At 40.5% G+C, this 244,521-nt stretch overlaps 2 protein-coding genes across 2 annotated transcripts; one reads left to right on the top strand and one right to left on the bottom strand.

Annotated features, from left to right (window-relative positions):
• Positions 1–35,927: 35,927 nt before the first annotated feature.
• Positions 35,928–58,573, top strand: npffr2a (neuropeptide FF receptor 2a). The gene is made up of 4 exons (XM_070965459.1): positions 35,928–36,171; positions 42,626–42,960; positions 52,512–52,611; positions 55,107–58,573. The coding sequence occupies exons 2-4, from the start codon at positions 42,633–42,635 to the stop codon at positions 55,957–55,959; spliced, it is 1,281 nt and encodes a 426-aa protein (XP_070821560.1). The 5' UTR covers positions 35,928–36,171; positions 42,626–42,632; the 3' UTR covers positions 55,960–58,573.
• Positions 58,574–94,117: 35,544 nt separating this feature from the next.
• On the bottom strand, positions 94,118–217,664 carry adamts3 (ADAM metallopeptidase with thrombospondin type 1 motif, 3). Its single transcript, XM_070964720.1, has 23 exons — positions 217,601–217,664; positions 217,153–217,174; positions 207,730–208,169; positions 188,679–188,835; positions 163,689–163,882; positions 155,319–155,402; positions 153,408–153,564; positions 141,827–141,932; positions 133,036–133,179; positions 130,538–130,670; positions 124,722–124,835; positions 124,186–124,331; positions 123,268–123,443; positions 121,921–122,054; positions 121,056–121,179; positions 115,111–115,194; positions 114,584–114,664; positions 109,019–109,182; positions 104,646–104,802; positions 103,954–104,086; positions 97,723–97,930; positions 96,216–96,333; positions 94,118–94,703 (listed from the first exon to the last, which is right to left on the bottom strand). Exons 1-23 carry the CDS (start codon positions 217,658–217,660, stop codon positions 94,219–94,221), a joined length of 3,621 nt encoding a protein of 1,206 aa, XP_070820821.1. The 5' UTR covers positions 217,661–217,664; the 3' UTR covers positions 94,118–94,218.
• Positions 217,665–244,521: the final 26,857 nt, after the last annotated feature.

The raw sequence follows: 244,521 nt of genomic DNA, 5'->3' as shown, positions 1-244,521 counted from the left end.
CAGGTTCATACAGTCACACACAGACCAGCTGTTCATTTCAAATATACTACTGTCCATTCACACAATGTTCTAAAGGCAGGCACGCAGTTCACAGGATAGCTACATAAACAACCATTCGTTTTGCAGTCCATGAGAACAAGCTTAGTTTCAACTTTAACAGCAGATATAAACACTGGAGATAAAGTGTGTGAGAAAAGTTTCTGGATATTTCTTCAGCTGCTGTCTTGAGAGCAGCTTTGCTTCCTTTATCTTCCTCCCACAGCTCACTGCCTTTGCCAGCTCTGCCACTGTAAACAAACTGCAACACACAATACGGAGCATCATTTAGAAGTACATTAACTCATCTCAGCAATGAGCTTGCTGCCTTATAAAAGGAGTAAGAGCATAAGATGATGATGACAAGATTATACTAAATTAGTATCTACATTATGACTTGTATTGAATGTTTCTTTACGTCTGTCTTTGTTTCTTTCTTTTTTTGTCGAGTAATTCTCTGGAAGAAGCTATTTGGTGCGCTGTCACATCATCTCACAAATACAATTAGTTTTGCTTATATTTCTTGAATTTGATTCTGGAAATTTACCTGCTTCTGAGGAGGCATACTTCCCTCTTTTACCTGGACCAGTACCTTCAATACCACACAGCTGCAATTCAGAGGGACAAGTTGGAGCTCACAAAGCAGATCATGGACTACCTCACCAACCGACCACAGTATCTGAGGAGACAGGACCGAGTCCGACATAGTTGCCTGCAGCACGGGGGCCCTGCAGAGAACAGTCCTGGCTCCCTTTCCCTTCACCCTCTGCACTGCAGACTTGACACAAAATGCCAAATGCACAATTTCTCCAAGGACCCAGGGATTTGTAAGTTGGTGCCAGCAGGACCGCCTCCAGATAAATGCAGGGAAAACCAAAGAACTGGTGGTAGACTTCTGCAGCTGCAAACACTCTCCTCCTACACCAGGGAATAGACATTAGCACCTGGGGGGTCACCTGAACAGTAAACTGGGCTGAACTGACAACATACATGCGACATCTCGACAGGAAGAGACTTAACAGACTGGTTAAGAAGGCCAGCTCTGTCCTGGGATGCCCCCTTGACCTGGTGTAGGAGGTGGGAGAAGGGAGGACGATGGCTAAGCTATCGCCCCCGTGGAGAACATGTCCCACCACATGCAGGACACTGACAGCACACGGGCATCTCCTCCAGCGACAGGCTGCTTCATCCACAGTGTGTGAAGAGAGAGAGAGATACAGTACTGCAGGTCCTTCCTTCCTGCTGCTGTCACACGTTACAATCAGCACTGCTCCCAGCAGACCACACACACACACACACACACACACACACACACACACACACACACACACACACACACACACACACACACACACACACACACACACACACACACACACACACACACACACACACACACACACGCACACGCACACACAGGAAAATGCTTCTTACTATTACACTGCCCCCTTTGCTGTCGTAACACTCCAAATTTCCCTGCTATGGGATTAATTAAGGATGATCTTATCTTATCCTCACTGATATTTGACTGGGCATTACTAATAGGAGATTAGTATTTTTCTATTCTTTTTTCTAATTTCCTCATTGCGGTGTAATAATTTGAGGACCCACTCTTCATTACTTGTGTGTTGTAGATGAGTTTTGCATGAAAGAGTGATAATATCAAAATAGAAGTGAAGAAAAGTGAGATTTTAGGGCCAACAAAGTATCTAGTTTTGGTCAACACAACCCAACAATGACTATTTTCTGAAGATTCTGTGCAGTTCCAAGAACTCACAGAGAGATCTTCAAATAGCTTGTTATGTCTCACCAACTCAAATACACTGAATTTATGATTATTTAAGACATAGAAAAGAAGCGAAACCTCACATTTAAGGGGCTGGAACCAGAGGATTTATGCCTGAAATGAAAATGATGATGAAATGATTTATTAACTATCACATAGTTGTAGATTAATTGTCTGTTGACTGACTGATAGATTAATTGTCTATATGCTACATACTACTGTAAAAGACAATTGATTTTTTTCAATAATTTTCTGATTTGCCAGAGCTGTGGAAGATTTGGTTAAGGATTGGCACAAAGATGGTCAATGTTACAGAACTGTGGTTGGGGTTAAAAAACTGCAGTGAATGCTCTGAAAGTACATCTAAGTTTACTGTTGGTGGGAAACTGGATGTGAAGACTGGCCTCCAGTGCAAAAGCCAGACACTTGGGACACCTGACCGTTCATTCAAAGCTCCACAGAAGAAGTTTTGTGTCACCATAACAACGTCACGCTGCTTCTGCTCTTCTCCTGAGAGACAAGTCATAATTCACACAGACACTGTTATTATTCTGGTGAGGATAATCTCTTTCTGGCTGCTGTTGGTGTTCTCTCTGTGGTAGTCAATGAAGACAAGAGGAGCTGGCTTTGTTAACGACCTGAAGTCCAGGCTAATGATCAATAATCTACAACACACTAACTAAGTGAACCTTCAGTGTGAATTAGTTAATTAGTGCACACCCTTGATGACCACAAAATAGAGGCTCCATGTGCTCTACATTAGTTTGCCAGTGGGTGTATACTGCTGCAAGTACAAAGAATGAAAGAAAGTGTTGATAGAAAAAAGGTTGTCAGCTCAGTCGCTGAAAGAAATGAGAACTGACGTTGAAGATGATGGCACCTTTTGTCTTTGAATAAGAGCTTGGCAGCCTGACACATGACTCATTTTAGAAAAATGTGAGCATTTGCGGACGTACTGAGCCTCCAGGTGGGCAGAGGAGAAAGGTATTACAGTGCAGGCTGACTTAGGACCATACTGAAATACATGCAGTTAAACTCTGTTGATATCTGATGTTTTTCTTAAAATCAACAAATCTCATGTCCAGAGCTAAACCAACAATGAACTGATCCCACGAACAAGTACTGTCTGTGGATGGAGGACAGCATGGATGATGAAGGAGAATACATTAGGATGAAGGTCAAGGGATGAAGGAATGAAGTGATGAGGGTCGAGGGATGAAGGGAAGGCAGGATGTAGTGAAGCAGAGATGAAGGGATGAGGAAAGAGAGAGATGAATGGATGAGGGGTTAAGGTGAGTCAGCAAACAAGTTTTTGTGGCCTGGGATGTGGAAGGCATGGATGATGAATTGTTATTGTTAGAGTAACTAGCGTTGTTCTTTTTGGACCATTCGGGCCCCCAAAGAATGACTGCATTGATGACTGGGCACATTTCACAGATGGTGAAGGAGGAAGTAAGAAGTTGCGGATTCAGGCAATCGTTGAGAAACACCACTGTAGTAGCCACCAAAGCCGCCGGAAGAGGCTGCATCTGTGAACAGGGGGATGTCCTCTGGTTTTATGACATGGTTGTCATAAAGAAAGAGATCTGTGGGGATGGGAACTGGTGCCACAGCTTTAGCTGCAAACGTGATGTGGGTTAAGGGGTGAGGGGATGGAAGGAGGGATGAATGGATGAGCGCACTGTTGGAGATCATTCGTCAGGAGAGTTACTGTCCTGTTGGATATGTTTGAACATGGATGGGGTCTGATTGTGTGGCGAATGCATGTTGTGGTGGTGTCGCCTGTTGCTTAAGAGGCTGGACCTCAAGTGGGTCAGAGAGTCGTCGGGGCTGAAGACGGGATGTTACTTTGGAGTTTCTGGTAGGTGAGGGACTGACAGCGATGGAGTTATCGGAGGCTGAAAGCTGAGTGTCGGCAGATGTGGTTTAATGAACGCAACCGAGTGCGCTGGTGGAGATGGATGTTAGGAGATGGAGAGGACTTTGGCAGTTAGATAGTTATAAAACTTCATTTAGCTTACATTAGCCAACAACTATCGACAACCGAACACAAACACATGAATGAGTCAAGTGAGGCAAAAGTCATATTGCTCTCTCACCCACACATATTATTCAGTGGTTGAGCTGATCAGGGATCAGATAAATGAAGTGACTATGTATAAATGTGGTCAGAAAGTACTGACAGATGGACTAATGCATTCTTGCCATTAGTCTTTCAAAATGATTGGCTAATTAGAAGAAAAATATTGACTTTCACCAGTCAGGCTTATATTTCAGGTGAAGCACCACTTCACCCAACCTCATGTCACCTTGTGTCTCCAAGCCTGTGAGTAGGTGGTCGGGCCAGTATGTGTTTTATTGAGCCAACAGCGGCAATGCAAGCCAAGGTAAGGACTGCTCTGGTGCTAATGAATAAAGACCACACTGTTTAACACCTAAACTAATTGATGTTGACATTTGCAAATAAATCACTATGCTGTTCAATATGCTTCAGCTGCCAAGCTAATTAGCGCGCTATCCTTCAACCTTGTTTTCCGCTGGTGGATGTTTGGATGCTTGTCAGCTCAATGAGAAATCCAAGGTGCAACATGAGACATGTCCACTTGTAGGACCAGAAGGAGACATTAGTCATAATGCTAACATGAGTTTTGGTTCAAATTCTGACGATCTCTTGGTGTTGAGTTGCTGCTGTCTGGATGTTAGTCAGCATCATCGCCAGCCAATGACAGAACAGTGATGTTCCTGCCTAATGCAAATGTTGGTAAACTGATTATCTTTGGGTTTTGGACTGCTGGTTGGACTAAACAAGCTGAACATCTGGGAAAGTGTGATAGGCACTGTATTACATTTTATATACCAAACAAGTAAATGATTAATCAAACAATAAATTAGATAATAATACAGTGGATAGCTGCATGAAACAATCAAATGTGAAAATTTATCTCGTTTTTAATTTTAAAGGAAGCATCACGCATGTAAATTAAATTCAATTTAAGTTTGACTTGAGAGGTATTTCAAAGATAAACCTGCTGTTCCTACATTCTCTCATCCTCTGAGAAAAGGTAGACTTAGCAAAATAAAGGCTAAGAATCAGCCCTCAACAGCACTTATTTGGGTTCATGGTCACTGTATGTCCAAAAACTGATCCACCTGATGACTGACTGACACAGACAGCATTCATGCCATAGCAATCACAGTCTCAGTGGCTGAAAACTGATCGATTTTTTTCTTTCACCTAATGCTTCTTTAGCTTTAAAACCATACAGCACTGTCTGAAACCACAATGAAACCAAATGAGAGGAAATGGCTCAACTTGACAGGCACCGTGTTGGAAGAATAAAATGAGTATGTCATGATTGACTGACTTTAAACAAACCTCAGCATCCTGTTGAGACTCCCATCGAGCAGAGGAAGCCTCACCCTGATAGCAGCATCCAACAGAGGCTCATTTAAAGTGTTGCAGGTGTGCGTCAGTCGAGTGTTACCACACTGAACATACAGCACGGAGATTGGCGCCTCACTTCTCTCACAGGAAAACACATGTTTACAGATGAGAGGTCAGCTACTTTATATATACATCACTGTCTTGTAGGATGTGAGCAAGGAGTGAGATTAATTTTCATATAAGAATGTCTTTAATTGCAAAATGCCTGTGTGTGGTCATGTGGTCAGGTGAAAGCCAGTATTCCCCTCCCAATGTTGCTTTTTCGATGTCTCAAGAGCTGGATGTGAAAATCATCAGTCAATAACATATTGGCCTTTTGAAAATCATTGTGCTCTCATATATGAAATGTAACATCATGAACTGTCGGCTCTTTCAATTCTGCTCGGATTAGGCTTTCATCTCTTAGTGCCATTCACTGGCAAAAAATCAATTTCAGCGTAATTTTACCTTAAAATGCCTTTCTCTCCGACACATTCTAACATCTATTGCTACCATTACCCACATTTTTATCAAATTTGAAGAAAAGTCTGTTGGTTAAGGAGAGCATCTATCCATGCTATGTGTTCATCATCTTTTTCAGAAGGAGTTTGAAATATTTGCTGCTACTTGGGCACGGAAACTGGAATCGAATGATTGTGAAATAACTGCTATGCTTTGGTCACACTATTGTTCATATTATACAACTTTCTGTCTTTTGAGTGCAAATTTGCTACTTCCTCTTAGCAAAATAAAGTTATTTGCTATAATAGTTCAATATCCTTTAACTGCTGAGCAAAATGAAGATTGGAGTGTTTTTGACCTTCAGCTGTACATCCATCCTTTGCTTCCATTCTCATTTCATTCAATCCAGAGACACTTCCTGTAAGCTTTCATTTCTGGTGCTTGTCTTTGTGTTGATAGATTGTTCCAGGAATACATCTGCTGGTTCACAGTTAGTGATGGTCTATACATTATGATGCTTTTTGTGTTTTCCTTTGAAAAGAAAGAGACATGTAGGTCAAGCACGGGGTTTCACCCAGAAGAGCAGGGTTTGTTTATGTACGTAGGCAACTATCGTTTTTATCTTAAGCCAAACCACCACCTTTTCCTAAATCTAACCAAATGGTTTTATTATGTAAACTTAACCAAAGTTGACCGTGAAGCCCTGCATGCTAAAAAATGACACTAAAGGGGAACCAAATGCATTAAAAAGTGACACCAAGTGGTCCTGACTAAGCGTGAGGGTGAGAATGTGTTTCTCTTAACACCAATTCAGTAGCACAACAGACAGGCTGTGATACACGCTATGGCAACTGACAGCAAACAGTTAGAGCTCAGAAAGTAAAGAAAGGTGACAATGCAATGACTCATCCGTCCGTCCATCCATCCATTCATTTTTTCCCGCTTCATCCGGGGCCGGGTCGCGGGGGGAGCAGTCTGAGCAGGGACGCCCAAACTTCCCTCTTCCTCGACTCTACTCTGAGCTCCTCCTGGGTGACAGAGCTGCCCTGCCACCCTGCGGAGGAAACTCATTTCAGCCGCTTGTATCCGGGACCTCGTTCTTTTGGTCATGACCCAAAGTTCATGACCATAGGTGAGGGTAGGAACGTAGATTGACTGGTAAATTGAGAGCTGAGCCTTTCGGCTCAGCTCCTGCTTCACCATGACAGACTGGTACAGCGACCGCATTACTGTGGCCGCTGCACCGATCCGCCTGTCAATCTCACGCTCCATCCTTCCCTCACTCGTGAACCGGATCCCAAGATACTTAAACTCCTCCACTTGAGGCAGGAACTCTCCCCCAACCTGAAGGGAGCAAGCCACCTTTTTCCGGTCGAGAACCATGGCCTCAGACTTGGAGGTGCTGACTCTCATCCCAGCTGCTTCACACTCAGCTGCGAACCGCCTCAGTGCATGCTGAAGGTCCTGGCTCGAGGGAGCCAACAAGACAACATCATTCGCAAAAAGCAGAGACAAAATCTGCCGGCCCCCTAACCAAACCCCCTCCGGCCCCTGGCTGCGCCTAGAAATTCTGTCCATAAAAATGATGAACAGAACCGGTGACAAAGGGCAGCCCTGCCGGAGTCCAACATGCACCGGTAACAGGTCCGACTTACTGCCGGCAATGCGGACCAAGCTCCTGCTCTGGTTATACAGGGACTGTACAGCTGTAGGGTGTACTACCTTAATTTGATGTTGCATTCGTTGATAAAATGTCGGGGCACCACCTTCCTCAGCTAAGAAGGACTGCAGAAATTAACTGCTATAACGCTGATAAATACTAACGAATGAACTAACGGTAAACCAGTCTGATAACCTGAAGTGTAAATTCTGGATACAGGGATCGTAAATATTCAGTTCAAAAGGACACCGTCTAACCAGGACTTAAATCAAAATATCATTTATTAAGCAGAATTGTGGATAATGGGTAATGTACCATGAACAATAAGACAGAAGATGGGAGGTGATATGACAGAATAAACAAGAAACTTATGGCAACACAAGGGTAAATAAATTGGCGATAGTGAGAGGCAGTCTAAAAGGAGTAATGGGGACGCGAACGCGGAGTTAAGGGAAAGAACGATTAATGGAGAGAATTTGGACGAATTGACCTAATCTTAACCTCACGGACCAACTCTTATTCAAACCCACTTAGCGTGCCTACTTGGTTGCTGGCGTCCCGTTGTGCTCTGCTCCGAACTGGCTCGAAGACGTTCCAGATGTTCGTCCGCGGCTCGATCTACTTGGTGGTCTAGTGGAAGGCCCAGACCTCCAAGATGACAAACTGGTGCGGAACGGGGCGTCTCTGGAACTGGTTCGGCGGTCGGTTACAGATGATGGACTGCTCCGGATGGTTGTGAACCGGACCAAGGATCAACAGCTGGCCGCAGGGTTTGGTTCGGTTGAGTCTGTGACGGATTATTTTAGACTGATAGTACAAATTAAGAGTCTCTTCGATGGCCGGTCGAAGAAGGCTACAAAATTAGTATTACTTGCCTAATTTCACTAATGAAAACAAAACAAAACGTTTGGCTAAAGAGGAAGTTAACTTTGAAGTTTACGGCGAATTATAAGAATACGTCTTCTGAAGATTATTTACGCTACTCGGAATGGCTTGGAGTAGCTCGAAGACGAAAACTTAAGGAGCAAAACGGCTGTGCAAAACTTAAGACAAAGGTAAAGAAAAGAACTCAGCTGAGGGTAACTAGACGTGAAAAGAGAACAAAAGAACAGGACTAAAACCAACTAACAGAAACAAAAATCTACTGAAAATCTAAAAATCTACTAAAAGGCTACTAATCTACTACTGAAACGCGCACTACACGCAGTTTTTAAAGGTCGCTCCGGGGCGTATCGAAAGGCAGGCCATCGAATCACGTGAGACTCTTTGTGACGCGCGGTGTGATCTTGCCTCATGGAGCTGAACTAATCAAAGAATCATACGAGGGGCTCATCTGCTTCTCACTATGGTCAATCACATATAATTTCAATGACCAATTTTCAATGGCACTTCAACATTGTTTACAGCATGCATTAGACACTTTCTATGGTTGGGTGAAAACATTAAATGATAATCATGGTACAGTTTTATCCCAACAGGTATAATAACTCAATGAATAACTAATACAAAAATAAAGGTAGGAATAAAGAGAGGCAGATTATATTTGTCAAAAATTGATTATCACGATAACGGTTACTTATCGATAAATGTACAAAGTCAAGCATATTCAATCTGACGGTTAGGAAACTCTGGATGGTAGTATAGTTTGTGGTGACAGTTCATACAACTTTTATAAAACCGTTAAAATCACAACTTAGTCATACTTTGGGTCAGAAATACGGGAAAAACATCAATGTTATGCGTACCCCGAGTCCTGTAGGTTGAAAACATGAAAAGTTAAGTTTGACATAAGATCTGGTTATCTTGGAGTGTTGAGGAAAACACACAAACGTGAGTCACTAGTTGCTCAAGGGATGTCCGGTTTACGACCATCAGCATTTGCTGATGTCTGTGGATTCTTCTGAGGCCTGCTATTTGTCTCTTCAGGCAGTCTTGTTGTATGGAGTCCTCGGGCTATTGGGGAAGTAATTAGCATAGCGTGGGACATCCTGATTTAGAGATAGGCGTTGACCTTTTGGCTTTCTTTCTTCAGTGTGTGAGTAAAGTAGTTTACTGAACCAGACTTCCTGTCTCTCTTCGAAATCAGATTGCATTATAGGTAAACCAGGCGGTCTATAATTCAATCGGTTGGCGGGTTTACACCTCCATTTCCTTTGAGTATCACCAGAAAAGGAGGGAAAGAAGGGGTCAGTTAAAGGCCGGTTCTGCTACACAGCCCTCCACTGTACAGGGCCTCCAACCCCATACTCCCAGAGCACCTTAAACATTAAAGTTTATTTGTTAATTTGGGGGTAAAATGGATTGATGATATTTTCATTTTAAAAGGCTGCAAGTCTGGCTGCACGGTGGCGCAGCAGGTAGTGCACGTGTCACACCGCGGTGAGGTATTGTCTTGTCTTGGGTTTTTGTCTCGTCATTTCCTGTTTTATTTTGAAAAGTAACTCTCCTCTCGTTTCAGGTCACTTGCCCTTCCTCATGTCTCCAGTCTGATTGTCTCCCCGATTACCTGATTGTTTCCACCTGGTTCCCTTGCCCTCATGTGTTCAAATAGTCTGCGCTTCCCTTTGTCTTGTGCCAGTGTGTTTCGTCCCCGTATGATCATGCCAGCGTTCCTTGCCACAGCCTCGGGTTTTGATATCGAAGTTCTTGTTTTTCTTCCCCTGATCTAGAGTGATTTTTGTTTTATATTTAATAGACCAGTTTTAGGTTTCTCTCCGGGCACTCTGGCTTCCTCCCACAGACCAAAAACATGCTCATTAGGTTAATTGAATTGAATCTAAATTGTCCGTAGGTGTGAGTGTGAGTGTGAATGTTTGTTTGTCCTTGCATGTGGCCCTGCAATCGGCTGGCGACCGGTTCAGGGTGTACCCCGCCTCTCGCCCATTGTAGCTGGGATAGGCTCCAGCCCCCCGCAACCCTGAAAGGGATAGGCGGTATAGATAATGGATGGATGGAAGGCTGCAAGTCTGATCAGTCTAAGACTAACTCTGAAGACGTATAATCACCCAACCCCATTTTGAGGGAGGATTTGTGAGCCTGATCAAAACCATGAGGACCCCAAGGGATATTCTGGATGTCTGAAAACAAAATGTTTAAATTTCAGTAAGCTGCATCTAGAAAACCATGTGTTTGGTTCATTGACATTTCCCTGTACATAGCTTCTTACGTATTTTATTGTTTTGTGGGTTTTTTTCTGACAGTGTGTGCTTCTTAAGTCTTCCTGGGTCTGTGCTGATAACTGCACTTGAGCTTTTTACCATTTCAGCTGTGTTTTCAATGTTTTTCTTCAATTTGAATATATGCAGAGTGTTGCCTTTTTGCTAATGAGTAAGGGAGTTGAGAGTTCAGTATACACCTGAATCGTAATCAACAGGCTCTGTAGATGATTAGGATCAGGCCTGTCTTTTTGGGAATTGGGCTTAAACAGATAGAACCCTTTAGAGACGGAAGACGTGGGCAGTGTGTATGAGCAGTGATAGCTATCATGACTGACAGACAAAAAAAAGAAAGAAAAAAGACACTTACAAACACCCATCCTTCACCCAAAGGCTGATGTCATAATACGGCCTACACTGTTTAGGGGTGAATTTCGAGTGAGTCACAGCTTTGAAACCTGATAAACTGGATTATGAAATAAATGAAGTTTTATAACGAGGTTCAGGAACAAAGACCATGCCCCAAACACATCCAATTTCTGCACAAAGTACTTAAGCTCATCTGATTTACTCTTTTCCCCTTTGACTTGGTCTTCACATGACACGTGACAAACGAGCATTACAGCAAATCCCACACCTCACACCACCACCTCATTTTCAACCCTTCAGACAGTGATCTCTTCGAAGATCAGCAGACTCCCAAAGTCCTCTCCATCTCCTAACATCCATCTCCACCAGCAAACAATATCTCCTGACGCTCTCGCCTTCCAACCTCCGACAACTCAGACGTTGTCAGTCCCTCACCAACCAGAAACTCCAAAGTAACATCCGTCTCTGGCTCCAAACGGCTCTCCGACCTGCTTGAGAGGCTGGACCTCAAGGCGAAACCATCACGATGTGCATTCGCCACACACAATCGGATCCCCGTCCAGCTTCAAACATATCCGACTGGACAGTAACTCACATCCCCTCATCCCTCACCCCTCAACCCCATTCCACTGCTCCAAAAAGAAAAGCAAACTTTTCAAACTGCTCAAGGAGCAAACACAAGTGTCTGGAGCACTTCCAGATTACCGGTGCCATGTCCAGGCTGATGACGTCCCGGCACATCCCACAGGTGAAGAAGCCCAGCCTTCCACATCAGCCCCTCAAGGGCCAGGTTGTATCAAACCCTATTCAAGCTCTCCTTGTTTCAAAGCTGTCTCATCCTGTCCCCCTTTTCCCCCAAACATCACAAACATGTACATGCATCCCTCCATCCCAGCACCCTTCCCTCTTCTCCTCCCTTTACCTTTCCTTTCGAAAGGCTGTGCTAGGTGGCAGCCTGTTGCGGTAGGTACGTCGTTTTCGTTTGCTTTTGTTAATTTAGTGTGAAATAATTTCCAAAATTTGGATCAATAAAGAAGCAGTCTAAGTCTAATCCCATCTTCTTTGGCCCCCTCACCTCTTCCCACCTCTATAGTGGTCAGCACAGCCGCTCAGACACGCTCTCTCAACAGCCAAACCTCTTATCATTCTGACAGCTCACCAGTTTGAACTTGCAACTTCCTCTGTACACAAATTCACAGATACACTTGTTTAGCTGATATTGGCTCAAGTCAAGATGGTGATCCAGTCCTATATTAACCATTTTAGCAGAGAGAAAAGCCTAAAGTTTTCCTGCCCTCAATAACAGACAGTATAGATGCCCTAAAGAGAGACTGCTGTAGGGCAGAGAGGAATCTAACAGTGCACCTTGACATCTCAAGAGATTCTATGTTAATGGTCTGATGGTGCCATTCCCTCATTGTTCACAGTCTCATTGTTTGTTCAGTGTGTGTGTGTGTGTGTGTGTGTAATCTAATCTAATCTAATCTAATCTAATCTAATCTAATCTAATATATATGTGTGCATGTGTGTGTTTAATGTAATTTAATTTCTGTGTTGCTGTTTTTTCTTCAGCCTTTTCAATGCATAAGAAATAAATATTGTATTTTGTATTATAAGCGTTTTGTGATGTTTCACCTAATATCTCACAGCTGATTTGTAATAGCATATATGTTTTAAAGGAAACATAATGCTGACTTCATTGCATTATGTTTAATCACATTGATCCTCTCAGACCTCAACCAAAGTGCTTTTGTTGCCTACAGACAGGACCCAGGATACAAACCCCATTCACTCAAGTGCTGGATAAAAACACTTGAACTCCAAAAAACAAACAAAACAAAACAAAACAAAACAAAACAAAACAAAACAAAACAAAACAAAACAAACAAACCCCCCCAAAAACAAACAAAAAAACACCCTATGAACATAAATAAAGCAGCAATTAAGTTTGAAATTAGCTGCAGTAGTTATATATCAATGGATTTCTTAGGGCACAAGATTGATTAAATCTAAATTAGCATTAACATTCATCAGCAGGATTTCTAACCATAAAAGGGAGGCAGTATGTCTGGTTAAATACCCATAATAACAATAATCGCTTACACTGTAGATTTCTTTTGGCATTGGGGTTATAGAACAGGATCTTCTGATGCAAGTTCTCAAGACAATATTGTTTGGAAGAGCAACAAAAGCATAAAGGATGCAACACAGACAGCATATTCATTCTCACTGACTACTTCTCCCTTTAAAGAGAAAACCAGACTGTGTGTGTTTTTAATGCAAGAAGATTAATTTAAAAGTCAAAGGTCTTGGAAAAGAAAATGAAAGAAAACTGAATTTATCTGTTGAGAAAATGTTGTTGCTTTCTGCAACTGGATGCCCCAGAATTTCTCAGCTAAATGCACACAACCTGCAGCCACTGTCACTGCCCGAGAAGAGACAAACACATCAGGGAAACTGAGCTGTCTCTCTTGGCTCTAAAGTCCTCAAGCAACGACACATCGGTTGTCCCAAAAGTCTAGACTGAAAATCAAAAGGTGACTTTGCCATCTGGATGTCTTGAATATGAAACAATGTGCTTGGATTAACTGGCATCTTCTGAGCTGCCTCAACTCTGAATTTCTTTTCTCAAATGACGGAGTGCTGTATAATTTTGTGTGTTTTTTCGCCCATTGTTAACCAGCGTTAGTAAAGATTGACAATTTCATTATTTCAAAAATAACCACAGTGTTGCTACATAGAGGCAATTTGTGAAAGAGCTTTGAAAATTGACAAAAGAAACAAGCATTTTCCTCTTGTTTTTTTCTGCACATGTGCTTGCCTAATCCAAGCTGCACCTTAAAGAAGCTATTGATGACGAACTCTCCTGTGGGGATCAGAGGTGAGAGCAGATATCTGAGAAAAGGGGGGCTTCCAGTGGGATTGAGGTGTCTTATAAAACAGCTCCGGCTTACTAATTGGCCTCCTGGTTTTTACGCTGATATTTCCACTTCAAAGGTTTCTGCAGCTCCTGATCCCTGCCAGATAAACTGCAAGATCACCTGGGTAGCAGCTGGGCAGCCATTAAATCTATCGCCGTCAATGCTTTACACTCTGGTGGTTCAAGTTTGGCTTCAGAAGAAAAACGAGCCTGGAGATAGCAGCTATACTTCAAACCAAACCAAACATATAATTCTATCAACATTAGCATCATGTTGTTTTGAGTGTTGTTCTTTTTTATTGCAGTTTCTCTCAATATGTATGAGAAAAGTGCAATCAATAGACCTCATTGCATTGATCTACCAGCTTTTTCTCATCATGCAAATACATACGTGCTTTTCATGACATGCTATTCATTTAGCCACAATGCTTTCTGACATGCTCAAATTCATGCAGTGATGCAACAAACATTGTTTGGTCACAGCGCAATTGTCTTTGGGTGGTTTGTGGGTGTGTGTCTGTGCACAACCAAGCAAGCAGGAAATATTATGTTTCTGGCAGATGGCAGTGTGACAGTGTCTGGGAGAATCAACTCTCTGGTGATTGTAAATTTAGTATTTTTAAGCTTGAGAGGGCACTCAAGCTTCTTAAGGAGGAATCCCAAAAGTAGCCCTGATTTACTGTCAAAAGGTAGTTTTTAAATGGTACCTCAGGTGATGTTTAAATTTTTCTTTTGGCAAAAAAATCCTGTGAAAAGACTGAAAAACAAAACAATGAATTGATACTACTGACAAGTATTAGCAGGGAATTTGTTCAGTGTTGAGAAATGGATGATTTAATTTTGGTCTCCTCATGGGATTAGAAAAAAGTAGAAAGCACTGCTGGTCTCATCCTTTCACAACAAAAACAGGAACGCAGGTAAATTCTACAAATAATACAATAAAAGGAAAAACATGAACTTCTTCAAATATTTGCAAAAAAAAAAAAAAAGAAATTGAAACTTCTCAAGGAGTCACATCTCTTCCAGGTGTGACGCAAACACTGCAGCTCTTTGATTCAGTGGAGGTTGAAACTCTGACAGACATTCAGTCTGTTAATGAAAAATTAACAGAAAAACACAACAGAGCAAACGTGCCAAGGTAAAACCTTTTATTGTGTGTGTTTTTTTGAACTTTTTGTTTGTTTTGTTCTGGTTTTGAGCTTGTGTGTGAGTCCAAATGCATGCGTGGACAGACATAGATAGAATCAGCATTTGCGATGCTGATGAAACTGTGGCCATGAGCAGACAGCCTTTCAGGTGGTGAGAGGCAGATGTGTCAGTTGGTATTGGCTGAACTCGACCCTGGTGTCTGTGCCAATCAGGATCAAGGCTTCACCTGCCAAGCACAGGGTGGCACATTTATCCCACAATCGTTAACCCAGCTCTTCCGCAGAGCACCCATCCCCCCCAGTTACTTTGCTAAACATCAGGTTTTGGTCACATTAACAGTACGTTCAGGGGTGTTTGTCTGTTGCTGTCAATCATTTTTAGGTGTTTTCATATCCAAAATCCCCTCTTTTCTCTTCCTGTTCAACAGGGGAGGGTAACCTTTTTCCATTTCACTTCTTATAACACCCTTCAAGGCCTGTGCTAAATTATTGAACATATATATCAGAGTAACCTCTGTGATGACTGGAACTGCTTCTTTTTGGCAAAGTGTCTGATGTCAGATGGTAGTGATGATGATGATGATGATGATGATGCTATTTACAGTTGGTCTTCCAGGTCTGGGTCAGTCATTCTTGAGAGCAGTCTGTGCAAGAGTCTTTTTTGAAAATCATTGCTCACAGTAGTAATTTGTGCCAAACAGAGCTGCAAACTTCAGTGCATGTCTCCTCAGAGTGGGAGAATCCTCAGGACGTACGTACAGTTTATAGAACTCAGCAGAGGGAGGGTGTTGTTTCTAGCTTTGTACCTCAGTGAGTTTGTTTTCTAAGTTGTCAGACCAACCCTGTCTCCTAGAAATTACATTTATATACAACTAATTTGCATTCGTAATTACGTTGTTCTGTCAAATGTAATCGTTGCCTGGATTATACTGAGAGATGTTCGTTTGAGTAAATGAAACCTTGGATTTATGCACCACGCTGGACTCGCAGGCAGGTGGTGGGTGGATGTTGAGGTGGATGGCGGGCGTATGAAGTGAAGGCATGTGACACCAGAATCCAGGGTTCTCATCCAGACTGTGGTTAGGTTTAAACAGCAAAAGCACTTTGGTTACAGGGAAAGGTTGTGATTGCTGTTGACTTCTCAGCATTAAAATATATCACTACTTTTCCCTAACGTTAACCAAGTGCTGTCAGTGCCTACACATAACCATAAAAAAGCTGAATGATGCCACAGTCACTAAGCATGAATAGTGCATTGCATGATTACAATACACTGTCAGCAAAACATGCGCTTGGTTTCAAGTAGTATGCGCTTCTTTGCCAAGTACGTTATTTAACAGCATTTCCTCATTATGTTCATATGAAACAGAATTCAGTCAGCATTATGATTCCTTCAAAATGGATTTCCTGTTGCTGATTAGTTATATATCAACATAATTACCAACATAATTTCTAGATGGGTTCATCAGAAAAAACAGCTGGACAGTTTTCTGGACAGTTGCCTCCTCTGGATCTAATAGCATCAGAGAGGAGGGTGTGAGTGGAGGCCAACAGTCTACAATTCTGTAGTGCTGCATGTTTATTAAGTCAGGCCCACACGTGAACAAGCCAATCCCTCTTACCCACACACAGATTCAGTTTCACTCAAAAGGATGTTGCATCACAGACAAGACAGACACTGTAACAGCCGGTTCACTGTCCCAAGTAAATAACATATTTTATTCTATGTATGGGCCAGTTTCACAAAAACAATTTGTCGTCTCTGCTTACAAGCAAATGAAAAATGGTACCAGGGTCATATGTGACTGCCATACTGTGCTGAAATGATTGGTGTACTCACAAATAGATAAATCTGTAACTCCGACAATGCTCTTGTATGCTCATGCATGGGTTGCGCTTGCACGCCTTTGGTTTGATTTATGAAACATGTCAAAAATGAGTGAGAGCAAGTGATTTCCTGTAAATTATTTTAAGTTTCTATGCTGCAATTTGGTGTGATGGTCCTGTAAACAGTAAAGTCACACACACACACATCAGCCTAAAATATCCAACATGAATGTCTTGTGCTCAAATAATTATAATTAAACTAAACAATGTGATAGTTTTGAACGTACATATTTTTTTCACTTTTCAACAAAAGTCAACGATCGAAAAAGGCCTCAAATCCACGTTGAGATTATAGCATCCTCCTGCCTGTGTCAGCTCTCGCTGCCTGACACTTCAAACGTTTGGGACACGTTGTGCTGACACTATCCAGCTTGATACAGAGGCATTTCTGAGTCAGTCCCCAGCCAGCCTGAAAACTCAGAACTCATGAAGTGACCCTGCGGCTACAGCAGTCACTGCAATTAGCATCCTGGCTGCACTGTCATGGGAGACAAACACCCCGCTGTGTGTACAATACTTCACAGGGAAAAATGTCTTCCAGATGCTTCAACCCTTCTATCACCCCAAGGAAACTTCCTTTCAGACTTCTCTACTTTTCCTGTAAGATAGGGCTCGGTGTCTCTCAATCAACACCAAAAGGCAGAAAGTCAATCTCAGAGAACCAAAAATGCAGCAGTGGGGGATGAATACGGCAAAATGAAAGACCCTAATTCCATTCAGTTTCATTAACTTATTTCCCAAACGATCTTGAATGGAAGCACAAATAACACCAGAAGCAGGCAGTTTGTTTTGTACTTGTTAGCAACGTTATAAGTAACACATATAGTATTCAGGTTGAGAGCAGCAAAGTTTAAAGCAGATTATAATGAGGGTGGTTCAGTGAGAGTTCAGTGCAGTGGGTGGAAAAAAAAACAAATGCAGAGTTTGTGCATTTCTTTTCATCTAGGTGATGCTGTAGGATGTGCATTAGCATGTTGGATGTCTTTTCATCCACACACTCAGCAACTCGCCCTTTGTCTTATTTACAACTTTCTCTTTGTTGCTGTTGTAGCTGAGCGGGAACCCGGATTGTTTCCAAACCACTGATTTAAAGGACACTCATCGTGAACTCATGCCACTTCGCTTGCTGTGCTAACCTCAGCACATGCTGCTCGTGGAGTGTAGCTAGAAGTCTCAGTGCAGACCACACGTAATGTGAACTTTGGTTGCACATTACATACATCCAATCTACAAACCCTGGTGGCTGTGAGCACTGGACTGTGACCTCGTGATATCATAACTACTGCTTTTAAGAAATTTAGATGTGGAAATACTGGGAGAGGAGTGGCGTGGAGGTCAGACGTCAGAGAGGCAGCGGGTGAAAAACAGCCAGAGCCCGAATATTTACATGTCTAACTCCTTGAATTTAGGTTTTATTCCAACCATTCTATATGATGATCTGCAAGATAAAATTGCTGATTTTGTTAATGGAGTCTGGTGGCTCTGAGGGGAGTGAAACTGCTTCTGGTTAAACAAGGATCTTACTCTTTAACCAAAAGATCCATCTGCGTTGTTATCACATGCATAAACATACTTGAATTACCCTTTAACATACTTCAAATATCTGCCGTTAGCTGTAATTCACACATGATGTAGGGCAGTGCTGGGTGCCAGCAACAGGAGTACAGTTGTGTCAGACATGTATGGTATATTAGGATGTCATAGGTCACTGGAAATCATCTATAATCTCTTGTAACAAAGCATGAATCTGTCCTCTCTGAAGTCAGTGTTCCCGAGTCACTGGCCTCTGGCAAACCAGGGGTCATCTTTGTGCTCCATAGGTAGGCTAGTTACTTAGCTACCCTGCTACCCTTCCTCAGTCATATTAGTCATGCTGTCCTATAGCTATATCGGTTAATTAGCTTTCCCGCTGACCATCGTGAGTCATGCCCGCTATGGTCATGGATAAATTCAGAAATCAAGTGCTAGTGACACTTTTGTCTTGTGTTGGCTTTGTAGTGCAGTCAAATTAACCTCATCAACTGCCAATGACCCACTTAAAATGTGTCATGGCTGTGCGTCTGATTGCAGCCCTACAGGAGCGTTGTGTGAGGCAGAAGTTTTCTTAGAGCTTATCTAACTAAGAGCAACAAACCAGACTATATCAAAAATGTGGTGGCATGATGGTGATGAGGTTGGTACATGTTATGGCTTTGCCCTGATGTGAAGAGGTAATGGAAGGATTTAATTGACTTTTGATTACCTGTCATCAATATTAAATGTAAAGCTTCCCTGTCGTGCGGTCACATTTACTTGGAAATGAAGAATCTAAAGTTAAACTTGCCATACAGGCAGTGTAACTTGTGTGACATGCTGATTGTTTTTTACCACTGTTTTCAACCTGTCAGTCCATCATGCAGAGGACAGTCACAGTGCCTTGGTGTGTGATGTGTAGTCCACAAGTAGGTTGAAGGCATCACTTGTTTCACGAGACATTAACAGTTTATATATTTTGACACTGGGTTGTTCTCCAGAGGGACTATTCTTACAGTTCCAACTTTTACACATCTTTTCATTTATTTAAGTGTAAGTCATTGAAAACAACTGACTTGTAATCTTTAATACTGATGTTTTCATGAATGCAAGATTTGACTTGAATGTATTAAACTGCTGCTTGTGTTGTGGTGGTCATCGTTATATAAAATGGATCAAACTAAATATACTTCAGAGTTAAAGCACATTCTAAAAAGCTGCCATTCATCAGTTTCCTTTATGATTGTAAATATAGTGGTGATCTAAGCTAAAACAGTTCACAGTTATTAATGAAAATATTCAGATGGCATGCATATCTTAACACTTTGCAAATTTTGCATAGATTTCAGCACAAAGGCACCAAGCAGGAATCATTATTTGCAATGCTGTGACCTCTCAGAAGGTCTTGTGGATATTGTGCAGGTATTGTGAAGCTTATACAGGTGCATACGATCAGCTGATTATGTTTCTTTTTGCCTCACTATGTAAGCCTTACAATACCACTTTGCTTGATGAGGACCTTCTCAGAGTTTGCAACGCTGGCAATAAATTACTCTCCCAACAAGGTTTCAAAACGATCCACTGCTCAGGCAATTCATTGTTTTTCACTTTAAGCCTTTTATCCAGCACCGGCACCATGTGTGCACATTCTGTGTTAGACTTCTATCAGAACAGCAAACAAAGGGCACTTTCCAAAACCTTCTCAGGTCTTGTGTTGGGTGTATGGATCCTTAGTTAGCACCCCCACATAAAAGGAAATAGACTCTGAATAATTATTTGTAAAGAGGATTGGATTACTTGTTCTTTCAGATCTGAATGTGAAATCTAACAGTATCAGTCAGTCGTAAAGACATAAAGGAGTGCAAACAGAAATGGAATTTATTGGCATGTGAACCAGATTACTCTCAAAGAATTTCTTAATTAAAAGGACATAAAGCTTATTAATATTTCCTTTCTAAAACTACACTCAAGTGATATCCAAATAAACGATTATGTGAAAATTATGTGAAAGTCAAAATTCAGGTTAATTTGCTCAACAAAATCTAGTGTTTTAAATGATCACAATTACATGTATTTGAAAAATGTTGAAGCACATTTAAGATTGTGTAGTATAACCTCAATAAAAGAGAAATCATTTTAGGTTTTGTCATATAGTTTCAACTATACTCAAGTGATGTGAGTTTGGACACGGTAGCAAAGAATCCCAAATTCGTCATATTTTAAGGTCAGCTGTATTATTAATGCCAGCTGAACTTTGTTCTTGAAAGGTTCATATTAGATTAACACAGTATTGATTATAATGTTGTGTAAAAAACATGTTTGCCTGCCACATTTAAGTCACCTTGAGGAGGCCAGAGATAACTTGCTTCTTGAAAGAGGTCCACAGCTGACACCAATGTCACTCAACCACCTCTAGGGACAAACAGGGACATGAAAAATTTGGACCCTAGGAATAAATACAGTGTAAGCTGTATTTATTAGGAATGGAAATGTGCTATATGGAAGTACATGTGCATGTTTCAAATACTTCAAGTGATGGTGACTTGTTCACTGTCACTTTCAGCTCAGAAACCTGAACAACCTCTGCAGCTGATTTCAGGAACGTTTGCACTGCTCCAAAAGTAAAGGCGGTGCTCTTGTAGAGTAGTCTCTGAGTGTTTGCATGAGAGACATGTTTTCTAAAGTGTCTGCATAGAGTAGTGAAAGATGTTGATGACTCATACTGTTGAGCCAATCATCTGTCACTTTTGCGACTCCATTGGTGCCACCGGAATCTAAACAATTGCAATTTTTTCCTAAACAATTACTCTGCCAATTATTTTGGTCAATTGATTGATTAGTCTACAAAATGCTAAAAAATGTCCAGTACAAGTCATTCCAAGCTGATGTCGCCAAATGCTTTTGTCTGACCAACAGTCCCAAATCTAAAGAAGTTAAATTTCAGCAGTTTGCTTGAAAAGTTACTTAAATGATAAATGGATTATCAGATTTTTTAAATAAATTTTCTGATGATCAACTAATCAATTAATGGACTAAATGGGTTCAGCTCATAAGTCATTTGTAACTCTTACATGAGAGTAGACTGAGTGCTGTGGTGCATTCAAAACCCTGACTAGAACTTGTCCAAATAATGTTGTGCTCTAACAAGGAGATAAACTGTGAGAAGGCAGATTTAAAGGTGACATATTATGAAGCTTTTTCAATATGTTACATAGGTCTATGATTTCCATAAAACATGTTTCTGAAGCTGTTTGCTGGAAATAGCTTTCAGGAAAAGATTCTTGCCTCCCTCTATTTGCCTCTATTTCAGTCCCTTTCAGAATGTGCTGTTTCTGGTGTCTGTAGCTTTAAATGCAAATGAGCTGCTGCTGTCCCACCCATGTTACCATGGTAACGGGGAGAGCGTAGGCTCACGTTGCACTACGCATGTGAAAGTAGCGGACATGGCGGCAGTAAATAGACCGAGTTCGTCAGTAGTTGAATGTACGTGTTCGAACCTGAATCGGATCCTGAAGGAGGGGAGGCTCCTACAGAACCTCAGAGAATTCAGCAGGACGCTTCTGAAAGGTTAGTCTAAAAACGGCTTTCTATTTTTTTCTCTTCAGTATGAGCACCGCCTGTACAGGAGGCAGCATGAGAGGCCCGCAGTTCAGACGGTCAATGCTCACGCTAGGAAGCACCAATCCTAACTTGTAGCATACCAAAATGACGGGGAGAAACTCAGCTAAAAGCCTCTACCAAGCATTTGCACCCAAACGAAACATAATTCATACAGCAATAAATCATATGGGCATGTGACGAAAACACTGAAATAGCTTATGTCCACTTTAGCGCGTCTGCTGATTTCACCACGTCACACAAACCACACAAGCCTGGTATCATATGAAAGCAGAGAGTCCGAAGGTCCTGGTTGTTTACGTAAAGAGGAGGGGGTTTCTAGTAGTCACTGGGTTGCTGAGACATTGACCAGTCTAACTGCGCTGTTAGTTTCAGCGCTCCGTCTCATTTACACATGCAGGGGCAGAGCACACAGACGACACTGCTGAGCAGCACTACTGACCATTCACTTCAGGCTGAGGAAAAGTAGCTAGCTAGAGCACACACATTCAAATGTAAAAAAAAAAAAGGGGTGCTGTTATTGGCTGAAAATGCTGGTATGCAACGTTTCTTATTTCTTAAGCTTTATACGTGCATGAATTGTCTTTTTTTTTTTTATTTGATTGTATCAGTACATATGTGGAAATTGTGTAACAATGCTTTCAGAGCCTGAGAACATATACGCTGCCAGGAGGTGCCACAGGTCACAGTATCTTTACCTGCACTTACAGTATGATTGCAGTGTATGATTGCAGAAAACATGCCACTGTAGATACTGACCTTATGTTATGCATAACAGGTTACAAGACGGCTGCAGCAGCTGGATGAAAGGCCTCCAGGCATGATTGACCATCCAGGTTTCGAACCTGTTTGCCTAAATGTGCATACAACACTTACAGGGTTGACTACGGTCCTTTACAGCTGTGGGGGACAGAGCAGCGAGTTTCATCTTAACTAACTTCATTGTTCATACGCCATAATAAACTAAATAAAGTCAGTTATATCTTTTCTTGAACATATAGCCAAGTTTTTTCTTAGCAAATACTGTATATTACACATTTATTCACATGAAACATTTTATAGATATAGAATACATATTTATTGACATGAATATTTGTACATGGAAATACAGTACAAGTGAAGGAATCACTGAATCCATATTAGAAAAATGTGAATACAGATATTGACATTATAGAACCTTTTGACTAACATAATGTTCAATTTTCTCAGTTGTTACAGGTATCTAGCCTATATGAGTTTTGTGAGCTGGTGCTGGAGCTTCCTTGGCCAGAAGATTTGTGTAGTCATCCCATCACGTGCATGTCCATCAAATCATCAATATACCCTGTGCAATACACAGACACACAGAAAACATGAATCATTAGTATCATTTATTGGATTATTCAACAACTGTTAATATAGTGACATTTTGCACTTTGAATTCTGTGGTTAAGTGTGTAGTTTTTGGTTTATTTATTGTGTGACATGTACAGTATAAATGTTTGTTTCTTGAGTAAAAAAAAAAGTTAACACGAATGTGGCCTCAGTCTTCACTGCACTCTCTCTTCATGAACTTTGGAAAGCTCAATTTGAAAAGAGGATCCCCTGATGATGTGGTGGTTTGTCCTCTAACAGCATTCTCGCTGTAATGCAGTGCAAAAGTATATTTTAATGATAACAGGCCATACTTAGGAGTAAAACATGACAGCACTGTTACAGTGTCAATTCAAGCACTAAAGGCTGCAACAGCTCACTGCTACACTTGATCAACAGCAGGTAACTGTAATGATGCACTGGCCTATGTAAAAAGAGAGAAGTGACATCAGCTTTATCTTACGTGTATAGCTATGCCAACAGCTGCATGCAGCGTAAAAAAGGATCACTCATAAATAAAATCCAGAGAAAAAACGCTTGGAGTGTAAATTGTGCTGGGATGTAGCAGTCTCAACCATACACTCGCTTTGCCCTGGGCTTTTCTAACATACACCAGTTTAGAAGATATTTCCAAATGCATTATTTTCACAAATTCCAAACCCGGTGAAGCCACCGTGTATGTATCGCTTGACCGACCTGGTCGCTGGGTTTGCATATGAAGACCGTGCTGATTGCTAACTAGAAGCTAGCGGTTAGCGTTAGCTTGTGCTATATGGCAAAACGCTACTTTGTTAGTTCGTGTAGAACTGAAAAATGAACACAGCTAAACATTTGTAAATGCTGGCATCTCCCTCGGACATGCGCTAAATCATTTACAAGACCAGAAACGTGGTGTGATGTACCAGAAGCTACGGTAGCAGCGAGCTAACGTTTGACGGCTGAAGCCGTAGTCTCGAAGCTAGCGGTTAGCCTTACGTCGTTCTCAACGGCAAAACAAACACGCTACAACACGCAAGAGTTCGCGCTGATCTACAAAAAAAACACACAGCTAATTATTTGTATACTTACATGTCCTTCCTCTGCAGGTATTCTACGCGAAGTTGGAAGTGAGCCCTCCTTTAGATGAAGTCTCTCGGCTAATCCTGCCTCGTACTGACCGAGGTTGGAAAAACAGTCAGCCTTGAAGTGGTTAGCACACACCAGCAGGTTTTTGCCAACTGTAGCGGGGACGTTGCCTTCAAAAATGAATTCAATCCACGCCGCTCTTTTGTCCTCTGCGGCTGGGAGCCGATGGAGCGATTTGTGCTGCTCTTTACAGCCAACAACAGAACCATGCGTGTAGCGCCCCTACCTACACGGTGCTTTCGATAACGAAATGGCGTATCTGTGGTAGCGCTGTATCTGGTGGGTGGAGAGACACCGGGGAGATGGGGAGGGAGCGCTGGCTGGTGGGCGGGAACATGTTCCCTTATTGCGTATTAGCAACCGACAATTGCAAATGGCTCGTGTGGAAGGGTGTTTTCAGAAATCCGTATCTCACTGGAAATAGCGCGAACGGTCTTATTTCACACTTTGTATGTGTGTGGCAGCACCAGAGACCCAAAATAACACCCCAAAACCCAGAAAAAGTTGGTTTTTCATAATATGGGACCTTTAAGGTGGGAAGGTATCCAGTGTAGCTGGGTGCAGGTTAGCTTTTGTGATTCAAGAGTAGATCCTCTCACAGTTGCACTCCGGCATACTGTATTTAAAGTGAAACAATGGCTGCGAAGTTAAAGTGCTGATTCTTAGCTTTAATTTGAAGGCACTTGATGATTATGATCATAATGACTACGTGATGCAACATCAGCATATTGGCACTGTGCCTGACTGTAAGGCGAGTGTTGTTCAGACAGTCTTCCTGTGACTTTGACCCAGGACAAACGGACAAAAGTATGACTATATAAATTCTCCAGCAGCAGCGGAGGTGATGTATTTCATGGTTCATTTATTATTAGAGACACACATTTAGTTTTGTTTATTCCACCAGTTTGTAGTTGGATTCAACTTTTTATTTGTTCCAAAAGAACATGATGAGCTACTAGTTGAGACTGGGTCATTATCTGTGTACTGAGGATTTATGACGCAGGTAAAATAATCAGTAATCCTGTTCATGCCTGGATTACACTCTGGGTTTAGAAAACCCTTTGGCCTTTTTGATCTGTTGCATGCACTTTGGCATTTCAAAGTGGAAATACAAAGGCTGTCCTGGAAGATGTGGTTGTGCTGTAATGAGGTATCCCTGTGCATTTAGAGATGATGGTGGGAAGGATGAGAGTATTAAAGGATCTGTTGGAAGTTCTGACTTTTGGCCAAAACAGAAAAATGTGAGTCATTGTCTGTGAAGTTCATTTAATTCTAATTAACCCTCCTAAATTTGTCTGAAAAGCTCAGTAACAAAACACTCTACTCAACCATAATTCACCGATGTTAATTTATCTGTACACAAACACAAACAAACAGTCCTAGCTATACAGACCATCCCGACTCGGCTGGTTCGCTGCATATAAAACACTGCTATTCTCATGCGGCATTCACACTCTGGAAAAAAATAGAATCCAAAGCCGTACCTGTCGGCACTGCAAGACGTCTGTCATCCCTGATGCCAGACTTCCTTCTTGTTACCATGGTGACTTTCAAAAGCACTTGAATTGAAAGAAAAACAAAGATCCTGTGTCTATTTAAAAGGGGCCTGTGAAACAAGTACATATGGCATTACGGTGGGAAAAGTTTTTAAACTGGCTTGATTCGACAAATGTGCAACTGGTGAGCTTAGGTTTGGTCGGTTATTTGAAGACACTAAACCTTTAGCAGAAACAAATACTCTAATTTAAATTTCCCATCTGATCTTAAACCTCACATTTCAAATTTATAGTTGTGCTTTGTTTTGTGGAAAAGTACTTTGCATTAAATGAGTTAATTCTGTCCTGTTATGCACCTGTGTAAAAATAAACAAATACATGGAAGCAAAGAAGGCAAGAACATTAAAACAGAGATAACGGTGAAGTACAGAGTACACTATTTTTATAATCCAATACAGCATATCAGCCAATTTCATTTCAACCACAACAAACACTGCACTGCAGACACCAGCCTGTAAACACCACAGCATATAGCTCTATTAGTCAAAACATATACTATTGGACTCTGTTTACTGATTATATATCTTGGCAGGCCGTTTCATCACTGGCTTTATGGTTTGACAGAGGCTCAGCCTCGTAGGCACAAAAGTATTTTGTTTTTTTCTCCCCTTTATCATTCAGTTTTCTCTAAATGTCACTTATTTACAGACAGCACTGATTGATTCTTATTGTTTCAATGTACTCTGTATTCTGTCGTGAATAAATGTCTTGTTAAGAAAATCTATGGCAGAAGTGTCAGGTCTTGTTTAGTCTGAAATTTGTTCAAACTTTGTCAAGAAAATCAGCCTTCAAAAGTATTGCCACAAAGGCAGCAGAGCAAGGCAAATTCTTTAATTTGGTACTTTTATACACCAAGGTAACTCAAAGTGCTTTAAAGAAGGCATAAAATGTTCCTCATTAAACACAAAATAGAGCTGAGGACATTTAAAACACAAAAGTTAAAAGACAAAAACAAAGGATGAAAAGACCGTAGTAGTAAAGGCAGCTGAGTGATGTGCACCCCCTCTGGCTGGCCCTGTCTGCTGTCTCTACATCAGTCCTAGACCGTGACTCCTCACCGACAGAGAGTCGGACGTCTCTTATCCTGCTGTCTTTGAGCCACATGTTGCATCCCAGACAGGTGGAGAGCAACCGATTTCTTTGTCCTCTCCAGACTTGTTTGGACAAAAACAAAACAAAAAAAATCACAAATGCCAGAAATCCCAGCAAGTCCATATGATGAAGATGATGATAGAAAGCACCAAAAGTGCTACCACATGAAATTTATGGTGATTACTTTCATCAGCGGCCACCTCTCAGGTCAAGAATGAACCTTAAAGCTACACCTTTACTTGTTGTGTAAAAGCTATGATAGAAAGGGGCAGTCTTTCCTGGAAGGCATTCATCATGATGCACTTGTTTGTACGTACGATAAAGGACATCTGACTGACAAAGAGAGAGGCTGATTCAGATGTTTTAAAAAAAGATTTTGTCCAAACTCTTTTTTGAAGTGGCTGGGACTGACGAGTTATCAGGTTTGGAAAGATCCTACAAGTGCAGCCGCTCCTCCTCAGCACTGGCATCAGAAAGGTGTAGAGGGAGGGGGCTTCAGCCGCCAATGGACAAATCGGACAAAAGCATGTCTTAAATGCACACCAACACCTGCACGTCCACACAAAATAGATGGTGCTGAAGGTCGGTGATGCCCCATGTCCTGAGACCAATTTGTGTGTCAAAGTTGATGAGTGGACCTCGTTATGAAAGAACCACGCAAATTCACTTTCACCGTGATCTCTTTTTGGACAATGCCATGCTACTTCTGCAGGTTGATTGTTAGGAGAAGTAAACAAACATTGTTTGAAGTGCTTGAACAAAAGATCAATGCTGTTGCTTCTCTGATGAGGACATGTCTCAATTCAAGCACTGATATTAATGTCAATGTAAACTGCATTCATACAAATACAATAAGACAAATTTTTAACAGCTTGATTGGTATTTGTTTAACGTGCCATTTATTTTTAATTGTCCAACAAGTTATATTGTGCAAATAATAGTAGTAAGTGGCTTTCTGCCAGGTGGCACAGTTACTCATTAGCCTCATTGTTAGCAGAGCACTGCCAGGCTCAGGATCTGTCAGAGTGGAGTTTTTTTGTGTGTGTTTTCTTGGGTTCCAATCAAACAACAAGTAACTCAGGTGTGCTGGAGACGCTACATTCTCCTGCAGACGTGTTAGTGTGTTTGTCTGTGTTTCAGCCCTTTGATGAAAGCCTGGCAGCCTGTCCCATGCCTCCCTCCAGCCTGACTCGCTGCAGCACCCTGTGACCTTTGAATGCATTCAGGTTAACTGAATCTCCTTGGTGCAAAGACAGCAAAACCAATCTGTTGCTGTGTCTGGTTGAAAAAAAGTAGATGTTATATATACAGTGCCTCTTGCCCCTCTGGAGATAATGATAACTTGACACCATACTGACACAATCACTTGGTGGGAGCCTGAGTATCAACACTGGGACAAAGTTTGAGTTGTGTGTACTTAAGTGTTTTAGTAAAGAAATAAGTTGTAAAATGGCAAAAAGGAATAAAAGAAATGTATCACCAAAAGCAAATAGGGTGAGAATAGTACAAGTATGAAATAAAGACAACAGAGCGACAATAATACAGTTAAATATGCAGGGTTAAAGATGACACTAAGGCAGTGGAGAAAATGAATCAATAAATTCTGTAAATGAAGAAGCAGCCAAGCGTGAAGCTGGAGCTCAGCCAAACCTAAATCTAGCTACACATCTTTATTTCTGCTGCACTCTGACTGACTGAATAGAGCTGACTTCTGCTATATTGTTTATTCCCTCTTTTTAAAATGAGACAGGAGGAGCAGGAGAGCAAATACATGTTGCAGACTAATCATTGCACTCAAATTAGTATTCAAATCCATGGAGAAATTTCGAAAACTCAACCTTTTTTCTACCCTGCAGGTTTGGCATCGCTTCATTACTTACAACAGTCAAACAACATAAAACACATGAATGTGAACGCATCAATGCGCAGGCTAGATTGAACTTGTTTCGTCCTGCTCCCTGTGGGTCAGTGTGACACTAGAATTAGTTTTCCAACCCTCCTCAGATGTGAAATAGCACATAGAGGCAGGACAGGGACCTCCATCTGCAGCTGAGCCTCAAGAGTCCACTACAGTTTTCTTCAAGATGTCATCATCGGCAAAGCAATTCAGAGGAAGACTGAGTCAACTAAGACCTTGTTACATCATTTGCGATGATGTCCTTCAAGTTTCTGAGGTCATGTTAGGAAGCTGTGACGCTGACAAAGCTATCCAATTCCCTAAAATAAATAAAATTTTTCATCACTTTCAGATCCCTGGCACCCAGACACAGTTCTGAGTAGTTTTTGAAGCTGTTCCCTTAAGTGTTTTCTCACTTTTGAAATGTTATAATGCAAATGATACTGAACATCTATTACCAGATGCACCTGAAACAGCTCCTAAAAACAACAATAAGACAATATTAAAAAAAATATATGAATAAAAACATTTCAACAAGACTTTGTGGAAGGACATCCCCCTGTGTCTTAGTGAAACTATTCTGATGAAATTATGTTTGATCTAATTTATGTAGTTGCCAGAGAAGGTTTTTAACTCAATAATATGGAGATAAATAATCAGGTACTGCAGGTTTATCAGTATTCACTGAAAATAAGTCCTTATTGCTCTTTCTGTAGGGAACAGACATTTATTTCGTAATTACCTGCATAGAGCAGAACTGTGGAGTAAACTTCCATTGGTTACTGTCAATCATGCCTGTAATTCTCATTATAGACTGAAAAAAGTTTCATTTGGATTGATCACAGAACGAATTATTCTATATTATTGTTATTTTGAATATGTTCTACATTAATTTCATCGGTATCAAGCCAAGCTTTCTATCCTTAAACTTTCATTAAATTCGGCTGAATAAATGGCAAAAAAGAAAAATTTTAAACCCAGCATTTATTATTTATTTATTTTACAGACAGGCTCTACATTGAGAGCACGCTGAGAGTGCTGAAAATGTGAAAAAATGATGTGTGGCCAGGTGGGAGTGACTGAGCTCAGACTGGCTTTACTTGACTCTGATACTGATGAATTTAGAATAATTTCTCTCTCCTCTCTCTCTCAGAGTTTGCACAACAGTCCAGGAACAAATTGTCAGTTTAAGATGGGACTGACTGTCACCCCACACTGGCAGCAGATGAAAAGCATTTCATAATTAGTTCATTCTTTTCTGTTCAAAGTGCTCGCTGTAAGTTTGTGTCTCTACTCAGCAAAAGATCATTTGTGAGGGAAGCACCAGCCTGTGCAAACGGACTTCATTTTCTGATGTTACAGTCTTCACTAAGAAAACAGATTGCATCAATTTCAGTAGCCACAGATAAACTTTTATTATCATAAAATTTTTGGCATTTGGATCAAGTACTTCCTGAAAATGAGGTGCAGATTAACCAGGCGACACCTGTGCTGTCAGCTGGCCGGATATTTTATCAACATTGCACATCTTCTGCTGCATTTAAAAAAAATATTGCACAAGGTATATTGAGCATATATGCACATAAATTATGCTTGCAATAAATCATGCTCAATCATGTACAGTAGTAGTTTTGAGTGCACACTGGTCAGCTGTGTAATTTAATAACAGGTATGAAGATCATCTGTATCAGCAACAAATCTTAAAGGAGTCTGGATCGGAGCCATAGAAAGGTGTTATGTGTTGTTACTTGGGCTTCCAAACAGTTGTTTTTATTTAGTGAAATACTTGGTTTATGCAATAAGGTAGAGAGAACAGGTTGCAGCAGTCGAAAATCAAACAATCTATTTTTTTTTTTAAACCCAGCACCAAAAACACTGACAGTGATTTGTGAGCTGATCACCTCAGAAGCAAAAAAGTTGCTTGCCTCCACATCAGCAATTGTATTAATTAATAACTAAAATAATTATTGTCAGCTATAATAATTTCTTGCCATTTCAGTTCAAAGAAATGTTGGTCTCAGCTTTCCAAATGTGAAAAGGTCTCTTCTCCCTATAAAGTTAATACTGACTGTTGGTTGATAAAATAAGCCGGCAAAGTAAGTCCCCTCTGAGCTCTGAGAACTTGTGTCGTTATGTGCCAACATTTTATTGATGAAAGGAGTAATGAAGATTTAATGAAAATTATAGATTCATTGACTACGAAAAGACTTGCAGCCATACATGCCAGAGAATAAACTGTATAAATGAATGTATGAAGGAAATGGAGAGGGCCAATGGAAAATACAGTGTATTAAACCAAATCATGTACAGGCCTTCTAATATCTGTTTGACATCTAACAAAGTAGGAAAACTCAGCAGCCTTTAATGAGCTGTCCACAACACAACACAACACAACACAACACAACACAACACAACACAACACAACACAACACAACACAACCATCCATTTTCTATACCACCTATCCCTTTCGGGGTTGCGGGGGGGCCGGAGCCTATCCCAGCTGTCAGAGGGCGAGAGGCGGGGTACACCCTGGACCCGTCGGCAGTCGATCGCAGGGCAACACACAAGACAGACAACCATTCACGCTCACACTCACACCTAGGGGCAATTTAGAGTCACCAATCAACCTAATGAGCATGTTTTTTGGTCTGTGGGAGGAAGCCAGAGTGCCCGGAGAGAACCCACGCATGCACGGGAAGAACATCCAAAGTTCACACAGAAAGGGCATCGGGAATCAAACCGGCGACCTTCTTGCTGTGAGGCACGCACACTACCTGCTGCGCCACCGTGCACACAACACACAGAAAGTATCAAAGTATCACAACATGTGTGCTGATGCCTTCAAGGTACCATTACCATTAGAAATCCCCATTCATTACATCTTCCCCTCAATGATGTATCACAATATTTTCCTTACATAAGTTCAACACTGAACTGGTAAAAAATCTCTTTTTTGGGAAATATTTTTCTTTTAGCATTTATTCATTTTTCTTTTAACAGCAGCTAATTCGTCTCTTTTCTTTTCTGTCTCTGTTGTTCTTACTTACTCGGAAGAAAATCCTTGTCCAGCCGAGGGGGTGGTTTACTCACTGGACCTGAGTGAGTGACGGTGGTGTGCCAGCCACTCCAGCCAAGGTGTCTGCTTGTGTGAAACCCTTTGGGTTTTGTTTCTCGAACTACCTGTATTGGTAGTCTGACACCACCAGATCGCACTGACTCTTGCATTCACACAGATCCAGGCCTATTTTTTTGGAGTGGTCTGGAAGGTAATAGTGGCCTCTGGAGACAACACTGGCTTCTACTAATGTCTTCCCTGGTGTGTACACAGCCTCTGCATTAAAGTGCATAAGTCTCATCAGCAGCTGCCAGCACCTTTCCCACACTGTCAAAAGTCTTTACTGTTCATTAGGGGCACCAGTGGATTGTGGTCAGTGATAAGTCAAAAGCTATCAAGTGGATCAAGTGCAGCCAAATCAAAGTGTTCACATGCTCAAGCACTTGCCAAGCATTCTCTCTCTGTTTGAGCATACCTGGTCTCTGTGTCCCTGTCTCCTGGAGGAGCAGGCCACAGGTTTCCAGTCGTTACCATGGGTTTCTGTCTCTTCTTCAGTCTATTCTCTACATCTTTGCCAGCAAGAAGGTACAGTTTCCTTTTTTTGATCCATTTCACTTTCTTGGTGATGCTGCTTGTAATGAGCAGATTTGCTGCCAGCATGCTCCTGGCAAGATGAGAACTGAACACTACACTCATGTATCTACGATTTGTGTCTATTAATGCTCTCAGCTCTACCTGATTTCGCCAGAATTTGTTCTCATTTCAACCAGCAAAAACTGCCATGAACATGCTGTCAAGCCAGCATCAGTGGTCATTTTGGGTGCAGCCAAGGTAATCTGTAACATCAAACCTCTCATCTGTTGTGCAATCTGCCTCTTTAAAGCTGCAGTGCAGGTCAGAATTTCAAGCCTTGGACCGTGGTGCTCAGGCATAGCTTCTAATGTAAAATGAAGCTAGAGGTCAGAAAGCGCAGACCTCTGCCAAGGCCAAGGGCCCACTCTGCTATGATAGGGCTGGGCGATAAAACGATAGCGATATGTCTCGCGATAGACATGTCATCAATATCAATAAAAAATGCGTTCGATAAAACATTTGATAATTTTTTTTCTTCTTCGGAAGAAACCTGAAGTTGCAAAGCGAGGTTGGTTGCATGAACAAAGGCACTCGCTCTCAGGTAACCGAGCAACATAGGGAGTAATTGCTAATCAGTGAGAGAGACACGCTAACACGCCAGTCATGTAACATTATCAAGTTCGGTTGCACCATCTCGTTGTCTCGTGCTTGATGCTCCGCGAGGAGTGAGATGAGAAATAGAAAGTGAGCGCTGCAGCGAGTGAAGAAACTGTCGATAACACAGGGAAAGTCAGCTCGCCAGTATGGAGTTTTTTGGATTTTATAAGTCGGACCGTAGTCAGACCAATGTGGTCTGTAACTTATGCAAGACTGTCGTCCCCACCAAGACTGGTAATACCATCCATCCATCCATTTTCTATGCCGCTTATCCCTTTCGGGGTCGCGGGGGGGGCCGGAGCCTATCTCGGCTGTCAGTGGGCGGGAGACGGGGTATGCCCTGGACCGGTCGCTAGCCGATCGCAGGGCAACATATACAGACATACAACCATTCACACTCACACTCACACCTAGGGGCAATTTTTACAGTCACCAATTAACCTAATGTGCATGTTTTTGGTCTGTGGGAGGAAGCCGGAGTGCCCGGAGAGAACCCACGCATGCACGGGAAGAACATGCAAACTTCACACAGAAAGGCCTGACCTGGGAATCGAACCGGGGACCTTCTTGCTGTGAGGTGTGTGCACTACCTGCTGCGCCACCGTGCAGCCCGACCGGTAATACCACAACGTCCGCCCACCGCAGCACCACCGCACAAGCAGCAGACCACCATGCAGAGGTATCTGCTTCAGTGCCTGATGACAAATCATCTAAAAGGCACAAAGACGTAACGGAGGCAGCGGCATATCATATAGCTAAAGACATGCTTCACTGAGCACTGAGGAGGAGCCAGGTTACAAACATCTCTTACATGTGCTTTTTTTTTTTTTTTTAACACCTGCAACAAAAATATAATTGAATAGATCATGTATGTTTAGAGTAAGAAGAGTGACTAAAGTTGTTCATATGTCTAGGCTGGTTTCATAATTCAGTCAAGTCTACCTCAGTTTCTGCTATGTTTCCAAAACACTGCACATATCTGAAAACATTTTATTCAGCAGAAGGTGAATCAGCTTGTGAACTTCCTGCACTAAACCTGCAGAAAAAAAGTTCTCAGGTTTCTCTGTTTACATTTTTACACTTTTTTTTAATATTTATTATTTGAGTGTTTTCCACGGTTGTGTTGACATTTCTTTTCTGCCGTGATAGCTGAGGGGATTATAATCAGAGGAGGGTTCAATTTAAAATAAAAATGTTTAAATTGAATGTATTTTTCTCCTGGACCTTATTTTAAATAGGTCATAAAAAATATCAATAATTATCGATATCGACCAATATAAAACATTTATATCGCAATAGAGTTTTCTGCCATATCGCCCAGCCCTATGCTATGATATGTAAATGTGCAAGCAGAGCCACTATATATATGAATGTATTAAAAAAAAAAATTACAACGTCACATTTGATATGCATGATATGTGTATATCTATGTTTCCATGGGCACACCTTAGTTTGATTAAAAAAAAAAATTATTAGAATTGTGGCAATGTTACATTATACAACTGTTCCCCATGAAACCACTGTGATCTGTGATATGGAGTTATTGTATTTCCACAATGGCTTTATTTTGATGCTGCTGATCTTTACTACCATCTATTGGATTTTAAGATGTATGACATTTATTCTGCCAAGGCCAAATGCCCTATGTCACGAAAAATAACCAAGTTTCAAGTGTATGTTATGTAGTACAAAGAGCAAGAGTGTCCGTATGTGGAGGAAGGTGGCATGGATGGATATGCCAAACAAAGACAGGAGATGGCTGTTCGCGTCTTGTGTGGAAACGAAAGTCGCCGTTGACACATTCAAAGTTACAACACATACGTAATAGTAATGCATCTTTTTTTCATTTTTTAAGTCACAGTTTTTATTCAATTACCCCCTGTCAATAAACTGCATGCTTTGGGTGGCCAGAGTTCATTTTAGTTAAAAAAAAAAAAAAAAAAAAAAAAAAAAGATTCTTGGTGGCGCAGCAATTAGTGAGTTGCACATACTGTAGCTACCAAACCAAAAATTAGGCCAAAATGGTAATTTAAATTGAAGATATACTTTCACTTGCTGTAGGCTGTACTTTATATTAATGTAGTTTAAAATACTTGAGCTAGGGGCTTGAAGTCAGCAGCCCAGTACTACAATGAATGATCAGTTATGAGCTCAGTTAATGGTTCATTTTCAAACTAACTGAATTTCTAATTTAATTGTCCTACTAAATTCTGGCACCTTGGGGGCTTCCACAGATTTGGGGTCAACAGCGACTCTCACGTGCTTCATGCTCTTCATGTTCACGTGCTTCATGTGCATCTCGGATGGAATTCACAGCCCTATAATGTGTGTGAATCCTCAGCCGCGTCTCGTTGCATTGCGCGTCACTTCTGCTTGTATTTGCAGTCAAATACAGTAACATGTGCGGCAGGAGCGCGCTGCGCGGCTCCGACCATCTGTGACCTGCCCTCTCAGCTATCAGCATCACATTAAACTTTTTTTTTTTTTTAAATAGCAGACCCTGGACGTTTCAGAGACAGCAGCTGTAAGAGATCAGGGGGATACCACTCAACCATTAGCCTGTTCATCAAGCTCTCATCCCCACCCCCTCACTCCCGACGTCAGCGCATCAAATACGGACGGGTCCGGCTGTAAATCCGCCACTTGCCCTCTGAGCGGCTGGCTGAGCGCAGCCTGTGACACATGAAGCGCTTCCCGGCGACGCACATGAAACCGGACTGATGCTGAGCACGGACAGAGTTTGACTCTTTTTCCCCCGCTCTCGTCTGTGCACTGCCTTTCTCTTTGTTTTACGTATGTCTTATTCAGAAGAAAGTGGACATTTTTTACTTTTCTTTTCCTCAGAGCACACAGCCCGTCGTCAGCTTGATTTGAAATAAACCAAGGTAAGACAAGTTCATTCACGTCACTGACTGACAAACCGGTTCAAATGACGAAACGCCAGGTGCCACAGGTGGATATTTCTCTGTGAAATCAATTTTCCAAAACTCATTTTCTTTGTTTTGCTTTAGTTTTTAAACTGTGAATCAGAGTCACTGCAGCCAAGAAATTGTTTGTTTTAGGCGACAAAGGCACAGAGTTTTCAGGTCACTAACTCAAGTGTTTTGCGCTTGTCCTGCTCTCCATCCAGCCAGTTTTCCTCCGCTCTGATGCGCAGATCTCCATTTGGACACAGACACCTCTTTGTCCAGGATTGCTCAGTCATGCGTGTGTTTGCGCGCAGTCAGCTGCTCAAGATTGCGTCCTGATCATTTTTTGATCAATCAATGATTTTGGAAACATTTTCCATACGCGTGTGGGAAGAGCAGCGACCGGCGCGCGCGCAAAGCTTGGCACAAATTGCACATCCCTGTAATCTCTGCGCAGGTCTCGCTTGCTGTTGGAACCAGAGAATCTAGAAAATATTCTTCTTATTGCTGCAGGGGAGAAATCAGAGGCAAAGCCAAATGATGTTTACCGGAATATAAACCTGGTAGAGGAGCGTCTGGAGGCATGATGAACTGCAGAAAAAAGACGGAAATACTGAAATACTCATTTTCTGGTGCCTCTTAGGAAAACGTATATGTATACCGTGAATGAGACTTTGTGCATGCCTTAGGCTCCAAACAGCCGCTGGCCACCTCATTTCCCTTCATACAGGCTGTTGAGCTGAAACATGGGAAATATTTAACTGGGGACAAGCATGTTGAGCAAAACCTTGAAAAATACATGCGGCCAGAACTCTAATCAAAATGGTTATTATATTACATGCTGTGAAGGAAGAAGCTGAACAAAGAAATTAAGTGCAGTCCAAATGGGATAAAGATTGCAGAGGGCTTGTGAACATGCAAATTCTGTGATTCTTCCTGTTAATTCTTTCTTTCTTTTTTGGGCTTAGATTTATTTTAAGTTTAGCTGAAGCTGAATTTCCTGCCAAGTGATGGATTATACATATTTTAAGATTGGTTTAGTTTAGGGGACAGTTTAAATTGTTTCTGAGAAAAATGAACAGTGATAGCCATATGATATGTCAAAGATCATGTTTTGTCATCTGTGGGACAACTGGAAAATAGATTCAAGCCCTGCTGCAGCTATACTGTAATCTGCTAATATTAGACTGAAGTAGTGTGATAACATCAGGATAAGAGCGTGGTTGACTGATCCTCTGTTGTTCTGATGATACGATTTAGTCGACATGAGTCACAGAGGCCTCTCAGGTTTGCAGCCCTGTTCAGGTTCAAGTTGGCTTCATCACTCTTAATGAACAGGCTGTTATGTTTGGATAATGAGGTTAAACTGACATAGTGGGTAAGGTTTCATTTATAAACTAATGATTAGTTTAACTCCCTTATGCTGCACAGATGAATCTTTGTAGGTCATCAAAGTAAAATTTCAATCTGCCGAAATTAAATTCCAACAACATAAAATATCATATTTTGTGATATTGTGCTGAACATAGTTTCTGTGGGCCTATGAACTGTTTGCATTACAGGGGAATATTTTTGCTAATTCCAGAAATCTTACATCTGGTAAATCTTTCACTCATTAAGTTAAACTGATACCAGAATTATGCAATGTTGTTCCTCTCAGGGTGGAAAAAACCTCTGAAAACCACCTTCAGACCTTTACTGGATGCTAATGATTTCCATTAAAGTGCAAAAATGACTGTTAGTTGGGCTTCAAGGCATACGCACATTTTACCACATAACACAGACACTGACATTCTGAGAGCGCAAGAAATGCCGCAACACAGTATGATGATTCCTCTTTGGTCAAATGATTGTAATAAAAATTGACTAGCTGTGGGTAAAGGAGGAACTTCCATCATATAGTCAGTGGACTCAGGAAGCAATTCACTGAAACTCATGAATAAAAAATAGATAAGGAGAAAGCCATTTCTTGTCTTTAGCAATCATGGCTTTCATAATCGATACGCAGATGTTGAGGTACATTTGCAAGATTGTGCTCTATGTATTTTATTTGACTGAGCTCATTGTATCTCTGTACATTAATAAAGAAACAGACTAAAGGGAATAGAAGGAGAGATAGTCATAGATTTATTACATTGCCTCACAGGACTATGCATTTCCATTTTCCTCCACTCCCAAATCAACAGTCTGACACTGTACCTCTCTAAAATGACTACATAGTAAACCTTACTATTGATTATATCCTTGTCAAGCATCAATAGGCACACTAACACTGGTAAATCTTACTTATTTAAACCCTTAGAAACATACACACAAAGCAAATTATTTTCAGTTTTGGAGAGTTTAATCCAGTGTAAGGACAGATTGATTATAAAATCATCTAATGTTGATGCTGAATCAGTAAGACGCCGTCTGAAACCATCTGTGATCCCAGGAACCACAGTTAAGATATCAGATTTAGCCCGAAAATGAAGAGAAATGGGGTGGACTCCCACAATGTGTCATGCATCACATCCCAAAAAATCTGATTCAGAGGAACATTGTGGACCTATCAAATCTGTGGGGTATGCACAAATCACATTTTAGGGTCCTCTATTTCCTGTCTGAAATGACTGATGCACAAGCTTTCTCTTCTTTTTGCTAAACTTTGCTAGTCTCTGCAGAAAATTAGCACCTCGGATACTAAAAACTCTTTGTCAGGGTTTGCTTGTGAGGAGTTCAGTCTAAAGGAGTTTCCCGGCAGTGTCTGCAGGACTCAGCAAGCTTGTTGAGAGGTTCAGAGAAAAGAGACTGAAGTCTCAAAAAGTGCATCATTTTGGCCATAATTACCCACTTTCACCTCAGTTTCTCAATTCTCTCTCTCTCTCTCTCTCTCTCTCTCACACACACACACACACAATCCAGCTTAAAGACTACCTACACACATCTACATTTCTATAAATAAGTAAAAGTGGGTGCACATTAAATAGCTTTCAAAGTCTTACTTCCCCTGTCCCTTTGTCACCCAGGCCATCCATTTGTTCAGTCATGTTTTATTCACACTTATTTTTTATTCAACTCATTTACACGGAGAAAGCAGCAGCAAGCCTATGGCACAATTTTACCAACTGTGAGGTTTATCTCCGTCAGTGACGTGAAAAAGGTCAGCATGACGGGTAAAATAATATGTGTTCCTTTATCTAAATGTTGCTGTTGTCCTCAGGCATCGCCACATAAGTAATATCCAATCATGATTACATGCAGTTGTAATCTGACATAACGAGCAAATTGGAACAGTGACCCTTGTCTGATACAAATCTCATATAATTTCACAGGAAGTCACTGCTGTTTATTTGCTCTTGACCCAGAGGAAAAACACACTTTAAAACACGTGTGCGCCTCAGAAGCAGCTGCCGGGGACAGAGATGGAGTTTACATATCTGAGCCCATTTGTTGTCCACTCGTACGCGACAGTAATTTTCTTTTTAATCTGGATGTGTCAGTTTCCAGTGGAGCTACAATGGAGGCAGACAGCAGATAATGTTCACAAGGATGACAGACTACAACTGTGAAAGAGAAACGGTTATGTAAGCAGCATTTTCCTGAATAAGACTTACTGTTGGTTATTTCAGTTTCACAATTCTTAAAGGAATTTTCAAGAATTTTAAGTCTGTAATGGAAGTTTTACTGTTTTTTCTACACATCGGGCAGTTTGACTGCTCAGCACCTCCCAGTGACGAACAGAAACTGATCTACTCTGCTGCATTATGTAAAATATCTGTGTTCAGTCATTTAGTGGGTTCTGGTTAATTGCATAGAAACATGAATATGAATCTGCAAGTACTCTATTCAACTACTATTCAAGTCTCTTAATTGGATATGATGAAAATCTTTGGACAAACCATGCAATTTGAAGATTTCACCCTGGGTAGTTTTTTTTTTTTTTTTTTTTTTTAAACCTTTTTTAGACCAAGTGAATAATCAATGAATTTAAAGTGGGTTTGCTAATATTAATCAGCTATAATTTCAACAGTAAACATCAGGTTTTGGTAGAAAACCTTCCTAATCAAAGAGCAAAGACTTGCGTCTTAACACTTTGTGCTGACGTTCAACAATCAAACAGTGGAAAATCAATCAAAGAGAGGCTAAGACACTTGTTTGCACCAAAATGCCTCACGGCTCTCCTGTTTCAGGCTGGTTGATTTTGGCATTGTTCTCTCTCTGCTTTTAAGTTTTCTCTCAAGGGCAAAAACACCTGCACTCTCCTCACCTGCCCATATGCAACAGATAAGCAAAGCTCCTTCTCTGAGGGCGAAGTAGGCACAGCAGGAGTATTTCATCATGAAATACAGGAACCTCTCAAATGTACTCAACATCACAGATTGATGTAAGAATAGATGAGGTGATGTTTCTGGTCTTTTCTGAATGTCATCATTACAAAGGTTCAACCTTTTTACATGTATTTCTTTGCTGAAGTCAGCTCACTGTAATGTCACTGTAGAACTTCTATTAACTTTCTAGTGACTTCATCTCTCATGTAAGGCTGCCACTGTAGTTTGACTGACTGACCTGTGCAGCATGTGTTCTTCCAAATGGCTTTCTCCTACCACATTAATTAGGAACATGTCAGAGATCTTAATGGCTGCTTTGGCGTGATCACTCAACTTTTGGTGTGAACTTGTCAATGTTCTGAAACGTACTTCTACTGTGAAGAAATGTGTTAAGAGCTGAGGCTGTGTCTGATTTCCATATAAGCACAGTGAACTCAATCAGTGCCATTAGCATGAATTATACACACTCACATATAAATCGAAACAATGGTAAGTCATACTGTCAGTAAAAATGACTTCCAGGTCAAACATGAAGTTGCATTCCTCAAGATCTTCTATACTAGTAATGGGTGAAATTACAACATCATGCAGTTAAATGCATTAAAGAAGTGGTTTGATAAAAACAAGTTATTGTTAAATCTAAATAAAACTAAACTCATGTTATTTGGGAATTGTTTTGTACAGTACAATCAAGCATTAATACAGGTAGATGGGGTTGACATCGTGAGGGTTCACGTAAACAAATTTCTTGGTGTAATTATAGACAAAAAAAAGATGGAATTCTTACATAAAATGTACAAAATAAATAGTCACGGAGCATCTCAGTACTAAGTAAGGAAAAACATTTTCTGGGTCACAAATCACTCCACATTCTTTATAGTTCACTAATATTACCATATTTGAATTACTGTGCAGAGATATGGGGCAATACTAATAAATGTACATTACAACCACTGTCTATACTGCAAAAAAGAGCCATATGGATAATTCATAACACTGGTTACAGAGAACACACAAATCCTCTATTCTTAAAATCTAAAACATTGAAATTCACTGATCTGGTTCATTTTCAAACGGCACAAATCATGTATAGAGCAACAAACAACCTACTCCCAGGAAATATTCAAAAATTGTTTTTTTCAAAGAGAGGGGGAATATAATTTGAGGGGGGAACTGAAATTCAAACTTCTTTGTGCTCGTACAACATTAAAAACATTTTGTATTGCTATATGTGGAGTGAAACTATGGAACAAACTGTCGGTGGAGCTAAGACAAAGTCCAAGCATGAGCACTTTCAAACAGCAGTACAAACATATGGTATTCACAATGTACAGGGAGGAAGAAGGGTGTGACAAACACTAGGGTTCTCACATATTGTTTGTTTGCTTGTTTATTTGTTTATTTATTTTTCTCTTGTTGGCACAGGCAAATATGTTTATCTATTGTGTGTGTGAGTATGTGATCACAAAAAAAAGCAGGATACACATTAATTATTAAGTGGTGAAGGGGTAGGATTAAATAAGCTTTTGCTCCTTCCTACTTTTTGAACATGTTAATATTGTTTCACTTGTTTTTTGATTTTGCATTGCCTTTACGTGTTCGAAATAAAGCATTCATTCATTCATTCATTCATTCATTCATTCATTCATTCATTCATTCATTCATTCATTCATTCATTCATTCAGAAACCAAACCACAGCTGAAGGAAAGTGAATATTGGACTCAGAGTGGACACAAACATGTATCCAAATGATTGATAATATTGCTGTTGGATGTGTAAATAAGCAGCTTTTGCACAACACATTTTCAATCAACTTTATAGATGATAATACAGTATGGTGGCGTCCTGTTTTCAATTTTCAGCTCCCCTAAGTCACAAGTGACATCAGTAAATGGAGGTTTAAGCTTCAATATTATTTTTCTTTGTGTGTGTGTCACTCTCTTTTGGTTAAAGAAATATTTTTCTTCCTTCTTGTAACCATGAAAAACTAATGGGATTTCTGTCTTTAACTATAAAGTATTTCTGGAACACCTGGCACTAAGCATTAAAGCATAAGCATTGACGTATCTGTTGTCCTCATCATGCCTTCAATACTCTTGTATTTTTTGAAATTTTTCAGATTTAAAATGAACGAAGGACTTGAGAACAACCTAACGCAACTGTATGACAACTGGACATTTTACAACTCCTCCGTGGAGTCCTTCATACCCAGGAGCAACATCACCTATGTTGGATTTTACCTGCATCAGCCGTCCACAGCAGCCATCTTCATCGTGTCCTACCTGCTGATCTTCCTGGTGTGCATGGTGGGAAATGGAGTGGTGTGTTTCATTGTGCTGAGGAGCAAAAACATGCGGACTGTCACCAACTTATTCATCCTAAACCTTGCTGTGAGTGACCTCCTGGTTGGGATTTTCTGCATGCCCACAACTCTTCTTGACAACATAATTACAGGTGAGCAGGACAGGAATTTGATGCTTTCAATGTCTTCTGATGACACTGGGGATTTTTAGCACAGCTGTGATAGAGGCGGAGCCATCATTCAGTTGGTTATTGGTTATTTTAACATTTTTACAGCTCTTGTCCCTATGCTCAGACAGCAGTACATTAAACATGTAATCTGTGAAAAAACAAAAACAACAAAAAAAAAACGGCTCCATTGGTCCCACCTACTGCTCCGACTGCGATTTGCAAGAACCCACCGTGCCCAACAACAAAACAACCAATCAGAGCCAGAGGAGCATCTGAGAGCATGTCTGACATCTGTCAATTAGTACTCACACATGCTGCGAACCGCCCCCTTCCTCCACTCACGCTGCCGACTGCCGCTCAGTCAAACAGCTCTGTGAGAGGCGTCAAGAGGCTAGTCAAAGCTATGGCGGAGCAACAGCCACCCGCAAAGGAGAAACTGCCCATACCGCCGCTGCCAACAACAGCATATACAGCTAAAACAACAAATAACCATAAAGCTAATATGGTGATTGTTACAGTAACACTCCGCAGCAGTATGGTATGTTAGCGACTGTGATATAGTGGCTGGGCAGAGTTAGCTTGTTTCCGATGCTAAGGCTAATGTTACTGGTTGTCACGGCAGCCACGCAGACGCTGCAGGGAGGAGGGGCTTGGAGGCAGGGCATGAGTGCAGCGGAGAGGGAGGAGGAGTGAAGTGGAACATGTGTTGGTTCAAATTTTCAGGTTAAGTCTGCTCTCTTCTCCATCTTATATACTGCAGCTTTAACTGTAAAACTGCTGTGAAATTTGTCATTCGTGGTCTTCAGAGGACAAATGTAGTGTCCCCAACTGGTCAAATTTCCCACATATTCAACAATTAGGCTCATTAAAGACACAAAAATTCTAATCCAATATCAACAACTGTTATATAGATTGCTATTAAATTTGGTGTATTTGTCGTAAGATATTCATGGTCTCCAGGGGATGAATCCATGTGATTTTCCCTCTAATGCCACGAGCAGACTGATATTTGTAGATTTTGAGGTTAACTGTCTCAACAACTATTTTATGGATTCCCGTGAAAGACATTTAAGTCCACTCCAGGATGAACTGTAACAACTTTGATGACATCCTGACTTTTGATCTTGCACCATGAACAGGTCATTTCAGTTCATGGAATGATATCTCATAAACTAATTACTTAATTGCAGCCTCAGTTGCAGTTCCATGCTAAAATGGTGTGCTAATATGCACCAAAACCTTATCAACAAACATCTGTAATTAGTAGAGAGCAATTTGTGTCAAACATCAGCAAGTAATGAGGGTCTAGACCAGAAGCCTTCATTCTCTGGAGATGCAAATTAGGAGTTAATCAACTCAAATATCTTGAAATCTGAGCCTAAACCTTTATTCTTAATCCCTTATAAATGATATTATTTCAGTCACTGCAGGGCCACCTTCATTTTTCACTTTACACTCATATAAATATGGACAGCTAAGGCATTCACGGCCATCCCATGAAGCATGGACCTTGCTACAATCATGGAATAACCTATTGATTTCTTTACATCCTGGGGCCATCAAAAGTAAAGAAGGTTCAGAGGAGTTGACTTTGTGGTTCGTCATGGAGGCGTGAGTCTTCCCTGCATGCGTGAATAAAACAAGGGATTTTACACATTATGTTGATTGAACTTGACAGTTGGCTGTTGATGACACAAATCTGAGCAATTCTTAAGACAAGTGATCATGGCTGCAAATTCAGACTCTTCGTATAGGCTGACTACTGTAGCTGCAATGCCTTCTTAAGGGATGACAATCAGTTTCAGTTTAAAAACAAAACAAAAGTCAATGAAAACCAGACTAATCATTCAGGGTGACCTAAGTTTCCGCTGAACTAACTAAAACTAAGACTAATAAAGTTGGGCCGAAATGTATCAACGTGTTCTCTGGCTTTCTGAAATCAGCTAACTAAACTAGCTTGAAAATATCGACAAATGTAAGCCTCCGAGTACATCTTTATTTTGTTAGCGAAAGGAATGTCAATTGAATGACAAAAGAATTTGTTGTGATTGCAGTGAATGTGGAGCAACTAAATTTCCTTATTCACCCCCAGAGATTTTTTTATGATTAAATCTATAAACAGTGCACTCAAATGGTGCATCTGCTCTTTATGGGTTAAATAATAATTCTACACCAATTATTCATCTATTGCCACTTCATAAGAGCAACAAAAATGGTGTAATGAGTCATTATTGTCTGGATCAGGAGACTGTCAGACCCTGACATGGCGGGGAAATCCAGCTGGCAGAGTGCTTTGTACAATTAAATCCCTGCTGCAGTGACATAACAAAAGATGGACAGCTTGCAGCTACCAGAAGTAAACATGAATGAAAGCTTATTAGATCTGCAGTCGATAATCGCATTTAGAATCATCCAAAGTTCTATAAAAACCTCTCCTGCTGAAAGCATCCATCTTCAGCTGTTGAAGACACTAGTGAGCAACAACAGCTACACTGTTTTCTTTTTTAACCCCAAATATCTGTCAGAAAAAAAAACAACGGTATGCAGATGTGTAAAAATTAAAATGTCTTATCTAAGTGAAATCTACAGCAGAGTTCACCTCTGACTTGTTCAGCAACAGACTAGATAGCAAGCTCTGAAATCAGCAGAGCACAGAACACGACCACTGATGTTGTCCAGTCCATAAAGACGTCAGATCAGGAAATGCTCATATTGATACACAGCTAGCACTGAGCTAAGGATTCAACTAAAATTCTCATCCTTAATTAATCCATCATTTCTTTTTTGGATAATGTAGTCTGGTCCATGAAATGAAACAGAAACAGTGTTTGCTCAACGGCTGACGGTCCGTGTCTCAGACAGCTTACAATCCAATGCAATTACATTTCGTTACTGACCATGGCAGCAAGAGAGACTATAGACTTGTGTAAATCGATTATAGGATTTTATATTACCTTCTCAGGATTTTGTTGAGGAACTAAGTTTAAGAGTGGCAGGTCTTAAGTTTAAGACCTGCCACCAACAAACGTTTGGTATTTCTACTTGATGATTAGTTTAATGAATTACTGAAATGTGTGACTGTGGGCCAAAGTCATGCCAGTAATAAATAAAAAAAAACCAAAAGGCAACAAAATATTGGATGCACATAGACAGTTGTGTGAACTGTGGGGTCAGAGGTAGACCAGGACAGCAAACAGATGAGATTTGGCAAACAAACATGATGAGCTAAACATATAACTAGGGCTGGGCGATAAAACGATAACGATATGTCTCGTGGTAGACACATAATCAAGATCAATAAAAAATGCATTTGATAAAACATTCGATAATTTTTTTCTTCGTTGGAAGAAACAGCTGCGAAGCAAGGTTGGTTGCATGAACAAAGACACTCGTCCGCCAACGTCCAACAACATCTGCAACTGCAGCACCACCGCACAAGCAGCAGACCACCATGCAGAGGTATCTGCTTCAGTGCCTGATGACAAATCATCTAAAAGGCACAGAGACATAACAGAGGCAGCGGCATGTCATATAGCTAAAGACATGCTTCACTGAGCACTGAGGAGAAGCCAGGTTACAAACATCTCTTACACGTGTTTTTTTTTTTGTGTTGTTGTTAACACACTTGCAATAAAAATATAATTGAATAGTTCATGTATGTTTAGAGTAAGAAGAGTCACTAAAGTTGTTCATATGTGTAGGCTGGTTTTATAGTTCAATCAATCTTACTGTACTGTCCATCATGTTTGTTTGTTTGTATGTTACAGATGTCAAGTTCACCTCAGTTTCTGCTATGTTTACAAAACACTGCACATATTTGAAAACATTTTATTCACCAGAAGGTGAATCAGCTTGTGAACTTCCTGCACTAAACCTGCAGAAAAAAAGTTCTCAGATTTCTCTCTGTTTATATTTTTACACTTTTATTTACATTTACATTTATTATTTGAGTGTTTTTCATGGTTGTGTTGACATTTCCTTTCCTTTCTGCCTTGATAGCTGAGGGGATTATAATTAAGAGGAAGGTTAAATTAAAAAAAAAAAAAAAGTTTAAATTGAATGTATTTTTCTCCTGGTCCTTATTTTAAATAGGTAATAAAAAATATCAATAATTATCAATATTGACGGATATAAAACACTTGTATCATGATACAGTTTTCAGCCATATTGCCCAGCCCTACATAAAATACCCGTTTTATCAGCAATTGTTGAAGGCAGTTGGCATTTTACAGTTCTTTCAGAATTTATTTGGGTCACTTCAAATTCAAATTTATATTTTGAACCATTTACCTATTTGCCTAGGCAGTGAATTAAAACACATTCAAACTCCTCTGATAGTGTCAAGAGGGTTTTTTTTTTTTTTTTGTATTTGGTGCTCAGCCAATTCAACTGTTGGACATGACTCAGATCAAAATACAGCATGTGTCTGTTTAAAGATCCCACAGGTGCCTGAGCTTGTCTGCAGAAATCAGAAAGGCACCGAACTGGAGAGTATCAGACATCTTCAGAAGTACTGGGACAGCACAGAAGGCTTCATCAGAGGAAATAACAATAATAACAAAACTATTTTCTAATTAAGGTTGATCTGAGATGGGATTTTAAATACTCATATGGTTATATTAGGGTAGAATGAGAAAATGAAAAACTTTGCCTTGCAGTTACATTAGCATGGCTGCTAAACAAAAATAACCTGATGCACCAGATGGTTTGTTACACAGAACCATCTGGGAAGTTGCCCATTGGCAGGCAAGTTGACCAAGAGCGGGGCATCTAGATTTTGTAGTCTTATGAGACATTTGAACCCACCAAAACTTGATGGTCTCAAGAGAACGCATTAAGTATAATAACAAAGGTGGTGGGATTATCGGTTCAGTGGACTCTGTGGTGCAGACTGCCCTTTACCACAGGTTGTAGGATTGTGTTCTGGCACTGGAAAACAACAAATATCGTTCCTTTTAAAGAATGCCTTGGTGAAATGTCTAAGAAAGCCAACTATGAGCAATTAATTTCTAAAATGAACAACAGACAAGAGGCATATTTGAAAATATGAGGCCCCTATATCAATACATTATTGCATGGCTACTGAGGGAGAAGCTAACAAGGTTATTGTATTTAGAATGTTCCGATCATGAGATGGCTTGCTTTGTATGACATGCTGTTCGACATCAAGAGACAAATGATGATATGACTGGGGTGGGAGGTGGGACAGACAATGCTACCATATGTAAGTAGTAGAAATACGATAGATTACAGCGATTCCTGCTCGATAAGTTACTTTCATTGCGACACTTGAGTGATAACTAGACGATGACGATGATGATAATGGTGATGTTAGCCCAGTAAGGTATTTCCAATATATGTGAGTGGTGGTCACAGATATGTAGGGGTTGCAACATCATGTCAAGCTCACCCCAGACACATTTACTTCTGGCTATGCGAGTAGCAGCTGTGTGTTCAGGAATTCTCATCATTATTATTATTTTTTAGGACTTCTGTGGTTGTATTCATTTTGATGTGGGTGTGTTTTTTCTGGTTGTGATGTGTGTGTGTTCTGTGTGGTTTCACTTTGTTTGAAAACTAACAGAAAACTTAATCAATAAAATTAAAAAAGAAAAGGGCAGGCACTTTGAAAAAATACTTGGCAGATGATTGGATGAACTGTTTATCACTATTTGCCGTAGGCTAACCTCAACCAATCAGACAAACGAATCAGTGAAACTCTTGTGAAGCCAGTTGGGAGAAAAGCAAAAACTTATTTTTCATCAAGAAAAGTCTTGAGTGCCATTCTTTTCTCTTCTTTCAAATTTGAGTGGAGACGTTTGTGTATCCATGTTGCAGAACACTGAATGCAAATTTACAATAGGGACAATACTTGTGGGATCTGAACCTCTGCCCACTTTGCTAGGCATCAATGGATGGGAAAAATAAGTACTTGTACTATAAAAATGAACATGCTCTTAGTTGCTTGTTTGAGAAGGATGCACTGTTTCGATGACTTCTAACTCATGCTCCTGCCAAACCTCTCAGTGGCTTTGAACAAAAGCATCTGCAAAACAAATGTAATTTATTGTAATGCAATGCACAGCAAGAAAAGAAAAGCACACAGCAAACCAGAAACAAGAAAAGCTTCAAGTCCCCTTCAACTCAAACGTGTTTCTTATAATGGCTTCACTTCGATGTTTGACCTTCACTGTGCTGAATGACATTTGTGCAGAAGATTTTCTGAGCTCACCATAAATCTCAGTTTACAGTGTTTGAGTTTGGAAGCCAATCGTGGTCCAGTATGAAACTTACAGACATGTGATGTGGGATCTTCAAATCTGTGATGTGTACACTAGCCGTGTTTCCATTAACACATTTTTATGTGCATTTTCAACAAACACCACATCCTTGTGTACTTTAAGACCAATAACACTCTGAGGCAGAAGCTCGTCCACCCCATTCACACCATGTCTCACCCATTAACACCCACTGACCCATTAACACCATGAGTCATGTGACCCTAATGACTGACATGATCACTGGGTGGGTCCAGTGATCCTGCAAGGGGATAAATACCTGGGACTCCCCACCAGTCAGTTAGAACTGAAGAAGCCTCTACACCATAGGCCATTCCAGTTGACTGTAGGTCATAGAAGACCTTCATCAGGGGAGACCAAAAAATGAAGGATCACTGGCTAAAAACCCCAACAGTGCTCTTTTGCTGCAAAAGGAGATCCTACTGGAAGCACAACAGTTAAACTAGCATCTCTCAAATCAGAGCAGAGTGGGAGTAACAGAGAAAGTAATACCAGGAAAAAAAGTCAAGTCGTGTCAGCCTAAATTTGCAGACCAGCACATTAAAGACCCAGACAGCAGGAGGTGAAAGACTTTCCGTGTCTCAGAGACGATAACTGAAGCCACTCAGCTGTCCCACGAAGCACAAAAAATTGTGCAGAACTCATCACCAGTCTACTAGCATCTCTACCAGAAAGCCGTGTGATGACAGCCTCATGCTGTGTGGTGATTTTCAGCGGCAGGGAATGGGACACTCAATCAGCCAATGACATTTCACAAGGCAAACAATTCCACTTTAACAGGACAGTGATGCAGAGTGTACAGCTGGATACTGGACATCAGTCATAGGGATACATGTGGGTTCAAAGTACATCTTCTAGGCTTCAGTGCCTTCAAAGACGTGATTTCACAGAGGATTTAAATCTCCTCTGGTCATGTTTATCAGTGATGTGACAAGTTTGCCCTTCTGCCTCAGAGTGTGTGTTTGTGGGTTATGTTTTTCATGAAAAACCAACATGCGGGATCAGTTACACAGAACATTATGTGTGTCTTTCTGTCACTTCGTCTCTGGTTGCAGCTATATGAGCTTCTTGTTTGGCCTCTGAGTGCTTTTTTGAGACAGGCAACTAGCAATCTGCCATTGTCTCTCCAAGAAAGCTTTCATCTAATGGACTGTCAGGATGTTTACAGCTCATGATGCTAAATTGACAATGATAGGGGATTCGTCATCTGCAGCAATGCATATTGGCCCCCAGCAATTTGCAAACCACATGAAAGAAACATCACAAGGGGATGAAAGCAGCAATGTCACAAGTGTTCTCCCTATCTACCCAACATTGATCAGTTTGTTTTTTAAGAAGTTATTGTGGATAATGGAAGTGCGTATCACACTGTATAACTTCAAGCTTAATAAATAACACATTCGTTATATCAGCATCATATTAGGCCACTACTATTTAAAAACTTTTATATATTTTGTGGATAGAAATGTAATAACTGCACCATCCCTGTGGGCTGTGATACACGACATGCAGTTGGTAAGCAGCTCAAGATCCATCAGAGACTTAGGCCATGGTAATTTGTGTTTTCTGCCCACAATGAAGAAGGCATTTTTGTTGTAAGTGCAGGTTTCAGTTTTGAGAAAGGATTAAGAAGCTGTTTGCATCTCAACATAATACAGACAAAGGGAAAAAATGCTCTATGTTTTTTAAAGAAAGAGAAAGAAGTGTAAGAGTAAACAACAGGAAAAGAAAAAACTAGGGAGCTGACGTCTCAGTTCATTGTTACTTTCACCATCCTGTTTTCTAGAACATGCATCGTCCCACCTAACTCCCACCTCCACAAGGCTTCCTATGGCAATGTTGGTCACAGAGACAGTGAGTTGAGCTTGATGCCAACATATCATCACATAATTTACATAATCTATAAACAAGCACTGTGTGAAATCAGACTGAAGAAATGCCCAAGTATTCTTGAAGATTAGACCAATGTATCTCTTGAAACTCAGAGATGACTTCTCAACCTTAAACCTTCTGAGTCAACTGCAACATGATTGGACTTACTTTGAAAGGTCAGCAGTGAGGGGGATTGAAGTTCAAATAATTTGAATTTACAGCAAATGCAGGGAGGTACAGTAAATCAGGGCAGTGGAAGCAACCAAAGTAGTGCTGCCATAAGCTTCAACATCATCACTCTGTACTGGAAAGAAAGAAATCAAGCTGACACAAAGCAAACCATGTGCAGAACATCTAACAGACTGACTACTAACTTAAAGGTATTTGTTGTTAAATGTTTATCTTCTCAAGGGGCTAAAACTTCACAAATGTATGCATGTACCTGTTTGCATGTTTCCTCAACTACACAGTGAACAGATCCGTGCAGATGGCTGCTGTCTTATTCAGTCTGATCTTATAATGTGAGTGAAGCCAAAGCACTTGTAAACATTTGTTCTGGGCACCTCTCTGTTGTGCTGCTTCATGGCAGCTGGCCAGAGAGACTCACCAGAGACAAGTTCAAATCTAAACCCATGTCAACACCTGAAATGCAAAAGGGTCTGCTTCCATACAACAGCTACCACTGACCTTACCATAACCCCAGAGCAGCCCAGACTTGCCTGCAGAAGAAAAACTGTTCTGCAGTGTCAGTCAGTGATCTGGTTCAGAAGATTATTGAGCAAATGGAGCCGCGACACAAAATGATTACAAGTCTCAAGCTCAGAGATAACCATGGTGATATTATCAGGAACAAATTTCATACTTTCCTCTCTTCAGGGCCACAGTAAATATTGCACTACCCTTTTTAAGAGTTTTCTCTCTAAAATTGTGGTAAAATTACCACAAATTTCTTCCCAATCACATTATAGTCTCCCTTGCCACAACCAGTGTCTTAATTCTGTTTAATTTAGTTTCTTCCTCACACATACAAATAATAACTACTGCTATGAACTCGACAATGCTCTATATGACCAGTCCACCTCTATTATAACATTTTATGACAATTAAGCACAGGTATGTGTCACAGAAGCTGGGAGATATAATCTAATCGTCACCAGCAGCCCTTATTAAGTTCTGCTAAGAAAGGGACTGTTCCGCCTCAAGACATTTAGATATATTATGGCAAATCCCTTGAGCTGCTCCTGTGCTCCGATGTGTTTGTGGCTGTGAATCTGTTAGAGTCTGAGTCCTTACATGAACTGCTGTTTGTCATAACGTGTTGTCTGAGCAGTAAATCAGCTGACTGCATCTCTCCTGTTACAGGATGGCCTTTTGGAAGCCTGGTCTGCAAAATGAGCGGCATGGTTCAAGGGATCTCTGTGTCAGCATCCGTCTTTACTCTGGTCGCTATTGCTGTTGACAGGTACAGTGGCTGTATTTTACTACTACATGTAAAAATGCTTCCTCCAGTAATGGTTGAATGTAATAATTATTTGGTCATTATTTGTGGTCATGAGCATTGACCACAATGCTGGTAATTCGTTGGCTACAATAAAATCATCTCAAAATCGGGCCAGAATCGTGTAGTGTGATCCAGGCATAAATGAACCTCGACTTTATAATATTTTATACTTTAGAATAATTTATAATATTTTAGCAGATGTGGTTCACAGGTGTGTTTCCAAGATCATGAGTGACTCTCCATGCTCAACTCAAGACAATTAATGTTTACGAGAGCTATTTGCTATTTGGCCTTTTTACTGTATTTCCGGCACTTAACGAGAAAGACAACTGACAAGAATTGAACAGTACACATGATACTTTTCCTCTTTTGAATGATCATACTGAATCGCCCATATATTACATATTTAATCGCCCTCTAACCCTTTGGAAGCGGCGGCAGGGCTGCACATTGGGGAAAAACAGTTTGGTGCTGACAACAGGGCCCAGTCAACACACATCTGCTGGAGCTACGACAGCTCTCTGAGCTGTAAAAATGCCTGAGCTCATATTTTATCATTGCCTGGTCCTCAGACACTTGATGTGCAGTGACGTCACTGTTACAATTTGTAATCACTGGAGGGTGTCTGCGCCTCTGGAAAGGACGGACGGAGTTTGAAATGCTTTGACATCCAAAAGTCAGTGTCGTCCTACATATCTATCAGACATGTGATTAGAATTAGATTTGAACGGCTGAGATGTTAAAGAGCTCTCTTTCCAGCCCTTTTTGCCAGCATTTTCATGCACAGAAAACCAGATCACTTTGCAGTCTTAATTACTGTATTTAACCTGCTGTGACCTGATTGCTTTCATATCATTATTGATTACACCATTATTCTAAATACTAGGTTGGGACGACATCTCGTAATGACCAACAAAATCCCCCCTTTTCCTCTATTTTCTAACTTCAGCGTACTGCAACACCAACTGTAGTCATTCAGAAATCAATGATCATTTGGGTCTTGGTGTTTCTGCATGTCTGGGTTCTTAAACTAGCAATGACAAGATTCTTTCTCAGCGAGAGCTGAAGTCAAACCACCTCCTGCCTAACATGGGAGTAACCAGTTTTGGTCTCAGCTGTAATGACATTTTCCATCCATGGAATGTTTGGAACTGATCCACTGGCAAAATGCGACTGATTCAAATCGAGTTTTAACAAGTGTTTTTACTTTTGATTTTTTTTTAGTATTACAATTGCATAAGCAATTTTTAAGCAAGGGTAATATCTTATTAGGTCAAGTTTTTGAAAGCTTTTGTCCTTCGTGAGCTTCCTTCCTCGTGGTGGTTGATCATTTATAACTAAGTAAATTTATCCAAGTCATCTCCTTCATTACAAATTTGAGGTACACTTTACTTGAGATTTTGTTGTTTTTTACTTCAAGTTTTTGTGCTGATTTGAGAGCAAACATACCCACCCGCACCCAACATATACATTTCTGAACCATTTTTCTAAACCATACATTTCTAATAAGAGCAACCGCAACAACAACACAAAGACAATAGAGCAAGAGGCTCCCATAACAGCATTCCATTTTCAGACTCCCTGAGCCATGTTCCTGGCTCTGTGTTTATTCTCAATGTGATCTAGATGCATACATATTTTCTTGTGTTACAGCGTCAGAACAGTTTCTCCAGGTTTAGTGAAGCTTTTGTTTGTAAAACACAATGTCACAGTGAAAGTAAAGTGGAGTTGTTTACAGAGATTCCACTGCAGCAGGCTTGACTGTGACAGACTGCCATGAAACACTGCTGCTCATGCAAATGGACATATAGAAAAGTCAAAATCAAAGCGTTTATTGTCAGATACACAGTTAAAAACAAGTCCTTTTACAGAGAAATTCTTCCTTTGTCCTTCAGGGTGGGGTGGGTAGAGGTGACGGTAACAGAACAATCCTTGAAAATCTCAGGCATTCCATGAGCTATTCATCACGATTTGGCTAAAACAGCATGCGGCGTCTCTGTGAGTCTCTTTGTGTACAGATAGCGTGGACATTACAGTAGGTTGTAAGGGGGTGTCGGGTTAGTTATGCTCCTATTGTTTTGAAACTGATTTGCACACTGAGGAAAAAAGGAATTTAAAGTCAGTGTTCTTTATTCAAACTGAATGTATTTCTAATCCTAAAGCCATGGAAAGCCATGCATTTGCTTACATTTTTTGTTCTTTGTTTTTTCAAAACAGCAGTTTTTTGCGTGTGCATCCTTTAGATGTATGACCCTTAAGTTCTCGAAAACTTCCTGTCCCTGTCATCAGAGCCTGGCTGTGTCCCTTTATGAATGCTGTGAATGAATGTTGTGCCATTTAAAGTAAATCTTCCTTAATGTCACTCATGTTCCAGTGGGGCAGATATTTTTAAAAGCAGGTTAAATGTCAACATGCAGCTTCCTTATCCAGCCTTTTTTTTTAAAATCCTTTTGCAGATTCAGATGCATTGTCTACCCATTCAAGCAAAAGCTGACCATATCCACAGCCACCTTGATAATAGTCATTATCTGGGTTCTCGCCATATCCATCATGTGTCCCTCTGGGGTGATGCTACAAGTGACCAAGGAGCAAACCATTCGGGTGCTACTGGGCTATGACAACAAAACGAGCCCGTTTTATTGGTGCAGAGAGAACTGGCCAAACCAGGAGATGAGAAAGATTTACACCACCGTCCTGTTTGCAAATATCTATCTTGCTCCTCTTTCCCTCATCGTGATCATGTATGCCCGGATTGGCATTACGCTTTTCAAAACAGCAGTTCCAACGGGAGGAAAGCCGGGCCATGACAACCGCCACACTGTGTCAAAGAAAAAGCAAAGGGTGATTAAAATGCTTCTAATAGTTGCTTTGCTTTTCATCCTTTCCTGGCTTCCTCTGTGGACCCTCATGATGCTGAGCGACTATGCCAGCCTGACTGAGCAGCAGTACAGAATCATCAACATTTACATTTACCCCTTTGCCCACTGGCTAGCCTTCTTCAACAGCAGCGTCAACCCCATCATATACGGTTTCTTCAATGAGAATTTCCGCAGAGGATTTCAAGCCGTGTTCAAGTTCAGCCTGTGCACCGCAGACGGACAGCGAAGGAAAACCTACTCGCACAGGCTGCAGGGAAACTCTGTGCTCCCAGCTAATAATGCACAAACCTCCCTGGAGCCTATTTCTCTCAACAGCCTAGATAAGAACACTTCCAGGCGGCTCAACCATGTCACTGAACAGGACTTGGTCATGGAGGACCTGGAGAAGGCATCTTGCAGCAGTGGGGGTGTGACAGCAGTGTCTATTTGACCAGAAACATAGAGACCATCTTCTAGGTGATGAGCAAAGGTGCTCACATTTCCAGAAAATTGCCCTCATCTTTCTAACTTAAGTGAACCACAAAGCTCATCCGAATAGGTGAAGCTGACATTTATGTATAATTTGTCTGCAGCAATTTCGATATTGCCACAAAAAGGACAAAATTGACGAAAGTGGTATGGAAATCAGTAAATTTTCTCTTTGACTGTCCCACACCACTTAAAAACAATTAACGCAGCAAGCTACCTCACAGTGTTTGCTCCTTAAACAAATATGTGTCTGAAAACTTTCAAATCATCAATTTGAAAAGAGTATGAAAAAAATACTCATTATTGTTGTTTATCTTTACTTGTCACCTTTAAGGCACATAATGTATGTTGCACATATTGTGCCGTGTTAAACATGGAAGCAGATTGTGCTGTTGGAAGTGTAGTTAACGAAGGGAAAACAAATTTTGTTGGCAAATGCATAGTTAATCAGGATTGGTTGATATTGCATTGATAACGTGCTACTGTCCTGCTCCATGACATACCTTATAAAATCTGTATGTATACATGTATAAAGATGCATCAAATATGTGTACTGTGATGTTTGCAGAGCAGATTTCAAAAGAAAAGTCATTTAATGTCTTTGCAGATTGGCACATTAGATGGAATGAACCTCTACCCTGCCTTCAGTATTATTCACTACCATTGAGAATCAGAAGACTTCAGTGCAGTGGCAGAAGCTGAATTAACAATCTTTCAGGTATCTTGGTTATGGTCATACAGTACTACGGCTTGTACATCCACAACTGTTTTTTTTATTTTAGAGAACAAAACTCTGCAGCAGGCATGGAACTGATCAAAGCTTTCACTTTGTTAGGTTATCATCCCAGCAGCTTGTCTACCTTCAGAGAAAGAGCTAACCTTCCTCTGGCAAACATAAGGTACTTCAGTACAGAAATTCCATAATGAACTCTTGGCAATAAAACTCAGGCTTTAGCCGGTCTGCGGCTTGCAAAGTAAATTATTGTGCTGCTTTTTAGACTATTTATACTGCTATATTGCATCAAACTTGTCTGTACTTGAATAGTTGAATTTACACTGCACTAATGAAGTTACTTGATCATTTTCTTACTTCTTCAAACTTTCTTTATCCACTGAAACTTGTTTTAAATGTGCAAATGTACCAGTTTGGTGAAGACAGTTTGGTTAGCCGCTGCTCCTCAATGGCGTACAAAAAGATCTTATTTGTCTTTCTGAAAAGTTGAAACGTGTACCTGTGGTTTTCTGTCCATATTACAGGATAAAGTCGTCTCTTATACCATATTGGCTAGAAAAGTTGAGATTACACATTAGCATTCAATGACAACATGAGGTTGCAATGAGGTTGAGGCAATGAGGTTTTGACAGCATGCCAATGGCTAAGATTCACCATACTGATTAATGAGCTAATTATCCCTTGGTATTCTTACTGTATTGTTGGAGACCAAGGCAGAGGCTACGGAAGTGGTTGCCAGGAGCTTTTAACTTAACATCTGCCTTGTCGCTTTGAGAAATAAGTTCTTTCTGTGAGTCGACTTCAAACAACCTGTACAGCTGCATCAATCTCAATGACATTTTCCTATCCCTATTGTCTGCCTAAGGTCCACAAAGGTGGCATCACTATTCTAAATTCCACACATGGCTCCGATTGCCTCAAGTTTGTTTCAAACCAGGGAAAACAGCTGTCAATCAGTACAACAACAGACCCATCACTGAGAACACAAATATTGCAGACAGGGATTCACATACAATGGCACACAATGTAGAATAGGGTATAGAGGCTGAATGAGGCAGCTAAATGAGATGCTTTAGGTCTGCTTTGCTTAAACTAATGTCTAATAATTAATGTTGATGATTTGTTAGTATAAAATGCAAGAATCTTTCATTACAAAGCTGCTACTTGAAATTGAGCAACCCAAAGGACACACTAGTTAGATTGTCTCAGCGGATTAAAATAACGTTTTTGAGCCATTAAAATTGTAGTTTTGTTTAATAATGACAGATCAGGCATGTATATTAAGCAGGAAACCAGACAAACTGTGCACACAAATGGGACACTCTTGTGCAGAGGAGAGAGAAAAGCTATGATTTAATTGGTGTGAGACATCTAATTACAAATGAACTTTTTATCCAGGCTTTTATTCTGAAATCTGCTCTTTAAACATGTACATAAAAAGGTGTAATGATGCAGAATTTAGTATGAATTATTCATGAATATCTCATGAGCCTGTTACGAATGTGCCATGTAACTCAGATAAGTGTTTGCTGTCATTTTATTTTTATCCCTCTATGAACAGTCTTGTGCAGTGAACCCGTACAGTAAATGGGGAAAAACAGAGGGCGTCCATTGGCCCCAAAACATGTATTGTCTGCTGTAAGTATGTGTTACTGAGTCTAAAGCTTTGATTACAAGTAATAATGTGCATTTGTTTTTGTGAACTGATTTAGGAACATTTTTGAAGGATAGTGTACTACGCAACCTTTAGTTCAAAGTTATTTTTCATACTTAAAATCTCTCGCTGTTGGTGGGGGCCATTTTAAAAATCTGTATAGCAAATATACACAAAAAAAGAGAAAAAGGGAGAAAATGAAGAAAAAAAGAATAATTAGCAACGGCATCTGCTAATTTCTCAATCCACACATTCATAAAATAACTTACAAGTGAAGGTTACGAAAGGCTATAATTGATAAGATATACTCTTCGGAGGTCCTTAGCTCTTTGTGTACAATGGCAGCAAACTAGGGATCCTAACCTGTTCATAAGAATTTTTTTTTCTGAGAAATCTTTCCTGGGAAAACTGCTTCATTGAAAGTATTCAAGGTTTATGTTTGTAAAAGCAACAAGAGCATGAGCAAATTGAAAAAGGTAGCACTCAAACAGACACGTAACAAAATGAATGAAAACAACACGTGTCCCTCAGAGTCAGGCTGTGTTTAGACATACAGCGATGACGAGACAAGACGGCACAGGAAGCCGTTTTTGTGGAAACCTGCCCCAGTACAACAGGAGGAAATAAGCTCAGGGGTGCAAAGATGCAAGGCAGCAGCATTTTGTTTACTTCACCCAATTTATTATCATTTTCTTTTTAGCAAAATCCCTAATGTGTTGATGGGTGTGGTGAAAGGCTGTCATATGCAGTCTGTATACATGATGGCACACAGTTACACACATTTACTGATAGCATGACAGATTCTTTTATATGACTGAATCTGAAAAACCTGAAAGCCTTTCCTGAAAACTGAGCCATACAATATCTATATATTTGTTTACAAGTCTTAACTCCAATTACATTCTGAAGTTGTAATGAGGAGTGCGAACTCAAATCTATTTTCTCTTTCTTGAGCTTTACACAGTGTCTGGCTTCACCACACTCTGGCTGTGCTCCGGCTCCATTGCAGTTTCAATGTCCACTGTGATTGATTCAAAAGTGGAACATCTGCTCTACATCTGCCACGTTTTGCTGCCATTCTTTGTGTTCCCAGCACAAACACAGCAGCTCATTCTGATGAGCTAATGGGTGCTTTTTAGCTGTACTTGATGATGACTTTCTCTGCAGTCACTCATTTGAAATGTCAATAAAGTTGATTTCACAGCATAGCTGCTGTCATTAACCTGTACTTTTGTTCCGGGGATTCTAAAATACTGATTTTATCTGTGGCTCGGTGACTTGTTGATGACTGCTGGTCAACCAAGCATTTATGAGCCATGATAAAATCTTATAGTGTTTCCAATATCTGACACATAAAAACATGTAATGAGAAGAACTGTGGAGGAAAGACCCATAACACGTAACACACACACACACACACACACACACACACACACACACACACACACACACACACACACACACACACACACACACACACACACACACACACACACACCTAACCTTAACCCTAAAATTTAATGATTTACATCATGGGGACCTAATTTTGTGCCCACAAGTAAGACGAGCACCCACAACTGTGACTGTGTAAACAGATTTATGTCCCCTTAACATGACTAATACATGGGCACACACAAACGACGCACAGCCAGCAGTGATGGAGCCAGAACACATTGCATCTTTGTACATGGGCTGCTCCTCTATGTGATGTGCTTCAACATCAGCTGCCACTGCTGCAGTCATAGGGGACATATGGTTCAGCTAGCAGCACAAGATTTTGACACTTGTTATAAGGGGGCATCTTTAATCTCAACAAGTTGTCCACTAAGACTCTCCAGGTCATTGGATATCTGGCAGAGACCTTTTGCCACTTACCCAAATGGCTGCATCTCTCCTGTTGACTGATGGGAATTTTAATGTGTTTGCCAGTTTGGCGTCACATGAGACTTGCTGAGGTCAAATACTGTCATGTGAGACTCAAACACATGAACTAGGCTATGAATAGTTATTTCATGACAAAGTCCCAATGCTTACAAAAAATGTGAAGTTAAAAACACCACAGGGTTCACAAAGCAAACAGGGGACATCCAAGGTGGCATCAGATGTGGTTGCTATCCTCTCGAAACTGTACTCACAACCTAGCTCTTTGTGCAACATTAATGCATCCACCACTGAGACGTTCACCCCTCTGCTGAAAAGGGTACATTTCTCGCTCCTGTCCTCTTGAGTATAGCTGTGATGCCGTAACACAACCTGGATGAAGGCCCCTTTGTGACCCTGATTTGACTCCTTTTTGAAGAACCAGTCCACAGTGCATACTGCTGCTCACTTGGGGTGAGCGCTATTATCTATTATCCACTGTGGCAGATTTTATCTTCCTGTGATTATCAGGCTCACTGACCATCAGGGAACCGCGATCATGTATACGCTTTATAATTAGATACAATTCCTGTAGGCTACTGAACATACTGAGTGCATCTGCGAGTGTTATTATTCATGCTACAAAGCACTGTGGGCCATAGGTCATAGTTGGAGTTTGATAGCATTTAATTGAATCTGAATCAGCATCAGATGTGAATTCTTTTAGATTTCACTGAATGTAGTTTGGTTTACCTTTCTGAAATTGAGTTAAGCTTGATAAATACCTAAATAATAGATGCGAGAATTTTGGTACTGATCCTAAAATAATACCTTTTACAACACCATCTTTTTTATATGTAGAAAAATACTTTGCTACATAGAAATACAGTCTCAATTTTCTTGATTTAGATCAGGAAAAACTGATCAAATAATAAATCAAACTGATCAAATAATAATAAAGTAAATGAGCCCAGGAATCAAAACAACATATGATGCAAACTTTCAATTCTCAACATTTTTTGATGATTTGATGGTAAGGACACGTCAGTCGTACTCATAGTGCTGAGGTTTAATACCTAGCTCCACTCATAACTACAACTTCAAATTCAGCTTTTCCTACTATACAGTAAAGCCAAAAATAGACATAAAAATGTAAAAACATCTGTTCAAATTTTCTCTTTTCAAACAGCTGTAATTTTCTAAGTTCCGAGCAGCCCATTTGCATTGATGTATTTCTGACAAGAAGTCAACAGGATGTACAATACTTTCCTATTTCAATCAATTTAAGACTTGTGATAGCATCCAAGCATTGCTTTTGAGACGTTTGTCACAAACAAGACGTTAAGTGTGACACTCCAGTGTTGAATGTAATAAATTTATACTTTTTAGTGCCTGTGGTGAAAAAAAAAATCTTTCTGCTGTCAAACAAGTATGGATTCATTTGTGTGTACTTCTTTTTTTAGGATCTAGAGATTCTTGGTATTGATCTGCATGTGAATATCTTGTGTACTAGCATGTGTGGTTTTTGTGTCTGCACCTACACTACTAAACTGAGTCACTACTAAAACAGCAGTTTTAAAAATTCATTTGTTGGGACACAAACGGATTGCAGTTTTTACAGGAAGTGAGATAATTTTTTATAGACAGTGAGAAACTAAGCGGTGTCCTATTTAATTGCGAAGGGCTATTCATCACATTATCTATTACCTCTGTGATTGTCTGCACACAATGTGACTGCAAGGTTTAAAGTCAAGGTTCTGAGTGATACCCCAGGCTTATGCCAGCCACTGCTTTGTGGTATTAGTGGTACAATGACTATTTTCTTTGCACATAAGCTGCTGTAATTTGCTTTATAAGAAGGGAATTGTGACTTAAATGACTAGAAGATTTAAAATGATGAAAACTGCTGTGCCGAAAATCTGAAATTTTGTGTCATTATAGAAATTTGTTATTTTCCTGAGATACACTCTGTAATACAAAGTTGGCCTAGTGATATTTACTCACATGGGCTTCAGTATTTTACTAAGATGATAGAGGCAAAACACGTTGAACACGTGCAGTCTAACTGCCTGACAACATCATATTGTACCTGAGTCGTAGTTCAGACCGAAAACCGCCCTGTATTGAAACGCTGCAAAGGGCTGCGTTGGTAGGGCATAATATTTTTTAGGTACTGGTGAGACTATGAAATACAGAAATGAAATAAATAAATAAATAAATATACAATTGGAGCATCTGATTAATCAGATTAAAAGGCTTATGAGATGCCCAAACACTGCACAATGCATTGATGAACTGCCTCAATTCAAATGACTGGCAAGGCTGCGTTTTTCATGTTCGTCTGAATGTGGCCTCACTGTGGTTGCTAACTTGAAATAAAAGTTAAATCAGTTGCAACAGACTTTGCAATGAAATGTAGAGGGGCCATTATATAAGGGATGCTGTTTTCAAATTGTTGTGTTTTTTAAAAAAAATGTGCTTGTAATTGTTTTTTGCCAGTGAGAGTTAGCTAGTATTGTAGTATGAGGAACTTTTCACTGGGTATCTGCAGTTCTTGAACACTGTCTTAGACCAGTAGCTCAATTGTTGACCATTATCGTAAATACACAATTAAAGTGGTCACAAATCGTTAGTAATGAAAACCCAGTAGGTAGACAATTGTGGAAATCAAGCATTATGAATATCTCTGCTCTATTTTGAGGATGACTAACTATAAAGATTTACACTATTCTTCTTAAAAATGTCATTTGACAATGTAGCAACCAATAAATGTATATTCTCAGATCATAACAAATCTTGGCAAGAGCAAAATGAAGACCCGCATATTTATTGTAACTTACTGCAGTTTTGCTAAGAAATGTGTACCAGACAAACACTTATTGCTATTTTTCTGTGATGATGAGGTTGAATTGATGAGAGCAACATCTGTGTGCTGAATTCATCCTGACATGTTCCTTGACTTCATTGAAATAGCTTTTTTTCTTCCAAGATCTGTGAAAAAAACTGTCATATAATTCCTATTGTGTTTTTTTTTTAATTTTCAATAAATTGCAATTTTTTTTAATGACTTTGAGAAAAAAATCCCAATATGTCATCTTATCTCCAGGGGAACAATAAGGCTGTGTCTAATATCACTCACTAGTCACAATCTACTCATTTGTGTTTATAGTGTGGCGGTGTGCATTTGGGTAGTGCGACTTAGACATCTTTGGTATAGTCAAACTATTCCACAGTATAACATGAAAAGTTGAGACCAAAGGATGGTTAATGTCAAAGCGCCAGAACAGAAATAACTTTTGCCACTCAGCCTGTGTTGTAAGTAGGGAGTAGTGAGTGATTTCTGACACAACCTATCTATTCTTTGAGCTGTTTCATGCTCTCTTCTCGGCCTACTAAGCTGAAAAGCTTAATGCTTGCCTTCTGTCTTTCTGTGGTCTATATGCACTCAGTGACCAGAAGAAGAGCGCCCCTGTATAGTACGTTCAACCACCCTTACAAGAGCTCTAAAGCGCTGGTGCGGAGAGCACAAGCTGTCTGTAGCATCCTAGTGCTACAAATGTAGGATCCAGTAAAGTGATGCATGGCCAAGGCTGATGGCACTGATATCAGGGTATTACACCGGGGAACTCTTTCACATCATTTTGTGTAAATGTTCCTTCAACCATTGCTTGGGTGCACTTTTCTAACAGCCCATCATGCAAGTAAATTCCTTTAGAGGTACATAATGTCCGTGAGTGAATGGACCTGGACTATTCAGATGCTAAGATGAGCTCTGGCATCAAAATTTTGACCTCTGATGGCATTAATGGACCCAGTGCACACCAGTTGAAAGACCAGTGTCTCCCACATTCAAGGGCTGCCTCCCACTCTGCAGTGAGTACCAGAAAAGTAATGAAGGTGATGCTGACGGTATTCTGAAAGGGCAGGGGTTCCATTTCTCTGGTCACTGAGTCTATATTTCCTTTTTGATAACATGTAGAGAGTAATGAATCAATGGGGAATAAAAGTTGTGGTTGTATTAACGCTTTTAAAATTTGTAGCTCATTTCTGTGTTGCCTTTGTATCAAGAGATATTTCAATGTGCCCAAAATGTGACGGGGTGCATCCGTGTTCTTGTGAACAGCAAATGTCCAAATGGTGATTAATGAAGATATTGGTCTTAACTCATTCAAAATAAAATAATAAAATCTCTCAATGGCACAGCGTTTGATTCAGTGCAGACAGAACAAGATTCCAGCAGTCACTGAAATGTCTCATGAATGAATCTTTGATTAGTGTTTAACTCTTTCAACTCAACTCCAAGATTCGGTGGATACTGTTTTTTGCTACCAACTGTGTTTCCTGTATTGTTACAGCAATTTGTTAGGCTTTACAATTAATAAATACAGAGCACAAATATCTGGCACTAGGCATTAGTTATAGGTTGCTTCAATTGAAAAATGCTTAATAGGTCAGTGAATATCAAAACAGGTTTATTGTTGGTATTATGAGTTTCTCTGCTTTCATTACATGTAACCTTCTGTAGAATTTAGCTGACTGCTGTATGTTATACTTTTATACTGTTTTGTAGTTGGACTGCTTTATGTGTTGGTGGCACGTTTGGTCATAGCAAATGACATGCTCGACTGCAGGTTATCAACGGGACATATGACACACGGTGATGCAGATTATGGCTGATTGCGAGGACCGTTTTCTTAAAACCCAGGTGTAGGTTTGAAGTACTAAGCAGACCAGTCCAGAAAAAGAGATGGCGAAGCTTCTTGCGATAAGAGGCTTTACTGGAGAGGCCAGGGTAAGGCAGAGGAGTCAGCGGATGCAAAATACAGAGCAAAAACAGTGCAAAAATGAAGACCCTCTGTGGAAAAGTTGTCGCCTAAGCTGAATGAACATGTGAGTCATGTTCTGATTCTTTTCCTTCTTCACAGTATCCTTCTTCACAGTATCATTTCAATGTTTCTTTTCTAATTCTTATCTGCAGGGCACTTCAGAACTTCAAATTGCTGCCTCTTTTTGTCTTTTTTTGTGATTAACATGGATATTCATAGTGCTAAAAATGGAAGGTCATGTAATGCCAGTTGAAACAGTTTCTGGATGGCAGGGTTGCTGCATTGCTAAGTAGCAGTTTCTATTCCATCATTTCAAATCAAATCCAAAAGTTGTTTTTTTTTCCTTGAGCCATTTCATGGGGTAACATTTTTCTGCTTGTGTCTGTCTAAAGGACTGTTTTTAATACAGACAGGAAAAGGTGTTATTGTCACGAACGGCAATATTGCAATATAATGCCATTAAAGCACACACTATACACTGGACACACTTAATAAAGCTCATAATATGACAATGTTCTAGACTAGATTTAGGCAGAGGAATGGACCTAATGTGTGAAGAATCTGACTCCATACCTGGGTCACTGGCTGTTGAAGTGCAGCCAAAAATAGTTCAATACCAATATGACAATATCAGCATTTCTTACAGGTTTAGAAAACCAACAAATTCTATCCATGGAAGTATAAAATCTGCTTCACATGACTTTCATTTCCAGGAGTTGTAAGTCTACTACTGTCAAGGTCAAGGTCAATTATATTTATATAGCACATTTAAAAACAACCAAAGTTGACCAAAGTGCTTTAAGAACATACATGAACATACAATGAAAAAAAAAACAATATATATGCAGCCAGGATGTCAGCGCCTAACCAAACTGAAAGCCACTGAGTAAAGATGGGTCTTCAGCCGGGACTTAAAAGATTCCGTAGTCCGAGTAGCCCTAATGTCCAGCGACAGGCTGTTTCACAGTTTCGGGGCTGCTACTGAAAAGGCTTGGTCACCTTTAGTCCTGAGTCTGGATCTGGGGACCTCCAGGACGACTTGAATGGACGACCTCAGTTCTTTCGTAGGTTTGTGGACCTGAATAAGGTCTGCTAAATAATGGGGGGCCAACCCATGTAAAACTTTAAAAACAAGAAATAAGACCTTAAAAACTATTCTAAAATGAACAGGAAGCCAGTGTAGCGATGCCAAGACTGGGGTTATATGCTCCCACTTTCTAGTCCCAGTTAAAAGCCGAGCGGCACAATTTTGGACCAACTGCAGCCGGCAGAGAGACGACTGACTGAGGCCAACATACAAAGAATTACAGTAGTCCAGCCTGGTCGTGATCAGAGCGTGAATGACTCTCTCAAAGTCACCACAAGGAAAATATGGCTTGACTTTGGCGAGCATTCTTAACTGGAAGAAACTGTTTTTTACGACAGTGCTAATCTGCTTATTGAAATTAAAGGCACTGTCAAAGAACACACCCAGGTGAGGGGTGAGTGACCAACCCTAAAGGGCCAAGAATGCTAGTACAAGAGTCCAGCTTGTCAAAAGAACCAAATACAACAACCTAGGTCTTGTCTTCATTAAGACAGAGGAAGTTTAAGCTCAACCATGATTTTAAGTCTTTTAAACAGTTAAACAAGGGTTCCAAAGAGTCCGCACAATTAGCCTTTAAGGGCAGATAGATCTGAATGTCATCAGCAAAGCAGTGGAACGAGATATTATATTTTTTAAAGATTGACCCCAGGGGCAGCATGTACAGGGCAAATAGTACAGGACCTAATATGGAGCCCTGTGGAACCCCACAGGAGAGAGGGGCCACTGGTGAGGAGCATTCACCAAGGTGCACGCAGAAGCTCCTGTCAGTCAGATAGGACTCAAACCACTTAAGGGCTGTTCCCTTTAGGCCCACGCACTGTTCCAGCCTTGATAAAAGACTGGCATGGTTGACTGTGTCGAAAGCTGCCGATAAATATAAAAGCACTAAAACTGCAGAATTTCCAGAGTCAACTATTAAAAGAAGATCGTTGAAAACTCTTAAAATGGCAGTTTCAGTACTGTGGCGTGCCTTAAAACCAGATTGGAATTCTTCATAAATACTAAAATCAACTAAGAAAGTTTTCAGTTGATTAAAAACAACTTTCTCTAAGACTTCAGATAAAAAGGGGAGTTTAGAAATAGCCCTAAAATTGGATAGAACAGAAGTGTCCAGATTTCTCTTCTTTAAAAGAGGTTGCACAGTGGCATGTTTAAAAGCAGCTGGAACACACCCTGATCTGAGAGATGTATTAACTAGCGATAAAATGGTCGAACCCACAGTGTTAAAAACATATTTAAATAAGCGTGCTGGGACACTGTCAAGGGGGCAGTTCGCAGGGTGTAGCTGTTTGACCACCTCGTAAAGACAGTGGAAGGAGACTGGCTCAAACTGCTGGAAGACAGCTGGGCACAAAGGAGGAATAGAGGGATCGGCAGAACCCATTGTGTGAGAAAAACTAAAACCAGAAATTTTGTTAATAAAACATTTTTGAAAATTCTCACACAAAGAAGCTGATGGTAAAATGTGAGCTATGTCACGAGGATTAATAAGAGAGTCAATAACATCAAAAAGAACCTGAGGCCTCTGGCTGTTATTGGCCACGAGGTGGGAGAAATATTCAGTTTTCGCAGTTTTCACAGCTCTCTGATAATTCCCTAAAGTGTCCTGTAGAATTCCAAAGGAGACTTGGAGCTTGTCCTTTTTCCACCTCCTCTCTGCTTGTCTGCAGGCGCGTCTGAGAGAGCGAGTAAAGTCATTCAACCAGGGCTCAGAAAGTAGCTTTGTGCATTTGGACCTCAGAGGAGCAACAGAGTCCAAAATCTCAGTACAGGTACAATCAAACTGAGTTAGGAGCTCCTCAGCACTGAGATCACCGTCATCCATGGTGTACAGGAGAAAATCCTTAAAAGCAGCGCAAAACTGGGAGGCAGTTAAAGGGTTAAAAGTGTTCACCCAGCGAGCGGGAGCACAGGTAGACGCCTCTGAACCGGGGACAGTAACAGTGAACACAACAGGCAGATGAGCCGAAATACATGTGTCACAAATTTCACTGATGCCGACACGTAAACCAGAGGACAGCACAAGGTCCAGTGTGTGTCCTTTGTTGTGCATCGGGCTAGTGACAGACTGAGTGAGGTTAAAAGAGTCCAAAAGATTAAGAAAGTCTCTGACCAGCGGTCTGCACTCACAGCACACATGTATATAAAATCTCCGACAATTAAAAGGCGATGGTATTTCAGAACAATCCCTGCCACAAAGTCTGCAAAGTCCTGGATAAAATCTTTGTTAAATTAAGGAGGACGGTACACCACCGCACACAGGACAGTTTGAGGAAAGTTAGTCTCGAACAGGTGCAGCTCAAAGCTTGAATAGCTATCGGATGGGAGCTCCCGACAGTGGAAAAAGGATTTAAAAACAGAAGCTAGACCCCCACCTTTACCTGTAGTCTGAGGGGAGCTGAGAAAGTCAGACTGGGGAGGAAGAAGCTCTGAGAAGTGTAACAACTCACCAGTTTGGAGCCAGGTTTCCGTCAGAAACATAAAATCCAATTCCCAGGAAGTGAAGAAGTCATTTAGGATAAAAGTCTTGTTTGCTAGCGATCTAGCATTGATCAGGGTCAGACTAAGAGTGCGGTCCTCGCAGACCGAGGGGGCAGCCCGAACCAGCGGACGAAGGTTTGAGGAGTCCACGCCGCCTCTGTGAACCTGAATCCACACGGGAGGAGAAGGCACCGCCGACAGGTCAGGAACGGAGGCATCCTGCGCACCTGGGACAACCGGACAGAGTCATCGGCATCTCATCTGCAGCGACCACCATGAGGCAGGAACGGGACATTTCCTACCAGGATACGTCACACAGGTGGAGGCCAGGTAAGCCTTCACTTTCACCTGCAGACCGCTGCATTTGCCCCGTCGCCTGGGGTGTTTGTTGTGGGGAGGTGTTTGTTCTGCCGCAGGTAAACGGCAGAGGTACGCCGGTATTTCCGACAGGAAAGGAAATTTTAACATTCGATCTCCCAAATTGTGCAACGACAGACGATCAGATACTTGGATATTAAGAAGTGTTTGATGATCATAAATGAGTATGGCAGAGACATCTTGGCAGCATACACAGAGAAGTAAAAAGACAGCAAACAACAAACTAGGCAGAGCTGACAGACGGCATGCCTTGCACATCTGCGCCATCACTGTGTCACTCATGTATGTTTGACATATTCCCTCACCCAGTGTGTTCAATGCATTGATTCTAATGCTAATAAACCTTTTGTTAATCGGGAGGATGCAGCCAGCCTTAGAGCAGCGGCACAAAATGACATGGAGTACTTGAGGTCATAACTAATATATATGGGCTTCTCTGGTTCACTTATGATTTGTGAAAGCCAAAGACTAAAGTGATATTTTGTTAAAACTATAGATTACTGAAACAATGTCTCAATCACAGCAAATATATTTGCTCACTGGGTGAACTAGTTTCTCAGCATGCACCACTGACTTCACAAAAAATGACTTTGTTATTGCTTTTCTGATTTCCATAAATAGATCTCATAACATAGGATTAGGAAGAGGAAGAGGATGGATGTCACTTGCACCGCCCACATGAGCCAATGAACAGCTGGTTTCACCAACTACTCATACAGACATGTAACAGCAATTCCCAAACAGCTCACTGACATTCAAATGGAGCTGCTGTAGTTCAAACTGAAAATGCACCACCCACAAAACTTTCAGATGTTTATGATCAAGATATCTGACAGTGTGCTAACGTTTAAACTTTAAGATATTACCCCTTACATGTTGTCACTGGTGCTGAAAAGATTTCATTGCTTAATCAATCGTTTTCGTTAATGTTTTGTCAATTATCAAGCAACAAGTCTACAGCCATGCCAGCAGCGCTCTGAGGCTGGATGTTGAGCCAAATGTTACTGTCATGTCAGTATGATAACATACTCACAATAACAATGCTAAAATACTCATATTTAGCAGGTAGTGTGTTCATAGTCTGAAATTTTTCATACTATTTGATTATTGGTAGAAAGCACAGTGGAGGCTGATGGGATTGTCACACAGCAATGTGTGGTCACATTATGTAATTAATTAATGTATATTTTGTTTGGTTTTCATGTGTATATTTTTGGAGGACAGCCTTATTCAGTTAGTTTGATGGACATCTAAGTTTGGAGCTGCATCTCAACTTTGCCACTAGGAGGCACTGCCTCCACAGGCAGACAGGCTTGGTGACGCTGGTATCCAGCTCTCGTCTTCAGTCTGGCAGAAGCGACAGAAGGAAACACATCACCTGTTGCCTGCTTCATTATTTCTCTGTCCTTTACAGGTTAGTAAATTGTCAAAACTCAAATATGATCGGCAGAACATTTATTTATAATGTTAATACAAGCGCCATTGTGTACTTTTCTGGTCAGGGCTGTTTCTTTGTTTACTTTGAGGATCGGAAAATAATATGGTCAGCATGCAGCCAGGGCGGCAGCGTGAGCTAGCTTAACTGGCTAATATTTGCTTCGTCTGTTATGTTTGAGGTTAGCACATACAGCTTAAAGGCTCATAACTGTATTTCGTTCGGCTCCTGGTGCATTTAAAAAACTGTTTGGATTAAGAACATGGTTTAAAGGAACATTTCATTGTTTATTTCATGTTTTAGTAATTTTGTCAGATAAAAACACTCGCTGTGCCTGTGGTTTTTCATATGGGTTTTCCCATTATATTTGGTTAGCTTTATGCTAAATGTGAAGCACAAAATGATTCGCCAGTGTAACTGGAACTTTATTTGCCTGCTAAAGTGCAGAAATTACAGCTTAAAGCTGCAGACCAATAACAGTTGGACAAATTGTATTTTCTTTCATTTGTATGTGAACAGCAACACAGACATGGACTGTGGAAAATATTTTAGTACAGAACCAGTTTTATTGCATAGATTTTTGGAAACTATGAGGTAATGGAGAAAAATGTGAAATTGAAATTGTGTTAAAAATACATATGTTTGCAAAATTAAAGTCTGGCAGAAGTGAGAGAAGGAAACACATCACCTGTTGCCTGCTTCATTATTTCTCTGTCCTTTACAGGACAACATTATTATCTGTCTACTGGCCCCTCATCCGGGGCCTGTTACAATGACACTCCCATCAAAGTGTAAAACTAATGACATATATTAAGAGAGCTCAGCGTTACCACCAATTTGTCCCAGTGTCCACTCTCAGTGTTGAAAGAGAAAACAAAAAGAAAAGAAAAAGAGAGAGAACATTCATTTTCCCATACACTGCCATTATAAAACAGACGTTCATAAAACTGTTGACAGGAAAAAAGTCTTTCCATCTGGGCAAAGAAGCTGTGTTGAATAGAACTATTACACTCCAATTACTCCCTAATAATTTCACCTATGGGGAATTAATAACGTGTTGTTGTATCTTATCTTACCATAATAGTCTGACTGAAATAAAGTTTTTCTGCCTTGGTGGATTTGACACTAAGGATCCAGTGGTCTTTGCCCACCTGGTGCCTCAGAAACAAAGACAGCTGCCATTTGTCAGGAGCAGGAGAACTGAATCAAATCTGAATTTGTTTTCCGGTCTGAGGCAGTATGTTCTCTATCTGGATGAGAGTCCTCTGCGTGCTCTGGTTTATTTCCACAGTCCAAACACTTAGAGGTCACAACTGGAATCTCTTAACAGTCCACATGTGCAAGGCTAAGTGTGACATACTAGCATGTCAGTTGTTATACGATAGTAAATTTCCCAGTGTGCACTCTGCGTGTTGCTAAATGCATGTTGGAGTAGGTTCCAGCCTCTCGTGACCCTGAAGAGCAGATACACAAGATAAAAATGGATGAATACATGAATAACAAGAGGACGAGCTGACAGCTCTGTGAGGCTGTGTTTGTGAAGACAATATGAACTTGCTGATGTTTCGCAGGTTCAATGTTTGCCATGTTCACCATCTTACATTGTTTAGCATGTTAGCACGCAAGCATTTGCGAATTAATGATGAGCACAAAGTGCAGCTGAGGGTGACTGAGATGTCATTCATTTGCACATACCGACCTAACTGATTATTTTTTTCAGTTGTGTTGTAATCGGCATACTTTTTCTTTGTTTTTTTTTTGTGTGTGACTGTTGGGCTAGTCTAAATTACAACACAAGCTAATCAACAGAGCTGGTGACAACTACCCTGCAGGTTTCAGAATGACTTGGGTAAACAAAGGCAATGCAGCAAAGCAACATACATTTAATTGCCAGTTCCTTAGGGTGATCTTGAAGTGGCTCTGCTATCAAATGGAAACTAAAAACTGTGGAGGGATTACTCTTTGTTGGCTCAACATCACCTCATCCCTCTTTCTGAGACTGCTGAACGTAACCACAGCCAGTTAGTTTACCATGAAACCATGAAACATCTGAAGGAAATAAGTCTGCATAAAGTCACTCTGTCTAAAATGCAACTGTCAACATTTCATTAGAGTGAGCCATTCCTCATTGCTGCATGGACCAAGCCACAGTGCTGAGGAGAAGAGAAAGAGGCTACCACAAGTCAACCAGCTCCCCTGGGGGAAGAGTACTGGAGGAGCTGGAGAAGCAGCAGCTAATCGTACCGGATGTGCAGATATTGCTCAGCCATGCCTGCAGATACTGCACTGAGATGCCACAACAAACAGTAGTACCGCACAGTTAAGTCATGCACTGAAAAACAGAGATCACTGTTTTACTCAATGTCAGGATTTTGGGAATATTTTTCGGCAGCACCAGCAGTAAACATCTGCTAAAGAAAACATCTGAGCTGGGATGTGAGGGCGAATTCCAGCAGTTTGCTTGAGGGCAAATGAGGAAATTGAGGCAAACGTTTCTTATCTTTTGAAGAATCTCTAAACTAACTTCAGCGTCACACACAACTTCCTCTAACAATTGCCCTTTATCTGAACCCAAACTGTCTATTTGGTACATTTTGTGAAAAGCAACCCTTCTATAAAACTGGCAAAATTAAGAGCTCAGCCTGAACACAATACAGCTCATGTAAACAACTTGACTAGGACAAGTGCTGGCTCAGTATGGAAAATGTTTTGTTTCATTTGAAGAGGAGAAGGTTGGTCATGCCTTTCATCATCCCATCAGAGGACGGATATCTGTCATGATCCAAGGCCATCTTTTCATTTTGGCAAAACAATGACTGGAACACAATGCACCAATCAAAATTAGAGAAGTGGATCATCTGGCGGGCTGCACGGTGGCGCAGCAGGTAGTGCGTGTGCCTCACAGCAAGAAGGTCGCCGGTTCGATTCCCGGGTCGGGCCTTTCTGTGTGAAGCTTGCATGTTCTTCCCGTGCATGCGTGGGTTCTCTCCGGGCACTCCGGCTTCCTCCCACAGACCAAAAACATGCTCATTAGGTTGATTGGTGACTCTAAATTGCCCTAGGTGTGAGTGTGAATGGTTGTGTGTATGTGCCCTGCGATCGACTGGCATCCAGGGTGTACCCTGCCTCCCGCCCATTGACAGGCGACCCCGAAAGGGATAAGCGGCATAGAAAATGGATGGATGGATCATCTGGCATGAATGGTCTGACATTCATGCCAGACTTTAAGTTAAGGATCAAACACCTGACATCAGTGATCATATAAAATAATCAGTGGGAGTAAGCTTGTGTTACAGTACATCCCACAAGCTACTGTATGACTTTCTACATGTAAAGGGATGTAGAATTATCTCTTTTCTCTTCAACATCTACCTCAACAATTAACTCGGAGTACATTTTCTTTAGGCTATAATTAGTGGTTTCTTTTCAAGTCAGTTGGAGTCCACAAATTATTCGACTTTCAGATTATACACTATAGACATGGAGTCACAGTAAATTTCCAATCAGCAGGCATACAACATGTACAAAAAGTCACCATTATACTCACCTACAGACACCAGTGTGCCTTCACAAATGTCCATTTCAACATTATTTCATCTTATAATTTGCAAATGATTGATGTAGATGAACAGTAGTCGCCTCATTCCTTTTCTGGGCTGTGAAAGTTTTACAAATGTAAAACCTCAATGGATTAAAAATCCATAGTACAAGAGTTATAACTGACCCTGTTAACAGTTGGAGGTGTCCTGTCAATAGTTTTACAAATGTCGCTTTTATAATGTAGGTCTTGGGGAAAATTGGTGTTGGCTCAAAGGAGATTTTTTTTGTTGCAATGCAGACAGTAGCCAATGGGATAAACTGGCAGCGAGGCTGAGTGACACCAGTGCATCCAGAGCATCTCCCTCACAGTCTAGCCTTAGAGCACTGCTATCACGGCTGTAGACTTGTCTTGTTGGCCTGATAATTGACAAAAAAAATTGTTAAAAAAAAATATTGTCCATTGTTGCCTGGTAAACAACTTATTCGTCAACTAATTCATCAATCTGCTAATCGTTTCAGCACCACTGATACACTAGATCGGTGATTACACAAAACCTACCTAATATCTCTTACAGAGTTTAATGGATCTGATACCTTGATCATAAATGTTTGTAAGGTGGGTTCTGTGGGTGGTGTGTTTTCAGATCATTTACCTAATGAGCAAAAATATTTGCTGTGATTGAAATACAGAATCGGAGGGACAAGAAGAAGAATCAGAGGGACAATCCCCTTTATTGGTCAGACAACACATCCACATGCACACACAAGCCATGCACTGGTGAAATTTTTCCTCCACCTTTAACCCATCCTGGTTGTCCTTCCTCCGCGGCAGACCAGGAGCGGTGGGCTGCCAGCCGACCGGCGCCCAATACTAGGTGATCAATATTTTTCACTCATAAAAATATCACTTTTTTTCTTCGCCTTTCACATTTCACAATCAATGAACCAGAGAGGCCCAAATATTATATTACTTGTACTCTCAAGCCTTGAAATTAGAAAGTAGAAATAGATCGGAAACCTTTTCATTGAATTGTGTGCATTCACTGCAGTGTATGATTCCATTTTTGGTGAACTGTAGCCATGGTGAATGGAGGAAATTCACTGTATTTACATATCAGTTTTAATGTTAAAGTAGCATGAGCCTCACAGGTTTGGCCAAAAACAAATCTTAATGTTTGAAACCACCAACCACCATGAAAAGCACAATGTACTGTGCATGTTCACTGGGTTCTAATGTTCATTTTCTCCTACAGCAGGCAAGTCACCATTTATGGCACTGACAACTGATTAACAACATTTAAGTGTATGAAAAGGACAGACTGGAAAGTGAACAGCTATATTTGATCACCCTGCTTCTTTATTCACTTTATTTTGGAATACAGAAGTAAACGTTTTCGATTTTTTTTTTTTTGTGCGGCACTTCTGTTGATCACTTAGCTCCTGAGCATACTAGCTTAACAAGCTTATTCAACAATGTTGTGAGAGCGCTTCCAAAAATCTCCAAAAAAAAATGGAAATGGCTGGTGCTATGGTTGGTGCTTCACCATCGGATGATCAACGAGTGAGAAGATGACACAAGAAGTGACCTCATACAAGGGCATTTTCAAGTATTTTGTGTTGTCTCTTGGGTGGATAGGTCTACAATGCAAAACTTCAAAAGCACAAAAGCTTATCAAAAGCTCCGCAGTGACAAAGCTGACAAAGTAAACACAACATCAAGGACCAGGTATTTATGAAGGCTGATGCCTCATTGTGATGGTTATTAAAACTGCTAGTCTGTTTTTTTCACATGGATAGCTGTACTGAGTATTTTGGGATTTGTGAAATTATATTTTGTGACTAACGTTTTTATTTTTGAATCAACAGAATGTGCACCTTTTCCAGATAAGTCTTCTGTCTTGTTTGGTGATGCCAATAGGGTAAAGGTAAGTAAGGTCATTCAGGTTTGGGTAAAGGTAATGTTCTGTCAGCCCACAACATTTTCTTTGTTATATGGATTTTCATTTCCATCTGACATATGTAGATTTCCAAGCTTCATCAGAAATTTGTGAATAATAACAATGACTCATTAAGACAGTGTTTCTCAATTCCGGTCCTCGGGCCTCATTGCCCTGCATGTTTTAGATGTTTCCCTCCTCCACCACACCTGATTCAAATGGTCGGCTCGTCATCAAGCTCTGCAGTGGCCTGATAATGAGCCACTCATTTGAATCAGGTGCGTTGGAGGTGGGAAACATCTAAAACATGCAGGGCAGTGGGGCCCGAGGACCGGAATTGAGAAACACTGCTTTAAGATGAAATAAGCAGCATTTCCTCTGTATTTGTTTCGCAGTGCTGCACTACTATAGCAAGAGAAAATGTGAAATTAAAATGAACATTGTACTTGCACCATTTTAAACCAAAAATATATATAGTCCTGTATTTTAGAATTAATGATATTATTATATTTTAAAAGATTTTCAGCGCTAGAACCGCAACCTGAATCATATCATAAACCACAGAGTAAATGACAAATGTACAGTTGTGTTCAACAACCATGCCCAATTGCTCTCAAATGACAGTTTGGCTAAGTTCATAACATAAAGGTTCATCTTTTCTATAAGTTTTGTGACACCAATGAACATAAAACCTTATACTCCTCTATTAAAACTTTTTTAAAGATGCAGTATCTTAAGGTCTGACTGACTTGGCTGCATGGACGAGAAATGCCACTGGTACTCTGCCGCGCAGAGCAGTTTACTCCCCAAATGAATGAGCAATATGTATATATAAAGCAAGTGCTGATATATCTGGCTGCATGCCTAGTTAGCCACAGGTACCTCAGTGAAGCGTCTCATATTGGGCCTGACTGCTTTATGAGATTACTCCCTCTATAAAAGTCACATTTTGAATCTAAACTCTACAATGTATGTGAACATTTACAGTACTTCTGAACTTTAATTTATTTATTCTGCAGAGACCTTTATTGGTCCGAGGCCATTGATTATGTTGGATCTGGATTTCTCAGGCAAAAGGTCCCTGTGCATACATCTACTAATCTAGACAATTTTATTAGCATTTTTTCCTTGGTTCTATGGGAACTCTGCAGCTTGGTATGGCCAAGAAAGTGAGAAGGTAGCCCGCACATGAATGGAGAGCTGCAGGTTTACATTGAGAAAATATGCAAACTGAACCATGGTTTTCTGCAAGCCCAGATGGAGTGTAAAACTCCACAGAGCTGCTAGAAATTAAATGTCCTGTTTTGAGCAAGAACTATACAGCTTTGACTCAGCTGTTTTCCAGCAAGCTCACAGATGTAAAGCTGATGGATGCTTTTTTGTCCATTTTGAGTGCCAGCTTGAAAGGTGCAGTCTGGGAGATTATTTCTTTCCATATGTACATACACATTTGCAATCCTCCTCGTGCCAGTGAGCAATCTTTGTCAGACTGCCCTCCTTTCTGAGTGAACACTGGTAAATGAAGAATAATCTGTCGCTCAAAGAGCAGATCTGATGGTAAAGCCTCTGTCTGCCATCACCTCATCAGCAGGACGAAGGTATTCCAGGTAGCCAGACTCTTGAGTTATTAACTTGTCACTACATCTGCCTCAATAAGCAGGAGAAATAAACATTAACAAGACCACAACGGGCAACAGCAGTTAAATACGTAAGAGTTTTGCTGGACAATTAATGGCTTCATGACTCATGTCGGGAGTTAAGATTGTGTGGTTTCTGCAGGGTGGTCTCAGTGCAGTCAATGGTGCAAGTGGTGTTAGGGAACTTGTCCCTGAAGCACTAAGGCATCGTGCTCCAGACTGTGTACCATGGCAGCCATGAAATGAAGTTCTTCATCTGCTCCTCTAATGTGCCTATTGATCCTGCTCAGTACCCCCTGAGACCCAGCAAAGGGTTCTGCAAGATCAAGCTGGAGAAGAATCAACTTAAGCTTAATCAACTGTTGATTCGTTATGTGCATTTTAAAGTCTGTTTTCTAGAAGTGCTGCAGATATCGAAGAAAACACTGAGAGGAAGGCCTGAGTACAAAACAGAGCTAGAGCCATTATTCAGGATGGTGTGGGCAAAGGGTTCTTCACCACCACATTGTGTTTCCCTGTCATATACAAGCTTTGTCTTTTCTCCTAATATGTAGTCATGGCCCATAAGGGCCTAAACGTACCAATAAGTGTCAGCATCTCTATGCTTTAGTGAGAATGACAGCAGAAAAATCTGGTAAACTTGCAGCTGGCTGGACAAGCTTTATGTGAGAGCAGCATATACTAATTGTCATTTAGGACAATAATTGAGACTACTAACAACTACTATTAACTTCCTGAGATTTAAAGCTTTTAACCAACTGCAAAGGGACTCCTCACTCTTGAGAGAAGGATTGGGAGGATGAGGGACATTATCATCAGTATACCTTGTCAAGGATTGTCATGAGAGCCACCTTGACCTGTTGTGGTAAAGACAAAACTACCATTTGACAATGAAAATGTCAAATGGTAGTTTAAAAACTTATTTAATCTAGCGGTGACTGTGTGGAAGTGCAACGGACTGCACTAAAGATGTCAAAAGTTGGGCAAAACTATGTATTTTCACCACTCTAGTGTGTCCTAATGTTGACTGACTTCATAAAAAAAAATGATTATGGAAGCACCATTATGTGCAAACATAACACATGTGAGTGTAAAATTGTTTTCACTTTTTGAATAATATTTATTATTGGGTTCCCCTTAGCTAAGACATTATTTGAGTCTCAGACAGCTTTGTTACCATTAATTCTGTATCTTGAGACATCTCATTAACCTTCAGATAGCATAATAAAGCCAAGCAATGAGACAATCAATAAATTAAATAAAGCATGATAAGAACAGCAATGAAATACAATTGGCTGTGATGTGCACAGTTGTTCATATCAATATAAATACACAGTATAGCAGATGCCTTCATATTTTTGCCTACAGAGACTATGATTATTGTTTTCTTTTCCATTTTGTCGGTCGATCAATCTCTCTCACCTTGTGAATGTAAATTGTCTACAAGACTGGATCCCTCTCTTCATAGATACCATTCAAAATGCATTGATTGGGGGTAATTAGCAATGTCTCTGGGAATAGAAGCAAAACAATTTTTGTTGTGAATGTTGAATAAATCAACTCTGCTCTATGCTGCCACACCAAATGATAAAATATTAAGAGAGTGAGTGGTAGGAAAACTTTGATGTGTTCCTAAAGCAGTGGTGGATGACATCCTGGTGCCCCACAATGCCACAATGTTAAAGTCTCTGTCATATTTCATAATTTGGAAAATCCGCTGGTGCTCTTATGCACAGTCCATGAAGGAATCCATCTACATTGCAACTGATAAAATTTTTGTCAATAGAGCAAAAAAATAAACAAAATCCAGAAACAAGCAGGGAAATGCACAAATGGCTGTCTATTCCACACAATAGGCAATGTACAAACTGTACTGGGGAGTTTCATGACATGTTGCGCAGACTGACCGTAGCTTGTCATTCATTTTTACTTAACATCGTATTTTCTATCCTCTCACACTAAATGCTAGGTTGTGTAGAGTGCTAGTGACAATCTACATGTAAAACAGGGAACAAGACGTGGTGAAACGTGGATTTTCTTGTGCCAAACCACAACACATCTCAGAGGAATACACTCCAGGTTTTCTGAGAAATGCATAGTAAGGAGAGGGAAATACCAACAATAAGCTTCAGTGGACAAGACCTTAATACTGTGCACTTACATTTACTTCATATTTTTTGTGTTTCTCACAACTTTCTCAAAGACAATCCCCATCATTTCCATGGCTTAATTATTATGTATTTTATTATTATTATTTCTTCCAATCTGGAACAGCCAATCCCACTCACACTGTTGGTATTCACTCATTGGCATAGTGCTATTTTTTCTATTCATCAAGAAGGTGGAATGCACATGAAGATTCAAGCCATCAAACACCCAAAGAAAACAGTTATCGAACAATGTGACTGACTTTTAAAACGGAGTCTATTGCAGTTATTCAAACTGCTGCCAACAATTTACAGCCTGAGGAACAAAGAAGCCCACAAAGGGAGGGAGGCAAAATCACATATAAAAGAAATGAGAGGGGAAATTAACAGGGAAAGCCAAAAACACCCTACGTTCAAAGGCACTCCAGAGCACTGCTAAAATATTTCTAAGAAAATTCTACATTTTATCACACGCTGATATAATCCTATAATAATGTTGGAAGCCAAAAAAGCCATATCACACTTACAATATGAATGTGACTAAATTTGGCAAACTGTGGATTATGCAACATAAATGCATATTAGCAGCTGAGTAAATGTAAAACAGGATTTCTTCTAATGTCAGTCGAAAAACTAACTCAGCATATGAATATATTAATTTCTATTCTACTTCTACTATGTCAACTGAACATATTGCACATTTGAATAATCTGACTGATATGCTTTCAGGTTTATAGAAAGTAGTGTACACCAAGTACACTGCCAGATAAAATGGACCCACAAAACAATTCAAGCAGGAATAATACATTGAAAACACATTTCAACACATTTATTAATTCATAAGACACCTCATACCTTATCTAACACAGGCTGAATGCTGATGGTCGTTCTTTAGACAACTTCTGTTGCTGGGGGAGGTTTTGATCAGGTCGGAAGAACAGTGGTCAAGTCTCCCACGAGCAAGACATACAAACAGAAACAGACGGAGAAATACATTTTCACACAGTTTCTCAGCAATTTAACTCAGACTCTGAAAAACGTTGATGGTATTAGAGTTACATACTTTACACTCATCTCCTTATAAGCTACATACACATGGTCACACAACCAACATGCCCTCCAGTAACTTTAAGCTACACACACATAGCCACACAGGCAATATGACCTTTAGTAACCTCAGAAAACACAGAAAACGAAACGTAACATATCTCGTGTCAGGTAACACATAATTTACATATGGGGGGGGGTCTAGCTATCTTCTCTTTCAGGGTGCTGTCTCCTATGGATTGGATGGGTTGTGTGCCAAGAGGCTGGGACCAGCCTGTGGACCAAGGAGGGAGCACTAAAGTCTAAACCACGATGATCACCACCTGTTTTGACCAATCAGATAGCTGCACATTTCTTTTTAAAACTCTGTATAATGGTAAGTCAGGCATTCTCATTCTGGTGGTTGCAGCTAACTGCTTGGAGACTGCGATTTCCAAAAAGACTGAGATCCATGTACACGTTCTCTATTTTATCAGTGTGTTAATAAATATCCTTAACTGAAGACAGAATATCTCCTGACCTCTTTCTGCAAAAGTGACCACGCTCACACTGGCTCTGTGGTTAGTGGTTGTTAAATACTGTGAATGAGAACAGCTTATCAGATCTATACATAATGCCCCCTCCTGGCCTCTGCAAACTGACACCAATGTTGGAAATTACAATAAAACTATATCAGGAGCAATCAACACTGACATTTCAGACTATCCAAAGAAAGATCAAAGTGACAAAATACCTCTAAGTCCATTCCAGTCCATGCCAGCTCATGCCACCATGGTAGTATTTATGGTGAATATAGGTAACATGCCATCTCTACGCCTGGCTAATATTCTGCTACATGAAGTTTCATATGATGTAATCTGCAATTGTGTTCTACTAATATATATAACAGTAGACATATGCCACTGAACCAGTAGTGGCATACCACCAACCAAGTTAATATTGCAGTAATTTTACTTAAAGCTGGTACTTCTACCTCCTGAGTAGTGCTTTAGTTAAGGTGCCTTAGAATTGAGGCCATGTTGGCGATCTAACAACAGCTAATATTACAGCTTGCTAATGCTAGATAGCTTTAATGTCGGTTAGCTAGCTTAATATTTACCACCTGTACAAAATACAAATAAACCAAGAAATGGCTTATTTCTTTGCCAACAATTTAAGTTTGACTTACCAAAGAAACCTAGGAACTGTACTTCAGAGTGTCAAGACAACTAACTGCTAATGATAAAATACGAACGTAAGGAAGTTAATCAGTTACAGGTTTGTTATTTTGGTCCACCGCGCCAAACACGACATGCGCAGTAGAAGCTCTTCAAGTAGATATTTCAGGGTGCACTTGATTTGATCCATTGCACGCCGTCTCTCGCCCAGACTGGCAGAGTCTGCACTTCATATCCAAACGCTGTAGTCGGGATTTGCTGTTCAAGGCCCTCAAATCTATAATTATAATCGCTCTTAATACGCACACTTCTCCTACCTGGCAGCAGAGACCGCCCCGCCCGTGATGTACAAACAAAACGAAAGTGTTTAAAATGTCAAAGAAAACTACATTCATTCATTCTGTAGAATTGATTCTTTCATTGTACAACAAAAATATACAATATAATTAGGGGAGCATGCTTGCAACACTGGATGACAACATACATTTAGTGTATCAGGACTTACTTAAAGGCAAATCTGTGACTGAAATAGACAAAAGGAAAGATGTAATGTGTGGGCTCTCACATGAGTCCAGGTTTGTTATTGATCACTTTATGATCACATATTTCATCTGTCATTTATTTTTATATTTGGCCATTTTGAACCTCTGAATACAGACAATAGTAGGCTACATATCTTGATGTGATAAAGTACAGGTTTTGGCACATTTATATTTTGATATATTCTAGAAAAACGAAGAGTTGTGTCTATGTTGCACAATCAATATTATACATATTACATGATTTTTTTTTGCTTGCCTAAGGTTAGCGTGTTGCACATGATCCACCACTGCCAAGCTCTGGCTGTTTAACGCTCAACTCCACCATGGCAGCGTGAAACGAGCAACCTGGTGAGCATAACAAATACAACCTTAATGCTATTCATTTTCCTCTCATTACATGGCAAACCTGGGAAATTCATATTCATGATTTTCAATATAAATTTGATTACAAATGTCTCATGTTTGAACTGCACTGGCATTACTGATTCATGGCCAGCAAACTGAAAAAACACTTTTGAAGACATTTTAATTGTATTGTATTGTGTGTATTTTGTTTATAGCTTAATTTGATATTCACATTCAGACAGCAAACGTTTCTTTTGTATTGTAGCAACCTAAATCCCTTTTGTTGTATACTGTATGATAAATAATTTACACACTTATTGTAGAAGGTGTTCAGGCATGTGTGTCTCAGGGTGATCATTAATTCTGCTCCTACAACTCCTACTACAAGCAAGCTTCATAACAGACTTAGATACAGTATAGTGGCTTGGCTCACCATAGTTTGTCTAATAACACAGATTAAAGAGAAGCTAAATGCTGCGGGGGATTGTGGGGGGTGCAGTGAGGCTGAATTAATAAACTGGGTGGATGAGCACCAGCTCTATTGGTGTGAAGTCAGAGCAGCGTACACAGAATTCACCACACGGCTGATAGTCCACAGCCTCCGTGAGTTTACGTTCACACTGTTCAGCTTTAATGAGCCACAGTGAAAACAGTGAAAGGTCTGGACAAAAACAGGAAGTAAAAAATGACTACACTGATCATTTCCCAGGAAGCAGGGTTATGTTGATTTGCAGGTGAGTTTTCATGTTAAAATCAAGGGCAAAATTACTTGCAAAATTACAATGCTTATATCCAATTTAGATGTCATCATTTTTCTTTCAAAACAAGTCAAGCCCTGCTTTCACCTGGACAGTAAAAGAAAAGTATTTAACCCTTACTCAATCCAGAAAGCCTTACAGTCATTGCTGTGATTTAAAAAAAAAAAAAAAATGCAGAAAAATAGTGAAATCACCTCAAACAGAAACCATAGATTAGGACTTTGGAAGATGCCCACTTGTTTTGTCTAAATCAGAATCCCATTAGGATTTTTAATGGCCAGAATACTACAGAGTAAACATTCAAAGTACAACGCCTGTTTTAATGTTTGTATGGTCACCTGGCTATAAGACTTGAAAAATTGTCAACTTGTTCTTTAACTGAGTGTGACACTGGACCAAATTATTCAGGCTTGGATCAACATGCCTGAGTAGACACACAAGTGCAACCATCAAGCCCACATTTAGCGGGTTGTAACCCTTCATACCGCACACAACAACAAAACCACAGGGAGGGGAACAATGGGAGACCACATTGACCCAATGAGCACGAGAGTCACATCAAGACTTCCCAGTGTGTGGAAGAGTCTCTGGAGAGGCAACAGGAGACAAGCTCTTGTAGCTTAAGCTTGTAACTTGGCTCTGATGTTGAAAATGACATCAGTTTGTGATGCTCAGAACATGCTTAACATTTAGATTGGAGTGAAGAGCTGTATATACGCCACTAAATCGGTTACTGATTTCCCATATCAATCTATCTGAATGAAATTCAGAATGAAAACAAATGTTTCTGTTACAGTGAAAAACTGATGTATGAGGATATGAATGATAACTGAACACTGGGACATTTGTTGTTGCAGCCACACCTTATGCATTGCTTTACTGGGGCTGCTGTCTGTGGAGAAATGTCTGCTATTAGCATGAGGGATTTCTCCCTATGTGACTACAGCTGTCAGAAACTGCACATTCTTTTACACGTCATTTTACCCACCAACAAATGCACTTATGAAATGAAATATATTATTCACTACTAACCAACACCTGTGAGAAAGATCACATATTAATACCAAGAGTGAAAGCTGGTTTGGGGGCACAGTGTGCTTTTTACATAGTGTCATGCTATGAAGTTCATCAGTGTTTAGAGGGCCTGTTAGTGCACATCAGAGTGTGAGCGCATGATAGCCCACATCACTCGTCTTTCAACTTACAAGAACATTAATAACTGTAATAACTAACATTTGTATTTCCTTTACAAAAAACGGGCCCCTCTCCAACATCAATTGAGAATGCCACTTGCACAGTAAAAGGACCTGTCAGTCTCATCTCCCAGCTAACAAAGGACAGTCAGCAGTCAAATCACAGATGTTTTACCACACAGAACGATCATTGTAATGCCAAGAGTTTGTCAAAAATCCCTCGCGGTTCTTCTGAGCCGAGCCATTGCGTCAAAAACATTTTGGCGAGCTCACCTCTCCTTCAGTGGAGCTCAGACAATTGGCGACACTGTTACAGTTACAGTTACAGTTACAGACAACTTTATTAATCCCACCAGGGGCAATTGTTATGAACAGCTTGCAACAATACAGAATACAAGTGCACAAGTGCATTATGCAAATGCTCACACAGACGAACCCCCTTGGCTGCCTGCCACTGGGATGGACTGGATGCAGGATGCATACAGATACCACAGCAACTATGAAATCAGCCATCATGGTTTTTTTCTTGGTAATGTCACAGCTCTAGTATTTGTCCCTGTGATGTGTAGCCCTCAACATCTTTTCACAGGTGTCTGTTTCATGTCAGAGCAGACCTTCAGATGCTGCTCTCGTTTTTTTTGTTTGTTATTTTTAAACGGTCGACGCTCTAGCACCTGACATGTCAAAACGTGCTTGTTAATTGTGAAGCTGAAATGGAAATCAGTTAGAAGAAGCTGGTCATGAACTTTCAGGATTTAGCCACATCTGAAAGAGAATCAGTCATTTGGTCACTGTCAATCACATCAGATCAGACCGCACAGTCCTGATGGAGCAGATTCATTTCAGTTTTTGAGAGTTAAATTCTTAATAAATAATGACTAAAGATATTTTTTAAACTTTGATTGTTGCTTGTTCTGTTTGTGAATATGACCGTTACAAAGAAATACTTCAGATATGAAAGAAAGTTTTCAGAACATCTTTTCTAATATGTTTTTACTGCAAGAGCTTAAAAGTGAAAGGTTTGTATGGAAAGATAGACTGTATGACCAAAAGTAAGTGGATGTGCAAACCCCTTTGCGAAATACCTTATTCCAAAACTGATAGGCAACAACATGTTGCTGTAATGGAATCAGGCTAAAGGGATTTGCTCAGATTCAGCAGCAAGAGCATTGGTGAGTGCTCTGACGCTGAGTGTTAACAGCTGCATATTCCAGTGAGGTGGACTACAAAAGGAGAAATGGTGAGCCTTGATGTATGAAATCCAAGCTTCCAGAGGAAATGTAGCTTTGGGGCAGTCATTTTCTAAAGTGCCGTTTTGAAAACCAGATAGGGACACAGCAAGTATGAGCTAACATCATGGTTGTTTTTGTCCTTGTGTTATATCTATTGACTGTGCAGTGTGCTCGATCATGTTAGCCAATGTTAGCTTTCCAAGTTAAATGATGTATCATATCAAATGCAAGTATCTCTCATGTTTTAACTGTAAATCCAGTTTGCTCTACAGCAGGTCCCAAGACTATTTGTCCTCAAGGATCTTGTTGATATTTTCTATTTAATATTTTCTCTATTAATATTTTGTACTGCGACTGCTGGGGCGATTTCTATGAACGACCTACTGACAGACCGAGTCATTTGTGTTGTTAATGCTGTTGGCACTAAACGTGTTGCCATTCATTCGGAGCTATGAGCACCACCAATATGACCTGTAGTTGTAATTATAACCGGCAATACTGGAGCAATATGGATGATCTAGACTTCCGTCCTGAAAGTGAATGCAGCTGACACGACGATCTGACAGCCAATGAGAAGAGAGTGAAAAGCCTTTCTACAGTAGGCTTACATCACGTTCCTGTAGCATTGCCAAAAGCAGCCACCCAGGTGCTAGTTTATAGTGTGTCAGCTCAGAGGATAAACCCTCATCAGTCATGCACAGTGGCTACTGGCTCAGTGTCAGACGGCTGAGCTCTGAGCTCCATAGGAAAATCTATAAATGTAGTAAAGTAAGTCATGTGATGCTTTGCTGGTTATTCATTTAAACACTACTCTTCATGGACCATAGTTAGCCTCAAAAGAAAGAGGAGAAAATGTGAAAAAAGCACACTTCATGTACGCCCCCTGACAGACTAATGACCTTTTATGTGGCTTTAATCAGAGCGGACATTGTGTTTCCCATACTTCCTTGACTGCGTCACGCTGCAGAGTCACTCTGGCAGAAACAGTCAATGACTGCAGCGGCATTGTGTCTTCCTCCATTCTTTGTGCTCCTGTGTTTGTGCACCTCTGCCTCATCCCATTTCTCAAGAGAGCTCAGAGATTTATATGCACTGATGTCTCCAGCTGTGGTACCTCGCCTTTTCTGGGATTTTATTATTATCTATGGAGAAGTTTTTGCAGTGCTGCTCATCTCTCCTCCACTTCTCAAAAAAGACACTGAGCAGAATGAGGACAATGGCTGGAATTCTATTTTTTCAGTATTTGGACAAACCGCTCTTCCTAGATATTTTGAGGCTTGTTTTCTCATAATCATGTCATAGAAATCCAGTTTGCAGCTAATCCCATTGAGCTGAGTCAAAACAGGACAGCCACCTGCAGCAATACAAGTAACCAGTAAAGTGTTTGGATTGGACAAATTACACCATAGTTGGGAGAAAACTAGATCCCTATTAAAAGGTTGTGAAATTGCCAACCAGACTAATCCAGTATTGTTGTTCATATTAGCTGTATCCTTTTTATAGGCTTACAATATAAGCAATTTCATGAAATGTAAAAGGGTATTAATACCAGGGAGATACTCGCTGCTCTTGGCGTACAGACACGCTGAGCTGTCGCTGCTGCCATCAGAATTTTAATAACCAGAATCTGAATTATGCTGTGCAGACAACTTACTGATTACTGCAGAAAGGCATACAAATGGAATGATGTGCACATCTATGTTTGGTTGTTTGGCCTTTATATCAAACTATGAAAAACAGATCATATGCACCAAGTGGGTGCTTTAATCCTTAAAAGACAAATTGGACATAAAGCAGATAAAAAAAATGCAGGTAAATTAAGATTGATATAAGAATGATGAAATTAAAGACAATGCATAAAACCACAGTTTTGACTAGTCATAATTATTATCAAGGATGTAATCCTGATCCTTTATGGCTTTCAGCACTGCAAGCACTTGGTAAGATTAAGGAAAGATCGTGTTAGTTGTTAAATATTGGGAAAGTCAAAAGTGAAGCACAAGATAGGACATGTTTACCAAAATATCTACCTGACTATACCCAAAGTGCCTTTTTTTTTTGTTCTTGCCTAAACTCAACCACACGTGGGACTCAGAATGCGAACTCTGGTCTCTGGTGTCCTGCTGCTTGCACTCCTATCATCCATCTTGACTCCCCTCCCTTCACCTTCTGTGTAGGCGCACTTCCTCTGTGCCAAAAAACGTCACCAGTTAATATCTTCCAGGCAGTGCTAACATTTCCCATGAAAACATCAAACAGTAAAACAAATTAGTAGTGTTCCAGTTCATCCCAAGGTGCTGGATGGGGTTGAGGTCAGGGCTCTGCGCACACTGGTCACATTCTTCCACACCAAACTGGGAAATGGGGTCTTTACTGTGCACAGGGTCCTAGTCATGCTGAAACAGGAGAGGGCTTCAAACCGGTGCTACAAAATTCAAAGCACACTATTGTGGAAATTAGAATATACATGCTTTAGCATTACAGTTTCCCTTAACTGCAACTATTGGGAATAGAGTTAATCAGACAATTAAAACCTTTGACTTTAACTTATAAAGCTGGCCAATAGCATGTCTGAAATATGTCTCTATTTCCACAGAAACTGCCAACCATGTTCGAGAATCTAAATGTTAATTAGCCCTGTCGACTCCAATTATTGATCATAAATCAAATAACTTAATCAGTCAAACATGTGATTAGTGCAGCAAATGTCAACATCATTTTGGAGTAGGAGGCATAAAGGACAAGAGGAAATTATTGTAATTATGGGTTATATTCCATGGTTTTAATGACGGATGACTTTCATTGAATAACTTCATGAACAACCCCTAGTATCAGCCCATGTGGTGCAGGGGACCAAACACAATGCCTTCTCCCCCTTTTTGCACAAAATAACCTCTTTAATTCATCTAACATTTTGCTTGCTGTCCTGCTGTAACAGAACAGGATATCACACTTTCACTGCATGCTGTCTTCAAATGAAGCTGCATTTCTGTGAAGACGTTGAAATAAAAGTATTCAAGGATGCAGGAAGTGCTTGGAAGGAAAATAATATACTGCACACACAGCAAAATAGAGAGTCCTGTAGTGCTGTCATGAAATATGACATATGACAGGAAATTTTTTTCATTAATTTTCCTTGCAATCAATCATCCAGGCTGAGAAGAATCAGACAGAAGGGTGCATTAGTCCAAATCCAGACTTCACAGGTCTCATTCACACTTCATGCAGTTTTCAAGGCAATTTATAGTGGTGCATGAACAATTATGAATGTCATTTTAATATGGACGACCGTTTTACTACTAATCATTGCTGATGTACATGACAAAACAGCGAGTAAAGGGCAGTATAGTAGTGACTTGATATTTTATGTACACTTTCTGAACATTACCACAATGCAATTCAAGGAAGGAATCACAGGACTGCACACAGTTTGATTGACAGGTTATCTTCACAGCTATGACTCACAAATTAACCTCTAAGTGCTCTCCAGGACTGTCAATATCTGCTATTTTTCAAATGCAATAAAAAGACAAGAACCAATGATAAACTGACCATTAAACTACTAAGTATCTTAGTTCTCCATAGAGCTCCATTGTTGTCCAAAACTATTGAAAATACATCAGTGAGCCATACTGTTGAACTGGGTGAAATGTTGTTTCATTATCATCAACATAGGCACTGTTGTTTATCTTAAGATAAGATATGATAAGACTTAAGTGATTCCATGCTGGGGAAATGTACTTGTTATAGACGGCAAGAATAAAAAGGAGAGGTAGAAAAAGGTTGATCCAACATACATCAAGTTGATCACACATGAATCAGCTTGCTGCTGGAAACACCACATCAACCACCAAATGTGTGTTGATACGCTGCTAAACTAGTCCTCTAAAAATTTGTGATTTACTCCTGAGAAACATTTGCTAAACACTACAGTGCCCAGTTTCCATGGAGGACTGGGGGCTCATTTAGAGAAAAAAAGTCCATTGATCTAATCCAGCTCATGTACGCCCTATGTCTAAATCAAATGTTTAAGACACCATGGAGAAATAAATAGCCTGTGCTTTGCAGGACTTTTCTCACTGCTGTTGGGACTGTGTGCGTGACAGTTAAGGCTGTCTAAATGCCAGACAAGAAAATCTCTGTTTTGCTGTGGGTCTTTTGTTTGTGTCTTTTAATGCCTCTGCATCAATGTATTTTAGTGAGTAAATGTTATTAATGTTCACAATTTTAAACTAATACACCCCTGGCCAAGTGTGAACTTTCACGCTCAGTCTAAATGTTGTTTTCGTTATCTGAATTGAGGATATACTTGTCTTGATCAGACTGCACAGCCCTGAGAGGAAATTGTGATTTTGGGCTGCAGAAATCAAACCCAACTTGACTAATATATGATGCAACACTAAACTTCACAGATGCATAGATGAATGAAGCAACACATTTCATTAATCATATCTTTTATTGCTATGTGCTCCCCATCACAACAAACAGCATCAGTAGTGTACACTTCAATCTACACAAATACATAGAAAAGCAAATAGAGCAGAGTGACTGACAGTCATGACAATCATAATATTTCAATGCACGGATAGCACAGGGGTATTGATACAGTACATGTAGACTCCTATGCAGTAATATCTGTCTGAGGCTCAGGGATTGTCAATGTAACATCTACAACTATCCTATTTATCATTACAAGCTCTGTATAACATTAGCAGCAATGTTGTATAGGCAGCAAGTAAAGGATGTGAAAAGAAAAGGGGAGGAAAATGTAAAATGGTTAGACAATACTGACAACTACACACAGCTTAAAAACAACTTTACTGCTTTACTGGTACTACACTATTTATGTTTTATTGGTTAAAATAAAGCATTTGTCTGGTCAGTACATGTCGCTGTGATGTAACAGCTCTGTTAACAACTTCTACAAAACAGCTGTAAAAAGACAGCTTTCTGAAAACAAGTAAAACATCTCAAAATTGAGCATGTATATTTACATCTAACTGTTTGCAAAAACACCAGTCATTTCTAGCCTATCATGTTTTTTAAAAAGTAGAAATTGCATTTAAAATTTGAAAATGTGGCTGAAAAAAAAGTTGTTGTGAACGTAATCAGTTTTCAATGGTTTATCTGCTGCAGCTTATTGACCAGCTGGCACTGCACACACTGTAAAAACAAAGCAGAACCCTTTAACTTTCAATAAATATTTATGTACTCAATGCTATATACATGTACTATACATTGGCACACAGGAGTGAGTGTGAATAGTTGCGAGCTATTTCTTTGCTGAAAACACAAAACTGTGTTGTTGCTATTGCAGTCAGATGCATGGTGGTTGTGAGGAAGTCCTTTTTAAAAAATAAAAATAAATAGCTTTCTCTCTCCTGAACTTTCTTCCACCATAAAAAAGCCATTTAGAAAATACTTTGGTCAAAGAGAAATGCTCCACATACAGTACTGCGCCTTTGAAAGTCCAGCTTCTTGTGCTTACAATGAGGCTTTTTTTCTTGTAAACACAAAATGTTCAATAAAATCTTGTTCAGACTAAATGTGAAAGGAAGTGATGAGCTTAAAGCTTGATTAAGCAAGATTTTTGACGTTAAATCTGGATCCAAAGACTCTGTGTAAAGGAAGGTACTCAGTGAGGTCTCAGCGCTGAACCCATTGAGCATTAACACCCAGCTCTCCAGTACTTATACTCACAGCGTACTTATAGCACATCAGTTCGACTCTCAACTCCTTCAGACGAAATCAAAAAGCTGAGTGTTAGCCAGCACCAAACAGAGCTGAATTAAACAAGCAGTGAAGAAAGTGGAGCTAGTGAATAGCAGCTGAAGAGACACATACTTCCCTCAGGACTTGGTAAAGACCAAAACAGAGTTCAAAGGAGAGTGAGGATTGGACATGCATTCATCAGGTGGACAGAAACGTGAATTAATGGGATGCTCATTTTACTGTTTCTGCCGGATGTGTAAATATACAACTGTTTGCTAACAAGTTAACCAGTAGCACTTGATGTGATGAATGGGCACATCAGGACTGTGGTACTGTGACATTGTTTGGGAGCTTTTCTGCCCCCTAGTGGTCGTAAAACACTTAACGAAGCTGCAACCGGAAGTTCCACCGGGCACAGCAGCGTCACGTTCAGGCTGCTTCCCTCCTCTGCCATGTGCTCATTGTTGGTATATGATCAGGAGTGTGCACAGTGTGTTTTATTTTGAAAACTGATCGGATTCTCTACGCCCTTCCTGTGTCTGACTTCCTGTCTGGCATTATCTGTTCAGTGCTGCTTCTGAAACATACTGCAGCTCCTCTGGATGAGTCACAAGCAGTCAGCAGCTGGCCAGAATCCAATACAGTTGAGCCCAGTTGAATTTACGGGTAAGTGTTTGAAATTGATAGTATAGACATAATTAACTGCAAATGATCTCCAAATCCAGCACTAAACAGCATTTCAAGTTGAGTGTTTGTATCTTTCATGGTTACATCAAAGTAGAACAGAAGAACACGATTCACGTCCTTTTTTAGCCTGTTCAGGCTAAACATAAGCTGACTGTATGTAATACACAGTATATAATATCTAACACTTGTTCAATATGTTTCCTACTCCGTTCCCTTCTTTGACCTGACAACTTCAACCTTTCTGAGCAAAAACTCTGACAAGGAAGGCATTACAAACAGTCAAAAAGGTCGATGACTAGCACCATACAAACTTCGGATTATGGTTGCCAAAGGTTGGGCTGAATTAATGTATTTAAGATGTTTCTTAAAGGAATAGTTTGACATTTTTGGGAAATGTGCTTTTTTGCATTCTGGCTAAAAGTTAGATGAGAAGATTGATAGCATTTTCATTTCTGCACATTAAACATAGACTAACGGGCAGGAGACAGCTAGCTTAGCTTAGTGCAGCAATCAGAAGCTGGGAGAAACAGCTAGCTTGGCTCCGTCCAAAGGTACCAAAATCTATTTGTGTTGTTTTTACACTTCTGTTTTGCATGGATTAAACAAGTAAAACAGAACACATGAATCAGTGGATTAGTACTCCCAGTCTTTATGCTAAGCTAAGCTCACTGCCTCTTTACTCTTGGCAAGAAAGCTAAGCGTATTTCTCAAAATGTTCAACTATTCTTCTGAAACTTTCCCCAGAAAACCTCGCACCAGCATTTAGAGAATGTCCATTTAATGCTGCTGCTGAAAAGGTAAACATTAGGAATAATCTTTGTTATTCTGATTGATTAAAAGGGTGTTTGAAAGTATCCTCAGCTTATTAAAATAATACTGATATTTTCATGTACAGTATTTACAGGAGCCTTTATAAATACCCATTTCCATAGAAACTGTAGAGCGCCACTAAACAGACACAGCTGGATACGAAAAATCTATACAACTAAAACCATTTTCCTAATGGTTTTCACTGGTTTATCTCTGGCCACATCCCATATGTGGCCATAGAGATACTGTATATGCACTGACTGCTCAAGTGCTGGGACAGTTGGATTCTGTATGAGTCAAGCTTCATACTGTTTTTGGCAAGAAAATGGCAGTTTATAACGTTCAAGTAAAAGGGGATTTTCAGCTGCATCAGATGATCAATCTGCATGAATTTTAACAAATTGAATCAGCTGCAAAGGTTGCACCGACTGACATTATCTCTGTCACCTTTTGCTGAGCATTTGCTGGAAGCCCCGCTACAAAGCTCTGCAGACGACATGGGTCTGATTCATTAAATGACAAGACCAGAGAAAAGCCAAATCAGAGGGACACTTTCCTGTGCTGCCACCTCAGTGGTGAAGATTCACGACTCACTGTGTCAAAAAGTCAAGAGTTTGGTTGGAATGATGAACCGTTTCTGTCATATCAACTGAGATGTTTGAAGTTTTGAGCCAGTGTAGCAAAATAGTTGGTTCTTTAATTAATATGACCTTTGGCTATTTTGTATCCCTAAAATGATTCACTATGAACTATCGCAGCTGCGTTTCATGAAGCTTTTCATTTGACACGGATGAAAATTCCCTTCGGACCACGTGCCGCTTCGCCTTGAAATGATTGTATTATTTTCTCCTCTCAATGAAAGTCAATATCAGGGGCAAAAGGGAAGGGAAATTCTCAACAGCAAAGTGAACCAGCACTTTCTCTCTGTTTCTCACTCTGTGGTGTTTTTGGCTTGAGAAGACTCAGGGTGGAGGTGAATTATCTACTGTACATAAAGAGTCCTGAAGGGGAAGGGCATCACTTTCATCTCTCCACCACAGAATATTCTCGAGGCCACTGACTATCTGTCAAGCTGCTCGACCTTTGACTCTTAGTGGGATCTGCCAGGGGGGATGTTCCCATAGGAGGCAGCTTGCTGCCGGTGAGGCCGATGTGCCGTGGAACCCGCCTTGGTGCTGTTGTTACCTTCGATGGGATTTTCTTAAGTGGAGCAGGGGTGGTGACGTGTTTCGCAGCACGGCCTGTTGTGGCAGATCCTTTGCCTGAGCCTTGTTTAGCACTGCGAGTGCCGTTGGCCACAACAGAGGCAGTTAATGTCTCCAGTAACTGGGAGGCTGATCCGAAGCGGACATGCTCCTCCGTCTCAGCTGCCTCTGCAAACAGAGACAGAGCTCCACTGCGCTTGCTGCAGGAGTCGCAGCACAGTTTGTTGTAGCCTGGAATAGAGCAGTATCGCGCCAGGACCTCCATCTGGCAGAAGATGGATTTGTCTCCATTACATGGCTCATCTGAAAGTCAAAGAGCATGTAGTGTGAGGTCAGTGTCTGTGCGCTGTGCTGAAAAGCGGTGAGAGGTGGCCTCAGAGAAAGATCAAAAAGCTGAGTGAAGTGGATGCAATACACAGCACTGAGGCATTTTTGTGTTTATGCCACAAAACCTGTCCAACATTTCAGCCACAGCACATTCAGCAGATGGATGCCTTGATCCCAGATCCATGCTGCTGTCCATGCTAACTTCAATCAGGCTTTGAGGAGCTCCAGTTTAGTAAGTAAGTAAGTAATATTCATCAGCATCTGTTTCTCTGAAGGTTAAATATTTGCTGTTTGACAAAGGTTGTTCACATTTACTGCTGTTCTGAGGGCAGAGGGCAGTTTCAAGAATCCTCAAGGACTCTTCTCCCCTCGTGGATGAAAAACAATTCTGTCAGCTGCACAACACAGAAACGTTTCACCAGGAAGTTGATTTTCCAGTCCTCACAAAGATGGTGGCCAATGGCTAAAATCTTTTTGACTGTGCAATGGACAGAAATATTTGTCATCCAGATTGTTAGAAGAAGCTTTTGAGGGTTCTGATCATGACTCATATGTCAAGATAATACACAAGCGACACACACTGGGACTTGTTTTGAGTATGTAGTTTGATTTGTTTCGCACACACTGAGAAATGCTTTTTTTTCCTATTGTGCTACTGTATCAATATAATACGCAGTTCTTTGAAAAAATCACTTCAATTCAATATGCTGTATTTGTCCCCAAATTTCTTTTGAGTACAAGTACTTGACATTGGGACACATCAGTGATTTCTCAGCTGCAATAACACACCACCTAGCATCATGAGCCATAAGGTCACCAATTGACTCAGTTAAATGTCAGTTACAATGGAACATTTTGTGAAAATTAGCTGATATTAGCTTCTGTGGAAAATGACTTCAGCTTCTCAGTTGTAAGAGGAAGATATTAATTCTTTTTCTCAGATGTTACATAGTCACGCTTTAGTAGATGATAATGACCGGAGATGACCCTTCTGCAAACTATGCTTCAGTTTTCTAAAAGTTTGACTGAATTTTTCTTTCCTTCCAGGAGGCAGCAGCTGTTTTCCATTCATTTCTGTAGGTCATGACAATAACTGGCAGACTCTTGAAACCTAAGTGATTTGTGCAGAGAATCGAGACATGAACTGCTCCGCTAGTATATCCAACTTTAACACAGACTTCATGTTCACTGTGATGTATTGCACAACTCAAGTTCAACAAAGTTTCAAGGTCTGCCAATTGATTTTAATACCATACAGAAATTAATGGAAAGCAAAGGCTGTCTGGAAAGTTGGAACAATTCATGATTTGTAGTTTAAGTGGTGAAACCAACACAAATGGCTTTTGCAAGGAATTGACAAAGATGTATTTTGTGTTGTGCTTTGTTTATTTTGAAAGACCTGTTGAGGCAAATATCTTTTATTCTGAAGAATGCAGAAATGTGTGGAATATGTTGGAATAGGTATTGAGGAGGTCCTTCAGTTCTTACCATGGCAGGGTCCTGGTCTGCACGGTCTCACAGTTTCAGGTTTTTCTCCATTACACTGATCTCCTATCCGGCAAGTGACCAGGCGTCTCTCCATCCCCTCTCCACAGGTCACAGAGCACTGTGGAAGAACACAATCAGCGACTCACTCACATACGGCAAAACAACCAGTTTTTGGAGGGCAGAGCTGAAAGCAGGCCGCAGAGACAACAGTAAATGTCAGGATAACTGGGTGGGACAAATCTCCACCAGTCATCAGTTACCAGTCGTTATCCCTTTTTAGACTGGATTGCTCTATGAGAGCATTTTGTACTTTGTAAAACACTCAAGCTATTTCTGGGGGTGATCATTGGATGGATGAACTCGAAGCAGCAAAAAAAAAACATTAATCTTTGGTGAATCCTTCTTGACCTCAGCTGGCTGCTGTTAGACTTTTAGGTCTGGGTTGTTTTAGGTCTCCTGCTGACACCTTGCTGTTGTGACTGAATGATGGTTACACAGCATGTATCCGTGACATTGTGTATTCGAACCGTATCTGTTCCTTCCTCCACGCATCTACAACCCCCACTGGCTGGTGTTTCGCCTGCTGAGCTTGGTTGACTTGCTCAAATTATGTTGGTGATTTTCCCTACATTTTTATGCTTCTACCATAAGTTGTAGACTTCACGGTTAAGTGGTTGTTTTTTTTAATTTGTTTTAATTGCGTTTATATTGATGTAAGATCAGGAGTCTGCACAGGGTGCTTTATATATACAGAAATATATGTGCTATACAATTCAATTTAGCAGAATAAATGAAATTACTTATTCTACAACTACACTATTACTATCACTGCATGCTCAAAATACACTGTGCATGCATATAAAGAGCTTTATTCCAACATGGAGTTAGATGCTACCAAAAATTTGAACACAGCTCACATAAATTAACTGCTGACATGAAGAATTGCATTGTATTCGCTTATCTGCTCTCCACCACTCAGCTGGATGTCCGGTTTATTGGCTTTTTTGTTGGTTTCAAAGGTCTCATTTGGATGGGGGAACTACAACAGCCGTGTTCTCAGATGAGATGTGACACTGCTCTAAATTAAATATCAAATGTTTTATTTCCATACAACTGTACATGACCACATCAAGTTAAGAACTCTGACTCATAGCAGACCGGCCCTGCAATCGGCTGGCGACCGGTTCAGGGTGTACCCCGCCTCTCGCCCATTGTAGCTGGGATAGGCTCCAGCCCCCCGCAACCCCGAAAGGGATAGGCGGTATAGATAATGGATGGATGGATGGACTCATAGCAGACATATTAAAGCTGCTGCTGTATCGACCCAGAGCTATATTAAAATGATGAGCTGGTAGGGAGCAAGTTGACACAGACAGGATGACATTAAAAATGAAATCAATCAGATGTGTCTGTGGCTAAATGATGCACACTCGGACAACAGATAGACAGACTTAAAAAGTACATCTCTTTTTCAGCTTCCTTCAAATAGATCATGTGGGTACTGAACCTCTGACCACGCTCCGGTCCTCCACAGGGCAGGACATGAGACTCTGTTACAGGGCCTGCGGCTCTCTGGCTTCTCCCCGCTGCAGTACTTGCTGTGGACAGAGCGGTTGGTGCCATCATGGAGGAACTGCACGCAGCGAACGGTCCGGATCTGAAAGCCCAGGCTGCCGCATGTTTTGGTACAATGCTCCCATTCCTCTGAGATCCATCTGGATGAATCAGAATGAGGAAATTACTGAGGATATACAGCAGGTGTAGTTGATTTTGTCATAACAAAAAGGTACATGCTTAAGATCAACAGTGTGGAAGAAGCACTGAGATCTTCTTTTACAAATTTTTGAAATCTATCTGGCAAAAAAAAAAAAAAATGCTTAACACTCCTGATACCTGCTGTTTTTGACCACTGGCGATGCTACAGAGCAACATTTTTATTGTGTTTATTTTGCATTTTTATCAACATGCACAAGGGTGCATGTGCACATCACAAACACATGCATCAGGTGATCAGGTGATGGGGAGGCTGTGGCTCATCCACTTAGAATGTTTGTGTTTTGATCCGTGGCAGTCTACATGTCCTTGTTTTTATCCTTGGCAAGGTTGGGAACCTTAATGTGCTTCCAATGCTGTGTCATCAGGGTGTGAGTGTGTGTGTGTGTGTGTGTGGATAATGCTTATTGCAGACTGGTGTTGTGGTTGTCAAACTAGAAAAGTGCTATATGAATCCGGTCCATTTACCATATACATTAAAATTGCAGTGGATGGTGGTAGTAATGGTTCTTGGTGGTAATGCACTATAAAAAGTAACAATAAAGGAGAGAAGAAGATAAGCTGATGACAACAAAAGGCTGTTTTCTTAGAAGCCTTTGCAAATGCTTTCTGAGAGAGGCAATTGTTGAAAATCTACCCTGGAAATTAAATTTGCTGATGAATGCTGCCATTTCTCACACTTGTCTTTTATAGCCATTTGTGTCGAAACTGTTTTCTGATTGGGTTGTCTCCATGGGATAGACAAAGAACAAAGGATAAATACTTTTAATCATGTAGGTATGAGAGTAGTTATGTACGTAGCACATCCCACAATGTCGTTTGCATGCTCATACGTTTCTATGGAGCCCCCAATGTCCTTTAATTTTGTGAGCAAAAGATAAACAAGACCAAGAGTCTGCAGCAACATCAGCATGCTAACATGCTCGCACTGATGATGTTAACATGCTGATATTACGCAGATAAAATGTTTCCCATGAGCACCATCATAGTTTAAAATCAGAGCATGCAAAAGTAAATTCAACTCACAGTTGTTGAGATATTTTAGTCTTTACAAAAGTGTCAGACTGACTGACTGACCAACAGACATTTCCAGAACCAGGCTGCTGGGTGCTGGGATGGCTAAAAAAGCATCATCATTAGGGACTGCTGAGGTTCTGCCACATGTACTTACCAAATTGACATAAAAATTACATAAAACAACAGAGACAGATACATTAACAAGCATCACAATGTGTTTCTTTGTTGAGTGCAGTTGCTCTCAGGAATCAATCACAGTAACCGAAGAAACACTCCAGAGGTCAGATAAATGCTTTATTCGGAGTTAATGAGGCCCGAACGTAGTTTACAACCAGCAGTGGTGACCAGAGCTCAGTAAATCAATCTGTGGAGTGAGAAACATCTTCACTCCTAAAGAAAAAACAGAGCCTCTCTTTGGCCTCTGAGTCTTCAGCTTTAAAATCCAACACAAACACAAATGCAGATGAGTTTTGCAGGACTGACATAAGACTATCAATGTGTCACTGCCAAGCAGGGGTAGGCGGTATGCTGGTTTTGTCACTGCTGTCAGATTCTGCCACAACATTGATTTTGCAGTACGGTCATTACCATGATAAATATTTCAGCTTATTAAAAAACATATGTTTTACTGTGGCTGCAATAATAGAGGTCTATGCATATACTAATAGAACTGGAGTTGTATTATTTCCCCCCATAACACATATTCCACCATCCGAGGAAAAACCCAGTGGATGAACTTGATGGAGATGTCCCCACAGCAACAATTAGAAACTCTTATGTGTGTGCAAACCATTTTACTTTGGACTGCTTTCTCAGTGAGGGCCAGTGCAAAGCAGGATTCGCTTCGCAGCTGAAGCTCAAGTTTTGCCATTTTTCATGTTTCTTCAAAATTTATTTTGCTGGTTTGTCTCTTGAATTCGGCTTTGGTATGTTCTGTGGCTAACATCTACCTTCATTTGAGCCAATTTAAAATAAGCAGTAGTAGGTTGGATGTGTGAAAGTGTTTTGACGGTGCTTTTTATGAAACCTCAAATAGCAGCACAAGCTCAGAGCTCAAAGCTCTGCAGCGTGATTAATGTTTTTAGCTTTGCTAGTGGCATGGCTCAAGGGATGGCAATGTTGGTAGGTTGGTCCACAACTTTAGATGAGACGTTGATGATTTCCAAATGATGAATCACCACTGATTGCTGTGATCCCCTGACTTTTGTTCTGGCATTTATGATTTTGAGTGAAATGTCTCAACAACTATTGAACACATTGTCATGAAATTTGATTCAGACATTCATTCATATATATATATATATATATATATATATATATATATATATATATATATATATATACACATCCTCTTCCTTTACGACAATATGCTTCCTGAGTTAGCAAAGACAGGGCAAGTTTTATGTGTGCTACGACAGTATGACAATTTTAATTTCAACATGTTTGATTTCATCACAGGCTAAAGCAAGATGCCTGTGTGGTGGTAGCACCTTCAAGAGTATTGAATATCATTCACCCCATTCGCAGCCCAACTGGAACAAGCTTGTCAGTACAACTCAACTCTTAGTGCAGTTGAGTAGTTTGAGTAGTTTTGATGCTGATGCATACCACTTACTCTATTGTGCTGAACAGAACGGCTGTAACAATTGATTAATCTACTGATATTTTTTGATTAATCAATTAATTGTTTGGTCGCTAACATGATCATCACAGTATCCCAGAGCCCAGTTTGATGTCATTATATGTCTTATTCTGCCTGAACAGCAGTCTAAAAACTAAAGATATGCAAGGATAAAAAACAGAGAAACTTGTCAAATTCCCACATTTGCAAACCTAAAATTTCTTTCAAAATTTCTTAAACAACAGAACAATTATTTGAATAGTTCCTGATTGATTTTCTGACGACTGACTTACTGATTGACTAATTGTCGCAGTTCTACTAGTCTTGCATAGCCAGACCTACCTCCACAGGCAGCTCTGGAGAAAGGTCTGGCTGTGCCCAGAAAAACACTGGCTGTCTTGTTAATATACCTACAAACCAATCACAATCTTCGTGGACGGTGCAAAGCCCATGATGGTGCCCTTGCAATGTAGTGTCTTTTGACCTAGTAATCTCACTGAGTGATGACAGGCCTCTGGTCAGTCTGCAAGATGAGCGATCGAGCTCTGAATCTGTAAAGCTGTCACACTCCAATGTAGTCAGTTTCCACCAAACCTCTGAGCAGTCCTCTATCTTTCAGTTGGCCTTTTAATTCTCTGGTTCTGGTTTTAAACATCAGAAATATATATATTTGTGGAGGTATGGCAGTTTCACTCACTGAAGGTTGTGATGAATTGCTTGTTTTTCACATTGTCTACCTTTAAAAAAAAATAGCTGCCATGTAAGACTGTTGTCAGGGAGAAAGTATCTCAGCACATCAAATTGAGACTGATTTGCCTGACAGGTGATAAGGTCATTACAACCTGACTCCATTTTTTCTCCTCCTACCTTGACTTTCATAAAGTGGCTTGTGACACGACAAGCTTGTGACACCACACACACACACACACACACACACACACACACACACACACACACACACACACACACACACACACACACACACACACACATATATATATAGTAATAATCCTCATGCACAAATACTGTAGGTGTGTTTTGCTTTGTCAAACTTGCTGTGTTTCCACATTTCATTAATCAACTGAAGGATTACCAACAAGTGATGGCCCAAACCATGAATGAAGGCTCAGGTTGTATGAAATTGGACTTTCCAGGGCAGTGTGGTGTACACAAACACTGAAAGGCTGCAGAATGTTAAAGGACTAGAAGTAAATAAAAGATACAGAGTGATTGACAAGCTTTTAATGCATAGTAATTAAAACCATTTTATGCACATGGGTTACACATTTGCTGTGTGTTGGAGCACATCCAGCTGTCTACTTTACTGCCCATTTGTATTAATATGTGTGAACAGGAAGTGACAGTTTGTCATATTGATTAAGCTGCAACATCCTCTAAGACAGATATGATTTAATATTATAGATTGCTCTACACCCTCTGCTCGTCTTATCTCTTTCAGGCATGCCGTCCTAAATTTCCACATTGACATTTCTTATCTCCTCTGCCCGAGTCTTCCTAAGTTTGCATGAAGTCTGAGTCTTTTCCTGAACTAGAGGAAGGAAGACAAGTCAAGTCATGGATCAAGGTAGGGAGTGAAGCAATGATGAAAAAAGCAGGCCAGCTATTGAGGGAATTCACCTTTCTTTTCAAAAGCATGCCTCCTCACACTGACCAACTCAGACACCAAATTACAAAGTCTGTCAAAGTCAGTCAAAGAAAAAGTAGGAAAAAAATGAGAAAGCCCTCAGAGAGAACATACAGTACCTGCACCAAGGCGACATTATCCTTTAAATATTTCATTGCATTTCAATAACACAAACTGCTTAGATTATTGTCATATGCATCTGGATCTTGATCTGCACATAGTAACTGACAATTGGGTTTTTTTCTCATTCAAGTTACTTGAGTAGTCCATAAGATAGGACAAGGGTCTTCAAAATTCTTAGATCTGCACCAAAAAGTAGTTTTTACTTGTATATCTAACAATTTTCTTACAGCTCCTGCATGAAAAAATAAAAAGTTTTTATTCCGCAATATCATTTTTCTATAAACTTTTCCTAAAGGAACTGCGTAAAAAAAGGGCTCAAACACGGAGACAGTCCGACCCCTGAGATATTCGCTTTATTCTGTTCAAACAGAGGTCTGCAGTGAGCTGTGGTCAAATCTTCATCCTGAAGAGAAGTCAATCAAAGAGAAATACTAAGTTTCCTAAACAGCAGAGTGAATGTTTCATCCAGTGTCAGATCACAGCAGCTTCAGATCTCTCCCTCTCTTGTTCCTTTGGTTTGAAGTTGAACAGAACAGTCGGCAGGTAAACATTAGCTAACTGTGTGAAGTCCTCGCTGTGTTACATTGCATCATCTTCGAGTACTGAAGTTGGCTGATAACCTAAAGAGGCTGCCTCGTGCAGCTGTGAGATTTGGATGAGTGATTTTGGCTGGAGTAGCTGCCGTGACATTTCCTTCTCCACTTGGTGGTTTAGAGCCTCCACCACTAATCAGCTTACGCATCCCTCTCTTTCAAAGCATTGCTTTCACCTGCAGGCCTTTTGCGTCATGACCCTGCGCTTAGACTCCATCACTTCAGACAACACATCGGCTTCAGAAGAAATGACTGTTCTACTTTCACTCCCCAGCTACCATTATGAGTGGAGCAGCTACACACACCTTGCGTGTGCTGTCACCGCTCTCCAAACAAGTCACAGTGAACAGACATATTGATAAAAAGTAGACTTGTCCAGGCACTTGGCACAGGAGATTCACAACTTATCTGTAAAATCATCGCGGTGTAACCCTTGTAGAAATTTATCAATTTTTCTCTGAAGGTTTGAGCCCCTCGTAGAGTAAAAGAAGCAGTGAAACACACAAGTATAAATACAGATTACTGTATTTACTGTATTGGTTATTGTATCCATTCATAGTTTCTCAATTGAAAATGTACTGCATCATGATGCAATATTATGGCAATAGATCCAATATTCATCCTGGCCGACTCTTTAGGTGTCATCCACAATACTGATAGATCTGTGCAATACAAAGAAACCCAGGACAAGAAATCTTTTTGCTTCTACGTGTGTGAAAACAAACAATTAAATATGGTTCAAATATTGATGGACCAGCATAGATTTTGGGGTTTTAAGTGTGTTTTTCCTCTCGATCATTTCCACTCTTCCACAGACGCTACAGTTAAGTAGAAGCACATTTGAATTCAACTCACAGAAAAAGAAGCCACTTCAACGTTTTATCTTTATCTGAGCCCCAGTTTGAATCTAAGCAACAATTGTTCAATATATTTTCCTGTGAGGGAAGTTGGGAAGTCTGTACTCACTGAGGTTGTGTGCAGTCCTGAAGGTTACACATTCTGCGGATGGGTTTTGGCTTCTTGCTGGCATCACAGTAGCCTCGATGGACCATCTTGGTGTCTCCTTTCTTGCGACATCCATACTTGGTGTACTGAAAACCTGTGAATGAGGTGACATTTTTGTTATGAAAACTTTGTATAATTCATTAAAAAAGACAAAAATTTAGAGCAACCAGATCAAGACTCACATCTTGATAATCAAATCTTATCAAAATGTGTCAAGTACTGAAAGCCTGCACTGAATGCTTGCTCAGATTTTAGACCTCCAATAATTATTATTATGTTCGATGTGTCTATTGGACATGTGGCAGTGTGTTTATAGGGGTATAAGGCATATCGCCAACTATGGGCAGGGGATTTGTTGTGTCTAAAAATAGCCAGACATATGTATCATGTCAGAGCAAGGCCAATCTTGTTTCAAGTTTTCATGTAAAGATCTGTGTTTGTTCCTTCACTTTAGTCTTAAATACAATTGATATGTGGCACAACATTAAAATACAGCCGCCCCCTAATTCAGGTCAATGGGCACTAATGTGAAATTGAAGGCTGCCTTCGCACAACAGAAGCAGTGAGTATAATTTTCAGATCATACTTGGAAAAAGTAGAAAGAAATGATTCCTCTCCATTCTTCTCTGATTTGATGCTAATTTATTCTTTACCTCCGGCACAAGGTTTGGAACATGGAGACCAGCTCTTCAGAGCCCACTCATACGTGTCCTCTTGAATGACATTGTTGTTGTTGACAGGCACTGAATCTTCATGGATGATGTACTTGTACATTAGAGTGGACCGTGTTTCATTGTCCTTGGGTATAATCTGCAAACCAAGGGAAGAAAAACAGAACACATTACACTTACAGTATGATCCTCTGTGAAGCACATTTGCATTAAAATGAAGTGCAAATGAATGCAAATAAATGAATAATGTCTAATTGGAACACACAGAAGACAAATTACTCAAGTATTTTCCATAGGCTTCACTCAAGGTTAAGAGACAACTATGGCATAGTGTTAATACTGGAGGGAAATTGGACAAGAAAATTGTCAAACATTACAGGGGAGTCCGTGCACAAGATAAGACTGAACCTTCTATGGCATGGTTTACAGAAACCTCATCTGCTGTTTCTGAGCTTTTCTGTGGATCAGGTATACTTTAGAGGGCTGTTGCAAAGCAGATTTGAGAGTTTAATTCCAAATAAAAATAGTTGGCAGAAGAAAATAATCTGCAGGCTTACAGAAATGGAGAAACTAGAAGAACAAGTATTGGTGTGGGACAGAGAGATCAACACAGACACTGATGAACTTCAATATGTAGACAGAAAAAAATATGAATATTCCACATTTTCTTAGAAAACAGCATATGGAATTATCAATATGCCATTACATTTGTATGAAACTCCTTAATCTACTATGAAATTGAGGCACTATTTCATGGCGTACATGATACATTTTATATCATTATATATAAGATATAATCAAATGGATAAATGGCCAGTGGCTGTGAAGTGAGATCAAAACCACTACAGGGAATATTCTGAACATTTAGTCATCCCGTTTGGTATTAAAAAATAATATCAAGTCATTTTCAATCATTGTTAATGTTTTCCATCTTAAAAGGAAGAGGGGGAAAAAAAAATCTTTCTCTCTATCAAAAATACTCCTTTTTGTCTTTGCTGCTGGAGGGACATGTCAGTGTCCATTGACTGACAGGCTGATGAGAGACAAAAAAGGCGAAGCACAGTTGTCCCATAGTTTCCAAGCCATCAGACCATTATGTGCCCTCAGGTGGCTGTGGCTCTCTGTACTGACTGTGTTCAGTGGATGGAGGAGAACAACAGCATGTTCAGTTGACCAATTATCAGCCAGACAGAATGTCACTGCGCTGTGAATGTGAATCCATATTCTCCCAATTCATGACATTTCAGTTCCACAGTCTGTGCAGAGGCAGATTTAGATGCATATTGATGAGATGAAAGCAGTAGCTTAGAATCTCCTTAGTTTTTTCCTTTTTTTTTAAACTTTCATGTTTTAAAATATCATATATATGTAAAAAGCTACATCATGGTGTCACAAGTATGCAATCTAGTGACTTAAAAATAGAGCACGGACCACAGCACACTGTATGTAACTGTGACACAGATCTACACAGAATGATAAACTGTTTGCATCTCTGAAGATCACACACAGCTGGATAACTGGGACGAAATAACACTTGAGCAGGGGACTCTATAAATGACTGAATCATGGAGTGCTGAGGTGACAAATGGTGACAAGACAACAGGTTTTTAAAGTGACTGAAATGGCATTTGCCAGTATGTTTTTAAGCTTTTTTTAAAGTTTTATTTGATATTAGATTAGATGATATTAAATTCAACTTTATAGTGATCATCAGAGTGCAACACAGAGACAACGAAATGCAGCTCAGCATCTAACCAGAAGTGCAAACAGTCATAATACCCAAAAATATAAATACATGTAAGTAGTGCAGGTGGCATGAAGTATAAACAGCATAAACAGTTGAGGTAGTTGTAGGTAGTGCAAGTAATTTCTATGAAACCATAAAAACATGTGCAACATGGTACGTGAACAGGTGAGTAGCTAATTTGCGTTCTAATTTGTTAAAGATTAAAACATTGGTTTCCACTTCTTGTCACATTTCAGATATCTGTAAATTGTTAGTAGCTCGACCAAACAGACATTTCCCCTCAAAACTACTCACATGGTTTCATTTCAATAACTTATTGTCCAATATTTCACATGAAAATGAAGGTTAGTGAAGAGTCCAAAAACTGAAAACAGATTTGGGCATCAGGATTTCTTTTTTGTTCTTTCCTCTTCAAACAGTCAACTCATGACCCCTCAGATTTATCTGTTTCATAATTTATATATTAGTCAGTGTGACGTTCTGTCTATGATAGAATAGTCATGGGTGTTATTAAAATTGATTACATTTGTTATATGAAATCTTCATCAAAGCCTCAAGCAAAGGATAATAAATACATGCCTCATGAATACCTTTTTTTGTGTGTGTGGGGGGGTGGGGGGGATTACCTTTTGTGACACATCTGCTCTGTACCATTACCAATTTATTATTATTTTTCACTTGCTGCCAATGTATGAATGAATAATTACCTGAATGATTCACCAAAGTGGCACAAAAACTCACATCAAAATGCTTGTATTCTGACTGCACCTTCATTTTTCACAGCTCCTCCTCTCATAAAATTGCTTTTCATGTGCTCTTGATGAAAACTGAAAATGCACTTCTGTCAGAGACGTCACTGTGTTTGAAACAAAATGTCCATGTAATTATTACCCTTCAGACTTCAACTTCAGCTCTCAAATGAATGGCAATTTAGAAAATCCTATTGTTGTGACACATGATTAATTAGAGCTGGCATCCCCGTGGGAAAAAACAGTAAGGGTAATAAGAGGAAAAAAAGCACGAGTTAAAGCCCAGAGACACAGAAATGCAAGATCACGAAACAGAAACAAAAGTAAATTAATAATCCCATTAAAGCTCTTTTTCATCAATAATACATGAGAGGAAAACCAGATTAGTTCTTATTCTACATCATGTTGGCAGATGATTCGTAATAATTTCCACTGGGCAATTTTACTATTTAATTCTAACTTTACTTTTTTTTCTGTCTGTTGCTGGAGATTGTTTTATGGGGAATTTTACTCTGTGTAAAGTTTGAATCCTGTTAAAAATAAGTCTCCCTTCTTATTTTTAATGTAAACATGTAGCAAGTTTAATGTCTGACTGTACACAAGCACCGAATGACAAACAAATTGACAGACAAATTGATGATTAATCAAGGAAATAATTTACAGATAAATCCATAATCAATCAATAATGTAAATAGCTAGTGCTAAATTTGTTCATACTTATCAATGTCTCCTTCTTGGGTAGCCCACTCTCCGCTGAAGTTCCCCTGAGATCTATATTGGGTCCCTTATTGTTCTATGCAAATAAGATCTCCAGTGGTATCCACAAGCATAATTTTTAATTTTACTGTTAAATGATAACCCACAGTTGACATCTAGTCTAGGTAACCTGTTGGTAAATGTGAGGCTTGACACCTGCAATCTTGGTTCTGCAATCATGGTTCAAGGCCTGCTGTCAGAAGCTCCAGTAATTTAAGTGGTACGGCCATGTTTACAGACACTTGGAAGTGATCAAGTGCTGTCTTTCACTGGCCGACCTGGAGCAGGTCATCCATGCTTTGATCTCTACCAGGTTTGATTAATGCAGCTTACAGTAATTCACTCAGGCATCAGCAGGAGAAATACTTCCCAAGTTCAGAGAGCTGCAGCCTGACTGCTAACACGCTCTAAGAGAAGTCACCATATTATTCCAATCCTTGCTGCACTTCAGTGGTTGCCTGGTTGTCACTTTTGGATTGCATTTAAAGATTTTACAGGTTATTGGTTTCAAAAACACTGAATGCTCAGACTCCTACTTATATATTATATATACTTATATATACTGATATAGCTATGATTTCCTAAACCGTGTATGAGTCTGATTCCTCTGGTAGAGCCATGTCATTTTCCTTGCCTGGCTGCTTCAGTTTCAGATCTTAAACATGGAAGTTTAAGATCATATTTTAAAGCCCTGATTAACCCACATTCTCATCTCTTGCCATTGGCTTATGTTTTATTTCAATATCTATAACCATCTGTTCATGTTTTTATACTTAAAGCATCTCAAATAAAAGGAAAAAATGAGCTTTTTAAATGATGTTGGCAAGTTTTATTTCAATATTTTCAATATCTTAACCATCTGTGCCTGTTCTCCTGCTAAAAGGAATCTTCTACTAAAACTGCTTCATTGGTTTATTCATGAATTTCATTCGTTAAAATCTAAGAGATAGACGTAGAAAATGAAAGAAAAGATTGGGGATTGGGGGTGGGTGGGCTTGGACTGGATGGCTAATGTGATTCTTTTATACAGAGCTTATTGTCAAGCACATAGCCTGTTAGATTCATTCAAAAATAAGCTTTGATAGAAAAGTATGCGTTATTACCAGAACCACTACAGGGTCATGCAGAGGTCCGTCAGTGTGCAGCGTCTCCACGTCCTCCTCGATGATGTAATGCCACTCCACGCCCAAGTCAATGAAGCTTCTTGACTTGACCTCGTCTCCTTTCCCATTGAGGATGTAATGCCCCGTTGCCTGGTTCTTGATTGCTGGAATCAGTAATTTGTTATGAGCTTCTGACAAAGTTGAAATAACTTTGTGTTATCATTTACAAAAGTTCTGAATTATTCACTGAGAAAAAAAGCTCTCAATGGGTAACTCACAGAATCTTTCTAAACCCTGGCACTTATGCGTGAACTTTATGATGTCTGATTCATTTTCTAATTCATACAAAACAAGCTGCCAAACTACTAATATAATGAAAGTTGACAGAGGTGACAGGCTGGAATGAAGATGGAATGTTTGTCGGCTGCTTGCATCACATCAGGCAAAATGACTTGCTGTACAGTAACAACCCACATGTTTCTGCTACAGGTCATTTTCTCTGGTTCTCAAATCTCACACTTAAGCCTGCATTATGCTGAGTGACAGCCGAGGAACTGGTAAGGTCTTACAGGTGTAAAGAGTCAGCTGTGTTTCATTTGATCTCCCACAGGTTAACTCAAAAGCAAAAATGACTCACACTGGATTCATTGTAGCCAATAGCTGCATTAATGAAATGAATTAGGACCATTAACTGCACCAATGTCCCTAGTGATGGCCTGTATCTCACATAATCAATGAACACAGTTAAAGTGTCAGCCTGGTGCAGCAGGAAATGGGATTTAAACAGGTGGGTCCATCAAATGCAGCACATTCCTTTAAAACCTGTGCTCTACCTTAACCTTTTCACCTCAGATACATGGTTGTGGAGCCTTGATGGATTAATTCTCAGCATTTACTGCGTCATTGCTGCCAGAGTACATATGCAATATTGACACATTGACAGAAAAGCTGGAAACCTTGAAATGTAAGTCTGAAAAGTCTTCACAGTGCTTCCATCTGCACGACATTTCACAGAGTAATGACAGCGAAAGGAAGGATGGATGCTGTTTCCAAAACTACAGCAGGAGCACAGTTCTGATGCTAAAACCGACAGCTTCTTTTTCAAGCGGAAGATGTTCAAACATGCTTCATCAAAAGCTGAAATGTTAATAAAACCTAGTGGTGTTATATTCTCTGTTTGTTTATCACTGTTGTTTCTTTCTTGAAAACAGCGTCTGCAGTGGAGAGTTTCTTTTTTTGTATTCCAGAGCTGCAGGGTTTGCTCAAAATAAAGGCAATCACATCTTACTGACGTTTCTCAGTGTTTTGTGATGATGGAGGCTATTTCATCCGGCACAGTCCTGTTCTCTCCTGAAGCACAGAGCCAATGTTCCCTCTGCAGTAGTCCCTAACATCCACAGTGACGGCTCACTGGGCCTTTCAGCTTTACGATAGACTGCTGGCTCAGGAGAGTGAAGAGAAAGATGGATGGGTCAACAAAAGGTCTGGCTTTAACATGTGAGACAGCGGTTTGCTTCCTGTTTCCAACTGACAGTCATAATCGTACCTTTACCGTAGTGTTTATTATTGTAACCATGGCAACGTAACACCCCTGACCTTCATGTAGTTGTCATTTTTACACAAATTACAGTGTTTCCCAAGCCTTCAAGTCCTGATTTTAACCCAAACCATGATCTTTTCTTCAAACCTAACCTGGTCGTTTTTGTGCTTAAACCTAACTTTAAAAAACTAAACTTTAACCTTAACGCTTTCACATTATAAAATCTTCATTTAAAAGATGGATTTTTCAACAGACGAACGACAGTGGTGTCAGATCAGAAAATGCTTCTCTGCTGTCTTTCTAGAGGACAAATAACGTATTTTGTCATTCATTTTGAAGGACTTGTTCTCGGATGATGAAAGATGGCAAATTATATTTCTGCTGTTGAGGTATAAATATGCTTTCAAATAATGTTGTTGTTTTTTTTTTCTTTTTTCAGTCTGAAGGTTTTCTGTATCAGAATACATAGTATATTACTGAAATAAAATGAGAGAATACATCTGTCACTCTACTGTTCAAAAACTAAAACAGGCAACCTACCCTGACCTGTTTAACGCTATTCTTGTCACTTTTTTGGTCCTTTTCTACATGTGTGTTCGGAAATGTTTTTTAAATGTGCATTTATTTATTGCTGATAATGTTACTTTCTATTCTATTCAAATTATGCACATTTAGCACAGCAGGTGATGCAGGATTTATGGCTCCATACAGCTTTAATCCTAAATGTTTGAGACCTGCTGAATCAACAAATTGCTTCTTTTATTGAAGATATACATCATGTAATAAAGTCTCAGCAACCATGGTGTTCATGCTTTGGAGATTTTGATGTACATGGCCAAAGACTACTGGACTGATACCATAAGATGAAATTCACTGGTGATACATCAAGTCTTCACAATATTATAAGGGTAAGGCTGGTGCTATATTATATGGTATATTATATTTTTCTTAGTGTCAAGAAAATCCATGAACAACAAAGAATTGATCCTGTATTGTCTGTGTAGCCAAAGCCTGATTTATCCCTCTGTACCACAGAACTCCATTGTTGTCCAAAAACGCTAAAAAAATTCATCAATAAGCCACACTGTTGCACTGAGTGATATGTTCCTTTATTACCATGAAAACACACACTGCTGTTTATATCAAATCAATCTCACCTACACTGTCCTGCAGCTCCTGCCATTGTAAAGACTCGCTCGAGCACCAAATGTGTATTATCTGTGTCTGAAAATAGTCCTCTCCATTGCCTTACTTAATTTTATTTTAGTAACACTGCAAAGAAGAAGAGTGTCCAGCTGCTTAAGAGTGTACTGGGTCTTTTTTAAAGAATGACACTATGTGTTTATGAACCTTTTCAAAAAAATGTATGTCTTTGTTGTGAACCAGTGGGCTTGCGGCTGGCTGGCTTGCCATAGACACAAGAGGGAAGTCAGAAAGGAGCTATCAACACATTGTTTTTTTTTTTTTTTTGTGATAGCCTTTTGAAAATCAGAAAAATACAGAATAACACCGTCCTACAAAGTCAAGCTCCCGGACCAGCTGGGGGGCATGAATCTCACTGATGAGATGTCTGCTGCTGCATTATTGGGTACTGAAGTTCAGCTGTTATAGAAGATGATGAGGCTCTTTCTAAAAGGTCAGACTTTTTAAAGACATAATTTAGGAGGGATTGAAAAGGCTTCATTAACACTACAAAGCTAATCTGAGGGTGAGGTTATTACAATTAGTGCAATTTCCTTTGAAATTAAACTGACAGCCTAAAACTAGTTTGCACAGAAAAGAAACTGATGGATATTAAGTGCAGTATTGCAAATTAGGTTACAAATGTGATGAATTGCTTAAATGGCTCGTATGAACTCTCCTTCACAGGGAGGTACACAGTTAGTTCAAAGGTAGAATCTGCCTGCCTTGTAGATGCACCAGTACATGCAAACCTAAAGTAACTTAAATAAACATATGATGAATAAAGTTTTCCTTTTTTCTTTCTTGTTTAATTATCCTTCACATGATATGTAACACAGAAATCAGTGTCTCTTCAGTACAGTACATGCCTGGAACTACCAGCTTGCATATCTCTAATTGAATCTGATTGGGTATTTGAGCTCCTCCTGTCTGTAAAAGCTTATCACCTCATCTATAGGCGGGGGAGACACGACCAATCATTCTGAGCCTCTGATTGCATCATTTCTATCCTATTCAGCAGGGGTCCAAACCTTGTAATAAAGCTTTGAAATGGATCCCACTGAACCTAATTGATTGCATATATTAAAAATGGAAGATCACTATATATTGACAGTTTTTATATCAGATAATAATCCCAGAGCAGGACATTCAAAGACAATCTTGATGGCTCAGGGTAGACATACATCACACGTCACTCCCATGCATAGAAAAACAGAAATTTAATGTTTCTGTTTTTACAGATTTTTTTTCCAAATATTGTGATGTGAGTTGCAATTTTAGGGGAAATGATCCTGAGAGAATGTCTCTAAGGTATTCAATATTACTGTATCTGAAAATCTATGCCATTTATCCTACCCTTTCCCCCCATTATCTTACTTCAAACACTTATTCCACACATTTCTTTATTTTTCTTTTCTTTTTAGTTACAGTATACAGAACTTTTTCTCTGATGATGTACCCCAAGATGGCAGATCAGTAAGTGAAGCCTAAATGTTATCTTACAGAGAGCTCTTTGAAAATCACACTGCCTCTGGCTGAGGAGATTGATGCTGACCTGTTTCACCTCATGCTGAATAAGTCATTCTCTCCTCTGGCCACTCACAGAACAAGACACAAAAACATTAGCCACCTCTTCCATGCCTTCAGTCAACTGTCTGACAAAGTCTTTATAAGGATCCTGCGGTTGTTTTTCAGAGAATAAATAACTTGTATCTGTTTTTTCTGAACTTTAATGTTTATTTGTTGCTTTTAGCTGTTTGGGAAGTTAAGTTGAAACAAACCTAAGCAGGTTTGTTTCACCTTAACTTTAAAGGTCTGATCAGTTGTGTTTGTTCATTTAAAGCTGATTTAATCAGTATTTCTTACACAACACTGGACAAACTGACAAACTCAAGAAGAATTAAAATCCAACTTTACAAAGTTGGAGACTAGTTGGTGAACAGAGTGGAGCAATATAACATATAAATATATTGTTCTGGCCTGTTGGGAAAAAAAATGATTAAGGCAGCTTGGACATAATTTTACCAGTCACACTGCAATCAGATTGGCCCACAGTACTGCCATGATTCAATATGACAGTAATAAACCAACAAGTCCTCCAAAATGAAGCAGCATAATGCATTATTTACCCTAAAAATCTACTGACTTTTCAAGGAAAGATGAGTTTCATGTGTACTGTATTTTGCACTACAAGATGACAGGCTAGCAAGGCTACCAAAAACTAGCATTCAGCTGTCCCCTTTGGTCATGTGGCCCACAAGAGCGAACTTTTGTTGACACATCTATCGAGCCTGACATAACCCCTGTATATCTGTACATAAACATACCTGAACATTGGGCATTTGCAGAGGCAGCTGTTGTTTTTGTCTACACAGAGGTTCCTCTCCTCTGACTCTGTGCCACTGTTCAAAATGTTCTAGACACAACCACCCTGCAGAGGTTAGGTTTAAATATGCATATGATGATATTTCATACTGACTTACTCCATGTTGCTATTACCCTGGTCATGAATAATGCTGCTAATTCTGAATATGCTTGAACTTTGGCTGTGAATTCACCTCATTGTAGTCAAAAAAAAAATAATGCATTGCCATTTTTGCAGTAGAAAGAAAAAACCCACTAATCTAGAAACCTCTCTTTAATAGATATTTGAATAATGAATGAATATGAAGATTCTTTTTCTCCGTCTGAGAGGGGACAAGGAATAAATTATGCAAAGTCTATAATCTCTGATTTTACATTACATGCTCCCATTTGTCATCCAGTGAATGAAATCAAAGGGTGGTGATGAACAGGCATCCTTTGATTTCATTCAGGTGTTTGCGTTCAGAAGTCAGACTTACCAAGAATTTGAGGGGAGGCCTCGTGTTCTTGGATGATCACATGTCTAGCTCCAGGAGGAATGAGAAACATCTTAAGGTAACCTTTGCCAAGTTTGTAGCAGCGGCAGCAGAGGCAGAAGACGGGGTTAGGAAAGATAAGACAGAGACATGTAAGTTAAGCAGATACAGAAAGAGTTTGTTTGCAGTGGTGGACATCACGCATGTTTCAGAAGTTTTGTTCACTTTGCTCTACAAAGACATGTGAAGGAGTTTGAGAGAAAAAGAAAATGGTAAATGTCTACATCAGCTTTCCTCCTCTGGGCAGAAGCCTGCTGATAACATGTTCATTGAAACTGGCTGTTCATCCACATCCATCTGTTGTGTCACTGTGTGCTCATATTTTACACTATTTATGCGACAGGATGTGAATGAAAAGAGCCTTCAGCCATGTTTCAATAAAGCATAAGTAACAGGTTTTTCAGACTACAGGGCAGCAAAGTCATCTTCTGTCAGAGATGTCCACCACTTACAAACCCACTGTGACTCACCAAGTACATTTCTAGTGTCTTCCGTTTCATTTAAAAACACATTTCGAGCTCCTTTGGGCAAAGAGAAGGCTCCTCTGGTCTTCCCTTCAAAATGAAATGAATGAGTTAGTTAGTCTTGCAGTGGTTCCTCTCCATTTCACTGTCTCACCGTTTCTCTGCAACAACATCACCTACAGTGGAGGCACATTTAATTAGCATAGCAGGGACGCCAGGAATTCACATCTGATGAGGAGACAAACTATTTTTGCTGGCAGAGTGACATTTCCCAATCACCAGGACTGAACTGCAGCTGTATAATTACTCGGCCTAAGTTTTGACAGGCCGGCACAACACTCCTGGCGGAGCTGCAGCGGTGTTGCTGAGGTGATTATGAATGCAACTGGCACACTGTAGCAGGGTCACACAAAGTCACAATAGGTGGCAGACTAGCGAGTTCTGCTCACTCTACAGTATATTGAACACATAAATTGCAATCTAACTTTTGGAAAATGGCAAAATAAACTCTTTCACTTCTGAGAGAACATCCTCTGATGGCAGTCAAATTCAGAACCACTAGCCGCTCAATAGAATTTACAATTTGATTGCAGCGTTTTTGGGGGACTGAGCTGTTTGTCCGGTGACCCTTCAGGTGTGGGTGCTTGGGTTGAACCTAGCATCAGAATGCCAGTTGAGGTTCAATCATTCAGACTGTAAACGGCCAACAACATCCCAGATTGCCTCCAAAGATCTGCATGTTCATTTAAAGACATTTTTATCTGCATTAAGACTGTAAAGTTAGTTTGTTAGGCTGTCGAAGCAACTGTTCAGAAGACATTTACATTAAATGACCATACATATCAAAAATAACTTCTTACATAGAATTTTAGAGACTTGACTGGATAAAGAACCTGTGACAGTTACAACAGTTGAGCCAGACCTAAATAGACAATTAGTAACAAGCAACAGAAGAAACAGCAGCTTGTGTCGCTCATGTCTCTACGTGTCTACAGTGTTAGGCATCCATCTGCACTACAAGCTGGACAGAAAATGCTAGAAAAGAGGTTGTGAGGGATTTGGTAACACTGGATACTTGCATATTGTGTTTTCCAACAAAGGGGTTTCTTTTTGGGCTCTCTTGCTTAACTGTTTCCCTGTTAAAAAATGTGAGGGGTTAAAGGAGAGTAAGGTGTTAAGAAAAAAACGAAATGAATGATCACAGTTTCAACAGAGCTCATTCTGGAATGGTTTGATGGCGCCATCATGTCCAGGGTTCTTCTCTGAAGCTCTCTGTTGACTTTATGACATGATGGCATCATGAAACCATTATAAATTATTCTCTTCATGCTGGTGGTTAATGTGAACACACATTTTTCAAAAAAGAAAAACCACTTACTTACACTAATTAAACTTAACACAAGAAGCAAAACATCCAACTTGTGGTCTGTGTTTGTGTGTGTGTGTGTGTGTGTGTGTGTGTGTGTGTGTGTGTGTGTGTGTGTGTGCGTGCCCTGTGTAGCTGGAGAGGAGAGATAACTGGATGGAAGCAACTTGAATTAAAGAAGGTAGTACAAAGGCAAAGCACAATTCGTTAATGAACTTCCAAAAATGATATTAAGAACAGGGGCCGAATTATATCTCTGCTAATTAATGAGGGTCCTAATCCAAATTAACCCGACTGCTCGATGTGACGGCTATGAGAGCTGTCAGATGCTCAGCATACCTCCATGTCACTCTGCACCCTTGGCTCATTTATTAACTGTGAATGCAAATTCTGCGCATGAGCTAATAGAAAGGAAATGATATACAGGAGGTGGAAGCAATTTCACCACATCTACGCTCACATGCAAATCAGAATGACATCTCAGGGGGGCACATGTATTGTTTTTCCAACCTACTTCAGATGAAGCCACGGCCACTCCCTTATGACGAAAGCCTCATGGGCAACGTTCCCATGGAAACCATGCAGGTCCTGAGAAATATGACAGCTACAGTAGCTTGGAAAATAGCGATACTGGGCCTGGAAAGTGACGAATCTACTGTTCGTCTGAACACAAATGAGACAAGTATAAGCTAGTTTCTGTGCTATTTGTTACTAGCATGACAGCAACTGAGGGGACGTAATGGGAAATGGAGGCTTCTGTCATATGAAGTGGCTGTGGTTTCATCAAAATTCCTCAATCTTTGGTGCATTGCACTGTGGGACAACAGTGTCCATCACAGTCATAACTTAAGTAAAGTTTTGTATGCAAACTGACCTTTTAGCTTTGCTAGAGGCAAATGATCAGTCCACTACTCTGAAATATCTCAATAATTATTTAATGATTACCTGGAAAGGAACTTTTGGGCAGACATCCATCATCCCCAGATGTCCACTAGCAACATCATAAAATTGACATTTGTGGTTTTGAGTGAAATGTCTCAACAACGTCTTCTAATGATTGCTATGAAAATCAACACACAAATTCATGTGCCCCTTGTGATGAAGTGTAATAATTTTTCTGATCCCTCAGCTTGTCATCCAGCATCATCACAAGGTCAAAAATGTATTCTGTCAAATACTTTGGTTTGTGACCAAACACCTGTAAACCTAATTATATTCCATCAGCTTCAGCTGTACTTCCTGTTTATTGCTAATTAGTGTGAGCGTGTTAACATGCTAACTATGACTGTGAACGCAGAAAAAAAATACCTGTCATCAACATGTTAGCACTGTCATTGTGAGCTTATTAGCATGCTGATTACTTAGCTTTAGCTCAAAGCAGGACTGTGCCTCACAGAGCTACTAGGGCGATGAGGATGAGTTCAGGGCTGCTGTGGACAACTTTGTCACATGGTGTGAGCAGAACCATCTGTAACTAAATGTGGCAAAGACTAAGGAGTTGATAGTGGACCTGAGGAGAACCAAGACACCTGTGACCCCTGTTTCCATCCAGGGGGTCAGGATGGACATTGTGGAGGATTACAAGTACCTGGTGGTACATATTGACAATAAACTGGACTGGGCAAAGAACACTGGCGCTCTCTACAGGAAGGGCCAGAGTCGTCTCTATTTTCTGAGGCGACTGAGGTCCTTCAACATCTGCTGGACTATGCTCAGGATTTTCTATGAGTCTGTGGTGGCAAGTGCTGTTTTCTGCTGCTGGGGCAGCAGGCTGAGGATGGCACACACAAACAGACTCAACAAACTGATCCGCAAGGTCAGCGACGTTGTGGGGATGGAGTGTGACTCTCTGACGGTGGTGTCAGAGAGGAGGATGCTGAATAAGCTACGGACTATCATGGACAACGTCTCACACCCACTTCATGATGAGAGACTCATCCCACCAAAACTCAAGACTGAACGCTACAGGAAACCATTCTTGCCTGTGGCCATCAACCTATACAACACCTCGCCTTGGACTTTTCACATATGCTGTTACATATTTGACCAATTGAACTTGGCACATCCTTTTGTAGCCAAACTTACTTTGCACATCTGTTTGTATATACTGTTTATTTTTTCTCAGTATATATATATTGTTTTATTTTCAGTTCTATATTTTGTGGTGTATTTTGTTTTATATATATACTCTCAATATAAATATTTTGTTTTTATATTTTCTTCTTATATATATAGTTCTCTCTCTTTTCTTTCTTTTCTAATTTTATTCTAATTCCATCCCTGTAAGGAGCACTGCAACAAAAACAATTTCCCCTCGGGGATAAATAAAGGATTTCTGATTCTGATGATTCTGATTCTGATTCTTGTTTGAATATACTTATTTTTGTCACTGTGACCATGCAGTGCTCCTTAAAAAATCCACAAGACCACCTGTTATGGCATGATCAAAGGTCCATACCATGGTGATGACAATGATAACGGAAAGCTCTGAATGAAATCTTCGGTTTTTGGAAATTTTTGCTACAACTACTTCCAAGCTTAAGAATGAACCCCTAAAGGTCCAGTGTGTAGGATTTATGGGAACCTATTGGCAGAAAATTAGTATATTACTCAGTAACTAGGTTTTCTTCAATGTATAATCACCTGCAAATAAGAATTATTGTGTTTTTGATACCTTAGAGTCGCTTTTATCTGCTACCACAGGAAAGGGGGAGATGAGGGGTGTTCAGTTGGATGCAGTCTGCAACCTCATTGCTAGATGACATTAAATCCTACAGCAGGGGTCCTCAATTTGTCCAAGGGCCAGAATACTATTAGCCTCTATCACTGTGAATCCAAAATGATAACTATACTCAACTCTGCTAAATCAGTTTTCTTCTCTTTCTTTTTTTTGACTGGGAGGTTTTGACAGGGCTGCCAACTCTCATGCATTGACCATGAGGCTTGATAGCCTACTCTTCACACACTCCTAAACCACAAGCCCATTTTCTCATGCAGCGAAAAACAAATTTAGAACTGATAATGGAACAAAAGGCAGACACTGACAGCGCAGCGGCTCTTCTGGCAGCAGGGTCTCTCCCTCTGCTCTGCTCTGTGTGCAGGCAGGAAGGCTTACACACTAGACCTTCAAGCTCAACTGAAAACCTGCTTAGAATGAGTATATAGCAGGGCTTCTAAAAGTATGGACCTCAGTGTGCATCCAGACCGAATTGCAAGTCAGTCCTTACACAGCCCATAAGTCAGTACCCACCGACTGGTGGCCTGCGGGATTAATGAATTCAGAAAAGGCAGGCATGTAACATTACTCACCAGTGGAAGAGGCACAGTCCGTTCCTGACAGTAATTGTAGATTAATTTGGCAACCCCTGGCAACGGGCCAAAATAATAATTCATAGTTCATAGTAGCTCACTAGTTGTGGGAAATTCACTAAGCTTGTGTGTTAAAGAGGCGTCACTTTGTTTTAATTGAGTATTTTTGGTTGCTTCCTGGACTCATGGACTGTGGGTTTTGTATCGAGCACTGACTGCCTCTGGTCTGAGGTCTGAGAGCATTTTATCATCACGGATTTTCCATTTTTTAGGAGTGTGTTCAAACTGTTCAATGCCATTAAAAATTACATTCACTTGTAAGAAAGTGAACATATGAAACAATAAGATGTGTTAACATTTTTTTATTTTAAATTCTGGCACCCACAGTGTCCGCTTTGAAAAATTCTGGCCCTTGGACAAATGCACTGTAGTTGAGCAAAGAACTGGAACATAGAAAAAGTTTAAGAGCCCCTTCAAGGGGACAATGGCACTGCAAAAGAAATCGCATGAGGGCTTCCTTCTTCATTTCAGGCTACCACTGCTCAGGTAAGAAATGGCTTGCTGGCTTTACAACAGAGTTCACCCCCTTAACAACAAACTGCTGCAGCCCAGCCTGTAAAACTGCATTGACATTCACTGTTTTCTATTTGACTAAAATATATACAGGTGTAGAGTGTTTGTTGCATCCACCTCCTGCATCCTGCAAAGGATTTCTCAGGGTTTGACTACAGCTTATTTGCAGTAGTCAGGATAAATGTGTTAATGGGGTTATTTTGTATTGGCTCCCAGCTGCATGAATGCGCTGCAGTCACCTGCCATCGCCTTCACTATTTCTCATTTCAGGCCAGCTGCACCTCAGTGAGCTCTCCGTTATGTAGTTTACCAAACAAATCTGACATTTGGAATCTGAAAAGATGCTCAGCGAGGCCTCTCAACACATCCTTCTTACAATGAATGCAGTTTGTCACTGAATCAAAATTTGCACATGCTTTTTAAGTAGTAAGTAAAAGTAAGTAAATTTGTATAGTTTTAGGTCTGCCAAACAAATTAATGTAAATGTACAGTACAGTATGCTTATGTCAAATTAAGGTTAATCATTCACTCATAGTCTGTCATGCATTATAAACACTCATTATTATGAACACTCTGCATCCACGAACAAACTAGAGTTGAGGAAACATACAGGGAAAGAACTGGGAGAAATCACTCGCGTGAAAAAATCGAATCTTTGTGAAACTTTGTTCAAAAACACTGGTGTCTGCAGATGTGTTCTTACCAGCTTTCTTTGGTGTTCGGGTGAAAGTTCCTTTAACAGTGCGGCAGTGGGAGTTGTCTCCACCACAAACACCACATTTGTCCTCAACTTTGTTCGAGCCAATCTCTCTGTCGCAGCCAACTTTCTGGAGACCAAGAGAACGATTGATGAGTGGAGAGCATTTTTTGTAAAATCCATAACATTGGGATTTAATGGGAAGCCGACCTGTTGGGTGACTTCATTAGCGTTTCGATTATCAGTGCTGACTGGACTCAAACTTTTGGTCAGACAAGCCACAGGAGTCATGTCCTCATTCAGACATTCAGACACACTGAGTGAACCTCTCTGTCACCTCTGCCAGAGGTGGTTTGCTTTGCTTTGAGTGTTTGTTATTGACAGCAGCATATCTCTAAACCTGACAGATTTGAATGAAATTCAACCTTCTTGTGGTCCAATAAACAAGTTATATAGCTCCATTTATAATAAACTCATAAATGACTCATAACTCTTGTGCTGTGAGTTTTTAAATTTCTTCACAACTACTCCTATGAAATGCATCTCATACTCTGCATATTTAAATATGCACAGCAAAGTAATTGCCTTTATCATGTGCCCTTCTCTTTTACTGCTATTAGTTGCCAAATTCAGCCATGGCACGTTTCACCAAAACAGCTATAGTCCTTGAACACACCGTGATTCTAAAGCAGCAGTGAGGCAGTACCCTGGATTTTCTGACGGCACGTTCAAAGTTGAACCTGATACTGATTGTGAAGAGTTTCAACATTACTCAGTGTAACTTAATGAAGTCCTGCAAAGTTTTCAAAGTACATGTCTACCTAATGCAGCTTTTATGTGTCAAAATCATGCACTTTAAGCACGTCCTTACCACACACTCTCCACGCACGCAGATACTGTAGGCATCTTTGTAGGAGCATCGTGTCCCATCATGCACCAGCTGCTTCATGTACGCCACATCTCCTGTCTCCTTTGACTGGCAGTACAGGTGGCATCTCTTGTTAGCTGCAACAGATATAGATTGTTATAGAAACGTTGTGTATAAAATCCAACTTGGAAAATCAAGAATATCATGTAAGATTTGAATTTTTTATTTCTATATAATAGTAGACAAAGCAAATGAAAAAAAGTGAGCCAAGACCCACTTCATGTTTCTAAACCACTGCATTTAGTTTTAATTTGTAGAGGGAAGAATGACCTGAATTTTTTAATCTTTCTGCCCAAAAAACACCCTTTTCCACTGCTATTGGTGGAAGGATTATAATAACAGGTTTGAAATGAATGCCCGCCAACCACCAAAATGCAGGGAAAAAATAATTGTGCTCACTTGTTGACTTGTGAGATCCCGCAACAGCACAATAATGACCAGTACAAAGTGCCCCATCATTTGCAAACTTTATGGAAAATTTACCTGAATACTCACAATAGTGATTTATTTTGTGCCATTGGACAAATCAATGAACCATTTATTTTTTATCTCTTTTTTTTGCATCATACTACAACAATTTGTTTGTGAATAGTGACTAAAAAAATACAGACAGTATATTTGGTATTTTCCTTGATTCTATCCTGTTAGCCATTCATGACTGCACCACAAACTACAGTGTAATAAACAATCAGCTTTTACTGGTATGTAAAACAACATTATAAATATGATCTTGGACTTTATTTTGTACCTCATACTTTGATCTTTAGGAAAGTTCTTTACCTTTCATACAATAATGGGTCTCCACTTACTGTTGCACTTCCCTACAGTTTCTCAGCAGGGTTTCCTTGTTCTTTTCAACACGACTGACTTTCAAGACCATTAGGTTCAATAAGTGGCAAACGGTGCCCTGGAGCGAAGACGGATATGTCTGATTAGGTGCAGAGACTGAAATAGGTTACAGGTTTTGTGTTTGCACTGTACAAATCCATTGCCTTTGCATGCATGGTAAGCTCTCCACATTGGCACATCGGTGATGGGAGAGAGGGAAGGAAAATTGAAGAGAAGTCAAAAACTAAAAGCAATAAAGAAAACTAGACACTCGAGCAAAAGAGCATGGTCAGTATGTTGAAACGGTCTAAAACAGTCGGAAACATCCCTGTTCTGAAAACACAACATATTTCTTTAGATCCTCTGCCCTCGTTGACTATCACTGTTCTTTTTTGGCTTAAAAAAAACCCCCGCAGGCACACGCTGGAACAAAACAATCTGTTGACATTTTTCTTGGCTTACTGTCGGGATGCTCGTAGGGCATCCAATGGTGTTTGGCATTTTGGAACTCAAAGTGGGAGTTGCGGAGTTGGCACTGCTGGGCACGGAAATCTTCGAAGTGCTTGGGGCAGTCGTCAGTGTTGCACAGCTGATACTCGTAGTTCACTCCTGGGCAGTCCTGGCCACCGTTGGAGGGCCTGTGGGAGCGAAACATCAGAAGAGCTGAGCACACAATGTGCATTTCTTTGAAGGAAGGATCCGAAAACAAATCTTGTTCAAAAAGTCATGCTAAAATGCCAAGAGGCTTAAATAAAAGACTGGGGTTATTTTTAACATTGTGCCTGCAGTCTGGGCAAAAGTGATTTGGCCCTTTTGAAACTATGTGTGTTGTCTCACATGGAAATAAAAAACTGTTCAGTTTCAAAAGAAGTGAACATGTGCAATGTCCCATTTGGTTAATGGAGTCTTTTATCTAATTGTTGAACTTAAACTACGGTCTGCTGCATGAAAATTGGTTGCATCAAATGCTCATATTTACACTGAATCAGCAATCAGCTCATCTAACATGTAGTGAACATGTTTATCTCCCAAAATGCCAATTTATTGCTTTAAGTTTAGCACGCTATAACTGCTTGGATAAGGTAAGGGAAACATGACAGTCATGCGTAAGTTAGGAAAACATTGCTGTCATGGTTAGAAGAAACCACAGCTGAATGTTGGTATGAGATGGGACGTGAACTACCGTCTCCTGGGTCACATGCTTTGCTGAGCCGACAATCAAGCCCAACCTTCTTCCTGAGAAATTTTTGATGGTATAGCATTGTACTACTGAGAGAGGACAGTCAGAGCTATACAGTAGAATCAGCTTCCTTCATTACTTATCATTCATGATACCTGCCAGATGTATCAAATCATGTTACTGTTGTCTTTGCCACTCACGCTGGGTTGTTGCACTGACGTGTCCGGAAGCGAACTCCAGTTCCACAGGAGCGCGAGCAGGAACCATATTTGCTCCAGGAGCCCCAGGTGCCGTCTTGCTTGACCTGATTAGGGTTCTTCCACATGCAGTGACCTTTATAGCACCACTACAGAAGATGACAGGGTTGAGCAGAGAGGGAAAGTAAGCCAAACACAAAGGCTTCCTTTCTAGACTCAAAAAATGAGGGAAGATATAGAATACACTTCCTGGTCAAACATATGTGCTCAGGAATTTCTATGCAGTTTGATCTGAGGTTGTATTTTAAAGTTGAGCCTGCACTTCTTGGTTGCAAAAGGGTTTCCCCAATTTTCCCGAGACCTCATCATCCTACATCAGAGTTGAATCACACTAATGTTCTTGTAGCTGAATGGCTGCAGCAACAACTCATGTCCAATATCTAGTGAAAAAACCTTCCCTGTTTGTGCTATGTGAGTCTTATCAACATGGTAATCACCTGTGTGTCCAGGCACTTGCCATATGTAATAGACAAACGTACTTTTCCAGGAGCACACTCCGTCCCATCGAGAGGCGGCCCCTTCTTGGTTTTGCAGAAGTAAGGGTTGTCAGGATGACTGCACCACAGCTGTTTACATGGGTCAAATGTGCGAAACTGAAACACAGAAAAGAGGAAGATCATGTGTTCAGGTACTGTAGGTGAGCTGGTGTACTCAACATGAAAATTAAAGTAAAGCATGAATAGCTTCACCGTTCATACTGTGATGCATAACTGAAAGGCAGAAATGGACTCTGTGTGGAAAATATTCTTTCTGAGAAACAGTGTCCTTTCATATATTCTGAGGTATCGTGTTACAACACTGACATCACAGAAAAAGTCCAGCTGTGACATTCACAACTGCCTACGCCAAGGGATGCATAGGAACTGACCACTGTTATCCGCTCTGCACAGATGTAATTAAGGCACTAATAATAATACAAAAGGCGCAGCCAGGGGCCGGAGGGGGTTCGGTTCGGGGGCCGGCAGATTTCGTCTCTGCTTTTCGCGGATGATGTTGTCTTGTTGGCTTCCTCGAGCCAGGACCTTCAGCATGCGCTGGGGCGGTTCGCAGCCGAGTGTGAAGCAGCTGGGATGAGAGTTAGCACCTCCAAGTCCGAGGCCATGGTTCTCGACCGGAAAAAGGTGGCTTGCTCCCTTCGGGTTGGAGGAGAGTTCCTGCCTCAAGTGGAGGAGTTTAAGTATCTTGGGATCCTGTTCACGAGTGAGGGAAGGATGGAACGTGAGATTGACAGGCGGATCGGTGCAGCGGCTGCAGTAATGCGGTCGCTGTATCGGTCTGTCGTGGTAAAGAAGGAGCTGAGCCGAAAGGCGAAGCTCTCGATTTACCGGTCAATCTACGTTCCTACCCTCACCTATGGTCATGAACTTTGGGTCATGACCGAAAGAACGAGGTCCCGGATACAAGCGGCTGAAATGAGTTTCCTCCGCAGGGTGGCGGAGCGCTCCCTTAGAGATAGGGTGAGGAGCTCTGTCACCCGGGAGGAGCTCAGAGTAGAGTCGCTGCTCCTCCGCATCGAGAGGAGTCAGCTGAGGTGGCTCGGGCATCTCTATCGGATGCCCCCTGGACGCCTCCCTAGGGAGGTGTTCCAGGCATGTCCCACCGGGAGGAGGCCCCGGGGAAGACCCAGGACACGCTGGGGTGACTACGTCACTCGGCTGGCCTGGGAACGCCTCGGGATCCCCCCGGAAGAGTTGGAGGAAGTGTCCGGGGAGAGGGAAGTCTGGGCGTCCCTGCTCAGACTGCTCCCCCCGCAACCCGGCCCCGGATAAGCGGAAGATAATGGATGGATGGATGGAATAATAATACAAAAACTGATGCCAGAAAGCCTGACAAAATAGACAAGGCGCCTAAAAAGAGGTGTGTTAGTATTATACAGTCACAATCTAATAGATAGCTGGCATCCTGCCGATCAAATTGTTGTTTACAGGGGTTACGGCTCCACCATTTGAGGCACTAGAGCTAAGTGGATTATGAAGGGTTTCCTTGGAAATAGCTTATTGTTAACCTCCTCTCCACAGATGGAGGATTTAAGCAGACCATCAGACTGATTTGAGAGAAATCAAAAATGGGCCTTTCAGTTGCCCAGAACATCCCTTTACCAAGAAGCTTTAGACGTGTTCCTTTAAAGAGGTTGCCATATATCTCTCAAATCTGTCAATCTCTTCCCTTTTCTTGTTGAATTGTTCCCTCAGTCATGACGCTTTTTCTCATTTTCACGTTATTCTGACTGCAGTTGTCGTTTTTCTACACAGAACCACAAGGAGAGATCAAACAGATCCAGTTATAGTTACTGTAACCCACATTTTTATGTAATTACTGTTGTCAAACCCATATGTTTATCAATCTCTTAAAAAGTGTCATTAAAAATTGCTGTATTTTAATGTATATAGTCATGAATTTTCTTTTAATTTTTTTGTGTGCAGGTGTTGATTAAGTGAATCTCATTCCACTTCTCAATCCACTGTCCTATATCCTGTCCTGTAGTAATGTGTCTGCATCTGCCGTACCTCGACCAGTTCAGTTTGTTACACGCCAAATGACAAAATGCAGCTGATGCTTAATAGTACCACCACTAAGAAGCAGACAGGTATCTTTAAAACGTGTTAACACATTACAGGGCAAAGGTGATCGGTTTTAGTGCAGACCCGAATCCAACATCACCACCTTGTGGGCATTTATGAAGCCCTTACAATTGGGCTAATAACTCCTGAACCATTAGGCAAATAAGCAAAAATTTCATTCTTGGCTTCTGTGGCTCAACACAAATTGCACACTTTTGCACTATTTTTCCTTTTTGCAAAAAACAAAAACAAAAAATATCTCAGTTTTTTTTTAATTGGCTAACAAATTCGACTCTAGCTATCTACTCTATTAAACCTAGAATAATGTAGAGATTGAATGGGGAGGGAAGGAATGGGTGGTTGACAGGAGCCCACCAGCACATTTTTACCTGGGACCCCCCAGGAGTTTAATCTAGCCATGGTTAGTGTGTGGTTAGAGTTAGGTTAGCAAAAGAGTTAAGGTTAGCAAAAGATTGGTTACAGCTTAAAAAAAGTAAATGTGCAATTTTCTATTAGAATTAACAAAGAACTTATTCTTCCTGTTTTATTGTGACAGGATACAAATTCTCTCCTAGATGCAAGTCAGATGCACTCCACACTCCACACTCCACACTCCACAATCACAGCCCTTACACAACCCTTATTTTCTATGTTGCTACATGAAGGACTCACGACTTCCTGCATTAACTCTGCTGGCAAAGGAGCTAAATGTTGTGTGGCAAGATCATCCGACTAAAATTTAACAGCCTTTGGAAGGTAGATGGCGCTACAGCAGAATGATAACCTTAAATTATCGTAGCTTGAATCAGACTCACCTTTGACACACTCACACTGTTCACACAATTCGTCGACCCGATTCAATGTTCCTGGACAAGGTTTAAATCCTGACCATCATCCAACAATCAGCATCACTGGTGTAATTTGCCTTGCTGAAGGTACCTGAGAGCTCTCCAGGTAAAACTGTTATTATTCAGACTGGTGGAAATTCTGTATCAGCTGAACACTGATATATTCATACATTAATCTTTTGAATTCTTGGCTATATTCTGTTCTGGGTCACTGATTCAGAAAATCTTCCTCTGTTCAGCTCATATTTGTGAGGACTTGATGGAAGAAAGATTAATACGACCCTATGAACATGTCTGCCGCAGACACATCTCCTTCTCCAATCTTACTCAGTTGCTCGGGTGAGTGGCTCTGTGTTTTCAGAAGTACACAAGACAATTAGCTAGGTTGAATGACTTCTTTCTAAACAAACAAAAACTTTAGCTAGTGACATGAAAAGAATCCGGTCGGCTGTGATACACAACTCAACTCTGGCTCTCTTTTTGTTTACATGGGATGCAAACAGAGGAGTCTGGGAAACTGCCAGCTTCAGTCATTTCAGGTCAAGTGGAGAGGCTGACCTGAATCATTCAAAATTGCACGCTGTAGCACGACTGTTGTTTAAAGCCGCCACAGTGGAAAAATATCCAGTCACTTGGTCTTAATCTGGGTTTAAATAATTGATTGATGATTATTCAACAGGGTAAATGACTCGATACAGTGGATTTTGTAGTAGAAGAAGAAATTCCCCCACACTGGTCTTGCATTCAATATTGCATCATATCACATATATCTTAAGAGTATATTCTGATAAAACTTTGCAGGGACCGAATGGTTAATTTGATGGACTGGTTCAACAGGGGAAAATCTCTTTTACACAAAATATTGATTATTGCTGTTATGGTTTTCTGTAGAAAATAATTTTTTTTTTTTTACAGAATTCAGTGTCAGCAAATGGTGCTCTTCCAGCAGATGGAATAGGAGGAAGGAAGAGGTTCCAGCTGTTCCCACTTTATCTGGTGATAATGGAGCATTGTGGTAATTCAGGCTGGCACAAAAGTCATTATATAGTCATATATTCCCCATATTACCCAATCATATATGCATCTTATCTCTCGCACTAAACTTTCTTAGAAACATTTGGCACTTATTCTACCTCCATACACCAACGCTGAGCTCTGCATGATGCTGCTGCACAACAACCTGCTGTCAGCAGAAACTAAAGCAGCCATAGATGCAGACAAATGTGTAGAATTCATTCACAAAATGTCAGAAATAAAAATGGATTTTTGTGCTGTGAGATGTAAACACTGATCCACTGTGCAACCATTGGTAGTTTGACCAATGCTTTGGAAGGGACAAGTCAAATCAATTTGCCAATAAGTGACTTGCCTTGTGCTTGGTCATTATCGGAGGTTGGGGATGTAAACACAAAGTGAGGCTTCAGAGCAAAGGCAGCTATTATCTGCTGACCTTGTCAAAGACAGGACTCATTTGTGAATTGTCCATTGGAGGAGTTGGAAAGGAACTGATCATTTGTTAAATGTTAGTGAACTTTGACCATGTTTCCAGTTTTGTGAGCTTATTTGAGCTAATTCAATTAAAATGACAGCAAGCATGTGAAAAGGTGAATCAGTTAAACTGGGTAAACACACTGGAAGTAAACATCAGGCAAGACTTCTCAGTATAGATCCAGCAGACTTCCTTACAGCGGCCTGATCGATAGTCAATGAGGAGTGCTGATTTCAGTCCACGCTGAGAGTGGCTGCAGTCATGCCCACTATTGGAAGGTAGCAAAGCTAATCTGGTGTAGTGCTGTTCTTAAGTACAGTAGTTGAGTAAATGTACATGATTTGAATATTTCCATTTTATTATACTTCTACTCCACAACATTTAAATGGGAAATATTCTACTTTTCATCCAAATGTAGTTACAAGTTACTTTACATATTAAGATCGTAAAAATCTTTCTGAAATATGATGCATTGTAACCTGCAGCCTTCATCCCTCGTGAGGCTGGATATCAAGTCAACAACTTAGTCATCAACTGAAGATCTAAGTCAGAACTGCAATCCCTGGAAGGTTTCAGCCCAGTCCTCACAATACAAACATCGTCCCTCTAAAAATGTAAATCCAAGATGACTCATCCTCTGCAGGTTTTTAGTGTTTTTTTTTTTTTAACTTGATAAATGACAGAAGCAGGTCTCCTTGAAAGGACATTATGTTTTTTTGCATGGCCTGATCAACAGCATCATTGAATAACTCACATTTTAAACTCACTTTTGTAGCCTCTACTGTATTTTGGAACAAAAACTTCCCATTCATTCAAAGTTGAAGATAAAGAACTCTGACTACCACCCATTTGCATTTTCAACTTTTCAACACTGTAGCAATCCACATCATAAAATATTTTAATAAAAATAAAAAATGCATAAAAGCTAATTATTAAATATTACTTTTCCAGTATTTTCAGGCTGACAATGTAGGTCATGGTGATGTGACCAGGGAAAGGGTACCCTGCCATCTGCAGATAGAAGGTGTGACTGAGGTAAAGGAAGCACATGTCGGTTCAGTGCTCACTAATCGAGTATATGATTCTGCTTGTATGACTCTATTGATATGTCAGTCAGTTTCTCGGAAGGCAGCCATTGTCATCTCCTTCATGTCTTTGTGCGAAAAGCTCTCCATAAACTTTGCCCCTCTTATCTCAAGTATGACTAAAGCCAAAGAATGTTTCAGTTGGATGACCCATCTTATTTTTCTTAGCTCTTTGACAGTAAAGAGCTTCAATTGATTCTGTCTTTTCCATTTTTCTCTGGTGAGTTTTACTTATAGACATAGTTTTTGGGAAAGCATACCCACTGCAGGTGGCATATATCCACTAAATGGAAGCCTGGGGGCTGTACTCACTGAAGTGCAGATCTTATAGCCCACTCCAAAGTCGAAGCGACACTGCTCATCCATTGAATAGTTGATGCCAGGAAGTTCAGGGAGCTGCGGCCAGTCGTGTTTGAAGGGGTCGTCCAAGAGACAGTCATATGTGCTGTCAGGAAATGAAAAAAGAGGTGACATTGGTGTCAAACACAGAACAGAGACTCAGTCCTGCCATCCTAATAAAGACAGTGAGATACAGTATTTTTCTAAATGGATATGTGGCCCGGGGCCTGTGTTCACCTCGATGGCAGAGAGTACCAGGCCTTTGTTTTAAACAGGCTTATATTAGAGACAAGCTTTATCCCTAATTCCTGTGCTTTATATGTGCATTTTATCATATTTTAGCAAAAACTGATCTGCTCAGGTTTGAATGTGCTGTTGTTAATTCAAACCTAACAGCTTCTCCATTTTCTCTATTTACCTCATACTCACTACTGTGCTGCTCTGAGTAGACTAATGATTATTTTCATTAACGATTAATCTGTAGATTGCTTCCTCTGTTGATACAACAGAAAAGAGTAGCAAATCCCCACATTAGAGAAGCTGAAACCAGAGAATGTTTGCTAGTTTTGCTTTAAAAATGAGTTCAACAATGAATCAATTATCCAAAAGGTGCACTTTTTTTTTTTTTGTTGACAGATTAATCGATTAACTAATTGCTTCTCATTTCCACTGCATTAAATCCATCAATAAAACAACACAGTCCTGCCACACTCACTGATCTTGCTCTGAGTTTACATTTTTAACAGCAGACAACAGAAACAGCAAAGTAGAAGCCATTAGAAATTCAGAGCAGCACAGTGCAGAATATTACAGGACCACTGTTGTTGCTGTTGTTACTGTAGTTAGTGTGGCCAGCTTAGTTCGTGAGGTTGCATCATCTTTCATTTACCACCAAGTCAATTAGCCAGTAAACCAAAAGTCATGTTTGGAAAATTGAGAGCAGGTGGAATCAACCTGGATTCAACATTTAATTTCAGCTTTAAGTGAGCAGCAAAAAATCCTTTGGTTTGGTGTTCTGCAGCTCCTAATTGCTCATTTGTTTAAACGGGCACCACTTTGATACCTGCATACATTCTGACCGAATAAAAGCACAAAGCTTTCAGAGTAATCACAGAACAACTTTAAAATTTATATTTTGGGTTATAATCAGACTTGACTGCATGTGGCCAACGGGTGAAAAGCGTCTCAGCTGCAGTAACTCCCCGAGCTCAGAGTCAGACAAGGCTTATGTGCCTTTTGTATGTGTACAATGATTCTAAACATCTCATAGATTTTGCTGCAGCAGCTGCTTCACTAACTTTCTTTTTCCCTCTCAGGAACAACTCTTTCACATTTATGATCACCCAGTATTACAATTTAGTAAGACTTTCCATAATTTACAGTACTTTGATTTTTCTCTGCAATGGTTCCAGTTGCTCTAAATAACAGCATACTGTATGGCGATTGATTGCACATTCCATTGCCACCTCTTTCAGTGCAGTTGTCAGAAATTGATTTCTTTACAGATGAGTGAAAAAGTCGATGTTTGTGAACTGACCACAGCCTGTGCATGTATGCGCTGAGGCTTATACAGGCTCTGTCAATGTCCTCATTGGACATGACATCATGCTGTTGAGCTTCAGCTACTTCAGCTACAAGTTAATGGTGTACATTTCCACATGAGAGGCAGAATTGGCTTCCAAGGCAACAAAAATAAAACTTTATTCTTACCTGACTTAAAATTCAAATGTAATGTAATATATTGTAGTAATAATAATTACCTCCCCTGAGTTTATGTCATCAGCCTCAAGTGTTTGTTTATTTGTTGGATGTTAGTAAGCAGGATATCTAAAAGGTTCAGCAGATTTCAGTGAAACTGTATTAGAAAGTTTGGCCATGGTCTAAGGATGAACAGAGTATGTTATGGTCTGGATAGCGCCACCAGGTGGTTGCTTATAAAGCACTTAACTTTTGGCTTCTCATGAACTGTAAAATAAATTCAATTTCGTCCAATTTTCAGCAGATCAAATATTTGGAAGGCTGAACAAGCCTTGTTTACATACAGTTGGTTGCCAAATTCTTCCACATGTGGCTATTGGACATAAACTGCCAAAAGTCTGCCAAATTGTAATGACACGTTTACACATCTAGTCAAAACAGTCCTGCAGTCTTAGCATTTCATATACAAAAGGCTAAAGCAACGTGATAAATCAATGCTCATAAGGTTGACGTGGATCTTGCACAATTCATCCTATTATTATTAAGTACTTACATTCAAAGAAAAGATTTAGACATTCTTTTAATTAAAACAATGGCAGCCATTCAGCATGATGAGCTGCATATTTTCAAGCATTTGGAGGGTTGTGTGGCCTTGGTAGTGTGACTTCTCTGAGTGCTGTCTAGATAAAGCTGTGACTTTCTCATCAACGCCATCCTTGACCACTGCTAAAACAGTAATGCAACAATCAGTGGATCAGCGAACATGAACTCACTGGATATATCTCTTGAGCTCCTGCCCGCTGCACATGGACCAGTGGTATCGATGGAAGGCCGCCTGCACCAGAGGAGCCATCACGCTTCCCATCGCCGTTTCATCCCCGCAGCGGTTACCTTGGCCATCATGCTCCATGCCCAACCTGCCCCCACAGGGAGAGACATTCAAATATTTACAAAACTGCAGGATATCAAGATAAATCCCCAAAGGGTTTTGAGTAAAAATGGTACTTTTATACCAATGATTCATAACACAAAATCTTTTTGTTTTTCAGTGGCCAGAAGTACTTAATATATTTACTCAAATAATTTACTTAAGGAAAGATTCCTAGTACTTTTTTCAATTTGGGGAGAACTTTTAGTTAAAAAGGAACTATATAAGCTATATAAGTAAACATCTCGAATTATTCCAGCCCCTTTTGTTTCCTTCCTTCTTCCTCACATTCTTCCTGTCTTTTCTTCCCTCAGTCACATCGACCATTTTTGACATTTCATGATATTGATATTTCAAAATATTTCATGTCATTGAAAATGTGTGATTCCAACTGTTTGCAACGGTGGCTCAGGTAGAGGGGTTATCTGCTTAGAAGGTTGGTGGTTTAATCCCTGGCCTCTATGGTTTACATGTCGAAGTATCCTTGAGCATGATCCTGAACAACAAATTGCTCCCAATGTGAGTGTGCATGTCAGTGGTTATTGCTGGTAATGAGCAGGTGCAGTTAACATTTTAAGTTTTTCTTTTTGGACATAGAGTTTTTGGATCTTTGAAAGCTTGTCACACTGCTGTCTCAAGACTTTGAACGCCTCAAAAGGAGAAATCGTCTCCCTTCAAGTATCATAAAAGTTTTCAGTGATGCAAAAAATTGCTATAGATATTACCATCATCCATTCAGAAGTGTCACATTTGAACTAGAAGATACAGTCATTCATTCATTTGCAACCATCCCTAACTAATACGCTGACGATATAAAATGCATTCCTAATTTTAATCCCTCTTTAGATTAGAATTACCATGACAGGTCAGATACTTTGTGTTCATCCATGCACACTAGCACTTTCACTCAGTCATCTGTACTGAAAAAAGAAAACTGTTCAATGGAGGAAGTGGAGGATGAACACGCATATTCATCCAGCGAAACTTTCTGTACCACTGCAAAGAGAGTTGGTCTGGTTTATTGTTCTATACCTGCTGGTGGCTACATTATACTGCTCTAATAATAGAGATACCAGGTGTTAAAGTCGCTTCCTGTGAAATTCTGGTGACCATCAGCAGGTAAATAGATGGATAAATAGATTTCACTGACTCCAAAGGGGAAATTAAATACATTATGTGTGTCTCCGGAGAATGGATACATGTCCATTCAACAACATACAACATAAATACGTTAGTGTAGAACACAGTGTGAGCCATGGACTTTAGCACCGAAATGGCAGAGGGGACAAAATGTGTCCTAAAACATGCCTTTTTCCATTTACAGTACGTGTCCTATATCTGCACCTGGATGGAAGTGGAGTGAAAAATGGGTTCAAGAGGTGTTCAGAGTCACATGCTAAGGTGAGTGCCATGTGAGTGATGGCTCTTTCATTGAGATAAGAGAGGTTGGGGGCTGGGAGACCAATGATTACGCAGCACTTTCCTGTAGCTGATGTGTTCATTTATCTTCTCCGCTGTCACAAAGCCGACAAAGAAATAACACATTATGAGCATCATTATACTGCAAGTGGACCTCATATATCATCATAACACCTGACACATCGAAACAGGATGGAAATAATATGAGGGTATATTTACTGTGTATCTGCCACATTTTCACTTTACTTCACATCACATCACTTCGCTAATGGCCATACAACCAGGATTGGGGGGATATGTGTTTGGTACAGCACAGAAATTTCACTCAATCTTCCAAAACACATGGAAAAGAACAGTCAACACATCTGTTTTAAGGAGAAAGTTCCTGCACTCATGACTTTATGAGCATATCTACAAATTGCTTTCTGATTGCCTTCTTGACAGTTCCTATAATCCACAGATGGACTTCATAGTAGTTAAGCACTGAATTCTTTACTATCACACAGCTCCAGGCAGACTGCACCAAAGTCCAACTAGAACCGGACTGATAACTGTCTCTTTCACACTAACTTAATTGAACCAAATCAAAAAGGCTAATGCCTCAGAACAGGTTAGGTGGAAGAAAGCCTAAAAGAAATACATCCTTGTCAGAAAACCCTCCCATCTGAGAGCTGACATTTAAATCTATACTTAACATAAATCATACATTTATTTCTAGACCTGAGATTTCTTCAACTTTTCATTGCCTCTGTCTGGAGGCAACCTCATAACTTACAATTAATTAGAGAGTCGTTTAGGTCTTGACTTGATTGTAGATTCCAAGTCAAATATTCACCTGACCAATGACTTCCCTCTTTTTCTACTGACAAATGTTGTGATAGCTGATATTATAATTGCAACCAACAGCGTAAGCAACTAGAGAGAGGTTACATCTGCCAGAAAGTGACTTCCCATAAAGAGCTCTGCAAATGTTGGGTAATTTGCCCTGACACAGACTTGCAGAACTGAAATGATTTGATTTGTGTTTAGCCAGATGTTATAAGTATATTCAATACTCATGAATAACAAAAATGTCTACTGACATTTATATGTATTTGAATCAAATACAATCCATTAATTCAATTCTTTCAGACATATTGTGCCTTTATTAGAAAGCGGACAGCAGAAACGTGACTGGAAATGACAGAAGAAAGAAACAGGGAATGACACGCAAAAAATTATCCAGCCAGAGTCAAACCACAGTCACAAGTTGTCATTTATGATTGGCAGCCAGTCTGCCTACTGTGGTCCTGCCAGAGGGCTGACACCAGAGAAGAGAAAGTAGACGAAGAACAGACTGAGAAACGCAACTCTTTTTGTTAACACTGTGATGGACAACATACTATGTGACAGCTCTCAACCCTTTGGTGCTTTGGTTTAGTTTGTGGTTAGTTGGTTATCTGATTTAGTTGCTGTATCCTTTTCTTCTTGACTGGCACTAAAGGCTGTATGCATGGCCTGGCTGGTGCAGCCATAAGGCTGAGGGGTAGTGAATCCCTTAGACCAGGGTTCTCAAAGTGCAATGGTGGCCCTCGGAAACATACTGTGCCATTCATATTTAGGTGCTACACTGCAGCTGCATCCTAAAATTCTATTAAGGTGTTATGAGAATGTTATTAGAGGACCTAATGTGCAATACACTTGAGCAACAGAAAATTGGGTCAAATGTCCTCATGTATTCATAATGTTTGACAAAACATTTCAAACTGGGAACATTATAGTTAACAGTCCTAACGTGTTCTTAAGTGCTTTTTCCAGTGCTTTCAACCGTATTACATGGTCTTTATCAGCCACTGGTGATTTAGTATCAGTTTAGCTTGAAGGTCAAGAAAATCTCAAGACAGGAACAGACAGGAACTCCATGTCAACTGAGCAAACTCCATCTACTGATGATGACAGTGATATGAGTCAAAGTTTCAGACAAAGCTAGTTAGTGGACCTAAAGTTAATTTTGTCTAAACACTTTCTCCAAGGTTAAGAGCAAACTTTTATGCTTCAAAATCTTGTCATAAAACAGAAATAAAGCATGAATAACACATAACTTACGATCAACACTTGCCAGCTCTGAAATGAAGGAACATTTCCTAAGAACATTTCATTGAGGTTCTGGTCTTTGATGGAAATAGTACTTCACAGAGATTTTAGAAGATAAAACCCAGTGAAAAGTATTTCAAACTGATTCTGAAGGAACTATGCCTCAACCCATGTATGATGTCTATGTACTGATGTAGACAAAGTACTATCTGCTGTGGGTGGGTGTGAGAGAATAAACCCAACAGAGTTAGTTTGACAAGTCATTAATATAACTTCTTTATACCTGAGAACTTACAATACAACATCTTAAAGAGTTACAAACAAGTGGTTTATGAATAGGAAAGCATGTCTCCTTTGGGCTTTTGCAATCATTATTAATCATTTGTCTTGATATTCTGTCTTTTCCCAATTGCAGCCTTGCTGATCAAACACGTTGCTATAATGTCATTTAAAAACCTGGTAAACACACTGAGTTCGAGTTCCTTATTTGAATGTTTGTGCATGTGATAGATAATCAGTTTATAAAGTTACATAGAGCAGTGAAAGAAAGCTAAAAAGGAATTTGAAGCTGATGTGTTCATTGTGCCCTGCTGTACATCCTGCCCTGTCCTTGATCTGAATGTGAGGTCATATTTTGCTAACATACAGTGAGCATCAATAAACACACGTGTCAGCAGATGAGGCATCAATACTGTGTTCCAATGTCACCAACACAAATTCCTACTCAGTTATTTTTAGAAATGGATGAAAGGTTGAGGCGGGTCTGCAGCTGCGACATCAGCTTGTGAAAGTGTCCCTGTTCCATGTGCATTTTGTTTTGTAACATCATTACTACAAAAACTTCATTCAACATGGTGGTTGTGATTATGTCAACAACTTGAGGAAACTGAATAGGCAGCTGAATCCATGCAAAGTGTGATAGAGTTGTTCAATGCATTCACGCCCAGACATCATCTGATGAATAGCTCCTGTGCGGTCACACTATGTTTAACACTGGCCATCCAACATGATGTCAGCTAGTTACTTCCACTACAACTACTGAGTGATTAACTAACTAGCTAGCCAACTAACTTCAATTCCAACCATCCAATGCTACACTGGTAAACTTTCAATGCTAGACTGAAATGCTGTCCCTTCAATTCAGTTTGTATAAAGGGATGACATTTGTGTTAAAATGAGGTATCCCCTTTATTTCAATATTATCCTGGAGGAGGACAGAAACATTTACACAGAAATATCAATGACCCTGTGTTTATGGACTTCATTGACACAGACGAAAATGAAAAGCCTGTGAGGAGATACAGGACAAGCTGAGGCAACAGAGAAAAAGAAAGAGAGAAGGTCATAGAGATGGAGATGAGCAGCTCCTGCTCTTTGTGACCAGGACAGGATTCGCATTATGTCCCCCAAAAAAACTGACCTTATCCAATTCATCTGTAATTATAGCGGAACCTATAGGCACAATTCAACAACGCATACACCGAACATAATTAGAGTGCAACAATATATTATTGCATTAATACATTATTGTGTAACGCACATTTTGCCTATATTTCTGCAATATCCTGCACATTTTTATAATTCACATCCAAAATGATGCAAACTCAAACACAAAGATGCAACAAAGAATATAATGTATAAAGTATAATGGTGTATATAGTGATTCTTCCTTTTAACAGCAAAAGAACCAATAGTGTATAAGTGAGCTGAACCACATTGTGTTGACAGACTCAACACGATTCAATAATGTGTATTGTGGATGAATGTGTCTGATACGTCTTATTCTTATTTCGCTCTTTGTTGGTTTTCACAGTGTGTCTCTTCAATGTCACCTTGTCTGCCTGATGTCTGACTGCTTATGATTACATCAGCGTCTCCTTGAACTCTTATTTGGGTGCTTCAAAGATCCTCTGAGGAGGCTGTGGTGCCTCCGTTGGCTTAAACTTTGTATTGTGGTGTCATAATAATTTGTCATATTATCAGGATGTACTGCGTATGTGTTCAAATGGACTGAATTTTAAGAAACCTCATATGGTGCTTTTTAAAATAGTCAAAATTACACATTTTATACAAACACAGTGAAAGTAATTAGGTCAGATCTTTTCTGTGAGTCACATCTTAAATATGTGGATTTAAATCTGTGGTCACATAATTAATTTGGTATATGGTTACCTACAAACAGAAGGTGGCTTGTCTTGATTAAACACTCACCTTGCTCCATTCTCTCTATCAGATTAACATTGTATGCCAGGAAATAATGATCTGACACTAATTTATGACTTCTTTCAAGAAGTTGTATTCAGTAAAAGGTCCTAACCATGGCGACAGGTTAATTAGAAACTAAGAAGGTGTGTGTTTACTCTTGCACTTCTTATCCTTTGTTAGCAGTCACTGAAGGCAACAGTGTGGGAGTCAAATGAGAAGACAGGAGATCCTGCAGCTCCACCACAGCTCATCTACCCCAATATAATTATTCACGGTTTGAATTATGTTTGAATCATTTGCATTATGTTACTGGTACCCTTATGATTTCAAAAATGCAAGTGCCATAATTCAGGCCTTTAAGAACAGTTCTGGCATCCCTGTTTAACCCCTGCTGAGACACAGTTTAGGAAAATTTACATGGCCCTGAAAGAAAGGTTGACTGTCTCAAGAGAGGCAGAGTTTCCATCCCTCCTCATTACACTCCACATCTCCTATGTGTTCAATAATTCAAACAGGATGACTGGCGGCCCTTTCCTCTGGTTGGAGAAACCAGAACCAATCATCTTCACAGACAGTTATACAGAACATCCAGGAAATATGGAGGCACAAAAATGACCACAAATCCATCCATTTTGGAAAAGACTGAGGCAGATACTATGAAGGTTGTTTATGGAATAACAACTCGACCTGAAATATTTCTTCCATTTTTGTTAAAAAATTTGAGGGTGCCCCTGCAGTTCAAGCCTGGGCCAAAGCCCACAAAGACTGGACCACATATAATGATTGTTTCCACTATCTTGCACAGACGTTTTGGTCTTTGAAAAGAAGGAGCACTGGTCAGTAACCACTAAGTATGTCACTTGCTACAGAGGGGTTAGGTCAAATCAAAACAAAGCCCCTCTCTCTAATAGAAACTGGCTAAAATGACACTATGAGAGGCTGAATTAATGAACTGAACCAAAATGGCAATTCAGTGTGATGTGCTGTCTCTTACAGAGAACCACCTGGCCAGTGGTTCCCAGGTAGTGTGAGTCTGATCCCCATCACAGAGACAGTGGAGTGTGATTCACTGATATTATGATCGCTCTTTGAGAACAAAAAGACTGCTGCTGACACTAAGATATGTCCCTTTAGAGACTCCAAATGTACCCACATTTGCATGCAATATATGCACATATCCAGTGGAGATACACTGAGATAAGGCTGTGAAAAGAAGCTAAGAAATTCGAACATTTCTGTGATCAAAATCAACCACAAGCACAGTCTTCACTAAAAGCATTTTGAGATCCTCTATCCTGTCTCCGCCTCATGCAGACCACTACATACCTTTATCTCTTAAGCTTAGAAGACACACATTTTAGCAGTTCTTCAGCTTAGAAGCTGTCTCAGGATTTGTGAATAGCTTTCACATTAGCTCATTTAGGATTTAATCTTGAAATTGACCCCCCCCCATGTAATGTCCCCAGAAGTCATGGAAACACGACTGCGTGTGTGTGTGTGTGTGTGTGTGTGTGTGTGTGTGTGTGTGTGTGTGTGTGTGTGTGTGTGTGTGTGTGTGTGTATGTGTGTGTGTGTGTGCGTGCGCGCACTGATTTCCAGATTGATTTTATAAGATTTTCTTTTCCCTATTGATCTCTGAAGATGAAACCGCATGTTCACTTGCCCTCAGGGTCAGCCGCAGAGCAGCAACCATGAAGAAGTTGGAGGATTTGGTGTCTCACTTGGGGAAATTTCAGCAGGATGGATCTTTGCTGTCTCAGCTGGTTGACACTGTCAAACAGCTGCTGCTCATGCTGAAGGACAGCTTCTCTTTTCTTTATGCCAATGCCCCTGCCTCCCTTTCAACGTAAACAAACCTGCACTGTGGCCTTGATGTCATGGACAGACAGCATGTTGTTAGTGGTATTCAAGAGTAAAAAGCATATTAACATCTAGCCACATTGTTAAATGTGCTGCAGCTGAGCAGCTAGCTATCCAGCCTGCAAACTTACATTAAGGCTGCACTTTTCGTTCAAGACACGTGTTTTGCATTTTTCATGGCTGTCAATTTTTGCTTTGGTCATTTTGCATCACATGTGAGAATTTGTGTTTTCAGTTGATTTTGGGGTTGTAATGTATAATTGTTTATTAACTACTATAGCAAAGCTTGTACATGCAACATGTGAAGCCTCTTCTATCAAATCATACTGTCCAACCAAAACAGAGCAAGACATCTTTACAGGTAAGACCACCAGGGATTGCTGCCCTCTGGTGGTCGGGAGTATTAATAACTACTATCACTATATTTTGACAGCTGACGGTACCACAGCAATAGTAAAATAATACAGGCATATGTGCATTAATTACAGAATTTGAAGAAGGTATTTAAAAGTAACACAAACCTCACTTTCTCTTGTGACTAATTACTTTTATATGCAGCAACTGGTAAAGTAATTCAATTACATTTGAGAGAAGCAACTAGTTACTGTAGCTAATAACTCATTTTCAGTGCACAACACTGAAAGGTGGAGGGGACACACTAAGAAACAATAATTTAGTCCTTGTGCTGTTGGACGCATGCTTAATAAACAAACCATGAATTCCAAAAAAAGGTGAACATTGTTAATGTCAGAGTGCTGACGGCCAATACGCTTAAAGGTCCTGATGTCACTTAGCATAGAGATCAAGAGAAAAAAGAGGAGGACATTCACACTTCACATGTGCAGCGTATTTGTGGTAATATGTTTGAGAACAACAATTTGTCTTACACCACAGCATCGCGTCACTTTGGGAAGAGGAATGTGTGTGTGTGTGTGTGTGTGTGTGTGTGTGTGTGTGTGTGTGTGTGTGTGTGTGTGTGTGTGTATGTGTGTGTGTGTGTGTGTGTGTGTGTGTGTGTGTGTGTGTATGGGAGTTCACAAGAATAATGACAAAGAAGGACGAACGTAACGAGAACCTACACATGTCCGGTCTCGTGAGCCACTACAAAGGCTGAGGAGAAGCCATCTTCATGGTTGAGGGTGCAGCTCCGGACTGGGTGGCACATTCCTGTGACTGGAGCATAACCTGAAGGATACCAAGAGAGAGGATGAAGGTTACTGTAAGACTTCTTTTCTATAAAGAATCCTGCTAATGCAAATCAACATCAACTGTAAGTGAACATTATTCTTGGGAGACGGACACATATAAATCTGAAGGTCAAATGATCAAAATTACAATAATATATTTTTACTCTCTTACTCCTCAGGATGCATGCAGGTAGCTCCTGTTTTCTCTCTGGAGGGTCTAACATTTCTGATGCTACCCAAATATTGTGAAGGCAAACACAGTTTTACTGCAGTGATCAACTGAGTGAAAATGACTGCAGCCTGCATTTCCAAAAGCTATGTCCTTGTTACTTTGGATAATCAACAGACCTTGCTATGAACATTTTTCAACAAAAATGCTTAATACCAAAGAAATAGTCCCTAATGGCTGTGGATTATTCAGGGTAGCTAATAAACTGTCTCCAGACAGAGATGTTGCTGCTGAGTTTTTCAAATGTAATTTTTTAATGTCTCCAACCCCATAAAAGTAATCCCATTCATCTACATTGGAGTGAAGGCAGGAGTTTCAAAGGTAGATATTTCAAAACCTGGGCAAATAAAACTGACACTACCTGCATGGCTGAATAGCCACAGGTAAGGGGGTGAACTTATCCTTTAAGTCGGCCAGATCAGCGTGTCTGTCTGTGTATGTATTGTGTGTTTATGTGTGTCACATCATGATCATGATGGTACATGTGAGCTGAGCCCTGCAACAAAACAGGCAACACATAGCAGGAAGGGGAGGGACACCGGGAGATTCAGCGTGGAAGGGAGGAAGAGTTCCTATGGTTGTCACCTTCATAGTTATTAATTATGACCGAAATTCCAATTTTTACTCTCCTATTTCCCGCTATGCTTTATTTGCATGTTGTTGCATCAGTCGCTGTGAACACATTGTTGACATTAATACCGTAACTGAGAGAATGGAAGCTACAGCTGGCAGTACCAATGAGCCTTAAGTGTGCCAAAATTAGAATAAACACGTGTTTGCTCATTTTGTCTGTGCTCTGTGCTGTTGTTTTGCCACTTTACTAACGGTAAAACACCTGCAATATTGTGAACTGAAATTAAACTCGTTTGGCACCAAACAACAAATATGGATAGATTTTATAAGAAATGAACCACACACTGCCAGGGAAAGACATTTAGGGAACATAAATATTGGCACAGCAGTGCTATTAAACCTTTGGTACAGTGCCACTAATAATGGTCCGTGCTCAAATGTAGACTCAAACTGCGTGAGCCTCTTGAATGAATGGATGTCTCCTATCTTTATGATTTTTGCTTCAGATTTCATTGCCTTGTCCATTTTCATGGTAAATTAAAGATGATGAGTGCAGAAAAGAAGAAAACTGAGATTATTGTGAGAAAATGGAAACAAAAACTAAAAATTGTACTGATAATATTCAACTGAAGCTAAATGTAACTTTGGTCTGTTGTATTATGAAGAGAATTCATGCTTGATTTTCTGCAGTCTAGTTGAAAAATCCATCATCATTACCAATTTATGATTGTATTACTCCCAAAACTACCTACCTATTGCAAAAATACCAATTCTGAAGTCATTCATCTTTAAAATAATCCCATCTCTACCAAGAACTGGAGCTGAAACAAAACAAAAAAATTAACACAAGAAAACAAGATGACCAACAAGCTAAACCAATACTGAAGCCAAATAATAATAATAATAAAAAAACTCTTAATATTAAATGGAGAATGAAACAGAAAGAGATTGAATGAAAAGGTAAAGAAAATGCATGAAATGAGTGTGCTCTGGGGCATCCAGGAGGAAAACACTCCCTCTCAGTGCTGCCTCCAGCAAACATAATTGACTCTTCGTGCGTTATGTTTTCCCAAGGGTGTAATTTACTCTTTGGGAATTGGGGGGTGAAGTTCTCAAAATTTAGTTTTGTCTGATTATATGCAAGAGGAACAAAACTAGATTTATCCTCCTCGCATTGCATTTATAGTTTGGCTGACTCTCTGTGAACTCTTTCAGTCCAGCTGCCATAATCTTGATGAAAAAATTCTCATGAGAGTTTACAAATATCCAGATTAGTTCATCCAATTTTATCATTACTATGCAATCACAACAAAAGTTGCAGCAGAGAGCAACTTGGGATCATTTTATGGCATTAACATTTACCACTGATTATGTAAAGCAAATAGCAGAAAACAGAAGACAGAACAATTGACAGTCCACAGGTGAGCAGCACATTAGCACTATTCAGTAGCAAAATCTGAAAGGATAGCAGCTCAGGTCTATGCCATGGCTGCTGAGAAGTGTTGATGCATTAATAATAAAATAATTTGAAAATCATCTATATTCCGTAGGGCAGAATGACATACCATGATGCAGTAGTGTTATGTGAATCAGAAGCAAGGGGTCTAACAGCCGTAAAATAATAGTTAACATTGATAATTCCTAATCTAAATCTGAGGAGCCATTATAACCTGAATGAATGGTATGTGTGATATGAACAAAATGCTTTGGTGTAACTGGCACTGATCCTTAACTTTGTTTTGTAACTCTCTTGGGAGACTATTCATTCTTACCTTTTATTTGTGTTTATCAGGGATTACGTTCTCTCTGAAATATACATGTTTCTTCCTTCTTTTTTGTTGGTGTATAAAGATGTGTAGAGCTAACAGAAATTCATATAAAAGCTAATTAAATGAGATAGATAAAGCATAGATTTTATTACTCAAGCATGGATTTTTACTTAGTAATGATTATGTAGTTAACGTTAGCAAACGTGTGTGCATTAGCCCACTTGTGGGCCGGAGGAGAATGTCTTCCTGTTTGTTGTTCTTCCTGTCTGTTGACACAAAAGCTACGTTTGTTTACTCTCATATTATACATCATTAGAAAGCTGAGATTCTCGTGACTTGATTAATGCAAACTAAATACAAATGCAACAGCAAGCACAATAAATGCCAACAGCAGAAAAACAACAGATTTTAAAATTGATGCAACATCGAGGCAATTCACAGATTTTGTCTCTCAGTTCCACCGATCGATAACACACCACCAAAAACATGGAAAAGGTCCAAATGATCAACCAAATAAAAATATTTAGTCCAAAACATGATGATAACCCCAAGACAGATTTCTCCTTTCAAATTAACAGGTGATATGCTAGTGTTCCATTTGTCTACCATGATTTCCTGTTACAGTTTCTGGAAACATACAGATGGGCACTATTTTATATTCAGGATGATTTTTCTACTTTCGGGATGACCGGCGTTTCAAATAGCCATTGAGATTTTGAACCATGCATGTACTCCAAATGGTCCCAGCTTTCAATTTATTTTGGGTATCTCTTGGATAGGTGTTTCAGGCTCATTTTTATTGGAATGCTATGGGCTAACCTGAGTCTGAGCATAAGAAATGTGATCCGCCACAAGAAAACCAGCAACAAGTAGGCAAGTAAGTAAAAAATCGATTTTTTTTTTTAAAAATTAGTGATTTTCGTTTTCTGGAGAATATGTAAGTTGAAATCATGAATAAGCCACTCCATGTTTCAAATAACAGCATTGGGGGCCTTAAAACCATAAACTTTGTATTTGAATTTGGGTTGTTGGTAGTTGGGGGTGTGGCAATTCAACAGTAAATTAGCATACTGGCTTTCTAACCCTAACCCTATTCACGTGCTTCTGTTCTTTTTCGGCCAATCGACGAGAGCAACTGCAAGAACATCCCCAATCTACAGTTGACCTTAGCTGAAGATGAAGATGATGAATAATACGACAAAGAGTAGCAGTAGTGATGGTGGTGCGTGCGGACGCAGCGGCTCCTCTCTGTCCCGATAATGTGGTGTCTACATGTTTGTCTTCGTCGGTGTGTTCGAGTGATTTTATGTTTTCGTCGCACTTGTTTGTCCCAATGTACACATACAGCCGTGGGACTCGTTTTAACATCGGCTACACAGCAATCTGCAAATTAAACCCGGCACACGCCAAGGAGTTACTCGACCTCATCCTACTCTGGTGGACCGTTTCGACACCGAGCCCCACTACTGCAGCGCACCTGCAGAGGAAGCGCTGCAGGCGGTGCGAAAGGAGGCAGAAGTGGAGAAAGCGTGGGGGTATCCGGGCCAGGCTAACGGCGAATCCACACAAGCCAGCTATACCATCTAACGTACTCGCCAATGTACGCTCCTTGGACAACAAACTGGACTATATACACCTTCTGAGATTGACCCAGCAGACCGTGAGAGAGTGCTGTGTTTTCGTTTTTATGGAAACATGGCTCAATACAGCATACCGAACTCCAGCATCCAGCTGTACTGGCTAACATGCTACCGAGAGCCCTCATTGAAGGAGGTAAGACCTGCGGTGGCGGGGTCTGTGTTTATATCAGGGATGCTTGGAGTCAAGACCCTGTGGTGATTTGTAGACAGCGTTCACCCCTCGTGGAGTTTATGATCATCAAGTGCCAGCCTCTGTTAACCATTCACACTGTTGACTTTCACATACATGACCTGTATTTTTCAAGCAATGACAACATATTTGGTTAATAAGTGACATATTTCTCACTTGTTTGAGAGTTTAACAAAAAAATACACCCTCAGACCCTGTTGCACTTGTTTACTGAACATTATCGGTGTACTATATAACTATATATAACTGTACACATGGCCTCAGCCCATGAATTTGTTGCATTTATTTGTAGGTCATGTATGCAGCCATCGCAATTACTGTCGAACTGTATAATTCTGAGGTACTTAAAATATTCCCTTTTCTGCTACATTACAGACTTACAGATTGTAAATATAAAATTTTACTTGGCATGCAAGTAAATTTACTGAAGGCTTCGAAGACGCACGATCACAGCGTTGACAAAGGATTCAATGTAATGCCACAAGAATAGATTTTGTTTGTTTCCATGGTGATTGATGGATTAGATTTGCTACTTAGGGAAGGCAGAATTCCATCTTTACCATTAACTTTTTCTATCAACCCCTTATTGTCTGTTCACTGTCTGTGGGGTGAAATCTTGTCATTTGCCTTGTTTATTTCAGCCCGTGAAAATGATTCAATTTCAAAACATGTCACACTCAAACAGAGAAGCTTAATGACATCTTGCTTACAGTGCGGCTCTGTGATTATCAAAATCTAACAATGGCTCGAGGAAAGACCGCAGAGAAGTGATTGTAAGATGTTTCCTCAATGACACCATTGAAACAATTCTGCCTTTGACTAGTGGAGTCCGAAAGGATGAGGCCTATCATGTCTTAATGTCCATGATGGCATCAAAGAAAACTGAGACTGCTTGGTATAGGAATTTGTTTGATATACAACAAAAGGCAGCAGCTATTGGTTTATTTCTCCCAATGGATTTCAGCTTGAAATTGATTAAAAACAGTAGCCAGCGTATATATCATTAAATATTCCCTTGAATTTGTCTGCAAGACAAATGGCCTGACAATAAATGCACCAATACATAGAACAATTCATTTCAACATCCATTCATTCTTCTCTCTACTTTTGGGAAATAACTGTTTGCTAGTTGCGGACAGTGGATGGAGGGAGGAAGCACTTATCTTTTCTCCTGTGCCTTATACTGTGGAAGAAAGAGATGGAGCTTCAAAAGGCTTGGTTATTACACAGAAATAAAAGACTATTTTAGTAAGTGATGTCAATTCAGTGTTCCTAAAATGAAAGCTAAGTTGAAACTCAAACAGTACAATGGAAAAGTCTTGCACAGAAACAGCTTCCTACTTCTTTCTTGTTCTTCAAAAAAGCCACTCTACAAGCATGCACAGCATGTCATGATGAATGAGAATAACTAATGCTAATGCTACATCAACAGGAACTGACATTTTGGTTCAAGATGTCTGAATTCCTACCCACATCTCAAGTCAAACAAGAAAAATGAAGAGAAAAGGTATTTCAGATGGATTATTAGGCTTAGGATAGTAGAATATCTGTACAGATTGACTCAAGAGGCAAAATGCTAATAAAAAATAGCAGCAACTGAAATACAGTATCCTGAATTGTGACCATGCCTTTGGCACACCTTGCAATACTTAAGGAAATGGCATCTATGCATCTATAAATAAACTATTGTAAAAGAGTCCAGAGACTCAAAGTGTTCAGTATCAATCTCCATGACTCTGTTTTTATTCCAGGTAGGTTAATGTCTTTGATAATTTGATGTTTGTTTCAAATGAGAACCTTTCAAATTCCCAGCATACTGTGTGCCAACATGACCAAAGTGTTATACAGTACATCCAAATGACAAAGTAGAACTAGCAAAGTAAAGATTTCGTTCCCATGAAAAAACTACGATGACAGTGTGAATTTTTAGAGTTAAATCTGCTTGGTCTATTTGCTTATTCTACTAACTATTGAGAACACCGGAGCACCAGAGAGACAGACATGCAAGTGTTGGACAAGCACATTGTACTGTGAATGACTGCAGGAAAGAAGACACTGTTTGAATGGTGAAATGTTTTGATGCAGCTTTGAACTTTTCAGTTACCAAACATCCCCACAGGGAACACACCACAAAAAATACAGTGTCTCTTGGCTTTTATTAAGTGGAGACGTCACCAGCTGATCTTCTCTCTGTCACTGCTGCTTCAAGTCTCCTGTGCACAGTGTGAAAGAGATGCTTTGCTTGCTGTACATCAAAATACAAACACACGCTGACCTTTTTCTACTTGAGCCGGCATAGTGGGGAGAGACAATAATCGATCCTTTCAGTATTATCCAAGGTACTATTCAAGGTGATAGCGAAGTGATGATGAAAAAGATAAAAGATTTTGTCTGTATGGAAAGTATGCAAGCGTGTCCTGATTATTAACTATGTATGCAGTACCCCTGAAATAGTTCAGGGTTTGTCGGGTTGGGGGTGACCTCAGTAACTGAATTAATCACACTAGACATGGGAATGTAATGTAATGAAGTTGATATTCCAACAAAAATGTTACTGATTTTTTATTTTATTTATAGATAAAATAACTAGATGTGAATGTCTGTTTTATTGAATAAGTAAAATAAACTAAAAGAGGTCTTCATCATGACAATGCAAAAATCCTGTCCTGCTTACTGACTCCCAGAATTGCCCACAAGTAGTGACATTAAAGAGTTATTTACGATGGTGTAAATAAATAAACCCATGCCAATCCCTATTAAAGCACAACTCCAGGACACTCTGACACACCCTGACTCCTGTCACCCAAGTCGAATTCACCAGGGTTCGGCTTGGCCTGCATCTTTTCTTAGGCATCAGCTAATGATGGCTCTCAGTATATGTTGTAGCCTCTTGGCAGCTGATGTAGCCACAGGACTGAGTATTGATTAATCCCCATAGACAAAACAACAAATATGTTTTCCAGTGTTGCTACTCCAATGCTGCTTTGCTGTGACAGATTCAACACACCAGAAAATAATAACTCTGAGTCTGTGTGCAGGCACAGAGAGTTATTATTGTCATACTGGTTATCACAGCCTCTGATGGTCTGTCCATGTACCTTGGCTCTTATTCCTATGACAACATCATGCCTAAAAGTCTGCTATACTTCAATGGCACTGAAGGACAATCAGCTTCAAAACCAAAATCAAAATATTACTACCAGGTGCAGTTCAGCCAATGCTGGATGAAAGCGCTTAAGTGTCTCACATTTCAGGCAGAGCGTGAATCTGTATACCAGGTCACTGGTCATTTTAGCCTCAGGTGCATCACTCTGATTGTGTGCGCTATGTTGATACTGTCTCCATTTTATGCATCAACAAGCTGAAAGCATGTAACCACATGCACTGCACAGCTTATTTCCTTTGGTCCAAAACACAGTTGGAAAATTCCATTTGCTGCATCTTTTTTTATATTTTACACAACTGGATTCAAATTGAGCCCCAATTTGTAAATTGTCATAACCTCACAAGTAGCTTGTCTACTGGACTGAGTTTTAATAACCTGACATCTCGCAAGTTAAAGGATTCTAGTAGCCACTATTTTTCACTATTTTTCAGTAACATCAAACTTTGAACTGTGTGAGCAACATGAGATGCTGATGGCATACAGCTAGTTTAAGATAAAGTGATTTCAGTTGAGGTAAGTTTCAGGTTGGGATTGAGATCCATCAACCCCTGGACAGGCAGACTAATAGAGAGAGTGACATACACTGGCCTAAACATATGTCACGTTCTTTAATCTAATTCTATTGTCACTAGTTATGGCCAAACATGTAATTCACATAAGCAGAGTGTAACCACAATGCAGATTAATTCAGATAACATACAGTGAGTACAGAAAGTTTTCAGAGTATTTAGACTCTTTGCTATGACACTCACTATTAAACTTTCATACATTTTAGTAAACCTGAGCCAAACAGAGTTCACTGGACATAATTAAGAAAGGCACACAGCTACGTCAGAGTGAAAATCAAGCCATGAGGTCTTGAGAATTGTCCGTAGACCTGTGAGACAGGATCGTGTCAAGGTACAGATTTGAGTAAGGACACAAGAATATTTTTGCAACATTGAAAGTGCTAAAGAGCATGGTGGCCTTTGTCAAATGGAAAAAGTTTGGAATCATCATCCATCTTCCTGGATGTAGGCACCCAGCCAACCTGAGCAAGATGAAGGACCTTAGTCAGAAAGGTAACCAAGAAGCCAATGTTCACAATGAATGACATCCAGAGTCCCTTTGTGGAGATGGGTGAACCTTTAGAAGGACAAGTATAAGTGCAACACTCAAACAATCTGGCCTGTATGGTGGTGTGGCCAGACAGAAGCCTTTCCTCACTAAAAGGCACATCACAGCCCGCTGAGAGTTTGCCAAAAGCAGCCTGAACTACCTTCAGACCGCGAGAAGCGGTCTGTGGTCTGATGAAATGAAGAGTGAAGCATCACCTCATTAACACCATCCCTACACTCCAACAGGGCAGTGGCAGCATCATGCTGTGAACGTGTTTTTCTGTAATGGACTGGAACACTAGTCAGGACAGAGGGAAAGGTGGATGCAGGAAAATGTTGAGCAATCCTGACTGAAAGCCTTTTCCAGAGTGCTCAGGATCTCAGGCTGGGGCCAAGGTCTACATTTCAACAAGACAACAGCCTGAAGCATAACGCCAAGACAACACATGACTAGCTTTGGGGAAAATCAGTCTTCACACCTGTCTCAGCCCATGGTATATCTCCCCAGCCACTTCAGCCACTCATCACCAGATTTTTGTTTCGGCGAATTTTATGATTCAAGGCCAAATCCAGTTTCTCTTTGTGATTATTCTCCTTGATGTTGATGTTTTTATTAAGTTTTTTTCTCCATGTCTCAGGATCATCATTCATCTGTCTGTATGTCTGCCAGCCAACTCCAAGTCTCCACATCATCCCTACCAGTCACACTTCCCTAGTTGCTGCCTCCACGCTTTTCAAACAACCTCTTTTCTACCAACGTCTATTTTGTGTCCTGCCCTCGAGTCCCACTAGTGTTTTCATAACAGAAAAGAACCTACCAACATGATAATTAGCTGTATTTGCAAATACAACACTGGAAACAGAATGAGTACAGATAAGACACATAACACGTCTGCTCCATTGCCAATAAAAGTTCAGACTGAGCAGTAGTGACCTATCTTCCAACTGCTCAGCCTCCTTGAAAGATCCATTATCACCACTCACCTACAGTAAGTACATACAACCTGTAGCCACATTAGCACACATTGCATTACCTTTCATTTTCATACATTTGAAAAGCGACTGAGTTCAGCAACACAGCAGGTTAACCCTGACCTTTCATTTAGTGCCGTCACCTGACCATGATTTAATTTTGTCTAATACTTTGGTTTATGATCAAATATGTTCAAAACTAATGACATTCTGCCACAGCTGGACTGTATGCTTAGTGCTAATTAGCAAATGTTAACATGCTAACACACAAAACTAAGACAACTGTAAAAACTAAACATTATCCCTGCTAAACATCAACATGCTAACACTATCATTGTATCATGTTATTTCAGCATTGAGCTCAAGTACTCACATGGCTACAGACTGGTTTCTATCAATTTTACTTTTTTTCTGTCCCTCATTATTGTATTTATACCTCCTGAGTGAATCACATCATACAGTATAATAACACATTTCCTCCACGGTTAGTTAGCAGCATTTTTCTGATAAGCTTTCAGTCCTCTCCGCTTTTCTTGTAGTTTTTATTTTCAACTCAGTCTGTGTTTCCTGACCAGAGTTTATTCAAATAAAGTGGAAATGATTTTTCTACCAGCTGGTCCACATCAGGACCACAACATCCTACACAACAGTAACTAACAAGCAGGAGTCTCTATTATGGTATCCATTTTGCCGCTGCGAAGCCGGCTGCTTTTGTTTCTTGGGTCAAAATACAAAAAGTCTTTCATTACCTATGTAATACAGGCCTTAAACACAGAATGACTGCATCAGTCAACGCCTGATCTGCTCTCTGGTATTATTTATACAATCTATATGCTGCTACCTGCCTAACTGCACTATTGTATATTGTATATTGGTTGTTTTTAATGGTGTGTTGTGCTTTGTGTAGTGTATGTGCTTTTGCTATAAATTTCCACTGATGTGGAAAATAGAATTAATCCATCAGCAAATCAATCATTCAATCAGTCATTCAAATGAACACATCAGATTCCACTCTGTCTCTGCAAATGACCCCAAAGAAGAAGTCACTGTGAAGAGCACTGCAGACTTGTGAAACAGAGATATTGTATCACTGTGATTATTGGCAGAGCTTTTATGTGGCAAAAAAAAGGAAAAAAAAAAAAAAAAGAAGCAGTAGTAATGCTTCAAAAAAAACAAAAGTATTAACAGATTACCCAGAGCATACAGAGGTCTCTTCCAAGAAAAAAAACATGCAGCTGTTCTTCAAATCAAATGGGCAAATACTGTAAAAACGACATAAGGCAAGCAGAATGGGCGACCTTGGACTGTTAGTCGCCCTCATTGTTTCAGTTTTGCTGCTGTGGAGTAAATAAGAAGCGGACCTAGCAGTCAATATCAGGCAGACAGTATAAATTGCTTGAGCCTGTATCCTTTCCAGGTCTGCATTCACAAGATTAGACATTAAGGAAAGGTACCCAGTATAAAGCACGAAAGGGCTTTGGGGTATTACCCTTGCAGGATTGGTTGTGCTATTTTGCTTGATATTGGTGACCTTTTTGATTGGTCAGTGCTCTTTTTCAAGGCTTGTAGCAAATGTGATCCAAAGAATTGTTAAAGTTGCATTTGATATGCAATTCACAAATGAGAGCTTCATTATTTTGAAACTTTCTTAAAACCAGCTTGTTGAACTCTTAACATCAAGACAAGATGTGTTGTCCTTCAAAATGAATGGAGGCGTCTGAGCCTCTCACAACCATTCATATCAAGAATAATTGATGATGATAGTCTCATGTAACTGTATTCAGATCAAAAAGCTGCAGGCAACCGCATTTGAACCAGTGTGTCCTTAGGGCCTTACCCTGCATCCCTGTGGGGCCGAAGCCTTGCCGAGTGAGGAAGATTGCATGGTCATGATGTTCAGCGTGATCAGGGTCGCCTTTCTGTTGCACAAATGCCCAGCGGCACACATTCTCCAGGCTCCGTGATGGGTTGCCTCTTTCAATGAGGCTGATGGACTGACAGACAGAGAGTGGGAGAGAGAGAGAAATGCTTACCACTGAAGCTTTACTGTGAGAATGAACTTAGTATTTTTAGTATTCTGTCAGCAGCCTGAAATTGCATTGACTGCTTATCTGACAAGTATGAGTAGTGTTCATAGTAGCCACAGATTATACATGGGGTGATAATAAGTGGATGGCATACTTAACGTCCTCTCTGCAATCTAGGAAAAATAAACACAAATACACTAAGTACTGTGACTAGTGGGTTTTTACAGTATGTTTGAGAGGCTGCAATCTACATACATTGTCTTCCCTATTTAGCACCTCTGCTCCCTTATTAATGGCTCTGGGTGTCACTGGCATGCTCCACAAGGCTGAAATAACCACTTATCTGAAGCAATTATACAAATATTTCTGATTGAAATAATGCATGAGAAGTGTTTTTTTTCTGTTTGGGCTTCTGTTTGTGTACTCCTGGGATTGCATTTGGGACTTTTATCCCGCAGAGGCAGACATGTTTGTGACTTTCTTTTCTATCTGTGTGCTGTTACAGCCAGTGATGATGGGTTGATGGTTCACCTTTTTGTCAGAGCCTCTGTTTCCCCACAGCAAACACAACAAATTGTTGTGCACAGACTTTCAGGGTCGGGAGGGGGGATGGGAGCATTTGTGCTGCTCGACTGTGGCAACACCTCCAACATTTTACTCATAAATGTTCTGTCTTGCCAATGTAAATCTTCGACAGGCTCAAGAATTCAGAGCAGACTACAATGATAACACCAACCAGTGAAGTTGCAGTTCACATCCATGTCTGTCCAGACTTACATCATATATGTAGTCAAGACTTTGAAGGAATTTAATAACAGGTATTAAGTATCTTGTTATTAAGCTACACTGACATGTACAATTCCAGTGAATAATTTCCCGTGACAAATTTTATGTCTTCACTAAGAGATTATTTTTACAGTCACCTGAATCACCTGAAGCTTGATATCAGCTTGTGGTGACTACAATGCTTCAAATATGGATCCTGCTGCAAAGAAGCTACAAACTGTAAAACATGGATGCTTCACACACATCTTCAACCCCGCAGCACAGAAGATCTGTACAGTCAGCACAGTTTCAAGATGGACACCAAGATTAGTGTCACCAATTTAGTATCTGACCAAATGTGAAATATGGTCACAATCTCCCCCTCTGTTCCTGAGGTACAGTATGGTGTTCAATAGTGGCCAGAAAAGAGCTTATCTTTGAGTCCAAGTGAACTTTGGCTAAATATAAAGAAATTCCCTCCACATACAGACGACCCAAAAAAACGATGCCGCCACAGCTTAAAAAATACTCATTGAAATGGCAAAATATATGAAATGATATATGAAATGACAGCAACTGTTGAAGATGACATCACAAAATGTTTAGTTACTGTGAATCCTTTTTCTACATCGATCATCAATTTCCAACACATAAAAGCTTCTGGGGAGGTTATTCTCCTAATTGGTGCTAAAATAATCAATCAATTAATCAGTCAACAGAAAATGAATAGGCAACAATTTGGCTAATTTGCTAACCCTCTCATATTGTTCATAGCAGACCTGAGACCTTTGGGTGAGAACGGAAACAATCCCTCACTGCAGCTTAGTCAAGAAGAATAATGTGGCTCTGACACTTTCTTTGTGATGTCATCAAATTCAGCTACAGTACAGTCTTGCTACATTTCTGTTATTTTTCTGCGTTTCAAAAACAACACACAAATCAACTGCGAAACTCACCTTGGCATAGCCCAGCATGATCATTCTCACCAGGACCACGTTGATGTGGACACCCAGCGACTCGTCATGGTAAATTTCATTGACCTGAGGAGAGGGAAGGACATTATAAAGCTGAGGGCTATCAAAAGCTCACACCTAGAGCATTTCTTCAAAGGCATCTGCTTCATAGACATGTTATACCCCCTGTCCTGTTAACTCTGGGCTTCTGCTTTCCACTCATTGGGGGAAAAGAGTGAGAGAAACAAACCGTTCTTTACAAATCAGTCCATGAATGACTATAATCACAGACCAGTGCAACCACTATTTTGAGGCTTAATGGGAGAGCCAGTGAATGCATCAAGGAGGAGGGTATTATCATCATGTTCTCATTCTGTCTGAACATCCTAGGAGAGGGATCCCTCCTCTGTTGCTCTCCCTGAGGTTTCCTCCATTTTTTTCCCCGTTAAAGGGTTTCTTTCCTCATCTGAATCGAGGATATAAGAGAGTAGATGGACTTAAGTAGGTGCAACAAGGGATGTTTTTCATTAGGGTGGTTAAAATGTGGGAGTGGGACAGCCTCATAGACAATTACGTGGTTAAAATGACCCATTGCAGAGGACATAAAACAGATGCAGAGAGGAACAGAAAGAACAAGATCAGAAGCATGTTTAGTATTCAGACCGTCGTAGCTCCTTGGAGCCCTGAGTTAATGTATAGAGTCAAGGGGAGTCTGGGAGCCTGACCAACGTTTCCTATCAGCTTAAATCTGGGAGCTTGTCTTCACACACACTCCTGCTGTGTCCCCGTTTTTAGCAGTCATTGCACCGTCTCACACTTCATTTTCTTACCACTGTTATCTTCCACAGACCTGTTGTGTGTTTTTAATCAGCTAAAGAGATCAAATTTCTCCTTCAGGGATCAGCATCACTCACTGTACCTGCTGGTAACTGGGACATATTAAATACACTGTTGGATTTGCTGTTAAATTATTCCATGTGCACGTTCATTTATCTACTTGAAGATGCAGAGAACAGACGTTTTTTTGGGGGGGTTGTTTGTTTGTTTGTTTTTGTTTTGTTTTGTTTTTTTAGGCTTTGAGATATTTAATCTTGGTCTGAAATGAATGCCAGAAAATCCAAATTTATAATAAATAATAATAACAATAATAACTGTTCATATTAGTGGGAATAATTTGGACATTGCTTTTATGTTTTTATGTATATTAGATAGTTTAATTATCATTTCTAGAAGAACTAAAAACATAACTGCTTAGTTCAGAGAGTGACCAGCTAAGTTAAGATTTGAGCAGATATGGAGAATATTAAAGGAATAGTTCAACATTTTGGGAATCTTGGCTTTACTTCAAAAAGTTGTCCAAGGCGAGAAGATTGATAGCATGCATGTAACTCCCCTGAAAACCACTAATTGTCTTCAAGTTCTACTTGTGTACAGCTCAAACAAAAAAGATACAGCGTGTTGGTTAGCAAGCTTTAGTTACTAGTAAAAATGCTTTTGAACTTTGGACACAACTTTATGCTAAGCTAGGCTAATCACCTCCCAGCCCTGACTCCATAGCGAATGCGTATGCATGAGGGTGGTTTTGATCTTCTTTTCTAACTCTCAGAAAGAAGCAAGTAAGTTTATTTACCCAAAATGCATGTTGTTCCTTTAACAAAGCATGAGATAACCAGCATGCCTGCTTGGCGTTTTACATTTTTATTTTATATTACAGCCTACATTTTGCAGAGATGTCATACCTGTATCTCACTGGAAACACCATGCATTCTATTGACAGCTGACCTTTAAAAGGCTCAGTGTGATGCGTGTGGTCACCCATCAACCCATCTTTAGCACTGTTGTTTTGCCACTAACTATTGACCTTACAGTAAGCAGCAATCGAATCAGTGAACAAATCAACACCTTGTGCCAGCTCTCTGACACTGTATATATGAGAGGACCTCATTAGCAACCGGGGGCATTTGGACTGAAGCGACAGGCAGCATCACAGTGGGTCTCATTTTATTTGGGCCAGTGATTTCTCACCAAGCTTATCCGCCTCATTGCACAATATATCAGTGTTCTCCACACAGGGTTGAGGAGGTGGAAAAATATATTTCAGCAGCATATAATCACATGGTAAATTATCCTCAGAGCATTGTTTTTGCCTTATCGACTTTCTGTAGTGCAGCGATGCCAGAGGACCAGGGCAACACGCTGCAAACCCGTGACTGCCGTCCAGCAGATTCTACTGCTCGCCGCTTTGGACTGGATGAAGCAACAATCTGGCTGTACGTTCCCCGTGCTTTATTTAGAAAGGACGACAAGTACTGTAAATGCTGCTGATCCTGAACTCGCATCTCATGGCAGAGCAGCTCGACAGTAGCTGCACCATGAGCCTTTCCTTTAGGGCAAAGCTACACTGTACGTTATCTTTCTCCCACTCACTGATCTGCTCGCTTTCAGAGGCTGATGTACGAGACATCACAGCAGCTTTTACAGTAGGACCCACTTCCTCTCACTGCACGTGTTCAGCCTCACGTTTTATTCATTCAGCTCATGCAACTTCTCAACGGCCACAATACATCTCTGTGGAGCAACATGGAGGATTGAAGGGGTTATCAATGAGTGCTGCTAACTGAGGCGTCCACCTCAAAACTTCCTTGCGTGTATTCTGGTCAAGAACAACAATACTTCCTCTCAACTGTTGGATTGTACTGTATTAAAACTAGATCTTTTCTGGGGCTGTCTAAAGTGATTTTCTACCCAATCTGAGCTTCCCGTGGTGTCAAAAAGACAGTAATGCAATAGTGCAATAGTGCACGCAGAGCAGTGTTTAAATAAAATAGTGCCATCCATCTTCTATCCTATGGCAAATAACAATATAAAATTCAATTTTATATTTCAGTTACAATTCAGCGTTTCATTACAGCTGACTGGCAGCATCAAGGTTTGTCTCTAGCTGTCTTTTCTGCCCATGAGACACACAAAAGCCATAGAAACAAGCTGTTGCATGCAGAGAAAACAGAGACGTGTCAGTCATACTGCATGAAGGCTGATGTGATGGGCTTCAGTTAATAGAGCTCTTATCCCGAATCACAGGAGAGAGAGATTTCCGCTGATGGTTAAACCAAAAGATGGTTAAACCCTGAAAATAATAAAACTGATCCAAAAACAGCTATTAAACAAATGAATTCATTGATTCTTCTTCCTTGTCAAAACCTGGCACCTATATTACGCACAATGCAGCTCTAAGTGATGACATTTTGGTCTGGGATTAGGTCGTGTTTTGCTTGTAGTGGTGAATGTAACCAGTGGCTTGCTGCTCGCTGTTCATTTCAACAATCTTCAGTCCCAACCAATCAACTCATATCACCTTGTGAAGATTTTGAGCTCTTTAAAAATTTAATATACTCACCTCAGAAATTAGACTTTAAGCTAAAAAATGATTATTATTTTTTATTTTACTTTTGCGCTTGTCACCAAACTCAGTTAAACTCATATAATGGACCACAGTCTTTCTCTAAAGCTCTACTGCTACTGAAGGAATACAAGATGTGGTCAATAATATACAGACTGTCTACATGCTCTTGTGTACATTTGGTCTTATTTTTCATGGTTTGCTTGTTTTCCCTTACATTACCTTGAAGGAAATCTTCGTGCAACCATATTCAATATATATGTATATATATTTTTTTGACAGTAACGTGCTTAATATTGTGGCAACTGTTAGGGGCTCGTTCCTGTTTTAATATGACACTGCCCAATTCACAAAGCCAAATTCATAAAGAAGGGGTTTTCCTAGTTGGGTGTCAAAGAATGTGACTGGCTGTGCAGAGCCATGGCCTCAACCCCATGAAACGCCTTTAGGACAAACTGAACGCAGACTGTGAGCCAGACCTTGTCTCCCAGTACCAGCATGGGACTTTGCTAATGGTCTCACAACTGAATGGGAGCAACCCCCTGCAGCCAGGTAGTGCAGAAACATGCCCTATTGGATTTGGAGATTCAAAACATTTGAAAAACACGAATAATGTTGCCATTGGCTTGAATGAAATTGTATATCTGTGTGTGTGTGTGTGTGTGTGTGTGTGTGTGTGTGTGTGTGTGTCTGTCTGTCTGTATGTAATATACTGGTAACTAAAATGTAAAAGTTGTTGCAGTACCTAAATGTTACCAAGAGAGGTCAATAAAAGTCATGCATGGACCATTAAGAGGACTCATTAGTGGAAGTGGTACCTCAGCTTCCTGCTTCACCTCAGGAGTGGTTTCTGCTATGTTCTATCTTTTATCTACTCTCTAATTTCTTTTTAATGGCTATGGTATCACTGGACTTCGGTTTGGATAATTTCACATAATCAAACTCACATTACACAATTTGTATCTTTTTCTTCTGATACTTAAAGCAGAAATGCTGATTATCATCTTGCAAAATACCTTCAGACTGTTAACTGCATCTATCATCTTAGAGCTGTGGTTCCTGGAGATAGTGGATTGCACAGGACATTGCTTTTCATTGGACAACTTTACAGTGAATGAGTAGATGTGTAGCTTCCGTCCAGTATTTTCAGGAAAAATTTGAAACAAAAATGAAGCTGTTATGGATCTTTGACAGCCTGAGAGGAAAGTTGATGGCACGAGGGTAAGCAATTTCTTTGCAGGATGCATCTTTTTATGTGTATACCAAAGCCAAAAACAGATCCACCAACAGCAGGCACAATCTTTCCTGAAGACTCCAGTGAAAAATTATCCAAAAATAGAAGTGGTGTTAGACCTTCAAGGCACAAATCCCCTTCACTGAAACTCCCTGAGAGGCCACGATGGTATGCCAAAAAATGACAAACTCTACGCATAAATGCAACAAAAAGAAGGCTACAAAATCAAAATTAAACAGAAATACAGTATTCTCAAATGTTTGATAGTAAGCGATTACTAATTTTGCATTCTTTGCAAGCATCACAGAGCTGAATGAAACGCCTTGGACCAAACTGGACTGCTGATTACAGCTGAATGCACTGAGCAGCCAAGCATGTGATGAGAGACGGATGCAGACAGACAGACAAAAACAACCACAAATCAAAAAGAGAAAAATACACAAGACAGTTCCTGCGACAGGCAGTCTGATCACTTATTGATTTGTAGTAAGTGCGAAAGCTGTGCTGTGCTCACTAATGGAGTTTCATTAATGACGAAGCATGTGACAAAGAAAGAGGAGTTAATTCTCATTTACTGTCGCAGATTGGGGAGCAAGTGTAATACTGGAACGGTACCTCACAAGTTAATACAGCGCGTCTGTAAGAGTTCCCCTGAAAACCACATTGTTGTTGATCACAGTGTCGACAGCAGTGTCACTGGTGAAGATGCACACACACGCAGTGAATACATACACACATACAAGCTCATTAAAATGTCCCAGTTACGATTCTCTCCAGGACAGTGGAGGCTCTGATGAGCAGGAGAAATCAAAAAGAGGAGAGGAGAGGAGAGGAGAGGAGAGGAGAGGAGAGGAGAGGAGAGGAGAGGAGAGGAGAGGAAGAAAAAGGGGAGAGAAAGGGAAAAAAGACAATACGAGGGGAGAGAAGAGAGGATGGAATGAAATTGAGAAGGAGAGAAGAGGAGAGAAGAACAAAAGGAAAAAGAGAAGATGAGAGGAGAAGAGATGGGGAGAGAAAGGAGGATAAAAGGAATGAAGGGAAAAGGAAAGGTGAGATGGGGGGGTCACAAAAGGGGAGAGGAGAGAGAAGGGAAAAGAGGGGGACAGCAGGCAAGAGAAGAAGGGGAGAACAGAAGATGAGACAAGAGGAGGTGAGAGGAGAGCAGAGTGGAGCATCCAGGGTTGGTGGTTCGAAAGGAGATGAGACAAGAGGAAAGAAGGGAGACAAGAAGGGCAAAGGGACAAGAGGTGAGAAAAGGAGAGAAGGAAAGAGAAGAGGTGAAGTATATAGTATTTGAAGGAGTGTGACAGAGAGAGAGAGAGAGAGAGAGAGAGAGAGAGAGAGAGAGAGAGGCAGAGGTGTGAGGCTGGAACCAGACACTGTTGTCAATCACTATTATCAATGCTCAGAGGCCGAGCTGCCTCCAGTCAAAGCCAGCGGAGGCTTCTACTGGAAAACATCAGAAATAAGCTCATAACATCATCACTGCTGCAGCAAAGTGAGAGTGACCGAGAGAGACGCCGTAGTAAAATTCAAGAATAAATAATGAAACATGTCATCAACAATAAGCCAGTGAAGGTGAGAGAAACAATCCTGCGTTTTCCCTCATCGTCAGACAAAAACAAGAACACCATACAGGCAACAGGTAAAGGACTGCAGAGTAAAAGTGAAAACAAAATGATGCCATATTTTTTAAATATTTTTTAGCAGTTCCAGCTGAAAAGGATTTAAAAAATATTTCTAGAACAAGGCCTTCGAGGGAAACGCATGACAAATCATCAGAAATAGAGCCGTTTCTCTCAGATAGCAGGCTGAAACTGTGATACACTGAGTGTCACTCTGATAAAATCAATGGCAGCGTCATCCTCTTCACGGCTGGCCCGTATTGTACATCTCCTGCTTCATCCGATCAAAAACCATAACCTGCTTGTCAACAATTGGCTTCATTTCTTTGATTTTGTTGGCTAAGTCCAATTCTTCTCCCACACAGCACGTCATCAACAGTATAAAACGACATTATCCGACTGCTGTCAGAACTGTGTATATACATATAATGCATGTGTGGCACACAATCATCTTCAACCCATCCCCAGTCCTCCAGGGAAGCTTTGAGCATCAGCTGACATGTTGGTGAGGAACAGCAGCAGCTTCCACAGCGAAGCCACTCTCCACAGAGAGCACGACAGCAACTGCCTTCTGCCTACTTCTCCGTCTGCATTGAAATGTCTCGTTAAAGGAATGCCTCGCTGTGCGGCCAGCAAATGGTGGCACATAAGTTCAATTTCTTTTACCACTAGCGAAGCTTTTCAGTGACATCTGTGCTGAGTAAGCACTTAAATTCTAATCTGCCTCCAGAGGCAAATGACTGCCTGAATCGATTGTAAATTGCCAGTGAAGAGCATGTGATTAAATGATCCTGCTGATGTTCTACTACACCCAGAGCAGATGTAGGTGGGATAATGCCTGCTTGGGATTTGATGGCACACTCCTTTCTGTTTGAACAGACATAATCCTATCCAGAGAGAGCAGTACGGCGTTCTGGTGTGGAAAGAAGTGCAAATTGTGCACAGACGCATTAGGCGTCCCCCCAGCTGTGTGTTGTCTCTGATCACGGTGGGTCTGTGGATGAAACACTGAATCACAGCAGAGGACCTGCTGAGGAGAAGTTGCTGTTAACACTGACGGATAATTCATTCAGATCATGTCCACTTCTAAACAGTATGTGATTGTGATGGCACAGGGTTACAGCACCCTTTAGTGTAACATCCTCTGTATTGTTTCTGCTTATCAATAATGACTAAAAACTGAAGTTTAGCTATCTGTTAGTCTGTTTCATGCTGAAAACCTTGATCCAATACGACTTAAAAAGGGACATTTGGATTGGTAGTTGCCACTGGCTCTGTTCTGATCTCTATCAGTTCCTGAGAAAAATATCTACCTTTTTGGCTACTAGCTGTTCCTCTTCCTCCACCAACCAGTCAGCAGCTTTGTCTGAAGGCTGTTTGGTGGAAGGTGGTTAGCATACAGCTTGTTCATTCGAGTTTGTTGGCTGAACACAGCTGGCTGCTGCTGTTCGAAACAGGGTTGATGAGAGTACTGAGACTGAGAACCATACAGTAAATGTGTTGCAAAACCAAAACTATTGGCTAAAAGAGGCTAAAAACAGAAATGCTGGCTCGCCACAAGTGAAGTAAGTTCATGGCAAGATGAACGGCTGTGACTAGTTCACACATGGCTGACAGCGGGACAGAAAGGAGGTTGACATTTTTATAAAGGTGAGGTCAGTGCACACACTGCCGTGATGTATACTTTCATAGGAGCTGTATTTGTTTGTATTCTAACATAACAATTGTTGTTTAACAATGTAAAGAAAATGATGGTTTCAGCTCCTAAAAGCAAGTTTTCTGCCACTCATTTATCTTAGAATATGGATAATCCTCAGGAACAAAAGGAGAATTTTAATTGCTTTACTGAAGGTACAGTGGCTGGACAGATACCAGACAGGAAGTGTTGTGAAGATATCGGCTCTCTATATCTGGATTTCCACAGTATTTATCTGAGTAATCTCCTTTCATTGCTATGAGTTCAGTCTAAAATGCCTCACAGAGTCAAACTACCTTCTGAAACACCCATCCCTGTTAAATTCTGTCCAGCACAAAAGACCAATGCATACACGTGCATTACACTGCACAAAGTGGACTATTCAAACTCGGAACAAAAACAAGCGTCAGTGACTTACGATATTCATGAGAGTGAGGAGGTAATTCTGCACGTGCTCCTTGCCGTGAAATCGAACCACCGAGTCATCAACCCCCAGCAGGATTTCAATGTTGTAGTCGTCCTCCCCGGCGTCTCTGCGCCGTCGGCTGCGGACGGTCTCATTGACCTGCCGGACTACAGAGTCGAGAGTCCCGGGTACATCCAGCTCTGGTTCTGCACAGGGATCAAGACAAGGGGGGGCAGAACTGTTAACGTGGATGTGCAAGAACTATAATTCCTGAAAGCTGTAACACTTTTTTTTATTTCAGTCTCAAAATAAAAACGAATTATCATATTGGATATGAGTCATGCCACAAATAGCATGCAATTACCTAGAAAACACAAATGTTTCTGTCTACAGAAGTTGCTACGGAGCTGTGTGATGACTGAATTAACAATGATGCGTGTGTCACACATATGGCTATTCATAAATCTGTTTCATATTTGACGGCTGCAAACAAACCACTCAGCCATTTACTGATCATTCAAGTAAAAATGGTTCATGAGATGATTTTAATGCATTTCTTGCATCACTTGAAAATTTGTGGGTTTTGGAGTGTTTGTGAAACAAATCAAGCAATATGAAGATGGCTCTGGAAAATGGTAACGGACAATCTTTCTCACTATTTTAAAAACATTTTATGGAGAATTTCTCAAATTACTCAATAGTGAACATAATGATAAGTTGCAGTCCAAAACTGGAAATCTAAAAAGTATAACACACTAAAAAGGACTTTTACATGTGAGATTTCTTTTAGTTTTTCCAGAAGTTGATTCCAACTGGAAACCCTTGACAGCCCTTATACATTCATCAAAAACTCAAACATACATTTGTAACATTCTGATGTATTTTTCATTCAGTTAGACAAGAAACCATTTACATAGTAGTTTGCAACCATGCCCTGAAGTAAACGACTGTGTATTTCTATTACTGTGCAACATGCTGTATCACACACAGCTGACATGATTCATACCGTGCATTCACTGATGGTTGATAATGAAGCCACAGGCTGTTGCTTTTATTACATGGTGTAAATACTCTTTAAAAACCCCAAAGACGCTCGAGCTCATGATGCTGAAAGCCACCATTAAGGCCTGAAATCTCTTAGGTGTGCAAAGATAACAGGTCTGTGAGACTGAGGTAAAAGCAGGTCATTCAAACCATGGCTCATTTTTTTATGCACCATAGACAATACCATTTGATGCCAGTAATAGTACTATAGGACTAAGACATTTATACAATGCTCAGATAATCTGCAGTGGTCAGAAGGAAAATCACATCTGACTTCAAAGCGTGCTTCTGTCTCCACTCAATATGAAAATGAAGTGTACTATCTGACTTGACAGTATTCGGTCGCTCCTGAACTTGTGGAATCAGACCATGAAATTGTTAATACCTCCCGTTTTGATGGAACGGCCTTCCAGTCCTTAACGTCCCCATAATACTGCTTAGCTTTACACTCTGAAGGCTGTCAAGCCTCTCGGGGAGCACTGCTGATGTGAAATCCTTCATGTGGTCCAGTCAGTAATCCTGACGTGAGCAAACAACACCTACTCTGAGAGCTGAAGTGGCTGCAGGTATCCCTTGCTTTACACTTTATAATAGGACTAGCAATGGAGATTACATTTTCCACTGTAATGAAATCAGCAGCTTGGTCGTCCATTAAAGCAGCCAGCAGGAGAGTTGCAGGTTGAAAACCTGGCAGGTAAAGTCTCAACAGGGACGCATCATCAGTGTGTCTTCAAGTGTGACTGTTTTGCTTCACTGTAGGTGCTGGCCAACAGTCAGGGTGTGATTATGCCTGCTGTTTGTTTTGTTTGGTCTCAACCACAGTGGAAAATAACACTTTTGTTCTTAGTTTTGTGTTTGGTTCATTTTAATCTCGTCTCACATAATTGAGAGTCTGAACCTTCAGCGCACTCTTGGTGGTTTAAGACAGAGTTTCTCAAATGTTTTCGGGGGAGAAGAATGATCTCTGAGACCTTCTCTATCATTTCAACATCGCTCAACAACATGTTTACTACTTATTGTAATCTACAGGTTATCAAACTTTTCATTAACACAAACACTGCAATTTGAGCCTTGATAGTGTTTCCATCAGCAACTCGAAGGATCTAAACCTTCTGCTATTTCTATGTACTAAAAATTCAGTTTTATAAGCTCATGGTGTTAATATGTAATACCTGTAATGTTTCCCAACTGTCAATCAATAATAATTAACTTTAAAATCTCATTAAATGTTAACAAAACCTCTCTAACAGCCATCTAAGATCCGTCTGCAAATATGCGGCAAATTAATTAATAGAGCACAGAAAAAGCAGATGAATAAAATTGTGCCTCAATCACAGCCTTTTAAAAAGCTTTATAATGCACTTTAGACTCAGCAGACTGATCTATGAAAGCTATAGTTATGAAAATATTAGGCTAACATCATGAGTCACATATCTGCAGGCTGCAAGCTAAAACATTTGAATAATGCATACAATGGCACATGTACTTGCACAGCTGGGTGCAAATGGTCCCCACTTGTAGAACTGCAACTTTTTTCAGAATAAATCATAATGCAGGCTCCCTGGCTGTGTGTGTGATGGGACCCCCTGGAGTCCTTTTGCATGTTTAACACCAGCACATCCTCATTTTGATCCTCAAACTGAATATAAACTGAAGCCCAGGGATGCCATCTTCCATTTAGTAATGTCCATAAACCTATGCCTGTACTATGCCAGCAAGACACTGCTGGCCTTCAGCTACAAATTGGGTTCATGTAGGTTCACGCAGCCCATTCACAAACAAACCAGGGTTAGTAAACAAAGGTCACATGGACTCACAAGTAGCTTGTGTATTAAGGAGGTTTTGGTAAGTCCTCCTCCTGCCGTGTTAGAAAATTTGGCAGCGAGGTGAGTCAAAACAAATCTCGTTCCAGTGCCTGTGAATTTAGCAAAACCTGATGGATGTGCCTGCGATCTGTACTGGAATTAACCTTATGTGCTCTTCAAGCCAGTTAAAATCACACAATGAATCAGATGAATATAAGCATCTATTTGCTGTATAACCATTCAGGCTCATGTCTTGGTATTGACCCTGAGCTCAGTGCTCCTGGGAGAAGACAATCTCCTGTGTCTCAGTACTGAGACACAGGAGATTGTCTTCTCCCAGGAGCAGTGTTTTGGCCTTCTCACTTACTGAAATTAAATGAATGTGAAAGCACACCAACCAGAGCATATTTAGTATGAAAGACTGAATGGCTTAAATCTCCACAGTATGAATGTTTGTACCTGAAAAAAACTGAAAGGAAAGCTCGTCCGTGCCCTGTGAATGTCCCCCAAATAAACAAAAGATTAAAGCAGAGAAATTCACACTTGTTATATTTCATCCACATCGGGTGAAGATACTGCGCTAGCAAATACTTGGAAATTTCAAGCCATAAATAAAAGCACAGGCCATTTTTCACTTTTCCATGGATGCTTAGGGCCACAGACAGGGCCAGTGATTGAGTGGAGCGGGAGCTAAAATAAATAGGAAGAAATGGCTGCCACCTCAGCCCTGGCCCGGCTCCGACAGTGTTGGGATTGTGGAGTGCATTCCTCCTCTCTGCCGCTCCCGTCATGACACAGGCATTCTTGTGCAAAGGGCCAGGCCCCCCCCTCCCCCTCCTGAGTAAACAGGCTTTCTGAGGTCCCTACTTCAAACGCACAGGACTTCCCCTCAGCAGCGCTCCTTAAGACCGCTAGTGTGCTTCAGTCAGTGAGCTCCTGTGCCCCCCCCCCCTCGCCCCACCTCGCCCCACCCCAGGCCCACAGCCCAGTCCCATGGGAGCCCCACCATGCAGCAGCAACAGCCCTGGAGATGGGAGAGGCCCCCAGCCAGCGCCTGCCCACACGTGGCACTGTGCGGCAAGGTGGCAACGAGGCCAGCCAGAGCCGCCGCAGGCTAAAAATGGCCCTGAGGTAGGCGACAGGCAACTCGCCATCAGCCTAGAGTGGAAATCTACTGTGTCTGCTGTGACGGCATTAATATCCATACTGCTCACAGACACTCACGCTCCAGCAACCCTATCGGGAGAAAGGACACATATGTTGCTTGAATGGCATATCGTATATTGTAGGGTGGCAAAAATGAGGAGTACAGTTGTATTTGTTTGTTTTGATTCAAATATATAAACACATGGGCCAAGTTTCTCCTCCAAGAATGCAGATCTAATAAATCATAAATGTTAGCACGTAACAGAAAAAGCATCATAATTTATGGAAAATGCCCAAGTATCCAGGGTATTACAGAGACAATAAGCAATGCTTTTTGCATTGAAATATGGCCCATAATCCTTTTATCTGTTTCTGCTATGAAGTGGAGCTGCAGGATTGGCCTATATACTGTATCTTGTGTATGAAATGATGCGGAAATGCACATTTAAACTGGGGAGGGGAATTTGCATCAAATCTACCTCATGAGCTGAAGGTAATTTGTCTCACGTGGCAAAACTAGGAAGGGGTAAAGCAAAGTGGGACAAACAAACGGAGGGAGGGAGCTGGAGTTAATTTTTTTTTTTTTTCTACAGTTGTTTTGTTAGAGCAGTTAGAAATCATGTCACTGACAAATTAAACTTCCTGAGAGGCTATAATACCAAACATTATCTTTAATGACTGAAGATCTGAATGGGACTTTTTGTCAAACAAGCACTTTAAACTGACTTTGAGCCGGAGGAGCTGATGGTTAAAATCAGTAAGTTAGTTATCTAAGATAAGATAAAACTTAATTGATCTCATGCCAGGGAAATCAAGATGTTGCAGACAGCATGAACTCCAGAAAGACCATCAGATATGTACCATGCAGTCTAACAGCTTTTGCAGAGGTAGCTTTCAAGTTCATCTACATATGCTCCAACATAAACAGGTGCAAGCCACACAACTCAATTTTCACACATGGCTTCCCATGTGGACAGACATCTGAAAATAGGTTTAAAGTGTGATCTCACGCGTCATGAAAAAGGCAGGCTCATAGGTGCTGGAAAAGCAGGTTAGTGCAACGCCCAACCACTGCTGTTCAAAGGAAGCAATCTCAAAGGAGTTCAGTGACTGAAGCAGGATGCCACATGGCAGGTGGCTCAGGCCACAACAAGTAATGACAATTTATTTAAAAGCACACAATCCCATGCTGTCTTGAATGTCTTGCATAAAAGGACATTGCAGATGAGGTGAAAGCTTGTTTGGTCTGATGAAGGGTTAGGTAGGTAAAGTTTACTTTAAGCCCCCCTCCCCATTAGACAATCCATTAGAGCATTGCAAATATAACAACAGTCCATGGTACGAAAAAGTTTGAAGACCGTTGCAGTGAAAAACTTCCCATCATGCCCAGTGTGCAAGCATTTGTTGATTTTACGTTTTTAAGTTTCATTTTTATTGCTTGAAGTTTAAATATCATCCATCCATCCATTATCTATACCGCCTATCCCTTTCGGGGTTGCGGGGGGCTGGAGCCTATCCCAGCTACAATGGGCGAGAGGCGGGGTACACCCTGAACCGGTCGCCAGCCGATTGCAGGGCGTTTAAATATCATTTCAACCATAAAATTACAGCAAAGTGCACGGATGTATCAGGAAACCTGACTGTAATAAAAGACCTTCCGATCATTTTCAGGTCAATCAGTGGTCAGCCTTAGTAGAGCTGGGCTAAATTTGGTTGTAAAATTAGACATTTTTATGTTAAATTAAAAAGTGTCAGAATGCACTATAACTTGAAAGGACACCAAGTTCATTCATTAATGGCTGTAATAAGATGATGTTCCCTGTCCTACTGCAGCAATTCTCCTAGTACAACAATGTTAAAAACATGGCCACACACCATGAACACTATCTATGGAAAGCACCATCCACCTACCACCCACAGGCAGTTGATGCAAATGTCTGTTTGGTGAGTTGTAATACTGGGACACTACAGTACACGTCCCTTATCTCATTGCAGCACCGTGTGAAACACGGTGCTGAGTTTCTTTTTTCCCCATATTTCTTTATATGAAACACCTAGTGGTCTGATGCATGTCCTCTTTCCAGCCTACAGTATGCGAAGAAAGCAATGTGTGACAAAGGCCACTAATGCCGCACACATTTTCTTGAGTGACATCTCACTTTATACTAGTCTTAAATAATGTGTGTAATACTGTGTGTTATGCTGTCGCTGCAAACTTCATTCTATTTGGAGCTGGATATGGGTAGCAGTATGTGTCACTGAAAAATAGCCTGAAGTCAGGAGCACTAATTCAGTATGTGCACAAGACCAAAAACCCCACCTTAACATTGCAGTTACAAACTAAAATTACCATAATTTCTAGCTCTATCATGTTGCCAGTGTGGTGGTTCCAGCACCAAGGTGTACAGAAGCTGCAGTTGATTTAGTGCTGCCAATGCACATCTTGTCATGTCAGGGGATTTTTGACTCCCTAAGGCACATAAAACCAAGGATAATTACACAGGATTTTATGATTGAGGCAATACTGTTTTAGCCTTTTTCTTTCCCCTGCCTCAATAGAGTTGAAAATGAGCGGTGACAGCAGCAACAACAGCAACCTAATTACCAGCAGCGCACCGCAACAGGAGAAAAGATGCTGGCCGAGGCATTTCACATGGTGGAGACGCCATGCAGGTTTGCAGTTCTGTGGTGGAGATTTTAAAAGGTGCATTTGTGTCTATGTGCATTCTCTGCGGCCCACCCGAAGCTTCTGAGGCACTATTAATGGGCTCATGGGGAGTTACAGGCATAAAATTGAAGCCAACACTCCTGCTCCCACTGGGCCTTATATTAAAGCATTACTAATGATTTCTAAGTCTTGGCTGCTTTACCTAAGTAAATAAACTCAGAGTCTTTCATTGAAAAAGTAAAGGACCATTTATGAAAGAAATGTTCCCTAAAAAGCTTGTCAAAGATGCTTTTGCCAAAATTAACCACTGATGAACTGATTTGTATACCATGTATAAAGGCTGATATTGGTGTTTAGACACAAGACACGACAGACAGACCAAAGTACCATTAGCATCATCAATAGCACTAGCGCTAAAATTACTACAAACATAAAAGTAGGATTGAATATTCAACTAACTTGGTGTAAGCAGTTTACAAAGGTTCCTGTCTAACAGTTAATAGTTTAGAGGCACTAAAGCTGCTCTCGACAATCATTTTAGGTTAACATTAGTTGACATTACTACATGCTAACGTGAACGGCTTCACTAGTTATGAAAAAAAAAAAAAAACATTCTCTACGTTCACCTTATCCTCTACAAAGCTTTTTTAGCAAATTTCAGTTCATTGTTTTGTTTTTTTAGTTCACTCTCACTGCCTATCACTTCATACACAAGGTACTGTTCCCTCAGGAGACGCTGTTGACCAAAACAGAGCTAAAAGGAGAGTGAATATTACACTTACATTTGCCAGGTGGTCAGAAACATGACTCCAAAGGAATGCTGATGTTGCTGAGTGCCTGTTGGTTGGAAACATGTTCACCGCAACAACTTTTAGTTTACAGCTTGTTCTGCTGCCCCAAGGGCCAAAAATAATCAATTCTGCTTCAACAAATGAAAACACCACAAACTGGATTGATACTGCTCACCTCTGTGTCAAACTAGCCATACCAGGAGCTACTTAGCTAGCTTGCAGACACTGGAAGCCTTCAGTACATGAAAAACAACTGGCATTTTTATGATTGATTTGTTATTTTGGACTACATTAAAAACTTTGTCCTTTGACACCCACCCTTTCACCCATAAAATAAAACCACATCAAGCGAGGCGCTGACTGGCGCAGGATGTTTTCATATTTCCTGCAGTAGCCTGATAATTTGCCATATAAAATATATGATTATTGTGCCAAGGAGCAGTCTTGTAACAGATTAATCCACAAGTCATTGCAAATATAAACACATATATAGCTATGATGCGAGTAAGTAAAACATGAATGGGACGACATTAAAAGAAAATTTCACTACCTCATTAAATTTCAATTTACCACCTGCTGGAGGAGTTAACATCAGTCAATGTCTGTCGCCTAAGTCAAAGCCATGAGGTGCTGCATTATCATGCTGGAAGAAAATCTTTGTAGCTATGCCCATTCAGTGGAAAAAATATATTTATTATGGACGTCTCCACAGGAGTTAATGGTCAGCAGGTAAAAAGGTAAAAATAACACTTTTACTAGCACATCCATTATACACTGGAGGAAAAAGACCATGGTGGTGTCTGGCTTGTCTGCTTCTAACAGAGTGATTTTGCATGCCTGTAGGACACTGAGAGCTGGAAAATGAACTCATGGATGCTGCTAGTCACAGTGGAGAGACACCTAAAATTGAAGTTTCCTGGAGAGTTACGCTTGTTGGAAAAAGGAGACATTTTACCAAAGCAAAACATCAATATGGAGTGTGTTTTCTCAGTGCAGAATTGAACATTACAACAGCTTTGATATGGCATACAGTGCGCCTGAGAGCCATACTTGCTTTGGATGTTTCTTTAAAATTAGACACTATTCTTGCTGCGACCCTTGCATGACAGCAGCTCTGTAGCCCAGTCAGCTAATTAAAATTAGTAGTGCATTTGGTGATCCAAAAGACTTTCATATGATACTTGCTCAAATCATCATGCTGAAAAAGTTTCTGTTTCATTGGCTCGCACAAGTGATCTGAGAAGGCCAACATTTACGATCAATCTGAGTTTAAGCAGCCTCTCATGTTGATAATTAATCCAGCAAGTGAATTAAGCTGTTTCCATATCAGGAAAGTAAAATTAGCATACAAGATCAATGTATATCGCATTAATCTGACTAAGGATTAACTGCTGCACATTTAAACCAATTACCCACAAATAATAATTACAAGCGATAACAAGTGTTTCATGTCAGCCAATTAAAAAAGTTGTGCCTCATCAGGATGTGCATGACAGCTGACACTCATTCTTCAACGCTGAGTGCTGGCCATCTCTATTTGATTAATCTGTTGACTTTGCAATCAGTCTAAGATAATTGATTTTTATTTGATGTTTTAATCTTTCAGTAAATCGTTTATGTAAAGTGTCCATGCAAATTTATTTGACATAAGAAAATCCAGGCCAGAGCCACAACCTGCACATTCAGGTAAAGCTTTTACGGTAGTTTATATCAAACACTGATGCAGTCCTGAAATTGCCAATTGATGAAACAATTAGTCGATCACCACAAAATTGACTGACAATAATGTTGATACTCATTTTTCAGCAAAAAGCTCAAACAAACACTGGTCCCACTTTATCAAATGCGAATATTTGCTGGTTGTCTTAGTCGTCAATGACAGCAAATTGCAAACACTTGGGTTTTGACATGTAAAATAGAACTATAAATAGATCTGCAAGTCTTGAAGCTCGGCTTGCTTTCTGCCTATGAAGAGAGACTTGACTTTGACTTCATTCAAAACACTTAAAAACAGCTTAAATAAAAAAAAGTTTGGGCACTGTTAGGCAGAGGAAGGAGAAAAAGCATATTAAAGGTCTTCATTTAGACGCCCCATGATTGTTTACAACACCAGCTGGTCTGTGTGTTTTAAACCATTAAAACTTCTCTTTGTTTTGCCCAAGAGTGCCTGAGGAGTGTTTTCTTTCTTGTGACCCGTCTTTTCAATTTCAACAGCAGTTTAAGGTCCGCTGGACTGATTGAGCACTTGGCCTCTGCATTATGTTTGTGTTTGGAGACAAGATGAGGCGTTGGTGGTGTCTGGCTGCCTTTTCACTTTTGATCTGGTTGGACCGTAATCTCATCAGCCTGACCGCACAAACTCATCAGGGAAATCATCATCAGTGAAATCAGCTGCAGTGGTGATTAGTTGGAAAAACCTGCAGACTCTCAGTCCTGTGAGTGAGGCCAAAATGATAGTTTTACAATTCATTTTGTCAGTCAGTCAGCTTTCTTTTCTATTTTTACCTCTGCCAAGGAAGCCATACATTATTAATCCCAATTACATGGACACTGTATTAGATTATTACGTAAGATGCAAAATGCCTTTCATTTCAAGATAAAAGAGGGGATAGAGAGAATAAAACAGCTGAAACCTCTGCCAAGGCTCCACAGTTTTTAAAATTAGTTACTTTCGTTTTATTTATCTTCATTTGGATCCAGATTCAAGCCAGTCCATGACCTAATGCTTCAACAATTTTCATTGCAGTTTGTTTGTACTTTTCAAGCTACACTGCCAGCTACAATAAAAACAAACAGGACCAAAACCACTCATGGCTCCATTCACTATCTTACATCACCCACAACTTCTTAGTAATTTCTTAGTAATTTAGGTTCTCAAATTTCAGTATTTTATCAGTTGTGCTGGGCAGGGCGAGAGTGGAAACAGTCTGTCACTTGACTTTTCAGACGATGACATTGGGTTGTTTGTTCTTTGAGAGAAAGAGAGAAAAAAAAAACGGATGCAGGTCACCAAAATATATTGAAGTTCCTGAAAGGAAATACAGTGAGCATTTCTTCCAAAAAGGCAGTTCGCACCCTACCATGAATGAAGCCTAAGTTTTGCTGCATGTTGTAACCGACCGACCCCAACAAGGCCTACCGTTGTCTGCTTCAAGACTCTCTCTCTCTGCCTCTCTCAACTCACACACGAACACACTCCACACAAGTTTGATATTCTGTGACTCAACAGCACAACAGCAGATAAGGAGGTCTGCAACAGAGAGACACTAGCAGACATTTAGGTAGCAGAATATGGTTATTGTGCTATTCTGTTTTGTAATTCTGCCCTGTCCTTTGCTGTCTTATCTTTGGCTGATGTGTTTTGAGAAAAAACTGACTGCAAATAAAATGATACGATAAAAGATTGTTAACCTCAGAAACATGCAGATGAGGCAGTAGTGCTTTTATCAGCTCTAGTTCTACAGTCTTCCTCTCAGGCTGCAAATAGCCCTTATAACATACATCATACAGCAGAACAGCTTCCGTCTTGCCTGAGAGGCAAAACCCAGGGCCACAAATAACCCCATTGATACTCAAAGCTTAATTGCTGTGAGCACACAGTATCAACTGGAGACAGAACACTGTTAAGAAAGATTCTGGTGAGTAAATCAAAGTTAAGCTGTGAAGTGAGGGGGGCATGTCCACCCATCCATCCAGTGGAAACGATCTTCTTGATTAAACTCACTGCAGATCTCGAGTGTTGGATCATGTCCCTTTCAGATCACGTTCTCATATAATCCCCTGATGAACATCCTTACAAAGTTTGGAGCATGTAACTTGATTCTTGACCTTGTGAACAATAGTTTGCCAAAACAATCTCCACACAAGGTCCCCTTACACTAGTGGCTTTCTTCAAAGTGTTCAAATGACAAATTTGCTGAAAACTGGGCGATATGGTTGAAAGCTCCAGAAAAATAAATGAATTGACCTTGTAAAAAGACTATTTTGTCAAACTAATGACTTGTGTTTCTAGTCCAACTGAAGATCAATCAGTAAATCATGAAATGAATGTTTGAGAGCTCAGGCTAACACACAAGGGAAGTACAAATCCATCCTGCGATTCCTGATAAACAACCGAGAAAGCAGCACTTGATATTAAATCAAACTAACAGCACTTACAACACTTAATCACAAGATGAGTGCTGTGCTATTTCCTTGATGTGCTTGGTGTAATTTGCAGACATACGAGCAGTGTTATTGCAGCTCTCAGATTCTTACACAACGCAAAGACATTTGAGTCAAGCAATGGAAACCAAAGTGTTGCAATACTCAAGAACGCTAAACACACAAATCTCCTTTTGTGTCCCACAAACAGCTGTAATCCTCTCTCTTCTCTCCCTTTTTAGAAGTGCATTTCTCTGTAAAGGATACAGTGGATGTTGTATCACAACATGCAGCAAGAATTTTAAGTATTTGGCTCTCGCGAACAGGCACAGTGGATGGAAAGAAGAAAGAGATGCTCATGAGCGCCTTCCAGCTGCCATGTGACTTTTGGAAAGCGAATCGATGAATCACAGCGAGTCAGGAGAGAACACAACCGAGCGTTTCTTGATTCAAAATACTGCTCAGTGCTTCCAAGGTCTTTTCCACCCTCTCTTCAGATCCTTGGCTTGGGCCAGAGTCACTAATTATCACCAGGTTTCAAATGGAAAGAAATCATCAGAGGCTTTCAGGGTTCATACTTCTGAGGATGTGAGGCAATGTGGTTCATCATGCAAATTGGGAAGGGTAGAAATATCAGACAGAGCACGATCAGCTTCATTAAAGAATAATGAAGTTTGCTGATGATGCTACGAGGGCGGGAGGGGCGTCTGTTGTATTGAGCACTGGTTTTATCTCTGCGTTTATGCGGCACTGATTTCCAGCGTTGAGAAACTGCAGAGCACTTCAAAGCTACTGAGGTCGGCTTCATTTTCACACACATACACACACAACTGAGGGGAGAGGATGCTGAGTGTTCCCACTCACCTCTGACATCTTTAAAATTACTTGTTTACAATAAATTAGAGGGTCCATCCTCACCAAAACGGCACAAAGCAAACCTGATAACCTTTAATGTTTCTGTATTACTCAAGGTAAATTGCTTTTCCTATCACTAAACGCACTTCTCACATCTGCATCCACATACTGCACATGCTTCTGATATCAGATGGTGTTGTATCTTTTCTTTATGAGTTTGTCAAGCTCAATCTTGTTCGAAGGGGGAAAGGAAAGATTTGTTCTTGTGTTTCAAGGAGCAGGTACCTGTGCAAAGAAGTCAAATTACAACACTACGGATTGAGAAATAAGAAAACCCATTAACTTCTTCTGGGGATACATTTGTTGTTATCACAAGACGTCCAAGCACAAGCTACTCATTGAAGAAAGCTCAGCACAACACACAAAGCAGCAAATATGTTCACAAGCTCTTTTGTTGCTTGTGGCATTGAGTTTTGTGCAGAAAGTACACCAACAGTTTGAATGAGGACACAGCACCTGAGGTATCAGCATTGTCACACACAGCATTTGTTTACCCAAACTGTGTTGGTATATCTTTGTATTTAAACCCAGAATATCCAAAACCGGAAAAAATTAGCTGCTGCAGAGGAAGGCGTGATTCAGTTAACGGGGCTGAAGTTCGAGGCATCAGGGCACAAACAAACCAAGACAAACAGAAAGCAGCTGTGCAAGCGCTACAGAAACGATTGCATCATCAGCAAGTGGAGCATGTCTGCCCGCCACCATCAGACCTGGATTATCTGCAGCCTACTTTCTCTGTGAGGAAGATTCAAGAAGTGGAGGAATATGAACACAGTTTGGTGCAGCTCTGTTATGGAGCAGTGTTGGGAAATAAATTGATCTTTGTGTCAGTTGGATACCTTAGACTGGGTTGAAGTTACAGCAGTCACTGGTTTTGTGAGTTGGTGATATTCTTGGCTGAGCTACTGTATGAGAAAGAACAGTGACAATTGTTGATTCACGCTTAACTGTGATTGGTGATTGTAGGAAAAGGGCCGTTGCGTAGGAACGGTCAACTTTGACTTGGATGTTTTCTTGACTGTGTCATCTGCAATACGTCCTACATGGCATGAACATGACATTAGGATCTGACTAACATACTGAAGCAACCTGCCTGAACACTGAGCTGCTCCACTGGAGCAGTGGAGGCGACATGCCTTCCTCAAACCCAAATCAAAGAGACAGAGAAGTGAGTGTTCATCCTTCCTGCAGATCGAGGCACCTCTGAACCTTCACAAGTTCGCTTAACCAAAACGCTTGCTTACTTTCATTCTCATCCAGTCATCCTCTATCTTGTGACTTGTCTGGAGGTGACAATCTTCAAAATCACAGAGCACCATCTCCTACAAAAGCCAGCAAGCGACAAGATGTTCCAATCCTCTCTCTAGCACACGCTCTTGGCAGACATAAACCCCTCCTCAGAAAGAATGAAGCACAACCTCTGCTTGCTTCACCTGGAAACAGATGGTCAAAGACCATTCATCATTTCACTAATATCACTGCTGTGACACAGACCTCTGGAAGCTTTTGTGGAGCTTTTTCCTCTGGAAATCAAAGGAATCCTGAGCCCTGAAAGGAGAAATGACTTTGTTGATGCTGTCACAGAAGAATACAGTATCTGCATTCAAAGTGAGGAGAAAAAAAGGGCCAGCAGTGTGCATCCAAACTGCAGACGAAAGCATAAACAGAGAGCCGAGCACGCAGGCACCTTGCAAAAAGCTTTTCTTCCAGGCACACATGCTCACCTTCTTTCCCTGCACACATTCACTGACTAGCTCAAGTCATTCACTTCCCTATCCCAGGCAAACCACAATTCAAGAGGCACAGAACTACAATATATGAAGTAATTACCTGACCCAACCCAAAAATCTATTTCAGAGCAGCTGCGAGGGGCCTGTGAAATGAGTTCTGCATATATTTTCTAACCTGCCTTCAGACTGTGCCATAATATATAGGCCTAACAGGGAAAAATAGCAAGCGTTTACATTTAATCAGCACTAAACAGTGCTGAGACGTGCCTCTGCTTCAGCTGCTCTTGAAAATTGTCTGCTGCAATAGCAAATAGCTTAATAATTACAGCAGCTAGCAGCTTGGCAGCAGTTAAGACGCCGCAGTCCAACTTGTCTTCTATTGCCAATTACACTCACTGTCTTCAATCTACTCACTTCCCTGCTAGATAACATTTTCAGGCAAATTCTAGCAGGATTATAAACTATAGACTATTCTCTTTTGCTTTTTTGTCTTTTCCCCCCTTGAATGCTTTTCATTCCTGCCAGCTCACCAAATTCCTCCTCACTCAGCCAGCCCCCACTCTGCTTAACACATCTGTGTGACAAATATAAATCACTATTTTTCTTCACCGTAAGAATCTCTTTCTGTCTCTCAGTCTATTTTTTTTCGTCTTCTGCCTCTCTCAGAGCTCAGCTTATTTTCCCAAACTCCACTGGATCGTGAAAGCCATTGATATGCCCTCAGACACGAGGCTTTTCACTAGAATCTCCTTCTATTTTCACTACCATGTGAAAATAAAACCTAATATCCAAGTGCTGCAGAGGGTGAATCCTTCACCTGGGCGTCAGGCCAGACAACAGGAGATCAGATCTCGGGGGCACACTGAGGAGTCCAGACATTTGCGCTCACTGTAATTCTCATTCCCCCGGAACACACACACACACACACACACACACACACACACACACACACACACACACACACACACACACACACACACACACACACACACACACACACACACACACACACACACACACACACACACACACACACACACACACACGTTAGGTTTTCATCACTTCTGGGGACATTACATGGACTTAGATTCATTAACATTCACCTAACCATAACTATAACCACTACTTACCTTTGCCCTTACCTTAACCCAGGTCTCCACTCTAAAATTGAATCATTTATATTATGGGGACTTGCATTTTGTCCCCATAAGGCAAGTCCACCCAATGTGTCAACAGATTGGTGTAACCACAACACGAGCAATACGAGCGTCTGTCAGCATGATTGGCTCTGTTTGTGTGTATGAGAGATTGAAAAATAGACAGACACATTAAGGATGATTCAGGAAGCATTTTAAACCTACACTGGTGCTGAAAATATTGATGAATCAATTAATTGACTTAGAGAAAGTTAATCACAAACAATTTTAATAACCAAATAATCGTCATTTATGAGGAACAATGTGATGTGATGTGTTGCAGCAGGAAGGAATTTTGTTGCAACACATCACAACTCTCACTTGGATGCATCCTAATATGGCTGGCTGGTCTTTGTCTCCATTTCATTATTTGTCCACCAGAGAGTAATGCCAAGTTTATCTGTTAACTATAAAAACAAAATCTTCCTGAAAAAGTGTATGAAGATGCATGTTTTATTATCATTAGCCAATGCAGACCTTCTGTAGACATGACGATACAGTAAAGTCTGCTCCCCAGCTGGACGGCCAGCACCAACCGAGTCTTCTCTCTCCTCAAACTTTCAAAGAGATTGATCTATTACAGCTGTCTTTTTCAAACGCATCAAGGTTTGTGGGAAATTGGAGAAAATGGAGAAACAACAACATGCGTCAGAGACCTGAAAACCTGGATAAAAGTGGGAGAATTGAAAATCTTCCTTTATTCTTTGAGCCTGCTATACTGACAGTCCTGTGTGTGTGTGTGTGTGTGTGTGTGTGTGTGTGTGTGTGTGTGTGTGTGTGTGTGTGTGTCCAGAGGGACACTGACCATGCGGACGTGTCAATTTATCACCAACACAATCAGTTCAATTCAACTTTGTGATTCCAGGCACGTTTCCCATTTGTTTGTACCCGAGTCATTTTGGCTCCAGAAAACTTATTTGCTCACAGTGAGCATCTCTTCTCTTTTGTTTGCGTGTTCCTTTGACTCCTCTGGGAGAATCTGGAGGACACACACTGAGGGAGAGAGCATTGGATTTTGTCAGGATGCACAGAGGACTCAGGTGTGATCAGCACGGGGTTTGTATGATCCCAGAATCGTTACTGACAGAAAGTCTGCAATGTGATTTCATTTTGAAATTAAAGTTTTTGACTTTCACACATCTTTCATACATGAAATGCAGCTCAAAGTGTTTTAAAGCGAAGAAACCTCATGCAGCAAGTGCTTCGCATAGAAAAGACATTAAGTAAATATAAAGAATAGAGACATACCACTTGATAACAATAATAATAAAAACAAGACAGGATAAGGATGAAAGAGAATGCCTAAGGTGGAAAATAAAACCCTCATATCTATTGGTAGTGTGTTCCAGAGCTTTGGGGCGTAGTGGTCTTGAAGATTAATGGTGAGCAAGGCAGTTAGCAATGGAGCTCGGTCCCGGCCTGAGATTCATCACATTTGGACGTTCTTTACAGTAATACGGTGGGGGGGGTTCTACATCTGTACTGCAAACAGTAGCTGGCAATACCTAATTCAGCATTTTTTTTTCAGCCTTCAGACAGTTTGTGTTCTAAATTTGCCAAAATGTAAATAAAAGAAGTGTGTAAATGTAAAAAAAACATATTTTTTCCTCAAATTGAAGTAAGAAAAACAACAGGACAAAATCCATCTCTTTTAAGAGGCTCACAGTGTTAGGGATCTACTGCAACCATTGTTAGCACCGTTTAATGGAACTGTATTGCTGGTCAGCATCGTAAAAAATACCTGAAGAGCCTACTGAGAAGGTTTTATGGTAAATATCTTCAAACATTGAGAATATTATGATGTGCAAGAGTCCTTTTCAGATAAAAAATCTTCTCCACGAATCAAAATGTTTGTCCAGCAGAGCTCTGTAAAGAAGCAATGTTCTGGATGATTATTAACACATTTCCACGTGTAATCCTCTGGCCTTTGCTTGCTTTCTTTGGAATCTCATATCACAGAAATTTGTTTTATTGGAAAACAGAAAATGCTCACGGCTGTTTTACTTGCAGGAATGCCCGCAGAATCCCGTTTCTACTAACTGAATTGTTAAAACTAAGAAATAAAGCAAAGCCGTTGAAACTTATTTGTTCAGAATTTTGCTCCACAAACAGCAGGATAATCTTTTGTTATAGGCGAGGCTGCAACAAGCACAATTCCCACAGTCGAGGTGACCTTAACAGAAGTTGAGAACACTCCACTTTATTTAGAATAAAGTGAAGGTTAACCCTGATCAAAAATCCTGATCATACTGATACACTATATGAATGAATAATTTAACAATTTCCAGCCTTGTTGAGCCTTTCGTGTCTCAACATGACAATGGCCCCGTGCATAAAGTTAAGTCCGTAAAGTTTTGGTGTGGATGAACTTGACTGGCCTGTACAGAGCCCTCGCCTAAACCCCACCCAACCCGTTTGGGATGAGGTGGACGGGGCTTTGTTCGATCAGGTATGATGATGAAATGATGATAACACACAGGAAGGCTACTCTCCTCAGTCCATGAGTTTGAAGGCTTGTCAAATGTCAATCTCAGCTTTTAAGACTTTATGGATTAAAATCCCTGCAGATGAAGCTCATGTGACATGACTAAAAGCTCCAGTGCAACTACTGCTTTTAACACCATCATCCCAACTCTGCTTCAGGAGGAGCTGCACAGCTGCACCTCTAGTCACCAGTCCGTCAAGCTCCTGAAGTTTGCGGACGACACCACCCTCATCAGACTCATCTCTGATGGCGACGAGTCCGCCGACAGGTAGGAGGTTGACCATCTGGTGACCTGGTGCAACCAGAACAACCTAGAGCTGAACGCACTAAAGACAGTGGAGATGGTTGTGGACTACAAGAAGAACTCAGCCTCACCTGCCCCCTCAGCCTCTGTGACTCCACTATTGACACTGTGGAGTCTTTCCGCTTCCTGGGAACTATCATCTCCCAGGACCTCAAGTGGGAGCTGAACATCAGCTAAAGAGTGCCTTTCGAGAGTGTCGCAGTCACCATAGGTTCTCCTACACACTGTGAAAGGGTGAGGCGACTTCACCACTTGTATTGTAACCTCAGTGTTCACTTACTATCTTTTTCCCTGGACTGACCAAAAGAGGAAGACTGCGATGGCTTCTATGACAGCTGTGGTGAACAGTACAGTAGTGAAACCAGTGCAAAACCAGTCACAGCATCAACACAATAAACAATTTCTCCTCGGGGATCAATAAAGGAATTCTGATTCTGAACACGTTTAAAGGGTCATCGACCAGGGGTCAGGCTGCGGCTGAAGAAAAGTTGAAGGGGGCCATTCACATCCAACCACAAAGGTCACCATTGAACATCCCCCTCAGAGTCTTATGATGATAAGGTTTGTGCTTCAGTCACATAATGACATCTGAGCAAGTTCCATTCACCGGAGAAACCATGGGATACATTTGAAAAATCTAGTCAGTGCGAGAAAGTGGAGTTTTGAGTTTTTTATCAGGTTACATACTTGGTTTAAGTGCCTGCATTCATTTTAGTGCCCAGTGTCCAAGTTTTATAAAAACCTGCTGCCTTCTGATTAAAACTTAGAAAAGCTTTGATGTTCCTGATCAGTGGGAAGGCGCTTGCCGCTGAGGTGCACCTTTCTCATCATCTTTCTTTTCACACACTTCAGCAGCTGTTAATCAGACTGTTAGGGTTCAACAGGAAAAAACAGAGGTGCTGAAACAAACGCAGTGTCTGACCCACACACTGAGATCAGGAAGACTGTAAGCATGTAACAGCAACACTTTGTAACCTTCCCTCTCCCTCTCTGTTCCTGTGAAACCCACTCTCAGATGTTGACTTATCTAACACTGCCTGCAGGAACAATTCAAAGGAGCTATTCAATATCATTGACATTAAATGCACTGTATCAAATACTGCCTACCAACACTTCGCAGTGTGGTCAATGGATGTACACAGTCCCGCCTTGTCTGCATTTATGATCAAGAAGAGGTCTGTGAAAATGTTTATATCCAAACCTTTCAGCTGTGAAAGCCACTGAAGTTAAATACAGGAAATGCCATTAAAAACCGTTACATATGGATCCAAAGAGAATCATTGGCTTTGAGATATTAGATATACAAACGGGTAAACCGTTGGTAGAAATAAACTTTTGAGGTAAGTGCCATTCAAGCCAACAAAACAACACATCTGAGAGCTGCTGAGCAAACCTGCTTGGGCAATTTCACCGGCTGAGCAGTTCCTCACAGGCAGGATGTGCCTTGCTCAGAGACATCTCAACAGTGTTTATCAAGAAAAGGGAGGAATTATTCCTCCACAGCCATCACCCACAGTCAGCCTGGAGAATCAATCTTGCTATACTCTTGTCACTGGACATAACAGAGGCTTGATAGCTAGAGAGGAGCACAGTCAAGAACTGAACAGTTGTGATGAGTCTGCGGTACAGTGCAAACAGTCTTTCGCAGCGACTGCCAGGATAGATCTTAATGTTTTATCAGCCAAGAGAGGAAGGAGCTGATGTTTTTTTACTAGTTCGTTAGACTACTGAAAGCAACAGCTCATGTAATAACCTGGTAAAAATGAAAAGTTTAAAGCTGATAAAGCTGCACTTTGTCATGTTGGAAGCAACAGGTTGCCTTAAAATGTTGACAGAGTACTGGACATGTATATTCATGTTTAACAATGAAACCCTGCTCCACAAAACCTGTATTAAAGAAATGTTGCCAATCAAAACAGACAAAAATAAATAAATTATGGCACTGCTATCTGCCAGTGCTGATGTACACAGAGCAGCTGTGCTGACTTCAGCTGACAACTGTGTGGCATGTACACAAAATACAACATAGACCAACAATACAGACTGCCAAACACCTGTACATGGCCTGTGAGGATGGATGAGTTGTAGAACTGTCACTGACAACAGCTCAGAAAGCTTACTTTAAGTTTTTAGTTTACCACAGCATCTCCACTGCCTGCAGCTGTTTCAATAATGCCACGCCTGTCACCTCATATGTCACCTGCACTCCACTGCCCTTGCTGCTATATAACAAGGGGCATGCCATCATGGTCAAACTGCCACACAGCTACTATGTCAAGGAGTGTGTCTGGGCTAAACTTGCAGCCAGGTAAGCAGTGTCTTATACCTGTGCTTATCATCTAACAGCTGTAAACACTTATCAGGTGTTGAGAGGAATTGATTTTGTGAGAAAACGTTGCAGCAGCAGAACACAAAGCGACTGACAGTGGAACCAAATGGTTCCTGACAGCCTATTGTGTTGGAAGTCTCAACAGAGAGAAACGGTGACATCGATTAGGGGCACAGTACATGAACATATTGTTTACCACCATACACCACATGGTGGCCACGCCTGGCTGTTCTGTGGTGCTACATTTCAAAGACATGAGGAGAAAACAGAGGGGAGCCCAGGGAATGCATCAACCTATCACTTAACATGTAGAAGTTCAAACTTCATTTCAGATGAATTAGCTGATTTGCTTTCCACTTAGGAGGATGGAAACTGTCTCTACATTGTAGCTCACTAATTGCTGATCAAATATTTTTTTTTCCATTTACATACATTCACAGAATCTGATGACAATACTGCACAAACCAACAACCTCCTGTGATCCCAGCAGTCAGTGCAGCTTTACACTGAATCTTGCTTTCTTCTCTTTCAATTATTCAATCACAGAAGTGTTTTAAGAGTTTGCCTTGTTGTGTTTATTTCCACCAGCATTTTGCTTATTCCTCACTGCTGGATTTGTCTCCTGTTGATCTTATGAAGAGCTTGCATCCCAAGAGAGACGGTCATAAACGGCCAACAGAGGCACCAATTCAGAGTGCAATTTCAATCACTTACTATTAAAAATGTGTCCTTGTGAAAGACCAAATGAAGGAAACTCATCTCATTATGACATATTTTACTGCCAACAGAATTCTATTGGGTATAATCTTTATTTCATTATCCACCTTCCTCATAGCCCTGTGATACCCTGTGTGAATTAGTCTACCATGGCCATGACTAACAGTGATGTAGCATACTGCTGACGCTCGCAGGCATTTCAGTTTCCCATTGCTTGGAGATTTGGGGGAAATAAATGATGAGGCCACACCATCTGCCACAACTTCAACTAGATAATGTGGTCATACATTTGCCTTCTACTCGCAAGAGGTGGGAAGACAAAATGAAGAAGTAGCTTACTTAGCCTGCACTACTTTATTGATTCTGTTGCTACCAACAGTAAAGCAATGAACAACCCAAAAACCTCTGAGGCTTATCAGCACTACCATAGAAATAAAAAAGGGCATGTTTCATTAAAGAGGAGGAGGAGGATGGAGGATGGAGCCAAGCCAGAGCCTAAAAGTTCCACATCACCACATCACTTAGCTAATGCTAAGCTACATTTTGTTTAAACATTACGGGGGAGGCGGGGTATAAAAAATTCTGTGACTTGATCTTTAATAGTCATGGATAAGCACAGTGCAGTTGAAGGAGGCACGATGGGAGAGATGTAGGAAAAAGATACTGCATGAGGTGAATTTGAATCAAAAATCACACGCCTCCTCAGAGTCATATCATGTTTCAAGTCACAGACATGATACACACATTTTTATATTCAGTGTGACTCACACTTCCCAACGATATCATATCATATTACTTCTGATGCTGACAGTAAATAAATACCCAATAAATCTGCAGAGAAATCGTAGAAAAAGACACTCCTTATGCTCCTGAACCCTCTTGAAAATCATTGTTTTTAGATTTTCTTCTGTAATTCAATGATAGCTGTCTGTACACTGCAAAAAGGAGCTACACTAGCGTACTTTTAATGGTGCAAATTTGCTAAAAATGTAAAGAAATACTATAGACTTAAAATATGGTGCTCAGGTTGTAGCCCACAACTGACTGCATGGTAACATTCAGGTTTGTGAATTTTGTGAGGCCTCATTGGTTATGCATGCTGTCAACGTTACAGTCAGCCTTTTTTGTCTGTTTAGAAAGCACAGGAGATTTAGAGGAAACTAGTTAATGGGAGGACAGCAAGTGACAGGGGTAAAATACAGGAGAATCCCAGGAAAAATGGAAGAGTTGACCTACAGTCCTACAGTCTTTCTCTGGGGTCGCTCAAGCCAACAGGAGCTGGCTAACACTGCTAACATCGGTCCTCCTTCCTGAGGCTTGAGGTACGTTTCCAGTGTATTAAAAAAATCAACTTAAGGCTACATTAAAAGAACGTTACGAGAGGTGAAAGCGTCTTGCTGAACAAAATTTTACTCAAGTAAATGTTTATCGTTGCTACTGAACAGAGTATGTATTCAAATTTGATTGAAGTAAAAGTATAGACTTTTAGAAGAACAGGTACATGTTCTGTTTTTGTGTTTTCAACAGCTGCCGTCACTGCTGAGTAATAATCCAAGCTCGTAAGTCAAACTGGGCAGACAGCTTTTGTAGCCTTGTTAAGATAAAGCTTAAAAGCTCCAGAAGCTTTGTTACTGTTTGTGTCTGTGTACTGTGTTTATTTACACCAGCAGGCTCTCTGGTTGGTCCAATAACTTCAGCATTTCTGTTGTGCTGGCTAACAGGACCTAACTGATTACATTTGTATACAACATTGAACACTCTGGGGTGTCACACTTACAAGCACTGATAGCTGCTCTTCAAAATTTTGCAGCTATCAGGCATGAACTTCAGTAGCCAAAGTTTTCAAATTTCTATTCATGAATTCAGGTGCTCCTTGATGTGTTAAATAAATATCTAATGTAATTACAACGACTACCAGCCTCTTTGGGACTGCTTGAATCTGCTAGCCAAATAAATATTCATATTGCAGTTTTTACAGTTCATGCCACTCTGGGGAGGAAAAATAGAAACTAAAATGTAATTTTGGAGTCATAAATTGGGCAGCTGATTGTCTGAGTGCTCCTCGCGCTCTTACTTTGGGATTCACTTTTTCTTTTAATTTCAGTCTTTAGCGGCATTCAGGACAAATTTATCCAGTAGCAGATGATTTTACGTTGAAATGTCAAAGGAAAAGCAACACTTAATGAGTCTGTCAGCAGCTTCTCTGACAAGTTCAGACATTAATACAAACATTACACTACTGTGCACTCATTAAGACAGCATGCATATGCACATCAAGCCCATAATGACACAGCCTGCCTGGCTCAAAACCAGTATTTCAGCTCTGTTTACACCACAGCCAAATCCATATGGACCGTGACTCAACCAAACCAATGCACCAACTGACTGTGACTCTCGATGAAAGTTATATCATACTACATATTTTGACTGGGAAAACACTTGATGCTGTGTCAGTGAAATGTTTTCTATTTCATTCAAATTGACAGATGTGAATGTGAAAGCTTTCAATATGAATACATTTCCATTTTTAATCGATTGCTGAAACACAAAGTGACTCATGGAAGTTCTATTTGTTGTTCATAAAAACACAAAGTGATTCACAGGAAGAAGTCTTTTCTGGGCACATGTCTCCTTCACACTGGATGTGACTCATTACATGTTTCTGTCAGCAGCAACAGTGACATTTGTTTGGTATAAATAGAGGGCAAGCGAGGTATTTAGAGCAATCAGTGACAATCAGTGTTAGCAGTCATAATGATAGTCCCAGCAGCAGCAGCAGCAGCAGCAGCAGCAAAAGCAGCAAAAGCAGTAACTGAATGACAAAACAATCACTTGCTCTTTCTGACCTCTAAACTGCATCCCACAGTCATAATTGGCAAACAGAACTGAGTTTTCGTCACCTGACCTAAGTGTGGAATGATGGTCTCCAGAATCAGCTGTATTAGTTGATGAAGACCACCAAATGCAGTTGAAAGCTGAGTTAAAGTTGACCTTTAAGTTGAGAATTTATTACACATATTGTTCCCAAGTCAGGTCAAGCCTTCCATGTTTGAAATAATAATTGTACTTGTAGCACTTTGGGTGGCCATGTGCTAATCATGTGTATCAAAGTGCTTTGTTTCATTGGAGGTTTGTTGCAAGTAGCTGTAGAAACTTGTCCTTCTTGAGAAGCTTCCAGCCTGGTAGTTTTTTTATTGCCTTTGAGGGGAGAAGAAGAGGAGCGCTTTTGCACCATTTGGGTGATGGTATTCCTTTCAGTCAAGTTGAGTGGCTCCACTCACCCTCCAGGGATTTATTATAATGAAATGCAAATCCTTGTGCAATATGTGAAGTGGTTAGCATGACCTTAAGCAATTTGGGATTTTTTGGGGGGGTGAAGGCATATTGTCAAGTGATTTTTAGTTCTTCTTTTGAACAGTTGGAGAGAAGCCAGGAAGTTTTCACACACGTGGTGATGTTTGAGTGTGACAGCAGGTACAGCAACTAACAAGAAAGTAGTGATCATACAGCGCATGACACAGCTCACTGAACTGAATTAGACATTGATTAGTGGCTGACTGACTATAGAACCCTAGAAATAACTTCACGCTCCAGATTAAACCAAAACAGAAAGTGATGCTACAACCTCACCACTGTCCGGTAGTATAAAAAATAGTGTCATCATAGCAGCAGTCCCTCTGGACTGTTATCTGTCCCAGCAGCAGTAAACATTATGGTTGGGGGTCCTACCTTGCAGCTGGTAGTCCACAGAGATGTCAGATGTGGCCTGCAGCAGAGCCGACCTGCGGTAAACCACGTGGACTCTGCCCTGATCCTCCAGCTCCTGAGTGCCCCTCTCCAGTGGCTCGATGAAGTACTCGTCTGAGTCGGTGCGGATCATCCCAGCCTGCAACACAACACCAGGTCAGTCAAAGTGCTCACCCAGAAAGTGAACCTGCTTCTGTACTGAGAGGAAACACTACACACACGGACAGTTCTGGACACATGCCCCTAAAATACCTGAGGAGCACTGGCATCGCTACAAAGAGGCTTTAGATCCCTGAATGGCCTCCCATAATCAACCATGATCTATTAAACACAAGCAGTTATGCTAATGAAGTCATAAATCAAGATAATTATTGCATTAACCTGTGACGGTGTGTTCAAGAAAATCTGTTTTTCTTTATGTAAACGAGTGCAGAACGGTGAAAATAAATCTATTGCATTTTGTCTTGACTCGTGTGCACAGACAGACAAACAAAAACACGGCACCATAGTGTCCTTCCTAACAATCCTAGTAACAAACAGATGCATTTGACATATGAAATGAAAAGACAGATATGCTAATGTAATCATCATTTACTCACAGTGTTTCTGGTTATTAATTTTCCTGTCACGTTATCTACTTTCCCTGCAACTTATAACCTTGTTGGTAGTTATCAGCTAGTTACCCACAGCTGCAGGTGGCAATCAGAAAGCTCCACATCATTAGTGGAACATTGGAACGAAATTGCTTTGTGATCGCTACCTGCTGCCCGCAGATTTCCAGCAATAAGACGCCAGCCATGCCTGCAGTTTAGGGTGGATATAAAGGGTCACACTGTCCAGTTAACACAGTGATGTACAAACAAACTGAATGTACAGCTCATCAAATCCAAATGACGTGCTAAAGCAGCTGACACATGCAGGAAGCTGCCTCAAAATACGTGTTAGGATGACAAGCCGCCATTGAGGAGCATGCGATCTTTCACTGCGCTTTGCTGAACCATCTACAGGCATTTTCTGTAATTACTGTGTATTTTTCTCGACACGACCATTACAAATGCACCCTTCAGATCTCTCAAAAAATGCAGTTCAGAATGGTAATACAGCCTCAGCTTTGTGTGATGTTTCGATTCATCAAGGACATAAATGTAAAATGCAAATATGTTTGTGCTGCTCATCTGTGCCACGCTCAAAACATGTATTGCTCGGCTGCGAACATCAGCGGCAGCCAGACAGGAGGAACGCTAATGATTTAATGTTTAACAATCACATTCATCCATTAGAGAAAGAGCTGCCTTGGCTGAAAAAAAATGCTGTTACTGTGCACCTGTATGCACACAGAGCCACCTCTCACAGAGCTCCAGAGGAATTTGTTCCAGCTCTAGGTCAGCCGGCCCGTCGGTCCAGCTCCACCGCTGCATCTCGCAGGCCTTACCTCGCTCTGGCCTCTTCACTAACACTCTCTTGGACTGTGCACATATGGTGCTCTGCAACCAACGCACTCTGAACTCATTTCCAACTCCCATAGTCCCCGGTCAACCAAACACTCTCCCCCTCTCTCTCCTCCTGTTTACACGCACCACTGGCTGGAATCCAGCTTGAGTTCTTATTCAAGTTTACATGTAACTTTGATACTGTGCGACTGAGTCTCCCTGTTGGCATTAATAAACACATTAACAGAACATTCATGTCCCGAGGTGTGCTGTGCATAGACGGACAGACTGCCAGTAAAATGAAATGAAAAGGTTCAATATCCAAGTGACCTCTGGCTTGAAAAAGTACTGCTTACTGCGCTATCTGACATTATAATGTAGCCACAATGCTGCGTCTGAGTTGTTGCACCTTAAGAGGACCAGGTTTCTCCTGGGAACACAACCAGTTTCACTCCTTCCTCAAGTCTTCTAATCAGGCTATGATGGTGACAGACATCACACGAAAACTGCATTATTCTGATAATTATTTACTTGTGACTGAATCGTCAGACCTCTGCTTTAACAAATATGTGATAAAGCGATTTGCTGACACACCCTGGAGGCCTGGATACACCTGTTTAAATGCACCCGTTTGACTTTTCTTGCAAGCAAACACAGTTACATACAGCGTGTCTACAATCAGTGTTTCCCATCAAAACATATTGTGTGGCCTAATTAAGATGCTGAATGTATTTCCGTCCCCATAAAATGCTTGAAAAACAGATATTTTAACACAAAAAATTTATCTGCCATTTGTCCACGCCCTCTGGAACAACACACAGAAGTGTTTTCTGTTTTCTTCTGAGATCATTCGTCTGCGCCTTCCCAAAAAAAGACACTAGACAAATAGGTCTGTTTTATGACGTGTCAATGCTATGGTTGAAATCTGGTAAGGTTTAGGAAAACATCATGGTTTGGGTTGAACTAAGTACTTTGTTAAGGTTAGGAAAGCTGTGTTGTCATGGTTACAGTAATAAACATGTGGTTACGGTTATGCAACAATTGTGGTCATGCTTTAAAAAACAATGCTGAGTGTCTCTAGTCTCCAGATATAGACATGGCAAACCTTTGAGATAAATGCCACTTTCAGTTTCCATCTCAGTTGGCACAATTTAAGGTGCAGGCCTAGCGAGCAACTGATGATTCTACACCTTTTTTCACCTGTTTGTCTTCTTATTTTTCATGTTTTATGGCTTGAATGTACTAAACATTTTACATCACCATGCTCTACAGTTGGGAAAAATTGTAGTCAGGTCACCCACATGCTCATGCACGTGCATGTGGTTCCTCAGGAGTGTTCAGGAGTGTTCACAAGATACAAAAAATAAAAATAAAACACCAGATGCCATTCATCAAAACATCCGTATGACAAGGATGAACCATATGAACCATATGGACAATATACAGTAGTTCACATTCAAATGAAATCTGGATTTGACAGCTACAACAGCAGCTTAAGGTAATCATGACACGAATGGCTATGGAGAACATAATACAGGAGAATAAGAGAGATCATGTGACATCCTCTTGATCAAAGAGAACAGTATCTCCTGTGGAGTGACGTGAATATGGTCCTCTCAAAAAGACATCAATAACTACATCAGGTTACTTTGTATTTAAAAGAAATACCACATACCTGCCATAGCTCTCTTAGTCAGGTGCTAACAAACAATATAAGCCAAGAGTTTACGTGAAGGAAGAGTTTAAAATTCACATTTTTCTCATTGCCATGGCTTGTTAACCTAAACATATTTGCAGCAGGGATTTGCTACTCGGTTTATTGTGTGTATTTATCTTACACCTGCAGGCATCGCCTGCAAACAAAGATTATAAATATTCTGCGCGTCAGCATATATTGTCAGGCTGTAATGCAGTTTGCCTGGCCATGCGCGAATTACCAATTCCTCACATGGACAACTATTAAGACACAAGGTCCACAGACTGTCCAGCCTGAATGAATCCTGGCATTACACCCATAACATGTGCTGTCACTAAGGTCTTTGCTTTATCTACTTTGAACTCATCTTCCACCTTGACTGACTCCTGGCCAGCAGCTAAACAAATTCATCTTAAGAACGCCATGTTGACAGCAGCTGAGCTTTAAACTGGAATTAATTCAACATAGCTCGGTCTTATTCGCTGATAATGCCAGAGTCGAGGCAGAGGAAAACATTGAGCATCTCAGAAGTTAATGTGCTCAGATATCAATAATAATAATAATAATAACCTTGAGATCCAAGCCTTCAATAGATCATGCTTCAATTGAGGATCAGTTAAGCTCCAGTATTTCTTTTAGAATAAAATGAGGGCCAGAACAGGGTCCAGATCTGAATCTGGACTCTCACACGGATCATAAATTAGGTTGCAGGCCTATTAAAACGCCTCTGCGGGTGCCTGTGCAGGCAAACTGACAGATGGATAATTGGACAAAAGTTATGATTCTGTCCAGTGATGCTGTTTAATTTGGAGCATCTTGTGAACTATCGGAGGAGCTGAAAATGTCACCTTCTTGTTAAGGCCTGGCAGAGGCCAACCATGTGAGGAGTCAATGTCTAACTTTAAAAACCGACGTCATGCAAGAGTCTACGTAATGAGATTGCTAACATTTTAATATTGATCAAAGCTGCTTCACAGCATGATGCATGACTAGAGACTGTTTGGATGATATCAAAGATCTTTCTGTGTAAGACAACAACTAACACTGTCTGCATTTTCACTGAATAAAACTGCTATTAACAACAAAAAAAAAAGGTTTGTCATGCATTGGGGGTTTAAACTGGGCTGTCACAGCAAGGCTATGATCAACTCGGTCAATACTGGCTGTTTCAGTAGTTTTTACACCTTTTTATCTATGCTTGTCTATGATGATAAAAAAAAAACAGGATAAAAACGAGACCAATGTGTTCTGTGAATATCAAGCTGAAACATGCTGCTGCCGCTTCACAAAGCAAATCCTCCCATGTGTCATTGAGCAAGGCCTTTCAGTTAATCTGTGTCAACCTCAGGAAGTCCTGGGCTTTCAGCAATTTGAACGAATGGAGGCATATTTAACTGGAAAAAGCTGTCCTGAAATTAATTTGTCATCTATCATTTTAGCAGACATGATTAACCTCCTCAAACGCTCTGAAGCATACAAACACATTTCAACACATTATTCAACTCTGGTGAATAATGTTCATTTCAAGCGACACTGAAGACTGAATGTGTTAATTGCTTTCTTCTGCATTCATGGAAGCAATCGTGCCCCATGCTGTCGGCCAACATGTTTGATTAAGACACATGTTGTCAAATTGTCCATACAATCAAAAGTCACATAGGGGAAAAAGGTCACACATCCTAATGTGACTAATGCCTGGATCAGACAACAACATTTTTTTGTCTCTCATGTCAGATGCAACACTCACAGTGCCACATACTCTTGCTGTGTCTTGGTCGGGTGACCAAAACTAAACGTATGACCCCAATTAATTAATCCTTTTTACATGATGACGCACAATGTCATCGGGGAGGTGGTTGAAGCAGCTGTCAATCAAAGTGATGGTGTGTGTGACGCTGTGGTCTTGTGTACAGGACAAAAAAGAAAAGATGGAAAGAACGGCTGTGGATGCGCTGTAACATTAAAAGCAAATGCAAGAGGCGGAGTAAACTTCAACCCATTTGGTCATTATTTATACATCTACTGGGTAACATCCAGATAATGATTCAGACAGGTAGAACGAGTTTCAGATATAGCCAGTTTATTTCCATAGTTATTCATTCTACAAGGGGCAGGTTTGGCTGCGTTGGCCGCATCAAACAGACTACTTTAACGTTTGATCTGGAATTAGTAATGATAAGCATATTCCTGCAGTTGGGGCCAGGAGTTATTTTAAGACAGCAGAGCAGCTACTCGCCTGTCTGATGAAGAGCTATTCCTCACCAACATTTGTCTTTTTTGACTCGCCATGGTACTCCCTAGAGGAAACGTCAAATAGGCAGGGGGACTTTTGCCACCACTCAGTGAACTTTTTCCTCTCTTTTGTTGTCCCACCTGACAGCAGCAGCCTCAGCATCCCTCCTCCTCCTCCTCCTCCTCACCATGGTCACCTGACTGCACTCCAGAGAAAGCACCTGATTGGCTGACAGGCTAGTCTTTTTGTTGTGGTGTCGTGAAGCGTCCCAGACATGTCACAGTTAACTTTGTCACACTACACGGGTATGGACGCCGATTGGCTTTCGTGATCGGCCATTAGGCTGGTAATTGGTAGGCCACGATAAAATCGGCTCAAAATCGGGGTAGATTCATGCAATCTGATCCAGGCACAAAAGATTTGAGCTGACCTCTGCACAGGTTCTATTGGTTACATTAGCAGAGGAGCAGGAAGAGTGCATAATTAAAGTTAAAGTAATTCTATTTTTAGTCATTAGCCTCTTTCCTATTGCGCAGCAGAGTGTTCAAAGATGATTGGGCAGGAGAGACAACACACTAGTAAACACTGTATTAACAGTGCTTTTCACAGGAAGTGAAAGGGTCACTTCCTGTTTCGTATGACAATATTTTGGTTGGTTTGGATTTTATGCCAGAGTAGTTAAGATGAACCTTACGCCTCTGTGGTGCAACCAAACATTGATGCAGCTTTAGTATCAAAGGAGCTAGTTTCAACAAATCATTTAATGTGGACTTTAAGAAAGAACTTGAATGAGTGGATCACACACAATATGATTTAAAGACAGACTTAACAACAATACTGACGATCAATAAGAAAGGCCATGTCCAATCTACAAGCCCTTATGTTTATTCTAATAGTGGCCATGAAGCAGAAGAATTCAACTGGTCAATGCTTTTAAGTGATACTGTCAGTGGGATAATGTCAGCATCAAGATGTTTCTTTATTTCAGGATGATTCTGTTACAGACAAAACAAATCCAAATAGACACCTTCTAGAATACATTTAAGACAATAGGAATCTGGAGTCTCTCTGCATAGTGAATTTCTCTTACACAGATATCTTAATAAAGAAAGGTAATTTGGACAGCTGGATGCTTGAGTGATTCTTTCACCGAGAGTATCATAATGCAATAATCAATAAACAAGAGAACAGTGCAGCATGACTGCTTTCAGCTATTGGCTAGTACTGCAGCCTCACAGCGAGGATGCCTTCATGGGTGACAGAAAGTGACAAATCAAATCAAATCAAATCAAATCAACAGTCCACACAGAGTAAATATGATCCTGAATCCATGAACCTCCTCCACCAGTTTAGCACCTGGACTCTTTTACTATGGAGCCACACTCTTGGAATACGTGCAGAATGTGGTTTGTTATTGTCTCACAGATATAAGCAAGGCCATCCCTGAAAAAGACATTGTCTGCTTACTCAAGACATCCTAAGTTCCTGACAACAAGAAATAAAAACTGCAGCTGGAAACCACCATATAAGAAATCATTTAAATCAGGACTGAAACAAAACAATCTCTCTTCAAGGTCCACTTACCTTTACCTGTATGACTATGATTATTCCTGTTTTATTTATCATTTGATTTTTCAATAATCAGTGTTCTTGCCTGGTTTGCTGGAAACCATTACCACTGAGCGGCCCAAAGGTTAGACTATGTGAATCACTGTCAGACACATCTCTCTGTAAAACTCTCAGAGAAAACCCAATGTTTTTTCTTGTGGATTACTTATCTCTTCAAAACTCAAAACATTTCTTGTGGAAATGACTGCATCCAACTGGTGACAAGGGCTAGCAGCTAAAATGGTGAATGGCCTGTTACTTTTTTACGTTAAAAGACAAAGCATTTCACAATTTGACAGCAGGAGCCGGAAATTGAACCACCAACTCTGCAATTACTGGACTACTCCATCTACCTGCTGGGCCACAGTTGCATCTAAATGAGACACCCGAGTAGACATAGCTTTGTTTGAAAAGGTCACCAAGCAAAAAGGTTTGGAGGCACTGGACTAATTGATTAATCGGGCAATGAAAACAACCTTAGGCTGCAGACCTAAAAGTAGATCGAACCCACAAAACTAAAGGTCATATGAAGCTGCAGGACTTTAAAAATGATGCACTTTTAGTCAAGGGTCTATTTAAAAAACTACAAATTAAAAAGAAGGAGATACTCTGCACAACCTCAAACCAGTCAGGCTTTCCAGTGACTAACGATTTCATTTAATTGAATGTCAAGGAGGTCAACTTCAACTGAACTGATGCGTGGACCAAAGCATACATTATCCTGGAATCTCTTCACCGACATAAAACATCAGGAAATAAATCTCTAGCTGGAAATTATCTCTGGGAGGGTAAGTCTGTACGATAACATTCCTTGTGGGGGATTATTTGGAAATAATCCCATAATTAATCTGAAAAACTGAAGTTCAACAAGTGGCTTGCACATTAAACAAAACTTGAAACTCCAAAAACCTCTCTGCTACCTCAGGTTTGGTTCTACAGCAGAAGGGTCTCTACTGGGACATTTTCTGCCACCCAGTATTCTGTATTATCCAGTATCACAGGAGACAATGGCAGGTGTTTGACAGAGGCTCTAAACACAACCCTCAAAAAAGGGATCAAGAGTCCTGTGTTCCATCAGTTTAATATCCCCAACATAAGCCCCAGCCAAGCAGACAGCACTCGTCTGCCAAAAAAAACATATGGGATTCAGCTGAAGGGCTCCAGTTTTTCAAAAACAGTCTCTTTCAGTCTAAACTTCTTAAGGAGGTCGGTATGAACGTGCTTTCGTTTAAAAAAAAAAAAAGTAGAGGTACTGCAATGTTGAAAAAAGGTCTGAATTCAGCCAGGACACTGCCACCTTTCACCCTCGGTGTTGTTCAAAGGTGTGTTTGCTTTCAAAAATGTGAGCAAACCTTCGTCATCATTACCTGCCATTTTCATCCACAGCCTTTAAAGGAACTTCATGGGGAAAAAATACACAAGTTAATTTCTTGTGATTTGGGAGGGGGGGGGTTACTGACAGTCTTCAATCCCTTGGCGGAGAAGTAGAGTCTATTTTGGAGAATGCTTAACAATAATAAACAGAAATTTGCTAAAATATTTCAGAGTTCTATGCAGGAGAATTAGCATAAGAAATCATTTTGTCCATATCTATACACAAATCTGTGTCTGAAGTTTGAAGTCGGACCCCTTATGGATTTCAGCAGATTTTGTTGCCATCTAAAGGTACAATTCAAAAGTCAAAAACAAAATGTTCACAGGTAACTGTGAACTGAAATGAAGGGGAGTTTTTGGTAAACGTGCAGGGCAGAGGAGGCTGAAACAGGCTGCACTTTGAGGAACAATATAAGAACTTCATTCACTCGAGTCTTTTTGTGTTGCTCCACCAAACAGCAAACATTTACAGACGGCTTTGAGGAGGCGGTGAGGATTCCACACATGACTTAAAATAAAACCTCACGCTGCTGAATGGCTCTCAATGTCTGTCTGTAACGACAACAGAAAATGTGGGCTCCTCTTAAGTTTATATAGGTCATGATTAAAAAACACATAAATATCAATAAAGGCACCCCTGCAGTACACACTGAACTGAACACTCGACTGCTGAGGAGAAAACTTGGAAGAAATAGCTTGGCTTTGCATATCTTGGTGTGCCTCCCCTCCTGTACCTCAAACCATATACCCAAACAGCTCTGGGGTCAAGCCTCTGCAACAAGCCTTGGCTAAGTCAACAAGGAACATTAAGAACTATTAGTGAATAAAACTCTTGTGCCCGACTACAGTTCACTGCAAAGAGGAACTGGCTCACTTTCTTTTTCTAATCAAATAGGATATTTTCTTTGCTTTTTTTTTTCCATCACGGCAGCTCCAGATATGTCAGGAGCTGTGCACGTCCAGAATGCTCTTTTATGTCTTCAAGGCCAAGAGTTTAGGCCACTGAACACACGTATCTTTTAGCAAAACATTAGCATATCTTATTTGCTCATTTTGTCACTCCTCATGAGGCTCAGCGTTGTAAACGTTTCCTCCGAGGCGAGTCTTGTGGGAGGAGGAGGCATTAAACTGCCCGGATGGACTGACAGTGAAGGATCAGGAGAGCGTTTCGGTTCAAATGTCTTCCAACAGGCAGGCTTTTGCTCTGAAAGGATACTCTAACTGGTGCATTACCCATCAGGCCTGCAGTGTGTTTACACTTGTGAGTCTCACATGCCACAGACACAGCAGTGCCTCACCCCTTTTTGGCTGGCAGGGCCAATTATGCAACATGACACACATTAAGAGGTGTCCAAGTTATACAGAGCCAATGGCAAGGTAAAGGTTAATATCAACAGTCGGTCATCCAGTCGGTGCTGTTCTCAGGTCAGCTCTGTCTCTGTCTGTCTGTATCTGTCAGTCGATCGGTTGGTCTGTCTGCCAAGGCCTGCTGGAAAAAAATAAATAATTCTCCTTCATGCAACACAGGGTTAGAGGAGCTTTTTGTTCCAGCTGTCCCGCTTCATGGAAACAAATGAGTGAGGCTAAAGCAGTATTTCATGGTTGCTTTAAGGCATTTCCAGGCAGCTTTCATTTTGTTTGTCAAGATGAAATAAAAGCTGGTACTTCATGGCATATAGTTGTACTTCAGGCTGCAGCTGAGAGTGCACAAAAGTCAGATTCCCCCCTCACATGTGACACAAATCTGATGTTCCGTAATCAGCAGGAATTGGAAAAACCTGCTTGCAGTTCTGAGCCACATGAATATCCAGCACCAAATCAAACAGATTTGTATTTGAACAGTCGAATCATAACCTGTCAGCAATGCAGTGACAATAAGCAGGGATGTCACTTTCCTTTTCTTTTTGTCCCTGATCCCAACTTGTGTCCATGGCAGCTCCAGATATGTCTGTTTCTAATAAACAGCTGCTGCTAGACCTCTCGGATAATTAGTCTATTTTTCCTACATACAGCTGTGGCATGTGTTGAAAGTATGCCACCACTCATGCGTGTATATCACATTTACATTACTTGACTCCTGAACAGCTCTGAATTAAGAATGCACAGTCTGTATCAGAGTTTCACCTGAACTGTTTTGTTTGGATAGCTCCTGCAGTGTTTTCTGCAGTATTCTGTATAATATCAGTGGAGATCAGAGAAGAGCTGCTGTTGCGAGGGATTTTGCACAGGATTGTGACAGTTTTTCTTCATCCCCAGGATGTAAAAAAACTTCATTATCTTCAAAAGCATTCGAAACTGACCATTTTTTTAAACCTTAAACATCAGATGTCATGGTAAGAAAATCTCCTCTTTTTTATTTTACATATTCACAAAACCCTGGTTCTGCTGTGTTAATGGAGTGTTGCCAACACCTGACATACACTATGACTTACAGTCAATAAGAGTTACACCAAGGATGAGATTTAGATCAGATATTAACACAGTTGATACCAAGTAAACAAAGCCTTTATCTGCATCAATATAAACAATGTGTGTAACAAACTGCATTATTCATCTAAGACAGCTTCTGGAAATATTGGCCAAATAAAGGCGCCAGATGAAAAGTCAGAGTCACCAAAAATTCTTCCTGAGGGGAAAAATGGATGGCAATCATTTATTCATGCCAATCCATCCATCGGCCAAGACATTTCACTCGAAACCTCAAACATCAACCTTGCGGTGGCTCTGAAAGAGAAGTCAAGGGGATCACTGAAGTCATGTGAATTCATCCACTGGAAGTCCTGAATGGCTGTACCAAATGTCAAGGGCATCCTAACCAAAAGTGTCATTCCAAGAGCCACAAGTACATGGCTTAAATAGTATTTAGGATACATGGTATTTGGCATTTTCAAACTCCATACAAACTGAGTTTTACACTTACAGTACCCCTAATCTGCAAGTGTTCAGTTTCAACTGAGCTGGCGTCAGATGTGTGTTAAGTCCCAGAGGAAATATATGCATCATTCAAAAGAATAAATAAGCAGCAGCCCTGCATCAATGAAAAAACAAAACTCAGGCTCACTGGTGGCTTAGCATAGGTCAACGTTTGCCCCCGAAGGCTGTTTATTTTAGTCGAAAGTTTTCATATTTTTAAGGCCTGATGCTTCGTTACCATTCATGCCATTTATAACAGCATGAGTGTGTTACTGGTCTTACATCAGTCGTAGAAACATATCATTAATTCTTACTTGATCATCTTTCCTGCTCTGCATGCTGGACAAAAAACAGACGCAGAGTTTATGCCCTGCGTCCATGAGAAGCTGTGCCTTTCAGGAAAACAACTCTAGAGACCTATAACCAACCATCCTCCTCAGCTGAGTCCTTCTGACTGCTTACGATCAATGCAGTGAAGTGGTACAGCTCTCGTCTTTTCACAAAAACCCCTCCATACAGACCAGGTGTGTTTCAAGGGTCAAACACTGTCATTATATCTCATAAACGGAAGCAAAATACCTTCATGGAGCCCATGTGTCCAAAAACAGTGACAGAGTTGAAAAAACAGACCACGTTTTAAAGAAACGCCAGCTTGTATTTCTGCTCTTTGAAAATTGACATGCAATAGATGACTACAAGGTCACGAGTTTGTGTGTCTTTATCGGTCTAATCAATCCTCGTAAAGCTCCAAAGAGAGCTTCTGAACCACACAAGGCTGCACTTATCTGCCTGCTGCTGGGAAAAATCATTGTGATCAAGACTTTCATTTCAGCTGAGAACTAAGCACCAGCATCCCTCTGTTTCATGCAAATGCCAGGGATAATTCAGAGGAGGCCATTCAGAGGAGCATGAATCCATATTCATCTCAGTCTTCGTATTTGGGAAGTTGGGAACAGAGAATGTTTGGCATTCTTGTTTGAATAGAGATTGAAGCCATTAATCGATTATCAAAATTAGTTGGCGATGAATTTTCTGTCAATGGACTAATCCTTCAATAGAATACTTGTCTCAACTGGAAACATATGTATCAAGATACAAGACTCATTTTTTCAGTAACTGTCATCAGTTAAAAAAGCAAATGGAAATATAAAAATATCTCCTTACTTTAAAGCAATCTGGAAGCCCACCAGTGTAACGGATCCTTGAACATTTTATGGACAAATTCATCTACTACAAAGTTCCTGAACTCCAGAAGGTCTGATGTGTTTGGATTGTAAAGTCTGTACAAGAACCAAGAAAGAATAACAGCAATAATAATCCTGCACACTGTCGATCACTTGTACTGTTGCACTTATACAAAAAGTCAGTACAAATGATCGACAGTGTGCAGGTTCAAGAAACATGCAGGGTATTAAAGCGTCAACAGGACCAGGACACCAATTTGGTGTAAGGACAATTAACGAGAAAAAAACTAATTATTGGAAGTTTCCGTTTGCATACAACTGTCAAGATGTCAGACTTTAACAATTTAAAGCCTGGTAATGAGTTGGAAAATTCAGGTTTTGTGGCAAGATTCCAATCATAAATCATTGGAGTGAACAAGATCAGAGGACTACTGTGGCAGACAGACTCTGCACTGCACAATATCTGAATGTGCTGCAACCCTGACAGATTCATTTCTGCCGCACACATCGGACATAAAGATGCAGAAAAAGAGCTGAGCACTGCTACATTTCATCCGTCTTTATCAAGAAAGCCCTCTCTGGTTTCTCTCACAGGCATGCAACACGAAGGACTGTCCCCTAAACAGGGCAGAAAAGATCTCCCTCATATCACCCCCACGCTGCTGCTGCTGAAGCAGAGGAAGTATCTGCCTCATAAGCAGCCTGACTGCTCCAGTAAATTCTTCCAGACAGCAGCCTGGCTATAATTAAGAAACAGTAAAACACACACCTAGCGAGGGCTAGGGCTACCACTTGAGATCAAAGACCAATGGCCCTCAACAACAGGCTTTTTCAGCAGCAACCACTGGTTTGGCGAGTGTTTGATCTGGAGTTATGCAGTCCTACATGCTTTGCATTTGGCTATGAACAACGTGAGGAGGAGGAGAGATGATCATGTTCTGCATTAGCGCAGCCAGAAGACCAAACAGTAAAAGAGTAAAATACACTCAGAACTGTAAAGCACTATAGTTTTGTGTAGGCTAATCACAGTATATCCTGAATTGCATAGTGCTACCATGTAGTAATTTTCTGGTTTTCACTGATTTTCACCAGAAAAGAACCAAATTCTTTACCAGCAGGATCAGGCAAAATTGATTTAGATCCAATTTTAGATCCCGGTTTTTACCTTTTTGTGACTGCTAAGATTTTATGAGCCAAACATCTAAAATCTGTCTTGTTTAGTAAGTATTTAAGCTGCAAATTGTGACATCTTTTTAATTCAGACATTTTCACTGTAGCGCAATATGTACAGTGTTAAATGCAGCAGTCATCTTTTCAAATCAGCCTTCCACTGTGCAAAGCGACTGCCTCTTTGAGGACTGTTGGCGTCTTCAAAGTGACATCCTGCCACAACAGTATTTACAAAGCAAAACTCTCACATCCTGTGTGGCCCCTTCTCAGGCCTGAATCTCCTGCAAGGTTCAACTATAAATGTCTCGGACAGACTGAATCTGCCCAAGTGATGAACTGCTTCCTCCTGCTCCAATCAAAGGAAATGGCCAAATCCTGCAATGCAGAGGAGCAACTTAAAGGTCAGGCTGCATGCTATGTGTTTAGGACATGTGCTTGACGCTGCCATTGTGATGTTTTTGGGATTATATTTAGGAGTTCACACAGAGACTCTGAAGTTGTTCAGAAAGACTGAAAAGTGATTAGACAGGTATTTTGTTATTGTATGTTCTGTCAGTTCACCGTCAGTGGCAGCACAACACAGAGTTACAAAGTTCTTTTAAAAAACTATGTGAACGTATCGTCCTATCGGCAAATGAGTTCATGACCTTGTAAACAGCCCAGTACAGAGAAAACAAAGATAAACTCTGGGACTTACTGCAACCAGGATTAGCACCTGCCTTGTATGATACAGGATCCTCCTATATCGAAAAATAAAAAGCACTGTCTCTTACTGAATCAATACGGGACGTGATTTTTCTCGTTTTATCTCCCAGACCCCCTGCTTGATTTGTGGCCCCTGGGTATGAGCACCCTGGCACGGCGTCCCTTATTTTGCCACCCCTGACTGTGACTGACAGGCACTGGCCCAGTTGGCTAGCATGCTGGCGTTTAGCTCACCAGCTGCACCAGTTTGGCCAGTAGCTCTGGCAGTAGTCACCATAAGACCAAGACATGCAGATTCATGTTAATGTGCCACTCTGGTGTGACGGGGCCTTTATACTCTCCTGCCAGAGGCCTGGCTGCAGTCTGTGGAAATATTGGATTTAAATGTTTTTTTCTAAATTTATCATTAGGCTACTAGAGCCTGAGCTACAGACTGGGAGACTTGACATACTTGTGGCATGTATGCCTGAGAACTCAACTTGAGACCTGAAGGCCAAATACTTAGAAAGTTCGACTTGATGAGCCATAAATATTTAAAAGATGTAATAATGCTTTTTTTTTTTTGCCTTTTGGAGCTCTGTCAAACTGTTATGAATAATTAACAATATACAATATAACCAGAACGTGCACAAAGTCACCGTGACCTTATGAACAGTTTCAGTCGCAGCTGCTGCCACCAGACTAAAATGTGGAAAACTCTAAATTCAGATTAAATTGATCATAATAGATTGATAAGTCTGTACAAGGAGCAGCCCAATAGTTTCCCCTCCTACCCGGCTATTGCTTATTTTCCTACCTGCAGCCATGAAAATGATGACACACCAATCATTTCTAGTCTTTTAAAGACATGAGAGTTGACTTGGACTGGGTTCAAAAGACTTTAAAAACTCTTTTTAAAAAAGTTTCATACCTCATTACACTGTCCTTGGTGATACAGTACAACAGCTGAAACATAAATTCCTTTAGCTTTTGAGTCCAAAGATAAAATTCATATGCAATATGCATATGCAGAAAAAAATTATACAAGTGAGTAAAAATAATTTGGGCATGATTCTGCATTCCACCCTCTGCTGGGAACTTCACAAGGTCAGACTTACATTACCCCTCCCTCTGATGGGTACACATTGTTTTCAGCTCTGGGATTTTAAGGGTGCCATGAGTTGTATCTTTATATATAATGTAATGTAATTCCTGTTCAAATAGATTGTTGGGATGGCTCAATGGACAAAGGGGTAAGTGTAAACCAATAATTAGTTACAAACAGAAAAGCTGTGAGATTATTCAAAAAGTTTTAGCCAAAAGAAGATGATTAATCAATCAGTTGATTGACAGAAAATCAGTTTTCATGTTCTAAGCAACATGACACAAATTCACTGATTTCATTTTCTGGTGAATGTTTTGGTTTTATTAGCAGTAAATCGCATATCTTTGGGCTCTGGACAAAACATGAGCATGAAGACATCAGCTAGGATTCTGGGAACCAGTGATGACCACTTCTTTTTTTTATGTGACATTTCATTGACCAACAATTCATCTATTGAGAAAGCATGAGATCACCACTGATGATGAACTGTTTACCAGGAAGTTCAAGAGCCGGTTTTATGGGATCTTTCAAGACATTTTAGTCATGTCCCATTTGGACCGATGCCATGCTCTTTGTTCTTGCCTTACTTTAAGGTTACCTAAATTATGAAAAGAGCTTCCCGAAGAGCCCAAAGCAGCATCATCTAGATAAACCTCCAGGGATAGAAATACGAAGAAGTCCAGCTGAGATCAAAAACATCTTTTACAAGAGACCCGGCCAAGGTAGCAGCCGTACACAATCACAGCACATTAAAATGCAACATATACGAGATACATTTTCAAAAATCAACATTAATATTGAAGAGCAGCTACTCAAACACAGTGGCTTGTCAAGACAAACAACCACATCCTTTATTCTTTAGAATTATTTGAATTAAATTGATAAATTGATTTTCCTTTCATGTAGAAAAGCACTTAGAATCTCTTTTTGAAAAGTATTATGTGAAATAATCATCTATAATTATCAACTCTATTATTCACAATGCCAGGAGGATGGAAAAATTGGATTTTTGATTTCTATTGTGAAGAGCTCTTATTTTAGTCCACAGTCTACATCTGGGAAGAAATACTGTTTGTTGTTTGTCTGACATCAGATGACGGTAGACTCAAGTTTCGTGCAAAAACCCAAAACAATACCTGTCAGCTTTGTTGCTGTGAATCAACTTGTTTAAATTTTCCAGGCAAGTCAGCATTTCCTGAAAATCTCCTCCCACCACATTAAAAAATGCATGTCAATGTCATCCACTTCAGTTTTTACTGGCCAGCAACCAGAAGCTCACGCTCCCACGGCTGCCATTGAGAATCTCTCTACACATGCTGCCTTGTTTCAACTGCTGTAATGTGGAGAGAATAAAGTGAACTCCTGCAGAGCACCTTTTGGCCATCCTCTGAGAATCAAATCCCGAGCAAGCGCGCGTGTGTACACACACACACACACACACACACACACACACACACACACACACACACACACACACACACACACACACACACACACACACACACACACAAAATATCTAAGAAAATGCAGACCACCAGTCTTTGCATTCATGTTTCACAATGATTTAAGTTAATGTCCCGGAGGCGCTCTCCCTCATTATCATCAAATCCACGTGTCACTCTCTTAAGTGGTCCTCAAAAGAAGTGCTGCCTTTTGATAGGGCTGTGCTTGATGCTGCATGCACGTGAGAGCATATTATACATTTATAAAAGCAGCACCAGTGCAATCTAGTGGTCTGTCACAGCTTAATCGAACAGATTCAAGGCACACTGAGTTTTAATAAATTCAGATGAATACCAGTGAGGATGCATCATTAAAAGAATCAGACTGGTGTTACTGTCAATTTTTATCATAGACATCATTCTTCCTTTGAAGAAAATAAAACCAACCACCAACTTACCCTACTAACAAATATTGTCTGTGCAGCCATAGTCTGATTTAGGTTCTACTTTGAAACCATACACCTCCACTGTCATCCAAAATGACTAAAAGGGCTAAAAGGTGACACTTTTAAGGTAAATACTAACATCAGCATGCTAACATGCTCATAAAGGCAATGCAAACAGGCAGGTATAATGTTGACCATTCATGCATGTAAGCATGGTTAGTTTTGCGGTTATTTGGTCAAAAATGCGCAAAAGGCAAACTGAAAATTTGAAAAGTTAATGATGCTAGATGATACTTCTCAGGTTCAGAGGAATTTGTCACAATTCATCTTCAGGGGACATGAACATGTGAATCAAAATTCCTGGCAATCCAGTTGCAGAGATGTTTCACTCAAATCCAAAAATGTCAACATAAGTAAAAGACAGAGTATCACCAAAATCTGTGGCATTCATCATCTGGGAACCTTGAATGGCTGTACAAAATATTGTGCCAATCAATCTGATAGATGTGGAGATATTTCAATGGATACATGATGAATCTGGCCTGCTGGTGGTACAACATGATGAATCATCGCACAACTTTAGGATTCATCTTCTGGGAGCCATGATTGTCTGTGCTAAAGCACTGCAATCATAGCAATCCATCCAACAATCGTCCAGATATTTTAGTCCGGTCCAAAGTGGAGGACTGACAGACCGACTGTCATTGTCATTCCTGGAGACCCACAACCAGTGTGCTTAAAAATACATAAAAGAGACATATTTTAGTGTGCTAAACTCAGTGTAGTTTTTCTGAAATACTCTGTGGATGGATTTTTGACTGCTTTCGTCATTCTGAGGCTTCTGTGTTTGCACTGCACATGAAGGAATAAACTACAGATCTCAAGCTCTTAGGAATGTAACTCTAAAACATACCAGCAGATTTGTCAGTCTTCATTAATCAATCAATGATCAAAACATAAGGTGACTCAGTTTCCGGGAAAACAGATGTATTGCAGTACCAGAGAAATTCAGCAGAGGAGTACAACACCTGTTTCTTCTTACTGAATAAAGTATGCTTGAGCAATATCTGGCTCCAGGCAGAACTCCTTAGTAGGATAAATTAATTGTTAGTGCAGTTTCCTCAGCAGAATGCCCTTAATAATGACAAAGAAAAGATAAAGTAACACCAGCTTTTTCTTTTTGACATGTTGATTCTGAATGCCTGTCAGGAGTCATGAACTACAGTATATCCACTGTGTTGCCTTTAAAGTCTGCAGCATTTCAGCAGAGACCTTGATTTGAAAGTCTTTGGGTTTGGCTAACTAGGTCTTTTCTTTGAATGCAGAGATGTTTCGTTGGCCTACTCATCTTGGCCCAGGTCATTCCCCAATTACTGCTCAAGTGTTTTATGAGGGGTGATGGGGAGGATAGGACTGCAGACTTTTGTGGCACACAAAGGGAACTGGTGTTTTATGTTGGGAAGGGGTTGGGGGGAAAATCCGTTGGGTTTGTGGGTGTGATGGTTGGCCACTCACCCGTGACAAACTTCTGTACAAAAAGTTATTCCGTCTGCCCGCCTGAAGAATATCTCCAAGAACAATGTGCTGTAAAAATGCCGAGTGCTGACGTAAAGAAAGGCTAAACTCAAGAGTTACGGACATCTTAAATCTATGAATGTCAGTTGATAAGGTCATGGCACTTTTGTAATGAAAAAACAGGGTTTGAGGGGGTGGGGGAGTAAGGAGCTTTATGGAGGAGGAGGACTTACCAGTCCATCACAGTTGTTAATGGCAACTGCGGCCCCAGGGACGTCTGTGATGTCACCGATAAAGGTGCAATCAGTCTTTAGCAGCTCACGGCGCAGTATCCTCTCTGTCTTGTTGGTGAATTCAGTCTGGTTGGTGTCTGTACTGGCATCACCACCAGCGCTTTCGCTGACATTCCCGAAGCCTTCGACCTCATCGTGCCACTCCACCATCGCACCTGGTGCCACCAACCTGTTGTTTGGCCGCAAACGGAGGTGGAACTCCTTCCCGAAGGCAGAGATGTTGAAGAAAAGTTTCTGTTCAGATTCACCAGAAGAAAACACCTCCCTCTTGACACGCTGCTTGTGAGTGGCAGAGAGCAGGTGTGACAGGTAATGTCCATGAGAGTCGGTGCTGAAGGGAGTGACGAGGCCGTATTCCTTCAGCCGGCTCCTCAGCTGACCTGTAAAACAACAAAATGACAATGAGACCTTTTCTTCTTTCGAGACAGCAAGAATAAAAAAGAAATAACAGCACACTACTGTATGTTTATAAAATAAGCACAAATCTTCAGTCTCTTTTTCAGCCTGAACTTTCATGTGTGAAGAGGATACAATGCTGCACAGCCCTGCAGTCTTGTATTTCTATTGTATTGTTTTCCTTCGTTTTTTGTCAAAAAATAGTAAATGAAAAATGTCCATCACAAGTTTCCAGAATCAGAGGCGATGTGCTTAAAGTGCTTGTTTAATCTGACCAACAGTCCAAAACCCACTGATATTCAATTTACAATTATGTAAAACAGAAAAAAGGGGGAAATCCTCACATTTGAGATGCTGGACCTGTGAAACGTTTGGTATTTCTGCCAAATAAATGACAAATTATTATTTCTCTAAATTATTGATTCATTTTCTATCCACTGCTTTAGCGACAAATCATTTCTGATGATATATTAGTATCATCAATATCAGTTTGAAAACTTCCAAAAACTGTGCAAGAGTCAGTTTTCCTTTGAGGCAGAATATGGATTTTACAAATCTACAATATATGACAGCAATAGTTTACTACTCTGTCTTGATACTCGAAAGATAAACCCAGGAATTAGCACAATGCTACACAAAAGTACACACTACAAGGTATTCTACCTGGAATTTGAGCTGGCATGTATTTGACTGGCTGGCAGTGGACGTCAGGCAGCACTTAAGCAAAAGTGAAGTAGGGACTGTCTGTTTTGCCTGACAACCCTTTTTTTTGTGTGTGCGCTATCATGGCTTTGTTCTCTATCAAAGATGGGCACTGTTTTAAAACATCGTGCTTTTCGATCCTACAATTCAACTGCAGGCTGAGGTATTTCAGTTTGAGAGCACAAAACCTTCCTTCCAGAAGTTCTTGATAAGCTGTTGCTGCCTTTATCATGTCCAAAGTAAATATCTAGCACAAAAAATGTGCAGCTTATACTGGATGACAATCAATATCACCTTGGCATAGTGCTTCATTTACCCTCAGACCCTTGTCCATTGGCTAATTTGTGGTCAACTTAATTGCACAAGGAAATCTGTGGGCCTTGAAACACTCAGTTTAAAAGAAATTTCCACCCAGGCTTGGTTTGCTTTTCCAAATGTGTGCAGCGGCAGACACATTCAAAATGTTTTGGTTGGTTTTGGATGGAAAAAAATGTAGCATGAATATCGAAACCTTGTAATTATCTTGTAGGTTTTGACTAGATGACATCTAAACAGGTGTCAATGGTGAAACTCAAATTACACGTTGGAGGAAATGACATGCTTTACAAATCACAGTGTGCACATTCTGGACAAATGTGATTGGAAAAAAGACAAGCTTTGGAGAAAAAGCATGCAGATATCATTCAGCTAGTGATGATGATACTGACAAAATGACACACATTAAGCTGCTTGATTACACTGACTTTGTAACACAGATTAGTAAACAATGAGCACTTCTCTCATAAGTCTACAACCAAAGCAAACTGCAGGCACATGTCTGGTTTTGAAAATGCAAAAACATCAGAAGACTTTGTTAAAGGGAAAATTCCTCACAGTTACATCTGGCTAACTCTACTCTTTCTGCAGATGTGAATGGTGCAGAGTTAGTTGTTTGATGCTGTTAAGGGAAAAGGTTGTGCAATACATGCAGAACTGATGTAAATGTAAATAGAGTATTTCATATTTCTCCAGTCTGCTTTTTGTGCGAATGTTACAATTAATGAGTGTTTGAAGAGTGGGGTTTCACTGCTAAAATACTTGTGTATTTATTATTTATTTTACAATCTCAAGGGCCATTTCTCCTACTGAGAGGAAGAAAAAGGGCAGATTTCTGTATGGACACAAAGGAGGTGCATTGCGATATTTCATATATATTCAGCAATAGCCATTAAATGTATCTATATTTTGTAATTATGTCTCTATACTGTAGAATGCATCAGTAGTGGCAGAGTCAGCCATTGCCACACTGGATTCGGATGTCTACCTAAGCATTAGGTATTCACAGAAAGCGATGCATGCAATGTTGCCCATGGGAGCTTAACAGTATACACTGTGTCAGAAGTGTATTAAGTTACTGCCTGTTATTATCATATGACATTGTAATATTAAAAGCAATTGATGAAACACAGTGTGGCTTTTATTGAGAAGCAGCCACAGGAAACATATCTTTGTCACTGTGGTTGATGCAGACAGCAACTGTTCATCAAAAACACATCAACAATACAAAACAATGGGCATTTTCATCAGTGGACCATTCTAATTCTTTGCAAAGGAGCAGCAACAGTGAGCTGGTACATGAAGAGCCGAACTAAATTCTTCTGAAGGATTTCAATCGCTAAAAAACAAAACAAAACTTAATCTAAGCTACATCTTCATCTATGTGGGTGTAATTAAGCGAGTGACAGGACTAACTTAAACTGGTGTATTTATGTCAAGTTCTTTTTCAGCGTACTAATCCATAAAATTTTGGCCAGCCCTAGAAAATGAAATGGGATTAGAGCAAATAAGGAGAAAATTTTCTGCATAAAATTAATTTGCAGTGCTGTTGATGTAAGCGTTGAGGTGTCCTTTTGAGAGGCTGACATTTAAAGAAACATTTACACTAAACATACCTGAAAGGCTTGGCTCCGCAGAACCATGTGGGAGACTTGCCCTTGAGAGAATATGTAAGGTTTACTTAAGTGAGCCGTAAATATTGAACCATGGATTGGAATTTATTGATTGTGGGAAAAGGAAGAATGAAAGCTTATTTTAAAAAGGAGTATGATCAATCTGACAAGCTGAAAAACCCAAAAGTTTAACTGTGCATTTGTTCTCAAAAGAGGCACAATTGCTCACTTTTTAAGGGAAAGATGAAATATATTCAGAGACCAGACAGCACTTACAGTCTACAAGTTAAATTATCCTAAACAGTCATCCACCACAAGGCCCATCCTTCATTGTGTTACCCCCCTCCCCTCCTGAAAAAAAAAAGGATTCAGCAATTCAGTGGTACAAAATTATTTCAGAATGCACTTTTGTGTCGGCCTTTGTTGAGTGAGTTGGTTTTTCTGAGTCTAATCAAAGTGACACATTTTGTCAAAGTGGAAAGGCAAGGCCTGAAAAGTTTAAATGAAAGGTGTTTCCACTTTCTCCATTGACTTCCATGATTACAGAGAGTCAAAAAATCAATCTAATACCTGACATAAAAACTGAAGCCAAACATGTAACACTAAAGACGCACTGTTAGTGCAGCTTTTTAAAGCAAACAGTGAGTGCAGAAAGTTTTCAGACCTTTTCAAGTTTTCCACTCCTCTTAAAATGGATTCAGTTCCTTTTTCTTGCATCAATCTACATACAATACTCCACAATGATTAACTAATAAATGGGTTTTTGGAATGTTTTGTTAATGTATTAAAAATTAAAGACTTATGTGAGTAAAACGTAAGCCATGAGGTCGAGACAAATGTCCGTAGACCTGTGAGACAGGTGTGTCAAGGCACAGATCTGAGGACGGACACGACACGAGGACGGACACGACACGAATATTTCTGCAACATTGAAAGTGGTCAAGAGCATGATGGCCTCCATCTTTGTCAAATGGAAAAAGTTTGGAATGAACAACCATCTTCCTGGATGTAGGCACCCAGCCAACCTGAGCAAGATGAAGGACCTTGGTCAGAAAGGTAACCAAGAAGCCAATGTTCACAATGAATGACATCCAGAGTCCTTTTGTGGAAATGGGTGAACCTTAAGAAGGACAAGTATCAGTGCAACACTCCACCAATCTGGCCTTTATGGGAAAGTGGCCAGACAGAAGCCTTTCCTCACTAAAAGGCACATGACAGCCCATTGGGAGTTTGCCAAAAGCAGCCTGAACGACTCTCAGACCACGAGAAGCAGAGTCCTGTGGTCTGATGAGATGAAGAGTGAAGCATCACCTCATTAACACCATCCCTACAGTACAACATGGTGGTGGCAGCATCATGCTGTGGACATGTTTTTCGGTAACAGGGACTGGAAGACGAGTCAGGACAGAAGGAAAGGTGGATGCAGGAAAATGTTGAGCAATCCTGACTGAAAGCCTTTTCCAGAGTGCTCAGCATCTCAGGCTGGGGCCAAGGTCTACATTTCAACAAGACAACAACCTGAAGCACAACGCCAAGGCAACAACCTGAAGCATATAGCCCAACCAGAGTCCAGACCTGAATCCAATAGAGCAGGGGTTCTCAAAATTATTCCTCAAAGGTATACATCTGATTTTTATTCAAGGTCAGAGATCCAGAAAGATGGGTCACAACAAAATAGTATTTAATCAGTTAATTAACCTCACATCTGTTGTGATTGGGCCAACACGAAACTGGGCTCATTAGCATATTATTGTTTAATAATTTCTCTTTGTTACAATTTTCTTTTTTTATGAGTCTCTACAAGTGTGAACAGATTCCTAAAAAAGATGGAAAATCCATAATGACAACTAGATACTGAACTAGAAAAGTTCTCAGTGGTTGGTACAAAAGTCACAGTTCAGCTGCCAATGAATGAGTCCTTAACTTCCTTAGTTTAATCTTAATTGAGTCCCCAAAGAGGAGTTTTTAACTACTCTTTGGGAACTCAATGCTACAGTTGGCGAACGAAAAATAAACCCAATTGCAGCCTCTTGCATCTAATACACAAGCTTTGTGATTCTCCATGACTGTCCATAGAGTGGGCGAACCATGAATTGCAGACCTCTTTGCTTGTTGCCACGGGTTGGCCAGCTGATCAACTATCGCTTTCCACATAAATTGGACCTTCCATTGGAGAGTGACATTAGATGCACACATTTTCTGCATTCATTCATATTCTGGGGGCCAGATGGGAATGTGGCGGGCTGGATGTGACCCACAGGCCGCCAGTTGACAATAAGGATTGCGCCTGGATTGACTTGCTGATGGCATGAGAAGCCCTGCAATAGAGCATCTCTGCAGAGATCTGAAAATGACTGTGCACTGACAGTCCCCATCCAACCTGATTGAGCTTGAAAGATTCTACCAAGAAGAGTGGGAGAAACTTCAAAGACAGGTGTGCAGAACTTGTACGATCATTTCCGTCATTGCTGCCAAAGGTGCTTTAACAAAGTACAAAAATGAAGAGTATGAATACTTTTGTAAATGAAATAATTCAGCCTTTTACTTTTAATAAATTCACAAAACCCTCTAAAACCTGCATTTGCTTTGTGATTGTAGAGTACTGTGTGGAGGTTGGTGAGACAAAAATGAATTGAATCAGTTTTAAAATGCGCCTGACACATAACAAAATGTGGAAAACTTGACAGAGCCTGAAAACTTGCCATATGCATTGTAAGTTGTAAAGGTTAGGTTTGTTTTTTTTGAGAGTTTTTACCGTGTGAAAGTAAAAGCACATATAAGTAGCACATTGATATTTGGTTTGCTAAATTTGATCCTTTCAGATCTTTCTGTCTTGATCCTTGGGGATCAAACAGCATTGACAATGTTTCAAATAAAATACTGCATGGGCACGCTAACAGGATCATTTGAAATTTAACATAAAACAGTATTTGGCTTTTGATTTGCTTGGAAGCCACATATCTCTACTTCAGTAGAGCACAACCTCAAAAGAGATATTAGCATCAGATACAAATGACAGGAATCACATCTCTGCCATGGTCATCAGTCTTGTATATTAATTTCTTTGGTTGCTTGATTGCTTGAGAGACTTCTCCCACAGGCCCAGGAATTTGTGATTGTTTTTTGGTGAAGATAGTGCCACCAAGTGGTCAATTACTCATCTCATTAGCTCATGACATCTGGAACTATGAGGTGTAAATGCAAAGCTCTTTCCTGAATACTTTGGTTCAAGACAAATCTTTGATTAAAAGCAGATCCTGTGCCATTTTTGATTTTCTGTACAACAGCTTATACACCAGTCCTCTTACATATTTCACACAACCTCCATGCACTTTGGCAAGAACAAATTAGATAAACCATACCATTTCCTAGTAATTAGTCACCAAATTATTGTACAGGTTACTTATGTCTCACATAAACTTCTCTAACTCCTGAATGCATTGTGCAATTGCAAACAAAAGTTTATGATCAGTATACACGTGTAGTCCAAGCGATCCTGCATAATTTGATGGAATTTCACCTACAGATGAAGAAGATATATTTAAAAAAAAAAACCATAAAGCAGCAGTCTAACTAACTCAATCCTAAATTAGTTCTAACAGTCCTAGAAATTAATTAATTTAGATGGTGATTGTCTATTGCTGTATGTACTTTAATTCTGATCTGGATTTTTCTCTTTTATTTCTTCTCTATCATTTGTCCTTCTTGTATTATTATTATTATCTGTAATCTTTCATAAAATATGGACCCAGTGATCAAAAATAAAGCTAGTTTCTTCATTAAATTGATTGATTGATTGATTGATTGATTGATTGATTGATTGATTGATTGATTGATTGATTGATTAAAGGCTGATGGAATTATCTTGAAAATGCCAGTGTACAAAGAGCAAAAGTAAAAGTGGCATTCCATACTACAAGCACAGTACTGCGCACAAGTTTATTTTCTACTACTGCGAGTGCAGAAATCTGACTCTCTACCTCTGCTGTGAGCTGTCCATCTGCATTACTGTTGAACGTGGCAGCTCTCCAAAGACGCCCCTCGATTCTCAGGGTCTGACACTAAATCCTGACAGTTATTGTATTATATTGTGTTTGTAGATAGATAGATAGATTACCATGTTTTAAGTGCAGTTAACACATGGATAGATGGACGACTAGAGAGACTTTTCTTATAAATGCTTATGAATCGCTGGGTTCACTTCCTCCATGCATGATGGCAACCTGGAGCTAGAGAGTGAAAGGTAACTGAATGGTTTAATGAGTACAAAAATGAAGTGAATCATTTCCTGTGGCCACCTCAGTCACCAAATCTCAGGGTCATTTTGGGACACTGTGGATCTGAAGGCCTTTCTCATTTTGCACAAGTTTCACGGCCATCTTCATTTTCACCTATACGTCTAGAAAGGGAGGGTTGAGGTGAGGGACACTCAATTGGTTGCATTCTGCAACCTCACCACTAGATGCCACTAAATCCTCCACACTGGGACTTAAGGCAGCCAGAGGACAAAACCAGAAAACCAACTATTTTTACAACACCATGCATATGCATGCACAAAAGCGTTAATAGCTGTTCCCAAAGGCCATGTTTGAGGGAGGGGCAAAAAGGGACACTTGAGATTTATGTTTAAACTGCATACATCTTTGACATCTCAGCATACCTGGCTAGTCACTGCCATGATTTTCAGATTGTCGGTTTCAGAAAGTTGTAAACTTGTTGGACACAGCACTTTGATTCTGAGGTCAGAAAGGTGTATGATAAGCAGGATATTAGACGGCATTTCATCATCCAACAAACACTTGGGTTGAAGCATGCTGACACCTTTAGAGCCGTGACACACCCAGCTGCCCTCAAAGAGCTAGTGCTGACTATGAATGATGCAAAACCTCAACTTGAAAGCTTGTGAACTTGAACAACCCTTTCAGTCAGCCAATGACCAGCTGACTGGCAGTATGGATGAAGTTGGCTGTGCTTGTGTGAAAGAAGGAAACCAGTCTGAGGTTCTGACCTCAAACGAATAGATTTTCAAGTCTTCCTACTTTCACCCCTCTACACGTCTGGACAGTCACTACAGAAAACAGGCATGATCGTAGAATTGTCTGACACTGATTATACAGCCAAAAGGTGATTTCAGACTGCTATTAGATCTGACAAACACTTTTCTTTGTGAAGACAGCTTAATCCCTCAGATTTGAATTAAGAATATGACAGAGAGCTGCAACTTCACCGGTTTTGCTTTGCCTTCCACTCAATTAGCCTCTTGCATGAGTGTTTTCACATGCTTATCCCAAGTCTCTCTGACCTTTTTCCGTGAGGTTTACTCAACTGAGTCTGTCAAGTCACATTCACCAAATTCTCTTCAAAGCACAAACTTGTCATAAAATGTTCATTTCAACCTGATGAGTGTCACCTGTTCATGAAGATGTGATCATTAGCAGAAGCAATGCCCTTAAACTGCCATATGAGGGTGGCTGCTCTTCTCCATTTATGGGAAATTTTGTTTAAAAAAATGTTCCCAAAGATATAAAGAAAAACGTAACACCATGGAGCTTCAAGACCTGCTGTTGGAAATCAGCAGAAAAAAAATCCAACCAAATTTAGCAGCAGTAGCAGTTGTATTAGGAGACAGTATTGTGACTGAAATAAAGTTCTCGTGAATCACTTAGGCACGAAATCTGTTCTTGCATGAGCCCCGCTGACTTTAACTCATGGAGGGAAAAAAAGTCAAAGGTGGAAATTTAAGAGAAACCACACTAAATGAGTGAAATAAATGTTTTACAACGCTGATAATGACCAAAAAGAGCCAACGGTGGTGAACTGCAGGCAACGGGCGACCACAAACACCAACTGTGGCCCAACTGGCAGCTGTCATCTTGCTGTGTGAGGGCCCTTGAGGTGCTCAGAAGATAACGGCGGGTGTAAAAGGATCCTACGTGGACACTGTTGCAGCTCACTTGTTTCTTAACCTCAGAATGGATAACAGATGTGCAGGATTTAGAAGTGGAATTTTCTGTCCTGTATAACAAAGCCCTTGAAGCAGTTCGCTCATGTAATATAAGTGTGTGTGTGTGTGTGTGTGTGTGTGTGTGTGTGTGTGTGTGTGTGTGTGTGTGTGTTAGGGTGAATGGTGGGGTGGTAGCGGACGGGGGGGACGGGGGGGGCGGGGGGGGGGGGGGGGGGGGTTTACAGAGCTCCTCACACACAAACTCCCCTCCCACTTTGATCTCAGTGCACCAAGGTTGCTCTCTTGAGTCTTTATCAGCGTCTGGAGGAAAGTCTTCACTTCCTCACAACTTGCATCTAATCATGAACAAGATGAACACAAAAAAAAACTTACCCTCTCTATCTACTTCACCAGCCTGTAAGAGGAAAGAAAAAGCTCGTTAAATGCGGTACAAGCCAGAAGGAAATCATAATGTGAGAGTCTGAGATGTCCAGCAGCAGCAGCAGCAGCAGCAGCAGCTCTACCGCCCTGCAGCGCTTCACTGTAGGCTGAGCTGCTTGTAAAGAATTAACAAAAATGCCTCTATTTCACATGTCTTATGTAACAGGCTAAAGTCATGCATGTGCAGTGTCAACGTGTGTTTCACAGAGGAAGCAGTGTGCGCAGTCACAGAGCCAAACGTGAAACTTTGGACACGTAAAAACCTGTTGCTGTGTCGGCCCGCTGTGCTGCGCTTTAAAGCTGGATTTCATTAACATTTGACGGGGGTTCCGTCTGAGAGGCGACACTGCGCACACATGCGAGTAAAATGAGGCAACTGTGAAGCGATCCAGACACTTACCTTGTCAGCTGAAGTCAATACGAATCCTACAAGCAGTAACGCTAGTGACAGGACAGCCATCACGAGTCTTAACTGATAAAGAAAAACTTTATCCCAACGTCAAAATTAAAATAAAGAGAAAAATCGGGGAAGGAAAAACTCTCTACGCAAGCGTGAGCCGGCTCATTCAAAAAGTGATCACAGTGGATGTGCAGACTGTGCCTCTGTAAAGTAGTTAAAGTTTCATGAAAGCAGGAGTGAGGCGAGTTGCGACACTTTTGTCAGTCAGTCAGTGTTTCTTTTTTTCTTTCTTTCTTTTTTTCTGTTCACTGAGTTTCGAGAAAGTTTTGGTGGAGTTAGACGGACATCCCCTCTGCCGCCGGCCGGACAGAGCTGCAGTGTGAGGCTCTTGCAACCTGGCACTTGGCTCCCCTGGCTAATAAACGGCAAGACCAGCCCTGCGTGACGTCAGCCTGCCCTTTCTTCTGCCTGAACACATGGAGGGACAGAGGTGGTGGAGGAGGAGGAGGAGGAGGAGAAGGAGGAGGAAGAACCCCCCCTCCACCTCCGACCTCATCCCAGGACGGGATGAGAGGGAAGGCTCGACATTAGTGCTAAATATATGGTGTCTTTATTCTAACACAGCCACCCGTGTGAGTGGTGGAAGGCCTGCTTATATCCATTGCTGAGGTAAAAGTACTAATACCAAAGTTTTTTTGTTTTTTTTTTAATCTCTCTTATCTGTAAAAATATTCCACCACAAGAAAAAGTCTTGCAGTCATAACCTTGCTTAAGTAAAAGTACTAATACCACACTATAAAATACTCCACAAGTAAAACTCCTGCATTCAGAACCTTACTGAAGTAAAAGTATACATATTACCATGCTACTTTATACTTGTATTCCAGTACATCTCAGAGGCAGATATTGTATTTTTATTTTGTTTGTTTTTTTTACTTTACTACATTTGTCCGACAATTTTAGTTACAGATTACTTCTCAGAATTTTCACACCCTTCCTGTCCAGTGAAAACCATGTATCTCCACATGTGGTGATTTCTGATAAACTGAAGGAGGAAGCACTCCTTTACATGCTAAGAAAATCCTCCTTTTTCTTAAATTAAACAAATTGTTGGATTAGTGGGAAAATTCATCATTGCAAAGCTGAAAACAAGATGTTTTTCTGAGCTCATGAACAGTTGACTTTTTAGAAATATGTGGTCCTCAGAGGACGGAGCAAACATACAATTATCTTATAGAATATGATGCATTGCTGTAGAGTAGCAAGTAGCAAACAGTATATGAAGTTGTTAAAATGAGCTCAATCTTAAACATCTACCGCAGTAAAATGCAACATACACATGATTGCAGCAGTAATATTAATCTAAAAAACACCAGATGTAGTAATAAAACACTGACAAAGACCATTTTACTGCAGAATGAGTATTTTTACTTGTCATACTTTCACTACATTTGGTAGCTCCCAAGTTAAAAAGGGAAAACAAAGAAAGAAAAGGAAAGGTTGGGCAGAGGGCAGAGCAATATCAAGATAATAAATAAACCGGTCCACATGTGATCACTTAACCCACCTTGTTGGCTCAGTTTAGAGATTAGTCTAGAGCTGCTGAATTAAGGAATGATTTGTATTTCTGATATTGATTCATTTTGACTTTCAGAGAACTGGAGAGGTGAAAATCTTCAATATTTCACCAGTAAAATGCAAAAACTAAATAAAAGTAAAATAAAAATAAGCAGCTTATTAACATATTATTTTTCTTACTTATTTAATACGCTTGTGAGCCCTCAGTGAGAGCCTGGCCTGCATGTACGAAACTGCTCCATCTGAATGCTGATAGCAGTGCTGCTAGCAGTAATAATGATAATGCTTACCCTTCCTCATCTGAACACACGGTGGGACAGGAGAACAAGGAGAGCCACTCAACCTCTGATGAGGAAAAGTGAAAGAGAAATGAATACTAATGCTGCTAACAATAAGTCTACAAATACACCACACCACAAAATATACATGAATCTATATCAAATCAAACAGTTCTATACTAATGAAAAATAAATTCCTTTCAATTTAGGCAGAAATGTCTGTTTTTGTTTGGCAGGAGTTGCTGTTGCTTCATGACAGGTGCTTTTTACCGCTGAACATTTCTATTTTCAGCTACATTTCTCATGTATCTCACTACGAGTCTTAAAATATTCTAACTTCCTCTCTCAGTTGAATGAAAGGCTCCAAAGGGCGGGAGCTGCATGTTAAATCAGGTTCGGAGGGCACACGCAGCAATCATTTCCAATAATATGAACTGTAGTCCGTCTCATTACTGACTGCACATCATTTATTTCTTTCTCCCTCCCTCTGTGTCTTCTTCCATGTCAGGGCTCTTTCTAATGCCATGACTTTAGATTTAAGAAGGGTCCAGTGGGATGTTTGAATATTAATACAGAAACTCGGGGCAAGCAAATAGGGACGCCTCCAGTCACAGCAGCAGAGAGATCTGTAAAAGTTTTGGGGAATACATTAGCGTAAATGTCTTCATTGTATGTCAACTTAACAAGCAGGAAAATGGTTCGGGCTGCACTTTCTGAATAGCAATGACATTTATAAATATGGATGGCTTCACATGAACAGGGCATGTCTTATTAAAAACACCTCCAACCTGCAAACTGCTTTTCAAATGGCAGCAGGAACAAGTAGAGGAATCTGACTTGATATCCCAGCAGCAGGTAACCGCTGAGAGGAAGTATTCAGATCATTTACTTCAGTAAAAGTACCAATAGAACAATCTAAAAATACTCCACTGCAAGTATAAATCCAGCATGTGCACATGTAGTGTCAAAGTAAAAGTACATGCTCTGCAGAAAATGGTCAGAATGGTCTATTGTGGCCTACGTATTGTTACATCATTTGATTGTCAGTGTTTAATAAGCATTGGACTTCTGCAGCTGGTTGACGTGCAGCTACTTTCAGCTACTTAAAATACAGTTAAACTGTAGCCCAGATTTGTATACACTTAGTTTAGGTAGTTTAGGTTCCCAGCATCAGAGGGTCATCAAAGGTAAATTTGAGGGGTCATGAGATGATTAATAAGGTAGTAAAGCAAAAAAAAAAAAAAAAAGTCTGCTCCACAAATCTGTATTTCTTTTTTTCCCCCTCTAATCTCCTTTAAAATGCTTTACTGTGAAATATTGGATTATTTGGCCTCTGGGCCTTGAACAATTATTTCAATTAAACTATATGAACGTCTGCCTCAGAACTTCACGTCAGCTAAAGTCGGATAATCAGTGCAAAGTTGTCTCATGAGTTGTGAAAATATGAAACCAACTGAGATAAGTTTGTTGAACTTATGGAAACAGCAACTGTTGAGTCATGCTGACAAATGTCGCTGTCAGATTTGCATTCCTGTTATATTTTCCAGTTTGACAGAAAGCTCTTACAGTTGTATTTGATGTTGGAGCCACTTTGCATCAGAATTAGTACGAAGGCAACATGTAAGAATGCCTCCAGTGACCTTCCATCCATCCATCCATCCATCCATCCATTTTCTATGCCACTTATCCCTTTCGGGGTCGCGGGGGAGCCGGAGCCTATCTCGGCTGTCAACGGGCGAGAGGCGGGGTACACCCTGGACCGGTTGCCAGCCGAACGCAGGGCACATACACACGCCATTCACGCTCATACTCACACCTAGGGGCAATTTAGAGTCACCAAAAAGTGTGTGAGGGTTGGGACTGAAGTCCAACCTGTCAACGTGCCTCTCTTTTTCTTTTCTTTTTTTCCATTGTCATAAAAAGAAACCACCACGACTTAGTTTTCCTTAATGTATGTTTCCTTCAACCTACAAAAAAGAGCGGCCTCTGGAGAGTTCTAAATCCCAAGCAATGCATGCTGGGAAGTCTGCAAATATGCTGGTCACGTTTCCTCAAAAAATTCATTTAATGCATTGAGTGAAGTCTCAGCGGTAGATTAATTGTCTCACATGAAGAGACTTCATGTCAGAACATCTCCTGACTGTAAGAGCGGAGAGTTCTGAAAACTGGAAATCTGACACTGAAGTGACTTAAATGTTTAAGTTAATGACAAGAGATGAGCTGGTTCCACTAAATGAATGATTTACAACGGCCACAAGTCAAAAAGTGAACTAAACTAACCAGCTGACCCAGTGCTCTTCCTGAGGGTGAAGGCATAACGTAGAGCATTTTCACCTTTGACCTGTGCGCTTCTTATTGTTGGTTCTGATGTAAAGCTGAACTTTTCTGGTCACTGTCAGTAAGTCGGGGCCTCAGCCCAAAACGCTGCAGCAGCTTTACCTCTCAGCCAGAGTTTGCTGTATGACCTCCCCTCTACAGAAATCTCTTTGATTTCCCAACACTGAGAGAAAGATGTAGTAGTATTTCGCTGACTTTGGTGTTTTTGAACAGAGAGGCATTTTTGTTCAAAGGTCAGAGGTCTTGCTCAAAAGCACAAGCATAAATGGGGCCAGTCTATTCTTACATGAGTCCTGCAGACAGACTTATATTGTAAATACTTTACAAATGGGAAAAACAAGAGAAAATAAAAGAATTTGACAAAAGAGTCTCTTAAAAAAAAATGAAAGAGGTGCATGACAAGTTTTAAGATTGGGACAAAGCAAAAAAAAAAAAAAAAAGATAAAAGGAGGCTCATTTAAAGTCAGTATGAAATGACAGGCAGCATCATCAGTTGACTGTGCAGCAGCAGTTGAGCCGGTTCATTTCATGTCACGCTGTGCGAGATGGATATGAAAAAAAAATCTGCAATCTGCGTCAGACTGTGTGATGATCATTTTGAGGCAGATTGTGATGAATGCCTGATTAACTTAAATTAAATAGATAAAAGTATACAAGCAAAGACTCATCATGAAGCAAAACGAAAAGCAAGCGTCGACCTGCCTTTTTAGAAAAACATTACTCAAAAATGTCACATGCAGCATCATGTCAGCAAGGTTCTGCTGTCATTTCATGCTGTGTTTTGATTAGCGTCTCGTTGAAGCCTTTTGTTTTGTGGATTTAAATTGACACGTCTGTCCACAAAGAGTTTGTTCATGCACAAATAATTTGCAACAATAATACAGCCAATTCCATTTTCCAATAACATAAAGAGGAAATGTTGTGAATGAACATATTTGGCAAGAGGAAAAAATGAACGTATAAATGTTCGCTGATGACTTATTTGATTTGTTTTCTGCCAAAATATGTGATCCCACAATATCTCTTGAGGTGACTCCACCAGGAGGCGAACCGTGGAGCTAAATTCCCAAACTCTGCCTCTGTTCCAGCCTCCCTGTGACTCCTGCACCATACATTAAAGTCACACTCACAGAACTGTGAACATTGTCCAGGAAGAAATGACATTTCATAGCTCAATGTAAAACAATTTAGTATTCTATGATCGCGATTTCTGTGGGACAGGGTTGAACTGAAGATGAGATGACAGAGGAGTGTGCATGCTACACAAATTGTAAAGCCCTTTGAGGTAATTGGTAATTCTGAGCCATGTAAATGAAAATTAACTTGATTCATCTTTAACTAGATATGGATCACAGCAGCAGTGCAGGACTTTGCTCCTTAATTTCCGAAGCTGTCATAATTTTGACAACCTCAGTTTCTTGAAAAAATAACTTTTTAATTTCTTCCTCATTTTCTCCTCTCGAGATTAGTTTCAGTCTGGAAAAGCCTAAAATCTCACAGCCTACGGAGGAATTCAAGTCACAAAAATGAATACTTGAGACTTGACTCAGGCATGACTGATTTAAGACTTGATTCAGCCTAAATATTTATTCAGTCAGCCTCTGCGATGTCAGGACTTGGTCTCAGCTTTAAAAAGAAAAACACTATTAACAGCTTTAAAGGAAAATGTTCTGTCATTTTAATGATCAGCTCTCAGGCAGCTGAAAGCACTGAGATTTTCAGTTTGCTTATAAAGTGATTTGACTCGGATTTGTTCCTCAAGGACTTGAGATTTGATTTTGGACTTGCTCCATGTGACTTAAGTATAGCTTCCAACAACATTTCAATGTAATTTCAATGTGTATCTAGGACACATTTTACATGAAATTACAAAAAAAAGCATATTCACATGGTCATTTTCCTCTGACATCAGGCTCAGAGTGGGAAAGCAGTGTTAAGTTTATAAATGTAGGGAATCTGACAAATCGTTATCGTTTCACCACTTCCTGACTGATCTGCAACTGAAAAGACAGATGGACAGTGAAAATCTGGAGAGACATTGGGCCATATTTAAAGGTAAAACAACATGTATTGTAATCTATTAGCTACCATTAGACGACAGCTAACATTAGCATTCAACCACTTTCAAGCTAACACTACCATTAAAACACCCTGGATGTAATCGGGCATGTCTTTCCAGCCTGTTCGTGCCACACAAAACATTCACTGTTGAAGTGTTTGGATCAGATTTTAGTGTTGGACGTGATCTGTACAAAGATTGCACAGAAATATGTGTTGCAGTGAGCATAATGTCACATAATGTTACAGACTTAACCAGAGCATTTCTGAGGTCGGGTGAAGAGACAGCAAGACAGTTAACATTACAGTGCAAGCTTGAATACATCCAATGTGTTTTACCTCCAGGGTAAATAAATGTGTCCAAGATGTGCTTTGGCATTTCAGAATTCATTCACGCCGTCCTGTCCTATCATGTAACACTATCAAAACAAGGCTCTTATTGATAAAGATGTCTATAAATGGCCAGTTTTTAACAAATCAGAGTTTTGAGACATCTGCGAAATTCCCAGGCGTCTGGACATATAATGAGTCCTCTTTTGTGATGTTTTGCTGACAGGCCTCAGGTTCACCTGTTCACTGAAAACAAACCAAAAGAAGAAGACACAACAGATTAATTTCCAAGTCTGCATCTACCCCCCTGCAACCCTACTGACTGATGGGACCCTGAGACGCTGTGTGAGTCTGGCTGCATCACACGCGGAAGACACGTGATCATATATCACTGTTTTTATTGGGCACAGCGAAAGGGCCGGTAGAAGCCTGTGTAACAACAATCTGTTCATCGTCAGCGCTCTGACAGTCTGTCTGCTGCAGCATTCGGTAAATGGCCTGATCAGAAAAAAAACAAAGTATAACAGGCCTGCCGTCATCGTTGTTTGCTCATGTTTGTGTTTGTGATTGTGTCTGCTTCACGGGCTCCCAGACCTGGACTTTAGGTGAGCTGCCTGCAGATTAGGAAACCTAATTACTGGCACATCTGCACGCCTCATGGCTTCACCGCCAGTGGGAGAGGAACAGGCAGAGAAAGATGAGAGAAACTTGGTGATGGGGATGGAAGAGGCAAGATGAGGGGGAAAACATGAGGGGCCACGCGGTTGAGACTAACATGTAAGGAAAAAAACGAGGAAGAGAAGAAGAAGAGAGGAGGGCAGCTGGGAGAAGAGCTTTTTTTTAAGGAGTCAAGGTTTCCTGGTTTGTTAGTTTATCAACATCCTGTTCATCCTTGACCCGCTGCAGAGGCACAGACCCTCTGACTTCCTTCATGTGGCCTCATGGTCCAACATCTGGTCTTCCTCACAACCACAGATCCAGACAAATAAGTTGCTGTTACAATTGGCAGTGAATCACATGAGGCAAATTGAAAGCAGGCCTCTGAGGCAAAATTGGATTTCTGTGCAGATAGAGTGATAAAACATTTTACTCAAGAGGTTACAGGGAAAGATGTTATTGTTTCTTTTTCATGTAGGTCTTTGGGAAGAAGTTTTTGGGAGATATTGCTTGAGAGAACAGATATTTTCTGCTTACACAGGTGTGCTAACAACTGCCCTCTCACTTATTTTCTATCACTTAAGGATGAATTATTCTCCTATGATTCCTCTGAGTGGGACAAAATTAATTTCTCCTGAATTGTTTCATGTGAAAGTCTCATAAAATTGCTGTGTCGTTGCATTTTAATCAAACAGCAGGACTTCCTCTATTTCTTGTGGTTCATGCTATGTCTATCTATCTATCTATCTATCTATCTATCTATCTATCTATCTATCTATCTATCTATCTATCTATCTATCTATCTATCTATCTATCTATCTATCATACACACTTGAGAAAACTAATTAAAACTGAAAAGTAAAATAAGAAAGTGAAAATAAAAACACCAATGAAAAACAAAAGAAGGAAAGTTTTAACATTATGGGAAGCGTCTTCCCAGCGAGTGACAGCTTCTCCACATGTTCCTGGACAGAGAGCCAAATGCAATCTATTTAGCAACTGTTCCTCACAAGTGGTACTTTCTTTTCTAATCTAATGAAATACATCTGGACATCAGTTTCTTAAAAGACAGCGAGTCCTCCTTGGGTTCTTGTATCCTTCAGGAGCTTTTCTGTCAGAGAAGCAAATGACTCGGCCAGATATTTACAAAAAACAGAGAAGAAAAACAAAAATTATCCCGCTGGTGAGAACCCATTGTTTCAAAAGTCTTTAATGACAGCCTGTGCGCGCCTCAGGTTTGGGCAACTGGTACTCAGTCAAAGAAAATTAATATGTAGCTCTAACACATGAGTCTAATTTGTATAATTTTGCCAAGTGAGAGTAATCCCCATGAGAGGACAGAGCCATCAGCAAGGGGAACGGTTAACCTAATTACAAGACATAGGTATGTGCTTTGGAAGTCGGTTTTTCTAAAACGACAACTATCACCGCGTTCGAACAAAGCTGACCCCCACTAGCATTATAAAAGAGGGCAAGCTGAGCCATTTCAGAGAAGGCATCTGGATTGTTTTCTTTTCTCTCTTTCACGCTTTGTCCCAGGACACAAAAACGCTCCGACACAATGACTTGTGACGTCTAACAGCGAAGTTATGCCGGAGTCACAATGTGCATCTAGGTGGTGAGCTGAGCAGATGCCCCCATGGGGTCAGCGCTGGTTTTTGTCCCCCAGTGTCACCACAACAGAGGGAAGGTAGGGCAATAAAATTCCTCGGTGCTAAAGGAGACATTCCAGCAGAGGGAGGGGAGCGCCGGGATTTGACATAATTTAAAACATGGTTGTCATATTCTGAATGGGAGTCCCCACTCCCTCCTCCTGAGGGGAAACCTTTATTTTATTTTATCTTATTTTTGTTTGCTTTCTGCGGGTCTTACGTAAGCATGAGTGCTTCTAAATAGGTTTGTTTGGGAACAGGAGGGAAACCATTAAATGAAGGGCAGAAAGGCGACTGTAGTGTGCTACAATAAGCATGTGAATGGAGGGGAAGTGATGGGACTCAAAATCTGCGAGGGTCAAAAGCACTCAGCTTATTCAAGAACTCTAATGTCAAAATCTTTTGGTCAGCACCCTCAAAAGCAGGCTCAGAAAGTAAGGCCATGAAGTTTGTGCATTTTATTTTTCATATATTGCCTGTTCTGATCTTTATTGGATCATGGAGTGTTTGCAGAAGAGATATAAGAAATATAGAAAATCACTGCATTCTGACATCATTTCACATCAGACCTGCAGTCAGTCTGGCATGTTTCTATCTGAGTGCTGCAGATCTCTGTCTTTTTTTTATATTTAGTGTGTAATTCAATTGTGATGCAATCCTGAATTGCATTGTCTGTTTATCTTCTGCCATCGATTGAAAGACAGCACCGATTCAGCCTGTTACAGTTCATATTAAGGATGGAGTAATCAGAAAGTCACTAGCTCATACAACATGTTGTTTGTCCATGTTGGGAGGCAAAAGTGTTTATAGTTGTTCCTAACAGCCACATTTAAATGCAGGGTGAAAATTCTGCTGCCGTAGAGAGGGGGAAGACATGATAATCGGTTAAATATGTGGATGACAGTGTGCACTTTCAGACAGACAAACCATGTGAGTTCAGTGATTAAAAGCTCCAGAACAGCTGCTACAAATGGCTGTGAGACCGTTTCCTCACTTGCTGTTTCCAAGATCAAGAGCTAAAGCTCAGTTTGTGAGCCAACATAGGCAAGAAGTGCTGAAAGTGCTCAGAAAATATTAATCTCATGACAAACTGGACAAACTCCAACAGCTAATGAAGATCTTAAGCTCCAGAAGAGCTGCTGAATGGATGTGGTGGGAAGTTTATTTTCTCAATGTTATCTTCATTGTCCTGAATGGGAAATTTGTGTAAGAGCCAAGGCAAAACAGCTGATACTAAAAAAACATAATAAAATACATATATGAAGCATACACTGAAAGCTGCTGCTTAAGATAACAGTGGATGTGCTGAGAATATAAATCCAAGCATTTAATTATTGTATGATGAAGGGAAAAGCGAAATAAACTTAATCAAAAATAGGATATGTAAAGAAGAAGATTTCACAAAAAGAAAACGGCATGTTGTCACTTTAAACATATTGATCCAAGCCAAAACTGATTAATTGATTTAGCAAGACTGCTGGAAATCCTGTCAAAACAAATGCTCCCTATGTGCTGTGAAACCTCGTGCTTCAATCCTGAATGCATGTGCTTGTTTCACTTCTTCTTGCTGTACTTTATATTGCATTTTAGGGACTCCAAAAGCTCCACTTTGTGCCATTGGGCTAATGGATCACTTTCTGCACTGCCACTTTAGACTGTGTAGAAAGATGGGCTCTGATAACAGGCATTAGACAATCATCCAATGAGCCCAAATCCAAACTGCAGAAGGTTTTCTCAGACAGCTTTTTTTTTTTTCTTTTTTTTTTTAGTTTTGGTTGTGTTAGTTAGTTTAAAACACATTTGGGAATTTTGAGTCCTCTTCTTCCTCATCTATGATGCATCATGTAATGCATATAGTGTGTTTTGTCCAATGTTAAATTGATTGCTTGTTTAATGATGTTTCATCTTCATTTACTTTTCTGGATGTCTGTAAATGTATCAATAAAGGTAAAAGTACATTTATTTTTTGGGGAATTTTCACTTTTTGTTTGATTTGTTTTGGCTTCTTTGCTCTCTTTGCTTCTTTCTTTTTGCTTATTTACTTTTCTTCTTTCTTCTTTGGCTTCTCTCATGTGGAATGACTTGCTGATTCAAGGCAACTGCAGGTGATGCTTTGTGATGCTATTTTGCTGTTTTTTCAAATAAAATGAAGACATGGATGGCTCTCTCAGCACATGGGAATGCAACCACTGCTGCCCTGCATTCCTTGATTCCTACCATCCCTCTGCTGTTTCTAAGGAAACAGAACCAGCACAGCCTCTGACAGTCTGTGAATTTCAACGACTCTCAGCAACAGAGGATTTGATGCAACCCTGGCAGAGGCCGCAGCCCCCCGAAAAGACTTGCTGACCAGGAACATTCTCATGTGCTGCTGAATTTATCTCAGAAACAGTACCAACACAGACTGTTTCCTGCCTGTTTTCAGTTACACTGAGTTGAATAATGCTTGTTGGGTTCAGTAACGCTGAGCGAGGAAGCGTTGGGGTGTCCTTGGAGGAAGTTTCCTTCAAATTAATGGCAGAGTGACATCAAAGTGCCTCTCAAGACAGACTATGACCTCAAGAATTGGTGTGAGGCCAGAGGTGCCGGCACAAGCTTGGCTACTGTTGCAATGCCTGTCAAGCTTTCCAAGCTCGTGCTAAATGTATGCAGGATAACAGTAGCTCAATTCAGCATTTGAAATTAGAGGAGAGAACAAAATTAGGCAAAAGCAGAGGCCTCATTTTTTGTCTGTTACTTCTTATTTCACCTGCTGAGAATACAGGTGTTGCTGACAGATTTCATCAGCTGCAAACTCACACCAACACTGTTATTGTTTTCCAACTGGCTCAGGTGGAAATGAGAAGTTATCCGTTATAATGGTAATGGTGTGTCAGATTAGTGTATTAAAGTCATGCATTTTTGCCCTGACTTGGCCGAGGGACATTACAGACCACACACTGGTCCTGGACCAATCATAACTTGCCATCCTCCATGACCTGCGTGATGTCATCAGGAAGGAGGTGCTAGGGATTGACTGATGGGAACAAGAATGAAAACAAACAATGGCCTCTGAAGTTTTCTGATACTGGCTGTCGACTGTGACTTTCCCTCTGTTTCATAGCAAGATCTTCAATATCATTACTCTCTTGCTTAGCCACCTTTAGAGTTGTTTTAGCTAGCTCTGTGCTCCTATTGGTCAACATCAATCATCATCATCAGAAGGGCAAAAAAAAACCCTGACATGCTAGTTTCTCTGTCCGAACAGTGACAGGCATCCCAGATGTTGCATCGGTTGTCGTCCACTATGATAGGCTACACTGGACGAAACAATCACACTGAGGTCCATTTTTTATGTATGGAGGGCCGGCCTGATATTGTGTAGGTCTGGTCTAAACCTGACTGAGGTTAAACCTTAGCAAACAACGTCACTAGCTGATGACCGATGCTGAAGACATGGTAATAAAGCTGTTCTTATATTTCATGGCAGAACTAGTCAGGCCATATATTGCAGTCATATAGTAACATAAGTAGAAATATAAAAAACAGAACATAGCCACCAGGGCAGCTGTGGCTCAGGAGGTCCTCTTATCAGAGGGTTGGAGCTTCGAATAGAATCTGTTCAGATGATCAAGACTGACAGCTTGACAGGACTGCTGCGCCTATTACATTAAACTGTGATTGGCCCGTAGTACTGACAATACAAGACTGAGTGTACTTAAATGTTTTGTGCTAAAAAGAAAAAATCCAACACAAGTCAAACAGACTTTCCATGTCACTGCTAATTAAACTTCACAAAGTGATTATAATATAAAATACTTTCATTCTTTTCTTAAGATCTTCCTGATCTTCACCACACATAATTTACTTTAATTGCATGCAGCTGTGAACATCTATTCTGTTTCCTCTGTGGCTTGCACTGTTTGACAGCAGTGTCCATCAACAGCAAGTGTTTTTTATTATACGTACTGATTTTTTTGAGAATGAACACATTCAAAAACCTTCTTAGAATTAGTATGCAGTGGGCAGAAAAAATAGGGGCCAGTTTCTCTGTCAGGGTTTAAATCTAGTTTGACTAATAAATAATAACTAAGTACATTAACAAAGTACATTTATATGTGAAGACTAAGACTACATTTATACTATGACATTGTTTTCACGAAGAAAAACATGTAATTCCTTTGCCTCAGTTCTCAAATGCTGATCAATTTCAGGTTTTAATAAGTTCCTTGTATGTTCTTTTCTCTGCTTCCATTGATTTGTCTGTTTTCATTCATCTGATTCCACCAAATTATGGGCTTTTGAGATGCGCGATCATGCTCTGACTAATGAGGATGAACACATGTGGTTGAAATTTGTCTCATTTGACAGAGTGCAGAGAGCACACCTTTTTTCTGTCTGTTGAAATGATGGAAACAATTCATATTTCATGGTGTAGAACCACATAAACGTGTTCAGATCTAGTTCAGTTTCTTTAAAAAGGACATGCATTCTACTGTTTGTTTGTACCAAAGGAAATATGTGAAGTCAGATTTATTTAGCATAATCATCCCATAACGTGTAATGCACAGGTATTTTTAGCTTTCTCCTGTCACTATGTTTGCATTGCTCAGAAGCTCCACCTTTTTATTCAGCTGCAGGTTTACATCCCAGAGCTCATACAGTATGCTCCATTTGTTTTTGCTTACAGAGGAATACTGCTGTCCTAATCTGTGTAACATTTCCTTCTTATCGTGGTATGCATTTGGTGGGTTTACAGTGTTCTTAGCATTGACTGTATAGAAAGATGACATGACAGCTCCCATAAAACGTGGCGACAACATCTCAATCACCTCCTGGTGGCTGGTTAAAGTATAGGTCTAAACCCCACCCCCTCTGTGTTAGTTTGTTACCAGGACCAGGATACCATAGCTAACCAACCCCCAATCACTACTGTGCAGACTCTGGCTCCAAATTTCATCACCAGGGCAAGATGGTGCCCCGTATCCAGGATGTTCTCGCTTCATTTCTGTACAGTGGGTGGAAGGGGAGATGCATCGCCCTCTCTTTATTTCCAGTCTAAAGTTGATGATACTGCACTTGTCTTACATGAGGGTTGTATTTGGATCGAATGTAGATCACAAACAATGAACCTCAAAAACAGCTGCACCTGAAATATACCTACATTTTTCAGTTTCACTTAAATTTGGAGTATTTTTATATTCATATTGAATGATATTATCACGGGTGTTGGTCATAGTGTGACTTAGGCCACCAGAGAGGCAGATACAAAGACTCATTGCAGCTCTGCAGAACGTTTAAGACACTCTCAGCTCACTGTTTTGGTTTAGGACACATTTAGGTTACTGTATGGTTCAGTGTCATCACTCTCATTGACCTGGATTCCAACAGCTCCCGGCAGCTGTTTTAAGCTGACACACTCTGATAAAAACCCACCGCCCGCTACCTGTCAAGTACCAAACAACAGACAAAGTCAGCGACTTGCTGGAGAGGAGGGTGCAACATTTAGCTGTTGGTGGAAAAAAAACAAGAGCTAAAAGGTGGGTGTCCGTCAGCTTAAGTATGATGTTTCAGAGATGTGCTGGAACAAGACCAAAGGTAACATACTGCAACTTATTATTGAAGAAAAAATATATCACCCTGTTAAAGTATTATTACTTTAATTAGTAGTAGTATTAACATAGTATTGTTAAATCTTTTTATTACTTAATCCCTTAACATGCAGATTCTCATTAAATAGCTCTAAAGTTATTAAGTCATTTTCAAACGTTAAACACTTGAAGCAAAGGCTTTAATCGCTGCGTTATTCCATCGCCATGTAGTTGCTTCACTGAAAATATACATTAACCCACCAACACCTCATTCACAACGTCACTTAAAAGTGGAAAAAAGCATATCACTTAAAACTGAAGTATTTGTGAAAAAAAACTCCAGAACAGTTTTGCATCTGCTCATTTAAGATATCAGATTCATGTTTCATTGGCACATGAACTCTTGTCAGAATAAATTTCCTCATGATTTTTTGGTTTGTGGACACACACATTCAAGACACACCTCCTGCTGTCAATCGGTGTCTTTTTTTTTGCAGAGCACAGTCATCTCTTACGTCCTCTACTGTTGCACACAAACCACTGAAACAATGGTGAATAATGAGAGTGGAGCGGTGCAGCTCTACCCCCTGTCTCCCTCTGCTTTCATGGGTCTCACTTGAACAGAAGAAGCCCAGTGGAAACGGATATAAACCGTGCCCAAACTGTGAAGGAGGTGAATTAGTGGCCCCCATATGGAGTTAGAACTAGGTCATGTTGCCCTGTCTGATCGTTTTACATGTCACCTTGTAAACAGAAGATGAAAAAGACTACCACCCACGCATTAGTCATCTCCTAAAGCTCTTGTGTGCATTTTCTCTGCTACTGTGGAGCACGTCTACAGATAATGTCGACAAGGCACACTGTGTGTGAAGATGGGGTTGTAAGTGTAATTTCAAGTTCTGTCACCTGATTTATTTTTTAGTCTAAAAAGGGTCAGAAAATAGTGAAAAATGTGAATGAGTGAAAGGCGATGTCATCAAAGTGCTTGTTTTGCCTATATAACAGTCCAGACCGCAAAGATGTTCAAATTACAATTATTTAAAGCAGAGAAAAGTGGCATTTGAGAAGCTGAAACCTGCTAATTTTTGCTTGATGATTGGAGTAATCAGCTGTAGTGCTTGTGTGGCATTATTAATTGAGTAGCAATCATAGGTATTTGTGCAGCAAATATAGACAGGATTACTTGACAGTATAGTGCAGTCACTCTCTGGAAAAGACTTTCATGGGAGAAAAACACTAAAAATTAAACGCTAGGCTGAATAATGTCGGGTATGGGTGCAAAATCCTTCCTGTATATATACTGTAGCAATGAATGGCTTTAATTACAAAACATCTGTTCAACAATTATTATTACAGCATGCATTTCTACGTGTATTTTGATGCAGTCACTTTGACATGATTGTGCAGCCTGGGTGAAGATACTGTACAGTGTGTACCCTTACAGTATAAAGAAATCCTCTCAAAAACATTCCTGGATGCTGGGTCTTGTGATGAAATATGTTGAAATGTTTTTGAGCTGTCATGCTGACTCACACACAGACCAACAAACATGAGTAAAATCATAACTGCCTTGACAGAGGAAGAGAAAAGAAACCTGAGAATGAGCCTGACAGAGTTGTTGGAGGCGATTGTAAACACCAACGCACATATTAGCTGCTGAAACTAAAAGAATAAATGAGTCAGTGACACGAGAGTGATGTTGAGAGCATCATGACCTATCTGCTTCCCTGTGTTTCATGCCTTTGTTTATCATCTCTGCTCCACATATAGTAGCAGGGTCTCTCTGATACTGTCTGTTGTGGTGTCTTGGTCAGGGAGACTTCCCACACAGCTAACCTTTGAGAAACAACCACCTTGAGCAGGCCTGCCCACCTTCCACCCTAAATGGCATGTTTACCAAAAGCAAGGAACATTTTTACATATAACCAGCCCAGGGCCGTGTATTCAGACTGCTGTTTCTGTATACATTTACAATGTCCAGCAAACAAGGACAATATTAATTCCTTAACTTGAAGACTTTTCATATGCTAAACAAGGCTCCTGTCATGAATGGCTACAATGAGGAAAGGCCACAGCTTTCATACATAAACATAACACGTAATCTCACACGTGGCAGGAAAAGCAGGCTACCAGTGTGAGGAAAAGGGCAGGAGAGATTGCCAACAACCCGAGTTATTATAGCTTGAATTACATTTGGAATAATTTGTTGTACTGGTAAAGAGTTTTCATTTTAACTTCAGTTTCAGTTCAGTGTTATCGCGAGTTCACGTGGCTTGTTTTACTTTAGTTTAGCTTGGTACAGCTCATTTCTAGAGTCAACATAACAAACCTTTACAGTCTAACGCAGTCCAACACAACACATTTCTTTTCATCTTGGGTTTCTATTCAGACTGTGTCAGCGAGGTGCTGAGTCAACACTGGGTTGCATTACACTGCAGCGGTGAAAAGTAACAGAGTACATTTGAAAATGACTTAATAACTTTAGAGCTATTTAATGAGAAACTGCATGTTAAGGGATTAAGTAATAAAAATACATAACAATACTAATGTTAATACTACTACTAATTATAGTAATAATACTTTAAATAAAATTGATCTTAGAGGGATGGACGAGGTCAAATGATTATCCTGTGGAACATCCTTGTATTGTACGCATCTCCTTATGTTTTTTGGCTTGACTGCAAGGACAATATCTTATTACTCACCTGCCACTGGATCAGTTATCCTGTCTGGATGGGGCTTAGAGATGACATGTGCAGCTCAGGTTGACCACAGGCCGACTCCCTGTTTGGAAAATGCCATCTCACACATGATGCTTTATAAACATTCAGAAATGAGCAGAGACACCCTAAGAAAGCAAATAATTGGAGTTCTTGGGGAGTTCTGGGGAGTTCTGAGTTCAGTCAGTCAGGTACTGGTATGCCCATGGCTAGCTAGCTTTCAGCTAACGCCTGTGCAGTTGGTACATTTGCTTTTTGGGGGGTGAATCGACACAGACAGCATGAATGGTCCGGCATATGAGAATATTTCACTCTGCCTGAACATACCTTAAAGTCTCCCTCCAGTCAAACGTGTTTATCTTCTTGTTCCTTCATTTGAATGTGTGAGCTTGTAACAGTCAGAGTCTGCAGCGCTATTACTGCAATACTGAATAACAGCACAAGGTGGTGGCACCTCCTTTTGTTGCGCATATAGAGCCGTTTTGTTGTTCGTCGATGTCTCACGCCCTGCGGATATCCATGAGGAGGAACTCCCATATGAAGACTCAGTAATGAGTTGGTGTTGGTTGTGCTGTCTACGTCGTACAACACATGTATGGTTAGTGAACGTAGCGCTGTGGAGACCTGGCTTTGTGTGGTTGATGTTCAATAATATAGAATACAACTATTGAGTAAAATCCCCACTTCTCTGTCTGTCGTCTCTCTGAACTAACTTACCAACCGGAGCCTCCGCTAACTGCTAATCCTGCTAGCCTCTCCGCCTGCACCTACGCTCGTTACAAGCTTCACTGTGCAGAATGGATGGGCAGAGTTTGACATGAAAAGGCTGTTTTCACATTCACCTGCTGAAAGTGCAAAGTTTCTCTGTGCTGACCAAAAGTCTGATTTTAGGAGGCAGGCTTTCGAGCATTATTTGTGATATCACAAATAGTTTGGAAGCCAGTATTCACCTGAGATAAGCTGATGTGGAAACCTGAAGCCTCCAGTGCACTTACCCTGAGAATGGCCTTCACGGTGAAGTTGGAGACATCTTGTGTCCAGCAGTGAATATTTAGAGATGACAAATATTTGCATATTCATACGTTCTGGAATTCGTAATGAGGGAGGAGTAGGCACCATTTTAAGGACTTTGATGGGGTGACTATACTTTTTTTTCTGCAAAAGCCATGGCAGATACACAGCAGACTAATTTATGAAAGCCTTAATACATGTAAGGGGCATCTTTGACAACAACAATTGCATTTTTTTTCTTTTTCTTTTAACGGTATGAAACTTGGCTAAACTTGATTAATATAATTACAGATTATAGGCAGGACATGGACAGAAGGTTGCTGTAGTTATTATAGTAATATTATAATAGATCAACTGAGAATGGGAGAAACATCTGAGATTTTTGTGAGAATTCCTGCAGAATTCCCTTTCTGTCTTTTGAAAGTGATAGTATGTCAATATTGTGTTTAAAAATCAGTTTCCACACCTACCAAGCAGTCAAAAGAAAATCAGTGAATGCAAATTTATCCAAAGTTATTCTTTTCCTGCATACTCCACCCTAACATATCAGTGTGCATACATTTTCATAAGTGTGCTTAGAGTGAGCATGATGTGTGTCTGGTCATATTCTGTAGAGAGCAGTGTGGTTAGCAGTGGTGGAAAAGTAAAACTCATTTTTGGGGTAATGTCACAACAGCTTTTATGAGGACACAAAGTCCTTCCATTTTCCTGTTAAATTTAATTTCCTGTGGAAATTTAGGCAAGCGCATATCCTTCAAGACATCCTTCCAGACATAAATCACTCATGCAAAGCCAGGCTATTGACAAATCATGCTACTGTAAACCGCGCAGGTAAATTTATTCCAAATATTCAGTCTGAGTTATTTGTGTGCATGAAAACATACCAACACAACTCACAACACCACTGACCCTGAACCCCTCGTGGAATCTTCCAGGAAATCCTTATTAGCAAACAAGCACACGTTTACAACCTTCAATTTATGGCTTATCTACCATCAAATTGAAACAATAGGGTTGAAACAAAAGGTTGGCTTGGACAGAGGTAGACAAAAGCAAGGGTCTCCTTTCTAGCTGGCAGCTGTTGATTCTGCAGCTAAAAATAACTGCTGTCACTGGCAGATATTATGAGCTGTAGCTAGCTGGCTAATTAAACTGTAGATCCATGAGCTGGTTGGAAATGCTGTCTCCAGCTGACTGTTCAGTCTTTTCAACTGACTCATTTTGAAACAAGAACCCTGTAAAGGAGCTCTTAAATATGCACCTTTCTGCCAAATAGCCTATATATTGTGTTAAAACATGGATGCTAAAGTTAATGCATTCCAGGAAGAGACATGAAAATAAATAAGTATTGTTCTTATGCTGTAGTGTTGAGGTAGGATTACACACAGAGTATGATGAGGGAAAATGTAAGATCAGACTGTTATTTCACGCCAACATAACCCTGTTTGGCTGCTTAAGCTATATACTTGAAATGGGAGACAGAGGTTTTTGTGCTTTCTTGTTTGTGTTTTCATGAAACAAAAGAGACTTTTAGGATGAGGACTAACAAATGGAATAATCTGGCTGTGTGTGGTTCCTGAGGGAGAAATTCACTTTGATTCCCTGATATCTATCACTGGATGGAAGTGGCAACAGTGGCCTCTGGAGCAGCAGCAGCTGAGAAAAGTAGAAAATGATACATTATATCGAGGGGATTAAAAAATCGCACATTTTCTACAGAGGTCAAATATTATGATGGCTGAGTTTACCGTGGGTGTCAATTCCTCCCACATTAAACACGCCTCTCCCACTTCACTGGCACCATCAGTGGCTCAAAGATCATCTGCTGTGACTAAAAGCTGCAACGCTGGTAGATACAGTGTTAATTGCATTCAACACTTTTTGTGTAAATGTGTAAAAATAAGCAATTAACTGCGTCAGCAAGTCTCTGGGGGTAATTCTTACATTTTCTCCTATTGCTCAAAATGTTCACTGTTTGCACTGGCAAGAAGGGAAATACATGTGTGCGCGCGCGTGTGTGTGTGTGTGTGTGTGTGTGTGTGTGTGTGTGTGTGTGTGTGTGTGTGTGTGTGTGTGTGTGTGTTTGAGGAAGAAACAAATCCCATGTGGAGCCAGAATGGCACACGTGACGCCAAAAAACACCCTCTCACTTACGATAATAACAGTAAAACCATCAGGGAATTATGAATTTGCATTTGTAAGATGGCACAGAGGATCACAGCTTCACGTTGATGCTGCTCGTACATCTCAAACACAGCTCCCCACAGCCTGGCCAGAGCCTCTCACTGCCCTCATCCCTTTGTGCTAATGTTGGCACGGGGCAGTTGTCACCAAACCGGCTTCACAGGAAAGTCCAATATTTGAACTTTTCACTCTCACTCCACTACAGTGTGGATTGGCTGAGAGCGGGTCTGACTACCAGACAGAAGAAATACAGAGAGCAGACTGTCAGTTACACTTACACTCCCTGTGCTGCCATGGGAAACATGAGTTTAAAAAGTACTTAAACTAAAAAGAGTTGAAAAAACAAGTAATTTCTTTCTAACATCACTGGCTCTGCAAAAATCCATCCATCCATCCATTCTCTATGCTGCCTATCCCTTTCGGGGTTGCGGGGGGGGGTGGAGCCTATCCCAGCTGTCAGCGGGCGAGAGGCAGGGTACACCCTGGACTGGTTGCCAGTCGATTGCAGGGCAACACACGACAAACCACCATTCACACTCACACCTAAGGACAATTTAGAGTCACCAATTAACCTAATGAGCATGTTTTTGATCTGTGGGAGGAAGCCGGAGTGCCCGGAGAGAACCCGTGCGTGCACGGGAAGAACATGCAAACTTCGCACAGAAAGGCCCCGCCAGGGATTGAACCAGCAACCTTCTTGCTGTGAGGCACGCGCACTACCTGCTGGGCCACTGTGCTGCCCACTCTGCAAAAATCTGCTGATGAAATAGTTATGATGACCTACTATTATGGCATGAAGTAGACAAGGGTGACAAGCCATAAAAGCCTCTGAGGATACTGATAGTGCATGATTAGCGTCTTTACAATACCTGGAGACACACACACACACACACACACACACACACACACACACACACACACACACACACACACACACACACACACACACACACACACACACACACACACACACACACACAGCATTTTAAGAATGAAGCTGTGATATTTTGAGGATAAAGTAACCATAGTAAATAATAAGAAATTTGTTATTAGCATTGCGAGAAATAGTTTAATACTTCAACAATGAGGTCTCGGGCTCTACTTTCATGACGGTGCAGGCAGCACTCCGACAGTTTGACATTTTCCTGACCTTCAAATTAGGTTTAGCCGGCTGTGTGATATTTGTTGCACAGCGCGCACAGTGCACCGGTGGGAGGAGAGGCGCAAACAGGTGGAAGGTTTACAATCCAATCTGTATCTGACACAATTCAACTTTTCAATAGTTTTATTTTTCTAGATTCTAGAATTCCCTATAAAAATCTTGGAGATTTATTATATTTTCTATTACTTATTTTAAAAAAGTAGTTTTGCATGTCTCCACTGTGCCTATACAGCTTAGATTTTATTTTCTTTTTTTCTTTATAGTGGAACTTTAACCTGTCTTCATAAATTTGCCAGGTAGAAAACATTTCATTGCTGGTTGGCCTGATTAAAAGTTCAGTGTCTTATTTGCGTTCTTGCTGAGCAATAGATCAATACCACTGTCTAAAGCTTAAAAAAACCCACCTACCAGCACCTTTAAAGCTCTAAAGCTCAATTAACACATGACATCTCCTTTTTTGCCATCCACAAACAGAAGTGGAAATACTGGACCTCTGCACCTGGCCGTCATTCAACATCCCTCTGAAATCACGACTCACTGTTTTGGTATTACTTTCTGTTTATGAATCAAACAAATGAGATCAGTGTTAATTAGTGAGCTTTAGAGGTGCTTATAGGTGGTTTTTTTTACCAGAACCTGGCTAGCTGTTTCCCATTGTTTAGGTCTGTATGCTCTGCTAGGCTAATCGCCTCCTGGTTACAGTTCTGTACTGAACACATAGACATAAGAGTGGTAATAACGAATGAATGAATGAATGAATGAATGAATGAATGAATGAATGAATTTCAATTTCATATTCACTCTTCATTTAAAAATAGGTTTTCAGGACTCAACTGAAAACCAGAATTGATTTATTTATTTAGTTTTAGCAGTGACAGCTTCAGATTGTGGTTTAAATGTGCCAAGTAATAGGACTGAGTGGCATCTTGTGGTGAGGTTGCAGATTGCAACCAACTGAATATCTCTCTCCTCATCCTCCTTTTCCAAGCATGTAGGAGTATAGAGGGTGTGAAACAACATGAAAGGCGCTCTCTAGAGCCACAGTGTGGTTTGTCCATTCTGGGCCACTGTAGAAACAAGGTGGTCAAAATGGTGGATTCTGTGGAAGAAGACCCGCTCCGGCTGTAGCTATAAAGAGCTCATTCCAAGGTGATGAAAACACGACTCTTGTTGATTAGTGTATAACCAATAATCACACATCAAAACATTCTTATGAATATTATACTCAATTTCTGCCAAGAGCCCCTAAATCTTACACTGGTCATTTAAGTGCCATTTGAGGAATTATAAAAAAAAAATTCACTTGACGAACTCCTGATGCCCAAAATTAAATAGTTTAGTTCAGCAGTTTAATGCAGAGCGTATTTGGAGGCATATCATTGGTTGAGTTGAATCTCAATCAGCCAAGTCAAAGAATTGCACATAACAAAATCGAAACATCTTTTGATTTATTTCTTTATATTTTTACTGTATTTCATTCTTAATTCAAAATCGAGAGCATTTTTCTTACAGAAGCTGTTACATCACAGCACGTCCTGTCATTGCAGACTAATCCCTACTTGGAGCTACTCCCGACTGACAATCCATTTTCATCACATAACGATCATCTCTCCTCCAGGAGTTAAAGGGAGGAGGAAACTCCCTGCCGTAACGCCAGTTCTCCGGTTCTGCCTTTGCTGTATCTCAAGTTTCAGCATTTTGTGGTTTTGGAAACGGAAATTAACCAGATTTCGGATGACATTTGCCAAAAGTTGTGTGCAGCTGAGTCATAACAACTGTGCATAGGGCTCACACACACACACACACACACTTCTGGGGACACAGACTTGCCTTCAATTCCTGGACATGTACACTAACACTAACCATAACCACAACTTGCCTAATCCTAACCTGAACCAGCTGCCCCCAATTAACTGGTCTTGAGTCTACACACCCACACACATTCTTGTTTATGTATTCTTTGCGCTTTGCATTTCACTACAGGAGACAAACATTGTCCTCATCACTGTGTATTACACTGTGTACTGTGTACACTGCATACTGCATTCTCTCTCCTCTGTCCTCTGTCCTGCTCCTCATTCTGGTCACCTGCTGCTGTCCTTGCATGATGTGTCCTCAGGGATGGAGGCAATTAGGACAAGGAGGTGGTGGAACACCTCATCCATGAGGACAAACCTCAGCCAAGTTGCGGTAGTCGATTTCCCACTCACATCCTCTCCTGACCCTGGATGCTTGCAATCCTAAGGCAGAGGAAATCAATCATGGCCGTTAACAACAACAACAGCAACAGCAGCAGCACAACAAATATAAGTGTGTTAATTAACTTGAAAGACTAAGACAAATATATTGAAAATCAAATGTACGCTGTTTTTTTTTAAATTGTTTTTGGCAATTTTTTTGGCCTACAAAATAATCCTCTTCTTCAACAGGGCCATTTACTCCAGAGTTGTCGTCATCAGAGATAAAACAAGAAGAAAACAGGGAAACACTAACACAGGGATGCAAATTTATGCTGATTGGAAAAGGTTTCACAGCAGGACATACACAGAATACCCCAGAAATAATTTACTTGGACGCCTTATTTTCTGTAAAATAAATAAAAAAAGTGACAGCCACAGCTTCCATCCCTGTGACTAGAAAACAAACCAAAATAAACATGGTATTGCCTCATCTACTGGTTGTCTTATTATTATTGGCTCTGTATAAGGTGAGGGCGAATTTAACTTAAAAGTACAAGATGATAGAGTAGTGATAAGTGCTGTTGTTGCTTTACCTCAAAGATGGTTGAAACCTTTGACTCCATTTAAGAGGTGATCACTTTCTGTCCTCGCTCACTGAACACATACCAACACATTTTTAATGTAATTCACATTATTATTATTGCTCTTAAATGTTTTCCTACCTCATAGGCCCTCACAGTCTTCACCCTTTGGTTGTGCTTTATTATGTATTCATATTATGTATTTTATTATGAATGAAAAAAATATATAGTTGGGATACTTTGACTTTTGTGACAGAACACCAGTGTGTCGAGGTTTTCCTGGGTCGGTCTCGACCATCTTGGGCTGCAAATGAAGCCAGAGTGCTGAAGATTCGCTCAAATGTGCAGCTTGAGGCAGAAATGCACAAACATCTTCTGGCAAACTTTGAAAAGTAGGGGAAGGTTTTTCATGTGCTTTCCACCAGTGAAGTGCATCGTCCTCTGCACAGAGTTCTGCTGCTGTGTTGTGTAGTAACTTGCTTGAGAGTTTCTGTTTTGGGATGCACCCTGCAGTGGGAGTTGGGTCCTCTCCTTGCTCATCCTTTTCTCGCTTTGAATATTTGACAGCAGGCTCCTCATATCAGTCATAGCTTTCTTGGTCTGTTTCTCAGGAGCCTCTTGTGACCGTGTGGGCTGAGGCTGCTGTGGTCCTCCTTCCTGTTTGGCGATGTCACGCTCAGTCTGATCCAGAAGATCTTTTTTGACCTCTTTTTCCAGCTTGTCAAACTTGTCCTCAAACCTGGGATCGAGGAAGATGGCAGCGTTAAGGAGATGTTGTCAATGAGTGTTTGCAGTTCTGTTGCTCCGCTGGTCAGCAGTGCAGGAGAAAAGTGGCTTTCTTTTAAGTTGTGCACAGAGCACATGACTGGTTTCTGTTTACAAGCAGAGGATTTCTGTGTACATTAAATAGTTCTGAATGGGAAGCTGGTATTTATAGTTCAGCTTCTCAAGCATTTTCTGAAATCTATCCTTTTCGATTGTGTACACTGGTGCCTGATCCAAACAGATGAGCTCTGCCTCTGCTCTGTTCAGACTCTTGGTTCATATTAAAAGCTGATATATCAGACTGTGTGTGTGGCAATGCAAGGGCCCAGGTGTGTAACAGGCTAATGGAGGACCCAATTGCAGTGCCGGCCGATTTACAGGGATATGGGACAACGGACAACCGGAGCAACACTGTGCCGTACTGAGCAGAGAGCCGGCTCAGAAGGAGTTAGTGTGAGGAGAGCGGATCGAACGCGGAAATCACTGACCGATTTCGGCGAGGTCGAAATCAATCTTGGATGAGGAATGTGCACTTTGTAACCACTGAGGCGGTAAGATCTGCACACCCGCAGACACAGGGCTTGGACGGAAGGAGTATTCAGGAACAGGCAAGGTCGGATGCCCGAGATCAATCTGGAGAGGAACGCTGGAGGGTCTGGCATGGAGCAAAGACAATCTGGCAACTGGGAAGAATGTCAGCATGGCTTAAATACCCTCCAGATGAACTTAATAGGCTAGGTGTGCAGATGGGCAGGTATGGGGCGTGGCTGAAGAGCTGCAGCACAGGTAAGTGCTATGCAGGACTGTGACAAGGCGTCTCTCTCAGCATCTCTCTGTTGCCATGTAAGAAAAAATAAATCTATGAGGAGATGTGATGGTATAATTCATAAATTGCATGTATTTCTATAATTAAAATGTCTAATTGTTTTGTTGAGCACTACTGTTAATGTAATACTTTTCTTTGAAGCAATACATATTTCATTCATACAGTATTGAACGGACACTTTAACTGAACAGTGACAAGACTGATCTGCAAGGGAAAAATACACAGATAAAAACAAAGATTTTTTTTTTTAATTCAATTTCAATTTCCATCCATCCATTTTCTATGCCGCTTATCCCTTTCGGGGTCGCGGGGGGGCCGGAGCCTATCTCGGCTGTCAATGGGCGAGAGGCAGGGTACACCCTGGACTGGTCGCCAGCCGATCGCAGGGCATATACACACACCATTCACACTCACACTCACACCGAGGGGCAATTTAGAGTCACCAATCAACCTAATGAGCATGTTTTTGGTCTGTGGGAGGAAGCCGGAGTGCCCGTAGAGAACCCACGCATGCACGGGAAGAACATGCAAACTTCACACAGAAAGGCTCGACCCGGGAATTGAACCTGCGACCTTCTTGCTGAGGGGCACGCGCACTACCTGCTACGCCACCGTGCAGCCCTCAATTTCAATTTATTCTTCATATTTACTCTGTCAACTGTCCAACTCTTGTCCAGTAGTCCTGGTTATTTTTAAAAGGGTCCATTTGGAGCTCATGAGAGACTTGGAGTGGCTGATAAATTGATAATTACATTTGATAAGTAGCAGAAAAAAGTATTTTGGCCTGGGACTGAAAGATTTAAGAGGGACTCTCTCTTTTCTTTTTTCTTTTTTTGTGGATTAGTTTTTTTGTGGTCGACTAGACCCTTACCTCACCCTGTGGTAAAAATGGTCATAAAAATAAATAAATTACCACCTTATTAAAAACTGCAACACATGCTTCTGTTTGTGTCCTATCACCAATTCCACAAAACTCTTTTCTACCTTCTTGTTGTGTTTCTGTCCCCAGTCACCACTACAGCTCTGAGCCTG

Source organism: Chaetodon trifascialis, chromosome 6 (assembly GCF_039877785.1).
Source record: "Chaetodon trifascialis isolate fChaTrf1 chromosome 6, fChaTrf1.hap1, whole genome shotgun sequence".
NCBI classification, from domain to species: domain Eukaryota; kingdom Metazoa; phylum Chordata; class Actinopteri; order Chaetodontiformes; family Chaetodontidae; genus Chaetodon; species Chaetodon trifascialis.
The sequence above is the reverse complement of the archived record's forward strand: the minus strand, read 5'-3'. Positions and strand labels throughout refer to the sequence as shown.

Coding starts and splice junctions, on each gene's coding strand:
- adamts3 (XM_070964720.1), bottom strand. CDS start 217,660: ATGGCTGTCCTGTCACTAGCGTTACTGCTTGTAGGATTCGTATTGACT. Junction 109,183..114,583: donor GGCCTCCCCTCAAATTCTTG/GTAAGTCTGACT, acceptor TACTGATTCCAG/CAATCAAGAACCAGGCAACG. Junction 104,087..104,645: donor TTCCAAACCTTGTGCCGGAG/GTAAAGAATAAA, acceptor CCTCATTCACAG/GTTTTCAGTACACCAAGTAT.
- npffr2a (XM_070965459.1), top strand. CDS start 42,633: ATGAACGAAGGACTTGAGAACAACCTAACGCAACTGTATGACAACTGG. Junction 42,961..52,511: donor TCTTGACAACATAATTACAG/GTGAGCAGGACA, acceptor CTCCTGTTACAG/GATGGCCTTTTGGAAGCCTG. Junction 52,612..55,106: donor GTCGCTATTGCTGTTGACAG/GTACAGTGGCTG, acceptor ATCCTTTTGCAG/ATTCAGATGCATTGTCTACC.